This window comes from Chlorocebus sabaeus, chromosome 4, assembly GCF_047675955.1.
Source record: "Chlorocebus sabaeus isolate Y175 chromosome 4, mChlSab1.0.hap1, whole genome shotgun sequence".
Classification (NCBI taxonomy): domain Eukaryota; kingdom Metazoa; phylum Chordata; class Mammalia; order Primates; family Cercopithecidae; genus Chlorocebus; species Chlorocebus sabaeus.
In genome coordinates, this window is record NC_132907.1 from 50,239,536 (window position 1) to 50,527,893 (window position 288,358).

A 288,358-nucleotide genomic window follows, 5' to 3' on the forward strand; every position below is an offset into this window, starting at 1 on the left:
ATAGTATTTTGGAAATTTTTGATATCTTTCATCTAAGAGCAGGAAAGCTTAAGGATGTAAGTCTGTGGTGGAGAGCTACAAAATCAAATATAACTTGGTTATTTTCCCACTATGAAGAGTCACTATGAATAAAGTAAACTCGGATATTAGCTCAAGTTTGAAGGCTCTTTTTATTGTTTTGTTAATGACCTTGCACTTCTGTTGGTAGCAATGGAGGCCTGCAGAGGCTTTAGAAGAGGTTTCTGGGGGCAGTCATGAAACGGGAGCACATAGCTTAGGTGAGTATTCAAATAGTTCATAGATGAGACATAATTCTCAGTAAATTTTTCAGAAATTGGTTTTGGATTGAGGAATAGCTGAATTTGAATTTATCCATGGCTCACTCTTCTCCAAATTTTATCATCAGACTTTCTGTTAACTTTATTTTTATGGTAGATTGAATAACTGACCCCAATATTTCCTCCTTCCTTTATCTGTACACTTTGACATGTAATTTTGCAATTCCTACCCCTAGAAGTGCTGTCTTTTCATACTGCATGGCTTGGCTTTGAGCTCAGTCATATGACTTGTGTTAACCAATGGAATGTGGTTGAAATAACAATTTTTAAATTTATGTTAAACTTCTGCTGTCACCATGACAAGAACATATGCAAAGAATGAGTAGCACGTGGAGAAAACCTAAACACACTCAATGGCTTTAGACCAACTCTCACTAAATCAAGACTAATCAGCTTAACTCCAGCTGACTTACAGATATGAGAGGAAGAAAGGGTTGCTATTTTATGTTATAGAGTTTTGGAGTGGCTTGTGTGTGTCATTAACTGATTTACCTTTTTTGACAGTTTCCATTTTCTAAACTTTTAGGTCCTCTTTATGTCTCCTTTAATTTCTCTCCACTTCTCTCGTGTTTAAGATTCAACATCATAATCTTTTAAAATAATTTAAGTCAAGTCAATAATCTATTAAGATTTTGTTTTTGTTTGTTTGTTTAAGAGATATATTAACATTATAAAAATGTACTATCAGTATTGCCCAAAGTAGGCAATGTTTACAATCATATTATAATTATTATCAGTATATTGCCTAGATGTTTGAAACATGCTTTTTCAGTTAAACATGCATGTTTTTTCCTAAGAAACTGTCATCAATAGATACTACATGTATATGTGACATGTTACTAAGAGATTCATTACAGTTTTTAACATGAATTAAATCAATCTTCGAATTATAAAATTCGAGTAACAATTTGATGTATGTAATTTGAGTAACAATTTCAGGTATGTAACAATTTGATGATTATAAGAAAGGCAATTAAATATCAGATAAGGAATTTACCCAAATACTTGATTTTTAAGAAAAATTAAGAAACTTAAAGCAAGTAAGAAACCAGTGCAATTCCTAAGAAAAACACAGCAGGTAATCACAATTTAGTTTATATTTGGTATAAGCCATATGTGATTTACTTTCACCATCTAGTACATTTTCAAAAACTTATAATCTTTACACTATTCTAAACCTCATCCATTGAAACTTTTATTATAGACATATTTATACTAGATAACCTTGTATCCTATTTTTAAATGTGCTGAATTTTGCATATTCATCTTTTTATGTGCTTCATTATATGTTTAAATTGTGGACATATATCTTATAGAATATCTTGTGAATAATTAGAAACAATGCAGAAATCTCACTTCCTTTATTCTAATTCTCATATCCTCTTTTCTGAATGACTACCTTAATCTCCCAGATATTCTTTGAACCTGCAGTCTCATAATGCTCTAATATGTGTTCAATGTTCCCAACAGAGTTGTATTTCTAGAATAATAATATGAACAAGTCATTTTCAGGTGTCAATTTTAAAAGAATATTTCCATTACCTATGCAATGAAGTTAAAAATATTTGACTCTGTTAACAAAAAAAAAGATATTATATATTCTGTCTAATGTTCCAGCCTCATGTTCTACCTCTTTCTTTTCAATAAAGCATTCCAATGGCAGTTGAAAATATTTCTAAGTGAAACAATACAGATTTGAGAACAGTAGGTGAATATCTTCTTAAATCATATCATTAATGTTAATTAAATGATCTATATCAGAGTAGAGGGAAATTTCTAGTAATATGTCGCAAGACTTCACTGATAACTCTTTCTATTTGAAACAGTTACTTGAAAGATATCATTGCAAACTGCGGATGCTGGAAAACAGAAAAATCTTAGTGACCATAAGAAATGATTAAAATATAAATATTAACTGGAAGGATTTTGAATAATGAATATAAAACACTACTGATAGGTACACAAACAAACACGTACAAAATATAGAGTGTGCCAGAGCTAGTAGTACACAGGTGAATAAAGTTTACTTGTTTAGTTAAGAGCTAATGATCAGCCTGCATTTCTACTAGGTTCTGGGGTAGAAGGTAGAATACATCATCACCCAGTGCTCAAGGAGCTTTTAGTCTTGAAAGCAAACAATTAGAAAAAAATTAATATAATTTCTTAATCAAATTTATTCCTTGCTTACATTAAGAAAAACATGATAAGAACTTGAGTAATGTATTTGTACGCCTCACTTAAAGAATAAAACAGATAAAGTCAATTCAGACAAGTACAATCAGGATTATGAGGAGAATTTGAATAATATGAAATGAAGAATTGCTGTCTTGTTTACAGAAGTGAAAACTGGATGAGATGCCAAAAAATAATAATGATGGTAATGATAATATAAGGAAATAAAAATAATTAACCCTAATTGAATATTACCTATGTACTAGGCATTCCATTATGTTAAAATTATATAATTCTATATTTGGTGATTGGTTGCTTTTTAAAAAATTTTCATTTTGTGAATGAAGAAAAGTGGTTTGTCTTGTATAGTAATTTGTCCAAGGTCACTGAATTATGAGTTGACTCTTCAAACCTAGGTCTGTATCACTCCAGAACTTGAGTTATTAAACTTGATACTGCTTGATATTGTCATTAGTGGGTGTTGCTGAATATCTGAGAAACTAATATGCATAAAAAATTAGAATTTTTCTATAATAGAGTATCACATATATTATGAAACTCAATTGTTATAGAATATGGAATAAAGAGTATAGAATACCAAATTACATATGATACATATGATACATATGATACTGTAGAAAATAATGTAGAATAATTTGGTACAGAAAATCTAAGTTTATGATTAGTATCTGTTACTTGCTAGGTACATAACTTTGAACCAACTACTATCTCTCTGAATCTCAATTTCTTTATCTAAAAATAGATATAATAATAACTAAATTATACTATAAGCCTAATGTGCAGATCAATTCTATAAAAGGAACATAGATGACAGGATTTTGAAAAAATTTCAAAAGGTACTTTTAAAATGCTTATTTGTATTACTATTGTAACCACTAAAACCAAGCAAGAATTAATGGTTAAAAGCCATAAGTAATAATTTATGTATAAACCTTTAAAGATTAGAAGTTTTCTATGCAAATGTGAGTTCCTGAATTTACATCAAGGAAAGTATTCAAATATCACAAAGATGACTATTTGATTGGGCTATCAGAGAAGAAATGTAGGCATCAGATGAGTGTTCACAAGTTTTGAAAACACGTTTTCTTTCATCATACTTTTTTGAAAACAGTTTATATGTATTTATATAACATATGTTTTCTATTATGTAAGTAGACCTTTGTTTGGAGAAAGCCATTTCAGTTATCTTTATCTTCCTTAGAGCAATGAAGTAATGTACAAATCATTTCAGGGAAAAAACATCTAAGAAAGATTTGTGACTCTCCCTTCCCATTATTGAATGCTTTCACAGAGATAGTCTTAGCATGAAAAATATGTTATTCATACAGCTCAGAATAAAATCATGTTACTTTACTTGCCATTTCAATTATATTTTTAAATGATTGATTTTGAATTTCACTGTAAAGATGACATCAATTTATATTCTCTGATGAATTCTGTCTTATTTTCTTGAAATGTTTGCTAGTTATGTTATTATAGTAGTACACAGTGTAGCATCTAGTTCAACTTTCAAGGCATATATTTTACTTTGGCTCCAAATAGTAGAAATAGTTCATTTATTATACATTATTTTGAAAATTCTGGTTTATCTTTCCAATTTCCCATTTTTAAGCCAATTGAGAGAAATATTAGTCCATTAATGATAGATACAGATGGTGTCCATCTGGTATCCATCTTTAACTCTAAGAATGGAGGCATAAGGACACACTGAAACATTAGACTTTCAAAATTAGATGCAATCTAACAGCTCAAGGAAAATGTTATTTGATCCATTACAATTTTTTTCTAACACTCACATTTCAAACAAGATAGAGGATAATCATTTTTTTCTGAAAATAAAGAGTTGTAATTTTAAGTCCACAATTTTTTCCTACTCTAAACCCAATAACAAATATCAAAATCATTAATACAAACCAATTTTTCACTTACGACTTATCTCAAAAATCTATTGGTAATCATCAACATGTGGACATCTTCTGGAGTTTTATTTCTGGTGTATTAACTCTTTGCCTATGGAAAATTCAAGTATTTCAGACTGGAATGTAACTAAATTAAAAAAAAAAAATCAGTGCTCCATAAAAACCTTATTTTGCATTGGGTCCTAGAGAGAAAAATTATCTTGTTTCTCAGTCAGTGTCACTAGTCATCATAATTATGACTTAAATTTTATTGGGTTTATTTTCCCAAACTACAATATGCCATTATAATGCCCTTCAGGGATACTGTAAAGATATAAGGATGATTTCAAAACCAATTTAGGCACTCCTAGAGGAAATGTTAAACACAAAGATACACCATGCATTTAATAAGAAAAACAATAATAAACATTTCAGAAATAAAATTTAAAAACATTAATAAATAATTTAAACAAACACTTTCATGAAGACAATGTATAAAATGCAGAATGACAATAGCAATAAAAGCTTTGGTAAATTTAATGGTGATGTTTTTAAAAAATATCTAAAGGAAATAATATATTCTATTCTGTTGTCAGTGAAAACTTTTTAAATTGTTAGATTTTTATATAGACTTTCTCATGCATATATACTGGCTTCTATTAACAATGTTGCTGCTAAATTTAGATTCTGCTTCTGTGTGTGTGTGGGGAGGGGGGTATGTGTGTGTCCTTCAGTTCTTTATGCTGAAAAATGTTAAAAGTTATTTTTTCAGCCAATATTACCATATCTCAAAAATATATAATGTTTTCTAGTTTTATGTCATGTACTTGTCACTGTGTATGATGATTACATAATTTTTTAAAAAATGTTGTAGTTTTAATTTTTGTGGGTACATAGTAGGTATGCATATTTATGGGGTACATGAGATATTTTGGTACAGGGATGCAATGCGTAATAATCACATCATGGAAAATTGGGTATCGAACCCTCAAGCGTGTATCCTTTGTGTTACAAACAGTACAATTGTACTTTTAGTTACGTTGAAATGTACAATTAAATTATTATTGACTATAGTACCCCTGCTGTGCTGCCAAATACTAGGCTTTATTCATTCTTTCTAACATAGTTTATTCCTCAATATTCTCTCCACCTTTTGAAAACCTAAGAGGTATTTATAGGAAATTAAAGCATTTTTAAAAATGAAGTTATAAAGGCTTATTCTTGAGAGCTTTTAAAATTAGGTTAATTACATCAAATTTCTTTACCCTCCACAGATTTCACTTCCCTTACAACCTCTCTCTCTCTCTCTCCCTCTCTCTCTCTCTCCCTTTTGTTTTTTTAGAGACAGGGTCTCACTGTGTCAGCTAGGCTGCTGTCAAACACCTGACCTCAAGCAATCCTCTTACCTTGGCCTTCCAATACAGGCATGAGACACCACACCCAACCTTATACTTTATCTACCGGAAGTTGCTTCCATTTTTCCTAATGTGTTATTTTTTAACAAATTATTTTTTGTTAATAATAAAACAGAATCTACCAGATGACACAAGTATCAATGTATAAATACATAACAGAACCAATAGATTTTGGAATACTACATAACGAAAGAGACCATAGAAACCACCTAGATTTTTTCCAGTAAATATCTGAATGGCATCTAAAATTTTTATTGCATACATCAGAAATATAGGAGAGAAGGAGAGACAGAAATAAATGAGCTGAGTCCCAGATCCTTGCTAATGAATGGGAAGAAATAAAGTCAAAACCCTGGATATTGTTCCCTCTGGGGTCTGGGAGATGTTGATTAGGTCCAACACCTACCTACCCTTTACAGATAAAGAAATTAAGTTCCAAAGAAGTCATGTGACTTTCACAAAGCCATACAGAAGGTGAGCAGCACATTCTTTCACTCATGTACTACATATAGCTGTGAAAAGAACAGAAAAATTAAAATATTCTGATGAAAGACTTAAAAAAATCCACACAAAAGCTTTTCTATTAGTTTGTTGTTCCTTACATCTGTTGTATTTAGGATAGTGTATGCCATATACCAAGTAGTTAGCAAATATTTGCTGAAAAGATAAAGAAAATAAATACAAACATACAGAAACATTGCTTCCTTTAGGTAACACTTACCACTGAATCCTTAGAGCTACACTGGATGTTTATTCTTAATTATAATAAACGTGAATCACCAGAAAAACATCCAGTTTCAGTCAGTATCTCTTTCTCTTTTTTTAATGAAAAAGACGTCACAGTATATTGAAAATAATTTTTTTGAAAATGATTAAAAACTCTTAAACTTACTTAAATGTGAAAATTATCTCAAAAGTCTATTATGCTGTAAATCTTCTATAATAAAGGTAGAACAATGAAATATGATAAACATGTTAAATAATATAAATTATAATTTATAATTATTATTATAACTCTTTTAAGTTTTAGATACAAATATTAAAAACTGCTGTCAACACTTGGCATTCTACATAAAACACTATCATTAGGAAAACTATTTTGCTATTATGCTTTGTATGTTTTTGTTTGTTCTTTTGTTTTCTAGTTTAACACTTTATTAAATGGTAGGAATTTCTACCTACTCATAAATATTTAAGATATGAAATGATTTATTACTTTAAAAAATAATAAAAAGAAATAGCTCATTAGTGAGATGCTTAACTTCCAAAAATTTTAATTTAATGGAAATTGTGCTAAAGGGATGAAAATATGATTTCATTTTGACATATAGTTTTATGAAAAAAATTAAGGCACAAAAGTAGAACATGAAAAAAATATTATGGAAGATGAGGAAGAAGAGGAGGAAAGAAAGAAAGCAGAAAAGTAGGGCAAACAGGAAGAGAGAAAATTACGAAGAAAAAATTTCTGACCTCATAATTTTATAAATCAATATTGTAATTAGATGAACATCTGAAAGAGCATCATTTATTAAAAATTAAAATCATGAAAGAAAAAAAGGTTGTTTTTTTTTTTTTTTAAATATGACCATAAGAACAAAATAAGCCACTCCCCCAAAAAAGTGCGGATGATTCCTGAAGCTTTTGAAAATGTAAATCCAGGAGGAAAGACCTAAACAACTAGGTGACCTAATTCTATGTCCTGAATCTGACTTTTCCTGGCTCTATGATCTTGGCAAGTGAGAGGACTTCTCTTCACTTGACTTTTTTTTTTTTTTTATCTCTACAAAGGGAAAATTACAATACCCAACTGATAAGAAAACTGTAGGTTTAAATAAAGTGGTTATAATATTTTAAAGTTTAAGAGGTGAAACAAACAGCTTAAAACAATCTGAAACATAATAAGCAGTAAATGTTGTTGATATTATTATTATTTAATCTTTAACCTCAAATTGAAATTTTGAGACGAAGATTGAAGATTGAGACGAAGATTGAAGATTGAGACGAAGTCAGAAGATTGTCACAAAGCTAACAAAAGCAGTGATTCTGGATTCTTTGCTCGTAACCATTACATAATTCAGCCTCCCTGAAACTAGAGATAACAGGAAAATTGTTACCAGGGTCCTTTCTTCCAGGGCTTCCATGATGGTGCCGGGTCACTTCCAAAATGGCGGCAAGCCTCTTGTTCTCTGACTGGAGGTTCTTGGCCTCACAGATTCCAAGGAATGGAATCTTGGGCCATGCAGTGAGTGTTATGGTTCTATTAGAAGCTGTGGGTCAAGGAAGAGAACCGTGGAACCCAGCAACTAGTGTTCAGCTCAATTAGGACGAACCCAGGCACTTAGCCATGCAGGAACAATGGCAAGTCTTTAGCCGGATAGGGAGCGGCAATGGGTGCCTCCCTGGATCCGGAGCACAGCAGACTAGATCCAGAGGGATGGAAGTCAGTGGCAGGTCTACAAGAGCGGCAACCCGGGAGGCGGAGCTTGCAGTGAGCCGAGATTGCGCCACTGCACTCCAGCCTGGGCGACAGAGCGAGACTCCGTCTCAAAAAAAAAAAAAAAAAAAAAAGAGCGGCAAACAGCAGCAGTGGACTGTGAGCGAAAGCTCAGCTTGAGAGGTAACAAACACGGACCAGAAGAGTGTGCAGTTGCAAGATTTAATAGAGTGAAAACAGAGCTCCCATACAAAGGGAGGGGACCCAAAGTGGGTAGCCTTTGCAGCTGCAATGCCTAGGTTTATATTCTGATCATTGTCCCTCCCCTTGTGCTCTCAGGTGATAGATGATTGGCTATTTCTTTACCTCCCGTTTTTTGCCTAATTAGCTTTTTAGTGAGCTCTCTTTACTACCTGATTGGTCGGGTGTGAGCTAAGTTGCAAGCCCCATGTTTAAAGGTGGATGTGGTCACCTTCTCAGCTAGGCTTAGGGATTCTTAGTGGGCCTAGGAAATCCAGCTAGTCCTGTCTCTCAAAATCAACCTGAACTTTATGTAGGTAAAACACACAAACCACCTGAATAGGTATTTGACAGGTGTGACTGGGGATACAACAGGGCAGTTCCTCCATATTTGATACAATTTATCCTAATTATTTGTAGAATGCCAATGACATACCACCAACTGTACAGTAGTGTTAAGAGTGGAACTGATGGCCTCTACGTATGGTGAACCTCCTTTTCACAGGAAACTTGATGTGATGCCTGTGTCAGAGACATTTGAACCAGAGTGACTCCATCTTGAGTGAGAGCTAGGAAAAATGAGGCTGGGACTTGCTGGGCTGCATTCCCAGAAAGTGGACCACCATCTGACAGAAATCGCATAGGAAAGGAGATAGGGCCACATGTCCTGAAAGACTCCTGACAACTCTAAAATGTTCTGAAAAGCCATTCAACCCAGGTTACATATGACCTCTTATTTTTTGTAATGAAAATTAAGTTAACATCATATACAGCATTACAAAGACTCTCCAAATATCTCTAAAGAACCAGTTAGTTTAGAAACCATAAACACACTAATTATAAGCAAATATACAATCTTATCTATTCCCTGAAGCAGGCATAATCTATGATTGGTAATAGTTAGCTAATAGGCTCTACACTATGAATGTGAAAATAAAATAAAATAAAAAATCTGGAGGGCTTTATGAAGACTCCTCAGACTTCATTAATCCAGATGTTGCTTTCCTAAAGTTAGTAATATTTTATTGAAGAACAAATTTTTCTGATGGTGCAACTACCCAACAGACATTCCTCTTTCATCAGAAAGTCACTTAAAGATATTTGGGGTATTTCTACCTGCTCACCCTTGCCTAGGTGAAAACCAGCGATTTCTCCTTCTCACAGATGAAAACTGCCAATAGATAAGACCTATCAGTCTGAAGTGACTAGATTTATACCATCTGTTAGCTCACTCCTTTCCCTCCTTACTGCATGCTTACAGAAAGTAAAAAAAAAAAAATGTGGGTATATGTGTTTTCTTTTTTCTTCTGTCCTCCTCCCCACCACCTCCCACACACACTCCCATGCCCAGTAAATATGTGTGTGTTTTCAAATGCAAAATACAATGAAATTTCAAATTAAATGCCCTTTAGAGACAAATTTACCCGTTTGAGTTCTGCCCACCGCCTGGGGCTACTAAAAACCAAAACAGGATGTTTTTCTCAAAGGAGTGACTGGCTTACCTTATTTTCTCATCATAAAGATCAACCACCCACCTGGGTGTCACTATTTTTCTCCAGAGGAAGAACAATTAAGATTCAATTTAGGTCACTTAAATCTCCAAGTTTAAAAGTCCTTCAAAAAACCTAATGGTTCTCAGGAATCTCTGACAACCGTTACATGCAATTTCTGATGTTTGCTGTTCCTTCACAAGTGTCTCCAATGTCCCAAATTAGTTGTACTCTTTTGTCATCATTTTAAGAACAATTTAGGTCTACTGATTTATTTAAGACTAAATCCCAGCACTGTTTATTCAGAACTCTCTAACAAAAAATAATGAACTCGTATAGTGTTCTCTAAGAGTGGATGTTATTGTTTTCCCTTTGCAGAAGAAAAAAAAAAAGATACAGCAACAATAGTTGGCTATTCCAAAGTCACAGAGCAAATCAGGAAACAATACACCATTTCTGGCATTTTTTAAAAATTGCTTTTTTAGACAGAGTCTTGCTCTGTCGCCAGGCGGGAGTGTAGTGGCGCAATCTTGGCTCACTGCAACCTCCATTTCCCGGATTCAAGCAATTCCCCTGCCTCAGCCTCCCAAGTTAGCTGAGACTACAGGTGCATGCTACCACACCTGGCTAATTTAATTTTTTTTTGTATTTTAGTGGAGATGGGGTTTTACCATGTTGGCCAGGATGGTGTTGATCTCCTGACCTTGTGATCTGCCCACCTCAGCCTCCGAAAGTGCTGGGATTACAGGCGTAGGCCACCGCGCCCAGCCAATATTTTTTTTAAATACTGAAAAACTTTGAAGAAAAAGTTCTTAAGGTTTAAGATATAGTTATAAGGCAGGATTCAGGATCTACTCTAGTGTAGAAAAATAGATAACTTTCTCAACCTTTCTGATTTTTATTTTTAACATTTTTGTTATTATTAAAGTATTCCAGCTTTTGTAAAGTTTTAGGAAAGTCTTCCTGAAGAGATCAGCAAATTCTGTCTGCAAAGTCTTCTGAATCTTTGGTTAATAAGAGCAGAAGTCTGAATCCTTGCCTCTGTTGCTGCCACTTCCCAGCCACGTTCAGTCTTGCAAAACTGGAAATTTTACCATAGTGGGTCTGACCATGAACATAGAAAGCTACCAGAGAGACAGACTCAGGGGTTAGGTGGAAGCTGAGAAAAGAAAATAAGTTTTATCTGAGGAATGCCAAGTCCTTTTCAATTATCAGGCTCAGAGAGACGTTAAAATGAGAAAGCAATCATGTCCTGCTTTCCATCTTTTCAGCTATGTATTAATCTCTTGAAACTGCTTTCTATTGCCAGAAGTAGCCATAAATTAAACAATAATGCCACACTTGATACTACAACCCACACCCTATGGCTTAACAATGTATAGCCAATCAATAGTGTATGTTATTTTAATGTAAATTCTTAATAAACAACTCAGGAACTACCTCTTCTTTCTCTTTAAAAAACCACGTGTAACTGCTGCTAATCAGAGTCTATATTCAGAGAAACTTGAATCTGTTTTCCTGGGTTGCAATCCTCAAGACTGGCACAAAAACTTTCTACTCAGATTGATTCTGCCTCAGCTTCTTTTTTTCAGGTCAACACATCTGGCATACGTTGACAGGACTCCCTTTAGCCCCCTGGTGTTTGCCTCTGAAAGTATTACTCTGTAAACTCATAAACTGTCTTCAAAAGTCCCATTGGGTGTAGGGGTGAGTTCCCCTGAATTTGGAACTCTGACTCTAGACTTTTTATTTGGGCTGTTTTCAAACCCTGCCTTTCCTTTAAGAGTGAAGACTTTGATTTCTTTCTCTGGATATGATATTCAGGGAAAGAGCTCTGCAGAGAAATGCCTTTTTTTTTCCTGCCTTTCTTTCACAGTGGAGGTTCTAGTCAAGTCTGCTCAAGGTTTTTCCACCTCTATCTCATAGCAGAAGTTTGGATCAAAGGCTTGGCAGTTATGGACTACCATAGCAGTTGCACAGCATACTTTTAAGATTGCAACTCTTTTCTATTACTTGACAGTTCAGACTTAGACTTTATTTGTGACCAATCTTTGTTAGTTTCTAACTAAAGTGTACCCCCTTTTGCTCTTCCAGACAGGTATAATATGAGAGTCTGGGTCCCTCATATCTTGAGCACTCTGCTATCACCTAGTGGTTAGGGATAGTCAAAGATACATTAAACTTCAACCTTAAAATGTTACAGTCTCACCAATGTACCATAATGTAGCAGCCTCTCATTATGAGGTATCACCCAGAGTTCTTTGTCTTATGACCAAGAGAATTAAGGAGCATGGACACAAAGGGTGAGTGAGGTTGTAGTGGAAGTATAATAAGCGAAAGAAGAAAGCTCTCCACCACAGCCTGGGGGCCTGGAAGAGGGTTGCCATTTTTATAGTGAATGCAAAGGCTTTTATAAGTAACTGATGAGGACTGGGTATCTTATCTGCATAAGGTATGAATTTCTGGTAGCTCCACCCCATCCTCATAGTGCACATGTGGGCCCTTAACTTGAGTTATTGCTTTGTTCTCCGTACTGCATAGTGTCAGGGGACAGAGTTTTCCATTACAGGTATATCTGGGCAAGTCATCTGTGTAGCCTTTCTTATATTTGCAGCTGTGGGCATGTCTTAGGTAGTAAACCCCCCTGTGCAAGTTCTCTTATCTGTTCCTGCAGGCTATTCTTTTATTTGAAATAATTTAACTGAGGACCCACCCTAACTGCCTGCCTGACCAGTTTCTTCCTTTCTCCTCTCTCAACAACACATCCTCAGCTTTTGTCACTTCTGAAAAGTTCCCAAATTATGGAAAAAAATCCACCTTCAAAATCTGAACACTTTTTTTTAGAAACACCAGTTGGATTTATGTATAATACATATGAAGCACCCTCTTGTAGTTATCTAGGAAATTAGATATGCCAAGATGGTCATAGGGAACAATGATGAAAAATGGGGATTTTTAAAATACCTAAAATAATTTGTTTGTGTACACCATTGTAAATAGCTGGTTTTAGAACCAGACAAATTGGAGACTTCCAATTTCACCTAAAAACGTCTTTTTAAAGAAATACTTTTTTTTTTTCTTTATTTGGGAAGCAGAGGCACTGAACAGCACTTGGCTTTAAAAAGTTCTAAAAGAAATCATGAAAAAAATTGCCTCCATTCAAGAGGTAAACAAAAGGATATTTGAAATATTAAAAAAGACTTCAGAGGCTTTCTCCCTTTCTCCTACAACTGCTCCTTCTCCTTCTACCCGTGTGAGCTCAGCTCATCCCTCTCTACTTGTTCCATTGGCTCCCATGCATCTCTTAGGCATGGGAAAGTTTTAGGAAATTCACAATGCACATATTTCTTCTTTTCAGAAAAGGGAAATAAATTTAAATCTAGAACAGAAGAAAAGTGGAACAATGTCAGAATAGGAATAATATTCCTGTTATAAACACCAAATATCTGAGAAAGACCTCAGTTAATTTAGAAAGTTTATTTTGCAAAGGTTGAGGATGCATGCCCATGACACAGCCTCAGGAAGTCCTGGTGACATGTGCTGAAGGTGTCAGAGCACAGTTTGGTTTTATACATTTTAGGGGGAAAAGAGACATCAATCAACATATGTAACATGAACATTTATTTGATCTGGAAAGGTGGGACAACTCGAAGCAAAGGCCAATACAACTTGAAGTGGGGAGGGGGCTTCCAGGTAATAGGTAGATAAGAGGCAAATGGCTCCGTTCTTTGGAGTTTTTGATTAGCCTCTCCAAAGGAAGCAATCAGATATGCATTTATTTCAGTGAACAGAGGGGTGGCTTTGAATAGAAGAGGCAGGTTTGCCCTAAGCAGTTCCCAGTTTGACTTTTCTCTTTAGCTTAGTGATTTGGGGGACCCAAGATTTATTTTCCTTTCACACTGTGATTATATAAATGCCAATTCAATAACTTTTTTTCTAAAGCAGAACAAATGAATGACACTGACTTATTGACCCGATATCAGACAATATTACGTAAATCATATAATGTCATTGAAATGCTAATGTCCAGGAAATTAGCTAAGCAGCATTTCAGCTGAGATCAGGTCTGAAACAAGTTAAAATCCTTAAAATGCTGAAACTGCCTACTTTGGTTCCCCTATATAATTTATTTTGAAAAAACAAAATAAAACAACAACAACAACAACAACCCTTTCCCTTGTGATCTAGTGATTGGGATTCAGCACTTTTACTGCTGCAGCCTGGGTTCAATTACTGCTAAGGGAATAAATACTATTTGTTTGAAATTGTTTGAATAATTATTAACTTTTAGAGATACCTATTTGTTATTGATCCTCTTCCCTTCCATGAACAGCTTGATTTCCTGTCTTTTTTCCATTTATGAGGCATATGGGGCTTTTGAGCCTTCATGTATAGGTGCTCAGATGAGAAGCTGAGATTATAGAAAACATGGCTGGACATTAATGTGGGTTGGACTCCATTTGCAGCTAGTGAAGCTTCCTTTCCTTGAGCTATTTTGTGAGTAGTTTTGGATGTTGTGAGAACTGTTTTCTGCTTATTTGAAGATGCCTCATGTATCCTGGATCAAGTTATAACCTTGGTTAAGTCTTATTGGTTTTGACGAGTTGCTAGAAAGGGGATCTTTGATTTTAAAAAAAAAAAGTTCAAGAGCCAGGAATATCAACTGTTTGTCCTGGCTAAAATGTGATAAGAGTTTTGAAACAAAAACTTTTTTTTTTTTTCAGAGTGCTGTGGTCAAAAGTCACCTTAATCAAAAGCTGATATTCAAGCTCTTCTTTTGTCTTTGCTATCTTTGCTACCACATGAAAAGAGTTACAGGAAAATTCTAATGACTCAGACTCCTTATAGGATACAGAAAAGGAACTACAGACCACTTTTTTAAGGTCTTTTTTCTTCCTTGGAGTCTCAAGAATCATGGACAGGTTCCTTTCAGCTCTAAAATCCTGCTATTTTTTGTATTCCATTGCCTGATCTCTTTGGCTTTTGAGGTAGCAGAGATTACGTTGTACTGTGAGAGAATACTTGACCTTTGTGTATGTGATGGCTGCTGAGCCATAGGTGAGAGCTGCAGTCTTGGAGGTGGCTAATAGTAGTTGTTTACGATGAATGATTATTACTGCAGGGGGTTACTCTGTGGGTTTTGTTTTGTTTGTTTGTTTGCATGTTTAGATAAAGGCATAGTTAAACACTTAGATAAATGTCTTTGTAGTGAAGCATATTGTGACAGCATTGCACGGCCCAGTCCCATGGCATTTCACTCTTTGTGGGGACTCTCTTTTCAGAGTAAAAGTGGAATCCTTCATTTTTAAAGATCTAGATGCTTTGCCTTCTAATGATGCCTGCTTTTCACATATTTAAATTACTAGGCCCTAAAGACTGCACATATATAAATTATTAGGCTGCACATATATAAATTATTAGGCTCTAAAAAGTGCAAAGGCTTTGCTGGCCTTCCTTAATGGGCTCCACCCTGAGCTCAGTGGTCCAGTTGCAAAATAGACTAAAATAAAAGCTACTAACCTCAATAAAATTGGTCTTCTTATGAAACCCTTTTGTAAATTCCTATGATTTTGTACTACCTTGTTTTTTTTTTTTTTTTTCTTTTTTGAGATGGTTTAGCTCCTGTCACCCAGGCTAGAGTCCAATGGTGAGATCTTGGCTCACTGCAACCTCTGCCTCCTGGGTTCAAGCGATTCTCTTGCCTCAGCCTCTTGCACAGCTGGGATTACAGGTGTGTGCCACCTTGCCAGGCTAATTTTTATATTTTTCATAGAGATGGGTTTTCACCATGTTGGCCAGGCTGGTCTCGAACTCCTGACCTCAGGTGATCTTCCTGTATTGGCCTCCTAAAGTGTTGGGATTACAGATATCAGCCACTGCACTGGGCCTGGCATTCTTTTTAATCTTCTTCGACCTATCACATATAAACTTCTTGAAAAAACTTAAATTCTGTCAGTGTTTTGAGGTGTAAATTTGCTACCTAAACATTTTCCCTAAACGTCTGTAAGGACTTTGCCCATGTGTGACAGGTAAACTTTAAACATTTCTACTTAGAAAGGCACAGTGTGAATACAATTATCCTTTTAAATTAGTGAGTTACTGGTCTCATGGCTAAAATTTTAAAATCAAAGCTATAAAGTCATTATGTGTTTTTGTCTGTATTATGAGTGCATGTGTAAATATCTGTTTATATATTGCTATATGGCAACATTGATTTATAATACATAAGCACTCATAAATTTAAAAACCTATTCAAATGCTTTTCAAACCTCTTAAGTCAAATTTATGACTTTAATAACTTTTGGTAAATATAGTTTTAAAATTGTTAGTAAAGTGAAATAGAAATGGCTTCAGAATTTCATTTAGACATTTTTGCCTGGGTCTATTGGTAAGTAAAGTTTTTACAGTCTCTGTTAAAAGTTTTAAGGTTGTAAAGTTGTTGCTTTTTTGACATTTGTAGATACTTGCTTCATTTGTCTGTGAGCTTATGTATTTTTATTTGAGCTTTTAAATTCTGAGGCCTAGACAAGTGGCCATGGTGAGGCCCGAGGCACTGCCTGAGCTCCATTCTCCCTGGACAAACTTTGCCACTTGGGCAGGCTGGGATGGGTCAGATATTCCATGCATTGTCTCCAAAGCTTTGACCTTTGTCCTAGGTTCTGCATCTCATGCATAATTAAAATTTCTAACTTTCTAGGGTTTCCACTGGAAATTAGGATAACTAAGAGTTAACATTGTAATATATATATAAAATTAAAACTACTAGATATAAGAGATACAATTTTATATAATGAATATATAGAGAAAGTAAGATAGAGAGCTAGCCATGGTGACTCATGCTTATAATCCCTATGCTTTGGAAGGCCAAGGCAGGAGGATCACTTGAGTCGAGGAACTTGAGACAAGCCTGGGCAACATAGTGTGACCACGTCTTCAGAAAAATTGTAAAAATGAGTTGGAGATGATGGTGCATATCTACAGTCCTGAATACTTGGTAGACTGAGGCAGGAGGATCACTTGAACCCAGGAGTTCAGGTTACAGTGAGTTATAACACTATTGCCCTCCAGACTTTGCCTCTGGAAAAAAAAAAAAAAAAGGAAAGAAAAAAGAAAATGTGAAAGTTGAGAGAGGAATTTTTTTCTTTTTAAATGAAAGAGAATGTTGTGTGGTGGTCAAAATGATAAGAGAGAAGAAACATAAATTTTTTCTTAACTAGAATGCCAATATGAAAAAGAAAGTACAGGACAAAACTCAATTATTAAGCAACTTGTATAAAAATTGTGAGAAATTAATCTACTAAAAATTTTGTGAGTGGTCAACTTGGCTAAAATTAGGAGGAGATTATTTAGTTTTTCTAAAAGTTGAACATTAATATCAAAATTACACTGAGGCAGGGCCAGAGTGAGTGCTCCTATGTCAAAATAACAGGGTGTTCTTGATTTGCTCTTTAATAGAAAATTGTCAAAGGTTATAAAAGGTTTATAAAAATATTATTTTGTGCACTCAAAACTGAGATTGGACATATGTGTTTACAAAGTTTTATTAAAATTAGCTTTAGCATTAATAATATATGGATGAAAATGTAAAATTTGGATTTCTCTTTAGAACAAAACTTTTTGAAGTATTAATAGGGATAATAAAAAACAATTATTCACCTTTTGAGTAAAAACAAAAAAGAAAAGATTCTGTCTGTCTCATGCTATCTTTATTAGGTCTTCTGACTATTTGGAAAACAGTATATTCTCTATCAAAAAGTAAACATTTTTTGCTTTCTGAAATCTTTGAATTATCACAGTGGCTAAATAAATGACTATCTTTTGTTTGTTTGTTTATTTTTACAGTGGCCTGTGATCCTATTTTGATCAACTGTTTTAAACCTTTAATATTTAATACATTTCCCAAAATCAAATTCTAATTCTAAAATTTTCTTTTCAAAAACAAACCAAAAAAAACCCTGCAAGTCCAACACAGCTGTTTTGGCTTATTTAGGATGTTAAAATCATATGGAAAGCATTATTAAATAAGAAATGGTGTTTAACTTTATTTGATTTATACTTGTATGGATATTTTATTAATATGTGTTCCAAAATTGTATGAGATTCCTAAAATTCTGATATGTTTTTATTTATTTTGTGAGTTATAATGAAACCGTTGTATGCAACAGGAATAATCAAATTTTTCTTGTCAATTACATCTTTAAACATGGCTATTCTAAGTATTTTGTCATCTGCAGAAAATAATTGTTTTACTCTGGATTCTTCTCAAAATCAGTTTACAATCAGCTACAGTCCAAAATTGGCCTTTTCTTCAAAGAAATATAAGGAAAAGAATCCTGACAAATACTCTTAAATATAGGTTTCAGATAACTTTGGAGATTATATTATCAGACTAAGTAAAAACCTTCAGAGATCTAATAAATAGGTTTGTTCATAATGAGTATGATCCCACCATCAAGCAGAACAAGAGTTAATTACATGGGATACAACTGATAGAGTACTAAATTGATTTTCATGGCTTTTTATTTGCAACATTGCTGATTATTTTTATATTTTGTTTTCCAGAGCCGAGAAAACATTTTTCTTTTGAGCTATAACAATCATAGCTTATAACAATTGGGAAATGTATACATTAGTAAGTGAAATTGAAACATCTATCATTCTTTCTACCTGATCTCTCAAAAATTTGCAAACTATTCTCAAGTATTCTTATGTTATCACAATCTTAAAGTTATTTGCATAAGTTCAAAAAGAAGCTACTTTCTGTAACAAGGCACAATTGAAGACTTTGGCTATTTTACCAAGGCTTTACTGGAATGGCATATTTTCGGATACGACCAGACAGTTTTGAGGAATTGAGGCTGACTTCATGGAGCTGATAAAAAGCATATTGGAGAGAATGGCCTTGTACCTCGTCTACATGATTGCCTTTCAAAGGTTCTGCCTATGCAGAAAGTAAACAAAAACAAACAAACAAACAAACAAACAAAAATCACTTTCCAACAGGTGTGGGAGCCCCAGGATATTTGAGGAACTGATATGGTTTGGCTGGGTACCCACCCAAATCTCATCTTGAATTGTGGTTGTCATAATCCCCATATGTTGCGGGAAGGACCAGGTGAAGATAATCGAATCATGGGGGCAATTTCCCCCATACTGTTCTTATGATAGTGTGTTAGTTCTCATTATACCTGATGATTTTATAAGGGAATTCCCCTTTCGCTGGACGCTCATTCTTTCTCCTGATGCCCTGTGAAGAGGTGCTTTCTGCCATTATTTAAGTTTCCTGAGGCCTCCGCAGCCATGTGGAACTGTGACTCAATCAAATTTCTTTTCTTTATAAATTATCCAGTCCCAGGTATGTCTTTATTAGTAGTGTGAAAACAGATTGATACAGGGCCCTTGAGAAGAAAGGAATTCACCAAATTCATCCAGGTATTACAGGTACAATCTAATGGTGAATCTTCATTTTGGATTCCTATCCTTGAGACTTTTAAAAGTCAAATCTGCAATTTTTTTTTTTTTTTGAAACGGAGTCTCGCTGTAGCCCAGATGGGAGTGCAATGACGCGATCTCCGCTCACTGCAAGCTCCGCCTCCCAGGTTCACGCCGTTTGCTTGCCTCAGCCTCCCGAGTAGCTGGGACTACAGGCGCCGGCCACCACGCCTAGCTAATTTTTTGTATTTTTTGTAGAGATGGGGTTTCACCATGTCAGCCAGGATGGTCTCGATCTCCTGACCTCGTGATCTGCCTGCCTCAGCTTCCCAAAGTGCTGGGATTATAGGCGAGAGCCACCACGCCCAGCCACCAAGTCTGCAATTTCTTATAAGAGTTACAGCAAAGACAAATAAAAACAGCCGATATGATCAATCATTATCTTGTTCCACTTAATTATGTAAATAATCAGGCATAGTATAATAATAAGATGTATTATGCAAGTAAATCGATCCTACTGAAATTAATCTTTGGTAAAAATGGGGGCTGGAGAGAGAAAAAATTATTTTTCAGAAGAAAGCTATAGTAGATCAATTATTGGATTCTAACATTGTACATGCTTTTTAGTTTTTATTATTTTCCGGCAATTGGGGTTAAAACCTGAATTGTATGCTGGCTACAACAAATCTCTAAAAAAGGACCAGTTTTTTAACTTTATTCATGATTTTAGTTGACTGCCCCAAGGGAATTTGTTTTTTTAATTCTGAAATACAATTTGCTTTTTATCAAAATTCTTATGTATAGAATATTTCTACTATGCATCTGTTTGGCTTCTGAGAAAAATAAATTCATGCTACTACAACATGTAGAGATGACTCCAACAGTGACAGCAGCTACAGATCAACCACTTTTACAGGACTATCCAGGATCGAGCCTTCCCAGTGACACTCAGATTTTGTTCATCAATGCTTTCAAGAAGAAAGATTTTTGATCAAAAGAGGAGAAATGAGAAAAGAACTTTTATCTTAGTAATGAGAGTCCTTCTAAATTACCAGGTTCAGAGAGATGTTAAAATGAGAGAACAATTCTGTCCTGGTTTCCCCTCTTTGAGCTGTGTATTCATCTCTTGTAAACTGCTTGCAATTGCCAGAAGTAGCTATAAATTAACCAATAATGCCACACCTGATATTACAATCTATACCTTATAACTTAACAATGTATAACCAATGAATAGCTTATATAATTTTAAAGTAAATTCTTGGTAAAGACCTCAGGAACTGCCACTTCTTTCTCTTTAAAAATTCACTTGTAACAGCTTTTAGTAAGAATGTATATTGAGAGTAATTTGAATCTATGCTGCTGGGTAGCAGTCCTCAAGCTTAGCTCCTAAAATCTCAACTTATATTAATTTTGCCTCAATTTCTTACTTTTAGGATGACAGGGTAATGGGGCAATCTTCATATAACAAACAAGGAAGTCCAATACTCTGCTAGTCAGAAGTTGCAGTCTAGTTAGTGGTCAGTAGTATACCAGCAAGAAATGTAACAAGTGATCATGTAAATGAGAAAGCCATAGAAAGACGAAGTAAGCCTTGGCAGAGCAGAAAGGTATACACACATGCAGGAAGATGCATAGTAGTCTTGCAGAAGTAAAAGACAAATCAAACTTCAGAATTTGCTGAACATTGAATGTGCTCTTCAAACTCACTGATCTATCACAGGGGAGAGAAGTCTTATGGAGTTGGAGTGTTTGAGCACAGTCTTGAACAAAAACATTGGAATATGCAGACCCAAGGGTAACCCCTTGGAAGGTAAGTTAAAAATAATAATAAAAACTGAGAAGACACTTTCACAGCCACATACTACAGGGTAAACAGATGCTGCACTTTAAAAAATCCAGAAAAGTTAATGAAACAACAAATACTCAGAAACAAAATCAGAAGTCATAGTTACTATAACACATTGTCTAAAATGTCCAGTATTCAACCAAAATATTAAAAATCATGTATAGGAGCAGAAAAGCATGAATTAGGGAAATAAAACAGTAATTAGACATTAACTCTTAGTAGGCCCAGATACTGAATATAGCAGAAAAAGAATTCAATGAATTTATTATAAATATGTTTAAATAATTTTAAAAACTATATTTGAAGAATTTAAGAAAAATGAGATAACAATGATTCAACAGATAGGGTATCAAAATACAACAAAAGAAGTTATAAATATGAAATTTTTAGAAGTGAAAGCTATAATAATAAAAATAAGCAATTCACTATATGGGATCGAGAACATATTTGAGATAGCAGAAGAAAGAATAAATGAACCTTAAGATAGATCACTGGAATTACCCAATCTATAGACTAGAGAGAACAAAAATAATTGAGAAAAAAATAAACAGAGCCTCAGAAACTGCAAAATACTACCAAATATACCAACATACATTTAATGTGAGTCTTATAAATAAAGGAGGAGAAAAAGAAGCTACAAATACAGCTTTTGGGAAGACAAAATCTTTCCAAATTTATTGAAAAATATTAACCTACATATTTAAGAAGTTCAAGTAGCACCAGTTTGAATTAACACAAAGATATACACCTAGACACATAATCAAATACTTAAAAGCCAAACAGGAATATGAAATACTAAAAATGGAAAGAGAAGAAAGAGTTCTTAAAGAAGTAATCAATAGCACAATTAATAGCTGATTTTACATCAAAAATAATAGATGTAAGGGATAGTGGAATGAAATATTGAAAGGAATTGATAGAAGAAAACTGGAAACCAAAAATTATATATCCAGCAAAAAGCTATTTTTCAAAAATAAATGAAAATTAATGAAATTCTGAACGTACAGACAGCAACACTCAAATGCAGAGGTAAGAATAAATAACCCTGGAAATTATAAATATGTTTGTCAATATAAAGGAATGTGCCATACACACTTATTTTCTTTTAAAAACAAAATTATTTTATTTAATGTAATAGTTACAGCACTACATTGCTGGGTTTTATGCAAAAATATATGTAACAATATATGTAACATATTGATAATAACAGCACAAATAAGGAGTAGTAAATGAAGCTACATTGAAGCAAAGTTACTACAGTTTAACAAATTAAATTGACATTACTAAGAAGGTAATTCTGATAAGTAAAAATGTATATTGAAACACCTAGAACAGCCAATGATAAAATAATTTTAAAATATAGCTGAAAATCAATAGGAATAATTAAAGAAATATGCTAAAAAGTATTTGTTTAACACACAAAAAAGGCAGTATGGGAAAAACAGAATAATTAACACAAATGAAACATACAGAAACAAAGTAGCAAAACAGATGTAACACTAATCATGTAATATGTTACACTAGTCAGCAAAAAGGCAGGTATTGCTATACTAAATAAAAAGCAAGATGCAGGAATTAAGGAGCCAAGATTGCTGCCTACATACAGCCGTTAAGAAAGTCTCCCACAAACAGACTAGGACGTTGGGAAGACTGGCATACTCCAAGCAGATCTTTAGAGGGTAAGCATTAAGAGTAAACAGAAGGAAGATACAGACCCTGGGCTGAAGGAATAGGAAGCTGGAGACCCTGCACAAGGCTGCCAAGCGCCAGGACTCATACCTTGCCCCCAGTAGCTCCTGTGGGAGAGATGAGTTGAACAGGTGAGGAGTGGCCTGCTCGTGCAAGAGACTGCTGGAGTCCTAAATGCAGGAAAACCCCTTGACCATCCCACGAACATCTGAGCTGGCAAGGATTGCTGCATGGAGAGGTGGCAGGGGCAGGGCTCCAACCTGAGTGTAGTCCAGAGGGTTTGGTGTGGGAATGGCTGCAGTGGAGCATGCCAAAAGACACTCATACCCAACGCTCACTGTGCTCCTCTAGGTGACTTTCATCTTTGTTGACTGTTAGACCTGGACAGAGTAGGGCAGTATTGCCTGTTGGGCTGGCCAGTTTGGTCTGAGGACTCCCTTGTTTGACAGCCTCTCCTGGGGACCCAAGTGACTGTGTCCACTTGCAGCACATTCTCAGATACCCAACAAGGTGCCTCCTAGGGCCATCATCATGGATTCTTTTCTGGCAGACTGCACCTAGTCATCTGACAATTCTAGCAGATGGCCTCAGCTGATGTGTACCCACCCACCCACAGCCTCCCCCAGGGCAATTCCCCCTAGCACTTTGCCAGGGCACACTTGCCCATGTCACCCAACTGCTTTGCTGACATGCACCTGCGGGTGGACCTTGACTCCCCTCCCATGCAGCTGTGAAACTGCCACTGGTGTGAGCATACATGCAGACACAGACCATTCTGTACCATGCCTGAGGGCATGTGTGCACCCCTCCACACTGCCACTGCTGTTACAAATGTGTGCATGGACTCTGTCACCCTGTCCCCATCAGTGCCCTGTCCCCACCAACATGTGGGCACTCCACTTTGGCACTGCTACCAGCACAAGCACACACATAGATACTGCTGCCCCAGCCCAGCCAGCACCCCTTCCCAGCTGATGTGCATGCACTCTGCTGTGATGCTGCTGCTGCTGGCACGTGTGAGTGAGTATGGATCCTTTTGCTACTGAGGAGAGAAAGCACTTTGGCCTGCACTCCCCATAGCAGTGTTATTGCCAGCAGACTGAGAACATCTCAGCCCCTCCAATGCAGCAGATTCCTAACCTTGAGAGGCCAGAGAAGAAAGATGAAGGCCTGGTACCAGCCCTCAGGGATAGAGCACACAGCCCAGGATTTTGGAGCTGACTCTTGGCTCCTTAAATTTTTTCTTAAGCGGGCCGGGCGCGATGGCTCAAGCCTGTAATCCTAGCACTTTGGGAGGCCGAGACGGGTGGATCACGAGGTCAGGAGATCGAGGCCATCCTGGCTAACACGGTGAAACCTCGTCTCTACTAAAAAATACAAAAAAAACTAGCCGGGCGAGGTGGCGGGCGCCTGTAGTCCCAGCTACTCGGGAGGCTGAGGCAGGAGAATGGCATAAATCCGGGAGGCAGAGCTTGCAGTGAGCTGAGATCCGGCCACTGCACTCCAGCCTGGGCCACAAAGCGAGACTCCGTCTCAAAAAAACAAAAACAAAACAGAACCAAAAATTTCATAAGCGAATCCAGTTAAGTGAACTCAACTACACCACAGTAAAACCATCAGGGCATAAAAGAATATCAAAGCAAAAAATCCCATCCAAAGGACAGCAACTTCAATGGTTCACACTTATGAGAAAGAGTCAGTGCAAGAACTCTGGCAACTCAAAAAGCCAGAGTGTCTACTTACCTCCAAACGACCACACTACTTTCCCAGAAGTGGTATTTAAGCTGAAATGACTGAAATGACAGGCATAGAATTTAAAATCTGGATAGGAACAAAAATCATCAAGATTCAGGAGTAAGTCAAAAGCCAATCCAAGAACTCTAAGAAATCCAACAAAATGATACAGGAGCTGAAAGATGAAACAGCTATTTAAAGAAAGAATCAAACCAATCTAATGGAGCTGAAAAACTCACTACAAGAATTTCACAATACATTTCCAAGAGTGTGTCTGTGTGTGTGTGTTTTTTTTTTTTTTTTTTTTTTTTGTTAATGGAGTTTTGCTCATGTTGCCCAGGCTGCAGTGCAATGGCATGATCTCAGCTCACTGCAATCTCTGCCTCCCTGGTTCAAGTGATTCTCCTGACTCAGCCTCCCAACTAACTGGGATTTTAGGCATGTGCCACCACACCCGGCTCATTTTTTATTTTTAGTAGAGATGGGGTTTCTCCATGTTGGTCGGGATGGTCTCAAACTCCTGACCTCAGGTGATCCGCCTGCCTCAGCCTCCCAAAGTGCTGGGATTACAGGCATGAGCCATCTCGCTCAGCCCATTTCCAAGTTTTAACAGCAGAATAGACCAAGCTAAGAAATAAATCTCAGAGCTTGAAGGCTGTTTTTCTTAATTAACTTAGTCAAATAAAAATGAAGAGAAAATAATAAAAAGGAATCAACGAAACCTCTGGAAAATGTCAGATAATGCAAGGAGACCAAATCTATAACTCATTGACATCCCTGAAAGAGAGGGGGAGAAAACAAGTAACTTGGAAAACATATTTCAGGACACTATCCATGAAAATTTCCCCAATCTCCCTAGAGAGGCCAACATTCAAATTCAGGAAATGCAGTGAACCCTTGTGAGATACTGTATAAGATGACCATCCCCAAGATACATAGTCATCAGATTCTGCAGAGTTAACATGAAAGAAAAAAACTTGAAAGGCAGCTAAAGAGTAGGGGCAGGTTATCTCAAATGGTACCCCATCAGGCTAACAGCAGATGTTTCTTGCAGAAACTCTGCAAGCCAGAAGAGATTGGGTGCCTATATGCAGTATTCTTAAAGAAAAGAAATTCCAACCAAGAATTTTGTATCTACCCAAAGTTAGCTGTATAAGTGAAGGAGAAATGAGATTATCCTCAGATAAGCAAGTATCAAGGAAATTTGTTAACACCATACCTGCCTTACCAAATGTCCTTAAGGGAGTGCTAAATATGGAGACCAAAGATTGTCACTGATCACCATAAAAACACACTTGAATATGTAAATCATTGACACTATAAAGTTACTACGCAATCAACTCTGCATAATAACCAGTTAACAACATGATGACAGGATCGAATCTTCACATATCAATACTAACCTTGAATGTAAACAGTCTAAATTCCTCAATTTAAAGGCACAGAGTGGCAAGTGGGATAAAGAATCATGACCCAACTATGCACTGTCTTCAAGAAACCCATCTCACATGCAATGACACCCATAGGCTCAAAGTAAAGGAATGGAAAAAAATCTCCCAAGCAAATAGAAAACAGAAAAAAAAGCAGAGTTATGATCCTAATTTCAGATAAAATAGACTTTAAACCAACAATTATTTAAAAAAACAAAAAAAAGAGGAAGGGCATTACATTATGGCAAAGACTTCATTTCCACATGAAGACTTAATTATCCTCAATATGCACACAACATAGAAGCATCCATATTCATAAAACAAGTTCTTAGAGACCTACAAAGAGACTTAGATAATCCACACAATAATAGTGGGAGAATTCACTACTTCACTGACAGTACTAGATCCTCAAGGCAGATAACTAACGAAGATATTTGGGACCTGAACTGGACACTTGATCAAATGGACCTAACAGGTATTTATAAATGCTGCACACAAAACCAACAGAATATAAATTCTTGTCATCTGCATATGGCACATACTCTAAAATCAACCACATAATTGGCCATAAAACAATTTTAGCAAATTCAAAATATCTGAAATCATACCAGCCACACTCTTGGACCACAGGGCAGTAAAAATAGAAATCAATACTAAGCAGATTACCCCAAACCATATAATTACATAAAACTTAACCTGCTTCTGAATGACTTTGGGGTAAACAATACAATTAAGACAGAAATTAATAAGTTTTTTGAAACTAATGAGTACAAAGATACAATATATTGGAATCTCTGGGGCACAGATAAAACAATGTTAAAAGGCACGGTTAAAACACTAAACACCGACATCAAATAGAAAGATCTTAAATTAACAACCTGACATCACAAGGAACTAGTAAAACAAAAGCAAATCGACCCCAAAGCTAGCAGAAGACAAGATATAACCCAAATCAGAGCTGAACTGAATGAAATTGAGAGGTGAAAAAACATACAAAGGATAAATGAAACCAGATGTTTATTCTTTGAAAGAATAAGTAAGATTGACAGACTACTATCTAGACTAATAAAAAAAGAGAGGAGATCCAAATAAATACAATCAGAACTGACAAAGGGGACAATACCTCTGACCTCACAAAAATAAAAATGATTCTCACAGACTGCTACAAACAACTCTATGCACACAACTAGAAAACCTACAAGAAATAGATAAATCTCTAGAAATATACAACCTCCTAAGATTGAACCAGGAAGAAATTGAAACCCTGAACAGATCAATAACAAGTTCCAAAATTGATTCAGTAGCAAAAAGTCTACCAATCAGAAAAAGCCCTAGATAAGACAGATTCAAAGCCAAATCCTATCACAATTATAATTAAGAACTGGTATCATTCCTACTGAATCTATTTCCCAAAAATGAAGAGGCAGGATGCTTTCCTAACTCATTCTATGAGGCTAGCATCGTTATGATACCAAAACCTGGCATAGATACAACAACAAAAAGAAAACTATTGGCTAGTATCCTTGATGAATGTAGATACGAAAATTCTCAACATAATATTAGCAAACCACATCCAGCAGCACATCAGAAACGTAATCCACCATGATCAAGTAGGCTTTATCCCTGTGATGCAAGGTTGGTTCAACATATGCAAATCAGTTAATGTGATTCATCACATAAACAGAACTGAAAACAAAAACCACATGATCATCTTAATAGATGTAGAAAAGGCTTCTGCTAAATTTCAACATCCCTTCATGTTAAAATTTCTCAACAAAGTACTCATTGAGGGAACATACCTCAAAATAACACAAGCCATTTGTGACAAACATACATTCAACAACATAATGAATGGGCAAAGGATGAAATCATTCACCTTGAGAACCAGAACAAAACAAGGATACTCACTGTCATCGCTCTATTGAACATAGTATTGAAAGTCCCAGTCAGAGCAATCAGGTAAGAGAAAGAAATAAAAGGTATCCAGATAAAAAGACAGGAAGTCAAACTATCTCTGTCTGCAGACATAATGATTTTATTTATTTATTTATTTATTTATTTATTTATTTATTTATTTATTTTTGAGATTGAGTCTTGCTCTGTTGCCTAGGCTGGAGTGCAGTAGCACAATCTGAGCTTGCTGCAACCTCTGCCTCCTGGGTTCAAGTGATTCTCCTGCCTCAGCCTCCCAAGTAGCTGGGATTACAAGTATCTGCCACCACACCTGGCTAATTTTGTATATTTTTAGTAGTGATAGGGTTTCACCATGTTGGCCAGGCTGCTCTTGAACTCCTGACCTCAGGTGATCCACTTACCTCGGCCTCCCAAAGTGCTGGGATTACAGGTGTGACCCCCATGCCCAGCCAATATAATTTTATACCTAGAAAACTACATAGTCTCTTCCCCAAAACTCCTAGATCTAATATACAACTTCAGCAAAGTTTCAGGATACAAAATCAATATACAAAAATAAATAAGGTTTCTATTCACCAACAACATATTCAGGTTGAGTGTGAACTCAGGAACACAAACCCATTCACAATAGCCAGAAAAATAAAATACAATTTTAGGTATTGAACTAACCAAGGAGGTAAAATTCCTCTACAATGAAAATTATAAAACACTGCTGAAAGAAATAAAATCATCGAAATAAATGGAAAAACACTCCATGCTCATGTATAGAAAGCATTAGTGTTGTTACAATGACCACAGTACTCAAAGCAATGTATAAATTCAATCCTGTTCTTATCAAACTACCCATGACATTTATCACAAAATTAGAAAAAGAAAAGCTATTCTAAAATTCATATAGAACCAAAAAAAAAAAAAAAAAAAAATGCCCAAATAGCCAAATGAATTCCAAGCATACAGAATGCTGGAGGCATCACGTTACTGGACTTCAAACTATACTACAAAGCCACAGTAACCAAAACAGCATGGTATTGGTACAAAAACAGACACATAGAACAACTAAACAGGTTATAGAGCCCAGAAATAAAGATGCACACCTACAACCATCTGATCTTTGACAAAACAAGCAAAGAGGAAGAGACTCCTTATTCCCTGTTTCTCCTAGGACATAATATTCTGCACATAGGCCTTAGCAAAGATTTTATGACAAAGACTCCAAAAGCAATTTCAACAAATACAAAAATTGACAAATTGGACCTAATTAAACTAAAGAGCTTCTGCATAGCAATAGAAACTATCAACAAAGTAAACAGACAACCTACAGAATAGGAGACAACCTACAGAATAGTCACGAGCTATGCATTTAACAAAGATTTAATATCCAGAATCTATAAGGAATTTAAACAATTCTACAAGCAAAAAACAACCCCATTTAAAAGTAGGCAAAGAATACGAACAGACACTTCTCAAAAGAAGATTAGAAGCAGCCAACAAACATATGAAAAAATACTCAATATCACTAATAACCAGAGAAATGCAAATAAAAAACACAATGAGATACCATCTATCTCACACCAGTCAGAATGACTATTATTAAAAATTTTTTAAAAAGCAACAGATGCTGATGAGGTTATGGAGAAAAGAGAATACTTATAAATTGTTGGTGGGGATGTACATTAGTTCTGCTACTGTGCACAAGTATACATATGTAACAAACCTGCATGTTATGCACATGTACCCTAGAACTTAAAGTATTAAAAAAAAAAAAAAAAAAGATTTCTCAAATAATTTAAAACAGAACTACCATTCGACCCAGTAATCCCATCCTTGGGTATATACCCAAAGAAAAATAAATTGTTCTATCAAAAAGACACATGCATGCATATGTTCACTGCAGCACTACTCATAATAGCAAAGATAAAATCATAAAATCAACCTAAATCCTCAGCAAGACTGGATAAAGAAAATGTGGTTCATATACACCACAGAACACTAGGCAGCCATAAAAAAGAATTACATCGTGTCCTTTACAGCAACATAGATGGAGCTAGAGGACACTATCCTAAGTAAACTAATGAAGGAATAGAAAACCAAATACTGCATATTCTCTTATAAGTGGGTACCAAACACTGAATACATGTGGACACAAACAAGGGAAGAATAGACACCAGGGACTATTTGAGGGTAAAGGTTGGGATCAAAAAACTACCTATCAGGTACTATGCTTATTACCTGGGTGACAAAGTGATCTATGCACCAAACCCTGCAACATGCAATTTACCTATGTAACCAACCTGCACATGTACCCCTAAAGCTAAAATAAAAGTTAAAAAATAAAAATAAAAAACAACATGTAGCTGTATGTGTTGTCTGTAAGAAACATACTTAGAGACACAATAAACAAAGTTAAAAAACAGAGAAAAGCTCTCCCATATGACCAGTAGCCATAAGAAAGCTGCAGTGGCTATATTAAAATCAAACACAGATTAGACAAGAAATATTACTAGCAACATGTCATAATGATAAAAGGTTCAATGCCACAGAAAGATATAATAAATGTAAACAAGCTGCATGTAAATGTGAATAAGCAAATACAATGTACCAAATTGTATTTGCACAGGGTTGAGAGTGGGAGCAGGAATTAACTGCAAATAGACAAAGGGAATTTTAGGGGGCGAAGGTAGTATTCTAAGACTGAGGTGAGGTGCTAGGATGCAATTGTATAAATTTATTAAAAATTTCCTAATAATACATTTAGAATGGTTGGATGTTTGGGTATGTAGACTCTGATACCGCAGTCAATTTCAGAAAAATTTTCTTTAAAAAGTGTAGATAATTTCTTTCAAACAACAAAATAACCTCTTAAGACTATATTTGCAAAATATTTAAAGTTGTTTTTAGCAATGGAGTTAGGTGAAGAGCAAAAACAAAGATTTAAGTATAATGTGTACCTGGGAAACAAAAAGAAGCCCAAGTTGATTAGTAAATCAATCCGGTTGATTGATTGATAGTGGAAAGCCTTTATGGATAAGATTAAAAAGCTAAGTTTTAAAAAGATCATGAGGGAGAATGATGGATGCTTCAGCAAGAATCTTGGATTTTATAAGGATCTCAAATTTACAATAAGCAATATTTTAATTTTAATGTGAACAAAATACAGTATTAAGGTTTTTCCATGCATTTTAAAATTTAATTCTCAAAATGATTAACTACAGCGAAAACTATTATAATCATCCCCATTTTACAGGTTAGATTGTTGAGTCTTTCACAAGTTAAGAAACAAGGTCAAGGATACATAGCTGGCAAGTAGGACAGTATATGTGGGATTTAAACTTAGGTTTCAAGTCTATCTGTCTTCAAAGTACAGCCTTGACATTCTGCAAGTCAGCCTCATGATTATGGTATCATTAACTGTTTCCTACATAATACATAGTATCTCTAACACTGTGATTAAAGAAAGAAAACCAAATAGTTGCTAAATGTATATCACTTCTGTGATGAATAATTTGACAACCGATCTGGAGTTAAAAACAGAGAGGTGAAACAGAGGTCAGATTATGTTTGTTTTTTTCCAATTCAGCAGCTTTGGAAGAGAGAAAGTAATCTGAAGCAAAGTAAGTTGGAAACTTGGGCTCTGTTTACTGGGCCTATCTGTGAGGGAAAAAATGAGCTAGGACTTGTGTAAGCAGAATCAAGACACTTAAGTTAGCTTAACCATGTGCTTTAGCATAAAGCTCTCATGGAATAATTAAAGTGGCGTGAGGAAATACATGCATAAAGACTTAGTACCTAAAGAATGACAAATATAAATACAGTGGAATATTATTTCACCTTAAAAAATAAGGCACTCCTGCCATATATGACTAAATGGTTTAATCTGCAGGATATTATGCTAAGTGAAATAAGCTCGTCACAGAAGAATAAATACTGCATGATTCCACTCATAGGAAGAATCTGAAATAGTCAAACTTACAGAAGCAGAGAGTAGAATGGTAGTTGCCAGGTGCTTAGAGGGGAAAATGAGGAGTCGCTGGTCATTAGGTATTAAGTTTCGGTTCCACAAGATGAATCAATTCTAGAGACTTGTACAACATAGTGCCTATAGTAAACAATAGGGTATTTTGCACTTTAAAATTTTTAAAAGAGTAGAAATCATATTAAGTTTGTTACCACAAACAAACAAAGTGGGACAAGGATCTTTTGGAGAAAATAAATGTGTTTATTACCTTGATAGTGGTGATGGTTTTACACGTGTATGCATAACTCATCAAAATGTATACATTAAATATATACAGTTTGGGTGTATCAATTATACTTCAATAAAATTGTGTTTAAAAAGAACAAAACTTCTATTTCAAAAGTTTAAGCATTCAAACTACTTTACTCCTGGGACAGTCATGGGAGTCATAAAATTCAAAGGCATTGAACATTTAGAGGGAATTCCAGATAAAACTTTATGCATGTTACGTGTGACAAACTGAAGACCAATACTTTTTAGATGAGGGAGAAATATTTTGAACGAGGCTGCCTTGTCGACTATTAATCTTGTGCATCATGGATTATGTTGTGAATGGCATCCACTGGCATTGTTTGATATACAGCCTGCTCAGCCATACACAAAGCTCTGATTATGGATCGTTTCCAGTCAGCAAGAGATGGTAAATTGGAACTACTGGTTCAACACCAATTATTGTTATTTTAGGACTTGAAATGCCATGACAGTTTATTTTCTTTGTTTTACTGCTTAGTTAATTTTTGTGTAAAGAAAATTGTACTTATAAAGGTCTGTTAAAACCCATTTTTCTAATAATTGGTTTATGTATTTCAACTACAAATTATTTTGCCATGATGACTTTCAGGATCATATAATCCATATGGTTGAGGTGGGAAGGCGAGGTTCCAAAATTTCATTTGGAATTTTAAGCTATTTTCCAAGGAAGCAATGTGCAAATTCTCAGGCTAACAAAGGCCCCCTTATTTACAATGTCACTCATGTAGTATTAATAATGTATGCTGTCCACAGTACAAATGCCTTTTGAACACCAACTCAGGAAACTAAAGACACATCTAATACATCTCCTAAATGGAAATGTATGCCCACAACTTCACTTTATACATGACCCTAGGGTCCTGAAAGTGTAAATGACTTGTTGGAATTCACATAAACGATAACGAATAAAAAAATCAAAACTAAAAGTTAGATTTCCTGATTTTGAATCCAGTGCTTCTAATGTTACTCTTGAAGCTCCGGATTTAGAATCTTTGAGTTGTAACAAACACTTTCAAGTGATTTTCATTGTGGTAATATATTACCACGAACCTAATTATATGGTGATTAATGTTGTAAGTGTATAGACCTTAATGTTTACTTTTTAGATTAACAGTTATTGAGCCAGCAACCTATTCTGTAACATTTCATATATAGTATCTCATTTAATAGTTTCATGAAGTAAAAATTATTTATCTAATTTACAAATGAGAAAACTAAAGCTCAGAGATATTAAGCAAATTGGTACTTCCTCCACTTTATTGTTCTATTTAGGCCCTCAGTGGGTTTGATGATGCCTGCCTGCATGGGTCAGTGTTGTCTTCTTTAATCAGTTCACCAATTCAGATGTTAACCTCTTCTGAAGACACCATCACAGACATACCTAGAAATCATATTTTATTAGCTCTTTAGGCACTCCTTAGCCCGGTTAGAGAGACACATCAAATTAACCATCACAGTCTATAAAACCCAATTACTCATCTAGTAGTTGTTTGCTCTCTCACAGACGCTAAAAAGCAGTCTATGAATTAAGTGGTTTAAAGTAAAATTTAATACACTTTAAAAATGGATGCAAGAATAAGCAACCTCCTTGCTCTGAATTTCTCTAGCACCATTGCCTATCATACTGTTTTGAAACGTAGTCAGTTGTCACTGACTTATTTGTATAAAGAAGTCTGGTACTCCATTTTACCTCTAGTGTGTCATGGCTCTAGGTTCAACCAATATTAGTTATCTAAATTACTGAGGCACCGATTTGCAGTAGAAAAAATTAAAAGAGAAAAAATATTTTCAGGGACAATTTAATTATTTACAAATATATATTAAATACAAGAAAAAATCATGTAAAAAAAGAACTTTGTATTTTCTATGAACGTAATAGTAATACTTAACTGTATTTGAATATTATTTTTGAAGTTAAATCATGATAGGAAATGTGAATCAGGACACCTTTAGGGATTTTATTTATGATGGTTCTAGTTATGGTTATATAATACCCTTATCTTCAAAATTATGTTGAAGAATTAAAGAAAAACAAAATAAAACAAATACTGAATTTTTCTTTATATAATCCATTTTTCTACTATAATCCTTTCATTCTAGTCTGTTATTTTGTCCTAAGAATCAATATTTTCTTCTTCTCTACAGTTTTTAAACCCATCACTTTTCTCTTTTTTAATTTTAATTTTTGCCTTTCTTTTCTTTGTATCTTTTCTCCCTTCAACCCTTCCACCAGTATTACCCAAAGGACCACATCCCTCTAAGATATTTATCACCTCATAGTTTTTTAAGCATTCATTACAACTCACATTGTCTGTTTTGTGACTAAAGAGTGTTTGGATAATCTCATTTGTTCTCATAACAATGACATGAGATACGAGAACAATGACAAACAATACGTGGTATTGTTTACATTTAATAATGAGGAAATGCACTCTTTAAAGTTAAATGTTCTGCCCTGAATCACTAAGCTGTAGGTAACTGAAGTAAGTTTTTAACCCAGATGTTTAACTCCAAGGCATACTCTTTCTACAGCCCCAAAATGGTAGAAAAGAGAATTTGCCTACTTACCTGATTACATTTTAAATGTTTAATGACAGGCTACTAAATGGTGTGGACTTTAAACGCAGTAAGAGATCCAATTAATCAATTTAATATTTTTAAAAACCTACTACATAAAACTGTATGTTCACGGAACTTGAGGCTAAAAGTTAAAATCTATATTGCTTCACTCTAAAATACTGCAGCGGAGAAAAAGTAATATGTTTTTCTCACTCATTGCAAGGTTCATGGCTGACATTCCATAACAAAAGATACATTAGCAAGAGAAAAAAACAAATTTATTTAATAAAAGTTTTATATAACATGGGAACCTTCAGAAATTAAGATCCAAAGCTTAGGTTTGGAAAAAGAGAGGACAGTCATGTAGACATATGATTAGGCAAAATTGGGTATGATATAGTGTTAATAATCTGGGGAAAATTTAGGAGGGCATGTTTGCTGAGATTTTTCTTGGCATCTCTGTGTCTTCATTCTTTTCCTCCAGTTACAGGGAAAAGCACCTAGGTTTTATGGGAGAATTTTTTCCTAGACAGCTCTCACGTAGAACGTAGAAAAAGATCAGATTGACATTTTTGCTGATAGAGACAGAAGACAGTCAAGGGTCCCCAGTGAAACCCTGCGTTCAAGCCTAAAACATCCTGAACGCTGAAAAACCGGACCTTTCCCAGCTGATTCTCTCTGAATAATGCCCACCTGCACATTGGGGGAAGTGGGTCAAGCCAGGGGAAGTTTGCCCCATTTGCAGTGAGGAGGAGCCAGGCCTCTTCAGTTCTTGTGTGGCGGCCTGGGATTCAATCCGTGAGATGGAAAACCTGCTATTAGGACTCTGGCGCTTTTCTGAGATTTCCTCTTTTCTTCTTTCTTTTTACCGAATAAACCTTCCCTACTCACCCTACAATGTGTCCCTGTGTCTAAATTTTCCTGGTCGTGTGACAAAAACTCGTTTCTTTTCTACAACATTTTTGGACTCCAGAACATGGGACCTGTGAAAGGGTGAGCAAAATGTGGACCCCAAATCTCTCACTTTCGTTTCTGGGCTTTTTGGTCCTCTGGCATTTTTATTCTTTCCTTGGGACAGTAATGGCATCCATCTTTTTTCTTTTTTTCTTTTTTTTTTTTTTGGCAGTATAGGAGGTGGTCCACACCCACCCCAACCAACCGCTGAAGGCAAGCGCACGGGACTGTTCTGCAAGTGGTGGCTCCCTACTCTCCTTCCATCCTGGCGGGGGTGCAGTGTCTGCCGCATGTGTGTGCTGTGTCCAACAGCCACATAGGATGGTGATGAGCCAATGCAACTGCCTAGGCCCCAAGATAGCCTCTGGGGCCCGGGCCCTGTGTAGCTGACTGGCCAGGCTCCTGCTTAGTCTGAACCAGGGGAAAGGAATCTATTTGCATACGAATAAGAGTTTCTTCCACAAGACATCTTTCCAATCCTGCATTTTAACTTCTTTTCCTTTTCTTTACCCGTTTTCCTTTCAGAAGACATTTTACTAAGCCAGGATCACTGTTTCTGTTCTCTGTAAACTTTTAATTATGGAAAAGCATTTGTGAGGTTGGTCTTAAGCTATAGCCAGTGAGGTGTACTTTGCATGACTTTCTGTATGGTCAGCAGCAAATTTTGCTGGAGATCTCCATCTTGTTTTACATCCTTGGGAGCATGACCTGTAACCCTGTGGCAATGTTTTGTTCTAGCATCCACCGTTTTACAGTGGTGCCCAGGTTCAACCCTGGCTTAGGAAATGAGTACTTTCGGGTTGATATCTGTGTAGTTTTGCCATTTGCTGATTCTCTTCCCCTCCATGAACAAATTCTAGCCTTTGTTTTAAATCTTCCTTTCTCTGAGTTACCTTTAAAGTTCCTAAATTTTGTAAGAACTGCTTTCCCCCTTTAAAAATACCTCCTTTAAAAATGTGAGTATTTCACTCACAGTGAAATCATAACCTTAATTGAGGCTTGTTGGTTTCACCTATGAGGTTAAACGCCGGAAATATTGGCCACATTGTGCAGCTTAAGTTAATATGGAATTTCTTAAAGAGTGCTCGGCTTAATTAAAAGTGGATAGCCAAGTTATAGTTTTAAGTATATTTAAAAGGTCTTAATGTTTTTCTTTTCTGGGATCATGTTTTGCTGATAAAAGGTTTTTTTTTTTTTTCCAGTGGACTGAATTATTTTTCTTCATTTTGTTTTGCCACTCTTAATACATGCATGAGAGGCCAATAATCTAATTAGGGATTGACAAATGAAAAATCATATGGCTGATGAGTTTTCTTCTGCTTGTCTGTGTAGTTTATATGTGTTGCATGTGATGTCTATTAAAAAGAGCTCTAATTAATTGGTCTAAAGAAAAATAAGCAGTTGGATCAGATAGTTTTTAAAGGGAAGATAAAAGCTGTGGTACCATTCAGTTCATTGGACTTTAATCTTTAAGACATAAAAGCAGACTTAAAGATTATTGGTAGAATGCAGGTGTCATCAAAATGTAAATTTTTGCCCAGGATTAAAGAATCATTTTGAATTAGATAAATCTGAAGGTTTAAATAAACAGTGGAAGGTTTATAGTAATTAATCTTGCAAAAATTCCATGTGCAAACATATTAACTAAATTCAAAAGGGTATTATATGTATTTTCTGTAAATTGAGCATTGAAATAAAAGTACAACAAGATACTCTTAAGGCACTAATCTCTTTAGGAAAATTTGCAAAGGGTTATGAAATGGTTTTCTTTTTTTAAATTTCTGAGTCATCATTTCAGCAAACTAAATAAATTATGATAATCTGGAATTCTGTTTCATAACATCAAGTGTTTTAAACCTCTAACATTTGACAGGCTTTTCAAAATCAAACTTCAGTTTCAAAATTGTCTTTCCTGATGCCTGGCTTTTGGATGCTACAGAGGGCTGCTGTAGTATCCAAAAGAGAGGTAAACAGGAATATTAGACATGTAAGTACATAGGATGGCCAAAATGGTGTTCAATCTTCTTTAGGTTACATTTTGCTGAATGATACTAGTATATGTTCCAAAAGTGTAAGATATTTCAAAAATTCTAATGTGTAAAGTATAAGCTATGAATCATAATTAAAGTTGTTATATTATTATAAACCACAGATTTAACCAAACTTCTTTGTCAATTGCATTTCTAACTGTAACTACTCTGGACATTTTGTTTTTCACAGATAATTATTATCTTGTTTTTCATCATTTTCAAAAGATGATTTATACTAAGTTACAGAACTCTGACAGGTGCTCTCAAACACACGTTTCTGAAAACTATGGAGACTGTGATATTGGAATAAAGGAAAAAAGATACAGAACTCATGAAGAGCTGAAAGGTTCACGAATATCAAGCAAAACAGTTAACTAAATGGACTGAACTCATAGAAAACTGAAGCAATCTTTTTGACTGTTGCTTGGAATATTGCTGATCCTTGTTTTGTTTTTCAGAATCGAGGAGGCTTATTTTGAACTATTTATGGCCTTTAATAATTGAGCAAGTTATACTCCTATGAACAAAATTTTTTTTGTTCTCTCTGTAAGCATAGTTGTTTCTCTCTTTCTGCCTGGCTTCTCCAGAATTTGGAAACTAGTTGTGAGTATTCTTAACTTATGGCAATATAGCTGTTCACATCAGTGCCATAAGAATCCATTTTCTTTTGCAACAGGATGCAACTGGAGAAACTGGTTGTTTTACCAAGGCTTTGACTAGAAGGGTATGGTTCCCTTTAAGTAGTCAAGCCTGACTTGAAGAGCTGATTAAAAAAAAAACCCTTTGGGAAAGTGGCCTCATACCCTTGCCTATGCAGTACCTATACAGAGTTCCTGACCTATGATAGGTAAACTATGTGACTTTCTGACAGGCCCAGGAGCTCCAAATTTATCTTGGGACTTTAAGAGGAAAGGATTACCCAACTCCACAGACACTTGAGGATACATGGCCAGGTTTGGCTTTAAAAGGTCTTCTCTGAGATTCCTTGTGGAATAGTGTTCCAACAAAGCTAATATAAAAGGCCTACGTAGAGATAATTATTCTTGCTGCACTTTATGCAAATAATCAGGCCAAGTATAAGACTCAAGTCTACTTTGCAAACAACTCAGTCTTATCATGATTTGTTTTTTTAACAAAAATGAGGACTAGAGAGAGAAAAAAATGTTTCAAAACTTATCATACATTTGTCATTTAATTCTAGACTCATTAGTTGTTTTCAAGTTTTTGCCTACATTTTAGACTAACCCTGCTTGCTCCTGTGAACCAACCAGCCGCCTCCACCTGCAGCTCAGAAAGAACAAAAAGGACAGGTGATGTAAAAATCTGGATTAATATTCTAGTTTTGAGCATTTATCCTGCAAATCCTGCCATGTGCTGGGAATAAAGAGGGTGCCCATCACCCAGAGGTTTCCTTTTTGCAAAAGTAAGTCCAAGGAAGCTACCCAAAGCCAAGCTTCATGCACCCAAATCTCAGCAAGCATAACTGTAGCTACCACTTATCTGGGCATGTCACAAGACATCCTTTTCTTTCCCTTGTTGGTGGAGGACTCAATTCCACAGCTTCACCTTAGCATTCAGCTTATGATAAAAAGTGCATGCAATGCCGCCACAAGACACATTTTTGTCCCACACTCAATTCCAAGCTTCAAGTAAAAGCCCTAGGCAAGAAAATTGGATCTGAGGGATCAAGAGACAGAAAATAATGGAGGTTAAAAGGCACAGTATAGGTGAGCATGACTGATTCTTGCTGATTAAGCCAAGTTTCCCATTTCATGGATAAAGTTTATGCTAGTATCCATCGCATAAATGAGGTCTAGGGAACTCAAAGGCTACCAACAGCAGGGGAGATAGGGCATACATGGGTAAGAGCAGATACCCCCACCCCAGAGGCCCCCTGTTAATATGGGTGGAAAGCCACTTTGACACCCATGGGCAGTACCCTCTTGTTGGAGTCACTGGTACTCAGGGATACAAGGATTGAGGAAAAAAAGAGGAATGCCTCACTTTCCTTCCCTCATGTACCCTGGGTATTTGCTAGGAAGAGAAAGGACCCAGGAATGTCTTTCCCCCTCTTTCTAGATAAGTAGCCATTCATCTTCAGTCTGTATCCCTTTCAAATGCATCCTGAATCCTTTGAACGCCTTTGAAAAAAAAGCCTTCATTTTCCCTTTCTCCTCCTGTGTCCTCTCTTCACTGATAGGTAATTGCGTCTTTGTACTATGGGTCATTTCCCTCAGATGCATCCTCCAATTGGTTGGTTTAGGATTGAACTCAAGGCAGGGGAACTCAGAAGCCTGACGTGCCGGCTATAGGGAAAATGTTTTTTGCTGGCTGGACTTTTGGCCTCCCTCTGCCTGTGCAAATGGGTAAAAGGCCTTGAGATTTTTGAGCTGTCCTTAACCACCCCTTGTTTTATTTTAATATATGTTTTCTAATAATCCAATTTGTCTCTTCAGGCCATCAAACTTCCAGTGGTCACGCAACTGGAGCTCAGATAATGGCCCCTTTTGCTGGGAACCCTTACATAGGCCTCTGAGGGAGCTCTGACTGCCTTTTTCCTAAAACAGCACCCCCTGTCAGCAGGGTGCATCTAAGATCAGTCTTCATCCTTATCCTTATGCTTATTCTAATGGCAGTTAGATGTACTTCTTTACAGCGGGAAATGATAGAGACAGGAGACAGCCAATGGTCCTTAGTGAAACCACAGCTTCAAGCCTAAAACAGTGTGAAGGCTGAAAAAACGAACTGCTGGTCCTGGATGAAGCCTGCCCTTTCCCAACTGATTCTCCCTGAATAATGCCCACCTGTGCGTTGGGGGAAGAGGGTGGAGCCAGGGGAAGGTTGCACCATTTGCAAAAGGGAGGAGCCTCATCTCTTCAGTTAGTGTGTGGGGGCCTGGGACTCAATCTGTGAAGTGGGAAACCTGATAGCAGAACTCTTTGTCACTTTGCTGAGAGCTCCTCTTTTTTTGTTCTTTTCACTCGATACACCCTGCCCTACTCATCCTACGTGTCCCTGTGCCTAAATTTTCCTCATCATGTGACAAAAGCTGTTTTTGTTTTTGTTTTTTTCTACAACACTGCTACTGCTGCTTTCTCAATTTCCAAGGTGCCATGTTTGGAGGTAGAATGTCATGCATCTCATCTTCATCATGAAGTAAATGGTGAGCTCAAATATGCATGCATGTAAAGAAAAGAGATGTTTGATACTAAAGGAAAAGAAAGATATTTCACCCCAAAATATACTTTGACATATTTTGGGATGGCTACTCAGAGGGCATGCAGACTGGAATATCCCTGCAAAGATGTTTTTTTATGAAGGACATTTTCATTTGTAGAGAAAAATTTACATTAGCAAAATGAGAAGATAGGCTTTCTCTGAGGCCTTTCTTGTCCAGATTTGGGAAAGATTAACTCACGGGAGAGAGAGATTGAGTCTGACAACTTTGAAGATCTGACAAACTGTTGTCACATCACGGGCTACTATCTATTCTTTCTGAGAGCTGCTGTCTGTGATGTTTTATCTCCATAACAAGAGAGCCTTTGCTAGCCATGCCTTTTCTCTTCTCTCCCTCACACAACTATTTTGCCATGCTCCAAGACCTTATGCTTTCTGTAACCTCAAGATGGCATAAAGCATCAACCATTTGCCCTTTCAGTTTTGATATTTTGTATGACTCTCTTGCACACATATTCACATTAATACATTTGTATGCCTTCTTTTCCTGTTAATCTATTATCAGATTTGTTTTATAGACTCAAGTTATGGTAACCTCAGTGGAAAAATTTTAACTTCTATATAGCTTTGGTGTTGTGTTCAGGATAAAATCACTGCTTTGGAGACAATGAATGGGATCCTGGGACAACTGACAAAAAGCCAGCCAAGAATAGTAATTTTTTTTTTAAACAAAGCCAGATTTTCCAGGTCCCTCCCTATAGTGCCCAGTCAAATGAGGGTGGTAAGAATCTCTCTTTGTCCTTTTTTCATTCTGAATTTGAACTAGCAAGGGGAAAAGGGGCTTTGAATCACATTTGAAAAAAATAAATTGGTTACATTTAAAAAAAAAAAAAAGCTTTTTAGAGAGCTCCTTGTTGTTAGGCAAGAATCTAGACCCAACATGGCAGTGTTACCCAGCGTAGCAGGCCTTTTGTTAAAGACTCCCTTCACCCTTGTACACACCCACAGACTTACATACGTCAGAGGTTCCGGCTGGGCAACCACACTCCCCCATGACCTGCAGCTCACCTGCATTCCACAAGTTTGTAAACAGCAGTTTTGGTTGACAGTTTCCAAAGACCCCTTCCTCACGACCCTTACTTGACTCCTGCCCTAGTAGTTTCAAGACCCCCCAGGCCCTGTTTGTACAACCAGCTTCCCTACCTCTCGGGCTATAAAAAAACCCCTACCCTCCTCTCTCAGCGCGACTTCCTCGGCCCGCACCTTTGGACCGAGGAACCTCGCCCGCGAGTCCTAATAAAGGCTATTCTCACTGCCATTTGCCTTGTGTCTTCTTTCCCGGTTTGGCTCCAGCCTCAGTTTACCTTTACACTTATCTTAAACTGCTTTATTGTTGGTGTCTATAAAAGATGCAAAAGGAATATAACCTTAGAAAACTCTCTTGGCAAGATTAAGAAAGCAGAAATCCAATTTAAACATTGAAATTCTTCGTATATTCAGACTGCCTGCTTTGAATTTCCTGGGAGATTTTCCCAGAAAAGACACTCCACCTTGTAGCCTAAGGAATACGATTTCATACTTTTATCTCTGCAGCTTATGTTTGATTCCAGGTCAAGGAACAAGTCGCTTGGAAATGTCAACCTTTTAACTAAGGGGGAGAAAAATTATAAAAATTAGTTTGAATTATTTGTTTTAAATATATATGTGTAAAACTTAACCTTTGGGGTGCCCATTTGTTTTGTAATTCTTTCTTCTCCTATAAACACCTTTTGTTTTCCTTTGTTTTAAGCACTGCAGAATATGACCAGACAAAAATATGCATTGTATGCCATTTGCAGCTAGCAAAACTTTCTTTAAGTTGTCAGTGAGAATGGTCTGAATTTTGTAAGGCTTATAGCTTTTGCTCCCTCTTTGGAGACTTCGTTTAAATAGGTTCTTGGTTTTAGTTGCATGTGTGTTTATTTTTTTTGGTATTGAATCATTTGCTTAGGTGTAGCTTTGATTTAAAACTTTAGCTTATTTTTAGAATGTAATAGCAACTATTAGCTTTTTAAAATTGTATCTTCCTTCTTTTAGTGGGCTAGAGAGACAGCTCAGAACCAAACCAATAAGTAGATGAGGCAAGCTCCTCCCAGGCAGCAGAGTCAGTGGGGAAAGGCCGCTGCTGCTGCTACCACTGTCCTCTCTGCTCCATGAAAGTCCAGCTGCTCAAGGGACAAAAAGTTTGCTGCTTGTATAGTTAAAATATTTTTTTTTAAAGAACTATATGGTCAAAAGTCAGCTTAATTAAAAACTGATATTCTTCTCTGTTCTCTTTTAAATCCTATATCTTTCATGTGGACTTATTCAATCACATATTTTTTCTCGAATTCCTGATAGCTAAAACTTCATTTGTGCATGTGTGAAACTTAAAAATCTCTCCTAAATTGGCTCTAAGACTTGTTCTTCCATTTCCTTCCACTTCAGCTCCTCCTTCTTTTTGCCATCTTTGATACCACATTAAGGGAGAGAGGGGACTTCTAATGACTCTGGGATCCCTTTAGGAACACACACACACACACACACACACACACACACACACACATGTTACTACTGACCCCATCTTTGGGACTTCCTGTCTTTCTCACAGAGCCCCCAAGAGTCGTGGACAGGTTTCTCTCAGGTCTAACATTAAATAATAATCTTTGGATGTGTGTGTGTGTGTGTGTGTGTGTGTGTGTGTGCGCACACTATATGTTATGTCTAAGTATGTATGTGTCTATGCATGTATTTTTACATTGTCTACAGGTACTCAACTGACTTATAAATAAATGAGTACCCATAAACTAAATGGCTAGCTAAAATGCTTTCAAGTTTATGTAACTTTAGTGGTCTTTTATAAATAAAGCTGGTTTTAAAACTGTTGGTAAGATAAAATAAAAACTTCTTCAAAGGTTAATTTAGATATTTTTGCCTGGGTATGTTGAAACAGGTTTATGCTTTCTCTGTTAGATATATTAAAATCATGAAACCATTGCTTCTCTGATATTTTTGGTACTTGATTGATTTGTCTATGAACTTACATCTTTGATTTGAGCCTCTGGATTCTGGTGTCTGGACAGGTAGCCATTATGAGGCCGGGAAACATGGTGCCTGGGCCACCAACTTCAAGCCAGAGTCAAGCCCATTATAACCCTATCCCCTCTGACCCTTCCAGCCATATTGGAAAGGATTGAATCCTCCAGGCATCATTTTCACTGTGACATGTTTGTGCTCTATACTTGGTGTATAAATCCAGGACCCAGATGGGGCCTGCCCCTTAAAGCTTCCCTAGGAGCCACATGGGTTTTTGTGGTCGAGGACAACTGTGGGGAGACATTGTGGAGGGTTCCATGTCAAGTATCTTAAAGGTCTTGGTTAAGATGAGATTGACTGATGTAGAATTAGCCTGTTTTTGCCTTTTTAAAAGAAAAAAAACTGAGTACTTTTGTTTGCAAAGCAATTCAAATCTAATTATTTAAAATGAATAAATTAGGTAAATGAAAATTGAAATAAAGATTACAAATAAACTATTAATAATAACTCTTTTAAAACGTGTTTAATTAAAAGTTTCCAAATGCCTTTTGTAACTATAACCTGAAAGTTTTATTAAGTTAAATTAAATGACAGATATTAATTAGATATCTAACTCATCTTCAAATAAGATATAATGCTAAAATATTAATTACTAAATACAACTGTGAGCTTATATGCTTTTGGCTTCCTATTTCAGAGAAAAAAGATAGTTGTGTTTGTTAGTGAATATGTCCTGTTTCACTTTAAAAATTGTTCTATAAAAAACCCATGTTTCTAGAAATTATAAAATATATGTTCATAAAATGTTCTGACACATACCAGCTCAAAGTTATTTATCCCATAGGTTTTCACAAGAAATTAAGGTTACTTAAAGGTAAAACTATACTTAATATGTGCAAATAAAACTAGTAGATATGAGTAATAATTCTGTATACAGAGTGTATAAGAAAAGTAGAATGTGTTTTTCTTTAAAACAAATTTTATATCAAATGCAAGAAGATGTGATTTTGTTAAAGAAAAAGTAATTTTGTCTGGAGATCATTTAGAGTTGTTTCAGATTCAAAGAATAACAAATATAGATAAGACTAAATAGAGTAAAGATATGAAAAGTTAAAAAAAAAAAAGAGAAACAGAAAGAAATGTAAAAATGTTATAAGAAGTTTATGGAAATCTTACGTGGTCCAAGCTGACTGAGTTTGAATGTATTTGCTTATAAGATTTTATCAAAATTAGTTTTAGTATTAAAAATACACTAATACAAAATTAAAATTCAGTTTTCTCTTTTAAACAAATTTTCATGTAGTTTTAACAAGAGTTAGTAAAATATTTTGTTCACCTTTTGAGTAAATTCCAAAAAAAGGGAGGAGGGAGAAATAGATAATGTGTGCCTCATGCTGTCTTTATTCAGTCTTTTGATTATTTGGAAAACTCAGTCTCCTCTTTATCAAAGTGTGAATATTTTTGTTTATTGAAATCTTTTAATTATGACTTTCATTAAAGGAATGACTGTAATTTACAGTAAGCTGTGATCCTATTTTGATTAAGTGTTTTCAATCTTAGACATATTGTCAGGCTTCCCAAAATCAAATCTTAAATTATAAATTAATTCTTTTTGACCTCTAACTTTTAGTCATTTTGGAAGGGTCCTTGGAAGTATGTGGGAGACATATTAAGTTTATTTGATATGCAAAATTATATGGGTAGCATTGTGAAATAGAATATGTTTAATCTTCTTTAAAAGTTATATTTGTGACTGGGTGCAGTGGCTCACATCTTTAATCCAAGCACTTTGGGAGGCTGAGGCGGGCAGGTCATTTGAGGTCAGGAGTTCGAGACCAGCCTGGCCAGCGTGGTAAAACCCTATCTCTACTAAAAATACAAAAATTAGCCAGGCATGGTGGCACACACCTGTAATCCCAGCTACTCAGGAAGCTGACACAGGAGAATCACTTGAACCTGGAAGGTGGAGGTTGCAGTGAGCCGAGATTGGCACCACTGCACTCCAACCTGGGCAACAGAGCGAGACTTTGACTCAAAAAAAAAAAGTTGTATTTATATAGGTACATTATTAATATCTGTTTCAAAATTGTGTGATTTTTCTAAAACTCTAAGATGCTAAATTGCTGTATATCAGAGGAAATAACCAGATTATTTTGTTAATTGCATCCTTAGCCATGACCATTTTAAGTCTTATTGTCAGTAGTAAATTGCTTTATTCGGATGCTTTTTTCTAAAATCTCTCTGCAAATTCTAAAGTGTTGTTTCTTAAGGAGGTTCATGGTAAAGACTACACCAAGTACTCAGGTTTCTGACAACTTTGAGATTATATAATTGCACTGGATAAGAATTTCAAAAACTAAAAAAAAAAAAAAAAAAAAGCTAGACCCATAAGACTGCTAGTTTAACATCAAGTTGAACAAAAATTAATTACATGGGACTGAACTGAGGGAGGACTAAAATTATGTTTTATCACTTTTGTTGTTTGAGACATTGCTGACTTTTTAAGGTTTTGTTTTCTTAGTCAAAAAAGCTTTTTTTCTTTCTATCTATAGGTGACGGCAATTGAGTAACATATACTTTTGTGAAAGAAAAATGAAACATTTACCTTTTTATCTAGTTCCTCAAGAATTCAGAAATGGTCATGAGTATTCTTATTTTATAGCAATATAGGTATTTATATAAGTCCAATAAGAATCTGTTTTGTAACAGGACACATTTAGAGGCACTGGTTATCAAGACTTTGACAGGAACATCACCTTTTCAGATTTGACTAGACTGTTTTGAGAGATTGACTTTATGAAGTTAGTAGACTTGGAAAAAGACTGGTCAATATCTTGTCTACGTGGTTTCCTTAATGTCACTTTCTCACAGTCCCAAGAACCTTAAGATATTTTGGGGACCACAGAAAGAGATGTATTTACCCAAATTTGTGAAAGTATTATAGACACTATATGAGGGCGAGTCAAATCCTTGGGTTGACTTCTAAGCCTTGAGAGGCTTTTTAAAAGTCAAATGCAAAATTTCTTACAAAAACTTCCAGCAAAGCCAACTTCCAAAAACCCCACATGGTCAATCACCATTCTTGCTAATCTTATGTAAATAATCAGACCAAAGATAAAACTAATTTTGCAAATAAATTAGTCTTACACTAAATATTTTTGGTAAAAAATGAGGGTAAATGTAGAAAGAAAAATTGTTTCAGAAGAAAATACATAGAGCACCCATTATTAGATTCTAGTTCATTCATTTTTTGTTTTTTTCTTTGAAATTTTATTATCTATAATTAGAACTAAATTCTAAACTTTTAGTTTTCTCTGATATCTGGCTATAACTCTCCAGACTAATGTTTCCAGCTTTTTCCTACCCTTCTGACTTTGAAATTTTATTATCTGCAATTAGGATTAAATTCTAAACTTTTCGTTTCCTCCAATATCTGACTATAACTCTCCAGACTAATGTTTCCAGTTTTTCTCCTACCCTTCTGACTTAAAATCTCTAGAAGTTAAAACTGTGCTTTTTTTAAAGCCCTACAAACTAAAGCTGGAAAACCTGATATAAACTTTGGGAGAAATCACTACAGCAACTTGTATATGAACAACTTTCATGCCTGGAGGGTGTATGGATACTCAGACACTGAAACATCTGATTGAAACTATAATTCAGAAAAATCAATTACTTTGCCACTGCCTGCCCATTCCAACTGAATATGCTTCAGAGACTGTAGAAAAACTAACTTACAGACTTCTCCAGACATTAATCTTTATTTTCTGTTCTGTTTCCATAGAAATGCTTCTTATTAAACATCTGTTTGTCTGTATTATATATAGAGGCCTTGCTTTGAAAACCTATCTGCAATTTCACCTACTGGAATGGGACGTAGCTGTCTAACTGACCTATTCTCAGGACTAGAAGACTGATTCAAGAAAATATGGACCCCTTGTTTAAATCTATGTTGTTTTTTTTTTTCCTTCCCTTTGGCAATCTCTTATCTGATAACCTATAGCCCAAATCACTTCACAGATACCAATCCTATTTTAATATGTTAAACTTTCTAAAAATGAGCTTTAAATGAAAGACTAAAAGAAAACTAAAATATCTCAACCCAAGATATACTCTAACATCTTTCTAGATGGCTATTCAGAGGATCTGCTGAGTGAAATAGCCCTGCAAAGCTGCTTTTTTTCTGGAGCAGATTTTTATCTGTAGAGAAGTCTACATCCGCAAAATAAGGACACTAGATTTCTCTGAGACCTTCCTTGTCTAGATCTAGAAAGATTAATCTCAGAGGAGAGAGAGAGACCAAGAGTATGACCTTTGAAGTTCTGACAGAGAAACCATTACCACAGGCTACCATCTACTTTTTCTAAGTGCTGCTACCTTAGAGGCTTCTTTTGTATAACAAGACAGCTTTTGCTAGCCATGCCTTTTCTCTCCCTCACATAAACTGTCTTAACATGATCCAAGCCCCTAAGCTTCTTGTAATCTCAAGATGATATGAAAGTGTTAACTATCTGACCCCTTCTTTGAGTTTTCATATTTTGTATGACCCCATGCACATGTACTTATGTTAGTAAGTTTGTATGCCTTCTTTTCCTGTTAACCTGGTCTATTATCAGTTTGTTTTATAGACTCATATTATTGAACCTTCCATGGAAAAAATTTAAACCTCTTTGCAATATTAAATAAGTGGAGAATAATAGCTTTAGAGAATTAATGACACGGGGATTTCATGGAAGGAGAGATTACTTCAAGCTGGAAGGGAGAGGAGATCTGGATTCACCTTAAATAATGATAGTTTGAGGAAAAGTGGGAAGCAAGGAGAAGATATTCTGAGAAATGAAATGGACAAAGGCACAGAAGAAAGCACAATGGCATATTCAAGGGAGTTTCAAAGGCCAATGACACATAAATAATGGTTTCCATTGTGATGGAGACATAAGTTATTGGGGGACTTTAGATCAATATAGAAAGCTGAAGATGCAAAGTATGCCAACTGCTCCAAGTACATACAAGAGCAAGCCAAAAATGCAGCAAAATTATTTTTAATAAAGCTGAAATTTTAAACAAAAAATGACAATTTCTAGGTGCTAGAAATGAAGAGGAATGTCAAATATGTAGTAACTTGGTAATTGTACCATAGTTGAGGCTTAGGAGCTGGGATGAGTAATAAAACTTTAAAGAGATCTTGGCCACAGTCATTGTGCAGGGCAGGAGACTTGGAATTGGTCATCTGAATACCACTGAGAAGCAGGGAGTGGCTGTCCCATTCCCTTGGCTCTCACATTAACAGACCAGAAATACTCTTCCACCAACTCAGGAATTTAGACCAAACCTAAGTACTCCTCTCTCCACGGTGGCAATCTGCCTGGATATGCCTATTCATAGGCATATGAAGTTATATAATTTTCTTGAATCCTAGCAAATAACTTTGCCATTATCCGTTTGCCATTCTCAGTCTCCTGCAAATTCTATTAAATATACACTAGAGTTAGTCTTATACAGAATATGTTTTAAATTTTCCTTCATAAACTCTATTTTAAGTGATAGTCTCCATTTTATCTTTGACTACTTATGCAAAGTATGTAGTTAACCCTCTGACTGAAATATTGAATATTTTTTACAATTCAGTTAATATGTGGGGGGTGTGTGTGCATACATACCTACATGTACAATTGACCCTTGAACAACACAAGTTTGAACCATTTGAGTCCACTTATACACAGATATTATTCTGCCTCTACTACCCCTGAGAAAACAAGACTAACTCCTCCTCTTCCTCCTCAGCCTAAACAATATGAAGTTGATGAGGATGAAGACCTTTATGATGATCTACTTTCACTTAATGAATAATAAATATATTTTCTCTTCCTTATAATTGTCTTAAAAACATTTGCTTTTCTCTATCTTACTTTATTGTAAAAACACAGTATATAATGCATATAAGATATGAAATATGTTTTAGTCAACTGTTTATGCTATTAGTAAGGCCTCCCATCAACAGTAGGCTATCAGTAGTTAAATTCTGGGAATTTTAAAAAGTTATGCTTGTATTTTTGCCTATGTGGGATGTGTACACCCCTAACTCTAGTGTTGTTCAAGGGTCAACTACATAGTCATGCTGCTTGATGACAAGACTTTGTTCTGAGAAATACATCGCTGGGTGATTTTGTCATTATATTAACATCATAGAAAATACTTACACAAACCTAGATGGGACCGCCTACTATATACCTAGGCTATAAGGTTTAGCCTATTCCTCCTAGGCTATGAACCTTTACAGCATGTTACTGCGCTGAGTATGGTAGGCAATTATAATACAATGGTAAGTATTTGTATATCTAAACAGAGAAAAGGTACAGTAAAAATGTAGTATTATAATCTCATGGGATCCCTGTCATATATGTGGCCTTTCATTAATTTAAACCGCATTACATGGTGCATGACTATGTATATTTTTCCAATTCAATAATGGGATAAAAGAAAGTAATGATCAGATATACAAAGACTTTAAAGCTTTGCTGCTAAAGACTCTTGATGAAACTACTAAAGGATGTACTCCAACAAGAAACAAACAGAACCCAAGGAAAGCATAGCAAGAAACAGCAGTGAGCAAAGAAAAATAATAAAAAAAAAAAGATAAATGGAAGTTAGATGAAAGCAGGGAATTTTCTTATTTGCCAGTGTGACACCAGAACAAAGAGGACTTATATGAGATACTGTAAATACTTGCTAAACTTAACAAAATAAGCACTGAATTTCATAACTAACTAAAAAGTAAAACTAAATTTTACTTTTAGAAACAACATGTAATAACAGTAACATGAAAGATGATAAGTTTGGGGGGAATTAAAGTATCCTAGTTTATCTGTTAAGGGAAAAATAGAAACATCGGTCAATGTTAGGCTTTGTGAAAAATAAAAAATTGTGCACATTTATATATTTTTACATATTTAGGGAAAGCCATTAAAACAAAGAAAATTGTATAACTTTGAAGAGGAAACAAAGGATGTGAATAAAACTCCATTAATGCAATATATTCTGAGAAAAAAAGCCAATAAATAAATGAAAATAAAATAATTCAAATAAGCACAAAGATATCAGTATGCACAATAAATAAAAATGAGCCTCTTGTGCATCAATAGGTACACTTGAGGAGGATTCCCTTGGAAGAGTAGAGCTAAGAATCCCAATTCCTCCTCCCAAAGTGTGTGTGTATGGGAGGAAGAGGTAATATGGGGAATTCTTACCGTCATTATTTTAAGTCTTGAGAGATTTGGCTTCAACAGGACACCAAAACTATCTCTTTGCCCATGCCTGGGACTTCTCAAAGTTGCAACTTGGCCTGAGTAGTGGTGATGGTGTAGCCAGGAGTGTGCGGTTGTCCTGGGACTGGACTGCCATCTCAGGGTTTGTACAAGTATAGATTTTATCATTATTCCTCTTGTACTGAATATGGACCATGTGGACAGACAGCAGAGCTATGGCCATTTAAAATCCTACCCTAGAAAACTGCCTTAAGGGAGAAAGAATGCAAGAGCTGTATGGTCCAGACTACCAGAGAAGAAGAGGTTGTGGGAGGACTTATAAGTCTGGGGAAAGGAATGCATTATCTGATGCATGAGAGTTACAGGTAAGAAATACAGGTAAGAAATCCAGAGACTCAGATTCCACACTGTGTCAGCTTTAACTCTTTGCCAGATACAAAGAACGCAATGGCACTCAGCTAAAAAAGAACTGCCCCATCCTCTTATTCTTATTCCCCAATGATCTCCCCCATTCAGTGCTGGAAATTCAAACCAACAGCTAACAAAGATAAAGCAGGCATCTTTTAATCAAAATGAAATGGGTTAGTATAAATAGTAGAAAACAGAATTTTGAGTAAAAAGCATCAATGAGGATTAAAGAAGGACATAATAGAGTTATAAATGGGCCAAACTACTAAGAAGATACACTAATCATGAACTTTTATGCAATTAACATAAATGTGATATTGAAAAACATCAAATAAAATTAATAGCATTACAAGGACAATTTGAAAAATAAAGAATTCCAGTAAAGCTTTTTTAGAAAGTTAGAGAGGAAAATGTAAAAAATAAGTACACAGAATAATAACATATTCTTCTATCAATCTAATAATTATATGTGGGATATATGGGAATACTACAACCAACTTCATGCTAATAATTTTAAAGTTTTGTACAGAAAAAATAAAAAAGGCTATTCAATTTACTTTTGAGACTAATACAAACCTGATATTCAAAGCAGAATTAAATAAATTAATGTCATATCAAATTCAGAAATGTTAATAAAAATCATAACCAACTGGGTTTTCTAAGTAACACAAATATTATTCTAAATTAGTATATTTTTGCACCCTAAAAAATAAAGAATATGCCTTCTTTTCTAGAATTGAATATTTATAAAAACTTGACGAAATGCCAGCATAAAAATAAGGTATTAACAAAGTTTAGAGATAATATCATGCAGATCATATATTAATATGTAAAAGAGAACAAAAAGGGCAAAGTTACTTATATCATCTTAAAAATTTTTAAATTCAAATTAAAACTCATGAGATATAGCTAAATTATAGTTTAACAGGAAATATATAGCCTTAAATTAATATATTAGAGTAAAAGAGAAAAGCAGTGAGCCAACATTAAATTCAAGAGGCTAGATGAAAAACAGTAAAATCATGAAAGTGATAGCTAGAAAATAAGAGAATGGAAATTAATGGAGTGTAAAGTAGCATTAGAGTTTTTTGTGCTTCACTTTTGAAAAACTCATAAAATAAATCTCTGGAAAGCTGCATTAAAGGAAAAAGTGGTAAAAGCAAATAAATCTTACAAATGAAAAAGAATGTAGCTATAGATAAAATCATAGTTAAATTTTATTGAATGCTAGATAGCAAACTGTTACATAGTATTTTTCCATCTTAATACATTCATGTTTCTTATATTAATGAATTTAATAAAATTATCCATTTATGATTTAAAACTATTTTAACCAAGAGCAAAAAAACTTAAGAATACATATTGCTTTTAATGGTGAAACTTTAGAAGTATTCTCAATAAAGTTAGGAAAAATTCTTTCTGAAAAGTTAGAAAAAAAATACTTTGTAGTACTAATTAGACTGAAATAAATAAAGTTAAGGAAACTGGATTTAACAATGAAATAAAAGGACATTTCCTTTTCTCCGTGGCTCTGTGAATGGGCAGCCCATACTCAATCCACATACAGACTTTCTATTGATGGCAATGGGATTAGTGTGAGGTTTGAGTACAAAACAAGCAATTGGGATCTACCCTTTGTTTAAAAGATTTCCTATGCAGGATGTTAAAGAGAGGCAAGGGTCCTGTCATCCTGCTTGAGGGCCAAGTCCTCCTGCTTAAAATCTTATGAACTCTTTGGGTGATCAAACTTGTCGCAATAATAAGCCAGGCAGGGTAACAACATAAGTACTGAACATAAAAGTTTTTCAATTTTAAAAGCTTTCTTATGGTCATTAAACATTTCAGACAAACACTCATTATGAACTAATTGGTAGCAAATGTTAATTTGAAAACTTAAGCGGGCTTCAAGTTATAGTCGTTCGGTTTTGTGATTTAAAAAGCGAAATATTGAGAAATCGTGTGAGCATCTTTCTGTGCTTAAAAATTCCAATCACCAAACCCTATTGTTCTTAAGATACCAACCCTGAATAAAATGAGCCTTCTAATCCCAGAGTTAACTTCTCTAAATTCTTTATGTCATGAAAATAACTTCTTCTGATCCGTCTCCTGACTTTTTTCACTGTCATTCTCTAGATCCTTTGAGACATGTTTGCGTAATTCTCATAAAGTTTTGAAATCTTGAGGATAAGAAACAGACATTTTCTATAGAGATGTCTACCCCTTCTTATAATTCCTTTACCTTTTTCTGTTATTCTATAACATCAAAACATCTATAGAGATGTCTACCCCTTCTTAGAATTCCTTTACCTTTTTCCGTTATTCTATAACATCAAAATTTGTGGAGCATCATGATAGGGACTAAGTATCTCAGCAATTTTCTTCTCTTACTAACCCCAGATTCCCCAGGCTGCATAATTATTTTTTGTTTCATAGACTCTACATTTGTTGTTCTGGTACATAATAATGTTCTTACTTTATATCAGTTCCACCGGAGGCTGGGGAAGTTGAGGGTGGGTAGGTAGGCACACTAGGGCCAAATCTGCCTGATAACACATACATGTGTTTTACTCACCAAAATTCCCTTTTTGCCACTCCCAGGGTTTTCTCCAAGCCTTTTCTCTGCTACTCCATTTTTATCGCCTCCTTTACATCTTGGGTTAAAACTCACATCTAAACGTCATTTTTATGAGCTCTACTTGAGCTGATTATTGCTTTATATTACTCAATTTAAAATGCAAGTTGTGAATTTTGATTTTTAAATCATTGTTATAAATACGTGTTGAAGAAATATATTTTACTTCTGTATATGCTTTCATACTTTAAGCTTATGCATGAGTTATGCTTTCTTTTTCCTTCCTTCCTTCTTTCCTTCCTTCCGTCTTTCTCTTCTTTCTCTCTCTCTTTCTTTCTTTCTTTCTTTCTTTCTTTCTTTCTTTCTTTCTTTCTTTCTTTCTTTCTTTCTCTTTCTTTCTTTCTTTCTTTCTTTCTTTCTTTCTTTCTTTTCTTTTCTTTCTTTCTTTCTTCTTTCTTTCTTTCTTTCTTTCTTTCTTTCTTTCTTTCTTTCTTTCTTTCTTTCTTTCTTTCTTTCTTTTTCTTTCTCTTTCTTTCTTACCTTCCTTCCTTCCTTCTTTCCTTCCTTCCCTCCTTCCTTCCTTCCTTCCTTCCTTCCTTCCTTCCTTCCTTCCTTCCTTCCTTCCTTCCTTCCTTCCTTCCTTCCTTCCTTCCTCTTTCTCTTCTTCTTTCTTTCTTTCTTTCTTTCTTTCTTTCTTTCTTTCTTTCTTTCTTTCTTTCTTTCTTTCTTTCTTTCTTTCTTTCTTTCTTTCTTTCTCTTTCTTTCTTTTTTGTGTCCCCATTATTTTCCTTCCTTTCTATACTGTCTTATTTTATTACCCAAACTGGTAGTTCTTTAAAATACTTGACCAACTAAGAATTCATTTTTATTAGGGGACATAAGATTAATTATATTACACATGAAGGTTGGTGAGAAATTATTGAGAGGAAATATAGAAAAAAGAGCTTCCACTGATCTATGTCATGGTTTTCATTATATAGGTGCATGTGTGTTTATATCAAGGTAAATAATATAGCATTTTAGTTATACTGATATAGTGTAACCATAGACTATGGTGCCATATCCATGTTGTGATCAAATCCCAACATGGATACATCCTGGATGATTCTGGCTGAGTTACTTTAATTCTCTTCTACTTAATTTTTCAGTCTGTATAATGGGGATGATTATAAGCACCCACTTCATAAGATTGTTGTGAAGATTAAACAAATTAACATATATAGAGGACCCAACATAAAAACTACACACATTTTAGCTATCACAACTTGAGAGTCCCAACTTCAAACTCCAAAGAACTCTGAAAACAAAATTATTTCTATGATTAATTTGAAAGCGCTGAAGTTAACTATGACAAAATTATTTATGGTCTTTCTTATCTCTTTTAATGTGACTACACTTACGTTACCATACAGAAACATTAAAGTGTTTTTAAGGACCTTACTGGGGGAATGCAATATTAAATTCAATATATAAAACATGTTACATTTCTATGCTAATATATAGATATATATATATAGAGAGAGAGAGTAGTCATTTTTCACAAGCATGAAGAATGGGAGTAAGAATGTTGCCGTATGTGTAAGCATGTGTTTGCATTCACTCCTTCAGTGCATCTCAAACTTAAAAAAAGGTGGTATTACCAAGGAAAAATGAAAACATAATACTCCTTTCCATAATTTCTTCTTCTTCCTTTGTATAAACCTTTCTCTGAGAAACTTCATTGCTAACCTGTTATTCTCTATTTCTTCCCTGATCCTTTCTTGATGTAGATGTCTTCTCAGCAATAAGAAAAAGAGTGATAGGAGCAATCATTAAATTTATACATTCTGTGAATCAGTGAAATATTTTCTGTACATTTTTTCTTAAAGTAGGAATCAACAAATACTTTATTGGCGTATCACCAAAGCCAATATATATCACTATAGCTTCTTTCACACTTGTTTTATAAACAAATATTTCATCCAGTCCTCTTGCTAGGCTTCTTAATAGACTAGGTGCTTTTATTGAATTGACCACACAAAAATATAAATGTTTGTTCTGAAAGGTTTCAGAACATTAAAAAACTATTGGCATATATAAACTTTTAAAAATAAGATTTTAGTTTTGCGATTATTTTCCCCTGGCCCTTGTCTGTGTTGAAATTGGCTGCTATTGTGTTGATCAATTATAACTTTTTATAATCTTTGGGTATTTTTTTCCTTTGCTCTGTTAGGCTAGTTTGTCATCAACAAATGCTTTCCCCTTGCTACTCATGTTTTTAATATATTTAGCTTATCTCACCCCAATTAACCCCATAGGCACACTACTAGAACATCTTTCCATACTCAGAATTAGCTATTCATTCTACTCTTTACTCGTTATTTCATAACAAGTACAAAGTCCATAATATGACCTCTATTTCTTGTCCCATTGTCATCAACCATCACTTCTTCTAAGGAAATAAATTTAAAGCAGTCTTTCAACATTGTCATATATTCTACTCATGAACATTCAGTAGTCATTTTGTTTATTCTTTTTAGAAAATTCTAACACCTCAGAAGAATAACAAGGACGTAAAGGACTCCTCTGAGGTTATTGGTCCATGTTCTTAGTTAGGAATTAAGCTATTCCAGAGTGATTAAGTCTCACGTGCTTTTAATTTCGGAGAAAGAAATAAATCTATTTTCAATTATTATTTGGTTTTCTAGTTCTAAGACTCTGGATGGGTGTGGCAATGAGGAGTACTCTGTATCATTATACAACTTCTGGTGTTGGGGTACTGACATCAGAATACTGGACGGTATAGCCATGATGCTAACACAATAAAGTCTTCTAGGTTTTCTAAAGATGAATACATTTGCTGATAACAACACTTCACTTATGTAAGTAACATTGTCAATCATAGTCAAAAGCACAGTAGTTTTAATAAATTAATCAACCAACCAAATTGATATATACAAACTAATCATTTTACTTGTTTTATCACATTTTCTCTTTCATTTTGTTTGTGTCTCCTCTGATGCCACCATTTGATAAATACTACCATTTGTAGATAAAACGGAGTTATATATAGAGATTAGGTTCTAAAGTCAACACAGAAGGTAAAGATGTCAGAGTCAAATTTACTACAAACCTGTAATAAGAAGATTCTTCTGTCTCTCTATAAATCTATCTCATTGTTTTTCTCACAAAGTTGAAAAGATGGCTCATTTTGTCTTGTTTTAGCTGAACATCTGATATATAGGTGACGTATTCTTGGAGGTGAGGGGCCATTATGTATAAAAGTATAAAAATATCTTATAACACAAGAATTACATAGCATGGCAAGATTCTCAATTTTTAGAACCAATATAAAACCAAAACTGATTGGGATATCAGCAAAGCCTTGTCTCTCCTGATATTTATTACTGGAAACATATACATATTCTCATTGATTGAAATGTCAGACAGAATTGTCCACACTATTTAAATTATTGTTATTATTACTATTATTGTTTTGGCAGAGAGCAAATAACTGAATTCAAGTGTGATGCACACGTAATGCATCTTTACTATACTTCACCAAATTGCCCATGCTAAAGTCACCAATGATTTCCAAAGGATAATTTTGTTACTAGAACTCTGTTACAGTTGACACTATTGACCACGTTTTCCTTCTTTTTATTAATACTATCCTTCCTTGATTTCTAGAATCCCATTATCTGTTACTTCTGTCTTTACTTATTCTGAGTTATTATGGGTTTTATTTTTTTAACCAACTCTTAAATATTACTATTTCCATGATTCTTCTTTCCTTTACTTCTTTTTGTTGCTCACAGTGTCACTTACCATGTTGATTTTCCTGAGATCCAAATGTACAATCTCTAACCTGAGTTTTTGATTCATGTTTTATGGTCCATTTACCATGTTGACTGGGATGTTTCACAAGTATATTAAAGCTAAGCACACGATCTTTGTTCAAACTTTCTTCTACAATATTCCTTTTTCTATTAATAATTGTACAACCTGTTGTTTTCCAGAAACTCAGTCATTTCAGCTTCTTTTTTTGCCATAAAATCCTATGTAAAATTACTCAATATATTCTGTCAGTTGCCACGTCTTAAATATCTCTAAAATTTGTTCTCTCTATGGCTACTATTGTATTTCAAGCCAACATGTTTTTCTTTCTTAGATTATGACAAGAGATTCCTTGCTGGTCTCCCCGATAGCAGCTTTGTTTCCAGTATGTCAGCTGCAACAATATTACCAGGATAAAATGAAAATGTTTACTTCAATTCAATTGTTCTGAATTAAATTGTGTCTTTTCAAAAATCATATGTTGAAGTCCTAACCCCTAGTACCTCAGAATGTGAACATATTTGGAAATCGGGTCACTGCAGATCTAATTAATTAAGATTGGAGTAGGGCAAGTCCCTAATTCATTATGACTGGTATCCTTACAAAATGGGGAAAATAGACACATACATGCACACAGGGAAAACACTATGTGAACATGAAGGCAGAGATGGGGGTGACACATCTACAGCCAAGGAACACCAAAGATTTATAGGTAACCACTAGAAACTAGAGGAAAGGCATAAAACATATTTTTTTCTCAGACCCTTTATAAATTAACCCTGCCAATACATTGATCTCATATTTCTAGCCTCCAGAACTGTAAGACAACAAATTTCTGTTGTGTAATCCACACAGTTTGTAGTACTTTGTCATGGTAGCTTCAGCAAACTAACACAATAATTATTATATAATATTTTTGCACTCTAGATTTTTAAATTTTCCAATGGCACCCGTTATTTGTGGTTTCTAACACAAATATCTTACCATAATACAATATATAAGACTTAATATGATCTTGGTCATATTTATCTCTTCACTTTTGTTTCTTATTGCTTTTTTCTCTACTATACTTCATTTCTCTTATTTGTGTGTGTGTGTTTAGTGACCTTCTACCTGAAATGGCTTTTCTGCCATCATTGACTGAGTGATTTCAACCTGTTCATTATGGTGCATCAATGGCATCTCATTCTCTGTGAGTTATTTCAAGGCAGAGTTAGATTTTCATCCTCTCTGTTCTCTTGGAATCTTTTCTCCACTCTCTTGCCATGTTTACCACGACACTTTCAAATTTCACTGACTTTCCCTGACCACCCACTAATTTCTCATATATTGAATTCTTTAAGGGAAGAGATTTTGACTTGTTCATCTGGCACCAATGGAAGTTAAATATTTTGAATAGAAAAATGAGGCCAGACATTCTTCCACCCTGTCTTTACTCCTTCACAAACCCTTTCTCTTTTTCAGCAGAGTGCCTAGATATTCTATGCATTCTTTTATAGTTCTACTTTATAGTTAAAAGTCTAAATTTTTTCTTATTATTTTAATCAGATGTTAATCAGATGATATGTTTCCTTCAAAGTTGATATTTATTTACACGCTGGGGAAAGAACATGTTACAAACATATTTTAAAGTCCTGTTGGCCAGGATTCACAAATTTTGAACATTCAATGCAGGAAATCATTGGACAAGGGAATAAAGTGTAATGATTTTAGCCTATCAAATGTCTTTCCAATTCAGACGAATGATTTAGAACTTAATACCAAACTGTACCTCACAGCAGTGGGCAACACTAAAGTTTAAAATGAAATTCAGTAATTGCACAAGGTCCTTGGCTATAAATGCACTGCTATAGAAGACAATATTGTCAAATGGAAGAGGAAAGACAAATTATTCAATACAACATTGCATTTAATATTTGTTTAGTGTTTATTTTAGCAAATATGTGTGACAGTTAGTAGACACAATTCTGGTCATAGTTCATGATAATATTTCCTTAGAAAGAAATTTAAATACAATAATAATTTCAGGAAATTGTGAACTCAACTTGCTGAATTTTTTGCACTGTGACTCTCAACTGATTGTATTGTATTTTAATATTCCACTTAATGTTCAGTCGGGATCATAAAATTCCAAGTCAGAAAGCACAGCATAGGTCATCTAGTTAAAATCATTTTTAGATTAAATTACTAAGGTCTGAATAAGCTAAATAACTTGTCTAAGTTCATGTAGTTGTCTGGTGAATTAAGAAAGACTAGAACTCAGGTCTTCTAACTTTTTATGAAGTGTTCTTTCCTTTTTAGTATATTTACTTCTGTTGGAAGGAAAATCCAGTAACAAAAATGTAAAGAGTAAATATACTCTATCCTTAGAGTATATATAGACAAAGAACACCAGTGTTTCATTAATTATTTATTTTACCTAAAAATATAAGTCCAAGATTGCACATTTTACTAATCTAAAATTATAGTAACCATAATAAACAGTGAGTATGAGTTTGAGAACTATGCTTTGGTTGACTCATGTCTATTTAAAATACTGCTTAGAGTAGTTTGAACTGTAGTGTTTTCCTTTCAATTAACATCCATGTAGAAAGCAGAGCATTGCCTCAAAACACTTCATTGACCACCCTTTTATAAAACAGTCATTGTAGAATACAAATATGTGAAGACATCAATAAAATTTTATATATCAGGATTCAAAGATCTCTCATTACTGTGAGGTCAAAGGTTGCTGGAATTTTCTATTCTCTACTGTTTTTGTATATCAAATATGAAGTTCTTTACTTTCAGTATTGTGTTGAGTACAGAAACATGGAAGAGTACTTCACACACAGTCTACATTCAGTAAATAGATGTGTGGTTAAAAAGGTGTATGTGTGCTGAAGAAAACACATTAGCCCCTTTTTAGACTCAGGCAAGAAACAAATTATAAACACATTATTAAATAAAAGCTTTTGGCATTGCTATAGAGCTCTCTGTCAATAATTGTACGCTTTGGCTCCCTAGAGTAGTAATGCACACAAAATATTATACTTAGGGTTTCTGTTCTAAGAAAATTGTGTTACAGTTTTGCCCATTGTTGTGCTTCATGCTGTGGCCTACCTAATAATTCACCATTGAAAGTTGAGTTGCCTTTCGTTATTAATAGAATTTCCATAGAAAATATCCTTTAAGAAATAAATGTTCAAAATCCTATTGTACTTAGAGTTAGGATTCCTAGCTTCTGTCACCAACAAGCTATTTAACTCTAATGGGTTTACCCTGTAGGGTACGATTGAAAAAATGTTTTAATGCTTTTTCCAACCTCTGCCCAGATTTCCATTCTATACTTATCAATCATATTTTGAAGAGAACTCTTTGTTGTCTAGATTTTATATTATATGAAGAGTTTCATTTTGCTCACAAAGACTCTATTTTCTTTTACAAAGTTTAGTCCAATCCAATTCAAATGTCAATTCTTATCTCAAATCCAAATAAAATATTTTTCTGCTTTCCAACTTCAGGCCTGGACCACCCTGCTAAAGAGAAGAGAATGGTGTGATCTTGTGCTCATTTCCACCTTTCATTCTTTGTTTCTGACTTTCTACAACTTTCTTTCTTTGTTTCTGACTCACTCCTCTGCCTCTAGATCTGTTTTTTCAGTTGTATGTTGAGGAAAGAAAAGAATGTTAGAGGAAAAAGGCCAGTAGTCTTACATGTCTACCTTCTTGACAGGCAGCCATATGTGACTTTTATGGGCACACACCCAAACGTAAGTTCTTTTATGAGATACACTTGTGGATTATTTAGAGGTCTACATAGAAAATGTCCATATTATTCACCCACCAATGCCCTTTCTAGATGGTATCAGGTGTATTTTCCTATATTCTGCAGTGACAACAAACAAATCCATGCCTTAGTGGGTTACAATAACAAAAGTTTAGATTTAATTTATATTACATATCCTCTGCAGGTTGGCCTTATCTTTTCTCCTACTTCTTTATTTTTATTTTATTTTTTTTTTTTGAGACTGAGTCTCGCTCTGTCACCCAGGCTGGAGTGCGCGATCTCGGCTCACTGCAAGCTCCGTCTCCCGGGTTGACGCCATTCTCCTGCCTCAGCCTCCCGAGTAGCTGGGACTACAGGCGCCCACCACCACGCCTGGCTAATTTTTTTGTATTTTTAGTAGAGACGGGGTTTCACTGTGTTAGCCAGGATGGTCTGGATCACCTGACCTCGTGGTCTGCCCACCTCGGCCTCCCAATCTCCTACTTCTTTATTCTAGGGTTTGAAAGAAAAAACCAGCCTTTATCTGAGACCTGCTGCTGACATTACAGAAGAAACCACAAGATGGTTACAACTTTAAGAAAATTTTAATTGAGAGTGTTATATGCCACTTCTGCTTATATCCCATTGGCAAAGCAAGCCACACAGCCAATATGGCAGAATTATACATATTGGCTGAAGTCAATATGGCAGAAAGTATAATTTTACCATAGGTAGGGAAATAAATATTTTTAACAAAGAAAACAATCTTTCACCATGATCCCTTGTACTCTGGCTCTATCTGTCTTTAGCTTCTACCCCTGGAAATATACTTCATACCTTCTACTTTTAATTGAGAGACATTCATACTGGCAAGCTATGCTCCTGGGTGGAGTCTTTTTAAGATGGCTCCCATATGACTACATTATACTACATCTACTTATTGCCAATATCTGATCACAGTGTCCATGGGCCTAGAGTCATGTATGATTTTCATGTTCAATAATAGGAAGGCATACTGTTCTTCTGATGCCATGTCTTCTTATCTTGTTATCGGGAGCTGCTTTAAAATGATTTGCATAGTTAATATTTTCCAGAATAAAAAGAAACTAGGATGTATGTTCTATCTGCTCTTTAACTCGAGATAATCTATTTCTCCCAAGAGCTTCCTTATCATGATCTACTCTGATGCACCAGAAGGTAGGCCAAGAAGTTTCTTAGGTTCAGTAAATGTCAGACTGAGGAATGAGATGCTAGTGTTTAATTCCTGAGTAAATCTTCAGTTTCTTTGAGGAATTCCTTATTCCTTTCTTGTCTGAGCAGAGGAGCAGGCACTTCTCCTTTCATTAGAAAGGAAAGAGGTTGAAATGCTAGTATACTTATTTCTAAGTTAAAGGTCATGAAATATATAAATGCACTCTTCGTTAAGCTCTACTTTTCTGTTTATATAGCCTAGGAGTCATTATAAGGATTGAGAGCTGAAGAATCAGGTTGGCCATCTCTTCTTAAGCCCTGGTGATGATGTTTGGTATCTCTTTGAAACTCTAAAATATGGAGGTTCCTCATGGCTATTACCCATAACTTTGGGAATTTAGCTGACGTTGAGACAGACAGACACACACACACACACACACACTGACTCACATGTGCAGTCTTCTTCAATACCCTTTTTATGTAATCATGGACAAGTCAATTAGCCTACACAGGACTCAGTCTTCTCATGTGGGAAGAAACATTATTTACTCTAGAGAACTCTAACCAAATATTACTAAAACACTACGACAAGTGGGGAGATACTTTGAACAGGAGGTAGGAGGGACACTTTGATCCTGGACTTATTTCTACACTAATAACTAAGGGTAAAATTTGGTACTACTTTTTTAAAAGCACGAAACATATTTTGAAACATTAAACATTTGCCTTAATTTTAGGTTGCCTTTCTGATGAAATAAAACACAATTCCAATTGTAGCAATCAAACATGTAGGTCCCCATTAGGCCAATTTTAAAACACTTCCTATTTTGTAAAACCCATAGTGCTTACACTTCAGAATTTTCCATCCCCAACTATTCCTTTCACGTCATAGGAAATCTATTTCATTTGAAATAAATAAAATGTTTTAAATTAAGACACAAAAGGTCCAGAGAACTCTAAGTTCAGTCCAGTTATTCTTTGAAATTGCAACTGATGGAAAAATATGGCTTTGCTGGCCTCAGTTTGCATTATATTCTTAATTTTATTCAAACGTAGATATTTTGTAATTTCTACTTCCTTTCATTTAAAAAAAGAAATGAGCTGTCTCAGGGGATCATGGCCATAAAGCTTCATGAATTACCTATATCCTGTGGAAACTGGTTTGTATATCATGCACGCCCTTTGTGAACAGCCCAAGGAGTACCCGATGTGCTGTGGACACTCTGGACCTATAAGTTGTGTGCATAGCACATAAGCTAAAGGGATTAATAGCTTTTCTGTTAAAAAGGCCACATAAAACAAAAACAAGAATCAAATTTCCACTAGACTTGCATATAAAAATTTTAGTTGCACACATCGTTAATCTTATTTCAGATTTTATAGGGGTTATTCTCTACTTTTAAAACAAAATATTGCAGTAAACTGGTGTTTCAGTATTTAAACATTTAATAATTTTGACATGTCCCATGGCACCTACTATACTATGTGAAATTTCCTTTTAAGGTATCAGTTCTCAGTTGGGAATATGTAATTTTCAATCACATAGTTGTTTAAGTGGTTTAACAGGCACCATACACTAGAAAATAGCACTTGAGAGTTGAAAAGAATTTTTGATGGTTGGCTGAAAGTTTATGCAACAGGTACTAGAAAAGTAGGAAGAATAAAGTAAGAGGAAAATATTGTGTTTTGTTTTTGTTTTTGTTTTTTTAAAGGTTAGGTACCTTACTCTACTTTCCAGTTGCATCTGATATCTAACTCTAGTATTTGATAATCTAAAAACTATCATACTAGGGATGAAAAATGACCAAATTCACATGGAGAGTCTAGAGGTGAGAAGGCACTAGGTAGGACAACCTAAAAAGAGCTCCTTATCCTTCTAGCTTGCTCGTACAGCTTTCCTGCAGGAGAGGGGGAATAATTGGTATAAAAACTGTGTTACTTTTCTTTGCAGAAGTAATCACAAATTATCTTGGGAGCTGCAAGGTGATAAACCCTTCAGAGAAATTGAAAGACCAGAATTAATGGATTTTTGTTCTTTGCCACATTGAAGGAGAAAATGGGTTCTTGCATAACACAGAAAAGCAACCTAAGCAAGAAATTGAAAGGGAAGAGGTTTTGAGAAGGCAGAGGGAAATCAAATGAAATCAAGTACAACAAATGGCAGAATATTACACAAACAAAAATGTAAAGAAGAAAGTTTGATCCATTGGCGGGATCTTTGGGAAGAGATGTATAGCTTCTGGAAAGGAAGCAGTATGCCCTATTTCTTTGAAAATATGGAAGAGTCTTCTAGAGTTAAGAAATGTGAAGAACTTAGTTATGGGAGCTACAAAAATGAAATAGAGTGGAGATAGCCATTTGTAGTGCTTACAGGGACAATCAGTAGTGGTTCTCTCTTACTGAAATGAATAGCTTAATCTTGATGGAGAGTTGTCTGGGACTTATCAACTTACTGGCCTATTACTGTACCCAGAACAAAGTAGTCAGTCAACAAATGTAGTTTGAAGATGAGCAAATAAGTTAATGAATTATCTGGCTCATCACCGCTTACTAATCATGTTGAATGGGGATAAATGATATAAACAGAAGAAATCTGAATTTCTTCTAGGAATTATGAAGAAATTGTGAAGCCCTAAGCAGGAAACTAAAATATTTGCTGATAGTGTGGTCTTATCTATGTTTCTATTTTAGGATTGGAGATTTTGTAGATAGAAGATTAGTAAAATAATAGCTAGTTAAAATAAATACAGAACAGGATCTGGTTGCTGAACCAGGGATTATTCTGCTAGACTGATGAACACCTGGAGTGTATTGCACAGAATCATTTAGAAGCCTGCCAAATTTATACTATAAAATCAAAATCTCGGAAGAGGGAAACATTGTCAGTTAAAACTGTAAAACTGGATATAATGAAGGGCATCAACCATTACAGTAGAACAAGTTATGTAAGTGATACAGATTTTTAAAAAAATTCTTAATAAAAATCACTAAAAATAAGGTCAAAATTACCGTTATGTACACAAAACTCAGCGTATCAGCAACATTTGGAGTATAATTCAACATAGTAAAACACTAAGATTTGTCATTGGAAATGCACGATCATAACAATGAAATACGTAGTTTGTTTAAATAAAGACTTGGAAGAAGAGGTGGATGGAGCCCACATGTCATGAAGATATAAGCTTTAGTGGAACTCATCAATTTTGCTTTTGCTATCATGAAAGAAAATACCTCCATGAAGATAAAAGAAGAGAGAATTAAGTGAAATGGTAGAAAGAATGTTCTATAACTGAGCTTCTGAAAGAAGGTCTTATTTTTGTTCTTAGAATGAGAATGAGCTTGGACTCTGAAACTGTGTCAAGAAATGCCCCAATATAGGGGTCCAGGGCTAGGTATTATTAGAAGAGCATCCACCTAAGAAGGTAAAGTCCTTCTAATTGGAGAGGGAACCTGGATCTTAATTGAAAGGTAAACAGCACTGAATGACAGATTTAAAGATCAAGACATGACAGAAAATAGGAGTGGTCAAAGCTGGAAGGATTAAGGGTGAGCTAGTATGTTATGGAAAAGTTTGTGGCAAGCAATTCATGATTAAAGCAATTGACAGCAAGAGAGTGTTTGGATCACTTTCCTAGGGGATGTTTAGTGCATGAGAGGTGGGGTAGAAATATTAACAGGTGACAGTAACAGCAGCGTAAAGGAATCAGAGAGCACGGACCCGAAAAGAAAAACAAATATTATGGTGTTGGAAATTTTTAGCTTCCTTGTAATCTGTTAAATTCTCTCATGGGGAAAGGCAGTTTGATATAATCATGTCAAGCACAGATTTTAGAATAAAATAGGCTTAATATGAAACCTGGCTCTGGAGGGATCTGTGACGTTGGGCAAAAAAATAATCTCTACATTGACCTCAAATTCCTCATCTGTAAAATGGGAATTCTAATAGCAATTGCTAAAATATCAGGAAGATTAAATATGAGTTTAATAAGATGGCCAATTCAAAGAGTGTACCTTGCACATAGAAATCCCTATATAAATGTTAGTCTACTCTTATTGTTAGTATTCTAAAAGTAAATTATCTGATACATCCTTTTTTTTTTTCCTCACTCTGTCGCCCAGGCTGAAGTATAATGGTGCTATCATGGCTCACTGCAGCCTTGACCTCCCAGGCTCAGGTAATTCTCCCATCTCTGCCTCCTAGGTAGCTGGGACTATGGGTGCACACTACCACTGCACAGCTAATTTTTTTTTTTTTTCCTGTATTTTTGTAGAAATGAGTTTTCACCATGTTGCCCAAGCTGGTCTCAAACTCCTGGGATCAGGTGGTCCTCCTGCCTCAACCTCTCAAAGTCTGATAGATTCTTCATTTGCCTTGAAGTAAATTGTTTTCCCCTAGAAGTCCATCAAATTAATTCCTGATTAGATTTAAGACATTGTTTTTAAAAGATAAGTAATACAGACCAAAAATTTCCCAATATTTTTTTCTTTAACCAATGATCTTGTTCATCTTTAAATAACATATCCAAATGTAACTTTGTTGGTAAAGTAATTAATTATTATCTTAAATAAAATTAGTTACATTCTGTATGTTCCCATTAATCTTCTGAAGTGAGTGAAATTCAGTCACTGTACTTACAACAATGTATTTTGGTTTCTCAGTCACATATGTATTTTCTGACTTGATAAGGAATGGCTTATTTTTATTATTATAATCTTTATGTTCAGCAAAGTATATGATACTTAAAATCAAATTTTAAATACAAAAATTGGAGTCTACACACATAGAGCATATGCATACATGGAAGGAACATAATTAAGTGTTTGATTGCATTCATCAGAATATAGTGTCCAGAGAAAGGAGGATGTAAGTCCCAGCCAGCTGAGTGGTACACAAACTATGTCAAAAGTATACATTTTAGAAAATGCAGGATAGCTCAGTCATTAAGAGCATAGTCTCTATATTCCAGTCCAGACAACCTTGGATTCAAATGCTTGCGCTGTCATGTATTAACACTTTGGCAAGTTGTTTAACCTTTCTTACTTACAGTTTCCATGTGAATAATAACAGTACTACTGCATAAAGCAGCTGGAATGATTACATACAATTATATATGTAAAACACTTAAAGCAGTGGTTAGCACATAGCAAGTGCTAGGTGTTAGTTATTGTTATTGCTACTATAATTATTAGTGATTACTAATTATTCTAGGTATTGCCCTTTAAGCACCAGTGATAAGCAGCCCAATCCAGGGAGAAGTGACCAAGAGAGCAAAACACTTGAAATCATTTCATAAGGAACGTTAAACTATCTCAAGTTGGTAGGCTGGAACTAAGATGGAGAAGGGTGGAAGGGACAAGAATTAGGACAGCTATCTTCAAAAATAAGGCAATGAATAACTTTGAGTTAAGACACTCAAGAGGACAAAATTATACCAAAATTGGAAACCACATGGAGGAAGATTTAGGCTCAAATAATGGAAAACTTTTCTCATACGGAGTAAGTCTAATGGAATACCTCTAAAGGTACTTTAAGCAGGACTTAGAGACCTCATTGTTAGGGATGATAAACATGAGTTTGAATCATCGAATGTTAGGAGGACTAGGCTAGCTGGTTCATCTGTGACTTGAACTCTATCCTATTCATTTTAAAGATGAGGAACTGAGGCCTAGAAATACAAAATAACTTGACCTTACACACAGAGAGAACAAATTAGTGGCAGATCCCGGCCTAGAACCCAGTTTATCAGATTCCCACTCTAGGGCTCTTTTCTAGGAAGTCCTCTTGTTAACAGAAAGAAAGTACTTTCCAGAACCAGTTAGGGTGTATTTCCAAGTAACAACATGAAGCAAATGTACAGGTGAGGCAGAGTATGTGAGAAAAAGTGAGTAGGGCAAGCCATGTAGAATAAAGTCGTTGAGTCCTGTATATGAAATCCCTAGGGCTTCTCTGGTGACTTTTTGTATCCTATTATCAGATATGGGTTTATTTGTATGTATACATGATCACAGAGCATTATGTTTTATTTAGTTATTTAGTTTTTTGAGATGCAGTTTCACTTTTGTTGCCCAGGGTGGTGTGCAATGGCGTGATCTTGGCTCACTGCAACCTCCGCCTCCCGGGTTCAAGTGATTCTCCTGCCTCAGCCTCCCAAGTAGCTGGGATTACAGGCATGCGCCACAATGCCTGGCTAATTTTTGTATTTTTAGTAGAGATGGGGTTTCTCCATGTTGGCCAGGTTAGTCTTGAACTCTTGACCTCAGGTAATCCACCCACCTCGGCCTCCCAAAGTGCTGGGATTATAGGCGTGAGCCACCGCTCTCGGCCTAATGAAATGTAAAGTTTTATGGGTATAGATTATATAAAGCTGAGAATGTATTTGCTAATTTTGCTCCACGTGTCTCAAGTTTTCATCTGGAATAAATGTATTCTAGGTTTCAGTAAATGAACATAATAATTAAAATCCAATTCCCTCTTTCATTTTTCTACCAAGAGATCGGTGAATCTATGCTCAAATATCTCAATAGACATCATCCAATTTTAAATATCTTTAACAATAATAACTGAGTGAAAAAGGGAAGAGAAATTTCCTTTGCACAAAACCCAGTTGGTTCACTGGAGACATTATTCCCTTTTTAAGCCGTTGATCATATGAAGAATAAAAGATAGATTAATGGGCTGAATGATAAAACATTAGATCATTGCAGTTTGTTACAGATAAAGTAATAAACAAATCCTAACTGGGCAATAAACTATATTATATATTCCAAGTAAGTTTTATTGTCAGAAGATATTTTGGTTCACTGTGGGAAAGATAGGAATGTTTTAGAGCTTTCTCTTGTCACCTAATTTCTCATAATGTTTGAGATTATGAGTTCTCTCCTTTGTCTTTCCTTTATCAGAATATATGCCTATTACAGCGAAGTATATGTTTTGTTCGCTGATACACTGTCATGTGCTTAGAATAATATTTGACATATAATTGACACTTAATAAATATTACTTGAATAAATAAATTAAAAATTGAACGAATTGACAAGTGGTAGTAGATAGAACAGGGAGGAGGATAGTTCATGAAAGCTACTTTAATTTTACCAGATCTATCAAATAAAAAGGAACTTCTTATAGTTAAAAAAAAAATCATTGCTTATCTAAAGTTCCAATTTAACTGTGCATTCCATATTTTATCTGGCAAGCGTATACTTAGAAAAGAAAAAAGAGAAAATCTTAGGACAAAAGTGCCATCAATATTTATATATAATAAGGAAAGAAAGAAATTTCTTCCAAGACTATTTTGATACATGTAAGGAAATCACAATATATGTGTTTAAAAAACAAAGCAAAACTTAAAAAGAATCGAAAGGGATAAAACTTTCTTTAAAAACACAATTTGGTTTATAAAATCTTGCTAGACTCAGGGATGTTATGACCTGTTCCATCATGTGTTTATGTGGGTGTGTTTTGGGATAAACCCTAAAAAACTTTGTTATTCTCTACTTGGAGGTCATCAGGGATGAGTTGCTGCTGCTGGTGGCAAACATGGCCTTCTACTTTGAGTTTCACAGTGTAGTCTCAAAAGAATTATTACATTAAAAGTAAAATAACACATCGATTCACAGTGCCGAAACATCAAACAGGAATTATTTTATTCACTGACACAGAGAAGTAGGTACTTAACAATCTTCCTGAGCTGCCCACTTACTGATCCTTCAGTTCTCAATTTAACAATTAGAGAAAGTGAAAGAGATATTAATTATTTGTGAGACGACATGTCTCCCTAATAATACCATAAACTTCAGGAGTACTAGGAACCATATATGAAGCATCTATCTTTTGTGTGTCTGGAGTTTAACATGGATTCTGGTAAATAATAGGTACTCAATTATTGATTGAAGAAAATTTTAGGACAAATGAAAGAAGCATAAATAGGAGTGTCAGCATCTTTTCTGTCTTTTTTAGTTAACTTCTTAGTACGTTTTTCTGTTCTCATCACTATGTTTAAATGAGTAAATGAATGAAATACCAATGCCTCCATTTCTTTATCTGAAATGTAATAGTGTACCTATCCAATGGCGTTGTTATGAAGATTAAGTCAGTTAATCTGGGTAAAGTATTTGGAATAGTGATTGGCGCATAGAAAATTTTATCTATCAGCAGCAGCAGAAGCGGCACGATTTTTTATAGTTGGAACTTTTCCAGTGAGAGTTTCAGACTGGGCATCTTTTGTCCTAATAGTCACTCCTCTAGTTAGAAACCTGGCCTTGGGCTGGATAAACCTTTTTCTGAGGCTTTAAAAGAAGCGTCACCCCTTCTGGATGAGCCTAGCCTCAAATGTTTCCTTGAAAAGTGATGTGTCCCCTGCATGTTTATTTGATTGTTCATTTTTCTTCCCCCTCCCTGCTTCTTTATAATTCAATCCTGAACGTTGATTGTCATAGTTGAACTCTGTTTAACTGTGTTCTTGGATGCCTCAATATTTCCATTTTATTCTAATAAGCTTATTGTGATGTCATTGTCTCAGCTGTTTTTAATTAAACTACTTCAATGGATAATGGAGAATGACCCTACAAATTGGCTTTTAAAATACAGATCTGTTCAACACAGAATAACATGTTTTTTATTATGTTGTCTATTTACCAGTTTTATTAGAACTCCCTACCATCTATTGCTTGAATAGACTCAGATTAAGATTCAGATTAAATAGGTTATAGCCTGGGATATCTAGTACACTAAGCTGGTTAATGTTCTTTCTTTATATACACTCTCTCTCCAATTTTCTTAGACCCGAATTATATTAATAATTGTAATGAACATAAACTATGTTTCGTAACATTAATTTGTGGTTATTATATAAAGTTGTTAAAATTTCCTTCTTCCACACTGCCAAATTCACCTTCCTGAGTCATCTTGCCTAATGGTTGAAGATGGGAGACTATTTCCACTGGGCTTTCTTGCTTCAGCAACACAACTTTCTGATGAGATCATGTTGCAAATATGCTAGAAACCCCTGTTCCTTTCCCTCCTTGCTACCTCCTGGAATCCAGGGATGGTGAGCCACCCTCAATTTGCAAACTTTACATAATTCATTTTGCCTTTAATTTGTCTCATGAAGTATTTTCTCTTGTAATGAATATGGATGTAAAATGAATATATATATAATTAATGTAAAAAATATTTTTTCAGTGCTAATACAATTATGCTTTTTACAAAAATGTGTAATTCAATGCATCTCTTACCTCTTTACTTATTCGTATCCTACATAATCTAACCCAGTGGCTGTCAACCTTGGCTCTTCAGTGTTTTAAAAACACAGATATCCCTCCTTACATCCAGAAAAGTGATCGGAAATGTTAGGGGTGGAAACCAAGCATTATATTTTAAAATAAACTTTATAAGACATTCTGATACTCAGCTGTGAGATTCTTTCCATTGCATCCTAACTGAGAAATAATTAATCAAGCTAGTAATATTAGTATTGCTTTATTACAGGCTGAAAATACTTCTTAAAATGTGCCTGCATAGATCATAAAGAAGACATTCAATATCCAAAAATGAGAAAGAGGTGTATATTAGTCTTACATCTTTGGATCTTGGCAAATTATTTTGTAATTGGGAACACCTCCTTCTTGGAAAGTCTTGGTCTCTAGTGAGGAACAGTGGAATGGTAATGTTAAAAAAGAGTCACCTGGGGTACTCTTTAAAATATGCTCTATATGAGTGACATTAGTCTTTCACTATTCAAATGCTTTTTTTCTTCCTTTGTTGTTTTTTGCCTATGAATTCTTCATGTTGAAAAGGGCAAACCCAAAGTACAGTCACATTATGTAAATGAAGTTATTTGAGTTAATTATTAGTAATAATCTGCAATGCGATGACAAGATGTATTCATCTGAATTTTAATAATCGGTTTTTATTCATACACTTTTAAAATAACTTTCTCCTTAAGGAAAATGGAATATATAAGTGCAATTTAGAAACTTTTTCTTAATCCCAAACATATTGTATACATTTTAAATAATGCTAGAAAGAAGATAGCATATCATGATGCTTCAATTATATATTATAATATTAATAAAATTCAGAAAATTTGCTAATCAATATGCATCATGATTAAAGAGATAAATTCCCAAGTAGTTTTGTAGCCAAGCTTTCATAAAAGTTGGGGGGAAATAGCCTTTCATGGAAAGGTTGTACTCCTAAGTTTAAGTGACTGTTACTTGGTCTCTGAGTCATATAATGTACATTAATTTCTATATATCATAATGATACCTTAAAATAGAATGTGGTCTAATAATTCCTAATATCTCTTCAAATATACATGAATAACTCAGTTACTCAGAGGTCCATTTTCCAGGTTATGAATTATTTATTTCTTTTGTTTTGAAGAGGTTATTATAGCTGTCAGAGGCAAGAGAATAGCAAAGCTCCAGAACCTGATGACAGTATTTATAAGATATTCAAACGTGGAAAAGAGGCGCTAGTTACAAAACCGAATAACTTAAGTTAAGGAAGAGTGAAAGCAAAACACTTCAGTATTTCTAAGATTCTGTCCATATGGATTATTGAACAACAACATAAAGCGAACCCTCCAAGAATTCCCATGTGCTTTTAGTTTGTAATGAAATACAGCAGATAGGATTTTTGCCAACATTAGATCTAGGAAAGGGGCTGATATCCAGAACTGTAGCCATGATATTTATTTGATACTACTAGCAACCCAAACCAAAGTTCTGACTGCCATTGATTGTGCTTGGCTGCCCTGAGCTCACTGAATTCCAGGATTATTTAAGTTTTTCCAGACAAAGAGTATTTTATTTGGCTTTTCCCCATGGATTAAACTGGAGCATAAGCAATAGAATAAGGCAGTGCTAAGGGTAAATGCTATTAACTACAAGTATTGATGTGACTCAGGTAAATTCTATATGCCTAAGACTTCTGTGAACAATGTTCAGCTAAAAGCTATCACTAATTTGTTATTTTGAGTGTCAGAAGGTTTTTGGATAGATTTTACTGCCAAAATAGCAATAAGTGATCAAATGAAGAAACTGTGAGATTCATAACTACCCAAGATTTTACATCTTTTTTCACTAGGCCATTTTATCAATGCTCCCTGAGTTCCATTACACATTAAGAAGGTTTGTAACCACATATGCCTATGGAAAATGTATTTTCTTTTAGACAACACAATTGACATGTTCATTATTGCAGTACAATTGCATTAGACTTAACTTACATAATGAATGGGGAATAAATTAATAGTTGACACAATCCTATTTTGGGATATTCAACACCTTCATCATCAGAAAACCTAAGCCTTTATTGCACTGATTTATGTACACTAAAAAGTTACTTCAATCTGTCTTGCAGTCTCTTATACTTTAGTTAATTTCACCCAAGATAATTACTTGTGAATGCTCTACTACCTCCTAGAAAGCATTCTTACATGGAAACAATAATGAATGACAATAGCTTGCTTATGAGATGGAAGGAAAAACTCAAAAATAGGTCGCTTACCAGCTAAATTTTATTGCTTGTACCAATTTAATCCTAGAAAACATCTGTGACAATTGTCCAGTACAGTCTGGACTACTCCTAAAATGTTTGATTTTTAAAATCCTTATTCTGGCATTTCTTCTGTTAACGTTAATGTACTGAAATTAGAGATGGATTTTGCCTCTTTTATAGCTCTGTTACCCCAACAAAAATAATACTTAAAGTCTGGAGTTAGCTATTATTTAAAAAAAAAACTTCAGCTATAAAATATCAATGACATCATTGCCCAAATCAACAATTACCAAAGTTCTCTGGACATTGTAACTAGAGCATTTAAGTTAAAAAATAAAATGTGACTCTAAAGCTAAAAATGTTCTTTCTCCCAAATTTTAAAAACAGTGAATGCAGAGAAACTTTGGGGGAAGGAAGCTGGATTATAGATCCTTATGATAACTTAGAAGCATCAAATAAAAAATTAAGAAATTAATTAATAAGATACTTAAGTATTAACAAGAAAAAACAACTAGATAGACAGTTTGAGACACCTAAACAATTAAGGTATCATCTGTCTGCTCTTCTAATGCCTGAAGACACAAAATTTATATTCATCATTCAGATTCTTCTTGAAGTCTTGCCTTTTGGAATGATCAGAATCAGAATCAATTTTTCCTGAAATCCACCCTGTCTGGATTTGAATGTGCTCCTCATGATCTACCAAATGCATTTCCCAACTTTCATGTCCTTATTCTCAGTCCCTCTACCTAAAGTCATAATATGTATTTGATGATAATACTTTGCAGTCTAAAATTCAACAATCATGCCCTTGAAAGCCACTAGAGACATGGAAGGCAATGCTGTTTTGTAAAACAGCCAGGAATGGCAAAGTAGGTACCTACCGCAGAGTGTTGAAATTCAAATTATTGAAAAAGCAAACATAGAAAGAAACAAACAAAAAACACAAAGCTAGCCCAGCAAGATGGATTAATGAGATAGCTTCAGCCCAACAGCTGCCATGTTGCAATATTTAGCCTAGGTCAGTGGTTCTCAAGATGAGCTGCACATTAGAGTCATGGCAGCAATGGAAACGAAACACAACTATACATTCCCACCATTTTCCTCCCAAAATGGGGGGCAAATGGTCTGGGGTGGGGCTCAAAGCATTGGAATCTTTTAACAAGTTCCCTAGCTGATACTAATACCAAAGTTGAGAGCCATTGTTCTAAAAGAAAAACAAACAGATTTTACTGAATTACATGAATTTATATTTTTCTGCTTAGATATTAATCCCTATAGGACAGAAAGAGGCTGCTGACTTTCATATTTACAATAAAGCCAATTCACTGATTGTTTTTCAAATGCCAGTGGGAAGTTTCCCTACACTGTCTTTGATCATACTTTTATTCATTAGATAGTTAGTTGAGGTTAATACAGTCAGACATACAGACCAACTGTAACTATGTGTATTAGAGTTATGCAGAAAAACAGAACCAAGAGGATGTATACATGTGTCCGCATGTGTGTGTGTGAGTGTGTGTGTGTGTGTGTGTGTAGAAAGAGAGGTATGGTGTATGTGTGTGTGCACGTGTGTTTGTAGATGAGGGGAGGGAGTTATTTTAATGATTTGGCTTACATGATTGTAAAGGCTGGCAAGTGCAAAATCTGCAAGGTAGGCCAGCAGGCTAGAAACCCAAGGAAAAGTTGACGTTTCAGCTTTAGCCTAAAGATAGCATGGAGGCAGAATTCTTTCTTCCCCAAGAGACCTCCTCCTTTTTACTCTTAAGGTCTTCAGCTCATTGTGGTTGAGGTTCACCACATTATGGAGAGTAATCTGCTTTACTCAAAGTCTACTGATTTAAATGTTAATCTCATCTAGAAAAAATCTTCACAGCAACATTTAGACTAATGATTGACCAAATATTTGGATGCCAAGTTAATACATAAAATTAACCAGAATGCTATGCAAAGCACCCCACAAATGAAAAATGGAACAACTTGCTTTTTATTAAACAGAATTACATTGTCTTACTTACAAATTAAACCTTTTGGATACTGATGTGTTCTAACAGGCCAAACTAAAGGCCTGAATAAAAACCACAGGTTTTCTTATTTTCAGGCCTATGTTTCTTCGTTTATAATTTTCTTCGTTTAGAAGACATGACGTTATCGGCCGGGCGCGGTGGCTCAAGCCTGTAATCCCAGCACTTTGGGAGGCCGAGACGGGCGGATCACGAGGTCAGGAGATCGAGACCATCCTGGCTAACATGGTGAAACCCCGTCTCTACTAAAAAATACAAAAAACTAGCCGGGCGCGGTGGCGGGCGCCTGTAGTCCCAGCTACTCGGGAGGCTGAGGCAGGAGAATGGCGTGAACCCGGGAGGCGGAGCTTGCAGTGAGCTGAGATCGGGCCACTGCACTCCAGCCTGGGCGACAGAGCGAGACTCCGTCTCAAAAAAAAAAAAAAAAAAAAAAAAAAGAAGACATGACGTTATCAAGAGAATCCTCCCTAGTTAAGATCCTTAGCACTAGAAAACTTACTTGATTTTATTCTTTGCTTCATCATCTTTCTACTTATTGAGTTAATGTACACTTCAAAGTGATGAACTTGCCTTTTTCTAAGAAGCTCAGAAACTAAAAATAACTTAAATAACTATTCTACTAGAACATACAAGATTTGGAAGTACTATAATTTGAAGGTGTCCCAGAAAGCATGTGTTGGAAACTTAATCCCCAATGCAACAGTTTTGGGAGATGGGTCCTAATGGGAGGTGTCTAGATAAATAGATTAATGTTTATTATAAAAGGGATTGAGACTGCATATTTGATCTCTTGCACTCTCTCTCACCCATGATCACTTGCTCTTCTACCTTCTGCCATTGAATGATGTAGCATAAAGGCCCTAGCCAGATGTAGTCTCTCAACCTTGGACTTCTCAGCCTCTAGAACTGTAAGAAGCAACTCTGTGTTCTTTAGGAATTAGCCAGTTTCACATATTCTGTTACAGCACCACAGAATCATCTAAGAAATATGTTTATAATAGTGTGGCAGTTTTTAAAAATGGTTATGATTTCTTTGTATCTCCTTGCATCTAGTGGTAGAGTCTATGTCCCCTTTTCTGACTCTGAGAATCCTTGTGCTGTTTCAACCAGTAGAGGCAGAAGAAGTGATGTTATATGACTTCCAAGACTAGGCTACAAAAGGTCTTGCAGTCTCTGCCAAGTTTTCTTGAGATGATCACTCTGGGGGAGGCTAACCTCCATATAACAAGTGTGACTATTCTGAAATTGCCATGCTAGATTGGCTACCTGAAGGGATTGAAGTAGGCAGTCCCAGCTGAGCCCAGCCATCCCAGTCATTCTTGCCAAGGTAACAAACAAGTGAATAAAGTTATCTTAGACTCTACACACCAGCCTATTAATTGAATATTATGAGTGCCCTCATTTGATACCATAAGGAACAGATTTGAGTTCTACCTAAATTCCTCAGCCACAGAATTAGGGCAATATAAAAAGATGGTTGTTGTTTTAAACCACTCAATATGGGGATAGTTGTCACATAGAAATAAAATTGGAGAACTAGCAGTCATGACTGAGGACTAGAAACTAAGAGCTGAGACATCCATCTATCTTTTCTCTTGAGTTAATGCAAACATGAATGAAGCTGATACACAATGCAGACTGTCAAAAAGCTAAATCTTCTCTGGAAAGGCTAGCACAAGGCTGATGATACTATCATTGTGTTCTGGTGCCTACTTAATAGCTGTGATATAATGAAGGTACTTCAAAAATATGTATACTGAAGACCTCTTGACTTTAAATCTTAAACCTGAATAATCTCCAGTAATCCTGTATTCACACATTTGCAGTGCAAGAAATACAAAGCCCTCAAGATGCTGAGAAGGAATATCACTTGAGCCTAGAAATTCTAGGCTATAGTGCACAATGACTGTGCCTGTGATTAGCCACGGCACCCCAACCTGGACAACACAGTGAAATCCTGTGTCTTTAAAAAAAGAAACAAAGAAAGAAATTCAGAGTAATCAGCACAGTAAATCCTGTTGAGTCTATCTCCAGAATATTCCTCAAATTCATTTACTACTCTGCATCTCTACCATTGCCTTCCCAGGTCACTATTATTCCTTGCTTGGTTTATGATAATAGCCTCCTAACTGGTTACTTTTCTATCAATTCATTTAGCCGCTCTGCTTAAAACCTTCCTTTTGCCAGGTGTGGTGCTCACATCTGTAAGCCCAGCACATTGGGAGGCTGAGGCAAGAGGATCACTTGAGCTCAGGAATTTGAGACCAGCCTGGGTAACATAATGAAACCTTGTTGCTATTAAAAGTAAATAAATACAACCCCGAAACAAAAAACAAAAACTCTTCCATTTTTCCCATTACCTTTAGGTTAAAAACTCAGTGTCCTCACCATGACCTATTAGGTCGTGATTGATTTAGCCTCTATCAACATCTGCAATCTTATATCTAGCAGCTTCACTGTTTACATACCAAGTTCCAGCCACACTGATCTTTTCCAAGTGCCTTGAATTTTCTCTTTCCTGCCAGTGTTTTTGTGTTTACTGTGCTCATTGTCTAGAACACTCCTCACATGTCTGGCTCCTTCTCATTTTCATGTTTCTTAATATTCTCTATTAAAAAACACTTTTTATTTTCCTCACAATACCAATTTCAAGGTTTATCAACCTATTTATTCTTTTTATGCTATATATTCTCTACCAGCAAATAAGCCCCAGGAAGAAACAGAGATCTTGTCCATTCTAATCCACCATTTCATCACCATTGCCTAGTACCATACCACAGACATAACAGATGCCCAATGAATATTTCTGAATCCCCAAGTGATTGAACCAGTACTTCGATTTTGACATTTTAATACATACGTAAATAATTGAGTGATCTGGATGCCTAAATTTGGCTAAGAGGATAGGTTATATGGCAAAGTGCTGATCTATTTGAGCAGTCTTTCAATAAATGCTTTCAGTTGTCATCAGCACAGTTCTTATTCATCTTTGATTTAAGCATTTGTCATTGTGCCCCATTGTAGAATAGCATAATACAATGCATATATGCCTCACCAATCTGATACATTTAAGGTCACATTATTAGTAATACTTGAATATTGCTATTTCCGACTTCTCATTTTCTCATTCAGAAACTCAAATGCCTTGACAGTTCCAACCCCTTCAACAACAGAAAGGATCTTATATGCACTTCAATATCAGTTTGAGCTGTAATTTCCCACCATCCTCTGCTACTCCAAGCTCTATCTTCACCATCAATCCTTGCCTCAGACAGGCCTCTTATTTCATTAAGGTCCATATTCCTACCTTTTTATGTGCAACATTAATGTTGTCAGTGCTCACACAGTGTGTCAAGGCTCTTTGCAATGTTTCATACCACTATATTAAGCTCAATGGGTAGGGTTCCATAGCAGGAGAGCTTGAGCATCTGAACTAGAGTAGACTCACAGTACAAGTAGACTCAAAAGCATATATGGCTCACAACAATAGAAGTGTATTTCTTGATTATGTGACAGTAAGAGGTGAGAGAACAGGGAGATGGATCTGCCATCTCTTACACTTTCAGTCACACAGAGACCCAGATTGGTGAAGTTTCTGCTGTTTCACCATGAGGCTTCCAAAGTTCCCTGGGAGAAGATTTTATTATAGGCAGCAGAAAAAAAGAGAAAAGATCACAGAGGAGCACTTTCATGAGCCAGATCTTGAATAGTAACATCACTTCTTACAATATTCCACTGGATAGAGCCGAGTCACCCTGGTAATGCCTAATGACAAGGAGAGCTGAGAAAGGTAATACTTATCTGAGAAGTCACTTTTCAGTAGCAATTCATGAATTTTTGCTGGATAATTGGCTCTGCCTGCCACAGCCCATACATATTTCAGAATATAGTGGAATACCTTTTCCAGATCACATGCAGAGCTCTTCATGTCCTCAGGATCTCCACATGCTTCTAAGGTAGGTACATTGGGATCGGTTTCAGGACTTGGTACCACACCATACTCAGAATTACCATTTCATTCCTACATCAGTCTCAGATTCAGAAGTTGCTGAATCTGCAAACTTCTGCAAGAGTTCAAGGTTCTTTCTGCATCCTGGCTTGCAAAGGCTTCTGTTGAACCATAAGTTACATCTGTAACATTTTGGATCAGTACAGGTTTTTTTTGTTTTTTGTTTTTTACCTTCAAGGAAACTCTTCAACCCTCAACAAAAAGTCACTGGGAGAAAAATAGAGATTTTCTGGTGACAGTGTTGCTCAAAACTATCTACCAGTGATACCCATACCACAGCTCCAACCCTTCTCAGATCCTTGTAAGGAATCTGAATTAAGCCAGAATATTGGTTGGAATTTATGAAGCCATAGGGGCTAAAGAAAGAATTCCAGATAAGAGATAAGACTTCAGTAAAGACTGACAGGAATTCATTCATCAAACTTTCATTCATTCATTAAATATAGATAGCTCTCTGAGGTTTACAGAAAGAAAATGGCTTTTTGATGTATAAACAAGTGTAATATTGTTTACATTAACTATAAACTGCCTTATGGTAGGAGCTATTTGTTATTCTGTTAGTAATCTTCACAAAGTTGATTCTAAATCCTATTTCACTAGAAATTTAAGAATACATCTTAAAGTTCAAAAATGGTTATTGGAGGTTTTTATATATGATTTCATTGATAAAGATCTTTTAAAATTAAGATCAGAAGTAAGATTAGAATAAATGCAGAAAGAGTATAGGTATTTTCAAGATGAAGTCATAAAGCAACTAAAAATACAACTGAAAATAAGGTTAATATACTACAGAATTGTAATTACAGGCAAGTGTCCAATGTTCATGAATCTCAGTCTCCAGAAGACTGGCTAAGTAATGACATTTGAGAAAGTAAGCAGCAACTCTCCAATCCTTCTTTCTGACGGAAAGCTGGACAGGTCTAGCCTAGCTGGCTTGAGTTTGAGGGGCCGCCTCGGAAGGTAGAAGTGCTTCTTGCTTGCGTCTGTGGTGCGTGGTGCCAGAGTCCAAATACAAAATTTCGTTCCAAGAAGAGATGCCAAGAGCCAATTTGCAGAAATGTGTCCAAATGTGCTGTCAAACCAAAGAAACCTGAAAGTCAAAGCCAAGACAACCAATAATCCAGGGAAGTCAACACCGAGAAACAATGGGTCAGAACTGGGCAATAACCAGGATCAGATGACTTGGGCAATCATTGTTCTAGGTAGGATATAAGGTAAAAAAAAAAAGCAAGTATATATCTAATAAGCCGTAGAACAGGGCAGACAGTGAGAAAACTGGTTTCTAAAAAATAGCTAGGATAGAAATTAATTCTACCACATATTTTTAGGAATGTGAAATAAGTGGTAACAAATGTAACTTGAGTTGAAAAAAGCTGATAGATCTTGGGTCTTCCTAAACATATTCTTTATTGACTTGATTTTCAAATAGAGTTTTCAATTTTGACCAATAAAGTAATTTGTGTAGAATAAGACGTTATTGACAGAAGATTTGTATAAAATATTAGAACCCTAAAAGGATGCACTCATTCAGTAATCTCCTCTTGAAACAATTTAATTGCTTATAATCCAGAAAAAAAAAAAAAAAAAAAAAAAAAGCAGGGGCCTAAAGGTGAAGGTTTGATTAGACAGAAATTTAATGGCCATATAGTTTGAGTGTAACTTAGACTGGGTGCCCCTGAAACAAATTCAGACCCAAGAATCCATCTGCAAGTGATTTCTGAAGAAAGAGCTCCCAGGGTAAGGGAGTGAGACAAGCAGGAAAGGGAGGGGAACAACCCAAACAAGAATGCAATTGCAGGCAAAGCCTCCTGCCCTAGGGGATAGCTGCAACTCGATTCCACCAGGGTTCTCTGCAGTCTAGAATGTATGTCAGAGTTATTCTGCCCCAGTGCAAGAGAGCTGGCCTTCATATTTTTGCATTGCACTAGACCTTCATTAGTTAAGAGTTACCCTATGTGGAGGTCCTGTTTTGAGCAGTCATAGGTACAGGTTGCTGGAAGCAAAAATGCAGTAAACTTAGGGTCAGAGCTCCATGAAATAGTAAAAAGTATCAGAGGGAAGCTGGACAGAAGATTGGTAACTGTGGTGGTGTTAGAAGTGATTTTAATTTGCATATGTGTCTCACTCCTTTTGGGCTGCTATAATGAAATACTTTAGGCTGAGCAACTTATAAACAACAGAAATGTATTACTCACATTTCTGGAGGCTGCGAAGTCCAAAATCAAGATGCCAATAAATCTGGTGTTTAGTAAGGGCTCACTCATTACTTAATAGATGGTGCCTTGTTGCTGAGTCCTTACATAGCAGAGGCACAGGGAGTTCCTTTGAAACCTCTTTTTAGTTGGGGTACTAACCCATTCATGAGGATGAAGCTCTCAGGCCTTAATCACTTCCTAAAGGCTCACCTTCTTACTACTATCACATTGGGTATTAAGCTCCAGTATATGAATTTTGGGGGACACCAATATTCAGACCATAGCAGTATATAAACTGTTCTATTAAAAATACATTCTACATAATCATATGATTAAATATTCTTTTATAGGAAAATAGTATTTTACTAAAACGGTTATGAGAGGATATTTAAGTCAACTACAACAAAAATTGGAAATCAGTTTACTTCTCAATCATAAGCAAAATAAACCCATAAACCAAGAGATATAATAAAAATACAAATAGGAAATGTAATAAAAGTGATCTGGGATGATGGTAAGTTGACCTAGTAACATAATTTTATAATGGCTGAACAGAGTGTAAATTCATGCATCACCATAAGACATAATAATTAGATTGAAAGGTAAATTATGAGAAAATATATAAGGTATACTGGAATGGTAATTGCATTATGATAAAATGTATTATTAATGAAAATATGGCATAAATATGATTTGACATTTGAAATAAAAAAGCTTTTAAAATGTGATGTAAAATCTTTGAGACATTCAGAAAGCATTTGACAGATGAGTTATAGAGTGGGAGTTAAACTCAGCTGTATCTGTTAATGGTTAAACAAAATCTAAATATGAACATAATGATATCGAATGATACTCCCAACACAAAATTATCAGGTATATAGGTAAATTTTTTACAAAAAAATTGAATATGCCTTTATTAAAAAATGAATTTTCTCCGATAAGTATTTATTCAAAAGCAATATGTGTTTCCTAATATAACTGAAGCAATGCAAGTATAGAGAAAGAAAAATAATCTAAATCTAAAGCACAAATCCTCCATTTCTATTTCCTCAACTAACCAATTTTAAATTGTTAGTTGTTTGTTCTTAACATCTTTACCCATATTTATATGTACATGTGAAATGTATATAAGATTTATTTTTGTTCATTTAAAACAGTAACATTACACACAATATTTTTTACTTTCCCTTGCCCACTTAACAATATTACATGACCTGGGGGCGGAGCAAGATGGCCGAATAGGAACAGCTCCAGTCTCCAACTCCCAGCGCGAGCGACACAGAAGACCGGTGATTTCTGCATTTTCAACTGAGGTACTGGGTTCATCTCACTGGGGAGTGCCAGACGATCGGTGCTGGTCAGCTGCTGCAGCCCGACCAGCCAGAGCTGAAGCAGGGCGAGGCATTGCCTCACCTGGAAGCGCAAGGGGGAAGGGAATCCCTTTTCCTAGCCAGGGGAACTGAGACACACAACACCCGGAAAATCGGGTAACTCCCACCCCAATACTGCTTTAAGCAAACAGGCACACCAGGAGATCATATCCCACACCTGGCCGGGAGGGTCCCACACCCACGGAGCCTCCCTCATTGCTAGCACAGCAGTCTGTGATCTACCAGCAAGGCAGCAGCGAGGCTGGGGGAGGGGCGCCCGCCATTGCTGAGGCTTAAGTAGGTAAACAAAGCTGCTGGGAAGCTGGAACTGGGTGGAGCTCACAGCAGCTCAGGGAAACCTGCCTGTCTCTGTAGACTCCACCTCTGGGGACAGGGCACAGTAAACAATAACAAAGGAAGCAGAAAGCTCTGCAGACGCAAAGGACTCTGTCTGACAGCTTTGAAGAGAGCAGTGGATCTCCCAACACGGAGGTTGAGATCTGAGAAGGGACAGACTCCCTGCTCAAGTGGGTCCCTGACCCCTGAGTAGCCTAACAGGGAGACATCCCCCACTAGGGGCAGTCTGACACCCCACACCTCACAGGGTGGAGTACACCCCTGAGAGGAAGCTTCCAAAGCAAGAATCAGACAGGTACACTCGCTGTTCAGAAATATTCTATCTTCTGCAGCCTCTGCTGCTGATACCCAGGCAAACAGGGTCTGGAGTGGACCTCAAGCAATCTCCTACAGCTATAACCTACAGCTGAGGATCCTGACTGTTAGAAGGAAAGCTATCAAACAGGAAGGACACCTACACCAAAACCCCATCAGTACATCACCATCATCAAAGACCAGAGGCAGATAAAACCACAAAGATGGGGAAAAAGCAGGGCAGAAAAGCTGGAAATTCAAAAAATAAGAGCACATCTCCCCCGGCAAAGGAGCGCAGCTCATCGCCAGCAATGGATCAAAGCTGGACGGAGAATGACTTTGACGACATGAGAGAAGAAGGCTTCAGTCCATCAAATTTCTCAGAGCTAAAGGAGGAATTACGTACCCAGCGCAAAGAAACTAAAAATCTTGAAAACAAAGTGGAAGAATTGATGGCTAGAGTAATTAATGCAGAGAAGCTCACAAACGAAATGAAAGAGACGAAAACCATGGCACGAGAAATACGTGACAAATGCACAAGCTTCAGTAACCGACTCGATCAACTGGAAGAAAGAATGTCAGCGATGGAGGATCAAATGAATGAAATGAAGCGAGAAGAGAAACCAAAAGAAAAAAGAAGAAAAAGAAATGAACAAAGCCTGCAAGAAGTATGGGATTATGTAAAAAGACCAAATCTACGTCTGATTGGGGTGCCCGAAAGTGAGGGGGAAAATGGAACCAAGTTGGAAAACACTCTTCAGGATATCATCCAGGAGAACTTCCCCAACCTAGTAGGGCAGGCCAACATTCAAATCCAGGAAATACAGAGAACGCCACAAAGATACTCCTCGAGAAGAGCAACTCCAAGACACATAATTGCCAGATTCACCAAAGTTGAAATGAAGGAAAAAATCTTAAGGGCAGCCAGAGAGAAAGGTCGGGTTACCCACAAAGGGAAGCCCATCGGACTAACAGCAGATCTCTCGGCAGAAACTCTTCAAGCCAGAAGAGAGTGGGGGCCAATATTCAACATTCTTAAAGAAAAGAATTTTAAACCCAGAATTTTATATCCAGCCAAACTAAGTTTCATAAGTGAAGGAGAAATAAAATCCTTTACAGATAAGCAAATGCTTAGAGATTTTGTCACCACTAGGCCTGCCTTACAAGAGACCCTGAAGGAAGCACTAAACATGGAAAGGAACAACCGGTACCAGCCATTGCAAAAACATGCTAAAATGTAAAGACTGTCAAGGCTAGGAAGAAACTGCATCAACTAACGAGCAAAATAACCAGTTAATATCATAATGGCAGGATCAAGTTCACACATAACAATCTTAACCTTAAATGTAAATGGACTAAATGCTCCAATTAAAAGACACAGACTGGCAAACTGGATAAAGAGTCAAGACCCATCAGTCTGCTATATTCAGGAGACCCATCTCACACGCAGAGACATACATAGGCTCAAAATAAAGGGATGGAGGAAGATTTACCAAGCAAATGGAGAACAAAAAAAAGCAGGGGTTGCAATACTAGTCTCTGATAAAACAGACTTTAAACCATCAAAGATCAAAAGAGACAAAGAAGGCCATTACATAATGGTAAAGGGATCAATTCAACAGGAAGAGCTAACTATCCTAAATATATATGCACCCAATACAGGAGCACCCAGATTCATAAAGCAAGTCCTTAGAGACTTACAAAGAGACTTAGACTCCCATACAATAATAATGGGAGACTTCAACACTCCACTGTCAACATTAGACAGATCAACGAGACAGAAAGTTAACAAGGATATCCAGGAATTGAACTCATCTCTGCAGCAAGCAGACCTAATAGACATCTATAGAACTCTCCACCCCAAATCAACAGAATATACATTCTTCTCAGCACCACATCGTACTTACTCCAAAATTGACCACGTAATTGGAAGTAAAGCACTCCTCAGCAAATGTACAAGAACAGAAATTATAACAAACTCTCTCTCAGACCACAGTGCAATCAAACTAGAACTCAGGACTAAGAAACTCAATCAAAACCGCTCAACTACATGGAAACTGAACAACCTGCTCCTGAATGACTACTGGGTACATAACGAAATGAAAGCAGAAATAAAGATGTTCTTTGAAACCAATGAGAACAAAGATACAACATACCAGAATCTCTGGGACACATTTAAAGCAGTGTGTAGAGGGAAATTTATAGCACTAAATGCCCACAAGAGAAAGCAGGAAAGATCTAAAATTGACACTCTAACATCGCAATTAAAAGAACTAGAGAAGCAAGAGCAAACACATTCGAAAGCTAGCAGAAGGCAAGAAATAACTAAGATCAGAGCAGAACTGAAGGAGATAGAGACACAAAAAACCCTCCAAAAAATCAATGAATCCAGGAGTTGGTTTTTTGAAAAGATCAACAAAATTGACAGACCACTAGCAAGACTAATAAAGAAGAAAAGAGAGAAGAATCAAATCGACGCAATTAAAAATGATAAAGGGGATATCACCACCGACCCCACAGAAATACAAACTACCATCAGAGAATACTATAAACACCTCTACGCAAATAAACTGGAAAATCTAGAAGAAATGGATAATTTCCTGGACACTTACACTCTTCCAAGACTAAACCAGGAAGAAGTTGAATCCCTGAATAGACCAATAGCAGGCTCTGAAATTGAGGCAATAATTAATAGCCTACCAACCAAAAAAAGTCCAGGACCAGATGGATTCACAGCTGAATTCTACCAGAGGTACAAGGAGGAGCTGGTACCATTCCTTCTGAAACTATTCCAATCAATAGAAAAAGAGGGAATCCTCCCTAACTCATTTTATGAGGCCAACATCATCCTGATACCAAAGCCTGGCAGAGACACAACAAAAAAAGAGAATTTTAGACCAATATCCCTGATGAACATCGATGCAAAAATCCTCAATAAAATACTGGCAAACCGGATTCAGCAGCACATCAAAAAGCTTATCCACCATGATCAAGTGGGCTTCATCCCTGGGATGCAAGGCTGGTTCAACATTCGCAAATCAATAAACATAATCCAGCATATAAACAGAACCAAAGACAAGAACCACATCATTATCTCAATAGATGCAGAAAAGGCTTTTGACAAAATTCAACAGCCCTTCATGCTAAAAACGCTCAATAAATTCGGTATTGATGGAACGTACCTCAAAATCATAAGAGCTATTTATGACAAACCCACAGCCAATATCATACTGAATGGGCAAAAACTGGAAAAATTCCCTTTGAAAACTGGCACAAGACAGGGATGCCCTCTCTCACCACTCCTATTCAACATAGTGTTGGAAGTTCTGGCTAGGGCAATCAGGCAAGAGAAAGAAATCAAGGGGATTCAGTTAGGAAAAGAAGAAGTCAAATTGTCCCTGTTTGCAGACGACATGATTGTATATTTAGAAAACCCCATTGTCTCAGCCCAAAATCTCCTTAAGCTGATAAGCAACTTCAGCAAAGTCTCAGGATACAAAATTAATGTGCAAAAATCACAAGCATTCTTATACACCAGTGACAGTCAAACAGAGAGCCAAATCAGGAATGAACTTCCATTCACAATTGCTTCAAAGAGAATAAAATACCTAGGAATCCAACTTCCAAGGGATGTAAAGGACCTCTTCAAGGAGAACTACAAACCACTGCTCAGTGAAATAAAAGAGGACACAAACAAATGGAAGAACATACCATGCTCATGGATAGGAAGAATCAATATCGTGAAAATGGCCATACTGCCCAAGGTAATTTATAGATTCAATGCCATCCCCATCAAGCTACCAATGAGCTTCTTCACAGAATTGGAAAAAACTGCTTTAAAGTTCATATGGAACCAAAAAAGAGCCCGCATCTCCAAGACAATCCTAAGTCAAAAGAACAAAGCTGGAGGCATCACGCTACCTGACTTCAAACTATACTACAAGGCTACAGTAACCAAAACAGCATGGTAATGGTACCAAAACAGAGATATAGACCAATGGAACAGAACAGAGTCCTCAGAAATAATACCACACATCTACAGCCATCTGATCTTTGACAAACCTGAGAGAAACAAGAAATGGGGAAAGGATTCCCTATTTAATAAATGGTGCTGGGAAAATTGGCTAGCCATAAGTAGAAAGCTGAAACTGGATCCTTTCCTTACTCCTTATACGAAAATTAGTTCAAGATGGATTAGAGACTTAAATGTTAGACCTAATACCATAAAAATCCTAGAGGAAAACCTAGGTAGTACCATTGAGGACATAGGCATGGGCAAAGACTTCATGTCTAAAACACCAAAAGCAACGGCAGCAAAAGCCAAAATTGACAAATGGGATCTCATTAAACTAAAGAGCTTCTGCACAGCAAAAGAAACTACCATCAGAGTGAACAGGCAACCTACAGAATGGGAGAAAATTTTTGCAATCTACTCATCTGACAAAGGGCTAATATCCAGAACCTACAAAGAACTCAAACAAATTTACAAGAAAAAAACAAACAACCCCATCCAAAAGTGGGCAAAGGATATGAACAGACATTTCTCAAAAGAAGACATTCATACAGCCAACAGACACATGAAAAAATGCTCATCATCACTGGCCATCAGAGAAATGCAAATCAAAACCACAATGAGATACCATCTCACACCAGTTAGAATGGCGATCATTCAAAAGTCAGGAAACAACAGGTGCTGGAGAGGATGTGGAGAAATAGGAACACTTTTACACTGTTGGTGGGATTGTAAACTAGTTCAACCATTATGGAAAACAGTATGGCGATTCCTCAAGGATCTAGAACTAGATGTACCATATGACCCAGCCATCCCATTACTAGGTATATACCCAAAGGATTATAAATTATGCTGCTATAAAGACACATGCACACGTATGTTTATTGCAGCACTATTCACAATAGCAAAGACTTGGAATCAACCCAAATGTCCATCAGTGACAGATTGGATTAAGAAAATGTGGCACATATACACCATGGAATACTATGCAGCCATAAAAAAGGATGAGTTTGTGTCCTTTGTAGGGACATGGATGCAGCTGGAAACCATCATTCTCAGCAAACTATCACAAGAACAGAAAACCAAACACCGCATGTTCTCACTCATAGGCGGGAACTGAACAATGAGACCACTTGGACTCGGGAAGGGGAACATCACACACCGGGGCCTATCATGGGGAGGGGGGAGGGGGGAGGGATTGCATTGGGAGTTATACCTGATGTAAATGACGAGTTGATGGGTGCAGCACACCAACATGGCACAAGTGTACATATGTAACAAACCTGCACGTTGTGCACATGTACCCTACAACTTAAAGTATAATAATAAATAAATTAAAAAAAATATATATTACCTGACCATCCTTCCAGATAAATACACATACATTTACTGGATTTTCAAATAAGAGAAAAAATTTTAATATTAGGGATGACCCAAAATGTATAAAATTATTTCTCTGTGAATGATGAATATTAAATATGAGGCTTTTTCTATGTCACTATAAACATTGATACACTAATAAATTTTGTACCTATGTCCTTGTATGCCAGTGTTTTGTTTCCAAAGGATAGATTCCCAGAAGTGGAACATCTTGGTCAAAGAGTATGTATATTTTTATAATGTAAAAGTTAAAAATAAATTCAGTTGATGATCTTTTCTTTTATTTCACTAAGAACATAAGAAGTAATCAAAAGGGAAGACTCTCACAAGCTACCTGAGACAAATTTGCCACTTGACAAATTTGTATTTGTGTACGTATATGTATATCATCTATATCATATACCATGTTCTCTCACCCATGGTAAAATTAACTGTTTATTACCCTAAATGTAATCCCTTCATCGATACACCATATTTCATCCTCTCTTGCCGACTCAAAGGCAGTTTCACTCCAGCACTTCTCCCCTTTTCTTCTGTATCTTACACAAACTCAATATTTCCACTTTCTCAAGGCAAAAAATCTTGGTTCTGTCCTCGACTATTCTTTCTCTCATGCTGAACATACAACATATCAGCAAATCAGGTTGATTATACTCTAAGATGTAACCAGGATACAATCACATTTCACCACTTTTTTTTTTTTTAAATTTATTTATTATTATTAAACTTCAAGTTGTAGGGTACATGTGCACAATGTGCAGGTTTGCTACATATGTATACTTGTGCCATGTTGGTGTGCTGCACCCATCAACCCATCATTTACATAAGGTATAACTCCCAATGCAATCCCTCCCCCCACCCCCCTCCCCATGATAGGCCCCGGTGTGTGATGTTCCCCTTCCCGAGTCCAAGTGATCTCATTGTTCAGTACCCGCCTATGAGTGAGAACATGTGGTGTTTCGTTTTCTGTTCTTGTGATAGTTTGCTAAGAATGATGGTTTCCAGCTGCATCCATGTCCCTACAAAGGACACAAACTCATCCTTTTTTATGGCTGCATAGTATTCCATGGTGTATATGTGCCACATTTTCTTAATCCAATCTGTCTCTGATGGACATTTGGGTTGATTCCAAGTCTTTGCTATTGTGAATAGTGCTGCAATAAACATACGTGTGCATGTGTCTTTATAGCAGCATAATTTATAATCCTTTGGGTATATACCTAGTAATGGGATGGCTGGGTCATATGGTACATCTAGTTCTAGATCCTTGAGGAATCGCCATACTGTTTTCCATAATGGTTGAACTAGTTTACAATCCCACCAACAGTGTAAAAGTGTTCCTATTTCTCCACATCCTCTCCAGCACCTGTTGTTTCCTGACTTTTGAATGATCGCCATTCTAACTGGTGTGAGATGGTATCTCATTGTGGTTTTGATTTGCATTTCTCTGATGGCCAGTGATGATGAGCATTTTTTCATGTGTCTGTTGGCTGTATGAATGTCTTCTTTTGAGAAATGTCTGTTCATATCCTTTGCCCACTTTTGGATGGGGTTGTTTGTTTTTTTCTTGTAAATTTGTTTGAGTTCTTTGTAGGTTCTGGATATTAGCCCTTTGTCAGATGAGTAGATTGCAAAAATTTTCTCCCATTCTGTAGGTTGCCTGTTCACTCTGATGGTAGTTTCTTTTGCTGTGCAGAAGCTCTTTAGTTTAATGAGATCCCATTTGTCAATTTTGGCTTTTGCTGCCGTTGCTTTTGGTGTTTTAGACATGAAGTCTTTGCCCATGCCTATGTCCTCAATGGTACTACCTAGGTTTTCCTCTAGGATTTTTATGGTATTAGGTCTAACATTTAAGTCTCTAATCCATCTTGAATTAATTTTCGTATAAGGAGTAAGGAAAGGATCCAGTTTCAGCTTTCTACTTATGGCTAGCCAATTTTCCCAGCACCATTTATTAAATAGGGAATCCTTTCCCCATTTCTTGTTTCTCTCAGGTTTGTCAAAGATCAGATGGCTGTAGATGTGTGGTATTATTTCTGAGGACTCTGTTCTGTTCCATTGGTCTATATCTCTGTTTTGGTACCATTACCATGCTGTTTTGGTTACTGTAGCCTTGTAGTATAGTTTGAAGTCAGGTAGCGTGATGCCTCCAGCTTTGTTCTTTTGACTTAGGATTGTCTTGGAGATGCGGGCTCTTTTTTGGTTCCATATGAACTTTAAAGCAGTTTTTTCCAATTCTGTGAAGAAGCTCATTGGTAGCTTGATGGGGATGGCATTGAATCTATAAATTACCTTGGGCAGTATGGCCATTTTCACGATATTGATTCTTCCTATCCATGAGCATGGTATGTTCTTCCATTTGTTTGTGTCCTCTTTTATTTCACTGAGCAGTGGTTTGTAGTTCTCCTTGAAGAGGTCCTTTACATCCCTTGGAAGTTGGATTCCTAGGTATTTTATTCTCTTTGAAGCAATTGTGAATGGAAGTTCATTCCTGATTTGGCTCTCTGTTTGACTGTCACTGGTGTATAAGAATGCTTGTGATTTTTGCACATTAATTTTGTATCCTGAGACTTTGCTGAAGTTGCTTATCAGCTTAAGGAGATTTTGGGCTGAGACAATGGGGTTTTCTAAATATACAATCATGTCGTCTGCAAACAGGGACAATTTGACTTCTTCTTTTCCTAACTGAATCCCCTTGATTTCTTTCTCTTGCCTGATTGCCCTAGCCAGAACTTCCAACACTATGTTGAATAGGAGTGGTGAGAGAGGGCATCCCTGTCTTGTGCCAGTTTTCAAAGGGAATTTTTCCAGTTTTTGCCCATTCAGTATGATATTGGCTGTGGGTTTGTCATAAATAGCTCTTATGATTTTGAGGTACGTTCCATCAATACCGAATTTATTGAGCGTTTTTAGCATGAAGGGCTGTTGAATTTTGTCAAAAGCCTTTTCTGCATCTATTGAGATAATGATGTGGTTCTTGTCTTTGGTTCTGTTTATATGCTGGATTATGTTTATTGATTTGCGAATGTTGAACCAGCCTTGCATCCCAGGGATGAAGCCCACTTGATCATGGTGGATAAGCTTTTTGATGTGCTGCTGAATCCGGTTTGCCAGTATTTTATTGAGGATTTTTGCATCGATGTTCATCAGGGATATTGGTCTAAAATTCTCTTTTTTTGTTGTGTCTCTGCCAGGCTTTGGTATCAGGATGATGTTGGCCTCATAAAATGAGTTAGGGAGGATTCCCTCTTTTTCTATTGATTGGAATAGTTTCAGAAGGAATGGTACCAGCTCCTCCTTGTACCTCTGGTAGAATTCAGCTGTGAATCCATCTGGTCCTGGACTTTTTTTGGTTGGTAGGCTATTAATTATTGCCTCAATTTCAGAGCCTGCTATTGGTCTATTCAGGGATTCAACTTCTTCCTGGTTTAGTCTTGGAAGAGTGTAAGTGTCCAGGAAATTATCCATTTCTTCTAGATTTTCCAGTTTATTTGCGTAGAGGTGTTTATAGTATTCTCTGATGGTAGTTTGTATTTCTGTGGGGTCGGTGGTGATATCCCCTTTATCATTTTTAATTGCGTCGATTTGATTCTTCTCTCTTTTCTTCTTTATTAGTCTTGCTAGTGGTCTGTCAATTTTGTTGATCTTTTCAAAAAACCAACTCCTGGATTCATTGATTTTTTGGAGGGTTTTTTGTGTCTCTATCTCCTTCAGTTCTGCTCTGATCTTAGTTATTTCTTGCCTTCTGCTAGCTTTCGAATGTGTTTGCTCTTGCTTCTCTAGTTCTTTTAATTGCGATGTTAGAGTGTCAATTTTAGATCTTTCCTGCTTTCTCTTGTGGGCATTTAGTGCTATAAATTTCCCTCTACACACTGCTTTAAATGTGTCCCAGAGATTCTGGTATGTTGTATCTTTGTTCTCATTGGTTTCAAAGAACATCTTTATTTCTGCCTTCATTTCGTTATGTACCCAGTAGTCATTCAGGAGCAGGTTGTTCAGTTTCCATGTAGTTGAGCGGTTTTGATTGAGTTTCTTAGTCCTGAGTTCTAATTTGATTGCACTGTGGTCTGAGAGAGAGTTTGTTATGATTTCTGTTCTTGTACATTTGCTGAGGAGTGCTTTACTTCCAATTACATGGTCAATTTTGGAGTAAGTACGATGTGGTGCTGAGAAGAATGTATATTCTGTTGATTTGGGGTGGAGAGTTCTATAGATGTCTATTAGGTCTGCTTGCTGCAGAGATGAGTTCAATTCCTGGATATCCTTGTTAACTTTCTGTCTCGTTGATCTGTCTAATGTTGACAGTGGAGTGTTGAAGTCTCCCATTATTATTGTATGGGAGTCTAAGTCTCTTTGTAAGTCTCTAAGGACTTGCTTTATGAATCTGGGTGCTCCTGTATTGGGTGCATATATATTTAGGATAGTTAGCTCTTCCTGTTGAATTGATCCCTTTACCATTATGTAATGGCCTTCTTTGTCTCCTTTGATCTTTGATGGTTTAAAGTCTGTTTTATCAGAGACTAGTATTGCAACCTCCGCTTTTTTTTGTTCTCCATTTGCTTGGTAAATCTTCCTCCATCCCTTTATTTTGAGCCTATGTATGTCTCTGCACGTGAGATGGGTCTCCTGAATACAGCAGACTGATGGGTCTTGACTCTTTATCCAGTTTGCCAGTCTGTGTCTTTTAATTGGAGCATTTAGTCCATTTACATTTAAGGTTAAGATTGTTATGTGTGAACTTGATCCTGCCATTATGATATTAACTGGTTATTTTGCTCGTTAGTTGATGCAGTTTCTTCCTAGCCTTGACGGTCTTTACATTTTGGCATGTTTTTGCAATGGCTGGTACCGGTTGTTCCTTTCCATGTTTAGTGCTTCCTTCAGGGTCTCTTGTAAGGCAGGCCTAGTGGTGACAAAATCCCTAAGCATTTGCTTATCTGTAAAGGATTTTATTTCTCCTTCACTTATGAAACTTAGTTTGGCTGGATATAAAATCCTGGGTTTAAAATTCTTTTCTTTAAGAATGTTGAATATTGGCCCCCACTCTCTTCTGGCTTGAAGAGTTTCTGCCGAGAGATCTGCTGTTAATCTGATGGGCTTCCCTTTGTGGGTAACCCGACCTTTCTCTCTGGCTGCCCTTAAGATTTTTTCCTTCATTTCAACTTTGGTGAATCTGGCAATTATGTGTCTTGGAGTTGCTCTTCTCGAGGAGTATCTTTGTGGCGTTCTCTGTATTTCCTGGATTTGAATGTTGGCCTGCCCTACTAGGTTGGGGAAGTTCTCCTGGATGATATCCTGAAGAGTGTTTTCCAACTTGGTTCCATTTTCCCCCTCAGTTTCAGGCACCCCAATCAGACGTAGATTTGGTCTTTTTACATAATCCCATACTTCTTGCAGGCTTTGTTCATTTCTTTTTCTTCTTTTTTCTTTTGGTTTCTCTTCTCGCTTCATTTCATTCATTTGATCCTCCATCGCTGACATTCTTTCTTCCAGTTGATCGAGTCGGTTACTGAAGCTTGTGCATTTGTCACGTATTTCTCGTGCCATGGTTTTCGTCTCTTTCATTTCGTTTGTGAGCTTCTCTGCATTAATTACTCTAGCCATCAATTCTTCCACTTTGTTTTCAAGATTTTTAGTTTCTTTGCGCTGGGTACGTAATTCCTCCTTTAGCTCTGAGAAATTTGATGGACTGAAGCCTTCTTCTCTCATGTCGTCAAAGTCATTCTCCGTCCAGCTTTGATCCATTGCTGGCGATGAGCTGCGCTCCTTTGCCGGGGGAGATGTGCTCTTATTTTTTGAATTTCCAGCTTTTCTGCCCTGCTTTTTCCCCATCTTTGTGGTTTTATCTGCCTCTGGTCTTTGATGATGGTGATGTACTGATGGGGTTTTGGTGTAGGTGTCCTTCCTGTTTGATAGCTTTCCTTCTAACAGTCAGGATCCTCAGCTGTAGGTTATAGCTGTAGGAGATTGCTTGAGGTCCACTCCAGACCCTGTTTGCCTGGGTATCAGCAGCAGAGGCTGCAGAAGATAGAATATTTCTGAACAGCGAGTGTACCTGTCTGATTCTTGCTTTGGAAGCTTCCTCTCAGGGGTGTACTCCACCCTGTGAGGTGTGGGGTGTCAGACTGCCCCTAGTGGGGGATGTCTCCCTGTTAGGCTACTCAGGGGTCAGGGACCCACTTGAGCAGGGAGTCTGTCCCTTCTCAGATCTCAACCTCCGTGTTGGGAGATCCACTGCTCTCTTCAAAGCTGTCAGACAGAGTCGTTTGCGTCTGCAGAGCTGCTGTGTTTGTTATTTACTGTGCCCTGTCCCCAGAGGTGGAGTCTACAGAGACAGGCAGGTTTCCTTGAGCTGCTGTGAGCTCCACCCAGTTCGAGCTTCCCAGCAGCTTTGTTTACCTACTTAAGCCTCAGCAATGGCAGGCGCCCCTCCCCCAGCCTCGCTGCTGCCTTGCTGGTAGATCACAGACTGCTGTGCTAGCAATGAGGGAGGCTCCGTGGGTGTGGGACCCTCCCGGCCAGGTGTGGGATATGATCTCCTGGTGTGCCGGTTTGCTTAAAGCGCAGTTTTGGGGTGGGAGTTACCTGATTTTCCTGGTGTTGTGTGTCTCAGTTCCCCTGGCTAGGAAAAGGGATTCCCTTCCCCCTTGCGCTTTCCAGGTGAGGCAATGCCTCGCCCTGCTTCAGCTCTGGCTGGTCGGGCTGCAGCAGCTGACCAGCACCGATCGTCTGGCACTCCCCAGTGAGATGAACCCAGTACCTCAGTTGAAAATGCAGAAATCACCGGTCTTTTGTGTCGCTCGCGCTGGGAGTTGGAGACTGGAGCTGTTCCTATTCGGCCATCTTGCTCTGCCCCCACATTTCACCACTTTTAATGTTATAACCTTTAGTCCAGCTATCTCATTTTCCTGGATTACAGCTCTAGTTGTCAAAATGGTCTCTTTACTTCTACCTTTGTTCTTTTACAATATACTCTCAACTCAGCCATCAGAGTAATTCTTTTCACCCTAAGACCAATGATGCCACTATTTTCATAAAAAGTCTCAATAGTTCTGTGCTTCTGTCAGAGTAAAAACCAAAGTCTTTACACACATGAACCCACAGGTCCACCTGCAGCTCTTTACCAGATCTTTGACCTGATCTCCTGTTACTCTACACCTTGCTCATTCTGTTCCAGCTAACCGACCTCTGTGTTTTCTCTTAACTGTGCTAGATATGGTCCATTTCAGGGTCTTTGCACTTGTCACCCTTAACCATAACAACCTTCCTCCAAATTGCTGCTACTTAATTGCTTCACCTCCTTTAATTCTGAACTTGGGCGTAATTTTCAGAGTGAAGACTCTGTAACAACCCTATTTAAAATTGCAGGCACCTCCCATATCCCAATCCATCTAGTCTTCTCTGTTATTATTGTGCAGCACTTATTGCTTTTAAATAAAATGCATAATTTCCACATTCTAGATCAGTTTAGATATTTCATAATTGTAAATCATTTTTATTATTGTTTAATTATTATTGTATTCACTTGTCTTTATATTGTCCAAGATCTCCTTATGGAAAAACTTTAACATACGACTTAGTGGAACAAATTTTGTAATAAACATCCTAATATTCATCACCTATATTTGACCATATATATTTTACTGTGCTTGCTTTATTGCATATATCTCTATGTCATCATCATCCCATTTAGCAATCCAGCCACTTCACTTTATATGCATTTCTAAATAAATTGCACATATCAGGTTTAATTCACATTTTCCTGATGCCAGATAATGCTGAACATTTTTTTACATGCTTACTGTCCTTTTATATATCTTGTGTTGTAAAATGTCTGTACAATTTTTTGCGCATTTTAATTGGGTTATTTGTCTTTTGCTTATTGAATTATAGGGTATCATTGTATATCCCATGTACTTTGCCAGTGGTATGTATACAATTTTCTTCCCACCTGCGGCTTGCCTATTCGTTTTCTTTTTTTTTTTCATTTTTTTTCATTTTCTTAACTGTGCATTTTGATAAACATATTTTAATTTTTGATAAAGTATAATTTCTCAATTGTTATAGGTATTATTTCTGAAACTTAAGAAACCTTTGCTTACATGAACGTCATGAAAATTACATTTTTTTGAAAAGTTTGATGATTTGAGCTTTTATATTTATGTCATAGTCCATTTTGAGTTAATTTTTGTGTATGTGTCAGGGATTTTTTAATTAATAAAATTTATCTATTGGAAGAGTTTTAGGTTCATGGCAAAATTAAGCAGAAAGTACAGAGAGTTCCCACACACACTGTCCACCACCCCTCAACACAACTACCACCGCCACTATACCAGAGTAGTACATTTGTTACAATGCAAGAATGTATATTGACACATCCTTATCACTGAAGTCCATAGTTTACATAGTGGCTCACTCTTGGAATTGTACATTCTATAGGTTTGGATGAATGTATATTGACATGTACAATGTACTTTTTTTTTTTCTCTTTTTTTTTGGAGACAGAGTCTTGCTCTGTTGCCCAGGCTGGAGTGTAGTGGCGCAATCTCAGCTCACTGCAAGCTCCACCTCCCGGGTTTCAAGCGATTCTCTTGACTCATCCTCCCGAATAACTGTACTACAGGCATGCGCCACCCAGCCCGGCTAACTTTTTGTATTTTTGGTAGAGACAGGGTTTCACCATGTTAGCCAGGATGGTCTCGATCTCCTGACCTCATGATCCACCTGCCTTGACCTCTCAAAGTGCTAGGATTACAGGTGCATTGTACTATTGTATAGGATAGTTTCATTGTCCTAAAAATCCTCTATCCTCTGCCTATTCATCATTTCCTTCTCTTGAACTCTCAGCAACCACTAATTTTTTACTGTTTCCAGTTTTGCCTTCTCTGAAAAGTCATATAGTTGGAATAATATAGTAACTGTAGCTCTCTCAGATTGTTTTCACTTAATTAGTAAAGTCCATTTAAATCTCCTCCATGTTTTTTCATGACTTGATAGCTCATCTCTTTTTAGTCCTGAATAATATTTCTTCATCTGACTGTAGCATAGTTTATTTATCCATTCATCGACTGAAGTATATCTTGGTCGCTTCCAAGTTTTGGCAATGATTAATAAAGCTGCTATAAACTTTCATGCGGAGGCACAACTTTGCAATTCATTTGGGTAAATACCAATGAGCATGACTGCTGGATTGAATGCTAATGGTATGTTTAGTTTTATAAAAAACTGCCAAACTGTCTTCCAAAGTGACTGTATCATTTCCCATTCTCACCAGCAAGTGAAAGACTATCTTTTCTCCACTGTACTGCCTTTACTCCTCTGTCAAAGTACAGTTGACTATATTTTTATGGGTTTGTTTCTGTACTCGCTATTCTGTTTCATTTACATGTTTGTCTATTGTTTCACCAATACCAAACTGTCTTAATTACTGTAACTTTATAGTAAGTATTGAATTTTGGTAATATCAGTCATCTGATATTCTTCTCCTTTAATAATCTGTTGGCTGTTCTTGGTCTTTTGCTTCTCCATATAAACGTGGTAATCAGTTTGTGAACATCCACAAATTAACTGCCTAAGATTTTTATTGGGATTGCCTTGAGTATATAGATCAAGTTAGAAATAACTGCCATCTTGACAACATTGAGTATTCCTATCTATGAACATGAACTCTCTCTCAATTTATTTCTTATCTGCTATTTTGCATTAGTGTTGTATAGTTTTTCTCATACAGATCTTATACATATTTTGTTAAATTTACATCTAGGTATTTCATTTTTGTGGTGCTAATGTAAATAAAATTGTGTTTTAATTTCAAATTCTACTTGTTCATTGCTGGTATATTAAAAAGTGATTGACTTTTGTATATTAACTTTGTGTCCTTCAACCTTGCTATAATCGCTCACTAGTTTTAGGAGTATTTTTGTTTATTTCATTCATATTGTCTACATAGATGATCATGTTATCTACAAAGACAGTTTTATATATTTTATTTCCTTTTCTTGTCTTTATGCATTAGTTAGGACTTTCAATATGATGTTTAAAAGCAGTAGTATCTAATCTTAGTGGGAAAACTTCAAGTTTCTCATAATTATTATGTTACTGTGGACATTTGTATGTGTGTGTGTGTTCTTTAACAAGTTGAAAAAGTTTCTATTTCTAATTTCCTGATAGTTTTTTCTTTTTTAATAAATAGGTGTTGAATTTGATATGATCTTGTGATTTTTATTCTTGAGCCTGTTGATGTGATGGATTGCATTGGTTTAGCATGTCAATCAGCCTTGAATACCTGAGATGAATCCCACTTGGTTATTGTGTATAATTCTTTTATACATTGTTGGATTCAATTTTTTTAATTGAAAATTGTTTGAGGATTTTTGTTTCTATGTTCCTGAGTGATATGAGTCTGTACTTTCCTTTTTTGAGTTGTCTTTTTTTTTTTTTTTTTTTTTTTTTTGAGATGGAGTCTTGCTCTGTTGCCCAGGCTTGCAGTGGCTTGATCTCAGCTTACTGCAACTTCTGCCTCCCAGGTTAGCGGAGATGGGGTTTCACTATGTTGACCAGGCTGGTCTCGAACTCTTGACTTCATGTTATCCACCCCCCTCGGCCTCCCAAAGTGTTGGGATTACCGGCGTGAGTCACCATGTCCAGCCATTGTAATGGCTTTATCTGGTTTGGGTTGGGTAATGCTGACCTCATATAATGAATTAAAAAGTATTTCCTGTGCTTCTATATTATGTAAGAGATTGTAGAGAATTGGTATAATTTATTGCTTAAGTGTTGTGGTAGACTTCATCAATGAACCCATCTGAGCTCTCTATTTTGGAAAGTTGTTAATTATCTGTTCAATTTCCTTAATAGAAATAGGCTTAATTTCAATCATCTGTTTCTTCTTGCATGAGGATTGTCAGGTGGTGTCTTGCAAGAAATTGGTCCATTTTTCCCTGGTTGTCAAATTTGTGTGGAGAAACTTTTCATAATATTTTTATTACCCTTTTGATATGCATGGGATCTATAGTGATGTTCTCTCTTTCATTCTTATACTAATCACTTATATTTTCTCTTTCTTTTCTTAGCCTGCCAGAGTTTTATCAATTTTATTGATCTTTTAATAGAACTAGCTATTGGTTTCATTGACTTTTCTCTATTAATTTCCAGCTTTCAATTTCATTGAGTTATGCTCTAATTCTTTTTTTTTTTTTTTTAAATACTTTAAGTTCTAGGGTACATGTGGATAATGTACAGGTTTGTTACATATGTATACTTGTGCCATGTTGGCGTGCTGCACCCATCAGCTCGTCAGCACCCATCAACTCGTCATTTACATCTGGTATAACTCCCAATGCAATCCCTCCCCCTCTAATTCTTATTATTTCTTTTTTTCTGCTTACTTTGGATTTCATTTGCACTTTTTAAAACTCTGGTTCTCTAAGGTTGACATTTAGAAACTTTATTTTAGCTCTTTCTTTTTTAAATATATGCAATTCAGTGTCATAAGTGTTTCTCTGTGCACTAGTTTTAAAGCATTCTACAAATTTTGATACGTTTTGTTTTCATTTTTTTTTTAGTTCAAAATATTTTTTGAATTCTCTTGAGATTTCTTTTTTGACCTATGTGTTATTTAGAAGTCTGTTGTTTAATCTCTAAGTATTTTGGAATTTTCCAGCTATCTTTCTGTTATCAACTTCTCATTTAATTCCACTGTATTCTGAAAGCAGACATTGTACAATTTTTACTTTAGATTTGTGGACATGTAATTTATGGCCCAGAATACGGTCAATATTGGTGAATGCTCCCTGAGAGATTGAGAAGCTTTTGTGTTTTGTTGTATTTGAATGAAGTAGTCTACAGATGTGTGTTACATCCAATTGATAATGTTGTTGAGTTCAACTATGTACTTAATGATTTTCTGTCTCCTAAATCTGTCCATTTCTGACAGAGGGGTATGAAAGTCCCCAACAATAATTATGAATTAATTTATTTTTCCTTAAAAGTCTATGAGTTTTTGCCTCAAGTATTTTGATGTTCTGGTATTAGGTGCATATACATTAAGGATTGTTATGTCACCTTGGAGAACTGATATCTTTATCATTACGTAACGTCTGTCTTTATCGTTGATAACTTTCCTTGTTCTGAAGTCTTCTCTGTCTGAAGTTAAAATAGCTGCTCCAGTTTTTTTCTTTCTTCTCTCTCTCTCTGTCTCTCTCTCTCTCAGGCTGGGGTGTAATGGAGCGATCTCAGCTCACTGCAACCTCCACCTCCCGGGTTCAAGCAATTCTCCTGCCTCAGCTTCCCGAGTAGCTGGGATTACAGGTGTGTGCCACCAGTCTATTTTTTAAAGTAGAGACGGGGTTTCACCATGTTGGCCAGGCTGGTCTCTAACTCCTGGCCTCAGGTGATTCAGCCTCCTCGGCCTCCTAAAGTATTGGGATTACCGGCGTGAGCCACCGCACCCGGCCTACTCCTGCTTTTTAAAAAATAATTTTAGTATGACATATCTTTCTCCATCCCTTTGCTATTAATCTTTATGTGTCTTTATATATAAAGTGAGTTTCTTCAGACAACATATAGTTGGGTCTTATTTTTTTATCTACTCTGAAAATCTATTTCTTTAAATTTATTTAGACCTTTAAGTTTATTTAGACCTTGATGTTTAAGATGATTATTGATGTAGCTGAATACAATACTATTATTATTTTGAACAAACTATGATCTATTAGATCAATTAAGAAAAAAGAAAATTAAAGCTTATTATTTCAATATTTAGGACCTTCAATACAATGTTGAATACCAATGGTGGTGACTGTGTGCATCTTTGCATTATTCCCAATATCTGGGGGAAATATTAAATATTTTACCACTATAAAATGTTACCTGTAAATTTTTATATATGTCCATTATGGGGTTCAGAAAATCCCTTTATATTTTTACTAACTGATACATTTTATTATAAATGGGGGCCGAATTTTCCCAAATATTTTCTCCACATTTCTTGAAATTGGCTTTTCCTATTTACTCTAATAATATGGTGATTTATATAGATTTATTCTAAATGTTAAAAACAAATGGACATGCTTGGAATAAACTCTACTTTTTCAAGATTTAAAATGCTTTTACATTGCTTGATTCCATATGGTAATATTTTATTTGTTATTTTGTGTCTATATTTATGAGGGCTATTTGTGTTTAATTTTTTTTTTACAATGTCTTTGTTAAACCTACTCTTAGACTCATAACAAGGCGTTTGTTGCTGTTGTTGGTTTTGTTTCATTTTTTTTATTATTTTCGTGACATGGAGTCGCGGTATATAGCCCAGTGTGGAGTGCAGTGGCGCGATCTTGGCTCACTGCGAGCTCCTCCTCCTGGGTTCACGCCATTCTCCTGCCTCTGGCCAAGTTGTCTTCTTTTAATGAAATATTTTGTGTAATATTAGGTTATTTCTTCATCAGTGTTTCTTAGGATTCATCAGGGACACCACCTAGGTCTGTTTTCTTTTGTGATAAAATATTCTTTAACAAATTCAATTTCTTTAAAACATATGGGGCAGTTATCATGTAAGTTGGGAGTCACTGAACTTCTCTAAATCTATAAATTTGTATCTTTCACCTACTTGGAGAAATTTAGGCCACTATTTACTCTCTTTTTTGAGTGTGCTACATGCTCTCCCTTCTCTCTTTTGGGACACCATTGTGCTATAGGTCCCAGAGTTTCTTTTTATGTTTTAAAAATCTTTTTCACCCTGTTCTTCAGATACCTAATTGCATTGACCTATGCGCAGTTCCACTTCTCCCTTCATAGTCACAAACGCTGTCATACTTCTGGGAACTGTATATATGTATGACAATGCCTGGCGGAATAAAAGAGACATCTCTTTTTATTTATCAGTAAGGTTGCCAGAAGCCTTCCCCTATGACAGAACTATGTCACATGTCCATCCTAAGTCCAATTACCAGCAAAAACAATGGTATACTATTTTTGGTTTAGTGAGTTATATGGCCTTTGGGAGGAGAGTTTGTTCAACAAATAAATTAGAGACTCTGTCACAAAGGAAAAAGCTGGTCGTACTTCTTGGATAGGCAGCCAGCAGTATCTTCTATATAAAGCTCTGCATTGCAAAATTCCAAAAGACAATTTTCATATAGACTAACACAAGAATCATGGGCCCCAAAATTGTACAATTTGATACTGTTAAAATTAATTACTAGGCGATTTTTTAAAACTAGAATTGTGAAATTCGAAAAATGGAAACCAGCTTTATTTCTAACTGCAAAGCCACCTAAATATGAATGAGATCAGTATTGGTTAAAATTCAGGATATAGACACTCTAAGCATAGTTTAAAAGGAACAAGGAGAATATTCTAAGGTGTGTAGATTAGCATATAATCATTATTGACAAAAATATGGAAAAAGAATAGGCTAAGATTTTGTAAAAAGTCTACAGTAAGTTTTCTCGGGGTGGGGGGGAAGCAAATAAAGTTGTGTTAGTCAGAGTTCTCCAGAGAAATGCATGAATTGGATATATATACATATCCTATTCATATATCTATATATATGGCTATACATTTATTTATTATCTTATAATACATCTATATATTGGCTCACAGGATTATGGAGGCTGAGAAGTTCCAAGATCTATAGTCAGAAAGCTGAAGACCCAGGAGAAACAATGGTGTCATTTCAATCAGAGTTTGAAGTCCTGAGAGATCATAGAGCTGATGGTATAAGTTTCATTCTGAATGGCCATGGCTTGAAACCTAAGAAGAATTGCTTTTCCAGCTTGAGTGCGAAGGCAATAATTTTTTTTTTTCAGAGTCTCACTTTGTCACCCAGGCTGGGGTGCAGTGACTGTGATCTCTGCTCACTGCAGCCTCTGCCTCCTGGATTCAAGCGATTCTCATGCCTCAGCCTCCTGAGAAGCTGGAATTACAGGTGGGCACCACCATACCTGGCTAGTTTTTGTATTTTTAGTACAGATGGGGTAGAGAGGCTGATCTCAAACTCCTGACCTCAAGTGATCCACCAGCCTGGCCTCCCAAAGCACTAGGATTACAGGCATGAGCCACCATGTCTGGCCAGAAAAAGGTTGATGTCCCCGTTTATCCAGTTAGGAAGGAGTACTTCCCTCTTATTTATAGGAGGGTGAGCTTTTTATTCTATTCAGGCTTTCAACTGATTGAATGAGGCCCACCCACATTAGAGAGGGTAATCTGTTTACTCAGTCTACTGATTTAAATATTAATCTGATCCGCAAACACCCTCGAAGGCACACTCAGAATAATGTTTGACTAAATTATCTGGGCACTTCATGGCCTAGTCAATTTAACACATGAAATTAACCATCACAAAAGTATGTCATTAGTTGATGATAAAAGCAATTATTTAATGATAAACTTCTCTGTTTACAGAAGTATTCCTAGAAGAGGAAAGGACCAAAATAGGCAGTAATTAGATCCAGTTAGTTCAAGAGTGTGATTCATATTAAAAATTAAGTCATTTTTTCAGATGAAGAGAAGGCCAAGGACTTTTTTCTTGGGATAAATTCCTAGAAATTATATCATTTTTCTGTTCATTAATGCAGTTTTTGATAGTTTCTTGGCAATTAATTTCTTTTAGCTAAAAACATCCAACTGCCTAAAACATCAGTGCAATTAAGGACTGTCAAATATTAAACATGTAAACAAACAGAGTAGTATCATCTCATCATGGTTTGACTTCCAATCCCTTCCCATCATAAAATACCTACATTTATGCAACACCTTTTTATAGAAACTTGCGTAAGACTTAAAAACTCCATTTAGTCAGAGTTCCCTTTTATCAACATTTGCATTTTCTCACTATATTACTCATTATCTTTTTTCCAAAAAAAACAAGAAAATTTTACCATTTGCTGTAAAATATTGGTATTGTAAAAAGAATATTAGAAAGTTGGGGCTTCTAAAGATTCTGTCATTAATTAACTAGACAATATTGGAAAAGTAATTTTTCCTCTATGGACCATAGTTGTTTCATGTGCAATTGTATAAAAAAATGAAAACAGAACTTAATTTTAGACAGGACTTTCAGTTCCATAATTCTATGATTCCATGAAATAACCGAGTAACTAGATTGGGTTTTCCATGTTAATGACCACCTGTTTTTACTATTGTCATTAAGTGGTGCTAGTACAATACAAACATCATTATTCTGGGTCTCATAGGTTAGAAAATTTTAGAGTCAAAAGGTCTCTATCCCCTTGCCTAAATATTATCCCTAAGACACAAAATTATGAGTGTCAGAACCAGAAATACAATGTAGATTTCCTAACTTTTTGGTTCAGCACCCTTTACCTCTTTTCCCATTCATCTGAAAATATAATAAACTATGTAAGCCTGACAAGTATTTTGAATTATTCTTTCCTGCCTATGGGACAGAAGATACTATTAATATAATTTGTTAAAACACAGGTTATCAGGCATTATTCCGTATCTCATTCCACATCATGTCATCATTCCATATCTCCCTTTCATCCTCAATAGACCTGGCATTCTTCAGCAATGTGAAAGTCTACTAAGTGAAAGCTAAGAAACTGTATATTTTCCTATAGGAAACAGTTCCAGGAAATACACTTTGTTGGAGAATAAATCTAGAATAATATTCAACAGCACACAGCACATACATCTACTTAGGAAAACACTGCCTTTTTCAAGATATTGTTCAATTCAAAACACATTACTTCCATACTTTATGTATTTTAGGTCATTTTATCATGAAAAATCATTTAAAAATCTACTAGTTGAATACTCATTCCCAAATAAAATCATGTTACTTGTACTAACTTTAATATCTATACAATAGTGCTAGAAATAAAACATTATAAAAAAGAGGTTAATTTAGGTAAGGGGTCTGTATTAATCTGTTCTCACATTGCTTATAAAGACATACCTGAGACTGAGTAATTTATAAAGGAAGGAGGTTTATTGGACTTGCAGTTCCACATGGCTGCAGAGGCCTCACAATCATGGCAGAAGGCAAAGGAGGAGCAAAGTCACACCTTGCATGGTGGCAGGCAAGAGAGAGCATGTGCAGGGAAACTCCCCTTTATAAAACCATCAGATCTCATAAGACTAATTTACTATTACAAGAACAGCATAGGAAAAACCTGCCCTCATGATTCAATCACCTCCCACCAGTTCCGTCCCATGACAGTGGGAATTATGGTAAAATTCAAGATTTGGGTGGGGACACAGCCAAAGCATATCAGGATCTTCTTAAATAGCACCACTTTTGGAAAATGTGCTCAAGGTACCCCCTCCCTTCTGTCAGGCTCATAAGCATACAATTTCTTTGCAGGAACCTCACACACTCCTGAAATTGAGGACAGTGCCTCATCCTGTTGTCTCCACCACAGAGGGAAGTGATTGGGTCCTGGCTGTTAGTCTTGAGATGCTTTGACCAAAAGCAGGGATCTGGATCAGAGCCCCTTCCATTTGCATGCCGCAGGAGGGCTCTCTGCACCCCTTCCTTCACTAGTCCCTTGTAGGGAGCAGCGCTGTGACAAAACATTCCACCTTCCCCTCCTCCTCTCTGAACTTAACGTTCTGTATCCAGTCTGCTCTTTTGTAATGGAAATTGGGGTACACAGCTTTCTCGTTCCTTTCCACCAACATCACATCAGCTATAAATGTTTAATTTTTCCTAATGGTCATTCACCCTTCCTCAGTTGGGTAGCTTTGAAAAATTCATTTTGTAAGAAAGACAATTCAACCAGGAGACAAGCTTTCCTCCAAATGACAGAAGCAAATAGTTTTAAGACAGAAAAATGATGAAAATGAAATTGGCTCCCCAAACTTTATATAGCAATTAATTTCTTCATAAAACCTTTATATGCTGTCATGTGGGTACAACTGTGTATTTTCACATAAATGCTAAAAGGATAGCATTTATCAATAAAACGTTCCTAAGTACCAAAATGAATTATACTTTGTATTGCTAAATCTAAAAGTTGGTTTATTTTTAAAAAAGAAAACTCTGAAGCTGAGGTTTCTAACTTTACCAAAAATGTGGTTTCCTTGCTGTCTGTATTTCATTTCCCTTGCTTATTTACCAAAAGATAAACTAGTCACATTTTTCCCTGGCTTTGCTTGGTTATAATATTTTTAACCTAAGAAACAATTTCATTTTGGACTTTGATAATAGGAGATCCTGACTTTAGGTTAAGACTCATTTTACTACTTTAAAGTTTTACTTATTTTAAAAATGCAGTAGCTAAAATTCAACTGACACACTCAAAATACCAAAATAGAGGTGAGAATGGCAGCAGAGTTTGTTAGCTAAATTCTAACTCTTAAGTAATGAGTAAATAGGGATTTTTTTTTTCTTCATAGCCCCCTTGATGTCATTTTAAGAATCTTCCCTAAAGTAAGGTTCAGATGCTCTCAGGAAACATCCTCAACTAGCTTGAAAAGTTTTTTACTCCACTAATTATGTAGAGTGTATGTGAACTATCCAGCCTGAGTTTCTAGGCAAAATAATCATTATTTTTTTATCTTGGTGGAAAAGTAGCCCAGAAGTTAGGTCTCTGCTCACAAAGGAAAGAAGAAGGGTTAACTTGACACAGAGCAGAGTCCCAAGTCAAGGACAAGGGCTCTTTTTACTGCTACTGTTGTAGTATCAATAACCAAACAGAGCAGGTGGTTTTGCAGAACAAACCTCTACATTTGGGAATGAAACAGAGATGCAGAGAAATTGCTTTCATTTAAGTATACCTTCAGAACCAATAATTTTCTAGAATAAAAAATAAAATCAGGCACCTGAAAGAGAAAAACATAAAAAGACATAATGTGAAGTACCACTGTCCCTATTCCTTAGGCTCTCTCAACGTGGAGTCCCTCAGACTTTGCCAACTGGCATTTCTGAGATTCAAAGTACTGAATCTGGGTGCCCAGGGCTTTTCTAGACAGAGGATTGTGTCAGAAAATGGAAATAAATGTTGGCTTTGCCACTTGGGCAAGTTACTTCACTTGCCTGGACGTGGACTTATGTATCTAAAGTCCATGTTCCTTTCTACATTTTCCCCATCTTGTCAGACTGGAGGGCAAATAACTTACACATCTAATCATACAACACTTAAATTTCTTTGATAAATCAAATGCTCATAATTGCCTTCCAGTTACAATGGATTACTTTTATTGTTCTACTATGCAATTCTTTTACTAGCGTTATTTCTGTCAGTCTAGAAGCTGACCTGTAAAACAGAATCCAGCAATAATTAATATAAATAACATTTATCTGTTATAGATATTGAACTGTGCCAAAATTGTATATGTAAGTTTTTAAGCATTTTATTATTTTTTCAATCTATTCCTAATGATCTGGCAAGCTTTATTTTTCAAATTCAAAACAAAACTATATGTCTAATAAGAGGTCCTTGAAGGGGTGTGTGTGTGTGTTTATAAAATGACAGGAATGAGTTGGGTGATTTCCCACAACTAAGTTTCAAATTGTAGAAAATAAATGATTAAAATATTTCTCATATATATTTTAGGAAATTATATATTTATATATATGTTCCTATTTTTAGGAAACAAAAATATAAAACAGCAAGTATAGGCAAAGCCCTGAAAATACACCAGCTAAATAAATAAACAAACGTTACTATCTAGTGCTATAAGGTAGGAAGACTCTACCTTAATTCACCCACATATGAACATGGTTTCAGTGGTGTAAAGCAAAAGAATGTTTCTTTCTCACAAGTTGGCCAAAGAAATATTTCTGAGTTCTTTCTCCCTCTGTCAATAGAATTAAAGTATCAAATTAAAATAGCCAAACTTCTGCTGATAACTGAAGGTATCAGTCTGTCTTCATGCTGCTGATAACCTAGACTGGGCAATTTACAGAAGAAAGAGGTTCAATAGGACTTACAGTTTCACATGACTGGGGAGGGCCTCACACTCATGGCAGAGGGCAAGGAGGAGCAAGTCACATCTCACATGGATGGCGGCAGGCAAAGAAAGAGAGTCTGTGCAGGGAAATTCCTCTTTTTAAGACTATCAGATCTTGTGAGACTTATTCACCATCAGGAGAACAGCACAGGAAAGACTTGCCCCCATGATTCAATTACCTCCCACTGGGTCCCTCCCACATGTGAGAATTCAAGATTAGATTTCAGTGGGGACACAGCCGAACCATATCACTGCAATAAGAACATGAAAGCCAGAATTTAGACTTAACATATAGGAAAGAAGGAGACATTATAGATTTTTAAAGAGAAATGAATTTGAAAAGGGCCTACTGTTGAACCATTAACCTGAAAGCAGTCTCCTTCACCCCTGGCTAACATTCAAGAGATATATCAAAATGCTGTCCTAACTTAGGGATAGCCCAGAATGTTTTCAACCACAAGGACAGAATCATCCAAAGGCAAACATTGCAGTACACCATGAGAATTTTCCAAACATCATGTGCCAAATGCCCCAGAGATTCTGAAATGTTCCCTCTCTCCATTCTTGCCCCACAGCCTCAGAAGGGACCACTGTTATTCTTGGAAGTACATTATATCGGTAAGTATGTAAGGTTGAAGTCTTGCCATTCACTAGTTTAGTGCACAGGAAGCAGTTTGTCACTATCGGCCCTGTCATTCTAGGCAGCTCACTTCGTGTTCCCAGATCTCTTTTGTTTTTCACCTGTAAAGTAAGGGCAGTAGACCTAAAAGGGTTAAAGTATTTTCCAGTTATAAAGGTACAAAATTCTATAATTTGTCAGTTATAAGATTAGAGGATGAAAGACTAAGCCCTGATCTGGGCTTCGTAGACTCTAGCCTATATTGATTTCTATAAGAAGTCATTTGTTTATGAAATTTGTGAAACTGTCTAGACAGTGAGCAATACACAAAATTATCTGCATATGTATTTCATTTGGGGGTTTTTGGTGCTCCACCTAGATTTGCACCTAGCTGTACAATTGAGGGCTGCATATTTCTTCGTTTTTAAAGATCTGTCTTTAGTTGAAAAGAAAATGTTCAAACAATACCTCTCAGTGAGTTAGAAAATAATATTAATTTCCCTCATTCTTTTATACACCAGACTATTAACAAACATCAGTATAACATGTTTCCTTACAAAAACATTGTTTTTAAAGATTAGTAAAGATTAATATTAGGAAATATTTAAACTAAAAAGAAAAAAGCTGATTTTAATTTAGAACTTTACAGTTTTCCATAAATGTATGTCATTTATGAACATAATTTCTACTTTGTTGGATTCCTTTTCTGAAGTCACTTATATAAATGTATTTTATTGAACAATCAGCAATCAAAATAAATTACTCATTGACTTTAGACCTCAAAATCTCTGCAATTATATTAAAAACTCTACAATTACCAATCAAAATTCAATACTAGATTATAAATTTCCAGAGGGCAAATGTTATGCAGCATTACCTTTTGTATGGTTCAAGGAATCCTGTACATCATCACGCAAGCATCAGATGCTTCACAACCTCCTTTGTAGTAAGTTGCACTTCCCTGTTATCTTAGATATTCAAAAAAACACATTTTATGAACTGCTTACTTACTGTGATGGTATGTACTACCGTTTGAAGTAAGTGTCCTGACTAGGACAGAATTCTTTCCAGCTGATTTAAGTGAAGAGGCTTTAATAAAGTAACCAGTTACAAAGGTGTAGGCACTGTGAAAGAAACAAGGGATAATGATGATAGGCAAGTAATAGACAGGAACTGCTGCCAGTCCTTGAGCTTAAAGAAGATGGAGAGGAAATATTATTTTAGGGGTGTCAGTGATAGCCAGAGTCCTGGAGGAGGGGTCACACAGTAAGAAGGGATACAGCCACGGCCAGAAATGTGTCACTGAAACATAAAAGAGGAGAGGAGGAAATATCCAGAGTTCTCTCACCTTCTGTGTGCTGATCTAAGGACTCCATTGTCCCATTGACAAAACAAACTCCAAGTCTTCTATTTAAAAAGGACTAGTGATTCACAAATGTCAGCACAGAGCTGAACAGAGAAGGGGAAAGAATGGATCTGGGGGCCAATCAAAGGAAATCCAGTATAGCAAATATTGCATTGCCCCCAACACATTACATTTTCTGCTAATACTAATTCATAGAAAATACTTTCTTTTTGTCAAAATTTGCTTAACAGAGGCAAAATTTTTCAAATAGAAAAGACATCAGGTCAAATTATATTTCATAATAAGAGGCACAGAGGACAGCAAAAGGATTAGGGAAATTTTGTTGGGAAGTAATTAAAATAATAAGCTAGAAAGCAAGAAATATGCTTCTAGGAGTCTGGGAGCAGGAGTAAAGGAAAGGAAGTCAGGTTGGGTCAACACAAAGGATGCAACCAAAATCTCCACACAGTAAGGAAAACCTAGAAAAAAGGATTGTGCCAGGGACATAAAACAGGAAAAAATCAAGTCTTAATCGTTCATGAAGCCATAAATAGAAGCCACATTTTCCCTTAGCTCTTGTCGTAGAGAAAAGGAAAATCAAAAACAATTTTCAATGGTTCTTCTTTCTTTTTCAATATCTCTCTTTCCAATACCTGGTTTCTGAGTCCTAAGATAACCATATTTTGCCCATCATTAATGATAAACTACCTAAATTCATGTATTCAATCATGTATGCACGTTCTTTATGGGGTAAGTTTCTGTGCCGTATTTATTGGAAAAAACCTTGCACCATTCACAATGCTTACCTACTATATAGTAAGCACTCAATAAACATTAATTGAATAAAAACCAGTTAAATGTCTGTTGGCATGACATCACAGCTTTAAAGAAAATATTATAATCTGCCAGTTAATTCACAAACATAAATGACTAATATCAGAATGTTTACAATTTTGCCATAGGTAATAGGACTAAGATGCCTAGAGGGCCTGAAGTAGAAAGAGGCACAGATCCACAAAAGGACAGCTGGGAACACAGAAAACAAACAAAACTCTTCAGAGACTTCACAACTTTGTCAAGGGAAGGTCCTGTTTACCATCAGCTGGGAGGGGACAAACAGCAGCTTTGTGAAAATACGTTTGTTGTGTTTACTGCCAAGATGCAAAGTTCAGTTCCAGGAATTTGTGGTGATTTATTATATGTTTTAAACAATCTTATACAGAATTCTTTTTTTGTTTCAAAAGATCATTGTTATCATCTTGGCCATATTTCCTTCCTAATAACAGATCATTAAGTCTGTTTGAAAGTGAGGGAACAGAAAATTAACCTTGGTTTCAAACTTTGAAAAAAAATTGTTTAAGCAACCTATGCTTTGAAATATCACAATACTTTATGGGAAATTAATATTAGAACACAGAAACCCAGATCAAATTATAAATCTACTTTTCTAGAAAGTCTCATCAATTTTCTAGAGGCGAACTTATAAATTCAGATTCTATTAAACAATTGGCTCTCCTGAAAATATGGGGTATTCATTGCTTTTTGATTGTGTTCATCTCAGAAGCATTGATAAAATATCCCCCTTTGCCAAGCATATATCAATATTTATTTTGGCTAACCAGCTGGTATTTAATAATTCAACACTACTTTATTACTTTTCCCTGGTTTATCTATTGCAGCGAAGATGTAATTGATTTTCCATAGCTAAACCCCTAAACCTTTTTATCATTTCTACTCTGCCACCTTAGACATATTAGAATACTAAGTGGTCAATGGTAAGAAGGGGAGTAGGAAGGAAGAAAAAGAACATAAACAGGACAGATGTTGCAAAAATTAGGGTAGTAGCCTAAGGTCTATCACAGGAGTTCCAAATTCTGGTCTACCATGGAGTGACCTGGGAATCAATTTATTCATCTATAAAATGCATGTGCTGGATTCAGTTATAGCTAAGATTCCCACTGGTTCTGAAGCACTGCATGCTACTATCTATGGGATAACACCGCTTTTCTGTTCACTTGAAGCTCCTCGTTTAAAAACAATAAGGTATCACTCCTTCATTCATCCAAATGTGAGTGATTATGAGCATCATTTCTAGCTGCAGCCTGGGAAGTGCACAAGTCCTAACAATGCCTTAAAACTGGCATGATCTGTGTCCAGGAGGGAAAAATGGGCTGCGACACATACTCACAAGGCCTGCACCACAGGCTGAAAAAATTAGGCCTCCATATGTCTAAATTTTTGAACAGCCTGGCTGACTTTTGACCTGACTGAGCATTATTTGAAGCAGCGTACTGACACTGCCAATAACATCATTCATAATAGGGCACACATCTTATAACTGAACCACAGATAGTGCTGAGCAACATAAAGAATCCAAGCAATACATATGTACAATGTAAACTGCTAAAACAGAATAGCTACTGAAGGATCTGCTAGTACGTACACTGATTGCTTCTCTGAGGTTGAAGAGCCAGGTTTTAGGATTCTTCAATGGCTGCAGCCATGGTCTCGTTTTAAAAAGCCTCAATCATTTCTCAAGACATCACATGTAACAAAAGGCTGCATCTATTTCTGTCAATACAGAGCTAGCCTAATAGTAGTAGATATGTTTAGGGCATAGAAATAAAGTATGCCTTCCTGAGGTTGGATAAAAGAGAAAAACAGCCTTTGAGAATTAGTAGGTACCACTCTAATCTGAAGCTTGTACTGTCCTTTTCAATTCTAGCAAAGAAACAATTAATAAAGGAACCCATTAAGACCTGATTATTGCAGCTAAAAAAGGAAGGTAGAATTTCAGTCCTTTGAAGTAACTGAGAATGATTCAGGCCTCATTACAGAGATATAATCTACATTCATACATTTATGTTAGCGATTCAAATCTATTGGGAGAGATTGAATTCCGTTAAATAGTGCATCTTTCCTGTGGAACTTTTCTCAGGCTTTCTCGGGCTAACCTAAGAGGTGACCTAACAATGCAAAGTAGTGGGGTATTTAGGGATTCAGCTGTGCTGTAAAAGAAAGGCTGTACAGAAAAGAAAAAGAAGAATGAGATATAATCTAAAAAGCTATGTCAGCTTTTCCTTTGGGCTGTTTTGTAAATGCCCTCTTGTCATCACGCTGTACAGAAGAGTGGCGAAGGGGCTCTAGAACTTTCAAACACTGCACCTGCTGCAAACAGATTTTAATATGAAAGTTTAAAGACATCTTTTCCCTCATTTTAGACAGAAAAAAAGAGAAACTCCTAGCTAAAAGATCTGAATAGCTTCTTCTACTGGAACATAAAGTTGATAGATTGTGTGTGTGAGAGAAGGAGAAAGAGACTCGCTTTGGATTGGAGGGGCACATGTCTAGGGTGAGTTTAACAAAAATTTTTAAACCCCAAAATGGCATCAATAGTGTTGGTTCCTATTGTAGAGAAACCCCAAAATAATAACTTCCTGTGTTTTGTAACTTTTCACAGCAGAATCTTTATTGTTTGGTTTCACCAAAATAATTTTTTAAAAATGTAGTTTTAATTAGTTGTAAATTCAAACATTTGGATTCTTCTGGACCATTGGCCTGAAATGCAAATCCACGGGAAACACTACATTGTCTTTCAGGCATTTGTCCTCTCAGGTATAAAACTGTGAACTAAAACATTGAAATTAGCACTGTTGGTTAATTTTTCAGTATCCTAAAGAAAAAGACTTGTTTGATGGATGCTCTTTATTTGCTTAACTTTCCAATTAATATCTACAGAAATTACAGCTAATTATATTAAACTTAAGAACCCTATTGCAATGTTCACCACATTGTTGAACTCTTCTAAATAAGCACGGCATGAATTATAACTAATGCAAGTAAAATCCTGATTCTAGTATTAAATGATTCTATTTCAAAGGATTTGAATGCACAGAAAAATATAAGAACATTCATGTAAACTCATTTTTCAAGTCACTAAATACTTAATTGAGCAATCATTCCTAATGCTCATCTCTAGAGCTATTTTTTTATTTCTTTGCATTTCTCTGGTTCACCACCAACATGGAGGTCAAACACACATTATAGGGATCCTGGCTTGTGTGAACACAGACTTCTAATTAGTTCCCTCCAAATTACAGTTGCTGTTGTTAAACTCCCAGTTCATCTTGAAGTGTTTCTCTATCTTACACTGGCAGCCTAACTTTAGTTTGAAACATATGAAATTACCATTTTTGTAGGTACAAAACCTTAAAATGTTGGCAATTTCATGGGCTTCAACAAAATACAAATGTCTAACTGTACTATGTGACATAGATACTTCATTCCAGTACATGTTTAGGCATTCCTTCTAGTTAAACGTTCTCTGGTTTAGAGTCCTTCTTAAAGAAGTGGTCCTCTAGGAGTTGTTTCTTATTCAGATTGGAATGGATTATCACAGTATTTCCTTTTTTGTGCCTCTTAACTCTTGGCAAAGGCTTCCTAGCCTTGGACTTAGTTCTGTCAATACCTGGGCTGTGAGCTAGTTTCTGCGAGCAAGGGGGGAGTTGGAGTGGCGTTAAAGAGTGTGAAAAGGAGAGGAAGACTCCTAGAGCAGTGATATTGTAAAACAGAGCCCTTTAAACATAAAATGTGAAGACAGATAAAATTAAAAAAATAAAAAAATAAAAAACCTCCACTTTCTGACTAAGTGCAAAGGAAATTGCATAGAAAAGAAAACAGACAGCAGGGTATTCAACCAAATTGTATGGTAAAATCTTTGCGATCGCCATAAAGTGCGTTTGCTTTGAAGTGCACGCGTGATTCAGTGAAGGGCTCATGTTAGCAATTAGAAATCGGTTATTTGGGTCCCTGATTTCATTTGCGCCAAAAGAGAGGCAACTTTTAAGGGTGACGATAAATCTCCCTGAGCTTAAAAGGCAGAAAGGGCCAAAGTGTGAACTTTTTACTTCAGCAACGGAAGCGAGAAATCAGTGATTCATTAAAGAGGAGACCTCCTTGGAAGCTGGCAGCAGAGGAGGAAAGGACGCTAATTATGTCTTCCTTTTCTGTGCTCGCTCCGATCAGTTTATAATCTGCTGCTCTGGAGGGTTTAAAATCCTCAGCATCTTCTGCTTTCTCCCAGCCCTCTCCTCTTCTGGGAGTGAGAAGGGGGAAAAAGTCAGCCAAGCATCAGGCTCCAGGTGGCTCTCAAGTACTTCACTGCCAAAAGAAATGGGGGTGGGGGAAGGAGATCCTACGCTGGAAAACAAGTGAGAAAGGGGCTCCCCAGAAGGGATTAGTTCAGGCTGGAAGACAGCAAAATTCGGAAAGCTGGAGGATACCGTCAGCGCCGTGGCCCGCGCTGCGAGCAGGACGCTTTAGCAACGAATTTGCCAGAGCTAGAGGCGCCGGCGGCGGCTGCGGCCGCAACAGCAGCTGCAAGGAAGGGACCTGGCAGCCCCCAAGCTGGATGCAAAGCATCGCGCTCTCTCCTCGCTCCCCTGCTCCCCCACCCCCTTCTCTGCCCCTTTCACCCTCCCTCTCCCTGGCGTTCCCAGCAGCGTAGGGTTTCAGATGTCCCACCGCGGGTTGACCCCCTCCCCCCTCTTCTCCACCCCTGCAAATGAGGTTTGACCAGCAGAGGCAGAGCCCACCTCTGGCTTAGAATCACTGACATTTAGACTCCAGGTTTCAACCTGTTTACAAGCGGACTTTCCAAAGGAAGGGGGTGGGGGATAGGGCCATACAAAACATCAGCCGCCGTCCCCCAAAACAAAAAGTGGCTTTCGGCAGCCTTCAAATCGGCAGGCACCACTAAAAACAGAAGGGAAGAGAGGGAAGAAAACAACGGCGACTGGGTAGCTGCCTGCAGTTCTGACAACTCCAAAGGGATACACTTGTAGAAGCGGCTCGCAGGCTGGGGCTCCGCAGAGAGAGGCCAGAAGGTGCCAACCGCAGAGGGGCGCAAATATCTCCCCCTATTCCCCACCCCACCTCCCTTGGGTTTTGTTCACCGTGCTGTCATCTGTTTTTCAGACCTTTTTGGCATCTAACATGGTGAAGAAAGGAGTAAAGAAGAGAACAAAGTAACTCCTGGGGGAGCGAAGAGCGCTGTGACCAACACCACCACCGCCACCACCAGCTCCTGCTTCTGCGGCCACCCACGTCCACCATTCACCGGGAGGCTCTAGAGGCGCAGGCAGCGGATCCCAGAAAGGAGCGAGGGGAGGCAGCCGGCTTTTCCAAGGAGTTATGGATGTTGGTGCATTCACTTCTGGCCAGATCCGCGCCCAGAGGGAGCTAACCAGCAGCCACCACCTCGAACTCTCTCCTTGCCTTGCACCAGGTCTTACCCTTCCAGTATGTTCCTTCTGATGAGACAATTTCCAGTGCCGAGAGTTTCAGTACAATGTGGAAATGGATACTGACACATTGTGCCTCAGCCTTTCCCCACCTGCCAGGCTGCTGCTGCTGCTGCTTTTTGTTGCTGTTCTTGGTATCTTCCGTCCCTGTCACCTGCCAAGCCCTTGGCCAGGACATGGTGTCACCAGAGACCACCAATTCTTCCTCCTCCTTCTCCTCTCCTTCCAGCGCGGGAAGGCATGTGCGGAGCTACAATCACCTTCAAGGAGATGTCCGCTGGAGAAAGCTATTCTCTTTCACCAAGTACTTTCTCAAGATTGAAAAGAACGGGAAGGTCAGCGGGACCAAGAAGGAGAACTGCCCGTACAGTAAGTAACAAATGCGTGCTCCCCTCCTTCCAATTATCCACCCCCAGCCCACACGGGGGGGAAAAATCTCTTCCAGATGTGGCCAGCTAAATATTTACGTCCCCAACCCCTGTAAAATGATTAAGTGGAATACTTTCACACTAATTCACCACCCGACCCCCCCGCCCCGTGTATACATTGTGCTGCCGCATCCCCTCCCCTAAGCGCGCTCCCTCCACATCCCCCACCCCTTGCCGCCCTATCCACCTCTTCCCTCCAGTCTGTCACTCGCCGAACCACGCAGGGCGCTCAAGAGAGTTGTTGCAGTGCAAAGATGCCCCTTTTCTCTCTCCACCGCCCTTCCCACCTCCTCCAAAGAGCTCTTTTTCCTTCCTTCTGGAAAAGGCTCAAGTAAACACATTTTGTTTCTTTTCCCTGGAAATCTTGTTAAGAGTTTGGGACAGGCTCCTCAAGCTGAGAATAATCATCCGCTGTCAATTATAGGTGCTTTGTGGGAACTTTATTTAAGAAAGAAAAATCAATTCCACTCTCTCCCCACCCCCATCCCCTCACCCCAGCACCTCTAGATATGAGGGAAAAGCATTTTTCTGGTTTTGATTTTTGTTTTGTTTTGTTTTGCGTCCCTTATGTTAGTTTGAGTGATTGCAGTCCATGAAGTTAGCTTTTCAGGCACCACCGCTGCTATTTGTCTTCTGCCTGCCTTCTCTCTTGGTAACATGATGCTCATGTCTGCATTGTCAATAGCGTATGCACTGCTTCGTGGTGTCCTGTTGTACTGTTTCTTCTGAAACCTCTCATATTGCAGAGCCATACTACTACAGCATTGTAAACATCTGGGTCTGGATTCACACAGACCTCACACAAATTTCATTGTCATTCTTTTATTTTCAAAGTAAAAGTCATAAGTCTGTTTCCATGGCTATAGTTTATCCTACAGTGTGACGTTTTCTCCTCAGTGTAAATTATGCCTGGGATCCCTAGATTTTGTTCTTGCCTCTTCCCTCTCTCTTTCCTTCTTTCTCTCTTTCCCTTATTTCTTTCTTGCAGGGGTGTGGGCTGGTTGAGGGAGAGAGAACTAGAAGAGGAGGGGTGGATATTGTGTCTCTTCTTGAATCAACCCAGCAAAGCCAGATTACTCTGTTGACTTCCTTTCTCAGTTATTTTCAAGTGGTGAGACTTATTCATCCCTTATTGATTATTATGTGAAAGGAACCCAAGACTTTGTAATGGCACACTGAAAACAGTAGACAATGACGTTTAAACATCTTTAGTGACCATTTGGCATTATCTCAGTGATAAATTCCAAGTCACCTTTAAAGGAGACATTTTTGTGTTAGTTTTTCAGGAATTCTAAGCATAGATTGTCAGCTAACTTAAATACATGAGTCAAGCATTTAAAGATTCCTTGGTTTAGAAAGTACCAAGTACTAATGGGAATGACAGTTGACCAGAATTTAGCATTTTATTTTTGAATACAAATTTACAATAATTAAGAATTTAGTTTTCTTCTGTGGGGATGCACACACACTCAACATTAACTTCTGTTCCTCCTCAGCCACTGGTTCTATTTACTAAAATTCACAATATGTTTATAAGTAATAAAAATACGTGTAGAAGTGCTTTTAAATTGTTTCATTTTATGTTTCATACTAGAGATAATTAAGTACTACATTACCTGATTCATAGAAAGTAGCTGAAATAATGTCATAATGATGACAATTATTTTTGCTTAAAAGTCATTTGTTACCTGAATTCATTAGATCCTATGTATATAACCTTTAAGGTTTTTGATTAAAATTTTAAAAACTTTATTTTCTTCTAAAATAAAATAGTTGTGGTGTCATTCAGTTAGGAGGATGGGGAAGAAGCTATCCAAACATTGGGCTAGACAGAGTGAGCTGGAAATTTTAAAAAAAGAAATTCCGATGGACTGATTTCTTATTTTTCATGGAGGAAACTCAAAAGAATATGATAAAGTTTCAGAGTGTAATCTTTGAGCAAACTTTTTTCTTTTTAATAAATGTTTGTGCTATACTTTAAAGGTCTTTATAATATGACTTAAGAACAAATCTGCTGTTTTAGTTTACACAACTTAAATTGCTATTTTCTAGAATCATAATCACGTGTGATTAGTTGCATAGTAAAATGATTTCCACAGTAGAAATTGAATTTCAACTTTACAATAAGAACTGCCTGCAAAGAAGAAAAGTATACAATATATATTATATAAAAGGGGTGTAGAAAAGTTCCATCCTAACTGTCCAAAATATACTAATATTTTATTTTCTGTGTGATAACATATATTATTTGTTATAATGACAAGCTAAATATCTTATATGGTAATGCAATCTTAATCAATGGTTAAAAGTGAAAGGGGAGGGGTTCACTCCACTAAATATTGTCAAATCATAAATAATTTAGGCTTTCCAAGAACATCTGTGTCAAAACATAGCAAGTGAAAATTAGAGATTGAAAAAGCCTTAATTTCACATGTGGCCAGGTAATCTAAATGCTGCTACAATTTCCAACTGGACTGATTCAGCTGAACTACATGGTAGTAAGATATTGTCTAAATGTTGCATAATAACATGTGAACAAACTTTTGCCATGCCTACAGGGTAGCCAGCCAGCCGTCCACTAAATGGTAGCTTGTTAAATACTAGGATCTCTAGCCTCTGAAGAGTGTCAGTTCCTTTTCCATAAACCACATTTCAGTAATATTTGCCTAAACAAGTTATTAATTATTCTCAATACACAAACCTGTTCTTTTGAGGTTTGCTTATTTGAAGATTAATTTTCTTTGTTACTTTTGACCCTAGTATTATTGCTGCCAAATTGCAGTAACAGCTTATCTAAAAGGTTATATGTTTTTGATGTCCTGGATAATTAAAAAACTGTTTTACTGGCTTTTTGCCAGCAGAATGCTAGCAAAAGGAAAGTAAGACAATCATCCATAAGTATTGCAAAATCATTTTTAACTTCTACTTTCAAAGCTAGTTCCCAGAAATTAGATGGTTCTAAAAAGACCACATATACTAACAAAGTTCTTCTCTATATGGGTGATTATTATAATTTTTGAGGGGGGGTGCTATACTTTTTGTTTGCTTCTTTGCCATGATATGAGAGTAGAATAAAGAGAGCAGACATGAATTATTTTTCTCCTGCTAGAAGTCTGAGAAAGCTTGAATAATTTAGAATAGCTGTGGTGTATCTGTCACTAGATATGTGTAGGCTCATTGAGGTTTTTGTTTTATCATTCTTTACATCTTGAGCTTTGCCCTTGAAACCTTACCACTCGGCTTTAGTTCTGACCTCTTAGAAAGGCTGGATACAGCTGTTAGGTATCCTTGCAAGTTGGACCAGTTGACTTATTTCTGGATGTGAGTAAAACAGCTGTGAGCTTCTCCCATGGTTGTCATTTGTAGAAAAGAGGGATCTAGTGAAAGGAAAATGTATACCTAAACTTGAGACAATTAAGAATAGATATTCCAAAAAGGGAAAGTCACAAAAAAGGCTCCTGGGCCTTTCTAGGAAAGAAGTATGGAAGGCAATAGAGAAATCAATATGTAAAGAGTATGCTGTATATGCTTTGTCTTTAAATACACACTTCATTTAATAATCATAATAGTCCTATAACTATCAATATTTTTCAAATTTGAAAACTAATGCTGAAAAAAGTAAATTGTCCAAGGTCATTCAACTAGAAATGGGCGGAACCAGGATTCAAGCCCTGGCCTATTGGTTGTATCTCTCCTGTCTTATTGTACCTTTCTGCTACTTCCAACATCAATATCAATTTATTAGAATTGGACACCTGAGATCTCTAAAAAACAAATTATCCAGATCCTTACCTGCTTCTTGCTGTGAACACCTTTCTCTAGAAATAAATTGGAACAGAAATAAAATGACAATTGCAGAAAAACAAATACATTAAACGTGTCATTGCAGGTGGCCACATGATATCAAACAAGGCTAGTGTATTCTCTAGGTAAACTCTCTCTTTTGATATTTGGGAATATAATTGCTTACGGATACATACAAAATACACATACATCAATCTCACTTATGTTAACAGAGGTCATTAGGAATACATGACTATTTAAGAAAAATCCATGAATGTCATTTTATATAGTAATTGTTTATAGCTGAGGGCCAAATGTTTAATTGTTGCCTTGTGTAATAAAATAATTTGATTGTAAATACCTGTGAGAAGTTGGACTGTTGTAGAAACTTCTGATATATGACTCTAAAAAGGGCGACATCTTAGAGACTTAAGCTATACATATTAAGAAAATTTTAAAATAAACCTGCAAATCAAAAGGTACTTTACCATATAAAATGACAGATTATTGTCTAGGATTATTACTTTTTAACCAGGACTAGAGCTTATTGTCGGAAGCTAAATGAAGTGAGAAAAAATAATTGTTGAGGAAAATAGGAACTCAAAAATTATCCCCTAATAATGACACAAGAGTTTTCTGTGAAGAAAAACTATAGACAATTTATGGCTTCCACTGGTATCTTATTTCAGTTGTGGTTGTTTCTAGAATTTGGTTGCATAATTTATAACCGGCAGCATTTAATCATGAGCATTGAGGATTTATGAAGGTGGAAGACACTGTATTTAATGTTTACATGACATTGTCCTGTTACCTTTACTGCATTTCTACCATATGGAACCTCCAATTTGATGGATTTATCATAAATCTATTAAAAATGCACAATTCAAGAGAGTTTCCTCTTCATAAACCTGATTTATAACCACCTACAAGGAGAAATCTAAGGAAACAGTTGTCAGGAATCACATGCCCATATTGGAGCATGAGAATTCAGAGACACCAAATTCTAGGTCTTGGATATTTCAGTAACCTATTACCTAAAGGTGTGGATGACTCTTTAAAAGCAAGTGTTTTCAAAATGATGTTTAGGCACATAATTTTAACAAAAGAAAAAGAAGTAGAAGAAGCGTGTCTTATAGGATCAAATAAACTCCACTGTCTTCATAGTTTCTTCTACATTTATACTATCCAGTTTAGAGTGAAAAGCTACGTTTCTTTAGAATTTAAAGAACTTATAGTAGAACATGAATGAACACTTTAAATTTCTATACAATTACTTTAATGTTCAGAAGCAAACCCCATTTATTATCCAAATGTCTAACTTTCCACAAGCCAAAAAAATGTTGAAAAAAATTTGACAGCTCATTTGAAATGGAACTAATGTTCCTCCCATTTATGAGCTGCCTGTGAATAACTACATCTTTCCTAAGCCTTAATGTCTATATGCTTATCCGACATTGTAGTGCAAATGATATTTCTTTATTATGCTTCAGAAAGAAGAGTAATATATGGGTATTAGTTCAAAGTGATTTTAATCTATCTTAACATTAATTTTGCAAACTTTGCAATCAAGAGTAATTCAGATGACATTTTTAGTATTACTGTTCCCTCATCTGTCAACCTTAATAGTTGATGTGTGCTTAATATAAGTAAGGAAAATATTAGAATTTTCCTTCCAGAAATAACAAATCTATTTTATTTTATAGAAAAGATGGAATATACAATTCATGTTTATATAATTTTAATATAGTTTTATCACAATATAGACATGTAATCAAATTCATTTTGTCTCAAGTCGTTTATGCAGAAGTGTTTAAATCTTTCATGGTATATTGCAATGATCTAAGATAATTTACATTTGACATTTGACCAAGGGTGTTTATTACTTTGTTTTCCAGATTTAAAACATTATTTTGTAATCAGCGCTCTTTCTTCTCAGCGCATGTTACCTTTATCTGTGCCATTCAGTCAGTATAACAAAGAATAGCTTAGAAATGCACCTTTAAAATTAGCGAAAGGAAATATACCCGCATCTTGGAAAGCCACCAGTGACACCCTGATACTGAATTAATGAATATAAAATGTTGACATTTTACAGAATCAGTTTAAAACTCAGTACTTAATTTGTATAGATTTTACACAAATAGAAAGTTTCAAGATATCTAAAAGGGAGCCAGGTCACCCACAAAATAATGGCTTTAAAGGCTCCCTTGCTTTTAAATCAGATCAGTTGTGTTCTTTCTTTGAACGCTGTGTTCTAATTGGCACAATAAATCAAAGAAGACACTCAGAGTAGATTCCCATGTAAGGTGGACAACTGGACAGTGACTTTTTACTGCTGCTAACACGTGCATCCAATTACTATCTGATAGATTCATAGTGCTGGCAGTAAAGCATTGCCTTATTTTATAGTTCACTTAATAATTCTTCAACCTAAACCAGTCCACCTTTACCTATACCCATTCTGTCAGTATGTGCATTATTAATGAATGATTTTCAAAATTTTGGCACGCTTTCTGCAAGGAATGATGTCATTGAGCTATTAATGAATCATCTAACCCTAATAGAAGGCAAAGTATTGATTAACTTGATATACCCCAAATTTCAAAGAATTGTCAACTAAACAAGCCTAATAATTTCACCACAACTAGAACCTAATTCTGAATAGGATGGGTTAAATTCCATCTAATTCTGAATAGTGTTGGATTGCCACAAGATTTAGAACTTTTTAAAAAAGGTATTTTTAATGTTTTTCTATAATAATAATTATTATTACTTTTCTTCAAGGACCTTGTGTTAACATACTTTACTGATAAACAAACATGTTATTTCATCCTTAACCTTTTTTGTTCCTATGTTGAGGACAACTTGACATATTCATAGAGTCTTTACAATTCAAGGCTCATTGACTTCTTTCTAATAGCTTTGTTTTGAGTCAGTCTATGACAACCTGCTTCTGAGGCATTTTAAATCCCTAATAGTTTACCATCCCTTCCTCACTCCATTATTTTCACCTCCTTGGTTTTGTGTTTTTTTTTTTTTTTAATAACTTTTCTCTGGTTTCAGAACTGACTACACACCTTTAAGGCCAGGGAAAGTCATTCATGAGTGTTACTTGGCACCCAAGGTGACATTCAGGGCGTAGTATCTAAAACTGATAGTGTTGTTTTTATTTTGCATAAAAATCTTCAATGGTGTAAATTCAATGTATTCCATCAGGACCATCTTCTCATTTCAATTCTGCAGTGAATTCCTTCTTATCCCAGCATTCCAGGTCAATTTCTTTTAAGCTTTGCTGTAAGTGAAGTGGACAAACCACAGATGAGCCCCCTTCAGAGTGCTGATTATCCCATTACTAGATCATCATTCTGCATTTTTCCTCCAAGTTGAATTTTTGCTCCCAATACCTCTCCCTGCTTTTCCTATTTTCTTTTAAATTATTTGCATACGCAACACTTACTAGCTACTTTGCCATTTTTCTTACATTTTTGTCTTTGTCTGGACTACCATAAAAGAAAGAAAGTGAAGATGATTTTAAAGACAGGGTCTCACTCATGATCACAGCTTACTGCAGCCTGAACCTCCCGGGCTCAGGTGATCCTCCCAAGCAGTGGGAACTGTAGGCATGCACCACCCTGCCTGGATAATTTGATGATTTTTGTTTGTTTGTTCGTTTTGTAGAGACAGGGTCTCACTATGTTGCCCAGGCTTGTCTCAAATTCCTGGGCTCAAGTGATGCTCCAGCCTCGGCCACCCAAAGCACTGGGATTACAGGTGTGAGCCACCACACCCAGCCTGAACACTTCTATTTTTCTACTTTAGTTATCATTTATTTAAAAAAAAAAAAATGAATGCTGATTTGGAGGTCTTTGATATTCCCAACTTCCAGAATGGCACTTAGATTATCAAGCTTCTCTGTGTACCCCTGTCAAATATATGTGGCTTTTAAAAATAAAACCTAGGTTCTCAATAAATCTGTTTTTAAATCAGGAAACAATGTAAAATATGTATACGTATGTCAGATGAAACAAATGTAGAAATGCATATACCTTTACTAGGAATTTTTGAAATACCAACAGGAGTTAGAATCTGAAGTAATTTCGTAAGTGTTTTCATATACTTCTCCTAAGAAAGAATTTTTTGGCACTGATTGATGAATTAGATTTAAGTTTATCATATGCAGAATCTGACTCAATAGTCAGATTGAGATAAATACGTTAAATTTATCTGTTATAATAATAATAAAAGTCAAGCTTGTTTTTACAATTGGTTTCAAATTTTAAGTAACTTTAATTTACTGACAGAATTATTAAAAGAAGAATTAATATTCTGTAACATGGGGTAAATGGTAACATATGACACTGATTTACATACTATTGATCTAAAGTAAGATACATTTATAATGGTATTCATGGCAGTAATTACCAGATTTGGGGGTCATTTTTTGGGAATATCTCTGCAGAAGGATATGATTTCACAAGTATAAAAGAAAAGTGCTAGTGATGTTAATCATATTATAGTATAAAAACCTGACGAACAAAAATAGTGTTTTAGAGCTCAAATATGCTGACATCCAGGAAACAAGAAAGACGGTAAAGATCACATAATGAAACTTTTGAGAAGCCAGAAGGAAAAGTAGAAAAAGAGAAGAGGCCCTAGAGTGTTTAGACACATACTGTGAAAGGAGGAGGAGATGCTTTGCTGGAGTGATGAAGACAAGGGTTTTGAACTCTCAGGAAAGAGATCAAGCTAATGAGTAGCACTGCAAAAGGGCTGACATGACAAGAAAGGTGTGAGGGAAATATAACCCAAGCCCTGGCATTCAACTGGATGTTAAATTAACTGAAATGAGAACCTATGATCTAAGAGAAGTCCCACAGAAGTCATCGCAGCCAGGCTATCAAAGTAAGGAAAGCGAAGTCCCAATTCCTGCTAAAGAGGAGGTATGATAGAGTGATTAAAAGTATGCGCTTTGATTCAAAGTGATAAAATGTATTGTCCCAGAGTGAAAGCGGGCTTTGAAGTCGCACACCTGTAGGCAAACTGCGAGATAAGAATTGGTAACTTTGGGCAAGTTGTCATCAGTAAAACAAGGATATTAACAATACCTACCTTTTTACTACATGGTAAAGATGAAATGAGATCTTACATTCATTCATTGATTCATTCAACTGAAATTTGATTGCTTGCTTTGTGTCAGATAGCGCGTGAGGCACTGAAAAATGCATTGTTGAAAAAAGTTGGTCTTTCTGCTCTCATAGAGCTTACATTCTCCACAGAAAATGTCAAAAAACAAGTTAACCAAGAGGTGATATGCTAAAAAAATTGAGGTGAGTGCTATCAACGACACAAGTACAGTGGTTTAATAGAAAACTAGGAAACAACTGGGAGCCACTCCAAAGAGCACAGCTAGAGAAGCGTTTTGAAGAGGTGAGAAGGGAACTGCAAAGGGAGAGTTTGGTGTCTCATTCAAGAAGTACAGAGAAGGCACACTGAGGCTGGATGTGGCAGAAGTTTGAAATCTGAATTGACACACACAGCTTAATGGTGCCTGGCACATCATAAGCCTTAATCAAAAGGGTACTATATAAAGAAAAAGTAAATATGATGCTTCCTCTTATTTCAGGGTGAAAACATCAGGAAAGCAACAATTATATTATTCGATGAAGTGGCGTTCAACAATGCTGGAATTGAGGAAAGAGGCGGGAAGGAGAAATATACCTGGCGTTTGTTTAAAAAGGGAAATATTGGCCAGGCTCAGTGGCTCACGCCTGTAATCCTAGCACTTTGGGAGGCCGAGGCGGGCGGATCACGAGGTCAGGAGATCAAGACCATCCTGGCTAACACGGTGAAACCCCTTCTCTACTAAAAATACAAAAAAAACTAGCCGGGCGAGGTGGCGGGCGCCTGTAGTACCAGCTACTTGGGAGGCTGAGGCAGGAGAATGTGGTGAACCCAGCAGGCGGAGCTTGCAGTGAGCCGAGATCCGGCCGCTGCACTCCAGCCTGGGCGACAGAACGAGACTCCGTCTCAAAATAGAACTACCTGAAATTTGATTTGGAATTGTAATATTCATAATGTTCTGAAGTTTTGGGGGAAAGTAGAGGCCTGGTTCTTTAAGAAACTGGTAGAAGAAACAGATTTAGCACTTCTAATCCAAAAATCTCAAATCCAAAATGCTCCAAAATCCAAAACTTTTTGAGTGCCAACATGATGCCACAAGTAGAAAATTCCAAACCTGTCCTCATATAACAGATCACAGTCCAAACATAGAAGCACAGTTTATTCAGCATCCCCAAGGGGAAAAAAGATCCTCCCATCCCCCTTTAGCTGCTGTTGCTTAACAGCTGATACAGGTATTCTGGTGATGCTACTGTGCTGCCTAATTACCCCGAACACATTATTTTTTCACTGTAATAGTGGTATGTCATGTTGTTTACTCTTAAGTACTTATGTATGAATAAGTGTAAGAAAATGATTGCTTATCAGTAGCATTTAAATTCAGAGTCAGGAATGAGGGTGATGCCAAATAACCACAGATTACCTACATCAGTGGCTAAGATAGTAATAACACCTTTGCTTTCTGATGGTTCAATGTATATGGACTTTGTTTCATGCACACAATTATTTAAAATATCTTTAAAAATTACTTCCAGGCTGTGTGTATATAAATCACAAATCAGTTTTGTGTTTAGAATTGGATCCCATCCCCAATATATCGCATTATGTATGTGCAAATATTTCAAAAACTGAAAAAATCCAAAATCTGAAACGCTTCTGGTCCCAAGCATTTCAGATAAAGGATACTCAACCTGTATTTGAAAACTGAAGGTAACTTGAGGAGAGAGCAAGGTGCTTAAAATAAAGAATAGAAGATAGATATTCTCAAGGACACAAGCTGTAAATGGTTAAAAGAAAGAAAAAGAAAAGAATAGCAAAATAGGTAACCATGGAGATTTGATAATTACAGAATAAAAGGCAACGAAGAAAAGTAATTCTTAATTTTTAAATATTTCAGAATAAATCTTATATTTCAACTTACAGTTTCGAACCAGCATTATCACAGATACTTAGTTCTTCATAAAGTTGGTAGTTGTTTCTTGTTTCTTATCCTATTACTGTGACCTTTTTGGCTTATACCCTTAAAGCATTTGCAGTCTAGAAAGAAGAGATTGTCACAGGGAGTTGAAAGAGCATACAAGGCAGTTTATACGCAATGCCAAGAAGCAGGGCAGAATTTGAGTAAACAGCAGTCTCTAACTGAGGGAGGGATGCATGACATCAGGGGGTCACACTGAGGATAAGGAACTCTAGCTAGACAGAGATAAAACAAGAGAAGGAAGAATATTCTAAAAGAAGGCACAGAAGTGTGTGGGTGTGGAGTCAAACATGAAGTTTTCAGGAAATCACAGGCAGGAAACAGAAAGTTTGCCTGCAGGTGGGCATCTTCTGACAGACAAAGCAAAGTACAGTAGAAGGTGGTATCATGTGAAAGGGAAGTTTGTAAATGTATCCTCATATTTGTGGATCTCAACTTTCTGGCAAGATACTACATTGACATGATTTTTATTTAAACTTGCCCTTTACTTTTTTTTTTTTTTTTCATTTTTACTTCTTGAAGTAAAAAAAGAAAGTGGAAGAATATTTCAAAGGAGTATTATCTACATTATAATTGACAATCTAAATATAGCAAGTAGCAAGAAATTGTGGCTTAATTAAAAGAAAAAATAGCTAATTTTATACTAGGGACATGGAAAAGAAGTAGTTCTTCTACTCTTCACTAAAATGACATTATTCTTCGTATTTCTGATTTGCCAAATGATCATTATTTTAAAATTTAAACTAATTGGAACTTTAAAAGTTCTTAATATGTATATTTCAATGTGAATAGGTTTTGTAATTTCCATCTAATTCCCAAAAGGAACACCTGAAGCATCAGTATTTCTTGCTCTAGTTGTGGCCCTTTTTTTTTTTTTTTTTTTTTTGGCATTTGTATTGTAAATTGTCTTAGATTTACTTGGTTTACATGATCAGAAAAAGAAACAAAATATGCTAAACTTCTTTTTCTGGAAAAAGAGTACATGTAAGTATTTTTTTTAAAACAAACTAGGAGAAACAGACAGACAGCATATATACAACTACACCCCCCTACTGACACTATGAGCTCTCGAGTCAGACTTCTTGGGGTAGATAACACCCACAATCTGGGTTATTTATAAAATTTCGTAGCTGTGTGATCATGGCCAAGTTACTCCCTGGGTCTTGGTCTCTGTATCTTTTAAGTTTAGGTCATATCACCCACCTCACCACTGTTGGAAGAATGAGTCATAAATTTACAAATGAGACTATAAATGTAAAGTTGTATTAAATACAGGACCTAACACCATGTAAGAGTTCAACAGTGTTAGTTCTCATTACTCTTTTATGCCATGACTACTTATGTTGTCACTAATTATTTCATTATGTGAAAATTTCCCTAAATCATTGAATACTAAAAAATTCACCAGATTAATGCTTTCATCAATTGATTTTCAGAAAAATTTTGTAATATGGGTAAGATCATCATTGTTATGCCCATACTATGTTTAGATGAGAAAATTAGGCCTATATGTTATTGTGCCAGACTGACATTATAGAGTTAGCATAATTGAGGATAAAACCAGGCCAGTCTTAGTGATGTTGATCTTCTATCTTTGCTTGCCTGGGACAGTTCCAGTATATGTCTCTTGTTCTGGCATTTTATTATTCATACCTGTTCAGTCTCAGTGTACTATCACAAGACCATCCTAGTCTTAATCAGTGTGATCTATGTAAGGCACAAATCCACACAAGCTAGTTCCCTCTTAGATACTACTACATACCATCACATCACATGTCATATGTCATATAATATCACGTAATCTCTACATTCTTTCACAAGTCATATAAGACCGTAATGATTTACTCCCTACTAACTCCCTGACCTCATTTCTTACTACAGTGCCAATTATAGCTATTTTACATTGATTTCAGTTCTAGAACGTGCCCTGTCCCTTCCTGTTTGGCCTTGCCAGACACTCCTAGTTCAGCCTGGAATGATGCCCCGGCCCTCTTTCCCAGATCATCTTCTTTCCAAATTTCACTTAGAGGTCATCTCTGGGAAACCTTCCTGCTGTCCTCTCAAAACGTGTGCTTCCAAAAACCCAATACCTGGTATTATAATACAACACCACACTTGATTAGTTGACTGTTTACCCATCTAGTTTTCTCATAAACAGAAAACTTATTGAGAGTAAGAACCATACCTCATTGACTTTTACATGCAAGCACTTAAGATAGTATTTGGCATATAATAAGTCCTCTTTCTACACATTATTAAGTAAATTACTGCTTTTAACCACATGATTTTGGTCAACTTACTTAGACTCTCAAAGTTCAGTCACCTGGTCTGGAAAGGTGATTAATATGCTACCTACCTAAAATGATGGTTGAAATAAATTAGCTCTTAAAATTTCACTTAGTTCTAAGTTCTACAATTCTGAGAACTTGAAAAATAAGTTAGTAGGGTCGTCATTATTTAAGAGACTGAATTAAAAAATTCATTGAATTCATTAAAATTTCTGAATAAAAAATGTGTAATCATGAAGTGAATCATTTTTCATGTTTCTCTAGTTTTCCTAAGGTTACTACTGATAACATTCAGTGGATATTAAAAGTTACTTTATCTCCTTTAAAATTCCTACTGACTATGAGACAGTTATTTCTAGTTTCAGAGTTGTATTTTTGGATTCTTGGATAATTTGGTGGCAATTAAAAAATGAGCCATTCTTAGTAATTATTTTGGAGAGGAAGAATAAAGTGCTGCAAGGAGTGGGAGTAAAGAGAGTGGTCTTGTCTGTGTCAAAACATTTACTGTGGATCTTAAGCAGGCCATTTACTTTATCTTGGCCTCAGAGGCTTAATAATAATATGACTGTATTGAACTAAATTATTATTAAAATATTTTAGTTTAGTATATTTATTTCACAGACTAAGGACTAGATTCCTGGTGTGTACCTATATTAGGAAATGTAGCTATATTATGCTGAATAATGACCACCCAAAGACATCAGGTTCTAATCCCTGGAAACTGTGAATGTTACTGTATTTGTAAAGGTTTTGCAAATGTGATCAAGTTAAGGATCTTGAGATGAGGAGATTATCATCATAGTGCAGGTAGGCCCTTAATGCTATCGCAAGTGCCCTTATAAGAGAGACACAAGGAGATTAGACATACGTAGAAGCACAAAAGGCAGAAGGCATTTTGACAATGGAAACAGAAAGATTTAAAGATACAGTGTTGTTGTCTTTGAAGATGGACAAAGGAGTCATTGGCCAAGGAGACTGGAAGAGGAAAGGAACAGATTGTCTCCCTAGAACATATAGAGGAGTCTGACCCTGCTGACACCTTGCTCTAGGCCCAGAAAATTTGATATTGGACTTCTAGTCCCCAGAACATTGAGAGAATAGATTTATATTAGTCGAAGACACCAACTTTGTGGTAATTTGTTGCAGAAGCCATAAGAAACCAATATAGATATGGTACTTAGATCAGGGTCATGCTGTAACCCAATCTAGAAGTGTGAAAGTGGCTTGGGAAGTGGATAGTCGACATAAGTTGGATGGATTTTGAAGCATATGATAAAAAAGCCTGGATTTCCTTAGACAGACTTCTGTTAGACTTCTGTTAGAAATATAAAGATAAAAGGTGCTAAGGTGAGGATTTAGGAGGAGGTGTTTGGCACAGTAGAGAACGCCTACCTCATTTAGAGAATACATGTAACATCATAAACAGAATGTTGGTAGACATATTAATATTAACAGTGCTTTTGGTGAGGGCTCAGAAGGAAATTAAGAGTATGTTATTGAAAACTAGAAGAAAGGCATTCCTTTCAGCTACAGAAATGTAGCTGAACTGTGTTCTACATTGTGTGAAAAACAGAACGTGTAAGTGATAAATCTGGATATTTAACTAGGGAAATTTCCAAGCAAAGTGTTGAAGGATCAACCTGATTTTTCTTCCTGTTTATAGTAAAATTCAAAAGGAAGGAGATAAAGTGAAAAAAGAACTGTTAAGCAAAATCAAAATAGCACTTGATGATTTGGGAAATTCTCAGCCTACCTAGATTGCAAAAGATGCTAAGTTAGGAGATTCACTGTTAGGAAAGCATGCTCTGAAGAGAAGGCTAAGGGTGCGACTAGATAACCTTATGATACTGCTGAAGAAATGAAACGTGATGGATAGATTCCCTCAGCCACCTCAACAGAAGTCAGGAATAGAGATGAGGTTATCTAGGAAAGATCTGTAGCGAACCCTCTCATAGCATGAATCCCTGTGACATACACAGGAGGACCACAGAGTTTTTGAGAATGTTGTATCAGCAGAAACACTGCCAGCTTGAACTAAAATAGACAAAGACAGAGCAAATTGAAGGAAGGCTGTCAGACTCCCAAAATTCTACAGGCAAGTTGATAAAACTATTCAGCTGCAAACACATGATACCTTTAAAGAAAAAGGATCACCATGAGTGCAGAGCCTTGGGTACAAAGGAAGTGCAGAGGCATAGAAGCAGAGACTCTAGCCATGTGCCGTGAGGCAGGACCCTCAAGTCACAGAGGGTGACTGCCAGGCCGGGAAACCTTGTGGAGTTTACCCTGCTGGATTTTGAAATTGCTTGGGACCAATGACTTCTTTCTTCTTTCCATTTTTCTCCTTTTGGAATAGGAATGTTTATAACTGTTATACTATGCTTGTTCCACCACTGCATTTTAGGAACCAATAACTTTTTTTCTAGTTTTATGGATTCAGTAATGGAGAATAATTTTGCCCAGGATAGATCATACCCAGAGTCTTATCCATATCTGAATTCCATTATTTACATTATACAATTTGAGATTTTAGAACTGTTGTTATGTAAATGAGATTTTGGACTTTAATTGAGGTAGGATATAGAACGCTGAATAATGGTCACCCAAAAATATCAGGCTGTAATCCCTGGAACCTGTGACTTTTACCTTATATGGTAAAGTTTTGCAGATGTGATTAAAGATTTTGCGATGAGGAGATTATCCTGGATTATTCAAGTGGGCCCCAAATACCATGACAAATGTCCTTATAAGAGAGAAGCAGAGGGAGAGTAGACATACACACAGAAGGCAGAAGGTGATTTGAGGATGGAAGCAGAGATTTGAAGATGCTACACTGTTGGCTTTGAACATAGTAGTAAGTCCATGAGCCAAGGAATGTGGCCAAGGAATGTGGCACCAGAAGCTGAAAGAGGCAGGCAATGGATGCTCCCCCGGAGAGCTTCTAGATGGAATACAGCCCTGCCAGCACCTTAATTTCAGCCAATGGAAACAGATATTAGAGTTCTGGCCTCCAGAACTGTGAGAGAATAAATTTCCGTTGCTTTAAGCCATCAACTTTGTAGTAGTTTGTTATATCTGCCCTAGAAAAGTAATACAGGAATCTATGAAAACTTTGTGCTGCCCAAATTAAGGATAATTTGACAAAAACAAAGCAGTATCTTGTGGTAGATAGTACTAAGCATGGACTCAAATAGATATAAGTTCCAATCTCTTAAGAATTGTGTGAGTGAGAAAAGTCTCTAAACTTTTGTTTTCTCATTCCATCTATGAGGATTAAATGAAATAATCTATGAAAAGTATCTAGAATAAAGTATCAGGCTTATAATGGAACCTCAAATTTTAGTTGAATCTAAAGGGATAACAAGTTTAATTGACTATATATTTGTAAAACATTATTTTAAAATATAGTTTATTTTCTTACAATACCTTGACTGCAAGGCACTACAAAAGCAAAGGACTTTGGTTGTTTGATACAGAACCTGTCCACAAAAGTGGCCTGCTTTTCCTTTGGGCTATACGTTCAATCTGACTTGATTAAAGAGTTTCCATTAACCTGGCCCAAGAGCCCCTTTTCTGAAGATGGGTGCTAAAATAATGGAAACCTTTCCTATTTAAAGAAGCCCCTTTATAGTTAAAGGTGAGAGAAGACCAATTTTTAAAAATGGGTGATTAGTGTTGCCTTAGTTCATTTTCTGTTGCTTGTAACAGACTACCTGAAACTAGGCAATTTATAAGAAACAAAGTTTGTTTCTTACACTTATGAAGTCTGAGAAGTCCAGAGCCATGGGGCCACATCTGTTGAGGGTATTCTTGCTACTAGGGACTTTCTGCAGGGCACTGTGGCAGCAGAGAACATCACACATCAAAGGGGCTGAATGTGATAGCTCAGGTTCCTCTTTCTCTCCCTATAAAGCCACCAGTTCTACTCCCATGATAATACATTAATCAATTAATCCATTATGAATTAATCCAATCATGAGGGCAGAGCATTCATGAACCAATCACCTTTTGGTTAATGCTGCCGTACTGGGGATTAAATTTCAAATGAATTTTGGAGGGGACAAATATTCAAACCATAGCAAATGTAATTAAATTTCAGTAACTAGTACTTTCTGAAGGATTTTTCAACATTTATGTTGACGTTACTGTGTATTTACTCTTTGAAACTAACATCTTTTATCATCCATCTTCTCTCACTATGTATAGAATTCCTTTAACACCCTACCTTTAAGCCTCTCACATCTCAAAATGTTTCCATAATACATAGTACAACTCTCCTAAAATTTATTAACGTCTTTGTTTATATCACTTGAATTTTTATGGCCTGGGAAAAAAAAAAACAAAAAACAAGATTCTAAAACTGGCATTTCCTCTTACAGAAAATTTGTTTCTCTCACAGTAATAGAGGTATTGAAGTTGCAGACAGATAAATGTTTTGTCAAGTCTTAGGGTAATGGGGTTTTTATGGAGCTGAGGCTGACTGAAACAGCTGCTAATTTAGAGTGCTATGGAGCTTACTTCTTTTTCTCCTCAATACTTATTGTCTACTGAGTGTTGTGACTATAGTAATTTGAGAAGATAGGTGATGGTTGTGATATTGGGAAAGGTGGTGCAATTAGGAATGGGCCTCCGGCGCAAGGGAAATAGATAAGAAATGTGACCCAGGATTACCTTGAGCACAGAGAGCACATGAGGATCAATTCTACCAACCCCAGTGTCATTCAAGGATTTTACTTATATTATCCGATACTAGGCAAATAAATGAATATGTTCATTCATTCCAATCCCCAGGAAGTTTCTGCAACTTTCTTGGAGATAGAATGCCCAAAGACAGAGTTGTGCATTCTGATTTGAGATCCATACCCTACCTATTTCTCTTTATAAGAAGATTCCTTCTAATGAGCATTTAGAAAGAGGCTTGGAGCAGGAGAGGAAAGCCAGACTGGAAATAGATAGTAATAACAGTCAATAACAGATATTTCTCAAACTTAGGTCTATGGACCACATGCTCAGAATGAACTAATGTGCTTGTTCAAAATGCAAACTATAAAAGTCTCATTCTAGATGTACTGCACAAAGTTGGCGACGGAGGGGAGGGGGCAAATATGTTCACACAAAGAAATCTGAACTTTAATAATCTCTAAAAAACAATAAAATTAAGAGTAACACTAAATTAAGTGTAGAGGTGATGGGAGGGAAGGCCAAAGGTTTTTTGAGATTGAGATAATCTGAAAAATTTGGCAGAATGAATTTCATACCCATATTCCAGGTTTGCACATTTTCTGCTTTTGGACATATTCTGGAAAGGGAGAAAGTGCCAGTATATTCTATAAAAAGGAGGTAATTTTTAAAGTAAGTTAAAACATACGCTTAAGTTTAAATGCTCCCTGTTTGGTGAAAGAGATTTTCTGATAAATCTGAGATGAGGTCAGTTTTCAGCTCACTCTTGTAAGTGTCTGAGTGCATGTGTGCTAAAGCTGGAGGGAGGGAAGAGAAGATATGATACTCATCAAAAGCTGGCTGTTTTCTCACCATGTCAGAGTGCTCCGCCACTGCTATTTATGAGGAAGAGCTGGGGATGCTACACCAAATGACAGTCATGTAAACAAACTTTTAGAGATCGAGAGCTCTTCCCTTCTTCTTTTTTAAGCCACAGGAATTTATGCATATGTGTGTCTAACCTCAAGAGGGTTGGCAGGAACCTAGCCCTCAAAACGATCACTTGAATTTGCAGCCCAGCCTCCAAAACTGGAAACATGGAGAAGGAATATTGACGGGATTCTATAGTTTCCTCAGGAACCATCTTTTGAACTCAAACAGTTCTTTAATGTCTTATGGTTTATTAAGAAAAAAGTCCTCTATTGTGAGAAATTCTTTCCTTCAGCTGTGGAGATTATTTGAGTTTCAGTTCCTGTGGATGACCTTTTCTCAGATGACTGGAACTGGGACTACAGTCAAAGCTGTGACTCTATCCACTTTGGGTGTTTCATGAGTATGCAAATTATAGGCTCATGTCTGTGTAAGTGACATTTCTTTATAACTACAAAATATATATAATACTAGATTCATATTCCATATAGTTCATGAAATATCTCCTGTAAAGTCATAGGAAATATGAATATGAACACATTAATAAATAATTGACAACATGGGCTGGAAGCAGTGGCTCATAACTGTAATCTCAACACTTTGGAAGACCAAAGCAGGAGGATTACTTCAGCCCAGGAATTTGATACCAGCCTGGACAACATAAGGAGACCTCATCTCTACAAAAAATAAAAAAATTAGCCACTCATGATAGTGCTTGCTGGTAGTCCTAGCTACTGGAGAGGCTGAGGCGGGAGGATCACTTGCTCTTAGGATGAGGCTGCAGTGAGCCCTGCTTGTGCCACTGAACCCTAGCCTGGACAAGAGTGAGACCCTGTCTCAAAAAAACAAAGCAACAAAAAAATTGACAACACATAACACACTGAAGCATCTTTCTTCCATCCAGATCTTTTAAAAATATTTTTTCTTCTTATCAAGGCTTCAAAGTCATTTAATAAGCTTAACCTATAGTTTCAGCTGAATTTAGCAGTATGTAACCACTGACAATGGCCATAACTTACTAGTTTGAGATGATTATTTTACTGAACAACCTAAAGTAGTGTGGTTGTGTTTTTCACAATCCCAAAATACTTCATGGAGGTGTGGAGGTTTGAAATTATTTGTTATATTCTGTGCTATGTTGTATGAGGCACTTAGCCGAAGACATCTTTGCCCTAATGTTTTGTGCTCCAAAGAAGGATCAAATTATTTCTACTATTAAAGAATCTGAATTGCAAACTTCCAATTTACTCATTGAAAAATGCCATCCATCCATCAATTGTCTTATTGTATATTTTCCTCTATTAGTGACTATGATTATGGGTAGAATAGAAATACATTGCCTCCACCCTAGACCATCCTAACCTCTCAGGCCTTATTCAGGGCCTGGCACTCTGATTGAATTAATAAAATTTTGAATTAGTAATATTGACATTTTGTGAAGAAGCAGGCTGGGGACTAGAAGAGAAAAATTAGAAATTGGAATAAGTTGTTATTAAAGTCATATTTTTATAATCTGTTAGACTGACTATATAAAAATCCTTGTTTCCCTATGTTAATCTTGGGCAAGGTTTTGAGGCAATTCAGTTTTAATCAACATATGTGTTATTTATGTGCCACTGTGTTTTTTTTTTAATTACTTTGTGTATCAGCACATTACATTTAAACAACAGATAGACTTTTTTTTTTTTTTTTTTAATCAGCATACAACACTTTCTTTGAATGATTAATGCAAACTAGGTGAATGGTCTTAATTACTGATCTAGCTCCTGGTTTTAGATATTGTTTCTGTTCTGTTTTTAGAATAGGAGAAAATAATTTAATAACTAATGATATTGAATGCTTAGGTCTGTGTACTTTATATGTACATTGATTTAATGCTCAAAACAATCCTAGGGTGTAGATACTAGGTTATCTTACTGTACTGATGGGAAAATTTGAAGCTACTGAGAAGCCGAGTAACTTCACTGAGTAGTTAATAAGTGATGAGACTAGGATTTGAACCAGGTAGTATGGCTTCAGTTCCTGTGCACTTAATCACTAAGTATTGTGCCCTTCGATAAGATGCAACTAGTCTAATCTGAAATCCTTCAATTAGACAGAGGCAAATTAGTTACTATGCTACATCAGCAAATTAAACTGTATAGCTAAAGGAAACTTCCATAGAGTATTCTGTGCTTTCTTGACAAACTTTGCCTACATAAAGAACAAAAAAGGATCTCTTCTTGCCATCTACAAATGTTTACCTGCTGTTAAAAAGTCTGGCTCCTGACCACTTTTATTTTGAAATTCATGATGGCTAAAAAAGAAACAGATGAAAAAGAAATGGATTTTTTTCAGTAGTTACTTTTCAAAGGATGATAAATGGAAACATTTAAAAAATACTTTTATAGTATGAATTCATTTTCTATCAGTTCTTTCAGTTTGAAATTTCTTATGTCATTTGTTTAATATCAAAGATTTTTAACCATCTTACATATGAGGAATACTATGTATTTTATTTTCTTGCAGTTTGAGAAATATTTGTCTTGATGCCCAACTGCCTGAAGACATACTCTTTTACAAAGAAAGCAAAATTTTAAGAGAAGTTAACCGAGGGTTGCTGATATTTATTTTCTTCTTTATTTAATCTTCCCATAGTTCCCAAGTTCAGAACTTGAAATATTATCTTTATTAGAGAAAGTATTCATATTAAACTTCCACATCTATATGTAGCTATTTTTAAGTCTAAAGTATTAATTAAAAATTATCCAGACACTATCAAATAAAATCCCCATCTTAGCAAACGCTTTTCCCAACGAATTTCAACCACACTAACCTAGAATCAGCTTTTGCCGTACGTTGTACTAATGGAAGATTTGCTTTTTGCTTTTGAAGGCAAATTGATATTCACAAATCATATGTCACAAGCCACTAAAAGTGTCAGAATCCCACAGCAGGCCCTTGGTAGCTTGTTAATCTCTCCTGTTTAAAGGAAACAGACTAATTCACTTAAATATAATGAAAGCCATGCCTGCTCCAGCTTAGTCCCTCAAAGCTTGAGCCCATACAAGTCCTGCCTTCTTTCTTCACCTCCTTCTTTCCTGGCTCTGACAATTAAACATGAAACTAAGAAGCAATGCTTTCCTTAATGTTGCCATGTCTGAGCTCTTTCAGATGTCACATATGTGAAAATTGTGAAAATGCGGGATGCCTTTAAAAAAAAAATTCATCGACAATATATACAAAGGGGTATCCTTGCCCACCTTTCACCATTGTTCTCAACAAAGCATAAAAGATAAAGCAGGATGTTAAATGCAGGGACCAGATGTATATATAACCTTTTGCCCTCATTATTCTAATTGGTTTCCATTAGGAGGAGGGAGGGAAAAGTAAAATAGCAAAAAAAAAAAAACAACAACAACAACAACAAAAAGGAAATAATTGATATAGATTGATATAGAGGTGAGAGAGTGAACTTTTAACATTGGATTGACTAAAATCTGGGAATATTATAATCAGAATAACAGAAGAGCAATTTCAAAAGTTCAAATCAAAAGGTGATTCATATAACACTAAGAAACGGGAAGGAAATAATTTATCTTAATTTTATGCACCCAGAAATTGTTCAACTGTGGTCAATAGTGCCCCAGCTATATTATTTTTTAATACTTCTCATATTTACATTAATTTTTGCACTTTGAAGGAAGAGCCAAATGTTCTCTGACTCTTATTGCCCAGATATACACAATCACATTTGTGGTTAACTATATTTGTAGTTAGTTCTCTCCCTTCTAACCATGTGCATTTTCCACTTTTAGTAGCATTAGCTATTTGTGGTTCTCCATGCTGAAATGAAGTATAATATGCAGTAAGTTTAGATCTTCCAATCAAGGACTTCAATGGCAAAGGACCTGAGACTGGGGTGACAATGGAGTCTTACTTTCAACCTAAGTCTTAATCAAAGCTTAGAGTCATAAGATTGAAAATCTGGAGTTAGGGCATGTAGGGGAAAAAACCACTTTCATTGCAAGCATACTGTACATGTTAGTCATGGCTCAGAGTGGAATAGGAATTTTATGGAGCAAGAAAGGGGAGGTGCAAGAAGAAGGTTTTGGGTTTCTTTCTAAGTGTATTTTTAAATAGCATTACAGCATCAGGATTTATAAAGAAAGAAACAATACAAAAAGAAAGCGTTTTGTCTCTCTCTCTTTTTTTTTTCTTTGCAAATTATTTGAGAATGAAATTGACCACCAGGAAGGAGACATGAGGAGACCAAAATGAGCTGACTGATTAAAGAGTGAGCTCCTGAATGTGGCAAAGTCTGGAATCCTACAAGACAACATGCCAAAGCCTGTTGACAGCTAATCTTGGGGTATAAAGTCTGAGTGGAGGTCTTAGGTATGGACAGAACTTTCAGAGGTCATTTAGGTCACTTCAGTCTCTCTCCACAAATCACACTCTTTGTTATTTTAGACAACTCCCGCCCATGCTGACATTTTACAGTAATAACTTTAATTGGAAAGTTGACAATATCCATTAATTTCCAATTCTAGTATTTGGCTATACCTATTTTTATCTATATATTTTTAAACTCAAATCTCTTATTCTCTCATTTTAGCTCATTTTGCCTTGGTCTCTCCTCTGTAAGCATGAGAAATAATTGGGTTTAAATACTTAAAATCTTTACATATTCTATGTAAAAACCACCTACACAGATAATATTGTCAGATTTCTACCTTGGTTTCCTTAAACTCAAAGGATTCACACTGTGTTTCAATTCACTTTGATACTTTATTTGTTTTGCAAGATGATTTTACATGTATAATGTTATTTAGTTTTCACAATAGCACTATCAATTAGGCAGCATATATGGTAGTATCTTCATTATGTTTGTGAGAAACCTCATCATATTTCACTTAAACTAGAATTGTCTTTCTTTGAGTTCTAATTAGTAATCTTTCCACTGCACTATCATTTTAATCTTAAATAAAGATTTGTTAGCCACAGCACTATTTTGAACCAGGTAATTCTTTGTGGTAGGAGTCTGCCCTGGGTTTCGTACGATATTTACCAGCATCCCTGGTCTCCACCTACTGAATGCCAGTAACACCTCTTTCCCAGTTGTGACAACTAAAAACTGTTGTAAGCTGAGGAATAGAAAATCTGACTATATTGGGAGAATAATTTCATTCAATTACTACTAAGTATCATGAGATTCTCTAAATATACGATGTGCATCTTCCTATTAATATACATAAGATTGCTGAGTTATCATTTTTTTTTATTATGACAATGCCTGTCACCTCATAGAGGATATAATCCAATACATTTTCTTAATATGTCTAAGGGCTTTAGTTCTCCATCAAAAAGTAATTTTTAAAAAGAGTCACAGTTAGAAATGCTATTTCTTTTTTTCTTAGAAATTTAATTTTCAAAAGAAGAAAATGTAACTCAGATGAGTTTTGAAAGTCTCAGCTACCTCAGTCTTGGTGGATAGTTAGGGTCTCAGCCCTAAGGTTTTCTTTCTTTTTTTATGGGGCTCCCTCAGGTTGTGAGTTTCTGAAATATATAGTGAATTCTACAATGCAATTCAAATATAAGGAAGTCTTGTTTATTACCAAGTGCAAACTTGTCGCTTCATTACCATGTGATCCAAGGATATCTTACTTGTGTAAATAAGGTTATAAGAGAGATATAAACTGTGAAGGAAAATGTACCTGGAGACTGAAAGTGTATATGAAATAATGAATGATTTCACATGAATATGTAGTCAGTGATTGCCCACCCTCTAAGTTAAAAATAGATTTCCTAATGACATAGGACAAATACCAGGTTGCTAAAATTTACTTTTTCCATATTGTAGAGAGGCTCTTTCAATGAAGAAAGATATTATCAATGACCTTGTTGGAAAGTCACATTTAAAGTGGATGAATCTTTCATGCTGTATTTTTGCTCTTCAACAAACATATCTTTTCTGGTGCTTCTTGAGTGTATAAGACATTTCATGGGAAGTTTCAAACTCTGTGAAATTTGCTTGTACAAATAACAGAAAATTTAGAGCATAAAGCTTTGAAATGCCTTTAAATTTTCCAATCTATATTTTTAAAATTACTGTTGGTTTCACGAATGCCTAATGGCTGAGTCCTGTTGCTTCACTGTAAGTGTAATTGTATGTCCTTATGAAGGTTAAAATTCCCATTTCATTCCTTCCATTTATCTAAGTTTCCGGGTGACATTCACAATTAGTCATTAAAAATGATTGTGTTTAATTGAGATTTACCAGTGGCTTTAATACAAGTTTTCACTTAAAGAGCAATTATGTTTTATATTGCAAGTTGAAAACTGTATTAACAGTGAATTCAATGAAGGAAATTTAGAGATCTGAAGGTAATGAAAACTTTTTAATGACAGGTAATACTTAGGTAATCATATTCATCTGCTGTTTTTCACAAAAATTAACTCCAGGAAAATTGATATTGTTGTAGAATATTGGAAAACTTACAGTGGACACTATTTAGAAGTACATTCATTATTCAACAACTACTTTCAATACTTAATACACGCCAGGCCCTGTGAAATATTTTGGGGACAACATAATTAATAATTGCTGTCTCCTACTAAAACCAGAGACAGACGCATACCCACATAATCATACAGTACAGTAAGTGCTGGAATAACAGGGCAGTGGAGGCACAAAAAGAGAGGGGAAGAGATAACCCTGCCTAGGGTGTTGGGGGCAGGAACACTCAGAGCTGAATAGTGTCAATTCAAGTTTCTCCAAGAGGGAATTTCTTTAGCAGAGGGTAAAGGATATATAGGATATTTCCAAAACATTAGGGACATTGTGACTAGAGGAGGGAAAGCAGCATCTATAAGGGCAGATAAGATTATAACAATTTGTCATGCTGGGGGAGTATTTGCTCTCTAACATATAGTATCCATTGATACTCTATGGTATCTCTATATGGGAAAAGAGGACAAAAGGAATACAGGATCAGCGCCTGTGAATAACACTAGCATTGTCAAATATCAGGAAATATAATAAGGTGCTTTGTGCCGTTTGCTGGGTTATAGAGTTCTCCCTATGTCCTAGGTAATTTTATCAAAAATAATAACATTACAGTGAATGATAGAATAACAGGGCAACAGAGGTATAAAAAAAGAGAGAAGAGTTAACCCTGCCTAGGTCTGAGTGTTTGGAGCAAGAACACTAGGAGAAGAATGGTGTCAATTCAAGTTTCAAGAAGGAATGTCTTTAGCAAAGGATAAAAGACTGTCTCCAAGACATTGGGGGCATTGTGAATAGAGGACGGAAAGGAGCACACATCATGGAGCAGATGATGTCATTTGCATTTTTCAGAAGAATTAAGGAGTAACTAGTCCAAGTTCAAAAAGATGGTAAGTAGCAGAACCATGATGCCAAGCTAGGTCTGCTTGACTCCAATTATTATGAAATATCATCTCTCTATTATGTGTTTTATCTGGTTTGGCATGGCTTTTTAGAGAGTATAGTCTCCTCAAGGGATCTTCAGGAATGGAAGCAGGAGGCATAAAGACATGAGATTAGTTTGGGCAAAACAAATACAGATCACCTTTCTGGTAAAGGGAGCTGTTGAGAGAGTGGTAGGAAGTGACTTTGTGTCCACATAGATTTGAGAAAGAGACCTTTTGCAAATGCAGATGAAAGGAAATGAGAATGGTATGTAGGTGCTTAGGAAATAGAGGCTATAAAACTGCTGAATAGACAAACCAAATCGGAAAATTTTCAAGCAAACGTACAGAAAATAGCAAATGCAGATTTATTAAGTGAAATATAATAATGAGTTTGTAAGGCATAAAGAATCTGTAGAAGCTCAGTGTTTCCAAATCTTGCCAGACTATGCAAGACAGACTTCTCTCTCTTCCCTGGCTCAGCTCCTAAACAGAGCTATTATCTACAGAGATAATTCCAGATGCTCTGACCCCTTCCAAATTCTTATTTGATGATCAATCATCTGGAGTGGAACTCTTACTCCCCATTCAGGTTTCAGGGTGATGCACCAAACTTTCCTCTCCTAATTAACACTGTGGGTCATCCCCAGGCACCCAGTAGTTCTTAGAGACTGGACTGTCAGACTCTCAAATCTATGACATTGCCTCTGGGGAGAAGAAGGAAGGGTGGACCCCTTGAGTGGCCTTCAAATGCCTCAGCATTAAAATAGAAAGCTCTCATGAGTGCCTGAAAAATCTCAGCTGTTATTTCTCCAGCTTAAAAATGTTTGAACTCAGAAAGCAATAAACTATAAGCTAAGAAGACCCAAGGAGCTTCTGTGGGGCAGCAGAAGCTGCTTTTAGCTGAACTAGGAAACCCTCTGATTGTCATCATTCCAGTCAAGATTTCAGCACTGAAGAATAGTCTTGACACAGAGTTGCTGCTGCAAGGCAACTTACTATTTTGCCTTGGCAACTTTACTATTCCTTTTAAGTATAAAGGGTACCTTTTAACAAAGACATTTCTGGGAACTTTGGTTTGAATTCTGTATTGGGTCAATGAGATAGCAAGGAGGACATTCATTCAGAAAAATTAGAAGTTGAAGTTAGGAAAATTAGAGAATTTCCTAAGCTTTTTGCAGCAGCAGGCTTCCTTAAAAGATCCACATTTTGAAATATCATTAGGACAGAATATTTGCTCAATAAAGTAGTCATGCCATTAATATTCTTTCACAATTATTCAGTTGGTGATTGTGTTGCCAGAGGTGACTTGCTTCTTTTTAATGGTAGTGTTAATGATTGTCATCATGCCTTGCAAATATTCATTACATCCTCGCAGCCATCATATAAAGAGACATTAAGATTTCAGCTCCCATGCTTAAAAGTCTTGCAATTAAATTTAGAAAACAAGACAGCTAGTATTCTGATAAGTACCTACAAAAGTTCCTAATTGTTGATGCAAATGAAATGACATACAAAGTTAATACAGAGGTAGGCATGAGAGGCCATGAGGTAGACGAGAGGTATTCTTTGAAGGAAGCCTGTAGTCTAGAGAAGTGGCTGCAGGGAATTCTAAGTGTTGGCCTTGACTTAAATTACAAATGTGGCTGTTATGTTCAGGGATCAAGGACCAGATGCTTATGGTTGAATGAATGATTGCCCTAGGGAAGGGAATGTTAAAGATTAGTAGGGAAAGCTAAATGGGCATATCAAAAGTCATCAGAAGATATCAAATGTCAGGATAAGCAGGAAAACTCATTAACACATTAAATGTCTTGCCCTTTAAAACTACTTTTCTTGATGGAGTATATTTTAAACAATTAAGCGAAACCTATTTTAATTAAAGATGCTACTGATGTGATTAAGTTGTCATTTTATAGTGGCATGATGAATTGTAACACTTGGACTTCAAAATTCTCCAAGTGCATTTTGGCAAAAGCTATTCCATGAAGTCATAATGTATCATCAAGAACCGAAGCATTTAATGGTCAATGCAAATTTGTTTCTGTTTTCAGTGCTGTGAGGATTGGGATGATTTGAAGGGCAACTCTTAGGGTTCTTAAAAGGATATAGGTATTCCAAGGTGATTCAGTTCAGGAAGGTGGCATTTTCTAAACAATCACAGGACTAACCCTGAATCACATAGTTTCAAGATGGAATTAGATTTTCTAGTTCAGTAGAAAGCAGAATGATAGACAGTGGAGACTTGGAAGGGTTAGGGAGTGAAAGCTGGGGTGGATGATGAGAAATTACATAATGGGTATGATGTATATTATTCAAGTGACAGATACCATGAAAGCCCTCACTTGACCACTACACATGTAACAAAATTCCACTTGTACCCCATAAATTTATATGAATTTTTCAAAAAGAGATTTTCCAGTCCAGTAAGGTGCCAATAGTAAGCCACTGAAGAAAATGGCATTATCACCATTTTATAATGAGGAAACATAAGATTTTGAGACATTAAGCCAATTAACTGAAGTTACCCCACTAATAATTTAAAACTTTAGCCCAGTCTGTTAGACTGAAAAGTCCACTGTGCAACACCCTCCCTCAGATTCAATCTGCAGGATTGGTCTAGAAAAGATTTATCTAATTCACATTTTCCTTCTACCAGGTAATGTGGAAGTTTTTGTGATTTGGTGCTATGTAATGACAAATGTCAGGAAGAGTAATTAAGAATTACTTTCCCTATAGGATTCTGAATATCATATGTCATTATCTTTGAATATACATGTAATTTTTGCAATGCTATCCCATTCCATGTGTGCCGATACAACTTTTTCTTTCAAAGTCTTTTATGCAAAAATATGCAAGTTAATAGCATACCTAGTAGCACTCCTCAAAACTTCACTGGCACATAAACTAAATATAAGCACTTTCCAAAGATGGTGCAAAAGAAATACAAGATGATAACTTGACTTTGCCGACTTCAGGTCTTATTAGGAGGCTCTCACTGGGGTATAACACTGTGCATAATCAACTGCTAAAAGGCTTGAGCCTTTGTGTATGCCAAGGATAAGCGTGTATGTATTGCATCACATAGAAAACAAATGTACCATAAAAGCAGAGAGTCTTTACTGGAGAATGTTATTCTGAGATTTTTATTTTAGGAGGGTAATCCTATTAATTATCTAATTTCCATTTTTCTCTTGGCTTTTAAAGTAGATATATCAATTTTAGATACAATGTACTGACTTTTTATGTTGTCATGAGTAGAGCATGTACCATTAAAACTGATGTGTGGAGATAATATGCACCACATGGTTTCTTACTGTCTATATGTCTGGCTTTAATCACAGATTCTTCATGAAATGTTGCAATCCTGGGGTGAGCTAGCTGTTAGATTCTTCTGGGGTACAGTCTGGGCTGTGGATTTTTGGTGAAACTGCATTACGAGGCTACTGGGGTTAATTATGTCTGAAAGTTTCCAGTACAATCCACATCAGTTGACACTCTGTGCATACTACATAAACAGTCTGGAGGGAGACCTTTATTAGCAGATCAAGAAAGCAGCTAGCTGTCTGTGTTCTATAATGTCCTTTGTTTTTTAGAGCTTCTGACTCACGTAGCCCTTCTGTTTTATTTAATGTATTCTTAATCAAATGTGTGCTTATTAAGCCAAATAATGAAGAGTCAAGAGGTTCAAATCTTGAATACAAATTCCCTACATCTAAGAACAATTCTTAATTTAAGATTATGTGCCCCAGGACAGCAGCACATTGAATCTGGGGGAAAGCATGCCAATGTTTACCCAGAATTTCAAAGTACATGGTGGCACTGGGAGCCATCCTAACCTGCAGAAATGCTATGAATAAATTAGCCAATGAACATACATTAAAGATCTTCTCCCTTATGTATGTCATATCTTATCTGTTGGAACTTCTGCCATGTAGAATCTTCCTGATTGTCAATTAACCATAATGTTCTTATGTATAATATTCTTTCTGTTTCTAAACAAAAGAAAGGTGGAAGAACATTGGTCTAAGCTAATCCAGAAATGCCTTTGCCCCCCTCAAGACTCCTGACTTTGAAGTCACTCAGCCTCTTGGGTACACCAGTTCTACTTTACCTGGCATGAACTCTGCATCATCTTATAATGTGGTGGGTTTGGTAAGCTCTGGAGGAGACAGAGGGGAATGCATTATTCCAACAAGTCTTCCTAAGAACCTTCATAGCAGAAAAGACTAGGAAGTTTGAGGGTCCTGATGGCCTTTTAAGTGAAAATACGCTTACTTGGCTATACTTAGCTATAAGGAGAAATCTATATTTACCAAGATATTGAAAAGCAGGAGAATTGTGCTCCCAGTTGGCATCTTTTTCTCTAAACTACCTAAGTGCTTCACAAAGAGAGGCAAAATAGTATAATGGTTAAGAGCAAGGACACTGGATCAGATGCTGAGTTTGAATCCTGGCTTCACCACTTAAGAGGTATGTGACTGTGGACAAGTTATTGAACCTCATGTACCTATTACCTCTCAGTAAAATGTAAAACAGGGATACTAATAGTGCCTTACTCAAGGCTATCATGATGGCTAAATTACTTGATATTTGTCACTTGGTAAGTGTTAAAGAGTTTCAACTGTGAATTCTCAATTCCATCCATTTCTCTGATAGAAAGTTCATTACTAGTCATTTATGTATAGATCAACTTTTATATCTATAAACTAATATGAAAAAAACCTGGCAAAACTACAAGATAACTTCTTGCTTTTAGCCCAACACTAGGAATCTGTGACTTTGTGTAATAACATGATCTTTCGGATTTAAGATTCCTCTGCTGTTTTACAGAAAGAGGTTGAAGTAGATCACTGGTATGGTCCCTTTCAGGTCTAACATTCAATTTCTCCAACTTGAGGGTTTTGTTGCTGCTAAGCAAAAATAACTCCTCATGTTTCCAAATTGCATTAGAATGTTGTTGTTTTTTTTTCATAAAAATCTTAGGAAATCGCAGGTAGTGTCGGTGATCTAAATGGCATCTCTTACCTACACATACATTTTTTTTCATAATAATCTTTTTTTCCAACAGTTTTGGCAATTGAAGCAGGAAGAAGTGAAACATTAGATTTTTGAAAGCCAAGTGTACTGGGGGAAAGGGATGTAAGGTCACCTGGTTAGTTTGAAGTGTGTAATTCTTTTCTCTCTCACCTCATTCTGGCTTCTTCAGAATGGCAGTTGGGTAACACTGCATCAGTTTGATAAGGCTCCCTTGCCCTTCCTAACAACTAAAACCATCCTAGACACCTTTTCAGGGACACTCCTTCCATTAAAGCACTAGAACTTTAGAACTGCTTTTTAAAATAGCAGATACATTAATGATGTTCTTAAGTAACACTTTTCACTAGAAGAGTCTGACTGAGAAACACAGTTGATAATGCCGTACAATATTCTTATATTGAATAAAGGCATGGAGTCTTTCTGCTTCGAGAAACAGTCAGAAAATAGCCCTGGGACACCGATATTAGAAAAGGAACAGACACAAACTCCATTGCATTTGGCTGCCAGTAAAGAGCTCATTTTGTTTACATTATTACTCTCTAAAGAAGACAAGATGAAATTGTCATTATCCAAATGTTGTCTAGTGTTTTCCAACTAAGTTCCTGAGCTAAAGTAAGAGATTGCCAAAAACCATGTTTACAACATTGAATGCATTGTGTAATAAAGTGTTAGGTAGATCAGCTAATAAAATTACTTATTTTAGACTTAGATAAGTTGAATTTGGGTTTAATTCACTACCCAATGGGGATAAAGTGAGTTGATTTTCTGATAAACTGAAACGTAACCAACTTTTTGTTGATAACAGAGTGTAAGAGCTTTTAGATATTACCCAGGGTAACCACTCCCTTTCAGTGGGAAAAGCTGGCAAATCTCAACTGAATTGCTAATGGTCATCTATTTAATTGATTTTGATTCTCGAATTTGTTAAAATGCAGTTGGCAAGGAATGCTTTTTATTGTCCCTGTTGGCTGACCTATGGACTATGAGCTGGAATAGAGTTGGTGAAAGTTTAGGAATGGACCTGAAATTACATGTTTAGATTCCTATCATCTATTTCCTAAGGGAAATTGTAACAATTTCATCTCCCTCTTGTTCCTGACACTGAGAATTGTATGACCAGCACTCTCTTGTTAGTATTAGTGGATCAAGTCTTTTGGGAAAAGCTGCAATGTACTTTGAATATTTGGCCCACAGTACCACTTAGGATATTTTACCTGAATGTATTTTATTTATAAGATGCAGAATAGGAAACTTAATCATGATGCTTTAAATATAAATACACCCTGCTCTCAGCATGGTCCTGTGGAATCATATGAAAGAGGTCCTCTCCTCCACACTGCATTGTACTTTACTTTTATCATTTTAATTTTGTTTAAATATTGCAGAAAAATGTGGACCATTATATTCTCCCTGTTTTTATTATACCTTCTATACACTAATAATTAATTAGTCTTCCTTTGTTTTGCACTATGAGTCTGAGATGTTTGTTAGTTCTCTACTTTCTTAGTAAATGGTACCATTTAAAATGATTGTAAATATATATATATAGCATAGATATTTAAATGTATATATATTATATATGCATACTCAGAGTCCTCTATAAGCTCTCTGTTCTACTTGTGACTTTTCATACTAGATCCTTATAATCTGTTTTCTCTTTGTGTTTGATCTGTTCTTTTATCATGTCTACAACAAAGATGTTTAACCTATGTACAAAGGGAATACAATTTGACTTTACATACCCCCTGTAGAAGATCATTTTTAATTCTAGTTTGAAGCCACATACATCAGAGTCATTTGGTAAGATGAGATTTTACATGTCTTGAAAAGTCCAGGAGACAATGGTTATACTTGGTGAATCAAATTGTCTTCCTTCCTACCCCATTTTTCCAACTCTTCATACAAGTGAAATGAATGTTCTTGTAAATTTTACTTTCTTTTTATGCCTTTTAGACCATAGTTCTATACACTATGTGCACACATAATTTAGAGACTAGGCACATGCAAAGAGGATAAAGTCACTGCCTTTTAAAGCTCTGTGTTTATGTCAACACTGCCTAGCTAGATAGAAAGCCTAATGAATAAAAAAGGGAACTGGTATTATAATGGTAGTGAATTAGGAAAGCTCATAAAACCAAGATCCAACCAAAGCTGCATCTGGGAGTGAGGTTTTAAGAAGCAGGCAGGACTGCGCACTAATTGTTGGATTGTTACTATATTACATGTGTCTTGGAGAGGAGATAGTGTGACTCAGGATAGGCAGTAGCTGAATCGGTAGCTCTGGGTTTTATCCATCACAAATTTAGTATTAAAACTTCAGCTGCATTGTAACTTTCCTAATGGAGCAAATTTCAACACATGACTTGCTGCTACAGCCAAACACACCTACCACTGCTTTTAGAGATTTTAACACTCATATGAGGACTGGTTCTATTTGGATATTTTCTGAGCAGGATAGAAAGTTTACTTATATCTACTGGGTAATGTTTATGGCTCTGCTGTAACAATGAACAAAATTAGTGGCTCTGAAGATTTTCAGATGCAATTAGATGTAAGAGTAAGTTGATTATTTGACCTAAAAAGCCCACATAACCATCCTTTAGTATGAGATAGTTGTAGAGACAGGGAAGATATAACAGAGTATTAACTATAATATACTACCAATGGTATTATTTTAATGATTTAATAAGCACTTTTAATTAAAAATATACCTTCCTCTTAGTCCATGTGAGAAATGCCATTGATTATAATGTTAAGGCAACATATATGCTAGACAAAAGCATTTTAGTAAGAACACATGAGTGTTCAACATGCTATCCACTCTCTACTTTCTATTTAAGAGTTTAATATACAAAGGTGTTACTAGAGATGCAACTTAAGGATCTAGTATATTCTTTGTTAAGGAGTCTGTTTGTATTCTCTTAAGAAAAGGGAATATTTTAATATTCAAAGGATAAGGTAGATCTAACATATTTTAATTCACCTAAACTAAGAAATCCAGAGAGTTATAGCTTATTATTCACCCTCTTACTCTATATTATTACTTGGTTGTCTTGCTACCAATATGAAAGACAAAAATAGGGGAAAAAAAATCCTCAAATTACTTATGACATAATAAGTGCACTTTTTGCAAATTTATTTTATTTCAGAAATGGAAGCATGTTAGCTGGCTGGATAAACCAGAAGTACTCTTTCAAGTCTGGCTGTATTCTAGCAGAGAAAAGAAGAGTCCCCCAACTTTTTTTCATGTTAAATTATTGCGTTTTCTCTTCCCATCGATGGCTTAGTAGATAGTTCACTTAATCTTAAAGCAAATAGGGAGAGATGGTAGAACTTCTACCACTTTTCTTACTCACCAGCTATTTTTGCTGAGGAAAAATTTTCTAGATACTTTCTAATTTTGTTAAGAGAATCTTTTAAATTAGAAGGTACCTTAGCTCTCATAATATTTGAAATGTACCTTCAGGATTTACTTTTTAAAATTTATTATTTCTACATAATTACTAAGGGGTTTGATGCAATTTAAAAATACAAACTCAAAACAAAACTAATGAAGTGGGAAAATGAGAATAAAAGCTAAATAATGAGGGTTTAGTTGCAATAGTTTTATTGGAAACTGTACTGGAGATTGCTATAAATCATAATGTTTAGCTCTAAGCTTATTGAAATGTAAAGAAAAAAGAAAAAGCAGAACAAACCATATAGTTCTCAACAAAAAAACAAAGCACAGCAAACAAGGCAGGAAAACTAACAAAAATAACAACAAACAGATCATTTAGACAATAAGCAAATATATCTTGGCATTGGATTCTTATATGGATATTGAGGAGGGACTATGGGCTATGCATTGGGAATCTAATATTAACTAAGAAGAAAGTGTTCACAAGACACTGTTCTAGAAAATTTACCTGCATAATCTTATTCATAATTATCATAAAATCACGATGAAATAAATTGTGTCTTTGTAAGAAAGATGAGAACAAAGAGACTATTTGTTTTCATTGCACCTGCAGATGGCGTTGTGTCATATTAAGAAATCTTTTTCACTTTGGGAGGCCAAGACGGGCGGATCACGAAGTCAGGAGATCGAGACCATCCTGGCTAACACAGTGAAACCCCGTCTCTACTAAAAAATACAAAAAAACTAGCGGGGCGAGGTGGCGGGCACCTGTAGTCCCAGCTACTCGGGAGGCTGAGGCAGGAGAATGGCGTGAACCTGGGAGGCGGAGCTTGCAGTGAGCTGAGATTCGGCCACTGCACTCCAGCCTGGGCACAGAGCGAGACTCCGCCTCAAAAAAAAAAAAAAAAGGAAATCTTTTTTAAATTACAAAACATTTTGTCTAAGGAAGTATCTCAACAGTTCTTGTGACAAGCCTGGGATATAATATGAGGAAGGCAGAAAGTTTTTATTTTTAATAGTGTCAAAAACAACTTCTGTTAGCATTTATTGAGGACATATTATAATTAACTCATTCAAATCTTAGAAAAATCCTTGTGTTAGGTACAAATAATATTTTACTGATGAGGAAAAAGAGTCACAGAGGGAATCCTGGGGGCATTTTCAAATACCGTAATGAGAGCTTCTCAGATATCTTCTAAATTGGAAGGTTCTCTTGGTAGAATCAAATGTATCTGGAAAATTTTTTCTCAGCATAAGAAGCCTGGGTAACCGTAATTGTAGAACTTAGATATTTCCCCAGGAGAATGTCCAAATCATGTACTCCTGTCAATCTAAACTTGCACAGGAGTAGGTTTTAAGATACTTTCATGGATGTTTTTGAGCTTTAGACTGTTGCTCTCAAAAATCAGCTGTCTCAATCAGAGTTATGTCAGCAGCTGAGTTGGAGTCAAGTGGAGTTCCCGAAATGCACAGTTGATACTTTGTTCGTAAAATGTAAGAGCGAGGCTTGTACCCTGGCCCTGGTAAGGGTCATGCTACCTCTGTATTGGTGTCCCCTTTTAGAGGTATGAAGGGCCAGGCATGAGTTCCCTCTGTGGTAGCTTTTACATTGTGTACAAGCCACTCTTTGACTAAACCATTGAAATCTATTGTCAGAGCACAAGAGTTCAGCCAAAGAATTGCATCGAAAGTCCCTCAAATCCTCACCCTGCTAACCGGGTAAGTGGCATGGCATTATCTTTATCAGTTCTGATGTTGTGCCCAGTGCTGAATGATGGTCACCCATGCAGTGCATCCCCAAATGTGCTCCTTTTTCATGGACTATGCTTCTAATTAATTTTTGGCCCCACTTAGTCTGAGATGGAATAACTGATAATGGCATAACTGTTTGATTCTATAAATATTTGTTAGTTTATTTTACTACTGAAATTAGTAGCATTACAATTATTAGTAGTATTAGTAGTATTAGAATTTCACACTTGGAAAATCCAGACCTTAAACTTAAAAATCAAGATATAAATCAGTATTTAACTCTACATGTGTGTGCATGTGTGTGTTTAATTAAAAAAAGGAATGTTACTGTTGTTTATCTTTTGGCACAAATTATTACACTGAATCTTAAACTATTGACTCCATCTCTCCAAATTTATCCTGCAAGAATGGAAATTCATAGAGTTCAAACTAATAATGGCAATAAAATATTAATAGAAATGTTAGTATAGAAAGTAGTCACAGATAATCTGGAAGTCGTCTTTCTTACAGATAAGATTCCAATGATGGGGCTAACTTGGAAAGCATTGACTTCTGGTTTTCAGAGGAAACGTTTACAGAGTAGCATGTTTCTCTGTTTAATTAAACAGTATTTTTGATCAAACATTTAACTTTAGTTTTACTTATAGTTCTCAAATAGTCAGAGATATTCCTATTTTTAAATCTTTGGAAAACCACTTAACTGTTAAAAAAAAGATCCTATCAAATGGGATAAATCAGAGAATGTGATATCTGTTATGGATATAGGACATCTCAATATAATCTCTAATTATCAAAAAGAATTACCATTGTTAAAAATATTAAGACCACAAAGACCTTAATTTGTAAAGTGATGGTAAAAAAAGAAAAGATAACTAAATTGCTTTCCATATGAACTTAATAATGATCTGGCTTCCGGGGTAAGCAGCAAGACAGATGAGATGGCTAAAGAAATAGGAGGTGAAACAAAACAGAATGAGGCTAAAGATTATAGAGACAAGTGCCTAAGAGAAATTTGCTCGAAGTAGAAAGTGGGAGAGGGGCAGGGAGTGTAACCAAAGTGTCCTAGAAAATAAGCACATCTTTAATTTAATCTTAAATTATTTAAACGGGACAGATCTATAGTCCCTCTTTAGCTGCGAATGTTAAGCAAAGTCTGTTGTGTTCATAAATTTCTTCAACGAGTTTTGGAGGGAAACATTACAGAAGAGAAACCCTGGTTCACGATGCAACTAGTGCAGAACATAAGGAAGAAGAGTCATAGAAAATTAAATCAGAATTTTAGTGGACACACAAGATTAAGCATTTAGGGTAAGCCAGAATTTAGAATCAGAGGTGATGAGGGGAAGCATAAGTCACCACTTCCCAGAATTCTCCCCATGTAAAGTTGCCAGATAAAAATTAAATATGGATTTCTATTAAATGACTTCCAATTAAATATGGATTTCAGATAAATAACAGATTTTCTTTTTATAAATATGTCCAAAATATTGCATGTAATACACATACATCTAAAATAAAAAGCCATTTATTATATATCTTAAATTCAAATTTAGTTGGGAATTCTGTATTTTTGTTTGCTAAGTCTGGGAACCTGCTCCTGAGAACCTCTAGAGATAATGCAAAGTCTGGGAAGTTCCACCTTATCTGGGATGGGAGTGATAGAAACTTGCACTGAACTTTCTTTACAACTCAGAAGGTCTGGTGAACACAAATACGCACAATTAGTGTCAGAATGATTATAAAATCCAGGTACCATGTTAAGTGCCCTTTCTTCTGCCCCTAGTTCTGTTTTCAGAACTAGGTAAGGCTACTCCATTAGTAAATTGTGTTACTCTGGCAAGGAAGTATGGCAAGACTACTCCATTAGTAAGTTTTATTAGTGTTAACTTTGTTTAATACTTATGGAATATTTCATCCTACTATTGCCAGTGATTTCAAAAAAGCAAATTATATTTTTAATAACTCACTGTTAACCCACCTTTATAGGCACAATTCTTCAGAACATATGAGCCATTTCTTTAAAAAAAAAAGTTGCAAGTCTACTTGTGCCTTATTAACTACTTTATCCATGGTATAGAGAGATGGCAGGTAGAATCCTCAGGAGCTTCTGTTAACCATCCACTTATTTGTCAAACATTCTTCCCCAGACACATTCTATTTACATTTTATACCAAACTGGCAGTCTTAAGAAAAGGCGTATTCCGGAAGGATTGTGTGGAAGACTCCTATATTGACCTTCTAAATTAAATAAAAATATAGCTTGTTCCCAACGTAAATAAAATCATATTATCCAGACACTAAAAACAGTTGTTCTATATAAGAAAAATGGTAGAAAAGAAAATAAATAGTTTTTCTATAGGAACAACAAAAACCTTAAGACAGAGTCATTGGGTCCCCTCCACCAGCACAGTGGAACCCTACTATAAGGGCATGAGATAAGTTTAATTAGTAATTATTGATTGAGCACTTATTTTGTGCTATAGCTAGACCTTTTGCTCTGTGCTAAAATTAGAAAGTACGTCACAGTCCATGCTGTCATGTATGATTTATTCATGTGGCAATCAATATTTGGGCAAAGTATAAAAGGTGTCCAAAAAAAGAAAAAGAGAGTGATTCTTAGCAGAAGAAGAAAGATTTGCCAGGGACGAAGCATCACAAAGAGCAGCCCTCAGAGTTTTTGAAGGATGGATATGGGTTTGCTAAACAAAAAGAACAAGTTCTATTGCTACTACCCTAAGGTGTGAAAAATGGCAAGTACATCAGTATTGCTCGAGTAAAATATGAGGTGGACAGAGCCAGACTAGGCAAAAGTCACCATATTATAAAGGGTTGTTCACATTTCTTCACAATGGTATCGTAAAAACCAAAGTGTTTTAGGCAGGAGAGCATGACTTGATCCCATATGTAACTCAGACTGATCACTTTGACAGTGACGTGAAGGACAGAGTCAAGTGAGGCAGGAGTTGTCCCAGGGAGCATAGGGAGGATGCAGTTATACTAGTCTGAACTGGAGACATTATGACTCATGCTTAACTTCATGAGGGATAGATTCATCCATTCATGCAATTATCTATTTTTTTCTACAAATGTTTATTGAGTATTTACTATGTGCTGGGCCTTCTTCTAGATACTGATTATACGAAAGCAAACCGACAAAGACGTCCCCACCCTCATGGTGATTATGCTGTAGAGAAGAGAAATAAATTTTTCAAAAGTATATCAATTCATTTTTTTAAATTTATAATTTTAAATTTTATTTTTTAAGAAATAAAATAAATGCTGTGCTAGAACTGCATTATTCAATTCAGTAGTCACTAGCCAAGTATCACTATTTTAATTTAAATTAGTTGACACAGTAAATGAAAACTAAATAGAATTATTCTGTTTCTCAATATTATTAGTCACATTTTAAATGCTCAACACTCACATACTGGATAGCATAACTTATCAAACATTTCTATTACTGCAAAACGTTCAAGATGGAGCTACTTTGAGACTGATTATTTATATCAGATTATTTACTTATGAGATGATATTTGTACTGAGACCTGAATGACAAAATAGAGTAAGCTCTACAAAAATCAAGTAAATAAAGCTCAGGCAGAGTGCATGAGTTCTGAAGAAGGAAATCATTGTGTGAAAAAGAAAGAAGGCCAAGTGGGCTGGAGAATGTTGTGTGAAGGAGAGAGCAGTGGGAGAAATTTGGAAAGCAGATTCTGGCCATGTAGGCCATGCTAGGAAATCTGACATTTACTCTAACTAAATATTGATCTTATCTCCAAAATTAATTGATGTGTTAATTTGGGAAGCTAGTGAATGGATTACTGTAAGTGAAAGACATGATATAATTTTTATGTTTGTTTTTTTAATTCATTTTAACTATTTTGGGTACTGGGAAAAATGAAGGAAATACAGAAATGAGAAAAAATGATGGCTTTGGATAGCACTGACAGTGGAGCTCTAGAGAAGTGAAAGAGTCAAGACATTATGGAGGCAGAGCAAGTAGGTGTTCATGTTTGACTGTAAATGGGGGTGGAAATACATAGGTAAGAAAAAAGGAGTAAGTGGTGTTGCTTCCTGCTGAAATGAAGGCTATGGGACAAGGAACAGCTTCAGCAGGACAAATCAGTTAATTTTGGAGATAAGATCACTATTAGAATTTCAAGGGCAGCCGTTAAGTGATTAGAGGTTTATGAGGTTAGAGAAGAGGTCAGGGCTGGAGATGTATGTTTGGGCATCATCAACATATGTATTGAATTTAAAGTCATGAAACATAAGTGCCTGTGGAGGCAGCATACAACACTTAGGCCTGAGTCCAATGTCAACCAAATATTTTCATACTGAGTAGAGGAGGAGAAGAAAACAGAAAAATGACTTAGAATTACTAAGGAATGGGAGAAAATCAAGAGAATGATATCTCAGAAGATAGGTAAAAAAACTTTCCAAGTATAGAAGATCAGCTATATTGAATGCCATGCAAGGAGGGGTAAGATGAGAAAAGACGGTTGAAATTGAGCAGCATTGTTGGTGCCTGATGAAAGGCAAGTAGAAGTTCGATTTTTGTTTGTTTGTTTTTGAGCCGAGAAAGGGAATGAACAGTGAAACAATGAGGAAACACTTTCTATTTCAGAGAAGGGAGGCAAAGGAAAAAAAGGAGAGAAATTTTGAGGAAAGCTTGAGGTCAAAATAAGGTTGTTTTTGCGAAGAGATCCCCAAGCATGTTGCAGAGAATGATCCTGTATATTGTCAGATATTGATGATGGTAATGGTCATTCACTTTGGTTAATATGAATGGAAGTTCAATAATAATGGAAAATTGTAACACATTAGTAGTCTTGTAAACAGAAAATATAAAACCTAGCTGAAATATGATATTCTTTGTTAAATTCTACTTGTTCGATTTTATTTTACTGATTTTTTTCCTCAAGGTATCTTCAAATCAAGTCTTTCTATTTTCTCATTCTACTATTCATTATTTTCCAACAGTATATTGTTTGTTTTGGAATTTGAAGACTATTTTTAAGGTCAAGATATTTTGCAGACTCCTACATCAAGTCATTATACCTACATTATGATGAAAATCTAGTGTGGATGCTTTAAAACAAATTTTATTATCTTGTCACTAAAAATACCCATATATATTTAAAAATAGTGTATATACATAATATATGCTGATTTAAGTTATAGACAATCTCTAATGTGACTCTCAATTGTAATAATTGAAGTTTTTTAGGCACCCAAGGCCACAGATTGGTGGTCCATATGCAATATGAAAAGAAGGGAGCAAACAAGTAATTGTATATACTGTTTGTTGAATCAGGGAAATTACAAGGAATATACAAGTGCTATTATCCAAATTCAAAAAGTTATTTTTTCAGATGAAATCCTTTGAAAGTTCCAAAACTTCCTTTCTTTTACTGACCCCTAGAAGCTACTGACCCGGTACATACCATAAAATTGGAACAATGTTGAAACTTACGTTCCACAGAAAACCATCATGAAGGAAAACTTGTACTTTCTCAATCCTAAGTATTGGAAATGCAAACTATTTGACCCTGGAAGCAGAAGTGGGTCAGGGAGTTAGCTTAAAACACACACACACACACACACACACACACACACACACACACACACACACAGAAAACAAAACAGTAAAACCCTAATTTTGGTAAAGGAAAAAAAAAAGGTTAACTTTTGCCCCAACTATAACTCATCTCAAATCTGATATTTTTACTGTTTGTTTGAAATTTTGTAATAAAAATAATTCATTTAATCTTTTTAACAACTTTCAAATGACACATCTTATCGTTTTTATAGTACCCTAGTAACAAATACAATTGCTTAAAATGCTGTTTTCCTAACTGTTTGTCTTCAATCAGACATAGTATTATCATCTGCCTGAATTTATCCCCATTTAAGCATGAAGTCATAAAATTGGACTGTGGCAATGGGATGCATTAAAGTACCTGGGCTGGACTAGCAGTTTGCTTCAGGCTTAGAGCTGACAGCTTTTCTGTGTTTTCAATCTCACCTGTCTCTGTTCTCTATGAACGTCTCTTTGCTTGCACTCTGACCAGATCCCTGACCATCCAACCTGGCTTGTTCTGTTGTTCCCTATGTCTGGATTCACATTTGTTCACCTCTAGTTCTTTAATCAGAGTTGTGCTTTGATCTGTCTGCATTCAGCAAGAGCTTTTACTTTCCTGGGTTGTTAAACCATCATTAGAAGTATTTTCTCAACACCAGTCATTCACATACCACTACTACAAATGTTGCCATATCTGTCAGGCCCTATCCTATTATTTCCTTAATTCTTTTCCTTTAAGTTGACTCACTTTGTATACTAAAATTAATTTATTTTTAAAGACAAATTATTATGTCACTCTAATAAAGGGAAAGCCAATATCTGTTGCCATAAGTAGAAGGTGATCACAGAATTAAATATAATAAAAACAAGATACCATGGTTAAATTCTGGCTATATGCTATGTTTTGGCAAAAGAATCTAAGTCTGAAGGCTCAGATTTCATTTGTTGGAAAGGGAGATAAGCAAGCTTTCCAGAGGTGTTAATGACATACTAGTAATAAACTGAGATTTTACTTGACATAATCAGAAGGATTGAAAAACAGGGAAGTGTTTCATTTTATGATTTAATGTTATTTCATACTACTTGTATGTGTCACCTCAGAATCATCTCATATATCTCATAGCATGAAACATCTAGAATGTTATGTGTCCCACATTTTAGAAGGTAGAATTTTAATGTAAAATTAGATATCAGAGAGTTTGTGCTAAACATGAATAAAACTTGATAATACAATCAGGTAATGAATGATCTTCAGTCATATTTCCTATGGTTGAGCTATAATATTAGCAATAGACCTTAAGGATCTTTAGACTTAAGGGATCCAAGATAAGTCATGATTGCAATGATTCTTCTTTTTCTTGTCATTTAATAAGACTTTAGGATTCATAGCATAGATTTCAGTGGGGAATGAGTACTTGTACCTAACTTGTATATAAAGTGGAAATTTAAATTCAAAAAAATTATTTAAATAGAGTTTTTAAATGAAAAATTATTTTTGTAAACAAAATGCCTGTCATGAACTATAAACTCTGGACTAGTTATTTTTATTTGCTCATGTAAGGGTACCACACACCCACCCACTTCTATTTTAATCTGCACCCCATCTCTGGAGATGCTTCTTTCCTGAAGTTCGGAACTTTGATGGAATGGTGAGGAAATTATTAAAAAACTTAATTAGATCCTACCAAACTATGTGATGCATTTGGGGAAGAGGATTAATGCTTTGGAACTAGTATACAATGCAATAAAAGCTAGAGACTCACTTTACTCCACTAGAATTGGCTTACTGTTCTAGATTCTGTTTACTAATGTAAAACAGAAAGATTGACATCCCCAAATTTGGAGATATCATGGATTTCCTTCAGAGAGTAACATTCTACAACTTAAATTACTGAAATATCCCAAAGCAAGCAACTTATTATTTTTTTTAATGCAGATGAACTTTAGTGTGGTCAAGGTAATGAACTTCCTAAATATTTTCATTCCCTTTATGTAAGGGTCCTCTGGCTTCCTCCTGTCTGTGGTTTACTAGAGTGCTTAACCTATAGAGGGCAGTCAGTAAATACAGCATTTTGAAAAATGAATTCTGGTTAGCTAGTTTTGTTTTTTTTTTTTTTTTCCTAAAACTTTCTATAAATTTCTTAATCCAAAATTCTTGTTCCCTTGAACTCCAATTGAAGTTTTTTTTGATACAATTTATGCAGAAACTTATATATTATAAAAGGATTTGTGACATCTATATCTAATACTTATTAACTTTCACAAATTGTTTTGTCCTTTGACAGAATGTGCCTAACACAATGTGCACTGAATTTCAATGACTGAAGTAAAAGTAAGGTCTAGATGCTGGAGTGTGACTTCTACTTCTTTGTATCCTATAGTTAATAATCCATATGGGCTACTTCATAAGTGGTCATTGATTTGTCTGTGATACTCATGAAGATCAAATTGAAGACTAAAATAATATAATTTTATAAAGGAGACAGCTAATTAAGGAATATGTGGTAGCATGGACTGAGAATATAAATTTACTTGCTTCCAGATAGTTTTAAATTCACAAATGTTATTGCTAGAGTGAGGTTATTAAGATATGCATACATTCTTTTTAAAGAATATTATAAAAAAGACAATATTGTTTTCCCATCTCTAACTTCGATCATCACTAAATGGTATTTCTGCAAAGCATACAGGATTCGTTGGAATTTAGAAATAAAATAACCACTATTTGTTGAATACTTTCCATACCTTAAATAATGTATTACTTACATAAATTCTACGCAGTAAGGTTGTTCAATATCAATCAAAAGAGTGTAAGGCAGACCTGGTTCAACTCTGTCTGATTTTAAATTATATGATGAACCCACTGTCCCATGATTTCTCCCCAGTCACTTTGGATCTTATTCAGAAATGTTTCTGTTCTTACATTTAGGTCCTACAGCAGTGCTGAGCAACCATAACAGTTCTCTAGAAGTTTTAGGTCTTCAGATAATGGGTGTTAAATCTCCTCCAAGATTATTACATTACAGTAAGTTGGTCTATTATGTGGACATTATAGAGCTTTCATTTCTCTGCTTCAAAGAATAGACTAAAATAACTTACCTATTTGAAAACACTCATCAGTTTTATGTTTTTTAAATAATACGGCAGTGAATTATGGAAATAGCTCAGACTATTATCTATGTGAATATATAAAATAATAAACCATATTATATATTTTTTTTCTTCATTGTATTCTGTAAACCAGATACAGGACCTAATGAAGTAGAACTGAGTGGTGTAGTTTTATTTTTTTACATTCTTGCTCCTAAGAATTCCCTAAAAGTGAAATTTTACCAATTTTTATCCAATGCAGCATTCCTTATGTATACCACGTTTTCAAGAAGACATGTTCAATGAATCTGCATAATATCTGTAGGAAAGAAGCAAGTATAATGTTTTCCATTGTAAAAAAAAACTATAATAGTTATTAGGTTAACAAGCATTTATTGCCATTTATTTCACCTAGAACTCGTATGCAAACTTTTACTCTAGAACCGAGAAATCGGACAGACTCTAGAAATGCTAAAAAATAAGAACAAAGGAAGACTTGATTAGAATATATTTTTCTCATATTAAATGGAAAGTATATTTCAAGTCATCATGTAAACCAATCGTTAACTTGGGGGTGGTTCTCATGTTAATTTCTAAGGTTTATACATGGATGTGATTTTTCTTTCTTTATTTTGTTTTGTCTCTCCCCTTTCACCTTGGATTGACTCTTTCTTTGACTGTCATTTCTTTTTTCTTTTGGGCAAAGGACAACAAATACATTCCTAATTCTCGTTTCTTCTTGACAGTTCTGAGTTTACCAAAGGTGGTAAATTTTAAATTCCTAGAAAAAAAGGTTAACTATATACAAGAGAGTTATTCCACTAGAGTCTAAATTCTCAAAGGCATTTTCTTTCAGAATTTCGTATTTAGTAACACTCTGCTGTCCTAAAGTGAGAGCCAAGAACTATCAATCATTTATGTCAGTATTGTCATAATAATGAAAATTAAAATTATCACACTGAAAAAAGACAATACCTGTAGCCATCATGACAAAGAAACATTTATCTGTGACCTGTTATTAAACACTTCTTTTCATGCTGCATATAATGTCATTGAACTTTCAAATTTTTATTATATCTCATAATATTTTGCTATTAGGTTGGTGCTGTATGTTTTTTAAAGAGCTAATGGAAAGTACACCAAGAAGCTAAAACATTGGCACTTTATGGATACAAGGGAAGATTTCAAAGTCTTATAACCCTCACTAAAGTTATAACTTTTGGGCAATTCTCGAAGGGACATGGAAAGAAGCAAGCCCAAGGAATGTTATTCCTATTCTTTGGGTTACTTTCATTTCACCTTCCAAATTCTGTGTTGATGCCAACTCCTGCTTTTTCCTTCCACAACTATTTCAGTCTCATCTGCTCCTGTCATTTTTATAGACTCCTTTCTTCTTTAACTCCATTTCTCCTTAACTGTCCAAAGTGGTAGATATGTGTGAAATGGAAAATTTCATGACCACTTTGGCAGTAGTGGCAAGTGGTCACTGGGACAAAGACAAAGCTACCTTCTAAAGTTCTTCACTCCTAGCCTCTCATAAATCTTGATTTCTTACCTTTTTCTGTCCTATTAACTAACTATATAGTGGAGAAAGAAAGTTCAAGTCAAGAGAAATGAGCAAAGCTCTACCTTAATTTAAAGCAATGTATAAGAATGAAGACTTGAGTCTTCAGATGTAAGAGATGGATGTTGATAGGAACACGAAAAGAATGGGGGCAGATAGCCTGAAGTGCCAGTCCTTTGTCTGAGATAATACGGACTCTGAAAGAAGGGAAGAATTTAACCAAAAGTTGGAAGGTGAGGAGCTGAACAGCACAGAGTAGAAAGCATGACATTAAAGATAGGGGTCAAATGGCCAGAGGAAACCTTGAAGATAAGAAGACATCATTCAAAGAATCACAAAGTGGAAAAAGAAGAAGTGGAAATTTCTCAGTATGGGCCTCATAGGTTACTGTTTCACAAATACAGTGTTGATAGGAGGTTATCACTGTATTTTAGATAATTTGCAAATACACAAGGAAAATTGTCTTGCTATACCAGAACAAAGCCCACTTATATAAAGAAAGCTAATATCCCCAATAGAATGCCTTATGCTAAAGTTTTTTAAATTTATGGGGTTTTTCTCTTGTCCTCAACTCTAAATGTCTTTAATATACTGTGAGTACAATTATCATAATTTCTACATTCAAAAGTTAAAAACCAATTAAATTATAATAAGTGTAACGTTTTTTGAGTGGTGGGTTAATTTATACTTACTGGTACTACTGAACTCTAAAATAATTTAACTATTCTGGTCATATCTGTACAACATTTAGAACCTCAAATGTAAAGACTTCAAATAAAAATAATTAAATAAAGTTTAAAATGTTCTTTGTGTTTGAATTTTAATCTCTATTTAAAGACATTAGATATTTTGGAAATTTTCATAAAATACCCTCTTTAAATCATATTCATTGTGTGCTTTGATCACTTTCAGAAAAAATAGTGAAAGGAAAGGAGCTGTTTAAAATTAAATATAGTTGGTCTTAAATGAACAGGAAATTAGATTCATTGATTTGACTTTACATGACCATTTATCCACATTCTAACTGACGTTCTTAACATGCCTTAAATTCATTAAGTAGCTAGTTAGACAATCTCAATTTAGATATCGTTTGTTTTTCTACAATAATTCTCTATGTTATCTTCTTACATTACTCACTCAATAACAATAACATGTCTCATTCTTTTGACTTTGATACTTAAAGCAGAACATATTAAATACAAACAGTTAACGAAAGTTAATAGAGTACTTTAACTCAGCAGTTTGGGAAATTCTGATAAAGTTATAGAGAAACTTTAAATTGTAATTCAAATCTGGGGACACATATTTGTTAGAATTTAGCCTTTTTATAATAAATGTTTCTTTGAACTTGTGTTATGATGAGGGAAGACAATGGAAAAGCCTTGCTGATCTTTTAAACACATCAAAGCCTTAGGAAGCTAAACATGCTAGACAGATGCTTTTGTCAACCCGAATGGTATCTGTGCCGCATCTTTCAATGTAGATATGGCATTTGTCTCCTCTAAATGGCAGAAGACCTCCGGTCACTGCATGCAGGGACTCGAAACCAAGAGGTCTACACAGAGCTTCATAATTTCTTTTGGTATCCCTCAAATTTGATTATTGTCATATTTTCTGAAAAACAATTTTGTACTCTGAAAAACAAGTACTAAATACTGGTTGTAGAAAATACAGAAGAGAACAAAGAAAATAAAAATAACCAATAATGTCATCACATAGAAGCAATCATTGTTATTTTAGATTATCTTCCTTCTTTCTGATATGTAAAAACTATATGTGTTAAGATAATATGTTAAATTGTAGCTGTTGTAGAATTGTGAGCATAAAATTTCATATTTAAAGCTTACATTTTATTAGCAATTCCTCAACTCATTAATGCTATTTTTAACCTTTTTCTAACATATTATATGATTGTTGGTGGAAGCATAATAATTACGTTAGAATAATAATTTATGTAACACATACATTTATTTGGACATTTAGATTGTTTTCACTTTGTCATTATTACACATAATAAATCTAATACGTATTTTTTTTTTCTGACATGGAGTCTCACTGTTTTGCCCAGTCTGGAGTGCAGTGGCACAATTTGGTTCACTGCAACCTCCACCTCCCGGGTTCAAGAGATTCTCCTGCCTTAGCCTCCCATGTAGCTAGGACTACAGGCGCGTGCCACCACGCCTGGCTAATTTTTTTGTATTTTTAGTAGAGACGGGGTTTCACTGTGTTAGCTAGGATGGTCTCGATCTCCTGACCTCATGATCCACCTGCCTCAGCCTCGCAAAGTGTCGGGATTACAGGCGTGAGCCACCATGCTGAGCCCTAATATGTTTTTTAATATCCAAATCTGTTTCTGGCATCTCTGACCGTTTTATTTTCTAAAAGTGCTTGGCATATAGAAACATATTGATTTAAAATACTTTTAATTCAACAAACTGAAATAAATGTTTTCAGTAGATTATTTTTGTGTTTTGGCTAGGCAGTTATCATCAAAAGGTAATGATGGTATGGTTTCCTCTTTTTAATACTTATCTTTCTAAGTTTTGTTTAACGTTACATTGCATTGACCTGGACTTGTGAGTTAATGTTAAGGACTAGTTGTGTCAGTGGGTGTAGTTTACTAAGAGGGAACTTCATTTGAATTCCTGGGATATATATCATAATGAAATCTTCTATAATACACTATGGAACTCAATTAATTAATGTTTTATCTAGGATTCAATAGTATCTTTCTTTTTGTGTTATCTTAATATTTCAGTATCAGAGTTATGCTACTTTTTTTGCAAAATAAATTGGGATCACTAATACAACATAAGCTTACCTATTTTAGAAAAATTTAATAATATTCACAGGTGAAACCATTAGATGTTAAAGTCTATTCTGGGGATTAAAATTTGTTATAATAGTAGTGGTAGTAATAGTGGTACTCTATTTTACTAAGATAGCCTCTTTCTTTGAGTCAGCTGTGGGCGGATATAAGATCTAAGAAAATTGGAGGCTCACTTTTGGTTATTTTCAGGTTTACCATTCTGCCTTGCCACTTCCCAAATTGGTTAGTAAGTGCTCTTTGTCTTCCATGTCACTTCCTCTATCTAGACTTCACCTTAGATGGAACATAACTTAGATGAAAAATTGCTCTGAAATATGCAAAACAAGGAGATTAATAATAATAACTGTCATTTTACCATACATATCCTTTTATCATTCTTCTACATACTTTTAAGGCATCATCTCGTTTAATTCTCACCACAGTTTTAAATTCTATTATTATCTCATATTACAGATGAAAAAACTGGGCTTAGTAAGCTTAAATAATTTGTCCAAGGTTACAAAGATAATAAGTGGTGGAGCCAGGATTTGAACTTCATCTTTCCAAAGTCCAAATGTATAAGCATTACTCTATGTGGTCTTTCTGTCGCTTATAATACTCATTAGAGACATCTTTCCATGAGACAGTTCTCCTCCACCTGTCTCCTGAGGAGGAGGGTGTGGGGAAATGAAGTGATATGATTACAACAAAAAAAAGCAGACAAACATAGAATCTGGCAATCAGTAATTTTGATCACAGTAAGTATTTGAAACTGATTATCTCTCAATATTATGAAACAAAACCACAAAAAGATGAGAATAAAATGTATAAACTAGCACAAAATTATGCATTTAAATACCATGAAAGAAATTTTGAAAAATGCCAGTATTTCTTAGACGATTTAAATCATTTTCAGACAAAAATTATATATTTTAAGTAACTCTCATTAAAGAGATAAAATGAATTAGAAAAAAAACCAAAAGAGAATGAAACTCACATACAAACAAATTAATAATGAGCAGTTATAAAAACCAGAGTTCTCCAAAAACATTAACGAAATGCTGATGAAAATTTGGTTTTAAAATATGATGAAAACATGCAGGTTCATTAATATACAATGATAAAGACAAAACAATTCTATCTTATTCATCTACAAATTTGTAGTTCAAATGGTACATATTTTATGTTATCTTGTTTCAGTTTTCTTCCTTTTTACTTTCTAGTCTATCAAGTATTTGAATCCATAGAATTGTCCTATTTGTTAGACCTCCACTGAAGTTATTATTGTTATTAATATTTATTAATTATATTCTGATTTTTAAATATTCAATAATATGAATGGTTACATGAGTTACTAAAATGGGTATGCCTAGGTAAAGTAGCATATTCTATAACATTTGTTTACAGATTATCTTTCATTTTCAATCTGTACTTCCCCAAATTGTATAGTCAATAGAGTGAAAAGCAGTATATTAAAGCTAGGCAGGCAACTCTAATCATATGGCTTAACTGCTATATGAATTGGCACAAAGGATTTGTTTTCCATAATTAGCTTCCATGTGCTAAAAAATAATTTAACCAAAATAAATAGAATGTAATTGACCTCTCTTAATAATGCTCAGGTTGTAAATCCATGAATACATTTAATATGACAAAAATTATATTTGTCACATAGAACTGGGAACACAAAATCTAAATGATTCTTACCAGTAGAATTCCCAAGAGAACTTTTGCTTAAATTTTATTTTGATAAAGTACCCTTAACATGAAAGTATGTTTTTTGTTATATACTAAGATACATACTAAGTGGAACACTAGCTATAAATAGGATGGAAAATATAGCCACTAGAGTTTAACTTGATACAAAAAGGAAAATCTGGAGATCTCCAGTCTACTTGGGCATGCTTAAGGGAAAGGAAGGGAGAGTAGGTCATTTCTTCTCACCATTAAGAAAAGATGCATGAATGCCTCTTGGTGAGTGATCATTGTTATGAGTGATTGTTGTTATGTTATGATCCACATATTCCTACCTGTAAGTCTAGTTTAAAAACTAAATTCCATTTATAACTGATAATTAGAAAAAGATTATTCAGATTTATATGTTCCTATCTTGCTGTTATTTATCACTCTTTCATGATGAGGTTAAATTTTGAGTCTGGAAGTACGTGGAAAGATTAAATTGAATCAAATACAATATTATATCTTTTTAAAATCCTAACGTTAGTAGGGGAAAATGTTCAAGTGAGAATGATTAAGAGAGACAAAGAAAGGGAAAAGTTCTTCTGTGATACAGGGATTTATCTTATGCTTACTCATGATTTCCTCCCAACATTTATGATCAATTTCCACTGAGCCTTTCCTGGGCTTGTTTATGCAAGTATCTTTATTTGTCAGCTGACTAAACAATGTCAGGCACCAGCTATCATGTTCACCAGGCATTACCGTATCAGGTGGTAACTACTCTGCAATAGTATCATTTTTTCTAGAGCTAGTGAAAAGCACATTTGGCTGGTGTTGAAAAAAATATGAGTTTAAATTTCAGCTGGCCTAACTACGTGTTAAGGTAGGCAATTCATTCAACCATTAGGACATTCACTGTGTCCATTCCAAATTACTGACATTCTTTAATGTGACCTCTAAAGATATTTCCACTGGTAAGTTTCTAACGTTGTGCACATGTACCCTAGAACTTAAAGTATAATAATTTTTCTTTTTGTTTTCCTGTATGAAGTAACCATATTCCCCTATGTATCTGGGATAGGAAGGTGGCTGACATTTCTTTTTTTTAAGTGACCTGGGAGAGCCTTTATGTTGGTTTTGGATTTCAAGATTTCTTTGTAGACAATCCCTGAGACTATTCCAAAAACAAACTTAGAATATTCTATGAAAGGACTAGAAGAAGGAGTATTTTCAAATGAATTCTTACTCTGGAGTACAGAGATAATATGGCAAAATAGGAACGAATACAAGGCCTAAAGTTGTGGACATAAGGATAGGGCACTATATCCTCATTCAAAATAAAAAAAAATGGAGCATAACAAAATTTCAAGACAAGTAACTGAGGCTTGCTTGGAAGTAGAAAACTGCAAAGGTAAATTTGAAGTAATATTTACCATTATTATAAGGAAACGGTGACCCTCCTAGTTGAATCACCTTTTGCCACAGGTGACCATTTGTTTCTGAAAAGAAAGCGGGTGTGGGCCAGAAGATTTCATCTACTGAAGAGGATGAAAGCTACGCTTTAGGGGTAGAGTAGGGAACTAAATTTAAAACAGAGATACAAGTCGCAGGCTCTGCTTTCTCTCCCCCTGCCTTTTCCTACAGTCACACTCCTCACAGATCGAATAAAAATGAAGAGATGCTGAGACACCAACACACATTATTTATTACTCAAACTGGCAGCCTCATGTCATCTCCTTCCATTGCACTAAAGAGGCAACTGTTGAAAATATGGAACACAGAAGGGAAGGATTCCTGTTCATCTGTTGATTAGCTGGAGTTAACATTTTGAAAATAAACAAAATGCAACACAATCTGGTGGTTAAGGTTTGATATCATACATGAGTTTGGACCTTGACTCTAACCTCTTTTAGTTTCAGCTTTCTCATGTATATAATGGAAAATATAATGGAGCCATCACACTAATGGCCAATGTTTGCTTAGCATAAGGTGAAGGACATAGTGATACCCCATAAATGGGACTATTATTAATCTTCTATAAATTTTGTTATACTTTAACATAGTCGTTTATTTTTTTTCTTCCTCTCTATAGAATTAACTCATGACAAAATACCACTGCTTTGTTGGCTTCCTTGCTTAGGTCTATATTCTCAGTACTCAGAACAGTGCTTTGAACATACAGGTTTTTGTTGCTAAACTTTGACTATTCTACTGTCTGGGAAGAAATCTCACTATGCAAGAGTTAAGTGCATCTGGTTATATATACTCAGTGTTCCATCAACACAGCTTACTTCTGTAATAAAATACACAAAAGTAGTGAGTATTATCTGTCTAGACTGATTTGAATATGTATTTTTACATAACTATAGAATTGTAAAATCTTAACTTTGGTTCAACAAGTTGTAATTTTTTTGGGGGGGTCAGGACTTCTTTTTAATTAAAATTTACTAACATATAGTAAAAGATAAGAAGAACACAATGTAAGTCCTAATGCATATACTGTCCTATTAAGCCTAGATATAGACACTTTCTAGAGACTGCCAGTGATCAAGAACTATGTAGTTTTGCCACATGAGCCCTTTCAATCTGGTGGATTTAATTTCTTCTTCATATTCTTCCCCATCTCCTTCTCACGCTCTTGCCCTTTTCTCTCCTCCTCCTCCTTCCCCTCCTGTTTCTTTTTCTTCCTCTGCATCTTCTGCTAACTAGAAACTTCTTTCATATCATGTGCCAAATATGTTTCCTTCCTTACTTAAAGTAATTATGTACCAAGGAAAATCACTTAAACTCATGCTACTCAAAGTGTGGTCCTAGAACCAGCAGCATTGAAATCACCTGGGAGTTTGTAACGCAGAAGCTAAGGCGTCACCCCAGGTGATGTGTATAGTTTGAGAAGCGCTATTTCAACCTAACTTGTAACTACTCTAGGGAAGATATGGTTTTATCCACTAGAGGGCAGTAGGACATATGTGCCACTGGCATTGCATTTATTTCCCAAGTATAATTAAAAGCTCTTTTAAGAACCACTCTCAGTTGCCAAATGGATAGTATGCTTGGTTCCTTTAAAGGAAAAAACAACAAAGTCAAACCAGGTTACATAGAGAAATTCAACATGTGAGATTAATGAAATAAGCAGTTCTATGGCACTAGCATAGTATAAAATCAGGTGCCAAATCCTAAATTGTGATTTTGGCTCTTGTTCATAGATCATAGAATTATAAAGCTGGAAAAGTCTTTGATAATCACCTCTGGGGCAACTGACTTATTTTACAGATGAGGAAGGAAACTCCTAGACATTAACTGGCTGTTTCAAATTCATACAGCTTCCAACTTGCCAAGTCAATAGCAACAAAATCCCTACCTAAAGACTGTGAGAGAGAGAGAGAGGCTTTAACATGATGCTAAACACCTTTTTGTATTATTTAAATGGAAAAATGGGGTTCATACTTCTGCTTTACACATCTATTGAGTTTAATAGTATTAGATGTTTCTGAAGAGGTGGGGAGATAGGGAGGAATTGGTAGGTTATTTTTTCCCTTCAAGTTATTTATATTCAGTTGCACTACCATCAGAACACAGCTTGCATGTCTCCATCTCAAGCCCAAAAGTGTCCACATGTAAATATCAACCAATCACTAAGTATTGAGTAACCACAATATTCATGGCACTGTTCGACATTCTTTTTAGCATGATGCTAGCATGATTTCTGTTCTTGATGATCTTTGGTAATGTGTTGTTAACAGCCTGGCTGGTAACTGCTTTTAATTTTCAATCCCTCATGTTTTTTGCATGCAAAATGGGATCAACAACATTGTGTCAGACTCAGAGACACAAAAGGTGATGAAAACTGAGCTGGTGGATTCTCATTCATCTAAGGAACTGGCAAGGCTTTACAGAGAAAAGAACCCTAATTGCACATACAATACCCTCAGTACAACTTGCTCATATGTCTTCAAAATGACCTTTTAAAGAGTGTTTTAAATGTCAATGCTTTTTTAGAAAACATTGAATCAAACATGAAAATTGCTTGAGAAAAATTTTGCAATCTCCAAGTAAAGGCAGTCACATGTCCAGTTTCGTTTTCCTTTTTCTCTTATGATCAGTGGAATTATTTAATAAAACCTAAAATCACATGAAGTTTATGGACATATTTGGATACTGATAGATATTTGCAAGCAGTTTCTAAGAAAGCGCCTGAATTGTTAAGCAAAGCTCCAAAGTGAAAAACATAATAAGCAAAATCTTGGTGCAGTGGCCCCAGAAAAAAAGGAGCTCCTAAAATAAGTGCACAAAAATTTTAAGCACTCTCTAGTCTGGCTTAATTTGTATCTTGACAAAAGGAAGAGGCTTGTCAGAAATATAAATTTAGCTCCCAAAGAAATTTTTCAGAACTATGTCTTCAAACCACAGAATAGCACTTCTCATTTGCCTGTCTCTCGCTTTACCATTAACTTTAGTATATAAATGAAGTCATAACCAACTGTCATAATTTTACCAGGAATCACTATTTATAATGTCTTTTCCCCATGATCTCACCTTAATTATTAAGAATATGAATACAAAATACTGTTTGTGAGACAAAGTCTGAAGAAAACATCCATGTTTTTTATTTTAAGCAAACAGTCAATAATCTCACAAAAAATGACGTCCGATCAATCAAGATGATAATTCTTAGTTTATATTTTGAACAGTTTAAATTGTAATTTTGATATTTTTCTAAGAGACAGATGAGGTTTTATATTGCTTATATAGGCTATATATGCTCTCTATCCTATCAAATAGTACATAGTCATGAAACAAAACAGTAGCATTTAGTATGCTTTATCTTCAGCATTCATTACACACACAGTTATTTTAGGAGAGTAATGTTACCACTTGGACTTACTCTACCTATTTCATCTGAGAACATCCTCTGTTTTCCCCTCATTGTAATAAAAGAATAGCTCTCAATTATTGCCGGTAATATTAGTGGAACGCTCATGTTTATATCTCAAATATGCTTTTAATTTTCTGAAACAGAGGCAAATTGCTGGTGATATCTTAATGTTTTAAGGTAGTAATGCCAAAAGGCTTGGATCTGATCTTAAACTGAATATTTCCCAGATGTTTGGTAAGGTGAAAGGTGGAAATGCTAACAGAAACCAACTTCCTATCCCTGTTATACTTAGGTGAATTTTAAGTAAGGATTAATTAGACATTGAGACCTTATGAGGAGTCAACTTCACAGCTCCCAGAGATAAAAGCTGGGGGCTTGCTCAGTTGTAACATAAGCCATATGTTGAGAAAGAGAAGTCTCGACTGCCACTGTCTCCCTGCACCTTGTTGACAGTGCTCCTTTAACTTTCTTTTGAAAATGCAATACTTTTGAAAATGTTGAAAAACTACTAAAGGACTAGACAAATTACAGTTTTTGAATAAGTATTGGGTAAGTATTAAAGTTGCAGAAATACATCCAAAATATTTAACTCACAAGAATGAGCTCATAAATATAAAAAGACAGCTTAAGAATGAAAAGAGGAAACTGCTATTAATGTGGCTTATCCTAGACCAGCTTTGTACTGGCAGATACCCTGAGGACACTGAAGCTCTGAAAACTCTATGTCTCCATGGGAAGCCAGGCTGCCTATTATAGGAAGAAGAATTTAGCGCAAATTCACAGTTGTTTGCCCAGATTCAGTAGAGACCAAAGATGAACTGGAAAAAGATCTTGCCAATTACCCATGCTTAAGGGTTGGGTGTTTTAGCTTGACAAGATTTTGCCACCTAAAACAGCTGTTTTGTGTTGGAAACTAGATGGCAATTTTGCCAAAACTACTTAAAAAGTCTGACCCATCAATTTCAAAGCAAATGTTTCTTATATTGGGTACATGCTCATTTTTGTGATTTTTTTTTCATTTAAATTTTCATGTGAATATGAGTTCTAGTTTAGGTTGGAGGTGTTGATGAAGTAGCAGATAGTGATGCCAAGTTAAGAAACTATGACCAAACTATACCAACCAATGAGAGAGATCTACTTCTATAAATATAGAAAAGACTAGGCCGGGTGTGGTGGCTTACGCCTGTAATCCCAGCATTTTGGGAGGCCAACGCAGGAGGATCAAGAGGTCAGGAGTTTGAGACCAGTCTGACAAACATGGTGAAACCCTGTCTCTACTAAAAATACAAAAATTAGCCAGGCGTGGTGGCACACACCTGTAATCCCAGCTACTCAGGAGGCTGCGGCAGGAGAACCGCTTGAACTCAGGAGGCAGAGGTTATAGTGAGCTGAGATTGCACCAGTGAACTCCAGCCAGGCTAGCCTGGGTGACAGAGTGAGACTCTGTCTCAAGCAAAACAAAACAAAAGACCGTACTTGGTAAAACCAAAAGAAATCAATGAAATACACCTATTTACTAACAGTAAGAGCACAATCTACATTATTAATTCTTCAAATACGTCAACTAGTTATTCTGGGTTGGAATCCACTTTAAATAATTTTTCTTATAAGGTTTTCTTCTTCTTAGGCTATTTATTTATTTAGAGACAGAGTCCCACTCTGTCACCCAGGCTAGAGTGTAATGGCACAATCATGGCTCCCTGCAGCTTCAAACTCCCGGGCTTAAACGTCCTCCCAATTCAGCTTCCTGAATAGCTGCAACTACAGGTGTGCACTGCCATGCTCAGATAATTTTGTATTATCCCCACTTATGAGTGAGAATACATATTTGTCTTTTTGTGTCTCACTTGTTTCACTAAAAATAACAGCTTCCTGTTCCATCCATGTTGCTGCAAAAGACATCCAGACTGGAGTGCAGTGGTGCAATCACAGTTCATTGCAGCCTCTACCTCCTTGGCTCACGTGATTTTCCTACCTCAGCCTCTTGAGCACCTGGAACCACAGGCATGCACCACCACGCCCAGCTAATTTTTCTGTGTGTGTTTTGTAGTGACGAGGTCTCACTATGGTGCCCAGGCTGGTCTCAAATTCCTAGGCTCAAGCAGTCCTCCTGCATTGGCTTCCCAAAGTGCTGGGATTACAAGAGTGAGCCACCACGCCTGACTATTAGACTTTTTAAAAGTATTGTATGCATATCCATGAGATTGTCAGTATGGCTTAAGATCTCATAGATAAGATAATTATAAGGGTTAAGGGAAATGTACATAATCTGAGAAAGTACGTATCTTGTAAAGAAAACAACTGGTTATATGTTTTTCTGCCTGTAATAAATTTGGCAGCAAGTCTGCTACCTAAAGAATTTTTGTGTCACAATTTTGCTTCATTTTCAAAGTCAAAAATATCTCTGACTTTCCGATGTGATTACCTTGTATATAACAGTTAGCCAGCAAGGGCAACTAAAAAAAGAAACCTATGGATTCTAATGAGCCGTACACTCCTCACTCAACATCTATGCCAGTAGTTTTGGAGGGGTTACAGAAAGGTGAAAGCAGAAAAAACAAAACAAAACAAAGCAAAACAAAAAAAAAAACCATGAAAACAATTTTCAAGTGCAGCTATTTAACAGTATAGTATGAATATCCCTTGAAGTTTGTGAGTGGGAAGACATCTAAGGAAATGTCTCTGTAGTTCTCCTTTTGGAAATCAAGCTTAGCTGGACAAGACCCCTGGCCACAAGCCTATGCAATTAGATTGCTTATCCCAGTACCACAAATGGAATTGTTAGCAGCTGTCTTTGTCAACAGGCAAGTTGGAGAAACAATAAAAAGAGGAGCTGGTGATGATGACAGAAGAAGGGTGTGAAATGGTTGTGTGCTTCCTAGTAGTCTTTAAGTCTCCACATACAGAAAAGCATTTGTCCTCCTCCCTATAGTTAAAGTGTTGAATGACCGAGAAGGCAAAGAGGGATGAGAAAGCTGTTTGTTGTCCAGAGGAAGAAAGATAGGATCTCCTACCATGTCAGAAAGCTGTTAAACACTCAAGATGAAAACACTCATCAGGGTTTTAGAGTCAACAAGCAGTTGTTTATGTTTGGATGTTTGCAGCGGACCTTATTACCTTAACATCCTTGACCAAGTTTCTGAGACAAAGAATATCCAGGGTGTGGACTGAGATATTGTACTTTGTGGTTAAAGGACTCTTTTTTAAAACCTTTTTTAAAAGGCTATTATGACTGCAAACTTGGGTAAGAAAAGAGTACCAAAGTGGTTCTTGGCTTTTGTTGTGGTTGAAGGAAGTGAATTTAGAAGAAAAAGGCTGAGCAGAATAATTCTGGTTTAGGTTTGGGACTCTTTTATTAGTTCTCTTCCTATAGCATACGAGTCACAGATATCCTTTTTATGTTTCATAGATGGCTTTTATATGCAGTAAACATCAAATATTGTCAGTGTGATTTTTCACAGGGTTACATTTGGCAATCAGTCCCTCGGGGTACACGTTTATTATTTTGAGTCGAATATCCATACGTAAAATAATGTGAGGATTCAGCCTCAGGCTGGAAACCACGCTGAAGACTGAAGAAAAATTGGGGCAGTGGGTTGGGGAGTGCTGCTCTATAGTGCTGCCTACCCTGGAAGGGCTTCTGATTTTACCCCACTGAGTACCCTGGGCATAGTTGAGACACAATTAAGTAGGGAATACCTGCCAACAGAGGAGCAGCTTCCCTTTTCCTGTAGCGTCCCCTTTCAACTTGAGAACTGAACCATGGTGAACAGAAAGAACACCCAGCACTTCTTTCTTCTTTCCTTTTTCTAGGAAAAAATGAGTTTGCCAAATTGAAACAACTACTTTTCACATGAGTTTCTTCAGATAAATTTATTAATTTGTTTATATATATACATATGAAATGAGAGCCCGCTGCCTGTAGTACAGCATCAGGTAAGAGAGGCAGATGAGGCCCATATGAAGAAAGAAGAAGTATGCTTTCAATAAACTAAGGGCGGTCTCAACACTTTGGGAGGCTGAGATGGGAGGACTGCTTGATCCCAGGAGATTGAGAACAGCTTAGGCAACATAGTGAGACCTCTGTCTCTACAAACAATATTTTAAAAAAATTAGCTGGGCGTGGTGGTTTGTGCCTGTAGTCCCAGCTACTTGGGAGGCAGAATTGGGAGGATCGCTTGAGCCTGGGAGGTTGAAACTGTAGTGAGCCATGATCATGGCACTGCACTGCAGCATGGGTGCAGAGTGAGACCCTGTCTCAAAAATAAATACGTAATAAACTATGGGCAAGTTGGATCTCTTTTAACTTCAAGCCAAATTTGCCATCCTCTTCATCATACTTCTCAATTCTACTACATGATCAGAGATAAGAATTTTGAAAGATCTTGAAATCTGCACACTAAATATTTCTCCTCTAAATGAAAAGATACCTAGTTCTTGTATCAGTGCATTAAGAAGTAGGCTCAGCTACACAGTAACTGTAATCTATACATAAGGAAAAATTGCTTAATAGAGTTCTATTCCTGAGTTCTGTTTCCATGGTTTGCCAGAGTTTAATTAGGTTTTTCAAGCTTTTTAAGGGCATGTCTATTTTTATTTATTTCTGTTTTGGTTAAGTTTTATTTTTATTTTTAAATGCTTTTTGTACCTGTTTTTGTATAAGATAGTTGTGTATCTATTCATATACATACCTATTGAATAATAGTGACTGTGAAATATATGCTGTATGATGTATGTATATTTGTTAAAATATATATTTTCTGAAATTAAATTATGACACTAAATGTGATGTCTATTTGGATATCATTTCTAAAATCCTTATAAAAACAAATAAACAGGGTTTACTTTGAATTTTACCAAAGAATAATCTACATTGAAATTAAGTTATGTGACATACAGTTTTTTCCTGATCTTTAAGAATTAGCATAAAAAGAGGAAACCTTTGCAAAGGAAATTGAATAGTATGAAACTGTTGTATATTGCTTGTTCTTTATAGATGTTTACATTAATTTATTAATCTGACTTGGTAAAAAGTCAACCACTTTACCTAGAATTATGTTTTGCCATTTTGGTGGCAAGTTGCAAAGTTGTTTTCAAATTTATCCAGTCTTTTCCAGCTTTTGTTTTTCCCGTCTCATATTTATGTACTGACATTTTAATCATCATGCATTATTATAAATTATTTTATTTCAGTTGAATTTAATAATTATCTGACAATACTTTATACGCTAGTCAGATTTGAGAAAATCAATTTAAAGTCCTTCTTGCAATTCATTATACGCAATAAATAATGTTAAGAGAGTCTTTCTTCCAGAAGGAATGCTTTCAGATTTTGACGAATAAATGTAAATAGAAACATTTCTTCAAGATATGATATTGTGGGGTTTTATGTAGCTGAACCCAGGTACATTAAAAAGAAGCTTAAGATAATGTTTCTCTGAATATTCTTCGTCTAAGTTTTAAAAGTTTTAACAGTTTCAGATAAAATTTGATGAGGAAAATTAGACATTTACAGTTAGCATGACTTGGATATATATTTTAATAATGTATTTATTAATGTAATATATGCAAAGTCAAGTCAGTTCAATAATTTTCTTTTTTTCAGTGTTTCTTCTCTTTTAACTTTTAGTTTTTGCCTTCCCCTTTATCTCCCAGATCCCAGCAATATTTTATGTGCATGAGAACTCAAGGGCATAGTAGTTTTAATCTATCGTCTATTCTTAAATAATGAAATGTCAACATATTCCATTTAGAATCGTTTACTAAGACACCAAGAAGGGTATGAAATAACATTTGTTTGTGTGTAGATAGACAGGTAGATAGATAGGGATATACATTATTTTTCTCCACTTACTATTCTCTTTGCATTTTAAAAACTCTTAATTTTTCCTGTTGATTATGTAGCACCAATTCCCACATAAAGTATTTCCCTTATCCATCAGTTTTCATTTTCAAATTGGATCAGATAGATCATGCTTTTTCTTAAAGGTCATGAGCACTTTCTCAAGAACATACTACTTTAAAACAATGTAAGCATTTTTAAAAAGTCAAATGGAATAATGGGACAATTGCTGACCTTTTCTCTCATGAGGAAACAGATCATAATGTGTCAGATTGTACTCATCCTCTCTAGGAATTTCTTTATAGATAGTTTGTTAATTCAAGATTTAATAAAAGTGTTTCATGATCTTTATAAAACCATCTTACCTGACAATCCATTTCCCACATTTAATTACAAAAAACAATAATGCATATGTGTTGGATTCTAATATCAATCCTTAGTTGCATCTCACTAAAGAATGAGTAATGATCCCTCCCACATGTGGTTAAGGTAAGAGTACCTGTTCTTAGATCATCTCTAGCCCAATGTTGCTTTCCCCATATTATCTGTACTAGAATGTCAGATTTTTATGCTGAGTTCTAATATTTGTTTTATTATTTTCTTAAAATTCAATTTTTAAGCACCAGGAAAACCCTTTAGATTAATTTCTATGAAAGTACTTTCTCTAGCATGCTCTGCAAAATACTGGCTGCATGCTTTACTGGTGGTCAGAAATGATGTGTGATGCTGTCTTCTTGTATTTCCAACCTATGGTTCTGTTTTCTTTGCCAAGTCTGTGTGTTGTGGCAAAAATAGGACATTTCCATGGACTTTGGGGATAAAAAAGCACTTCAATCTTGGTATTCAGCCCAAAGGGGGAAATCTGTAGTCCAGAAAGCCAGGACCTTCCAGAATATCTTGATTAAACATCTCCTTTACAGCAGAAGCCAAAAATCTTTATTGTCAATATTATAAAATACAGCAGTGGTCCCCAGCATTTTTGGCACCAGGGACTGATTTTGTGGAAGACATTGTTTCCATGGACCACTGAAGGTGATGGCGTCAGGAGGATTCAGTCACGTTACATTTATTGCGTATTTTATTTCTATTATTATTATTACGTTGTAATATATAATAACATAATTATACAACTCACCATAATGTAGAATCAGTGGGAGCCCTGAGCATGTTTTCCTGCATCTAGATGGTCCCATCTACTCCATAATCTCATTTTGGTTGCTGTCACTGCAGAAAACCCAGATTCACAAAGATAGAATGTTGGAAATTGAAGCAGGCTCTTTGGTGCTTTTGTGGCAGTCACAGGATATTCTGCCTTGACTTTAATCCAGAACATATGGAGCTTTGAAGTTGTCTCAAATGTATTTTAAAGTCCACTGTCATTTGTGATCTCAAGCAGTTGATCCTCTTCTAGCATGGACAAAGTCCATTCACCTGGCTTATTCATAAATAGGTCGTGAATCCATTTCTTCTCAGTTTGGGAGTCTTTTGGGTAATACTCAAACTCTTTTGAAAGCTGAGGTAAGTTATCATGCACCAGCTGGGAGAAAGAAGGCCCTGGCTCAGTCTCCTTATAAATCACAGTTAATGTTTAAAACCTATCAGAAATCTCAATGTTCACTCGTCACCCCCATAATTCTAGTTTGACTTTGAATGCAGACCCTTTTGCTGACTTGAACACAGTTCTCATTCTCCCCTGAAGTGACAGATTGAGTTTGCTGACTAGGCTGAATATGTCACACAAATAGGCAAGTTTTGGGACCGATTCTGTGTCACTGAAATGTGCTGCCAGTGGTAATTATTGTTCTGAAGGAAATCTCTGGAGTAGTTCTCATAACTAAAAAACTCTGGCCAGTGATCTACCTTTAAAAAGCCATCTCACTTCTGTGTATAAGGGAAGATGTAGCTGGGCACGGTGGCTCATGCATATAATCCCAGCACTTTGGGAGGCTAAGGCGGGCAGATCGCTTGAAGTCAGGAGTTCAAGACCAGCCTGGCCAACATGGAGAAACCCTGTTTCTACTAAAACTACAAAGATTAGTCGGGAGTAGTGGTAGGTACCTATAATCCCAGTTACTCAGGAGGCTGAGGAGAATCGCTGGAACCCAGGAGGCAGAGGTTGTGGTGAACTGAGATCGTGCCACTGCACTCCAGCCTGGGCAACAGAGAGAGACTCTGTCTCAAAAAAAAAAAAAAAAAAGAAGAAGAAGATGTATGTGCTCTCTGTCTATCTCCTCACAGAACTGTGCAAACAGACATGAGTTAAGGGCATGTACTTTAATGTGGCTGATAATTTTAATCACAGCCTGCAAAATGTTGTTAAGTTCAAGTGACATTTCTCGGCTGGCCAGCATTTCTCTGTAGATGACACAGTGCATAAACCAAAATTCAGAAGTGAAATCAGAAAGCCATTTTAATCATGGCAGCTACTCTGTCTATGCATATACTGACACAAAATGACCAATTCAGTTTTCACGATATATATTCATTCGAAGACTTGAACATTTATGCAACTGTGGTGTTGATTGGCAACAAAAGTGCACATAACAAATCCTCATGCACATTGTCCTGAAAAATATACTGCACTAAAACAAGCATTGTTGCCTTGTCAACATTGACAGATGCCATCAACCTAGACTACATACCATGGTAACTCATTAATCCTGTCTAAAAATTGTGCCCTGATATCCCCTACTATTTCATCAATTGGTCTACTTATGGTGCTAGCTGAAAGAGAAACATGTGCCTCTTTGAATTTCTGCCTCTTCTATAAGTTCATGGCAAATGTCCTTAGCAGCAGGAAGGATGAACTCTTCACCAGTAGTAAAGGGCCTCTTAGCTGTAGCAATGTTGTTAGCCAGTAAGAATGATGCTCTCAGTTTAGATACATTTGATGAAGTGGTGTCCTTCAATGTTTGCTTCCGTTCTTCGTGTTCATCTTTTTCTTTTTTTCTTTTGAAAAAATGCAAAGGGGACTGGCACTTTGGGAGGCCTAAGTGGGTGGACTGCTTGAGCCCAGGAGTTTGAGACCAGCCTGAGCAACATGGCGAAACCCCATACATACAAAAAATACAAAACTCAGGCATGGTGGCACATGCCTGTGCTTCCAGCTACTAAGGACACTGAAATGGAAGTATCACTTGAGTCCAGGAGGCAGAGGTTGCAGTGAGCCAAGATTGTACTACCGCACTTTAGCCTGGGTAGCAGAGTGAGACCCTACCTCAAATAAATAAATAAATAAATAAATAAATAACCTCCAAAGACTTGAACTTGACTTTTGATGCAGAGTGCTTAATTTCCATGTGGTGAAGCAGTTTTGAAGGTTTTATGGCTTTGTTGGATAGCCAGTCATCACATATTATACAAAGCAGGCTTTCAGAGTGAATGTGAATCACATGTTGCAATTAATCCATAATTTAAGTAGGAGTCTTGTTATTTTCTTTTAAATGCTGATATTTTGGTAGGCTGTCTTAGAGTCTTCTGCTGTTTCATCACTGGGTCTTTCCCTCCTTCAAAGAAGCTCTCCAGTGATGTTTGTTTTTTACTCATTTTGGTTGGTTTAGCTTGTGGGCTTACCAAAACTGTGACTGAAACAAGAGCACAGTGCAAGAAAAAAGCGTGGATGGAAGTGGTACATACAATAATGGATGGACCATGCATGGACTAAATTAAGTGCTAGATTCTGACTTAAAGCCTGATACCAGATGCAATTGTACAATCGGAGTACATCAACTCACTTGCCACTATAAAGCCTGCCACCAGATGCAGCTTAATTGTCACTTGTCACTCACAGATAGGGTTTTGATATGAGTCTGCAAACAACTGATTCATTATGGTCTCTGTGCAGTCAAATCTCTCTGCTAATGTTCATCTATATTTGCAACTGCTCCTCAGTGCTAGCATAGCCACCTCAGCTTCACCTCAGATCATCAGGCATTAGATTCTCATAAGAAGTGTGCAACCCAGATCCCTCACATATGCAGTTCACAATAGGGTTCCAGCTCCTATGAGAATCTAATGCTGCTGCTGATCTGACAGGAGGCAGAGCTCAGGCAGTAACAAGTGATGGGCAGTAGCTGGGGAGTGACTGTAAATACAGATGGAGCTTCACTCACTCACCACCAGCCACTTCCTGCTGTGCAGCCTGGTTCCTACCAGGCCATGGACCAGTACTAGTCCATGGTGCAGTGGTTGGGGACCCCTGAGTTACAGAAATATATAGTTATGGCAAATGAATCTATGTTGTCATTTGTCAAGTATATGTAAATAGACAAATTGTCTTTCTGCACAAATCAAAATTCACATACCACACAGTGGAATATATATTTCTTATAAGTATTATGATTACCCACTATCTAAGTAATCATGGAAACAATCTTTGAAGGAGTTAAGAGGCCAATTGTGTATCCATACCATGTTGGAAGCTTGTCAAATTTACAATACACATGTTCAAAGTGAGCCTACAGCTTGAACACCTCAAACTTATTCCATATTAAGTATTTTAAACTACTTAGGGCTGTTCATGATTAGCTAATTTGTGAACACTTTAATGCATCAAGTAAGACTTTTTCTTACAGGAAACCCAATATCAATATCTACTAACCCATTTTATTATTTTCCTTAAATTGAGGAGAAAAGATACTCTATATTATAATTAGTTATATTAAAGAAATGCATAAAAACCTGAGTAAATGTAGTAGACAGTTTATAGCAATGTCTTTAGGGTAAATGTCTATATTAACATGTTGATCATTTAATAAAATATGCCATGCAGTAATTCCTCTAACCCTTTATGTTAACTTAAAATTTTTTCTCCATTTGTAAATAAAATGCAGTGGACAAGCCCCAGTAGAATGAATTGTTTCTGTGTAAGAAACAATATGTAAAATCTTTGCCTGGCTGCCAATTGTTTGTAAATGTTAGCAGGAGCCTCATTGTGTGGTAGACTAAGTATTTACTTAAGGCTCTAAGTAACCTTTACAGATAAGTCCCTCAATCTCTCCGGATTTCCCAAAGTCATCTATTACGAAAGAGCATTGGATATGAAACAGACAATCTCTAGAATTCTTCGAGCTCTTCTCTGACTCTATAATTTGCTAAGACCAAGCCTCAAATGATCTGAACTTTTTTCACTAAAATAATAAGTACTTTTTAAATTTGGTAATTTCAACTCAGATTGATCAGAGGTTTTGATTGAACATAGAAGATATCTCAAAATAATGTATAATAACGTAGTACTTTGGGGAAAAGTGTGACAGTTGACATGCTTGCCAAAGCTTCTGTATCATAACAAATCTAATCTGGGTAGTAAATTGGCTTCTACTGATGCATAACATGTTTCTAATATTATTTTACATTCTGGATCTATTTTCCCAGAAGTGATAACATTGCAGTGATTGTCCCTTATTTTTGCGTGGTCAGTATATGAAACTCTTTCTATACAGACTAGCAGGCTTTCTGTACTTCCAATGTGAGAAGACACAAGCCACACAAAGATTCCCTTGGGATTTTCCTTAAAATGTGAAATGCAGGAGATAAGAATAGGGACAAAAGTGGGATGTGGCCATGATACCCTGGCAAAAAGCCAGGATTTCTAACTTTTCAGAATTTTTGAAGGGTTGATTTATCTACCAAAGGAAATGAGGGGAAGGCAAAATCAACAAATTGCTACATAAAACTTCATATAGAAATATATTTTCTGATACAGAAATGTTTACCTATTAGGAAGAATTACTCTCTGCCTTGCTCATGGCTTTGTTACCATTCAAATGAGTTGTGCTGGGCTCTTCTAAGGTAATCATTCAGGCTTCCTTTCATTTTTCTGTTTTGTACCATTTCCTGCAATTTATCTCATTGCAAAATGGGATCAAATGTCAGTTATCTTGGGTCACAGCAAATGACTGAAACATGTAGGTGTTTCCAGTAGTTGTTGTTGTTTTGTTTGTTTGCTGGTAGTTGGGAATAAGGGTGGAGTTTCTATCTCCAGGGGCACACAAGCTTTTCTAGATCTTTATTTCATCCAAAACTAGCAATAGAATCATTTCACACTTTGTGAGTTAAATTTGTATCAGCACTTATTATGAACAGTTCCCAAGAATTACAAATCCATTTCTGTCCTAGACACATGTCATTTATGTCTTACTGTGAATGCATCCTAAGAACAGAGAAGATAATGTTTGAAAACATGACATTATTAAACATTGATAAGTAATTATTTCCTGAAATATTTCCATAATGTTAAATACATTTTAAAAATCTCTACCAGTGAGGAATAAATTAGAAAAAAAATATCAAGTTTACCAAATCTATTGATCTAGCACAGTGTTGTGAAGAAACCTATTAGATGGCCATCTGTGAATATTTGTTTACTTATGATCAGTGGGAAAGATCTGGTGTCATATTTCATTTGTAATAAAAATGCAGTAAGAAATTGATCTATAACACACTGTAACAATTAATTTACCACTTGAGAATATTGTCCCTATATTGAATTGTAAGTTTCTGATACTTTTAATGTTAGATCAATGGCAATGGTTCAATGACAATACTGGTTAAATATAGTCTTAAATTGACAAGTGTTTTAGGATCTGCTACTGTACTCATCAATAAGGCTAAGCTAGGCACTGTGTTTATCCTATGACTTGAATTATCAGGTGAGAATATAAAGTGTCATTTTGGTATTTAGCATGCTGGGAAAGATATATCATCTTATCCAAAGATGGGAAGGATTTTCTGCAAATTCAGATCTCATTTTATCTGTAATTATAAATGCATGTCAAGTGTATTGACAGAACTGTGGAAGATAGAGAAACTAAGTAACTCCAATACATTATACTAAAAAGGCAGCCAGACTATATAATGGTACAAGGTGTACTAGACCTAGATTACTCATTAGCCCAGTCTGGTACCCTCCTTTTAATGGCAATGAGAGCATTCTAGAGCAAGTATTATTATATATGCTTTCAAATCTGGGTGTAGGTTGAGGGATAAAGTGAAGCCCTATTGCTTTGAGACAATTTCTTGACCATGTGCATATCTTTAAGGGGGCCACACAGTCCTTTAATTCTTGTGTTAACAGAATTAGCCCCTGGAAAAAGCCTATAAAATTCTTATGAGTAGTTGAAGGTACTTAAGTTTCCACCAACATTTCCACACTTTTAAAATGGAGAAGAAAATATTCTGACGACTATCAACTACAATGCAGTATATCTGTACACAAATCCCAAATTTACAATACCATAGTTATGTAGATGTTAAAAATGCCATACCTGTTCAAAAATGAGGTTACTCATTTTCCATATTGTTTAAAATTTTTCTTGTTGTTAAGCTCCTGCTATTACTTGTGTCTATTCTTGTTTGTGGTTCTGCTTCTATGCACATGTTCTGTCAATGCTTTTTTGCATCAAAGCTGTACTCTGTCTCTGAATCATAGCATATAGAATAGTGTGTAGTCCTTGGACAAGCAGAATTAGCACTGTTTGGAAATATGCTAGAAATTCTAATTCTCTGACTCCAATCTGAAATTTCTAAGTCAAAAATCCCAGCAATCTGTCTTTAAGCAGTTCTTCCAGATGATTCTGATGCAGGTTCATATTTGAGAACCATTGGTATAGAAGATTGGTTAACTTGCCACTATTCTGATTGAGCAGACAGTAAATATATATTGAGCACCCACTCTCTGAGACTCTTTGCAAACCTATGAGCTATAGGCCAGCAGTCTGCAACCTTTTTGGCAACAGAGGTTGGTTTCGTGGAAGACAATTTTTTCCACGAAGGGGAATGGGGGGATGGTTTGTGGATGAAACTGTTCCACCCCAGATAATCAGGTATTAGTTAGATTCTCATAAGGAGCATGCAACCTAGATCCCTTGCTTGCATGGTTCATAGTAGGGTTCGCACTCCAATGAGAATCTAATGCCACCACTGATCTGATAAGAAGCAGTTCTCAGGCAGTAATGCTAGTGATGGAGAATGGCTAAATACAGTTGAAACTTCGCTCTCACTCGCCTATGGCTCGCCTCCTTCTATGTGGCCCAGTTCCAGTATTGGTCCATGGGACTTTACAGTTCCCATAATGTTTTGAGGTTTCACTTAATTTAACTTTGTTTTATTTTTAAAGAGAGGTAATACCACAGTTAGAGCCATTTAGACTCACGCTATGGTATGGCCACATAATCTCAGAGGTATTAGTGAAAATGTGATAACAACCCCAAAGAGTTCCCTAGGTCCTTCTATGCTAGGATATAATAGATGAGCTTAGGACACTGACAACAACTCTTGAGAGAGAGACAGATTTCATTTAGAGAGGTTAGGATTTGTGTCTTACATTTTGCTAACCATGATATGTTTCAGCACCTTGATTAAAACTATGAGACTATATAGCATCATAATCAATTTTGAGTTAAAATGTTTAGAAAAAAATAGATGTGACTGATTCTGAATTAATGAGACTTTCCACATTTCACAATAATTTTTTTTTGGAAAGTACATTCCTCACTCAGAAAAGCACTACTACCACTCAATGAAACAGAACCCTCAGTTTTAGCTAGTGGCCACCTCAAAGTGCCGTTGGGGGAGGTGGGGAGAAATGTGGCTCAAGCACTTGAGCTCTTTCTCTCTTCAGGTCTGTTTTTATGCATGCACTTTCTCCCCCTGGAATGTTCCTTCTCAACTTCCCAAAACTCCCCTATTAAAACCCTACTCTTGAAAAGTCACCTCAAACACCAGCTGTCTTCTTCAGGATGACTTCACTATTTAAAGTAATGTATAACATATTTTATCTCTCATACCACACTTAATATATTTTCTTTCTCATGTTTTACATTGTCATTACTTATTTGTGTCTTTATCTTACTGAGCTTTAAAACTCCTTGAGGCAAAAACCAAATCTTGTTTGCCTTTGTAACCTTCAGAATGAGAGCTAACACCTACCCTGCACATTGGTGCTTCATACACATTAGCCAAATTAATTGACTCAGTCTATAGAATCCCATTTTATATTTGTGTTCTATTTATCTAGGAGTGGATAGAAGGATTTTGCATTTATTTTTCACATTAGTTTTCCTTGTCTATATCCATTCTATTTAATACAAGTTTTATTTGCCATATACTTTTTCCTTTTGTGGTTATGGAAAAATATTTAATGAGAAAGTTACCCTCCAGACCAATAGCTTTTTTATTCTAATAACACCAAAGCAGAAGTAGCCTTTGTCCAATATGATTGCTACGGGAGCAATAGGTCAGATGCTCCTCTTCTGGTGAAGAATGAGAAGCAGCAGCTGGGAAAGATGCTTGTGAATGGCCACCTTCTCGGATTAACTATTTAGTCACTCATCAAAACATTACCAGCCCAAACAATTATATACATGAGCATTAAAAGAAAAAATGCATGTACACGAAAATTGTGACTTCGAAGTTATTTCCACTCAGAGATTATCACAAAATTTTCTCCATTACTAAGGTGATGATGTATCATGAGGGAACATTTGCAAAGTAATATGAACTGATTTTTGTCATAATCGCTTTTGTAATGTTGACTGTAAAACTTTACTTTTTTAAGATTTTAAATATAATCTAAAATAAACTTTATAGTTGCTACTATTTATTGAAGAAATTTGCTAAATATTACTTTATTTCTAATGTATTATTTAAACAATTTTATGTTTGTAGACAAAATCCTTCCTAGTTGTCAAAATTCTTAGAATCTGCACAAGATGTTTACTAAACTGAGTCTCATTATCTCCCAACTTCACTTTTCCCAACTTCCTGCCTTGTTCCTTGTACTCCAGTTGGTAAATCAAACCTCTTATGATATTTGAAAACACCATACTGTTTCACCTTAATGATTTTGCTCTTGCCTTCCCACCCTTCCCCTGGACACTTCTTACTCAACCTTCATGACTCAGTTCAGGTCTCATTTCCAACAGTAATTTGATCGTGGAACCCCAGCCAGTATGACTTGCCTTTACCTTTTCCCCATAGTCCCCTTGTCATCATCTTAAATCATCACTTACTGCCGTGTAACATGTTTTATTGTAGTTATCTGTGTATTTGTCTTTTATTCCCAATAGTACATAGACTTTTCAATAGAAAAACCATTACGTATTTGACTTTATATTTTCATTTTCTAAAAGCATACCCTTCTCCTCCTAGGTCTTCCTAGGTGACTGAACTAAATTGTCCAAAGACCCTTAAATAGATTCACAATGCTACCTGGGCTATTCATGTTTTAAGGGATATAAAAACTAATATAGTTACAATTTAATATAGATAATAGAATTTCACTACAAGAATATGCCTATAAATTTATAAAATATCTGATTTACATGAATGGGAAATATGATTCATGTGACCTTTCATTAATAATATAATTTTCAGGTGTTTCTTTGAGTAAAAAAAACCTTTTTTTTTTTAACTTTTAATGTTAAGATAATTGTAGTCATAAACTTGTAAGAAACACAGGGAGATCCAGTATGCCCTCAACTCACTTTCCTCCTGGAGGCTCTTTTAACTGGTGTTTAGTTTTGCTTCAAAATATACACATATAGAACTATAAGCTACTGATCCAACAATCCTCAAACAAAATCCTAGAGCTCTTTTCCAAAAATAATTTGATAGGCAAACTTGATCATCCTCACCAAATAACAGAAAAAACAGGAGTGATTCCTTATGAAAAGTAAAGAAATTCTCTAGGCTTCAGTCCTTCAGAGCTCCCCTTTTACATTCACAGATGTTTATAAGAGGTGCAGTCATTGTCCAATACCCACAAGATGATCAAATTATAACTTACCTGACCATACGCTGTGTCCAAAAATTATTTTCAAAATTCGAAAGGATTTTAAATCACCTATGTCTTCCCTCTTTCTATTTTGAAACAATAACTAAATAATAATATAAAAATAATAGCTAAACCTTTTTAAGCTTGCCTAAACTAGTGGCAGAGTGGAAAAAAAAATGGTTGATTGAATCTTTGAATATTGTGCTCCCATTTCAGGTAAAGCAGAAAGAAACCAAGGTGTATCTAAGGTAAATATAATCTACAATACCACATGCAGTGCATCCTCAGAAATAATTGGTCAGAAATTCAGATATATATTATACTATTACTATAGCTCAGTCTGTTAGTATAGTTTAATCCCACAATGTTGCATGCACCTTCAAAAATATTGGTTTATTTTTTGATTAAAATCATCCTTCATTCCTCTTTGTTCTATTAATTTTCAGTTTCAAAAGTATACATAAGGTAATATCTTGCAGTTTACTGACAGTACTTTCTTGTCTTTTAGCCAGACAATGTAAGGAACTGCCTAATCTTTTGCCCCCGAATTCTACCTCCTGCTCTTCTTTGTATTTTCTGCTTATGATATAAATAAAGTATATTAGATTTTGTTCTCTAAGATTCAGACGTTATCCTCTGTGACATGCCATCATCCTTGGGAGGAACAGCACATTAAGTCATTAAAGAAAATTACCTTGATGAGTCATTTTGTCAGATGGTTTACAACAGGATTCCCTTGTAGGAATGGGAAAGAGGAGGAAGATATGATGGAGAGGCAACATAGTCAGAGATGGCGAGCAATAGCATCTGAAAGTCAGAGGCTTAAGTGTTAACATCCATTATTCCTGACCTTTATCACCTTACCACCTGTGTGTGTGTGAGTTAAATAATCTAAGTATCTTCCTTTTTTTTTTTATTTGTAATCGAGACCAACAATAGTATCCTTAGAGGGTTATTGTGTGAACTAAAATATTTTTCAGAATATGCAAATAAATGTGTGTGTGTGTTTGTACGTGTGTGTATACCTTAGGGCAACTACCAGCATAAGGGAAACAGATGTAAAAAACCACGGATAATGTCTCCTTTATCCTTCACAATCTTTCCTTGGTTTTGGCTTGCAAATAGAGTGAGATATACCTCTTTTGATGAAAAGGAGTGCTGTGTTAGGTCAGAGACTTCCTACAGATACATGGACAAAAGGGTCTCTGACATGTAGTTTTGGCAAAGTCTCTGGTTATGTCAACTTTGCAACAGGGGAAACTCAAGCATTTCTATTAGCCTCCATAAGGCTAACCCGTGAAGGAATAGGACAGAAGGTATTCATCTCTCGAGAATAAGTTAAGCCACTCTATCTCTATGGGTAGAGTGAAAACATAATCTGTAGACGACATTGGGGATGGTGTTTCTCATGATACATGACAAATGATAATATGCTCAACTTTCAGATTTTATGTATTAAGCCAATGGGAATTTGTATGTATTGCTCAGGATTTACAAAGCCCATTGAAGTATTTCCAAAATCTGGAACTGTTGGAGAAAAACTCCCCTCTAATGATAATTAAGAAGAGACTAAGTTCCAGGAAAATTCTAATCATTTTATAGGTACTATCTCATTTAATATTCACAACAAAATTATGAGGGAGGTACTATTATGTTGCCCATTTTGCAAATAAAATTGAGTCATGGGACACTTCAGTGACTTCTACTGTGGTAATTCACTAATAAATGTAAAGCCAGGAGTTCAACCCAGGTATTTTGGCTCCAGGGGCCACATGCTAATCACAATGCTACTTCTCTACCCTGAACAAACTGCTGAGAATTTTGAAATATGTAGTTTTAGTTCCTTAGGTCTTCTTAAACTAAAATGGGTGGGCACTTCGGGTAGACGATAAACTGCCTTCCCTATTGTGATCTACGAACTTTTCCGAGAAAATTATCTTCAGATGCAGCAATAGAAACTTGTGTATAAGGGGAAAAGGAGCTATTGTCTACCTCTTACTACTTCCCTCGATTTTCCATTTTTCCTAGAAACAAAAACTTTAAAAGTCCATGTTTATGGATTTTCCCCCAACACAGAGCAGTGATTCTGCCACTTCAGAGACAGTGTAGATGTTGGGATTAGTCTCTCTGTATCTCAGAATGTCAACACATTTGCCAAAAACGAATCTATCAGTTAAATGTAGCCAAGAGATTTAGTTTATCTAGATCCTACAAAGAAGAAATAGTTTACCACTGTTTTTACATATTGAGGTAATCTGACGTATTATTGACATGTGCTATAGATTTAATTTAATACCATATTACAGATATGTGCTTTGATAAGTTATTTTGAAATCTAAACTGAGTGGAGTTGTTTCAATATTTATAGGGTTGAAAATGTAGAGTTAGCAAAGGAAACATTTTAATTAAAACAATATTTTTCTATGTATGCTCAGAGTAAAATGAAGGGGAATTCTTTTAAAGCCTTATTACTTTCTTCCATATATTTGCTGGAAATACTTCCTGGATTTTAAGACACATTGAACAAGATTTGCTTGTTTGTTTACCAATGTTTTGAGCCTTTTGTTTCTAGAACCACCAAAAAAAAAAAAAAAAAAAAAAAAAAAAAGCCTCAATAGTTTCTTTTGATTTTACTTTTCTTCCAAATAGCTTTAGGATTATTTATTTAGCCATTTCAAATTGTATGTTTTAGGCATCCTGGAGATAACATCAGTAGAAATCGGAGTTGTTGCCGTCAAAGCCATTAACAGCAACTATTACTTAGCCATGAACAAGAAGGGGAAACTCTATGGCTCAGTAAGTATTCTGCTTTTGTTTTCAAATCCACTTCAGTAAATCATTACCACAGTTTTGGAATGTTTCCTCCAGACACTGAATAGTTTTGTTATCCTTCTATTGCTAGTAAATAGAGCCACAGTGGGTCGGTCACCACTGTTTCAAGGGCTGGCCAAACAGCTCTTCCAATTCTCTAATCTCCTCTGTTGTTCACCCATTAGTCCACCACACAGGCTGCTGCTGGCATTTGTCTGTGAATGTTCTAAACTGCTAACCAAGTCAGGCTCTCACGGAAGCATCTGGTCAGATTGGCACGGGAACTGCAGACAACTTGGAGAAAAAACACTAAGAATAAAGATCTTGAATTGAGTAGAAACCCATGTATTATGTGTGTGTTATGGCTGAAGATAAAACAAGGGCTCAGATGTTTTGCATTTTGTTAAAATCTGAAATGGGGAAATGCATCAAGAGACACCATTTTGCTTGTTGTTCAATCAACTCTAGAATTTTATTTATCTAGACAATAACCATTAATTCAAATTATGCCTCAAAATCATATATATGTATATGGGAAATATTCTTCGCAATAGGCTCCTTGTGGAGCAGATATCCCTGCAGTGCTTTGGGCACATCCATGGCTGTATTCCATACCAGGTGTTGAGTATTTGGAATACCACTTCTGAAATCTTGGATCAAACTCATTTAAACCAATTTTTTAGAAATTTAAGATCTCACTTAAAATACCAAATAGTTGTTTTATAATTGCAATTGTAACAATAATTAAATTACCAGCAGTGAGACAATTTGTCCTGTTCAGGTCCTTAGAAAAAAAATGCATCAATCAATCATATCAACATCTACCATATGCCAGATACTGTTTGACATATCAAAGATGCATAAGAAAGAAGTATAGAAATGGGCCTTGACTTCAAATAATTTATAATATATTTAGGGGAAAATGTTAACAAATATGAAATAATTACAGCATCATTGGTTGTTACATGTATGAAAGGATCAAGTATAGTAAAGCAGCCCTATGATAAAGTTGGGAACTAAGTTTCAATCCCTTAGCTGTCATTCGAATGATGACAGGAGTATGTTAGTTTGTGCATATGGATCCTTCTTATTGTGTCCCTCCCATAGGTACATCAAGGGGATGCTAACTGAATTTCATTTTTTTTTCTCTGGATTCTACTGCAGGGGAGTATATTGAAGGCAGCTGTAAACTTGGAAAAATTTTAACTGAATTTTTTGGAGAACATGTAATATTACATATGGCCAGGAATAAAATCTGTGACACAAATCTCTTAAATAATTTTATATTTTTCAAAACAGATCCTGTGTCATTTTTACACTTTTATGTAATCAAAAAAGAATTTCACTTTAAATTTGTAGATAAACTTACTTTATTGATTAGCATAAGGCTGATGCTAGTAACCATTTAGAACCAGCAGCTCTCAAACTTGAGTATGCATCAGAATCACTGGAAGGGCTTATTAAAAGACAGAATAATGGTACCCACAGCCATATTTTCTGATTCAATAAATCTGTGGTGCAGTTCAAGAATTTCCATTCCTCACATGGTCCCAGGTGTTCCTGATGCTGCTGTTGCAGTAACCACAATTTGAGAACTGCTGGTCTGGACGTAGAGTAATCTTGCGTTTTACAAATATCAGATTCACTTTTAACTGGGGAGTCAGGCATGCTTTGAGTTGGTCCCTGTGACTAGGGTAAATGGTTTTTTTGTGTGGAGGTCAGAGGAATTTTAGTAAAAGTTCTCCATTACCGTGGCTCCCCTAATGAACCCAGAGGAATACCAGACGATTATAAAAAGTGGTTCCATTTAGGGGTTCACATCATAATCACTTTTGAGGCATGTTTAATGTTTTCATTACTTAGTCTAGACCTAATGTCTTAAAGTCAGCTAACACTAATTTAGACTAAGGAAGAAAATGTAAATAATTTTAATGAATATAAAATATTTTAAATAATTTTAATTGATAAAATATACTTATTTAAAAACATGACATCAAGGAGAAATGGATAACTTTCAAATAAACTCTGACATAAAAATATTTAATAATTTTCTTCACATTTCTCCTTTTTTCTTCTGCCCCAACACAGCTCATGGATTGTGCTTATGCTTCATCTTGAGCTCTAAGCTCTGTGAATTATTTCATTCAAATTCTTTATCTAAAGTACAGTCCAGTGGCTTTCTATTATCTTCAGTGGCACTTATCTGAGATTTCTCTCATTAATGTGTTTTTTGTTCACTGTCTTCTCCCAGTAGATTGTGACCTTGGAGACAGCGAGGTCAGTCTTGTCCCCTGCTATTTATTCAGCTCTTAGAACTGTACAGAACACAGTTATACATTGCATAAACCTAACCTCTCCTGGAAGCTCAGTCAATTACAGAACATGATTTACACTTCCAGCCTGTCTCAGAAAGAAACTCATTCTCTAACCACAATATTCTTTTTTCTGTGACTTTACATTTCTACTAGGAATAATGAAAAATTATGGCTTGTTAAAATTAAACAAAAAATTTATTCAAGTTCAATGTTCTGCTCAGAGTGGAATAGGACTAACATCAAAATTTATGAACACATATCTAATATAATTCTGTATATTAGGTGACAACTCTTGTAATTTCTACCTTCATTTTTTTGTTTCATATAGTATCCATCGATTCCGTAAGCCCTCCTAAAAATCTAATTTGGGCAAAGATTCAGATTGACTGATTAAACCAGTTTTATATCTATTCTCTTGAATGATCTTCCTCTATTTCTTTTTGGAAACTATATACCTTTCTTATATTTTCATTATTCGTTATCTAAGCAATGTATCTATTGTATTGTGAGTTTTCTCCTGACTGATGGGATTCAGTAAATAAATTATAAAACAGAATTAAATAGAATAGGCCTTCATAGAGCATGATTTAAAGACCAAAGAAATTTTTCAGGTAGCTGGGAAAAATCCAAACTTCTTTTTAAGAAACTCCCCAAACCCTGCTTTTGAGACCTTGCCATAGCCTGAATTTTCTTTTTATACATTACTGCTTATGATTTTCTTAGATCCTGTCAACAACATATTCGAGGCCCCTCCTCCAGAGATTTTGGTACCTTTGACCTATGGCCCAAATATTTAAAACATCTGAAAGAAAAGGCTGATACATGTGCACTTCAATTTAAGAAACATTACTCTGTAAATTAATTTTTGGGAGGAAAATTAATTAAGCATACATTCCCACTTTTCTCTACATAGCTTCATCTGAAATACGAAATCACCTCAAATAATCTCAGTCCTTCATTAGCCTCTAAACGTACCCCATTTATTGAAATGAACATAATTATCCATATTTTAAAAATTAACTCTGCTTTGAAAGGTAGGTAGTTTTAGACAGACTGAGATAAAGAGAATAAAAGTAAATCCATACTAAGGATTTATATTCCTTTGAAATACAGAATTATTTTTGTTTTATCAAAATCCTTACCTTAAATAATTTACCTTTCCTTCTTACTTTCAGCCAGTTAAATCATCATTTGAATGTTATGTTTAAATATTACTTTATAGAAGAGAAGTATTTAAGACTAAAATATTTCAGGACAGGTAACTTGAGCTGGTAACATTAACATAAAATATATCTGCTTCTTATGGTTCTGATGATGTTCAAAATTGTGATATATCCTATAGACACCTAGGTATATAAACATGTACATTTTCAGAAATTTGGAATTTTATAGAAATTTCAAAATGTCTCAAGGTGAGAGAAACTGCCAAGTAGAGTCCTCAACTGAACTATGCCTACGGGGCCCTTGCTCTGGATGAAGAAGTTAGAACCAGAGGGCAAGTGCTCCAATTCCTTAGCTTCTTAACTACTTTAGTTTGAGTATAAGAAAAGAGCTTACTTCTAAAGCCAGAGTCTTGAGATCATTGAGGTACCTCCTCTTAACTCCAGAGTAAGATCCTGGATTTGTGGAGTGAGTGAGAGCAAAGCCTTGTCCAGGTGTGTCTTCTTAAATCCAGCTGGCCTCCTGAACAAAACCAAAGCTCTATGGCTATAGGATGGAACTTCCCAGGATCAAAGTCCTTAGGCTTATACAATATAGGCATTGCGATTCACCATGCTCATAATTTCTTCAACACAGTAGTTCACAAAATGAGGAATTCCATGTCCTAGTTTTCAATCCCTGGAGTTCATGAGCAAAATCTGTCAAAATTCCAAGCTATAGAATATTGCAAACAGTTTCATTAAATTAAGAAATTTGATATTTGGAAGGAAGATATCCCCCTTTTTGGTTATGTAGAACTACTGTGGTTTTGCTGTAAGATCTGCTTTCTTATGAATGTGTGTGTGTATTTATTGTGGATTTGTAGGTAAAGTTTGCAAACTTGACAAGCCCATATCTTTCCTTTAGTTCTACTTTTTCCCATTGGGCCCCTGGTTATTACTGTAAAAGAAGCATTATAACACTATTGTTTATTACTGACTCATCACAAATATTGTTACTGGGATTTCTACTTCTTGACAATTATTCTAGGCCCTTAAACCATATAATATTCAAAGCACATCAGCTTTTTAAAACGGCTTTCAAAAAATGACTATGATGATCAATTAAAATGTATCATGTGCTTTCAAACAGAATGTGTTTTGTGGCTCTGAGATTTACTTTTCTATTGTTGACATCATGTACTAAGCACACACCTTAGGTACAGATGGCAACTACAAACAGAATCCTTGGACTGGAGTTCTCTGGACCATTTGTATCAAATGAAATCAAGTACAATCACCATAGGAATAAAAGAGTCTGTTGTTTTTCCTTTGCAGAAAGAATTTAACAATGACTGTAAGCTGAAGGAGAGGATAGAAGAAAATGGATACAATACCTATGCATCCTTTAACTGGCAGCATAATGGGAGGCAAATGTATGTGGCATTGAATGGAAAAGGAGCTCCAAGGAGAGGACAGAAAACACGAAGGAAAAACACCTCTGCTCACTTTCTTCCAATGGTGGTACACTCATAGAGAAAGGCAATGTTTGTGGATGCAGCAGAACCATGGCTCTTTTGCCAAGAATAGTGGATATTCTTCATGAAGACAGTAGCTTGAAAGGCAAAGACATGTTGCAGATGTCTGCTTGCTTAAAAGAAAGCCAGACTTTGAAGGTTTTTGTATTCACTGCTGACATATGATGTTCTTTTAATTAGTTCTGTATCATGTCTTATAATCAAGATATAGGCAGATCAAATGGGATAGAAGTTATTCCCAAGTGAAAAACATTGTGGCCGGGTTTTTGTTGTTGTTAGGTTTTTGTTTTGAAACTTCTGAGATAGAACTTAAAGGACATAGAACAATCTGTTGAATGAATGATCTTCGGGAAAGTTATTTATGGAATACGAACTCATATCAAAGACTTCATTGCTCATTCAAGCCTAATGAATCAATGAGCAGTAATACACGCAAGCATTTACTGGAAAGCACTTGGGTCATATCATATGCACAACCAAAGGAGTTCTGGATGTGGTCTCATGGAAGAATTGAATAGAATTTAAAAATATAAACATATTAGTGTGAAACTGTTCTAACAATACAAATAGTATGGTATGCTTGTGCATTCTGCCTTCATCCCTTTCTATTGCTTTCTAAGTTATTTATTTAATAGGATGTTAAATATCTTTTGGGGTTTTAAAGAGTATCCTCAGCAGCTGTCTTTATCTTTTCTTTTTCTTCAGCACACCACATGCATGTTCACGACAAAGTGTTTTTAAAACTTGGCAGACACTTCAAAAATAGGAGTTGGGATTAGGGAAGCAGTATTAGTGCCCATTTGCTATCAGTTGACTTAATTTGTATTTCTGCAGTAATAACCATCAACAATAAATATGGCAATGCTGTGCCATGTCTTGAGTGAGAGATGTCTGCTATCACTTGAAACCATACATTACTCTCGAGGCTTCCTCTCTCAATAAATAGACCAGAAGGCCAAATTCCTCTCTTTCAACACATCAATTTACCTCCAAGAATATACTAAAAAAAGGAAAATTAATTGCTAAATACATTTACGTAGCCTCGCCTCATTATTTACTCGTGATTTTTTGCCATATGTCATGGAGGTAAAGAGACTGTTCACATCTCTAAAAACCCTCTGTAAATTCCACATAATGCATCTTTCCCAAAGGAACTATCAAAGCATTTGATATGAAGTGCAACTCTCCCAGGGACTTAAACTGAGCACATCAAATGTATACTGGTATATGTGTAACCATATGCAAAAACCTGTTCAAGCTGTATGACCTCGTCTTTACAAAACCAAATAAAACTTGTTTTCTGTAAATTTAAAGAGCTTTACAAGGTTCCATAATGTAACCATATCAAAATTCATTTTGTTAGAGCAGGTATAGAAAACAGTACATAAGAGTTTGCCAATCATCATCACATTGTATTCCACTAAATAAATACATAAGCCTTATTTGCAGTGTCTGTGGTGATTTTAAAAATGTAGAGAAATACAATTTGTTCTAAATAGTTTTAATCAATACCTATAAAAGTATATTGATGCTGCAATTTTAGCTTCATATTTCTTGTTTTGAAAAAGTGTTTTATTGTTTGGACACAGTATTTTGGTACAAAAAAAAGACTCACTAAATGTGTCTTACTAAAGTTTAACCTCTTGAAAGGCTGGTGTTCTGTGATTCTCTTACAAACTTATAGGTGTCAGTACTTAACCAGCACTTCCATTTAATCTGTTATTTTAAAAAATTGCTTTATGAAGAATTTTTTTGCATAAAATAATCCTATAAAAGGTCATATTCTTCAAAAAAATTGTATTTCAGAAGAAACACATTTGAGGCACTGTCTTTTGGCTTATTGCTTAAATTGCATTTCATGATACTTTACTTCCAACTTGTTTTTTGGCAAACGAGATTATAAAAATGTTTAATTGTTGTGGTTGGAATATGGATGTTAAAATTCAACTGGTAATTCAGTCTGTGAGCTATAATGTAATGTGTTCCTATCAAAACTAGGTATCTTTTTTTCCTTTTTTAAAAAATAATAATTGCACCTGACACATAAACATAGACCACACACAACCAAAATTAAATGTTTGGTGAGACAAATACACATTGGATGACCACAGTAACAGCAAATAGGGCACAAACTGGATTCTTATTTCACATAGCTATTTAGATTACCAAAGAGGCTATGTGTAAACAGTAATCATTATAGTACTCAAGACACTAAAATAGCTTCTAGCAAAATGTATTACAGTTTGCAGACACCAAAAATAGAAAACATCTCCCTGTCTCTCCCACACTCCCCTCACAGTAAGACAAAAATCCTGCCTGGTGCAGTAGCTTACACCTGTAATCCCAGCAGTTTGGGAGGCTGAGGTGGGAAGATGGGATGGCTTGAGTCCAAGAGTTCTAGACAGGCCTGAGAAACCTAGGGAGACATCATTCTCTTAAACAAAACAAAACAAAACAAATGTAGCCATGCATGGTGGCATGTACCTGTGGTCCCAACTACTCAGGAGGCTGAAGCAGAAGGATCTCTTGGGTCCAGGAGTTTGAGGCTGCAGTGAGCTATAATCTTGCCACTGCACTCCAGCCTGGGTGAACAAGAGCCAGAAAGAAAGGAAAGAGAGAAAAGACAGAAAGACAAGGAAGGAAGGAAGGAAGGAAGGAAGGAAGGAAGGAAGGAAGGAAAGAAGGAAGGAAGGAAGACTGTTTGGTAAGGAGTAATGACGTTCTTTTGCATTTAAAAGTGGCATATTTGCTTCAAATGGAAATAGAATTCTGGTCCCTTTTGCGACTACTGAAAAAAAAAATCAGTTTCAGCCCTGAATGTTGTAGGTTTGAAACAAAAAATTGGAGATTTTGAGAGCTCTGCCTCTGTAGGAGTATGGCCCTAGGCCCACAAAGTTAAAGTACATCAGTCACAAATATGTGTCTATTTGAGTTTTGCTTCTGAAAATACTCCTCATAAAGGTATAGAATCACTCCCTCCTCCTAACTCCCAAAAGGCCGAACAGTTATAGCATGTTACATTTAAATAAAAACAATAAAAATGTTAGGAAAAGAAAATTAAAATATTGTCCTTGTTTGTTTTATTAGTCAGAAACTCTACCTGGTAATAAAGAGAGAAGCTCAAGTATGTGCATGGCAGGATGTGGTTAAATGCCCAACAGCCCCAAACAACAACAGAATAAAAAATTACTCAAACATTTGTAAGGTTTCTTTAATGTTTCACATGTGTGAGTTAACTATCCTTACTTTAATAACAACCAAATGCTTTCAATCTTTCCTACGTATTCAGGTCCACCTAATTTACAGAGTGGATAAAGAAAAATGAATTGGAAACGAGGATGGCTTGTGAAACAATGGAAGACTTTTGGAGGAAAGCCAGGTGGCTGCAGAATCTGATTTCAAGGAGATGAATGACAAATGAATTTGATTTGAAAATTAGAGAGAAAAAATACATAATAATGCAAGTTGCTTCCAGGGCCCAAGCAAGTTTATGAACCCAGTTTACATAGATCAGCATTAATGCTGCACAGTTCTAATAATTTGGATGCTGCCAATTCAAGGTTTATGATTATTCAGTGAAGTAAAATTTACCTTTTTAATATTAGTGAAGGGTTTAGCTGGTTCAAATTTTGTCTAAATAAAGTTTTATATATATATATATACACACACACATATATATGTATGTGTATATCTTAAAATATTTAAGAGAAGATGTCTAGTACATTAGAAGTAGGACATATACATGCAAACAGATACCATATTGATTAAGAGTTCTTGTTTATTTCATGAAGTAGGACTTTTCCAACTTAAACTGAAAAAATAAAAATAAAAAGGAATATCTTTGAAGGATGCTCAGGAGAAAAAGGAACTCTGAGTTCTATAGTACTTAGAAATGAAGCAACGAAGATCTGCTTCCTCTCAGACATTCATTTTCTCTTACCTTTTATTGGTTTTATTTGGTTAGGCTAGATTGCTTCAAGTCTACTTCTTTCCTACTACAAAACCAAAAACCCCAAACTCCTTTTCTGCAAGATCCAAAAAGGTAAATATCCTAGATGTAACCCTTATTGGCCAGGTTTGGATCACATACCAACCTCTAGACCAATCAGTATAAGAGATTTGGGCATTGTGATTGACCAGTCTTCAGTGACATGACCACAGAGAGGCAAGGTGAAGATTTTGGCAGCCCGCACAACTGCAACTAGTGAAGAAGAGTACACCAAGGAGATAGCAGTGCTGCAGGTGCAAACACCAAATGGTTGTTTGCTACATCTTATTAAATGAGACTATGATGTAAACACATTTTCTATTCCTGTATTTCCCACCAATTCCAGTTATTCTTCACCTGTTTGTCCAAATCAGAAAGGTTTCAAGATCTTTCTCTTTCATATGTTCTTTACCGTCGAAAGATTATATTTGCATTGTTTTGTTTTAAGCCAAGAGTAGGGTCCTGGATATAGCTAGGCTCACTGTGGTTTTGCAGACTTTATATTGGCATGAATGCAAGTTTTCACTGAATAAAAAGCTGGTCCTTCTACTTCAACCTGTATCACAACATGATGTTATAAATGTTTCTTTCAGTTTATCCCAAGAGTATGTGCTAGTATTTTCAAATATATCAAAATATAGAAAAATTCTGAAACCCTGATGTCATTCATTTTTAAGTGTAAAATAAAAAAAGAAAAAAGAAAAAACCTGATTTTTCTTTTACTACATTCAACTACATTCAACATGTGACAAAAGAAAACTTTATCACCTAAACTTTATCTATTTATCTTTATTTTTGTAGAATAGTAAAAAATACAACACAAAATGCCCTTGCAAGTGAATAATCTGTGGAAAACACCTTCATAAATACCATGTATTAGTTAAAATGGAATAATCACGATCAAACTAATGAGGTCAAAGGAATTGGTCTTGTTTCTAAGTGGCTAATAATGAAAATTTCCATGAGCCTGTTCCATGATAGCAACAAAGGACAACAATTTCATACACAGAGAAAAGCCATATGCCAAACATACATGCATGTGGCATGTATTATCTTACACATTTTTATTATCCGCCACAAAAGAGTCCATGTTCATTGTTTAATAGAGGCAATTGCATCCTCTAGAGATGAGCACAGTAAATGAAGAATCAAAATACCCCATGTTCCTCATTACAACCGTAAATTGAACATATGCCTTCATACAACTTAGGCAGTGACCCCAGCTATAGAATAACCAACTACAGTGAGGCCTTAGCTCTCCTAACGTTTGGTTTTAATTACCTTATACACATCTTAAATGCCTAAATCATCTTACAGTTTTCTAAATTAGTTATTATCTCTGTGGTCAATTTAAGCTGCTGACAATGCAAATATTCCCAGCGAGGTCTTTCAAGGAGAAGTAAATTAAAACCAGTGTTTCATGAGGTATTACAATTTTTAAAAGACTGCTTTTTATGGTTACAAGAAGTATTAGGGTTGGGGTCACTAATCGAATCAACTCAGCATTAAAAAGATTTTAACATCAGGTATATAAACACTAAATGTCTTGATAGTCATTTTTTTCAGTGACATAATATGTTTAGATATCAATGGTGTTTAAGTCAATACCTATAAAATGTTACAAGAAAAATATACGTTTTAGGGGGTTTTCCCACTGAGGAAAACAAGAGAGAAACACTGAAATATGGTATGAATGTAAGTAAAGATACAAACAATACCTTATTTGCTTTCCTGGCAAATCAGATACTGCATTTTACAATTTGTATTTATTCTCATGTAGCAAAACATGAAACTAAATGCGATTTTCAAGTCAGTGTCAGCAATCATTTCTCCTCATCTTATAAAGTTCTGCATTTCATCCTCCAAGGTCTCCTAAGAAATGGTCAAATCAGTATATTTCAACTGCAACAATTAGCTTATCTTTCTCTTTCTCCTCATTTTCAATGCCGGGTTATATTAAATAGCTATGTGATACGTATTCCCTTATTAGACTCACAAGAAAATTATAGACTTTATTTAGACCAATCATCTACTTCAGCTGCTTCAAGTGAGTAAAGACTCCATAGTAATGTTTGCAGAGATTGTTGGAGGCAATTAGTATTGAGAACCTGGAATTATTGTTACATTCTCCCCATTTTAAAACATTTCTCTTTCTTTCCACACATATAAGTATTCTCTCATGATAAAATTATCTCTAATCATTTAAATTAATTAAACTTAGTATTGGAAAAAACTAAACATAAGGGCTACTATGGGTTGAAGTCCTAATTCCCAGTACCTTCCAATGTGGCTTTATTTAGAAACAGGGTCAATATAGATGCAATTAGTTAATATGAGGTCAGGCTAGAATTGGGTGGACCTCTAATCTGACTGATGTCTTTATGAAAAGGGGAAATTTAGACACTTGCTTGCACATAGGTAGAGCTGTCTTAGTCCATTCAAGCTGCTATGACAATATTATTATAAATAGAGTGGCTTTTATAAACAATAGAAATTTATTTCTTACAATTCTGGAAGTCTGAGACCAGGGTGCCAGCTTGACTGAATTCTGGTAAGAACCCGCTTCCTGGTTCATAGATGACTCCCTTCTCACTGTATCCTCACATGACAGAAGGGAAGAGGAGGCTTCCAGGATCTCCTTTATAAAGGCACTAATCTAATTTAAGAGGGCTCTCGTCTCATCACCTAATCACCTCCCAAAGGCCCCCTCCACCTCTTACTACCATTGCATTGGGGATTCGGTTTCAACATAGAAATTTTGCGGAGACAAACATTCAGTCTGTAGCAAGAACACCAGGTGAACATGAAGGCAGAGATTAGGGGTGGTGAGTCTTCAAGCCCAGGAACACCAAAGCTTGCCAGTAAACCACCAGAAATTGGGAGAGAGGTGTGGCACGGATTCTCCCTCAGGAAGAACCAATTCTGCCAACACCTTGATTTCAGACTTCTAGCCCTCAAAGCAGTGAGATAATACATTTCTGTTGTTCAATCCATCCAGTCTGTGATACTTTGTTATGGAAATCCTGGGAAACTAATATAGGGCATGTAACTTAAGACCACAGAACTTATAGTTGGGAAGTGGTCTTACACACCTGGAATCATAAGTCAACACAATAATTGTTTGCTCCAACCTTCATATTAACCAAAAAATCCTTAACAAGCTCCTAAGGCATGCATGTGCAGTTTTGCTCAGTAAATCTTTACTTAATCAACCCATTGATTTTTTTTTTTTAATATTCCCATAGTCATGGGGATGCCATATGGCTATGGCACACTTTTCCCTTAAAGTTTTTGTATGGTTGTCTGAATGGCCCTACACATAATAGGTTCGAATAACTACATTTGATCTATATCTCAATATGCAAATTAGGTGAGTTTGGTGTAGGCCAGAAAATTTAGTGTGGAATAGACATGCTATTGAGGGTTGTGATTTTTAAAAATTCTTGACTTTCTCTGTTTACTAGAGAAATAATAAAAAATGTAATCAGGCCATTACATACAATACAAATCTATTCATGGCAGCCTCTACTAACTTCTGATAATTTATAACAGTTTTTATGGAGTAACACCTCTCTTAATGATTTTTTACACAAAAATGTTTGAAATTACACGATCAAGGAGACATGACTATAAAGTAATTGAATTGGTCAACATTTCAAAATGTATATATTCAAATAATATTTCTCACTTCAGATTAGAACATTAGAAGACTATTTATATTACTAGTCTTCATCTTAGAAATCAGATGCTCTCTTAAGCAACTCTTATGCCCTGCCAATACATGTGTTTATCCCAGTGACTTTGCATCCTATCCATGGAAGTTTATACCCTGGGATAGGTACATGGTCCCACAACCATTTACAGCCCTAGCTTCTGTCTTTTTTAGTCTTCCTTTTCCTAATAGAATTGCAGAATTAACTTTTGAGTACAAATGCATTACTAAATTGGTTCCTTCCTATGTTCCTACTGTGTGCAAATATAAGATAGGTAAATAATAAGGATTCCCTTCTCTGAACAATTTAGTAAATCCATCCGGAACAAGCAATGAATAAAATAAAGGAATTTTTGTGTTATGTAGCCAAAAGTTACAAGAATCTTTTGTAAATACAGTCCCATTTGCCAAACCTTCTCTCCTAATTATCTTATTTCTTTAAAATGTTTTTGAACCATTAACATCTACCCAGGTTTAAGCACCATAATTTTTTAATCACCACCTCATGTTTCACAGACTTTCTAATCTGTCATTCCTCTTTGATAAACACAAAAATCCCAAGCTGTCCTTTAATGTTATAGGAAAGTAAAAGCAAATTTAAGATCTTGACTAAAAATTTAAACTACTGGGTCAAGAACTTTTGTTTTCAAATTATACTTGACTCATAAAAGAGTCTATATTAATGATTTTCTCTGTTAAAGACAGTTGAAGGCAAATTATTTCACAACCTCTGTGCTATTGATGTTTTACACTGGACTGCCCTGTACCTTGTAGCAGGGATACTTAGCAGCATCCCTGGCCTCTACTAACCAGATGCCAGTAATGCTCTACCAGTGGTGACAGCCAAAAATGTCGTTAATTGGGGGTAAATAAACATTTTTATAATATTGAGTTTTCTCCAACCACGTACTTAATTTTTCTTTTCCTCAAGCCTTGTTATATGGTCTGCACATTTCTCATTAGGTTTATTGCTAAGTATTTTATAATCTTTTCCATTTTGGTTGTGATCTCTGTTCGTTACATATTTAGACTAACCGTGAGTTTATCTAATTTTAAGTTCACATGGGAAGATGTATTGCCTAGTGGGTATTTGGGGGAAAATCCATCCTTCGCTGGTAATTTGCTGGTGAAGCCAATCATATCTAAAATGTTGACAGTGCTTTGTATCTTATCCTCCTGTCTTCACCATGTGAAATTCCGTCTCCATTGTGCTGTTAGTAGTTAAACAAGCAAGGAGCTAACAGACCTTCAACAAAATTGACCTCTGCAAAGGAAATACAATTATGGTGGGATAACCCAATGCTAGGTGATTATAGGAGCACTCAGCATTCAAAATACCATAAATGGACTTTAAGACACAACTCAGCCCTATTACCAGAAAACTTGTTTAAAATTTGGGTGCTATATCAAATGCAGCAAATTAGTTGAAATGTTTATCTCTATCCTTCTACTTTATTTTATTTTATTTTATTTTGGAGGCTGAGTCTTGCTCTGTCTCCAAGGCTGGAGTGCAGTGGCACAACTCGGCTCACCGCAGCCTCCTCCTCCTAGGTTCAAGCAATTCTCCTGCCTCAGACTCCCGAGTAGCTGGGATTACTGGTATATGCCACCATGCATGTATAATTTTTATATTTTCAGTAAAGACACGGTTTCACCATGTTGGCCAGGCTGGTCTCGAACTCCTGACCTTGTGATCTGTCTGCCTTGGCCTCGCAAAGTGCTGGGATTACAGGCGTGAGCCACTGAGCCTGGCCTATCCTTCTACTTTAATATCTTAATCTTATAAATGGGAAAATTGAAGTTCATTTTACTTCCCAGAGCTTACTACTAAAACTGGTATCCTGACTAAAATCACTCTTCTTTCCATTATATGTGTATATATTACTTTCCAAAAAATAAAACAAATCAGAATGATATTATTTATTTATTTATTTATTTATTTTTTTTTTCAGAATGATATTATTTATAGCTCAATGTTCAATTTTTCAGAAATGCAATTCTAATGATAATGAAGGTGTTTCACATTAATGACACATCTCACATTGTGGATACTTTTTGGGAGGAACAGCATGTACTTTTGAATCAGAGAAACATAACTTCTAATCCCAACTCTGCTAAGTTCTAGAAGTAAACTTAGAAAAGTTACTTCATTTAAGGTAAAAAAGAATGAACAAAAATCTTGGACAATAATTCCTAACACTTGGGACAGTCATTGGGATTGAATGTTATCATATTTGTTAACTATTTTCTATAACTGCTGGCCAGAATTAAGTGCTCAGCACGTGTTGGTTTCCTCCCCTTTCTAGTCTATTGTGAACATTTATTAAAAGTTTCCTTATGTGCTAAAGTAATGACTGGGTCACCCTCAAACTCTCCACATGTGCTCAAGGGATTATTTCTTTACACAGATTTCAAGTTTGATTTGTGTAGTATTTCTTTCTTTTCCAGAAAATCTTTTTCTGACTATTGACTAGATCATCATTTTATATTAAAGTCATGCCTCTCTCAGCACTGTGGATTCCTGGGCATGGGGCCAGCTCATGAGGCAGTAGTTTGTTCCTGAACCACAATTTTTCCTCTTGGGAAGGTGGGCTTTCTAAACATCAGAATACAAGAGACAAAGATAATGTGAAAAGAACCAAAGCATGGACAGGGCTTTCTTACCACAGGAGGTGGTAAGGAGGTGACAATGTCTGTTAGATGATTGGTTTAAAGACCAAAAGAAACTGATATTTCCTGATGTTCTTTTGAAAGGAAGGGTCAGCCCTAGCAGCGTGAGGGCTTCTAGAAAAGTTACATGTATTAGTAAAACAATGGGTTAACAAAACTTTAGTTTTTTACCCCAACCAATACAAACTATCACTTTTATAGAAAGTGAAAGTGACAATTCTCTAATCCACAGGGATTAGGGGGCACAAGAAAATGGACAAATCTATCTCAAATATTCTGTCCTGTATAACCACCTGTTCTGTTAAATTCTTAATCATTGCATAAATAAATTGGGAAATGAGGACAAACATGCCTATCATCTCTGTTTCTAAGAAAACAATTCAGATTTTAGAATCCTGGGTAGTACACGCGTGGAGCACTGCCCAGATCCTAGACACAAGGCATTATTCCCCAATGGCTAAATGCAAGTTGTGTGGCCCCAGCAGGGCAGTGACATTCAGTGAAGACTCATAAATCGTGCCCCCTTGCACAACTGCGGATTATTCTATAGGGTCATCCCCTGAGAAATGAGCTGAGACATTTGTTGTGTCTTGGTCTCATATCAGCTCTTTCCTTTTCTCAATCCTATTTCTTCACTCCCTCTCAGATGCTCCCAAGAGCACTCCCCAATAAACTTCTTACATGAAAATCTCCACAAAATTGACATCCTCTAGAATTAGTTCTAAGATATTCTATATATGCATTTTGTTTTAGGAAAGGAGTTATTTGAGAAAACTGTAACAAATAGCTTATCACTTTCTCTGAATGAGTTCAGTTTTAGCTTAATAGCATGTGAGTTTAATAAGTCTCCCGAGAAACCTGAAATCACACAACACTTTCTAGGAGCAAATGGATGAGGAAAGCAGCAAGTTTTAGGACTAGCTTGGAGAGATGCAACAGTATTGAATGGTAAGAGTGCATTTACCAATCTGGTTCCAGAATATAAATTACAGTCTCATGAGTACTGAGCTATGTGCCAAGTTCAGGCAGAGGCAAAATGGTAATTATCTAAGTTCTTTCCTACTTTATTTTATTGGAGAACCAGTGAAGAGAACCTATGAATATACAAGTTATGGTGCAGAAAACTTAAAGGTTAAAGAAATATATTCAGAAATTCCAAGAGGAACATTTCTAAATTTTTTTTACACAAAATAAAAAGTTATTGGAAGGGAAAATGAAAGGTATGTAGGTATATGACTTCATTGTAAGAGAGTTCATCAGAATTTGTCTTGAGTGCAAAAACCAAACAGTAATATTTTTGAAACTAAGAAAATTTCCAGAGTAACCTTTTGAAACAGTTTGAGGCCTAATTATGTATTTGTATTTTTGTAAAGAAAATTACTGATAACGATTTGCTATTTTTTTCCCCCGATGTTTCCAAAGTGCTGTGTTGAAATTTCATTACCGGGAAACTCGAACTTCATTATTCAGGATAATTCCCTATTATTATGTTGGAAATGGAACTTAATTTTAGGTTTCCAATTCCTAGTCCCAAGTGGGAACCAAATATCACAGAACAAAATGTCATGCAATGAGATCGGATGCTAAAGTATGTGACAGTAAGCAGATGTTTCCCTAACAATTACCAAACCGCCAAAGTCAGTCAAAGAAATGAAATACAGCACTTCTCACAAGTCAAATGGCGTGCCACATTGTCATTAAGCATGTTGGTATTTGCCAGTTTATGTTCTGATGAGCACACGCTGGATGTCTCTGAAGAAACACAGAATAAAATGCAAACTATGGTTATTTTATGAAATATATTTTTATAGTATATTTTAATAGTTCCCAAATAGGGCAATTCATATTATCAACAACACAACCCAACTTCTAATCAAAACACCAAGTAGAGAAAAATAGGTTTTTGATTATTCTACTAAAACTTCCTTGTCATCGTTCCTGCCCCAAACATTCACATTATCTACTTTGTCATCTGTGAGGCATCTGACGAGGTTTTTTAGAAATGAGAAATATGAGGGATTTTCAGCTTAAAGATGAAGAAGCAAAATTAAAACTGACCACCACCACCACCACCCCGCAGCTTTAATATTATTTATGACACAGATCAGAGTCTTAGTTCATGGTGGGGTTCCTCATCGTCAATGCCAAATTGCCAATCTCAGAGAGCAGATTACTTTTTAAGGACTTACATCTCTATTGCTTCTTGATATGCAGTTTTAACACCATGAAAGTGATGGTCAGTAGTGAAACCAAAGATGGAAAACAGAAATACTCTTCAAGCCCAATGGAGATAACCAAACCTCCATGAGGCAAGGGCAAATATTAGTTTAATGGATTAGAGAAAACATTTCAACAGTCAAAAATCAGAAATATAGATAGAAATTAAAAAATCTTTTAAAGTAAAAATAATCTTAGATTAAAACAAGTGTTAGAGGTAATCATATAGTGTAAATAACAGATTGAACCAATAAAAGCGAAAATAATATATATTTAAGTTATCTTCCATGTGTATTTTTTTCTGGGAGCTCCAAAGTTTCATATGAACTAACATGAGATATTTATGAGTTTAATATAGGATAGGATAGCAATTTTGGAGTGTTTTAAGTTCTAAAATGTATCATTGAACTTTTTTGTAAGATCACACTTCTTACTACATCTAAGACACCACTTGGTGGCTAACACACAATATTCCATAGACAAGCTTTAAAAAAAATTCTGTTTGCTAAGAAATCTTAAGCTATAAAAAATACCTACTCCCATTTTTCCCCACTTTTACAGAAATAGTCTTGGATGAAATGTACAGTTGTCTTCAGCACACTCTGTATGCAGAACACAGCAAACAGGTGACCCAGTCAATTTTGAGAGAAAAGGTCAAGATCTGTCTCCCTATGATTTTGTAAAAATTTTTCTTTTGGTTCTTTTGTTTTAACTGATGCAATGCATTCTATTTTATGAGATACCATAATGTATTTGTCTTTCTTCAAACTGATACATAGGTCATTTCTAAATATTTATAAACATTGATGCAGTAAATTGTCTTGTACAAGTCCCTTTGTATACAAGGGCAAAAAATCTCTCCAGTGTGTAACAAAAGGTAGACTCAAGGGTTTGAGTATCTTTGAGTTTGTACACAGGTTGTCATGTTGCTCTCCAAAGTGTCTCCAAAAGGGAAGATTTAAATGTTAAATTTTAACATTATTTGTGTTTTCCTATCATTAAAAATATTCTTCCCCATCTTAAAATTGTAAATGTTATCTCGTAATTCTTTCTGAAAGTTTGAAGGTATATTTTCACATTTATATTTTCAATTCATGTCCAATTTATTTTTGTTATAGGTTAAGCTATGGATAAAACTTTTTTCTTTTTGATAAGGATAGCAAATGGAACCCCTATTTATTTTAATGTCTACTCCTGTCATACATAGAATGACCATATGGCCGGGCGCAGTGGCTTATACCTATAATCCCAGGACTTTGGGAAGCCAAAAGGATGGATCACAAGGTCAGGAGATCGAGACCATCCTGGCCAACATGGTAAAACCCCGTCCCTAGTAAAACACAAAAAATTAGTTTGGCGTGGTGGCACGCACCTGTAGCCCCAGCTACTTGGCAGGTTGAGGCAGGGGAATCACTTCATTCCTGGAGGCGGAGGTTGCAGTGATCTGAGATCGCACCACTGCACTCCAGCCTGGCGACAGAGCAAGACTCCATCTAAAAAAAAAAAAAAAAAAAATAGAATGACCATATATATTCTGTCATCCAAACTGAAAAGTTTTTGAAATTGAATGGGGACATTGGCATAAATGGGAAGTATCACCAGCAAGCTAGGCTATATAGCCATTTATAAACCAGATTCATATATATATATATATATATATATATGTCTACTTTTTGAAATTTTAACCTCTTCTATTAAAACTTTTGTCTACATCTACTGCCGGGCACACAGTTTTGAGTGACTAAAGGTTTTAATAGTTGCAGTTAAGTTTTAGCAAAACATTTTCTAAGAAAGACAAAACCATATAGTATAGGAACTCATATATATTTTAGAATGGGAAATGATATTTGCAGCATATTTTATTGAGAAAGATTAGTATTCAGAATATACCAAGAAGTCCTACAAATTTCTAGAAAATAAAACAACATAAGAGACCACTTCATACTCACCAGTTTAGAAAAAAAAATAGAAATTTTAATAACATCAAGTATTGGAGAAGATTTGGTGAAGAGGAAAAACTCATGCGCCACCATTGTCTTGATAGAAAGTGACAAGGAGGAGGACAGGCAACTTAATTTCTTCTTCTGCATCAAAATGTTTCAAATGTTTCCTGACCCTTTTCTATCCTATATGAACTTTGTATCAGCTTATCATGTTCCTTTAAAACCATTTTTGTTCATCCAAGTGTTTTTTCTGCTCTCAACTGAGTATACTCAAAAGCCTCAACATATAAAGCTCATCCATCACTGTTCACAGCTTGCTTGCTTAGGAGAGTAGATGAATTTAAATTATTGGTAATGATCTTTTACTACACTAGGGATAAACATATCAGAAAATATTTGGTGCCAAGGCAGCATTAGCAGAAGATGATAGGGGAAGTTATGTTGTGAGTGAGGGAGTTCAGTTGCCTCAAAATGTCTTCTAGTATCATGATGCTCATTATTTAAAATTAAACTATTATTCTAAGATATTTGTAGATTCACAAGAGAAATAATAAAGAATTTATCTAATTCTCCCCAGTGGTAACATCTTGAAAAACTACAGTATGACATCAGGAAAAGGGTATTAAAATTAATAAAGGTATGGGAACATTTTCATTGCTATAGAATCTTTCACTTTGCCCTTTTATAGCACTTGTTTCTTGCTTACTCCCTCCCTCTCCTTAACACCTGCAACCACTAATCTGTTCTCCATTTCTATAATTTTGTCATGTCAAGAATGTTATATAAATGAAATCATAGAGTATGCTACCTTTTGATAAGGGAACCAAGGGGACACAAAGAAAAGCAAGAGGAGGGGTAGGAAGGAAAGGCAAGAAAAGAGAATGGAAAGGAAGGGGAGGCAATACAAGGCTTGAAAAAGAAAGAGAAGAGGATTAAGAAGCGCCATTTTGGAATTATGATTGAATTATTCAAAATGCATAGTGTAATTAGGGGAAGTTTTTGCCAGTTGCCTGGTCATGTTTCCTCCTTTTTAATTATATTCCTAACAATTGCCTTGACCAATTTGGTGTGGGGTAAATTCTGCAACTCTAAAGTATCAAAGCCCTTTCAGCTATGCTCCTGTGTTGTGACAGAATAGCAACTTTTTAGTGAATTTGCTGTTTACCATTTCTTTCACAGATAAACATGTACTCTAGAGTTAGGAATTGTGTTTGTTTCTTGCTAATACTCTGAATAGGTCTTCTCCCATTCACTTTACCATGCTCGCTTCTTTCCAGTACACTGATTACTCTCAAAATCCACATGTGCAGGGCACCTCAGAACTTTCATACATGCTGATCCTACTTTAGGGAGCTCTTCCCCAGGATATCTGTATGGTTCATTCACTCATCAGGTACCTGCTTCAGTGACACGTTTCAGAAAAGCTTTTCCTAAACATTCTATAAAAATATTTCTAACATATTTCTTACATGGATTCATTTCTCTGCATGTTACTTAATAAATTCTAACATACTACATATTTATTTGTTTATTTACTCCTAGAATTTAAGATCCATAAGAGCAGATACTTTTTATTTATTGCTATATCTCCAGAGCTTCGACTCCTGGAGTGTAGTTGGCAAACAAATTACAAAATGAATGAAAAAGGGAATTTTCACATCCTTACAATGCTTACATATTTCTAGTGACTGGGCATGGTGAGATTTTATTGCTACATATTTTTAAGGTAGGAAAATTCAGAGTAAATGTTTGAAAACATCAGAGAATTAATGGCACAGCAAAGGAGAAAACCCAAGTCTCAGAACCCAGAGCTCAATACGTTATCCTTTATCCCCTTGAAACCTCTAACAATTCCCTACTTTTGCATGATAATCTATTTTTTTATTATTATCTGAAATTCTAGCATCTGTTAAACCCACTGGAAATTTCACAGGCAGAGTTATTTTTTAAACATAAAATTTATAGCAACATTTTTCTTCCTCAAATCTACTCTAAATTACCCAAGAACAAGACTTCCGTATCATATTTTGGCATTTCCCCTCCTGGCTAAAAGTGTTCCAAAAGCATAAAGGTGTTCCAAAATGAAAAGTAACAGGAAAGAAAAATTAACTCCTGAGGCTTCTAAAATGATTGGTTTCAAGTTGCATTTGTATTTTGGTATAGAAGTCATGAGAGGTGAAGGGGAAGGGTTATTATTTTACTGAATCTAAGGATTCATGTTTGAGATATTTCTCTTTGTTAAGGTTTTCTTGGAGTTTCTTTGTTTAAATCTCTCCTGTTTCTTGCTGACAATTCATTTTTAGCAAATTTCTCCTTCATGTATATGTAGAAAATTTTCTTAAAGGGAGCCAGAACACATGTAACATAATAAGGATGGACCTAATTAAATAGGGGACAGATGGTGATCTTTCCATAATACATAAAAATCTCGTAAGATTTCTTTTTAATTGAGCATAAAATACGCAACAGATTTGTTGCCACCTAGATGGAATTTCAGATTCAAGAATAAATATACATGATGGTGTATCTACGCACATGAGAGTTTTCAAACATTCAGGAAAATCAAAAATAAACACATGTAGAAAATATTTTATAAACCAAACCAAACTTTGTGGCTGAGTTTGAGCAAAAGGGCTGTCCTCCATTCCTTCCAGTAATATAAGAGTATAAACTACAATAATGAAAATCATTATTAGTTCTAACCTCTTTTAATTATTGCCCTCACCTCCAAGGTAAAATAATATAATACATTTTTTCATAATTTATTTCAACAAACAATCTCACTGTGGTAGAGAGAATATAAACACTGGGATCAGACATACCTACATTCAAATCTTGGTTTGGTCATTTGTTAGTTGCATTGATGGTCAGTTTACTTATGATAAAATAGAGATTATAATTCATCCTTGAAGGTTTTTATAAAAATTTGAAATGATACGTGTAAAGTTCCTATCACAATTTCTCACCTATGGAAAATGTTCAATAAGTATGAAACCAATTGCACTTGAAGAAGAAAAATCTAGGTTTCCCACTGATATTTGTTTCAAATGAAAAATTGATTTGCCCTGCAAATTTTCCAGACACATACACCTTATATAATGTTAGCATTGGAAGGGATTTTAGAGTTTAACTAGTTCAACTCACTCGTTTTAGAGACAATGAAACAGAGGTCCTGAGAAATTAAGTGACAGAAAGAACATGTCTTGGGCAGCCTGGCTTCAAATGTGTAACTCTTCCAGAAAGCCCCAGAAACTGCTTTCTCCTCCACTGGTGTGTTGCATACACCTGCATGTGTATATTTACTCTTCTGCTTTAATATAAAATTTGATGAAATTGATTTTTATGGAAGTTTCTTATGAATTTTTCTGTTTCTTACAGGGATTTAAGCATGAACTCATGATTAATTTGAGACACTATGGTTTTCCATTTTTTAAAAATTAACAGTAATAATCCAAATTTCATAAAAATGAAATTCATAGTTCTATAATCTATAGCTTTTATTTTCCTGGTGTTCTCCCCCCATCTCTTCTCATTTGATATTTTTTTCCCATGTGTTGGGCTTATAGCCTAAACATAATTTTATGACATTTCTTTTTTAACTCTCTGAATTAAGAAGTGGGGGAAGGAGAGATGGAGTTGAAAAAAACACATTTAAAAAATCATATTTGGGGAACTACTGTTCTTTGATAGTCTTAAACTGGCCACTCATCTGTCTTCACATTTATGCTCATTCAGTTGGAATTTTCTTTTTCTTTATATTAGAGTAAAAGACCACTATAACTTAATATGATGGTCCTTAACCAGGGGTAGTGAAGAGGCAATAATCTGAATGTAACAATTCTGAAAAAATTTCTTGTTGATCATTCATCTCCCGACCCTCCATTGACAGTCACGAGATTAATTCATAGGTGCTTAAAAGTGGGGTGGGCAAAGTCACACAATTTGTGTGCCACAAGAAAAATTTTGTTACATATTTTAACGAAAACACAAGACAGACACTAAGTTTTCCTGATATCTAACAAACACACAGACACCGTCGACCTTTTGTCTGATGGTCAAGAGAAATCATAGTAGATGAGGCACCATGACGGAAGAAGAGGGTGACTCTCTCCAGATTTCTTTGCTTTTAGCATATTAGCATGTGGTGGAGTTTACATATGGCCAATTAAGTAGATTTATAAGTTATATTATTTTTAATCAAACTAATCCTAACAAGATGGCTTTAAAAGATTTTTATGAATAGCCACAATAAAAATAACATTAATAATAGAAGCAAAGAAGACAACAAAAAAGTTGTAGAACTGGCACTTTTACTCTTGGAACGAGCTCTTAGCTGTACTACAAGGTTAAAAACAACAAAAATAATTTTACAAAAGTGTTTGGGAAAAATAACACTGTTTCTTTATAGTAAAGTTTTATCAATAAGCTTGAAAGCAAACCTTTAAAAATATATATACTAACTTTTTGGTGTGAATAATTTGAAAATAAAGTGTTTGGAAATGTTTCTATTGTTACATGATTATATGTTGAAACTGATGCACATTTATTACTTACGCACACGTATATCCACACAGTGAATCCTTTTTCCTAATTCCGTTTTCACTATATTTACTTTCAGAGCTTTGTCTCTAAAACAATTTCTCACTTTACATTTTATTTAAACCTTAAAAACATCCAGCATTGTGTTCCTCCACCCTAAGACCTCATTATGAGGGTTGCTAAAGGTTTTTACAACAAATTGACTTTAAGTCGAAATACAATTCAAAGAAACGTGTATGTGTTTGTAGTATATGCTAGACACTTTGCTAAAGGCTCTAAGATTGTAAAAATAAAAACCTGTAATCTCTGTCTTTGAGGTGGCTGCAATATAAAATTAACCACAAACAAGTAGATAATCTTGTAAAGATATAATGTGATAAGTAATATGATAAATTTGTGTTACAAAAGAAAACAAAGCACAGAGAAAAGACATTTAAATTTGGGTATTAAAAATGATAAGATTAGCCGGGCGTGGTGGCAGTGCCTGTAGTCCCAGCTACTCAGGAGGCTGAGGCAGGAGAATTGCTTAAATCCAGGAGGTGGAGGCTGCAGGGAGCCAATATTGTGCCACTGCACTCCAGCCTGGCAACAGAGCGAGACTCCGTCTGAAAAGGTAAATAAAAATAAAAGAATGATAAGATTGAAACATGTGAATAATTAAATGAAGTAGAGGACAGGAGAAGCAAAAAGCAGAATAAATACGGCTATCAAAGGAAGACAGGACAGGATAATAACAAAAAGGAATGTTGTGATTATCAACAACTTATTTTTCATAATAGTTATACGCATGCATCACTAGACAACTTTTAGTTTCAGAAGCAAAGAAATCAGACTACATGTATTTTCTATGACTTTTTCCCCCAAGACTGGATTTGAGGCTCATCCATATTGGTAAGTTTGACTGTCATTAGTTCATTTCCATTGTTGCATGTTTTTATAAAAATATTATGTATTCATTCTACAATTAAGGGACCTAAATTTTGTTTGCTTGCTTATTATTTTTTTTGACTATTGTGAAAACATCTAGTATCCACGCATTTAGGAGGAGATGATATAAAATGAGTTTTCTTAGTGGTAATAGTTATACTCCCATGGTGTTCCTATTACAACACATCTTCACCAACAATGTATTTTCAGAACTTAAAAAAATATATTTTTAGTAACATAATGATGTGAAAAGATAACTCATTTATACATTAACTATTTTGCTTTATAATCGATAGCATTTTTTCCCAGGTTTTTTAAATTGACACGTGATGTATATATTATTTTGGGGTACCTGTGATAATTTGATTAATATAATGTATAAAGATCAAATCAGGGTAACTGGGATATTTACTACCTTAAATATTTACTTTTTCTTTATGCTAAGAACATTTGAATTACTCTCTTTTAGCTTTCTTTTGAAATTTACAATAGATTATTGTTAACTATAGTCACCCTACTGATCTATGAAACACTAGGTCTTATTTTTTCTTTATATTAGCTGTATATTTGTACCTATTCATCAACCTGTCTTCATGTTTTAACTCTTTTTCCATGTGTATTAATAAAGATGAGCATTTCATATACTTATGGGTCATTTGTGGCACAAGGTATGTTTTCATAACTATTTCCTGAATTAATAAATGAATTATCAAACAGTATTACACGAATTCTGTTGAATCATGAATAGTGTTATAACAAGATCCTACTAATCTTAGAGTGTAAAGAATTTTGAGAACCATGCTTATTTAGAAAATGTTGGTGTATAATAGCTTTTAGGGCTGTAATTGATTCAGTAAAAATAAAGTAGATTTGTATGTTTCTTATTAAACTGCTATCTTTCTTATCATTTGCTCTGGATATATAACAATGTTTGCTTCCAATTACAGTAATGCTAAGATAGAATTAGCTTGCCCTTAAATTTTGTAAATTGGTCAACAGGCAATTTAAGATTTGACTTACTAGTCATGATTTAGCATATATGTAGTTAAAGATCACATGAATATTCACAAGTCATGACTACAGATTTATTGTGTTCACCTCCTCTATACCTACTGTAGAAATGCCCCTAGTGTTTTATTGAATCAAACATAAGTCCAGTTATACTGAATTTATTTCAAGTTTCCGAATGTACCATGACCTTTGTTGCCTCCAGGTCTTTAAATGTGCAACTCTTTCTCTTATTAATTCCTCTACCCCAACATATCTTCCAGAGTTTGAGCCTATGATCCCTTAGATTCTACATAACAAAAAATTGTTTCTTCAATATTGACATTAAACCGCTGTAGTAGATCGTTGCAATTACTTCTTCCTTCACTTTTTCACACAATCATATTTTATCATTTTTTCCTCATTATTCTTTGAACAGATAAAAATCACGTAGAAACTATTATTTTGCACTTATATTTATCAAATAATCTTCATATGTTTTACTATTATCCACAGAGTCCAAAAGGCCAATGGATATTTTTCTTACTAAAAACCTATTTTAAAACCAAATTACCGTGTAGTTCTCAGAATCTTTTGTTTATTCTTTATGTCATTAATATTTGGGAACAGCTATATACTTGCTGCTACAAATTCTATATTTTTAGGATGCCTATTTTTGTGGATATATAATCACTGTTAAAATTAGTCATACTTGGGTTTTCCTACCATACTACATACACATAATTTAAATTGAAAAAAAAAAAGAAATATGTCTAGTTTCATTATTCCAATGAGGATAATAAATGTTAATTTACAGAAAATAAATAAAATAGGAAATAATTACAAAGTAACTAAATTACTCCAAAAAGAAAGAACTGTAATATTCTTTAACAGGCAGAGATTAGGTTTTGCTCAAGCAATAGTATTTATGAGCAGTAATTTTCACGCACACTAAAGATGAACTAATACACTTTTTCTAACAAGATGCATTGAAATGTCAGATGAAAAATTATAAAACAGATTGTTTTTTCCTCAGTACCTATCTCTATATTTCTAAATATGAAATGAAATCAATAAATAATTCAAACATCTAGCTTTAATAGTAATATTCAATAATTTAGGGTAAAACATAAAACATTAAAAATTTTGAAAAACAGCTTCTATTAAGGGATCAATAGAATTATGCTGGCACCAAATTAAATATTTTTACTAATCAAGGTGTGATCGTGTCATTCTTTACAAGCAAATGAAACTTTTCTTCTAAGATCAAAGAGGTTTTCTTGGGAAATGAGCCCTTCCCCTTCATAAAACTCAAGATTGTGAGAGTGTTTCTTAGAACCTCTCTATTTGTTCGGGTTTGCCTTAACTTATCCTTTGAAATCGTGCTGTTTCCATGTTTTAGAAATGTTTATGCATAGTATCTATAAATTTTAATGTTCGACATAATGATGTTTTGAAGTTGCTCGTGTTTATATATTATTTTCAACTTTACTCTCTGAGCACATTTCTAGGCATAACGGAAAGATCAGTTCTTCACAATGGCGACAGAAATATGTCTCACTTTCATCATTTTGCTCTCAGCCTTCAAATTACTTGCCTACACCATATACGAGTCTGGAAAACCTCTTGGTATGTTCATCACCTGTCTAATTTAGGACAGAATGTTTACCATCACTTCAATAATGACTGTGCCCTCTAAGACACTACCTATTCCATGTAAGAAGTTGCAACTAGGGCTTCAACTCTGTTTCACAAATACCAAGGTTCATCCTTACCCCAAGTTTCTTCCATAATGGATAACTCAGGTATTTTCAAAACACATTGTATTAGTTCAGCATGAAGAACAGTTAAAAGGAAACAGAGATGAGAAATATAACTTTGACTTGCCAGTGTTCTTAACATGAGGTGCTGCTTTATTGCATTGATGATTTATTTGTTTACCATCCTCATATTCTCTTTCAAAATTTTAACCCATTTGATATCTTCCTTGGGTTTAATCTAGTGAAGCAAAACTTTTAGTCTATTTTAGCATTCTTTAATAGATTCCATTTAAAAAAGTTTTAAGGTTTTGTGTTTTACCTTAAATTATTAGGCACTACCAATTAAACTTAGATGTGGAATTATTCATTGATTTTATGTCTGGAAATACAGAGATAGATATTGAGGAAGGAACAATCGTTTCTATAATTTTTCATCTTAATTATGTCAACACATTTTGTTAGAAAAAGTGTTCTGTTACTTCATTTAGCCTTGTGTGTGTGTGTAAATTACTGCTTATAGATGCTATTGCTGGAGTAAAACCTAATCTCTGCATGTTAAATTATAATATAATTATTTTTTAAGTAATTTAATTACTTTGTAATTATTTCTTGGAGTTTTAAGATTTTATTTTGCTATCATTTTTCTATTTCATTAACCTCCCTCCTGTTTGTCCCAAGAATACTCTCCGGCAGCGCTTGCGGATACAGCTTCTACCCCAAGTTCAATTTGCCATGAAATATCTCACTTTTATTATGATTTTCGCATTGCTCTAGTATGCCAACTTTAGAAACAAAAGACATTATTCTATTTATAACATTCTATTTTTAATAGTGGTATTTCCATTTACAAAATACAGTAATTCTCGATTGCTGAAAATGTCAAATCCTAAAGAACGGAGTATTCTTATGCATGTTAAACATCATCACTCTTGAACAGGTGTTGACTGAAGATTCATTTGAGGAATTTGATTTTCCCAAAATAGACAATTCTGATGTTAGTTCTGTTTAGAAATAACTCCAAGAACAGTTTTCATATTGTATTTTCACATTGAATATCAGTCATACTTTCTTTAGCTTTATGTAAAGTTAAATGAGTGCTTTCAGTGAGCTGTACTTTTTTTTCCTAAATGAGAAAAGGGGAATTCTGTGAATTTTTTTGTTACAAGTTGTTGAATAGCTTTTATAGTTAAATAATTTTGTGTTTTTGTTTTTGTACTGGATAATACTCATACCACAGATGAGTACCCTGTAAAATGAATTTGAAAATCTCTCAACTATGTCACATCATAACTATGCCCAGTGGATCCAAGGGGATAAAAAGAATTCAGCTGCATATTCCCAATAGCTTGTAGAATAATTAGGAACATGTAGGTTTTGCAATTTCACTGGATCAATTTAATTGACAAGTCAGAATTTAATTTTTTTTTTTTTTTGTAACTTCTCTCACATTGTGATACGTGGTAAAGAGTATGATCAATAATTAAGACAACACACTATTTTGGAAAATATGTCAATTGAGTACCCACTGTGGACTTGATAAATAAAGTATTTTCTTTTGAGTATTAACCACTTCTGTCTTCAAAGTTTCTTCAACCATTCCTATTTAGAAATATACCTGAGTAAACCATCTCTATCTCCTAACCTCAAACTATCCAACTGACACCAAGGTAGAATGGTGGGACTGATAGCAACAAATTGAGAACTTACTGTCTCTCTCCAGCTGCTCAGTTTTTTGTTTATTTTGCTTGTTTTTTAGACATTTATTCCTAAAAAGCATTCATGCTGTGGAAGAAGGATATGACAATTTTCTGTTTTCATGGAGCTATTTGTTTTGTTGGGAATTCAAAAAATGGAGACAAGATTTACACAGTTGAAATAAGGAACTAAGTGTGAATCTGGTTTCAGTCTAATTTTAGTACCCCAGCAAGGATGTAAGCTCCATAGCAGCAGGATCCTTGACTGACTGTCTATTCAGCTCCATCTTCAGGGCTTAGGACAGTGCCTGTAACACAGTAGCAACAATAGCAACAAATTCTGTTGCTACTGAACAGTCGCTGACCATATCCTTGACTGTGAATGCGGCAGCAAGCCAAAGGGAGAGAGTTAATTTCATCCAGAGAGCTTGGAAAGACTTCTTGGAGCAATTGGGATTCGAATAGTCAAGTACATTATTGATACTTACAGAGTTGCTGAGAACCAATGAACATTTTTAGTGATTGATAAACAACTCTCCTGAACCATACTTCATTGGCTTTCAAATCCTTCAACACATTTTAAAACAATTTCTGACTCTTTCTCTGTCAACATTACTACCATTGTAATGCTACCAATAATGCTTAGACAACTTTTAACATTTTATTTTTGACATATTTCCCTTTATGGTCTTTCTATACAACAACAATTCTGCTACTTCCATTTGATATTTTTAAGCTCTATAATCACCAGATGTGTGATATCGAAGTTATAAATATAAATGAGAAATGGTTCATTCCTCAATGATCTCATAATGTAGCATGCTTAAAATATAATTGCCATACTGAACAATAAATATATTATGTAGTAGGAAGGAGAAGCCAAATATTATTAGAGACCTACTGTGTTTCAAGCTTAGAAGCAAGCAATATGCTACTGCTTTTCATAATCTTGCAAGCTACATAATCGCCAATTTTACATCTGAGAATTCTGTATTCACAAAGGCAGAACTGCTTCCCAAAGCAAGAACTTGTATTTCCGGAATCCACACTTCATTGTGCTGACTATATATTACCACAAATTGTACTTCTCACCCAAATTCTATTATATGATTACATCATATTGCGATGCCTCTTCTTCAGTCTCTGCTATTTCTCCTTTCCTTATATTCTGGCTTACCTCCTGAAATGAAGTAAAAAGAAATGCATATTTACCTGAACTTAGATACTCTTTGGTAAGATGTTTTCAATGTCCTAAAATTTCTTCTCATGGTCGATGAAACCTTACAATTTGATATGTGACCTCATATTCTGTACTTAACGAATGCAGAATGTGTCTTCTGTTCTTGGAGATCTAGGGCACAACTCAAGCTGATTCAAACAGTCTTTTACTGGAGGCAATATTACCTCAACAGAAATATGTTCCCACAGATATTACAATACTTCTTGGAGTTTCCTGTCCGGCCACACAGGAGCCTTTGGTTTGAAGAACTATTACCAAAGTGATGTTTTTCCTTCATTTCTACCAGGATGGTGCAAATACTTAAATTCATCTAAAAAATCCTATTAAGAACTTTCATATATTCTTCTTGGCTTCATCTAAATTGAGATCACCAGATTGCAGACTTTTAATAATGCACTCTGGTCACTAGAACGTCAGACTTAAATTGTGAGTTCAAAACAACCTTGTAAAAACTAATAGATGCCATTTATGTGTACTAAGTCTTACCTCTAATTTTAATAAAATTCTTTTTCCGATGGCATCATTCATACAAAAGAAATATATTTGTTTTAAGTTTTATTTCTTCTCCGCATTTGTGGCAACTATTCACTCCTGGTTATTAATACATTACAGAGAGAATACTCCTCTGAAGAATGATGTGGCTACTGTGTCTGGAAAAACTAAGATTTTTGCTTAAAAGGAGTTAGCCACCAAAGCAAATAAGCTGGTTTTGAACTACAAAAACTGCCTACAAAAGTTTTCCATGCTTTTTTACCTTGTTTTCCTTTGGGTATACAGAATTCAAGGACACAAATACCAACCATTTCTGACATAAGCTTCTAAGATTTCACTTGCTGAATCCTTTCTTTTTCCATCTCTGAACTGATGCTACTCATCCAAAGGATAAAGCAACAATCCAATACAAACCTTCAAGGGCAACCTCTTTTTCTTCCAACTCAAGTATATTTTTGAGTTATTTTGACAGAGCAACTAGAGTCTAGATAGATAGATCTCTACCTTTCTGGCAACATATTTTTAATGTCTAATATATTTACTCTAGCATTCTTCTCTGAAACAAAGAAGTAATAAATAAAATTGTCCATGATATTCAAGCCATAAAATAGTGATAGTTTTAGGCCCCATGACAACTCTTTTCTATCATTTCTGTTCTAGAGAGCAGAATGGAAAAGTGATGTTGCTGTAGTTATACAGAACTAATTTGAGTATTTTACTACCTATGGATTTTTTTTTTTTTTTTGAGACGCAGCCCCCTCTGTCGCCCAGGCTGGAGTGCAGTGGCCGAATATCAGCTCACTGCAAGCTCTGCCTCTCCGGTTTAGGCCATTCTCCTGCCTCAGCCTCCTGAGTAGCTGGGACTACAGGCATGTGCCACCTCGCCTGGCTAGTTTTTTTGTAATTTTTAGTAGAGACGGGGTTTCACTGTGTTAGCCAGGATGGTCTCGATCTCCTGACCTCGTGATCTGCCCGTCTCGGCCTCCCAAAGTGCTGGGATTATAGGCTTGAGCCACTGTGCCCGGCCTACCTACTGATTTAAAGATCTTGCTTCTTCTGGATTGATTAGTTCTTAGGGAGTAATTCCATATAATCTTTTTCACTTTGTATCCTACACAATTACTCATGTAACTTGGTTCACTGCCTGACACATACTAAGTTCTCAAATATTTGAGGAATGAATGAACAAATAAACAAAATAATGTATACAGAAAAATCCTTGAAGGAAAAAAAACAAAATTATGTCATTACAGAATATATAACAGTCTCTAAGTAACTATGTACCCGGAAATTGGGGAGCTTCTAGTGTGGCTTCCTTTTTACTATAATAGTGAGTGCCGAAATACCAGATGTTTTTACTTAGGTTATTGTGGTTTGAAAATAATTACTTCCTCTTTTGAAGGTCTTGAGAAAAGATTTCAATGCTTTACAGCTTTAGTGAAGACACATATAAGGTACATCTATCATCAAGGCAACTTGGGAGAAGCACCTTAGTAGGCTATGAATGTGGAAATGCCATAGTGTAAAATGTAACTTGTAAAATATAGACTGAAAAAAATATATATTAGAGAAATAAATCCACCCCGTTTCAAGTCAGTGATTTGAAGAAAAAACAATAGATGAACCACAGCCAGACCATATCTGTGCTTCACTTTCAAGTTATTATTTAATAATTTGTTTACCCTGTAAGCAATTCAGAAAGATGATTATTTTTTAATGAAATCTATAGTGATATGTTGGATTCCAAAGAGATCTGGAGGTCTTTTTAACTGTCATCTTTGACTACCCTATTCAGGACATCTTTCTTTTTCTCTCTTCTTTTTGTAACTTATTAAGCATATGCTCTTGAGTGATGAGATGCCATGACGCAGATCAGATGCATTTTCTGTCCACAAATTATTTTAACTTGACCAAAGTTATTTCTGACTAATTTTTGGAAATAAAGGCTCTTATCAATCCGTGTTGCATATAACAACTGCTGAGTTGTGATTGCACCATCAAATACTAAAAATGAGATTAACAGAACGCTGACCCATGAGAAGTCTAACCCAATAAACAAATTATTTTCTTTGAAGAGATCTGAAAATCCAAGTCAAGCCCTGACCAAGCGTTTTAATCACATACTGTACAGGAAAAATATGTGAATTGAATTAATGAGTAGCTAACCATTAGTTACACTCCTTTTCAGGTTTTCAGTTCAATTTTAAATTACTCATGCATAGTATATACCAATATGATTAATTTTTATATTTTGACCTTGTATTCTGTGATCTTGCTAAACTCACTTTTTAATTCTTATCTTTTTTGTAGATACCTCAGAGACAATGAGAAATGTCATCATTGAACAGTTTTATTCCTTTTTCTCCAATATTTATAGTATTTATTTATGTAGCTATTAATTTACTTGACTTATTGCATTGGTTAGGATCCCCAGTATGATGTTAAATAGGAGTGGTGGTAAGAATGAGTGCATTTTTCTCTTTCCAAATCTTAGACGGAAAGAATTGAATCTTTCACATAACTTAAGTATTATGTTGATGTCTTTTTTTGCAGATCCTTTTATTGGGTTGAGAAAATTCTCTTATATTGCTAGTTTGTAAGGTGTTTTAATCATGAGTGGTTTTTGAATTTTGTCAAATGCTTCTGTATAAATAAAATCATTTGGCTTTTCTTGTTTATTGACTTTCTGAATTATTGAATTGATTTTGAATGCAGAACCAGCCTTTCCTTCTTGTAGTAAATCCACTCAATTTTGGCATCATAATATATTTAAATATTGCTTAATTTAATTTGATGACATTTTGTTGAGGACTTTCACACTTGTGTTCATGACAAATATCAGCCTATGGTTTTCCTTTCTTGTAATATCTTTGGTTTCATTAAAAGAATAATTCTGACTTCATAAAATGAATCAAGCAGTGTTTTCCTCTGTTCTACATTCTGAAGAGTGTGTGTTTTCCAACTACTTTGGCAAAAATTAAGAAGTGTGATAGTGCTAATATTAGAGGGTAATGTTGATCAACAGGAACCCATATACCTTATTTTTGGGAAAGTGAATTTTTGTAGCCATTTAAAAAACAAGTAGGCACTATCTTATACAGTTAAACATTTTTATGCCTTAAAACACAGCAATTCAACTCCCAGAGAAATTTTAACATATGTGCACCAGAAGAAATGTACAACAGACAACATGTATAAAAGGATTCAGAGCAGCAACATTATTTATAACTGCAAAACAATGGAAACTGAAGCGTTCTTCAGCATCAATAGGAAATGCAAAAACATGGATAAGTTACAGATACATAACACATACTGACAAAATAAACAAGACCCAGAAAGCTATATATAACATGACAACACTTTTATAAAGCTCAATTGTTTAAGAATTAATACATAATAGAAAAACTATTTTCAATAGCAAGCTAGTGATAAACACCAGTAAGGATAGTGGATGTAGGCAGAGCAAGGTATTAGGATGAAAGAGGAGCACATAAGGCTTCAGAGAGTTGGGTTTCATGCCTAAGCATTTTATTATTATACAGTGTAACTTACCTGTTTGGCATGTATATCTATTGACTCAGATATATTATACAATTTAGCAGTTTTCTTTTTTAAATTAAATAAGGTTATATAGGTATATATACAGTTTATATATGTGTGTTTATGTTATGTATCTGTGTGTCGTTTTAATATGCTTAGTTGTTATCATAATACATAATTTAATTCTATGCAGAAAGAATCAGCAAATGCCCAAATTTCCTGGTTTCCTCCAACCCTTTACACTGGATGGAGGCTTTGATTGCTGGGATAAAGAAGTTCCATCTATAATAAGAGCTCAGTGAACACAGTTGTGTTTACTCTAGACCTGCACCACTCCGGCTAAGAGATCCAAACCTTGGCCTATCTCTAGGTTAGTAGCCTGTGCATGGCTTGTTTTAGTTAAAAAGAAACAATCAAAGTGAAAGTTTTTAATCACCAGAGCATGAATTCAGTCTTTTCATCTCCCCAACTCATCTCCCAAAAGCAGCAGCAAAAATGAAAACAAAAACAAAACAAAACAGTTTCAAACTCTTAAGGTACATAAGTCTAATGCCTTTCATAATCCTAGAATCTACCAGCTATATCCTCACTTGGAGAAAATAAAATCAAAGAAAAATGGATAAAAGGTGGGGCGAAGAAATAATGCTTGATTAATTTCTAATATTATTTTATTTTTGACCCCAGGAAGCTCAAGGCACATATTTAGTTTTCAGACAAACTTGTGCAACAACTGAATTCGATTAAAATGACAGTAATGTATTTCCTTTTGTGAAATAATTGTTTTTAATTGTCCAAGTTTTCTGAAAATACGTTAAGTAGTCTATTGATATCTCTGTGGTCAAATTATCCTAGTAATGAATATGCTGCAGATCATATATCAAGTGGTATGAGACAGCCCTTCCCATGAGATGTTTGTGCCATGTCTTGCCAAAACAAGTAGGAGCGTCCCTGAACATATGGCAATTCACACTCAAAACAAAATTTCTATCCATATCAACAATATGATAATGAAAATGTTAATACAGATATGGTGATTTCAACAAGCTTAGGGAAAATTTTATGCAGATACTTGTGGAATATATCTTTACCATAAACTCATTCAACTTATAACCTACTCATCCAGTGTTAGACTGGAGCAGAACACAGAGCAATAAGTAAAAGGTAACTCAACCTATGTACTTATGTCATTCAAACACCATTAAAGAAATAAACTCTACAACAACACTTATTTGAAAACTCTCTTTCTAGTTTATAAGTTTTCTTCATTTAGTTCATATGTTGCTAATGCTTTTATGTTGCTGTCTCTCAAAACACATGCATACAAGAAAAATAAAATAAAATGTTTTTCTAAGTCATGATTAATCTTTTTCTCTATCCAATCTTTTATTTCTTTTTGTGTTAGGTAAGATACTCCAAAAAAGTCAGAAGGAGAGAAAGAGCTCACAAAGTCAAAACTTTTTTTAGTGGTCAGTGGAAGAGGAAGAGTTGTGGACAAATTTAAGTTAAAATTTTCTGACTAAAGTTATTTATGAGAATCACTGCATACATTCTTGCAATATAAGCCACCTTTCCCTCAACCAGTGGTTCTCAATTTGAAATGCCTAAGAAATCTTTATTTCTCCTTTACTACTGAAAGATAATTTCACTGGATATAGAATTCTAGGTTAATGAGTTTTTCTTTCAACACTTTATACATTTGATTCCACTGTCTACTTGCTGGCATGCTTTCTATAGAGAAGTCTGCATAATTTTTATCCTGTTACTTATAGGTAAGGTATTTTATTCCCTCTGGCTTCTTTCAAGACATTCTCTTTGTATTTGGTTTTCTGCAATTTGAATAGAATATACTTACATGTAGATTTTTTGGTATTTATCCTTCTTGGTGTTCTGTGAGCTTCCTTGATCTGTTGTTTGGTGTCTGTCATCAATTTTGGCTTGAACCCGCATGTCAGGATGAATCTGCCTTTTTCCTTATCGCCATCATTCACCACTTCCCAGAACCTAACTCACACGGGATGCAGACGTCCTAGATCAGTCACTGTTTTCACGTCAAGCCCTGCTGTTATGTCCAAAATACATAAAAAAACAACTTAAGCTCTATTCACAAAGATCTTTGACGTCCTCAAGTCCTAGAAACGTTACTTCTATTTCTCTTAAGCATCTTAACTTTATCTTAACTGACTTTATCTTTATCTTAACTGACTTCAATAACACTTTCTGTTAGTGCTCAGTCTGTCCTTGATGATAAACTCTCCCATCACAGTCATAATACTCTCTGATATCTTTTCTCTCTCTCTGGCTATTGCTTGTTATTCTATTTCATGGACTTCTCTTTTTCTTTTCTCCGTAATTGTTTGTGTCTTCCAGTATACATCTTATTTCATTTCTCTTTGTGTTCTAAACACTTCCCATGGATATTTTCATTTACATTTTTGAATAAATGTAAATTCACCCATCAGTGAAACCAAATAACTGGTTGTCTTCTTTGTTTAAAAGTAGAGGTTTTTACTACTTTTGTTATATATATAATATACTCACACACACAATATACTTATACATGTATATACATACAGTATATGTGTCATAATTTGAATGTATGTCATGGATTCTTAATTTTTTCTTTTTGATTACAAAATACAATAACAAAAAGGTTTTTTTTTTGTTTGTTTGTTTTGTAAAAGTTTCAAATCTGCATCAGATTTAAAAGGGGACTCACATTAAGAAAAGATCAAGCATCACTGGTCTAGGCAAGCAATATATCACCTCTTACTAATTGAATAAATTTTAATCATCAGTTTACTGTTCCAATGGGGAAAAATTAGGAGGTAACATTTATAGTCAAAGGAGAATTACAAATTGTCAATTACCCACTGTTGTATCTGTGTAAAGATCTAGCCTTCTAAATTATATAGTAATCTCTCCTATCTGACTCCACACCCTATAGAAAGACTAAAATGTCTCACTTAGGTGTTTCACATCTTTATAATAACTTCCCCAGGATAATAGGCACAAATTGGGTTAACAACAGGTTCTGGTGCCTTAGCCCAGCCATCTGCATTTACAAACCGCCCAGATGATTCTGTTACAAATCGTAGTATCTCAGTCTGGGCCAATGTTAAAAGATCTAGTACGTGCTGATAGGCACTTGTTAACTAAGAAGGTGATTCCTGTCCAAAACAGCAGGAAATTTGACTAAACATTCAATACATAAGAGTGACAATTTTCCAATTGGTAAGAAAGTTGGAGGTTTTCTCTTCTTTTTATTTTTGTATTTTTTTGTTTTTGTTTCATTTCCTGTTTAACAATTTGTTTTTAATTTTTTTCTAATTTTTAGTATCTGTAGGTACATAGTAGGTGTATATATTTATGGGGTACATGAAATGTTTTGATACAGGCATATAATGTGAAATAAGCACATAATGGAGAATGAAGTATCCTTCCCCTCAAGCATTTATCCTTTGTGTTACAAACAATCTAATTACATTCTTTTAGTTATCTTTAAATGTCCAATTAAGTTATTGTTGACTACAGTTATTTGAATATCGATCCAAATGGGATGACTCTCCTGTAGCCATAGAATCATTATCCTTCAACTGTCCTTGACACGATTATTATAAAAGAGGCTTAGAGTTATCATATGAATATATAATCCATAAACCCTCCAAAAACTCTCATTACTTTTTAACACATTTTCATTTTATGAAAGAAAATTATTTATTAATAATTATTCAGCATAAATAATCAAATTATCTGTAACAAACGCCTTCTAATACTTCTTCCTATTTTTTCTTAACAAACACTAACATCTTAATCTTTAAACAAGATTCAAATTATGATTGAATTTAGAGAAAATAATTTCAAATATGGGAGAACATAAAGTGTAGATTCCAGCACCAATCATGAGCCAGGATTATCTAGAGGACATACATTTGGAGAGTGGAAATGAGACATAACCTTAATTTTAGCCCTTAAGCACCATAAGATGTTTAGTGGGCCATTATTTTCACAGTTCAGCAGCACAAGTAGCTTTGCCTTATTTGCTTTATAGGGAACATTTTATCCACCCCATAAAAATCTTTTTCCCTCCCCTCTTCTTTAAGCAGGGGTTGATAATTAGACATTGAATTTTAATTGAGTGTAAGAATATCCTAGTTTCACTGGGATTGGAAGCTTTCATTTGCAAGGTCTTGTTTTAGCTTCAGGAAAACTTTTCTTACACTCTCCAGAATAATATATTACTACTACTTTGACTTTATTCACCAAACAACTCCATTAATTACCACCAACCAGACTTCACTTCTTTGCAAGTTTTTGTGCGCCTAGTTTGCAGATGGGATGTAGTAACAGAAGCCCACAGAGCACATCCAGACTGCTGTACAGGCTAGAATATTGGCTTCCCTCAACTAATTTTATGTGTCTGTGGAAAACAGGGCTTTGGATTTCTACCAGCTGAAGTCACTGTTCATTGTTTCTCTATTCAACACCAATTTTTTGTGCACAAAATCATAACAAGAAAAGTGAATTGTCAAGATGTTGACCAAGTCATCACTTAATGGAGGTCCTATTCAAATAATGATGGATTCATATGTTGAACCTATGTAGATTCATATATTGAATAGAGAGCATGGGGATTAATATTTTTCAATAATTTGGAGCCCTATCATTGACTTTATCTATTGATAGCATGATATCTTTCTAGTAGCAATTTCACAACAAAAGCTGCGGGCTCCTTGGAAAAAACAAACAAAAGATGCCTTAATATTCTGCATTCTTATTGGGAAATCTGTCTGTATTAGTTCAAGGGTTCAAGGTTCTACTTAAAACAAGTCTTAAAATTTCTTCTCTGCATATGACATGAGTTGTCTGTCTGTAATATGCCCAGTAAATATTTGAGGAAAGAATGATACCTCGTTTTCATTGTGAAATCAGGATTTGTATCCCCATTTATTTCACATTCATATCTTTTTCTATATTTAGGAGGGCTTCCTGACAACGAATTAACCACAAGAACCATCTTTGGGTCTTACTTTCTTGGGATCTCTCCATTAAACCCTCCAAGTAAAAGTGTTGATGGTGCTCTAGTGAACTATCCCAAGGCAGGTTTTGTAGGATATGAGGAGCAAACTCTTTGCAACAGTGTGAATGTGGACAGAGAAGATTCCTCTACTTTGGCTCATGGAGACTCTTTTGTAAAGATGCAGATGAAACAAAGGACTTGGCATATTTCCTCAAAGATCTCTTGCACAGATGAGTTAAAATGGAAAACTATAGACCCCTTTCAGGTACACTGAAGAAAGTCTTACACCAACTTAAGCATTCCAAATAAAGTGCAAAAAGATACAGGAACTTTTGGGCTATGTATGCTGCCTCTGAACCCCGTGGACCTCAATTTAGAGAGAGCTGGGATCAGGAAAAGTATCCCAAGACCTCCTCCAGGGCCGCTGGATGGCACCCCAGGGAACTGTCAGCATCTTCCCATAATAATAGTACACTCTTTGGCCCACATTTGCTTTACTTTTTATAACGTCATAAAGAAAAATGGAATGAGAATATCTGGAGTGATTGATTTTGTGAATGGGGAGATGGAAATAATAGAAATATGTAAAGCCCAGAAAAACTAAAATTTATAAATTTTGTATAGCTTGACTCAAAGCAAGATTTAAGAGTCTATTTTAATTTTGTTCTGCCTAAAGTAAGAACAGATATAGCAGATATAGAGGTAGAATTGTTGCTTGGCTATAGGACAAAATGAAATCTATAGCATTTCCTCTAATATTGATTTCATCATTAAATAATTGAAATTTTTCTTTCAGAGGACAGATTTGATAGGTATGTCAAATGATTTTTGTTAACTTTATCTTTTCATCTTGGTCTTTGTGGCAATTATTTCCAGACCATATTGTGGTTTCCTGCACAAAATTATACCCTTAAGCATAGAAGCTTTACATTTACTACAGGCACAGGACAATAAAAAGTCAATAGCAGGAGAAAATATGTTTTATATGTTCAGTTAACTTTACACAGAACTGGAAAGTATTGGTAAATAGCACTTAGTTATGTTACCCTACTTTCTTTAATATATCTCAAAAATTGACAATCTGAAGAGAGATTGCTAATTTCTGAAGTTATTTAGAGATAGAATAATTATTTCTATAATTAAAGTCTTCTAATAATCTTTCTATTTACGATTTTGTAATTTCTTCTTTATTTGATTTCATACTTTTTGTATTTTTAACTTAATTTGTATTTAACCATAAAATTAATGGATAGTAATTTTGAGATATACAAAAATATAAATCAACTAGACATGAGTAATCCTAATTTCTTTAGCAGTTTAATATGGGGCTTGTATTTGTTTACGATCATTCACTTCAGAGATCTTCACATTGATGACATTGTATCTATGCATTAGTTACCTACTGCTATATGATAAATTACTCCAAAGCCTGGTTGCTTAAAACAACAAACAATTATTGTGTTATAGTTTCTGTGGGTCAGAAATTCAGGAATGGTTGTGCTGAAAAGTTCTGACTTAGGTTCTTTCATGGGATGACACTCAAGATGTCAGTCAGGGCAGCAATCATCAGAGGACTTGACTGGGGTTGGAGAATTTGCTTCCAGAATAGCTTACTCTCACTTCTATTCTCAAGAAGTCTCAGTTCCTCACCGGCAGGACGCCACACAGGCATTTCCACAGGGCTTCTTGATTTTCCTCACAAAATGTCAGCTGACTTTCCCAAAATCCAGTAAGCCGTAAAACCAAAAGGAAGTCAGCCACAATGTCTTCTATCACCTAGTTTCAGAAGTTACATTCCATTACTTCCACAATATCCTATAGCTTACACAAATGATCCCAATGCAACATGAGAGGAAACTCTACCATGGTGTGACTATCAGATAACAAAGATCCTTGAAATGAGCTAAAACAATCTAGTCTGGTGGGGGGAGGAAAAAATACAATGACCAAAAGAATAATCACAAACAACAGACTTCAAGGTAATTGACAGTAGGAATTTCACAGCATGAATAGTTGACACGTTTTGGTACTGAAATATTTCTGGCAATACTGCACAGACTTTCTGTCAAAAACTACTCATACTTTAAAGTGAAACCCAAATGCAAGTGACAAAATTGATGTGAGATCCTAGGACATCCACTTTCCTTTGATTCATTTATTTTAATATTTCTCTTAAATCTTTCAATTATATTAGTTTAATGCAAAATAATTGTGTTTTTGACATTGAAAGTAATGGATAGATACCTCATCATGATTACTGATTGGATTTTTTACACTCTCTAAACAGTAAGAAAAACGGAATAACGTGTGTAGGAGTGATCTCATGAAATTTGCAAACAGAAATTAAATTCAAATGATACAAATAATAAGTTGTTATCATTTGAATTCTAATCAGACTGCTAGTTGCTATTAGCCTGTGGTTATGTAGCTAAATAGTAAGACGTGTGATACATTGTCTGAATTTACTAATACAAAAATAAAACCTCCGGTCAGGAGATCGAGACCATCAAGGCTAACAAGGTGAAACCCCGTCTCTATTGAAAATACAAAAACTTAGCTGGGCATGGTGGTGGGCACCTGTAGTCCCAGCTACTTGGGAGGCTGAGGCAGGAGAATGGCGTGAACTCAGGAGGTGGAGCCGGCAGTGAGATGAGATGGGGCCACTGCACTCCAGCTGGGACAACACAGCTAGACTCCATCTCAAAAAACAAACAAAGCAAACAAACAAACAAAACAAAAAAAAACTTCTGCTAGAAATGCCATATGTGTACCATACATGTAACAGACACCACAAAAAGGTATAAAGAGAAGACATTTGTACAGTTTCTCAAAATCGTATTGGATGGCTAATTTGTGCTACCTCTTTCTTGACAAGAAATTATCAGGGGAAATGTGGAGCCTGGGTTGGTTTCGTTTCCTCAGGGCTGAATTTCTAGTTGCACTCTAAGATATTATATCTCCAGAATGACAGTGTCTCTTGATGAAATTAAATAGTGCCCCACACCATCTAGGAAATGAGTAAGAAACATGTGAACAGTGAAGTCAAATACTTTATTGTCTTAAGGTCTGCCCTTAGCAACAGATGGCTGAGGAATACACAGCTTTAAATTAGAGACAGACATCAGATTGAATGGAAATACAATGAATCCAAGCACAAAAGATGGTAACCGAGCCCAGTAGAATTCAAAGAAAAGACTTTAGCATGGATAAGCTAGGGTCATGTGGAGCAATGAATGTTTTATTCATTTTTTGGTTTTTTTTTTTTCTTTCTTTTTTTGCATTTCTCCCACAATATCAGGTGGAAGAAATGCAAAAAAAAAAAAAAAAAAAAAAAAAAAAAGTGTGTGGGAGAGAAGAGGCAAAAGATTTTTATAAAAACTTTATTAGAATTTGCCTCCAGCACAGCAGAATACTGAAAGATATTACAGAACACCAAATGCATGCAGAAAGATACTTTCAGAATAGAAGAGGCAGAGCCGAACCTTGGGATTACAGCTGGCTTAGCCATGTAAAATGAAGAGTGGAATTCGAGGTGAATCCAAGCTTGTACTGAGGAAGCTCTAGGACCCCAGTTAGGATTGGGGTCTGGTAGAAGGAGGTTGGTAGGAAAGGAAGGGCCTGGGGGTAAAGGGTGTCTCAAAAAAGCCAGGAACCCCCAAATAGCATCAGGTGGTCGAAATGGAGCAAAGAAGATGGGGGAACAGGGCCCAGGCAAGCTCTAAGGATTACATTCTTCCAGTTTTTATTTCCCAAGAAATGAATGACAGAGTTCCAGTACCAAATTCACCTTATTGTCACAAAGAAACTCATGACAAGATCATCCATTAATCAAGAAACCATGTGTCAAACTTTAATTCATCACAAAGAAAGAAACTATGGGATTCATAATGTCAAAGCGGCTTTACTAAAATCCTTCATTTGCAAAGTTCCAAATATGCAGTTACGTTGATGTATATAGCATATTACCAGATAGTAACTGAGCTACCCTTTTGCTTGTATTCTTACTTCCTTATGACTTGAAAGTTATGAGAAAAAAGTAATGTAATGCTACCTTGGGCATTTGTAGTGGGAGGCTAAATAAGTGTGTGTGTGTGTGTTGGGGGGGTAAACCATGTAGCAATCAAGGATGTGGCTCAAAATATAGAGGTGGAATAAATTGAAGAGCCAAGTAGCTCTACATTTGCGGTTCTATTGCCCACATTAGAGTAACAGTTTACATAAACAGTGCACTTTAAATCTTTTTAAGTACTTCCACATATTTTCCATATTCCATTTTACATCCTTAGAACAGTCCTGGAGTTAGTTGGGAAGGTATAATTATGTCTGTTAATTTAGTTGTAGAAATAGACTCACAGAGGATATATGACTTGTAGAAGTGACAGAGCAATGGCATACAAATGTCCAGAATCACAGTCTCATGTATGTCTCTCCTCATCCAGTGCTCCTAGAACTTTCACACTAATCCCTGGGAATCTTGTTGCACTGTAGATTCTAAGGCAGTAGGTCTAGGGAAGGTCCTGAAATTCTGCCTTTCTAACAAGCCCCCAAGCAATACCGATTCTGCTGGTCTACAGTTTTAAACCAGACAACATCTAATTCAATATCTCCTGATTTCAATGACTGTGTATCAATTGTGTTTTACACATAGATTCACAAGTCCTAATCCCTGGGATCCAGTTAAGTCTGGTATAGGTCCCTGGCTTGTGTGTATTTTTTTTTTTTTTAATTTCCAGAAGTGATTTGATTCATATTCAGGACTGAGAACTTTTACACATTAAGAAGTTATAGCACCCGTAATGTATATTTTTATAAATTTAAAGTAAGAGGTTTTTTTGTTGAGATTATACTGACTCTAGTTCCATCCTAACTCATAATAAGGCAACTGTTTATAGAATATTGAAACTGATTTCTTTCAGATTTCTGTCCCTCATCTTTTGACTCTTATTTCTCTAGTTCCTAGAGTAAAAAGTATCGTAGCACTCCATAATGTCACAAGATGTCAGTTTCACCCATTTTTGTTTAAAATAACATCACTTACAAATTTCAATCCCTATTTTCTTTGATCTTTTAAAATGTCTATGCTTCTTGGTAAATTTATTGTCAGGTGCAGTTTTCATAAAAAGACACATTTGAGAGGTCTGTACAGCAATAAGGAGGAAATGTTCAAGATATAAAAATCATTTCAAGAATTAGATTTTGGAAGGAGAAAAAAACCTAACCCCTGAATGACAATTAAAGAAATGGCAACCTTATTGCTATGGTTAAGCTTCTCAGTGAGCACGACAAAGACTGAGATAACGACAAGCACTGATAGGAGGTGTTAGGGATGATGTGCCCTGCTGGTTTTGCAGTGGTCTTTGAAAGTTTGATAATCCAGCAAGATAGCTATCAGATTTTTCACTCCCTGATCTGAAGGACAGGTTAAAAGCAGTATGAGGATCCCCACAGCTTTTTTTTCTTTGTAAAGATGACCTTGGCTTTCAAATTGCTAAACTAGGTGTTATTTTATTTCCACTGCAGTCAATGTTTACTTCTCAGATAAAAGTAAAAAAAGGTTGTGGCCACAGGGTGGCCAGAATTCTGCAAGACCAATACAATAAATTGTTAGTTCTTCCCTCCTGTACAGTCTTCCCATCCAGCAATTTCAATTTCTTTAGGACTTTAGTCCTAGTAGGGTAATGTTCCCAGAGACGAAATGCTTTCTCAGTTTACAATGCTCTTAATGTCACAGAAATTTTTTCACAACACACTCTGAACCCTCCCCACCCCCCAAAAAAGCCTAACAGTTCAATTTATTAAGTAGTTAAGTAAGTACTTAAATCCTCACACTTTGGTGGTTACTGAATACAGTAATACTTCTTAGACCTTGGAATCTGATGGGACGCTGCTATATTCATTTCCTATTCCTAAATGATTTTCATGCCTACTTTTTATCACTACAAAACCCAGCTTCATAAAGATATAATGTAGTCAAATAGCGCATAAAAAAACCTAAGGTTGAAAGCATTAGTAGTTCATGTACATCCAAAAGATGTTATTTTAGTTCCCTTGAAAATACACAATATTTAGTGATGTCCCCTGACATCCACTGAGGCACCCCACAATGCCTCAGTCCCAACTGGAGAACCATTGCTTTAGCATCTAAATTAGAAGCCTAAGACTCAGACTTCTGGTCCGGGTAGCTGAACCTTCTAGCCATGTCTTGTGGTGGAAGTCTCTTAATTATTCTAAGCTTCAATTTCCTCATCTTAAAAATAGAAATGATAGTTTTCAGCTTTCTAAGAGGGAACATACTTTTATTAGTCCGTTTTCACACTGCTATAAAAAAATACACAAGACTGGGTAATTTATAAAGGAAAGAGGTTTAATTGACTCACAGTTCAGCATGGCTGGAGAGGCTTCGGGAAACTTATAATCATGGCAGAAGGTGAAGCATGCACCTCCTTCACAAGGCGGCAGGAGAGAGAGAAGAGTGAGGAGCGAAGAAGGAAGAGATTATTATAAAACCATCATATCTCGTGAGAAGTAACTCACTATCATGAGAGCAGCATGGGGGAAGCGGACCCCACGAGCCAATCACTTTCCTCCTTCCACACACATGGATTATAATTCAAGATGAGATTTGTGTGGGGACACAGAGCCAAACCATATCAATACTACTGCATAAGTACAAAATACCATACTAACGAAAGCTGTAGAATGTCCTCTTAAAACTGAGTTGGGGTTGGGCGCTGTGGCTGACGCCTGTAATCCTAGCACTTTGGGAGGACGAGGCAGGTGGATTGCTTGAGCTCAGGAGTTCGAGACCAGCCTGGGCAACAGAGTGAAACCCCGTCTCTACTAAAATACAAAAAAAAAAAAAAAAAAAAAAATCAGCCAGGTGTGGCGGTGGGCAGCTGTAGTCCCAGCTACTCCGGAGGCTGAGGCGGGAGAATTGCTTGAACCTGGGAGGCAGCAGTTGCAGTGAGCCGAGAAGGAGCCACTGCACTCCAGCCTGGGTGACGACACAGCGCAGAGGGAGACTCTGTCTAAAAACAACAACAGCAACAACAAACAAACAAAAACAAACATTGAGTTGGGGCCCGGCACCGTGGCTCACGCCTGTAATCCCAACACTTTGGGAGGCCAAGGTGGGAGGATCACCTGAGGTCGGGAGTTCCAGACTAGCCTGACCAATATGGAGAAACCCCGTCTCTATTAAAAATACAAATTAGCCGGGCGTGGTGGCACAAGACTAATCCCAGCTACTTGGGTGGCTGAGGCAGGAGAATAACTTGAACCCGAGAGGCGGAGGTTGTGGTGAGCCGAGATGGCTCCATTGCACTCCAACCTGGGCAAGGAGAGCAAAACTGTGACACACACACACACACACACACACACACACACACACACAGAGAGAGAGAAAGAAAAAAAAAATTAATTGGTCCATTATAGTGAATTTCAGACTTTTGCCTTTTGAATATAGAATTCCTTATTTAAGTGAAATATCACCAAGAGGAAAAACACATGTATGTGAGACTTAACATAGAGATATTCCAGCTGGAAAACGCAAGCTGGTCATTTTCCTCAGGCCCATTTCTTGCCCTTTTCATGCACTGCTCTGTTTTCGAAGTGTGTGAACTCCTACTGTGCTTCCCAGGATACTTTGCAAATTGGCTTTTCACTGGGCTCATTTTGTAGGCTATTGCAGGGAGAGTCTAGGTTATTACCCAGCTCTGCCTCTAAGATACTCCTCAGTAGTCCTGTTTTTAGTCTCCCACGAAAGGTCCCCTCCTTTGAGATCTCCATTTCCTCAGCTTCTTCTCCCTTTTTCCCTCCACCCTGTGGGTAATGGTGATTTCCTGTGGTGGTTTGTCTTGCAGTTGCCTCAACTTCTCCAGGTTGCTTTCAAGCTCTTCTAACCTATAGTTAATTTTGTATTTTAAATTTCCCACATTGAATTTCTGGCAGTTGGTTTTATTTTTGTGATTGTACCCTGACTGATACTAAGGTGTGAATAGCCTACAGCCCTGCCTCTCCACCCCAGGTTTCCTGACATGGGGTCCCTTAGGCACATCTGAAAAACCATTAAGGCTCATTCCTCATTCTATCACTAAATAGCTGTATGATCTTGGGAGAATCATAGAATATCTCCAAGCCTCACTTTCCTCACTCTTTGAGAGTGAGGCTCACCTTTACCTATCATAATAAATGAAAAAAATTTTGGACAATTTAAAGTATTACAAAGATCTTTTATTTATAGCCCAAGTCTCTATGAATTTGGATGAACTAGAAGATAGATATAGATAGTTAAGAAATATAGATATATAGATACAGATAAAGTGTTAGTTTCTCAGGGATGCAAAATAATATGCCTCCTTCTCCCACCCGTAACCTAAACCTAACTTTGAAGATATAAAATTTTAAACTGTTCCTTCAAACAATTGTAAGATTAAATGAGGATTCATAAATTTCTATCAGTTGTAGCAAAGTTATAATGATCTTAGTCATAGCTACTGATTCATGCTGTTTCTATTCAGATCTGGTTGTTTATGCTAAACAACCCACACTGGTGTTGTACTCATTCTTTCTTGTATTGTGGTTTCAGCACTTCCAGAGTGGTTTTAGCAGTCCCAATCCAAATTGTAGGTACATGTGCTTTGTGATAATTACCTTTGGTTGCAAGGAGGATGCATACATACAATAGAAGTTGGAATTAGACAATTATGGTTTGAGAATTGCTGCTCCAAATAGAAAGGTATAAATGTATATATTTGTAAATAATTACAGCCTAGTGTGATTTTTTTTTTGTTTTTTTTTTTCAAAAAAAAAAATTCAGTTTTATTTTTTGATTTCCTGTAAAATTAACTCTTTCTGGTGGAAAGAAGACATTTGGGCCAATGTCACTACCACACATCGTCTGACTCATGACTAACAGCACTAATTAAACAGATTATCACAATATTTAATACATTGCATTGTGATTGCCTCTTTACTTATCAGCTTGACACACAAACTATTATAAACTTGAAGGGAAGTAGGATTAAGTTCTTTTCATTATGTATTTTCAGTGACATCACAGTGCTTGCCACATGGGAGGTTTTCAAAAACACATGAGATGAATTAACCAATAAGTTCCAGGCTGGATTCAGACCAACTGATGCCTTCAGCACAGTCCAACAACTGTGCTGTGATGGAAGCAAAACTCTCAAGCCATGCAGAATCTCTCAAACAGTTGCAGTATCTGACAAAATCTTCAAGTCAAACTTCTAAACTTGATTACTCACCATGCCAAAAAATAAAAATAAAAATAAACCCCATTTAATAACACAAATTGAAGTTAAACATGACAGATAAAGATTTTTAAAAATAGACTAAAGTTAAGGGAGGTAGTAAAGTACTTTTGGCCATGATAACTGAGGTCAGCTCAGGGAAACTCTTTAGTACCCTTTCCTCTTGGTGGACCTGTTTATTTTGCTAAATGATTAATCCAGAGCTGAATGAATGGCAAAAATGCAGAGATGATTGATATTAGATAAAGTCCACCTTCCATGTTTTCTTCTGATTCTCCTACACTAATGTAAGCCTCACTTTATAGTTCCATTCCAGGACTCTTCTTATTCATACATTGAATTTGGACAACCCCCTTTTCCCAGTTCTATGAGATCACACCTGACTCAGATTTTTCTTCTCCTAGTGCTTTGCATTCTTACAGCTCAAGCCTTCGCCACCCAAAATTGGTTTTCTCTCATCACCTAGTAAATCATTTTTGTTGCTTAATGTGTACAGCACTTTGTGAAAAGTGTGATGAAACTGGAATATAAAAGAAAAGAAAATCAGAACTACTGTAGAGTATTTCACATTATGACTATACTTCAATTAATTTACTCACTTTTCGATAAATGAACATTTAGGTGGATTCCAGGTGTTCACCTTTGGACAAACATTGTTACAATAAATGTTTATGCATACATCTGTTAAAACACATGTGCAAGAGTTTTTTCAAAAGTATATACTTAGAACTGAAATTTGTGAATTTTAAAGGGCATGAAATATTCAACATTACTAGCTATTGTCAAAATTTCTCCAGTTGGTTTTTACGAATTCTACTTCCATTAAGTAGCATATGAAGTTCCCCACGTCTCCATATTTTAGTAACATTTGATGACATAAGAATTTTTCTTTGACAATCTAACGTCTATAAAATGGTATATCTCTTTTGTTTTTATTTATAGTTCCTGATTATTTGTGAAGTAGCATATTTCTTAAGTTTATTGGTTGCTCTTCTCCTGTGAATTGCATATTATACGTTTTACATATTGTTTCAATGATTTCACTTGTTGTTTTTATGTTGATAAGTAGATATTCTTTATGTATCTTAGGTAGTATCATGCTGGCCATATGAATTTCAAATAACTATTGTTTATCTTTTAACTTTATGAGGTCCATGGTTGTTTAGAATATTGTTACTTCGATATAGTCAAATTTCCAATATTTTATTTTACAGTTTAAAAGTCTTGTGTATTCTCTGAGACCCTCCCCTATATTTGATTCTAAAACCCCCCTATATTTTTCTTTGCATAGTGTGACATAAAAATCGAATTTCTTTTCTTCTATATAAACAACTGATTTTTCACAGAACTATTTATTGCCATTGCTTTATAATTCTGTCTCTAATCTTTTTTTTTTTTCTTTTTTTGAGACAGGGTCTTGCTCCATCACCCAGGCTGGAGTGTAACGGCATAATCTTGGCTCACTGCAACCTCTCTTTCCCAGGTTCAAGCAATTCTTTTGCCTCAGCCTCCAGAGCAGCTGGGGTTACAGGTGCCTGCCACCACACCTGGATAATTTTTGTATTTTTAATAGAGATGGAGTTTCACCATGTTGTCCAGACTAGTCCTGAACTCCTGACTTCAAGTAATCTGCCCACCTTGGCCTCCAAAAGTTCTGGGATTACAGGAGTAAGCCACAGTGCCCAGGCTAATCTATTATTAAAAATAGTTTGTCAGGATAATAGCAGCACATTCTAAATGGAATATTCTCCCCTTTAAGCTATCTTTTTGGACAAAAGTAGCTACAGGGAACTTAATGTATAGCATGTGTATATGTGTGTGTGTGTGTGTGTGTATTCCAGAGGTGTTAAAGTCCTGGAAATCTTGCTTTTAAAATATTCACTATGCAATGGTGTCAACTAGAGAGCAAAGGGAGAAGAAAAGAATATTAAAGATACATGGGCACTTTTGATGTTACTAGGTTACAGATGTCATCCCCAGCCATATTCTGAAACCTAGGACCACTCTGGCATGACCAGAGTCTCCAACTTCTGCTGTGCAGAGACCTCAGACTTGTAGCCAGCCTCTGAAATGTGTCTCTAAGATCTCATCTTCAGCCTGAATTTTTCTGTAGCCTATAACCCAGGATTCAGCTCAGCACTTTTCTGGGAGTAAATTAGAAGGGGATATTTTGAAGTTATCAGCATGTCTACACGTTCAGGATGACTTCATTGCCCTCTGGATGGCGGACCACTGAAGTGTTTCACTGAAGAAAGGTGACCATGTACTGATCGGACTTGTTTCTTCAGGGAGACATTACATCTATCAGGGAGAAAGAAATGACCCAGCACAAACTAACCAACAAACATCACGTGTAAACATCTTTGAGGAAGCCGATGGACTCAGTACAGATGAGCAATAGTGACAGCTCAGATGTTAGAGAGGCTTCTCATATAATTGGGAGTGAGAGGAGCTACAGAATTTCTGCGTAAAGAAATTCCGCGCAGGTAGTAAGAGCGCACATATAAAAGCAGCAATTCCTGGTTTTTTTCACTTTAACACTCTTGTAATTTAAAAAGAATGTAATGGATTTTATTTTCAAGACCCAGGAAAACAAAAGTCCTCTTAAGCTGAGAACAAATGCTTCAAGTGTTTGCCTGAAGGCGTTCTTTTTATTGGGGGAGTTACAGCCCCTTGAGAAAAAGGTATTTATAACAGAAAAAATGAAACAACATCAACCATAACAAAGCTCAGAAAATAAATAACAAAATCTCTGTTAGTGCCTGACATTTTATATTTCTCCTGCCTTTTATCCAAAATAAGACAGTTACTTAGGAAGTAAATAAAGGCCAGGCTGATCTGCCCACAGTGATACGTTACCTTTTGAATATTCCTCAGACAAAAGACCAAGAATTTTATGAGAAAGACAAGCATGTATTTAACACAGTTCTTTTACTTACTTCACGTTTATTACCCTTAAGGGAAAATAGTCCCTTGGCATATGTTCAATTTCCCTTAATTTCAATCACCTATATAAATGCAGGAGACACCCTTTCAAAAAAGTCGCCAGTGAGGATAGGATTAAGCTTTTCAGCTGAACCCACCAATCCGAGGAGGAAACAGCATGGTTCTCAGGGCCCAAATCTTCCCACAGTAGAGGTTTTACATATGGAATTCCTCCATGGAGGACTTCTTGCAACACAAGAACCTCTAAAAACAGTAAATAGAAATAAATACTCAGTTTATATCCTCATGAAGTTGGGTACCAAGGACATGGCAGTACTTGTGACACTGTCCTTGTCCCCAAGGAACTCCTATTCAAGGCAGGCAGAGCCAGTAATTAAACATGGTTTCTGACAATTATTAAACACTGATGTGTGCTTTCCACTAGGTTTAATTTTTCACATGCATTATGTTCTGTAATCCGCATGTGAACCTCAATGAGATAGGTATTATTACCACTTTCTAATATATGAATCAGGCTTTCAGGGATGAATGAGCCTTTCCAGAGTCCACTGGGCAGGAACAGCAACCCAGGAGGACACGCTGCCTGCTCAGCTGGGTATGCAGCTTGCAAGAATTTGATACACTATATTAGGTCCACAGAACGAAATGTTTAATAGTAAAAGTAGACCCTTGTCATTTTTAATTAAATGTGATAATGCCAACAGCTATCATTGGCTTTTAAATCTTCACTTGCTCTCCATAAAATATAAATATGTTGAAACCTTACTCGGTGCTATTATTAGGGCTTATGCCAGGGCATCCTCCCAAAGACAATTCTCATAGAACACGTTTAACAAGTAGTATCCCTTAGAGAGATCCAAAACAAGCTGGCATTACACTGACTTTTACACAAATGAATTCATATTAATAATCAGATAATGGCAATCTCGGTAACGATAAAGTGGTGGCAATGGTCCTATCACTCACATAATGATTTCCTATTCTCTATCATATTCTCTCCTTTATAATCTATGTTTCTGTACCTTAACAGAAGCTTTCTGCAAAAATTTACATCACTTAAATTGGTAGTTTTTAAAGTAGAACTTGGTCCAGCGTCACATTCTAAATTATTGCATTGCTATGTTTATAAATTGTTTTAGAACATATATCACATTCTAACTTTTATCTAGTTATCTTTAGTACTCCTCTTATTCCTCTATTAGATTTTAGGCTCTTTGGAGGTAGTGGGCACAATGTTTTATTCATTGCTCAACCTTGGACAGTGCTGGGTATCAGACGAGGTGCCCAACTAAAGATATTAAATGTAATTTTCTAGAAAATTGTTTTTGTATTGAGAATACTTAGTAGTCTTAAAATTATTGCATACTCCAATAATATTTGCATTATCATGACTAAATATATAGAATTTTAAAATGTCTTCTCTTTCTTCTCTCTCTATTCCTACATCTTGCCTCAGAGGTAGCCAATATTACAAGTTTACATAAATCCTTCAGCCCTTTATCTATGTATTCACCTGGACACATATGTGATAACGCCAATAAGCATAATAAAAAGTACTTCGTGTTCACTACGTGCCTCACACTGTGCTAATCATCACATTACATATTTTAACTTATAATTCACATAACAACTCTACGAGGTACATCCTATTAATACTCTCATGCTACACCTAAGTAAATTGAGGTGCTGAAAATTTATGTACATTTCCCAAGGTCCCTTCAGTAGTAAGTAAAGAGAATTCTAACAGTCTGATGCTGAGCTTAAGTTCCTGATCATGAGCAGACTATTTTTTAACGACAACAGTTTCCTATATCTATGATAAAAAAACATATTGAAATAGGCTCCTCAAAATTTTTTTTTTTTTTTAATTTATAAAGGAAAGGTTTAATTGACTCACAGTTCCACATAGCTGGGGAGGCCTCAGGAAACTTACAATCATGGAAGAAAGGGAAGAGGTATGTCTTACATGGCAGCAGGTGACAGAGAGCCAATGTGTGAAGGAGGAACGCTCAGACACTTATGAAACTATCAGATCTTGTGAGAACTTACTATTAAAAGAAAAGCATGGGGGACACCGTCCCCGTGATCCAATCACTTCCCACCAAGTACCTCCCTCAACATATGGGGAATATGGGGATTACAATACAAGAGGAGATTTGGATGGGGACACAAAGCCTAATCATATCAGTTGTTCAGAATTATGCAGCTTAATTCCTACATATTTGTGAATTTTCCAGTTTGTATCCTGTTATCAATTTCTAGTTTCATAACATTGTGATCAGAAAAGATGATAGGATTTCAGTTTTCTTAAATTTGTTCACACTTGTTTTGTGGCCTAACATATGATCTATCCTGGAGAATGTCCCATGGGTGCTTAAGAATAATGTATATTTCATTGCAATAGAATAAAATGTTCTGTATATGTCTGTTAGGTTTATGTGGTCTAAAGTGTAGTTCAAGTTCAATATTTTCTTATTAATTTCTGTCTAGATGATCTGTTCATTGTTAAAAGTTGGAGTACTGAGGTCCTCTACTACTATTGTATTATTGACTATCTCCCCTTTCACATATATTAATATGTGCTTTATGTATTTAGGTACTCTGATGTTGAGTACATATATATTTATGATTGCTATACTCTCTTCATAAATTGACCCTTTTATCATTATATAATGACCTGTTTTGTCTCTTTTTACAGTTTGACTTGAAGTCTACATTGTTTGATATAAGTATGGCTACCATTCCTTTCTTTTCATTTCCATTTGCTTATAATTTCTTTTTTTTCCTATGCCTTCACTTTCAGTCTGTGTCCTGAAAGGAGAAGAGAGCTTCTTAATAAGCATCATATAATTGGGTCTTATTTATTTTCATTTTTTAATTATTATTATTATACTTTAAGTTCTAGGATACACATGCATAACGTGCAGGTTTGTTACATATGTATACTTGTGCCATGTTGGCGTGCTGCACCCGTCAACTCGTTAGCACCCATCAACTCGTCATTTACATCAGGTATAACTCCCAATACAATCCCTCCCCACTCCCCTCTCCCCATGATAGGCCCCGGTGTGTGATGTTCCCCTTCCTGAGTCCAAGTGATCTCATTGTTCAGTTCCCACCTATGAGTGAGAACGTGCAGTGTTTGGTTTTCTGTTCTTGCGAGAGTTTGCTGAGAATGATGGTTTCCAGCTGCATTCATGTCCATACAAAGGACACAAACTCATCCTTTTTTATGGCTGCATAGTATTCCATGGTGTATATGTGCCACATTTTCTTAATCCAGTCTGTCACTGATGGACATTTGGGTTGATTCCAAGTCTTTGCTATTGTGAATAGTGCCGCGGTAAACATACGTGTGCATGTGTCTTTATAGCAGCATGATTTATAATCCTTTGGGTATATACCCAGTAATGGGATGGCTGGGTCATATGGTACTTCTAGTTCTAGATCCTTGAGGAATTGCCATACTGTTTTCCATAATGGTTGAACTAGTTTACAATCCCACCAACAGTGTAAAAGTGTTCCTATTTCTCCACATCCTCTCCAGCACCTGTTGTTTCCTGACTTTTTAATGATTGCCATTCTAACTGGTGTGAGATGGTATCTCATTGTGGTTTTGATTTGCATTTCTCTGATGGCCAGTGATGATGAGCATTTTTTCATGTATCTGTTGGCTGTATGAATGTCTTCTTTTGAGAAATGTCTGTTCATATCCTTTGCCCACTTTTTGATAGGGCTGTTTGTTTTCTTCTTGTAAATTTGTTTGAGTTCTTTGTAGGTTCTGGATATTAGCCCTTTGTCAGATGAGTAGATTGCAAAAATGTTCTCCCATTCTGTAGGTTGCCTGTTCACTCTGATGGTAGTTTCTTTTGCTGTGCAGAAGCTCTTTAGTTTAATTAGATCCCATTTGTCAATTTTGGCTTTTGTTGCTGTTGCTTTTGGTGTTTTAAACATGAATTCCTTGCCCATGCCTATGTCTTGAATGGTATTCCCTAGGTTTTCTTCTAGGGTTTTTATGGTATTAGGTCTAACATTTAAGTCTCTAATCCATCTTGAATTAATTTTCATATAAGGAGTAAGGAAAGGATCCAGTTTCAGCTTTCTACTTATGGCTAGCCAATTATCCCAGCACCATTTAATAAGAAGAGAATCCTTTCCCCATTTCTTGTTTCTCTCAGGTTTGTCAAAGATCAGATGGCTGTAGATGTGTGGTATTATTTCTGAGGACTCTGTTCTGTTCCATTGATGTATATCTCTGTTTTGGTACCAGTACCATGCTGTTTTGGTTACTGTAGCCTTGTAGTATAGTTTGAAGTCAGGTAGCGTGATGCCTCCAGCTTTGTTCTTTTGACTTAGGACTGTCTTGGAGATGCGGGCTCTTTTTTTGTTCCATATGAACTTTAAAGCAGTTTTTTCCAATTCTGTGAAGAAATTCATGGGTAGCTTGATGGGGATGGCATTGAATCTATAAATTATCTTGGGCAGTATGTCCATTTTCACCATATTGATTTTTCCTATCCATGAGCATTGTATTGTATATTCTTCCATTTGTTTGTGTTCTCTTTTATTTCACTGAGCAGTGGTTTGTAGTTCTCCTTGCAGAGGTCCTTTACATCCCTTGTAAGTTGGATTCCTGGATATATCATTCTCTTTGAAGCAATTGTGAATGGAAGTTCATTCATGATTTGGCTCTCTGTTTGTCTGTTACTGGTGTATACGAATGCTTGTGATTTTTGTACGTTAATTTTGTATCCTGAGACTTTGCGGAAGTTTCTTATCATCTTAAGGAGATTTTGGGCTGAGACAGTGGGGTTTTCTAAATATACAATCATGTCATCTGCAAACAGGGACAATTTGACTTCTTCTTTTCCTAACTGAATCCCCTTGATTTCTTTCTCTTGCCTGATTGCCCTAGCCAGAACTTCCAACACTATGTTGAATAGGAGTGGTGAGAGAGGGCATCCCTGTCTTATGGGATTTTTCCAGTTTTTGCCCATTCAGTATGATATTGGCTGTGGATTTGTCATAAATAGCTCTTATGATTTTGAGATATATTCCATCAATATCGAATTTATTGAGCATTTTTAGCATGAAGGGCCATTGAATTTTGTCAAAGGCCTTTTCTGCATCTATTGAGATAATCATGTGGTTTTTGTCTTTGGTTCTGTTTATATGCTGGATTATGTGTATTGATTTGTGTATGTTGAACCAGCCATGCATCCCAGGGATGAAGCCCACGTGATCATGGTAGATAAGCTTTTTGATGTGCTGCAGGATTCAGTTTGCCAGTATTTTATTGAGGATTGTTGAATCAACGTTCATCAGGGATATTGGTCTAAAATTCTGTTTTTTGTTGTGTCTCTGCCAGGATTTGGTATCCGGATGATGTTGGCCTCATAAAATGAGTTAGGGAGTATTCCGTCTTTTTCTATTGATTGGAATAGTTTCAGAAGGAATGGTACCAGCTCCTCCTTGTACCTCTGGTAGAATTCAGCTGTGAATCCATCTGGTCCTGGACTTTTTTTGGTTGGTAGGCTATTAATTATTGCCTCAATTTCAGAGCCTTCTATTGATCTATTCAGGAATTCAGCTTCTTCCTGGTTTAGTCTTGGGAGAGTGTAAGTGTCCAAGAAATTATCCATTTCTTCTAGATTTTCTAGTTTATTTGCATAGAGGTGTTTATAGTATTCTCTGGTGGCAGTTTGTATTTCTGTGGGGTCAGTGGTGATATCCCCTTTATCATTTTTTATTGCATCTATTTGATTATTCTCTCTTTTCTTCTTTATTAGTCTTGCTAGTGGTCTATCAATTTTGTTGATCTTTTCAAAAAACCAACTCCTGGATTCATTGATTGTTTCGAGGGCTTTTTGTGTCTCTATCTCCTTCGGTTCTGCTCTGATCTTAGTTATTTCTTGCCTTCTACTAGCTTTTGAATATGTTTGCTCTTGCTTCTCTAGTTCTTTTAATTGTAATGTTAGAGTGTCAATTTTAGATCTTTCCTGCTTTCTCTTGTGGGCATTTAGTGCTATAAATTTCCCTCTACACACTGCTTTAAATGTGTCCCAGAGATTCTGGTATGTTGTATCTTTGTTCTCATTGGTTTCAAAGAACATCTTTATTTCTGTCTTCATTTTGTTATGTACCCTGTAGTCATTCAGGAGCAAGTTATTCAGTTTCCATGTAGTTGAGTGGTTTTGATTGAGTTTCTTAGTCCTGAGTTCTAGTTTGATTGCACTGTGGTCTGAGAGACAGTTTGTTATAATTTCTGTTCTTGTACATTTGCTGAGGAGTGCTTTACTTCCAACTATGTGGTTGATTTTGAAATAAGTGTGATGTGGTGCTGAGAAGAATGTATATTTTGTTGATTTGGGGTGGAGAGTTCTGTAGATATCTATTAGATCTGCTTGCTGCAGAGATGAGTTCAATTCCTGGATATGCTTGTTAACTTTCTGTCTCATTGATCTGTCTAATGTTGACAGTGGGGTGTTGAAGTCTCCCATTATTATTGTATGGGAGTCTAAGTCTCTTTGTAAGTCTCTAAGGACTTGCTTTATGAATCTGGGTGCTCCTGCATTGGGTGCATATATATTTAGGATAGTTAGCTCTTCCTGTTGAATTGATCCCTTTACCATTATATAATGGCCTTCTTTGTCTCTTTTGATCTTTGAAGGTTTAAAGTCTGTTTTATCAGAGACTAGGATTGCAATCCCTGCATTTTTTTGTTTTCCATTTGCTTGGTAGATCTTCCTCCATCCCTTTATTTTGAGTGTATGTATGTCTCTGCATGTGAAATGGGTCTCCCGAATACAGCAAACTGATGGGTCTTGACTCCTTATCCAGTTTGCCAGTCTGTGTATTTTAATTGGAGTATTTAGTCCATTTACATTTAAGGTTAATACTGTTATGTGTGACCTTGATCCTGCCATTATGATATTAACTGCTTATTTTGCTCGTTAGTTGATGCAGTTTCTTCCTAGCCTCGATGGTCTTTACATTTTGGCATGTTTTTGCAATGGCTGGTACCGGTTGTTCCTTTCCATGTTTAGTGCTTCTTTCAGGGTCTCTTGTAAGGCAGGCCTGGTGGTGACAAAATCTCTAAGCATTTGCTTATCTGTAAAGGATTTTATTTCTCCTTCACTGATGAAACTTAGTTTGGCTGGATAAGAAATTCTGGGTTGAAAATTCTTTTCTTTAAGAATGGTGAATATTGGCCCCCACTCTCTTCTGGCTTGTAGAGTTTCTGCTGAGAGATCTGTTGTTAGTCTGATGGGTTTCCCTTTGTGGGTAACCCAACCTTTCTCTCTGGCTTCCCTTAAGATTTTTTTCCTTCATTTCAACTTCGGTGAATCTGGTTATTATGTGTCTTGGAGTTGCTCTTCTCGAGGAGTATCTTTGTGGCATTCTTTGTATTTCCTGGATTTGAATGTTGGCCTGCCCTACTAGGTTGGGAAGTTCTCCTGGATGATATCCTTAAGAGTGTTTTCCAACTTGGTTCCATTTTCCCCCTCACTTTCAGGCACCCCAATCAGACGTAGATTTGGTCTTTTTACATAATCCCATACTTCTTGCAGGCTTTGTTCATTTCTTTTTCTTCTTTTTTCTTTAGGTTTCTCTTCTCACTTCATTTCATTCATTTGATCCTCAATCGCTGATACTCTTTCTTCCAGTTGATCAAGTCAGTTACTGAAGCTTGTGCATTTGTCACGTATTTCTCGTGTCATGGTTTTCATCTCTGCCAGTTCGTTTATGGCCTTCTCTGCATTAATTATTCTTTAGCAATTCTTCCACTCTTTTTTCAAGATTTTTAGTTTCTTTGCACTGGGTATGTAATTTCTCCTTTAGCTCTGAGAAGTTTGATGGATTGGAGCCTTCTTCTCTCATCTTGTCAAAGTCATTCTCCGTCCAGCTTTGATCTGTTGCTGGCGATGAGCTGCGTTCCTTTGCAGGGGGCAATGCACTCTTATTTTTTGAGTTTCCAGCTTTTCTGCCCTGCTTTTTCCCCATCTTTTTGGTTTTATCTGTCTCTGGTCTTTGATGATGGTGATGTACTGATGGGGTTTTGGTGTGGGTGTCCTTCCTGTTTGTTAGTTTTCCATCTGTCAGGACCCTCAGCTGTAGGTCTGTTGGAGATTGCTTGAGGTCCACTCCAGACCCTGTTTGCCTGGGTATCAGTAGCAGAGGCTTCAGAAGATAGAATATTGCTGAACCGCGAGTGTACCCGTATGATTCTTGATTTGGAAGCTTCCTCTCAGGGGTGTACTCCACCTTGTGAGGTGTGGGGTGTTGGTCTGCCCCTAGTGGAGGATGTCTCCCAGTTAGGCTACTCAGGGGTCAGGGACTCACTTGAGAAGGCAGTCTGTCCGTTCTCAGATCTCAATCTCCGTGTTGGGAGATCCACCACTCTCTTCAAAGCTGTCAGACACAGTCGTTTGCGTCTGCAGAGGTTTCAGCTGCTTTTTGTTGTTGTTGTTGTTGTTGTTGTTTAGCTGTACCCTGTGCCCAGACGTGGAGTCTGCAGAGCCAGGCAGGACTCCTTGAACTGCTGGGAGCTCCACCCAGTTGGAGCTTCCCAGCTGCTTTGTTTTTCTACTTAAGCCTCAGGAATGGTGGGCGCCCCTCCCCCATCATCACTGCTGCCTTGCCAGGAGATCAAAGGCTGCTGTGCTAGCAATGAGGGAGGCTCCGTGGGCGTGGGACCCTCACGGCCAGGTGTGGGATATAGTCTCCTGGTGTGCCTGTTTGCTAAGATCCTTGGTAGAGCACAGTATTGGGATGGGAGTTACTCGATTTTCCAGGTGTTGTGTGTCTCAGTTCCTCTGGCTAGGAAAAGGGATTCCCTTCACCCTTGTGCTTCCCAGGTGAGGGGATGCCTCGCCCTGCTTCAGCTGTCGCTGGTCAGGCTGCAGCAGCTGACCGGCACTGATTGTCAGGCACTCCCTAGTGAGATAAACTCAGTACCTCAGTTGAAAATGCAGAAATCACCTGTCTTCTGTGTCGCTCGCGCTGGGAGTTGGATACTGGAGCTGTTCCTATTTGGCCATCTTGCTCCGCCCCCTCCTCAAAAATTTTTAATAAGGAAATTTTAAAACATATAACAAGAACAAACAAAATAGTAAAATGAATCCCTACATATCCATTGCTCAATTTCAACAATTGTCAACTCATGGCTCAATCATGCTCCACCATACCCTGCTTTACTCTCTCAGCTCTGGATTATTTTGAAGGAAATTCTTAGACATCATATTATTCCATATGTCTTAGTTCATTTTCTGTTGTTATAACAGAATACTTGAGACTAGGTAGTTTGTAAAAAACTAGAAATACATTTCTTACAGTTCTGAAGGTTGGGAAGTTCAAGAGCATGGTGCTGGTATCCATGAGAGTCTTCTTCCTGTATAAAATGGCAAAAGGCATCACAGGGAAATAGCACAAGAGAATGTGTCAGTTCAGCTCTCTTCCTCTTCTAATAAAGTCACCAGTCCCATCATAGATCTCCACTGTGATGACCTTATCTAATCTAATTACCTTCCCAAAGTCTCCATCTCCAATCAACATATTAATTTGGGAATTAAATTTTCCACACATGAAATTTGGGGACACTTTCAAACCATAGCATCATGCATGCATAATTCAGTATGTATCTCTTAAAGATAAGGTTATTATTATTATTGTTGTTGTTGTTGTTGTTATTATTATTATTATTATTTGAGATAGAGTCTCACTCTGTTGCCCAGGCTGGAGTGCAGTGACAAGATCTCAGCTCACTGCAACCTCTGCCTCCCAGGTTCAAGTGATTCTCCTGCCTCAGCCTCCTGAGTAGAAAGGATTACAGGCACATGCCACCACACCTAGCTAATTTTTGTATTTTTAGTAGAGATGGGGTTTCACCATGTTGGCCTGGCTGGTCTCGAACTCCTGACCTCAAGTGATCCACCTTCCTTGACTTCCCAACGTGTTGGGATTACAGGCATGAGCCACCGCACCCGGCCAGATAAGGTTTTTAAAAATAGTAATCATGACACCATTATCTCACTTAAAAAATTAGCAATAATCCCTTTGTATCATCATATACTTAATAGGTGTTCAAATTTCTCTGATTTTGCTCATAATTTTTAACAGATGGTATAAATCTGTATCTCAATAAGATCCATATAGTTTAAATATCTCTTTAATCCACAAATTACTTCTTCCTTTTCTTTTTGGTTTATCTTCAAAGCATTTGTTAAACATACAACCTTCTTGGTCTTATAATATTTCCCAGGGTAGATTTTGATTATTGCATTCTTGGGGTGCTGTTTCATTTTATTACTGTTTTTGTTTGTTTGTTTGTTTGTTTGTTTTTTCCTATAAGTGGTAGTTAGGTCTAAAGTCTTGATTACATTTATTTTTTACTTGATTTTTTTTGTCAAGAAGATATCACAAGTATTTTTGTGGACTTCTATCAGGAGGCATATAGTTTCTGATTGCCACTTTGTTATTAAGTTAGCAGCCATTAACATTCATCCCCTAGCCATTACTTTACCAAGGATTAGAAAATGCTACTATTATAATTTTATAACTTATTCTGCATGTATTACTTGAAACTTTTCTGGAGAGAATATTTTCTCAATAACTAGTTTATTACCCTGTAGCAGTTTCTATATTAAAGGCAGGATAAAATTTTAATTCCTTCATTTTATTTACCAGTTTCCTAAATAATGAACTGGTTTCCTGGTATGACTAAGTTGAGGGTTGAGTATCATTTGGTATTACCATGAGCTTATAGATTTAAGCATCTTTGATATTTGAAAATCACAGCAACCATTTTTTAAATCATGCTCAAAAATTTCCAACTTTGACCAGGGACATCTCCTCTAATTGTCTTCTTTTGACAATTTATCTCAGTCATCATTGATAATTTTCTTGCTGTTTGATGTGACAAGATGATGCAATAAGATATTTTAGGCTCAACTTACACATTTCCTGAAGCTAGAAATTTTTTTCAAAGATTCATGGTTTATTTTACTGAGAAATTTAGAGACTAGAATATGTATGCTAGTGTGCCTATTGCCACTGGGATGGTCATGATGTCTAGACTTTTTCAGTAGACAGAGCTATGTGTCATACTTGTTTTGAAGCTAAAATACAAGTTGATATATCTAATTCAAATACAATATAATAGTTTTTACTTAATCATTTTGATATTATATCTCCTTTTTCCCATCCACAAAACTCTAGATTTCATAAACATCCATATAACACCTTTGTTTTATTCCATGCCATGTACATGACAATCTTAGAAAAATAGTGTGGTAAATTACCGTTATCTATTGTCCCAGTCTTTCACCAGTACTCCCATCTACACACCTTGCTTTGTAAACCTGTAGTGTTTTTTCATTCTTATTCTGGCTCTGCCCAATGACTTGCCATGGCCCACAGGATATCAGCAATCATGAAACAAGAAGAAGATTAAAAACAACAACAGCAACAACAACAACAAAAAACAACCTCGCCTGTTTCTGCTTGCTCTCTTGCACTTCTACAATTACCACAAGAACATGCTTGGGCTACTTTGCTGGAGCTACATGGGACCAAAAGACATTAAAGACATAAAAATACAATCCTACTGGCCCTGCTGTGTCTCTCAGCCAAATAATTCTAGATTAGCTGATAGCCAACTAACTCCTAGGTCGAGCCCACCAAGATGAGCAGATCTATCTAGCCAACCTAAAACTGACTATGTACTCATCAGCAAGAACAGACCATATCAGCTAGACTCTACAGAATTGTAAGCTAAGTAAATATTTATTATCAAGAGTGATTCAGTAAGATGGAAGAATAAAAGGTCTCTGCCTTTAGAACCCCTCACAAAATATCTGACTGGCAAATAACTGTACAAATATAAAAACACCTTTACGAAAATGTTATAACTTGGGGGTGAAGTGGAAGTGCCCCGCTTGGAGCTCAAAAAACAAGAAAAGCCACATTAGAAGAGTAAGAGAAATAGTTTGACTCTAACTACATCAGGTCTCCCCAGTATGCACATAATCACACCAAGGAGAATCTCCTGTTTTTTCTCCTACAAAACAGTGGGGAAATTTGCAGGGATATACTACCTGGAGTCAGGAAGAAACAAAGAAAGGGAACAGGGTTCACAGTGACCAGCATGTGTATGTACCACATCCATGCCAGTGACCTTACCCCATTAGAAAGCCAACCCAAGACCCCACTGATATGTGAAGCCAACCTGGTGATGCCATCTGGCCAAAGGGCACAGTCAGCTATTCTCCGTGGTTGAGGCTCCCAGCTAGCAGTCTAGTCCAGCTGTGGAACTCAAGTTTTCCATCTGAGGTATTCTTTGAGGCCTTGAGTATCAGCAAAACTCCTGATGCCAGGTTAGCTTGAAAAACCCCACTGATGCCAGCTAGTCTGAAGGATCCTACAAGGAACTGACTCACCAAAAAATGCAGTTTCCACATCCTGATGATTTCATTCCCCTTATCCAACCAATCAACACCCCCAATTTATCATTCTTTCACCCTCAATGATCCCCTTAAAAACCCTAAGCCAGAACTCTTCCAGGAGATGAATTTTAGGGGATCTCCCCATCTCCTTACTTGAAGGCCTGCAATTAAACTATTTCTCTCTAACAAACCTTGCTGTCTTGCTGTATTAGTCTGTTATGGTGCAGCAGGCATACAAACCTGTTGGTCCTTTAACAGTGTTAACTGATTTGATTGTAGTAATCACTTCACATTTATACGTATTTCAAATCATCAAATTGTATACCTTAAGGATATACAATTTTACTTGCAAATTATACCCCAATAAAATTGGAAAACTATTTATGTTTGCATTTGTTACTAAATAGTTTGTACTGAGAGATAGCTTCTACAAACAAGACAACATAATTACTGAAAAGAGTTTAAGAGTATTTTGCAAATCTTTTTTTCATGTACTCTACTAGATATCTGCAGTCAAATTACATGTTTTGAAGATATATGAGTGGTTCCATTTTGTGTTGTTACGCATCTACTTGATACAAAGTTCACAAATCTCATTATGCCTTCAAGGATTAATTTTTATTTCATAATAATGTAAGGTAATCCATAAAACATTATATATTCAGACACACATAGCTTATATCCCTGTCCTTTCCACACTATTTTCTCTCACCCCAACAGATAACTATTATTCTAGATTTAGTTTATCCTGCAATTTTAAAAAAATTAAATAAATAGATTCAAATACACATATGTTACTCCCCTTTCTAATTTAAAGTAGCAGAAGAACAGGAAGGGCCACTCTGACACTGGTTTATGTCCTGTGTTCAAAGCAAGAATGTTATTAACTAGCTATGCTCCTTGACAATAATAGCAAAATTAAAATACCACACTTAGTGACAATTGTGAGCCAGACATCTTCAGAACAATAGTTAAGTAAACTTCCACTCAGAGTGCTTAAGTAATGTGTTCTAAATTACTCATCTAACAAGCAACAATGTGGGTGCATAGGAGATTTGTGCTCTTCCTAGTCTGCTGTACAGCCTCTCATTATACCCTAACACTTTCTAAGTTGTACTGCACTGTCAGATAATATGATAGGATTGGAGGAAATATGCTTGAAAATTCCATTATTCTATGACAGTTTATATTTTAAATTCAAAATTAAATGACAGTGAAAATTGATTATGAAGATGACATTCTTCAGTATCTACACATTACAGATTGCAGAAAGTTTTTAATTAGTTCACAAATAAGTCTCATAAGCGTCATATTGGTATTTTGTTTTTATGATACTAAACACTAGTGCTTTGTGAATGTAATGCGAATAGAAGAATTCCTTTGATCCAAATGACAGAAACTCAATTCAAACTGAATTAAGCTAAATAAATAAAAGTTGAAAGGAAAGTATTTATAACAAAAAGTCCAAAACTAGTTATCTTCAGATGTTTCAGATTACCTAGTTGGATGAAGGTACTCAAATGATGTTATCAGCAGTTGTCCCTCTACCTATTACAGTTCTGCTTTCCTCTGGTTTGCCCCCCTTTTAAGGTAATTTTCCCCCTTGCAATAACATCTTCCCAAAACTTATCAGTCTGATGAAGATAACTTTTTGTAAATCATTGCTTCCATCAGAAGTCCCAGAATCAAGTGCTATTAACCCAAGATGGATCTCACTGCAGTCAGGGAAATGAAATGTTCTAATGAAAGAGCCTGAGGCATATAGCAACCCATAGATCCAAGTGGAAAGAGCAACCCCGCCTAAAACACATGGGCTAAGAATGGAAGAATGGTGATTCCTCAAATGAAAATCAGAGATTTGTTCCCAAAAGAGAAGTGGTTAGATTCTGTACAGGCAAACACAACTAATGTACTTTACAAAAGAAAGATAAAGAAGGAAAGAGCAGGGCATGCTCAGGATTAGTAAGTAGGCACCGTGATGTGGAACATCCATTAATACTCTTCATAATTATTTGATGTCTTGAAAAAAAATTTGGGTAAAACAAATAGAAGAGACACAGATGGCATTATGAAATCATACTAGTTAAGCCAACAATCACCTCATAACCCTAACTCCATTCTAAGGCACATGAAGTACTTCTTGAGCCACACAATGGAAATTTAAGAATAAATCTCAATTTAGTGCAGAGGTAGAGCAGTCATTAACAGAAACACTTTCTCGTTTCTTAATTCCAAGGTGCATAGAGGGGATCACTGTTAATGTTGGGGAAGAAGAAAAATGGGAATAAGTTTTTGGTTTTACGAGATTACATTTTTCTCAAAGGAGAAGGCTCTTTGCCTATCCCCCATTTGTTTTTCTTGAAATTCCTTGACTTAAAAATTGTTGGATGAGATGCTAATCAAAGAGCTTTGAGTTCTTCAAAGAAAAGTCTCTAAATATTACAAAATCTATGGTAAAAATATTAACACTTAGAAATGCAGTTATTTAGGTATTTATACCACAAGAAAATGAAAAATAATTTTTCAGTCATATTTACAGATTAAGGTCCTTGATTTAAAAAAAAAAAACAACAACACTTTTGTGATTGGCATTGTATCAAATTAAAATTTATTCTACTTTACACACTCACTATTATATACACTCTGAACATCAGAGCATAAATAATATATACACCAAATGTTTACTTCAGTGATGTCTATAGGCAGAAAAAAGGTTTTCCTCAAAAATAGATCCATAACTAAAAAGTCATGTTTCAGAATCTTATATAAAACTACCTTAACCTTCTGCCAAGAATTGCACTAGCAACTTAGCTTTCTGTTTTGTTTTATTTGAAGTTTTATTGTTTGTTTTGTTTTGTTATTTTTTTTTTTGTTTCTTTGCAGTCTATCTTAAAATAAGAAATAGCTGAACAAACATCTAAAGGTTTATTTTCTGCAAACTTTTCGTGAACAACCTTTGTGAATTGTCTACTCTGCAAAACTTTTGGACCTTTCAAGTTTCATCTTATTCAAGCATAAAAATTAATTCCACTGAAGGGGGCTTCAGAAGAGCAATTTTATTGACTGAAGTTGAAAAAGGGATATTTTGCTGGGTGTAGTGGCTCACGCCTGTTATCCAAGCACTTTGGGAGACCAAGGTGGGAGGATCACCTGAGGTCAGGAGTTTGAGACCAGACTGGCTAAGGTGGTGAAACCTCATCTCTACAAAAAATATAAAAATTAGCTGGGCATGGTGGTACAAGCCTATAATCCCAGCTACTAGGGAGGCTGAGGCAGGAGAATCGTTTGAACCTGGGAAGCAGAGGTTGCAGTGAGCCAAGATCGTGCCACTGCACTCCAGACTGGGTGACAAAGCAAGACTCCATCTCAAAAAAAAAAAAAAAAAAAAAAAAAAAAAAAAAAAAAAAAGGACATATAATACCATTTGATTCACCTATTGTAAGCTTTCAGGACCAAAGGTTAACTTATGAATTCATTCTTCCCAACTTTCCTTGTGATTATAACTCCCTTATTCTTTACATGTGCTTGCATCACAGAGTAATGGTAGAATCTGAACTCTATGCCAGATAAAAATTAGACTAATTATTTTCATATAGCTCCAATTCATAAGAGCTCCCACATGCATGTCCTACTTTGTATTCATCAATCTCACTTCCAGATCCAGGGAATCATAAGGAGGTCAAGAGTTCCAAAGTAAGTAAGTGATTCAGAGTGCACTAGAAGAGAAATAGGCCTTTCATCAGATGAAAAGCTTCTCCTCTTTTGTACACTTCAAAATAATATTCTTTGGCAAGAGCCTGGAGAGATATTATAGGTACTTTTGAGAGTATCATATATACATATTATATATAAACACACACATATGAATAATTGAATATATATGAAGAATATATACACATTATATATGAAGAACATATTATATGAATAATTGTGTTTTTTTAATTCTAGAGTTCACACCATTTATATGAGAATTTTAGAGGAAAAAATATTTACAATTCAACAGCTCCAAATGAAACTAGTATAAGATTCTTTCTGATGGCAACTCTAGTTTCAAAATGTCAAAATGATGAACCATATTCTGCTTTCATCCAGCCTGCTTCCCAAATCGGTCAGTAAATTTTTTGATTGGATATTTTCACTAGATATTACCTAAACTTAGGCTTTTGTCATTCACCACCACCTCCCCCACAAGTTTTTAGATCTATGCCTATCACATTTTTGGTCTCCCATGGATGGTCATACCCTAGTCAACAGTTATTTTGCATCTCACTCAATTCGACTTTGTTTAGTTTCTAAAGAAACCAAGGGCCAAATTGTGCCACAGATTATGTTCTTTTCACACTAAAGCCAAAAGGACTCTGTGCAGGCAACCGAGGAAACCACAGGACAGGAGTGCTTTCATCTCTCTTCAGAAGATAATAGCTCTAGGCCTCATATTGCTTAGTTCCTCTCCTCTGAAATTCCTGGATTGTTTTCCACTCAATGACCAAGCTACTGCTCCTTTAGTCAAGTGTGGGAACACCAAAAAAACAAACCAGAGAATCACAAACCAGCTAACACAGAATTCTCAACATTATCCAATACCTTGCTGATTAACGTTACTTACTCCCAGATTAAAATACAAAAATTTGTGCAATGGGAAGCACAGTACATTAAACCTGAAGCTTTGAAATGTGCACCGATGATAGTAAGACATGGAGTCAACACAAGAAATATAAGTTTAGAGCTATGACAAGCTCGTAGAATTTCAGGAACCACAGATCTTACTTTGATGTTTCTAGCTATTTCAATCAGACAAGTAGCAGTTGCAGAGGAGAGAAAGCAGTCCGACAACTTAGACTAGCATTTCTCAAGAGGGTTTTTCTTTCTTTTGAGGAATTCTTTTCAACTTATTAAATTATCTACATCTTTAGTAGCAATGTGTTTTCCAATGTACAACCTTACTAAAATGACAAGTAATCTACTGGGAATTAAACCAAAATGCAAACTTAGCTATTGTTTTTAAAGCCACATGTCTTTAAATCCTATGATTGTTAACCTTTATCCCAAAAGAAGAAGAATTAACTTTTACTGACTTTCACTATGTAATAACTGGACTATTTTAAGTTCTATTTCCCCCTACCTTGACAACTTAATTGACCTGTTAGAAGTATAAGTTACCAGATAAAAATAATAATATGCTCCAAAAGCATTAAATAAATTTCACATAAAAATCTCAATAGTATATATCTAATAAACAAGGTAGAAGAAATAAAAATTAGATAAAAATATTTTTAAAACCCCAGATATAATATCACGATGCTATAATTTGTATTAAGAAACATTTATTCTAAAGCCTTAACCCAGTTGTCTATTTCACATAGGTTATGTATCATGGCAATCCACATAGCAACTTACTTTGGAATTACTTGTTTACACAAGAAAATTCATCTCAGATGTAGCATCTGTTTCTCACTAAGGCTTAGCTTTCACCTCATTCTCCAAATGGGTTGACCGAGGTTCAAGAATGTGAGGTGACTCGATCAAGAACATACAGTGAATCTAGGGCAAGCAGTCTCTCTCCTTTGAGTAGTAGATGGATATCTTGGTACAGAACTCCACTGATGTCATTATCAGGCCTGTAATGCACACTTAACATCCACTTGAAAACCATAGTTCATTGAGTGAATCACTTGGTATCCTAATATTTTTAAGTGCAGCAGAAGGAAGGGAAAAGTGTTTTGTAATTTGAATATGTTCACCAGATCTCCTTTATTAAATTATATGTCTTAACTTCAGAAGCAGTCTAACTTAAAATATTTGATTATTAGAACCACAGATAATATTTTATACATTGCATAATATAGCAAGAATGTAGTAAAGGGAAAGAGTTTATGTGGAGTATATTCAGTGGTTAAAAAAATTAGCAGAAACCTGCTTCTGTGTAGCTATATTCATTTATTTCATATACAATATATTCTACTATATATATTATAAAAGACAATTTATAAGTACTAATTTTTGCTTGGATAATTTCTTGTCTTTACTAGAAAAAGTATGTTACTCTTCGTAAAGAACCTCAAATAATATTTAAGTTCATAATAAATCCAAACAACTATTCAAGGAAGTAATTCTACCACAATATAAGTACAGATCTACATATACACAGTTGAAATAAAATGAAAACTTTTATAATTAACCACTGTGTAAACATATATGGTTTTCTATCAATAAGCATGTTTATTTCAATTTTTGTCATTTTAATTATGACATCTTCTTTAGTCAATAGTATGCAGTATACAGAATCACTTCAGCTCTTTTCTAATGTACATTGAATAGAATTACTCAGTCTTTTCTTTCAGCATTTTTCAGAGAGTCATATCTTTTGTGTTGATTATTACAAGAATTGCTTCAAGTAAAGTAACATATCCACAGAGGTTATTCTCAGACTTAAACGTTATTTTTCTACGAAGCCAAAGTTCTACATTCAGGTATTTCTACATTCCTGTAATTGATCATGATTGACTCAGTGATTCATGATTTGGGTATTGTAACTAAAATATTCTATTCCATTCCAATGAATATTGCATAATTCTCTCAGACACTTCCACCAAAGAGTTGCTCAAATTGCCTTCTATTTTAGTTTTTTAAAAATAAGGTGGTTATGTGAGGTTTTCAACATAGAGAAACATAAAGCAGGTGGAAAAATGCACAAAAACCTGTGTACTCTTTGCAACTTTTAAGCAAACATAAATTCTTACTAAAATAAAAAGTTAAATTGAAAAGGTCTGATATAGGTCATTTTTAGGAGGAATAAGGTGATGGCTAAAGTTAAAATAAATAGTAAGATTCTGAAAGTAGAGGAAGGTAGGAAATCCTTTAGAGTAACTTTGTGGGTTATTTTCAAACTTTACTCGCCCTTAAATATTTATCTTCCTCTTCTTAAAGGTCCCTGAAATGTTGTTAATTTATTAAAACAATCAAAATATCGGTAGTAATACCAAATACAAAAAAGTATGCCTGAGTCTTTCTGTAACACTGGCTTATAACAAACGTTCTTCTCTCACCTTAAGAACACCTTATAGTGACATATAGTGACATTGTTTTGGTAAATCATTCAGGAAATATGTATGGAGCATGTATTATACTGAGCATTGGGGATGCCAAGTTGTAACACGATGCTAGCTGCAGTGGGGAGAAATGAAGATGACCCATAATGAACTCTATTCCAGTGATGCTCTTCTTCTGATAAGTATGCAGAAACACTCCCTGAAGTAGGCTATATTTTAACCTAATTCTAACAATTTGTATATTTCATTTCACTATGTAGTTTTAAAAATGTCTCATGTTGTTTTTCTCATCCAAGTCTCACCACAGGCTAGTACAACCAGATAGGGCAGCTTTTTCATTCCCATGTTACTGATGAGAGTTACTCCCAATTAAATCAGAGGCCTGGAGATGTCCTCTGAACTCCTGCTTTTGTCCTCTTTCTACTACTTTATACCTCCCTAGGTGAGGGTATTATCAGACTGATTCTATAAATAGTCCATTATTTCATAATAGTAAAGTTAATATCCAATACATTTATTTTTCTTTGGCTTTTACTCAGTTCTCACTTATTTCTCAACACATGGTAAATAATAGTAGTCATTCTCATTTTAAGTCAAATATCCTTTCTCACGATAGAAGGTACATTTTTGAAAATAAGTGTTTTTCCTAGAGTCCTATAAGTAAATCAAGCACATTTTGTTGTTTCATTTAATTTTCAAGCCAGTTATTACCATATAGTGTACTGAAGAAGCTTACTCATGAAATATATTCTGCATTTACAGTGTTTCACACAATATATTTTTGGTCTTTTTTGTGTGCCATGTATTATGCTGAGCCTTGGGGCTCATGGTCTAATGTAGGTAGGAAGATAGATAATTATAATACAGTATGAAAATTACTATTATATATGTATTTCCAGGAATTTATGAGAAAACTTTTGAGGAATTGCTAAAGTAGAGCATTAGAAGGGAGCATTTTAGTGTGAGTTAGAAGAAAATACCAAAGGTTTGGAGTTGAGGACATTACAGTTCAGAAAATTGGTAGTAATTTAGAAAGCCTAGGTAAAGAGAGAGTTAAGAGTTATGGCACTGGAGAGAAATGAGATTACAAATGAGTGGCTTTGCATGTCAGGCTAAGGATCGTAAGTTTTATGCTGAAAATAAGGGGCCATGGAAGGATTTTAAACAAGAAAGATGTGATCAGATTTGCATTTTATGAGAATCACTGTAGCTGCTGTGCAGAGAATAGATAAGAGCAGAGGAGAACTTTAGACAGTAATAAATAAGACCATAATAATAACCAAGAACAAACTGGTAGGAACGTGTTTGACCAAGTAGTTAAAGCTGGTCTTGAGAAAAGTGGATGGACTTAAGAGTTATCAAGGCGGTCAATAAGATTTAGTAGACAGTTGGATATAAATGGAGTGGAAGTGGTAATGGAGAAAAATATGTGAAGGAGGTCTTCCAGATTGCTGGCTTTGATAACTGAGGGGGGCTTTTGAAAGGAGAAACAAGAAGATTGTCAAGAGGTCAGATTGTGAGGTGTTTTGGGGAGGGTGAAGGCGAGCAGGGGTGAGAGGAGGTGAAAAGATAACGTGTTCATTTTGGGACACATTAAGGTAGAGTTATCTGTGTATGTATGGATGGTCTAAACACTGATAAAATGTCTGTGGTAGTAATATTTGGGAGTTATTTGCCATAATAATATTTGGGTTTCTGAAAACTATGGGTACTCTGAAGTTAACGGCTCAGGTTTTAGAGAAAGACCCAAGTCAGAGTTTGTAAAATGGATTTACTTCTAATTGTTTAATTATCAAAAACTCAGCTTTCCCATCTATTACTATCTGTCATGTATGACATTCTCAAGAACAGATTTTAAAATGTGTAAAACGAGCATGATGCTTAACATATAAAAGGAATATAATAATTATACATTATCATTATCTTTTAAAAATGCTCAAAGCAAATGTTAGTAAAGGTTAATTTTATAGTTGAAAATGTTTAAAATGTTAGTTATGATTAATTTTATATGTCAACTTGACTGAGCTAAAGGGTGCCCAGATAGCCAGTAAATATTATTTTGGGGCATATCTGTGACAGTGTTTCTGAAAGAAATTGAAATTTAAACCAATAGACTGAGAAAAGAAGATTACCCTCACCAATGTGGGCAGGTATCATCCAAATAATTTGACAGACTAAATAGAACAAAAAGGTAAGAAAAGGTTAATTCACTCTCTCTGTTGAGCTGAAACATCCTTCTTTTCCTGCCCTAAGACATCTGTGCTTCTGGCTCTTTGGCCTTTGAAGTCAGACCAAGACTTACACACTTGGCCCCTCTTGCTTTTCAGGTCGTTGAATTTGGACTGCATTACACTACCAACTTTCCAGGTTCTCCAGCTTGCACATGGCAGATTATGAGATTTCTCAGTCTTCATTACCATGTGAAATGATTCCTATAATAAATCTCCTTACATATCCTATTGGTTCTGTTCCTCAGAAGAAGGCTAACCAATATTAATATATTATTTCATAAAAGATTTCTAAATAATTGAAATAAGTACCTCCCAATTCAATTGTTTTATAGTTTATCTGACATATTTAAATGTAAATATATAGTTAACATTATGATTCACCAAGATTTTTAAAAAATAGATTACCCTGCTTTCTGATTCAGTATATATAACAATTACACTTAAAATTCAATATAGAAATTTAAAAATTAATTATATCTCAGCAAATGAAACCCTTTCTCTTTATAAAAAGTTAGTATTTTGTACTATCATAAAGTATTATGATTTTCATCATTTATATATATTCCAAAGGTTAAGGTGATTGAGAAAATATGTGGAGATATCTCAGGTTTCAATTGTCAAATTGTAACTTTTGTAGATAATTTCCCTTTTAACAAAAGACAGAGATGATAGTTCAAAACATACAGCTGGATTTAATAAGTTCACACTCTAAAATATAGCAGGGTACAACCTCCTCCCATCTTAATTGTGAGCTCATCCTTAAGAATTCCCTTCAGTCATTCTACCTTTCAAAGGTCATTGGAAGGAAACTGGAAAGTCTGGTGACTTTTTTTTAAACCAATTTTTCTGCTACAATTTGAAAAGTCTGGACGCAACACTCTTCAACTGCAGAACATAAACTTTTAGTACTTCTTTTTCTGGAATCCAACAGAAAAAAAGTTGACTTTTGCTTGGCCTTATCCCACTAGCTTTAATAAGTTGTTTTCATGGAGTTGTTTTAAAAAACAATGGATGTGAGAGATATATGTAAATACCAGTTTTCAAACTGGAGTCATAAAATAAATACATTTTTTAAAAATCAGATAAAATAGAATTACATGGAATATAGCAGAGTGAAATAGAAAATATCAACTTGACTTAATATTGAAAAGGTAAATACTGTTTTGTGAGACCTTTTATTCATATATCATATGATACATATAGTTGCACATGTGTGTATGTTTGTATATTGAATCAAAATATATGTGAATTGTAGTCAGAAGTTGGAAGGCCATAGCATTGTGGAATTGTACACAATGGAATATGCAAATTGGAAAAGGTAAAATAATACTTCCCTGAAAAATCATTTTCCCTATGAACTTACACCCAACTTGTTTTCAAACTGTCTCTCACAATATATTTTTAATTGGAAATGCCTATTATACACTACATATTAATGACGGTGATGAAGATGATAATTACCCACTTTTATTTATATTATACCTTTCAAGGGATTTCAGCTCTGTTATTTAATTTTATTACATTTACTTCTCAGCAATACTGCAAAACCAACTGGAGAGCTAGCTGTAGTTCTGCTTACATTGAGGCACAGAGGGGCCAAGTGATTTGCCTCAAGTAACTCAGGAGCTACATACATAAACGTGGTCATTTAACTTTCAATAATGCTTTTTTTCCCTCGGGATTGTGTTGTTGCATGCCATACAGCTGCAATTAGTTTGCCATTTTTATCTCTTGTGTGGGTCTTTGTCATTTATTTTGCACTTAAAACACTATCTACAAAAAAGTCCAAAATATTTGGGAAAAGGCAAGAAGAAGTAAAATAGAGTTGGTGATTTAGGGATCTGTAAAATTCCCAACTGTTTTCACCTAAGACTGAGGCTTTAACTGCATCAACCTAGCAGCCAATCTGCTATCTAGATATCTCTTTTATTCCCAAAACTATCATAGGACCTGGAATGTAATAGGCTACTCAGTAAGTATTGTTGAGTTGAAGTAAAAATTGCAACTGTCATGGCATATTGATAGGGGAATTCATGGCGATATGAGATCAATTAGAAATTAAAGGTGAGGTGGAGGGGAGAGAGGACATAGAGTAACTTTAGAGCAAGCTTCCAATACAGCCCATACAATGAGCCAGGGAGCCTCCCTGCCTTTTCTAGTGCCTGGAAAATTCATAGAAGGTAGAAATTATTTGACCTAGCTATTCCTCTAAAATTCCCAGAGTATGATACCTTTTGATAGAAGATTTAAAAACTACTGATCTGATTGCTTCAATTGATTTATAGATAGATTATATTTGTTAAGTTATATTTGTCTAGAAAATTGTCCATTTTAGTAAACTAGTCTCTAAAGTTTTCCATAGAATTAACTTATGATTTGTTCAGTCTGTGTGTCTGTAGTTTTCCCTTTTACATTCCTGTGATGGTTAATACTGTGTGTCAACATGATTGGATTGAAGGATGCAAAGTATTGATCCTGGGTGTGTCTGTGAGGGTGTTGCCAAAGGAGATTAACATTTGATCTCCTTTGAGTCAGTGGGCTAGAAAAGGCAGACCCACTCTCAATCTGGGTAGGCACAAGAAATCAGCTGCCAGCATGGCTAGAATATAAGCAGGAAGAGAAAAGTGAAAAGAGAGAGGCTGCTTAGCCTTCCAGCCTACATTGTTCTCCTAATCTGGATGCTTCCTGCCCTCAAACATTAGACTCCAAGTTTTTCAGTTTTGGAACTTGGACTGGTTGTTCTTGCTCCTCAGCCTGCAGATGGCCCACTGTGGGACATTGTGATCATGTAAGTTAATACTTAATAAACTCCCCTTTATATACTGCATATGTATTCCATTAGTTCTGTCCCTCCAAAGAACCCTAATGAATACAATTCCTAACAATGCTGATTTAGGAGGTCATTTTTAGTTTGTTGCTCTTAATATAGTAAATATATTCTACTAATATATTTAAAGAACTGTCTTTTGGTTGATTTTCTTTATTCTTATATTTGCACACTTTTTATTTCACTAATATATCCATATAATTTTCTTTATTCAGCTTTATTTTATTTATTAGATGTTTCCTTAGTTTTTTAGTTTAAGAAGAGCCATTATTTTTTTTAATTTAATTTTATTTTATTTATTTTTAATTATTATTATACTTTAAGTTTTAGGGTACATGTGCATAACGTGCAGGTTTGTTACATATGTACACTTGTGCCATGTTGCTATGCTGCAACCATCAACTCGTCAGCACCCATCAACTCGTCATTTACATCAGGTATAACTCCCCCTGCAGTCCCTCCCCCCTCCCCCCTCCCCATGATAGGCCCCGGTGTGTGATGTTCCCCTTCCCGAGTCCAAGTGATCTCATTGTTCAGTTCCCACCTATGAGTGAGAACATGCAGTGTTTGGTTTTCTGCTCTTGTGATAGTTTGCTAAGAATGATGGTTTCCAGCTGCATCCATGTCCCTACAAAGGACACAAACTCATCCTTTTTTACGGCTGCATAGTATTCCATGGTGTATATGTGCCACATTTTCTTAATCCACTCTGTCATTGATGGACATTTGGGTTGATTCCAAGTCTTTGCTATTGTAAATAGTGCTGCAATAAACATACGTGTGCATGTGTCTTTATAGCAGCATGATTTATAATTCTTTGGGTATATACCCAGTAATGGGATGGCTGGGTCATATGGTACATCTAGTTCTAGATCCTTGAGGAATTGCCATACTCTTTTCCATAATGGTTGAACTAGTTTACAATCCCACCAAGAGTGTAAAAGTGTTCCTATTTCTCCACATCCTCTCCAGCACCTGCTGTTTCCTGACTTTTGAATGATTGCCATTCTAACTGGTGTGAGATGGTATCTCATTGTGGTTTTGATTTGCATTTCTCTGATAGCCAGTGATGATGAGCAGTTTTTCATGTGTCTGTTGGCTGTATGAATGTCTTCTTTTGAGAAATGTCTGTTCATATCCTTTGCCCACTTTTTGATGGGGTTGTTTCTTTTTTTCTAGTAAATTTGTTTGAGTTCTTTGTAGGTTCTGGATATTAGCCCTTTGTCAGATGAGTAGATTGCAAAAATGTTCTCCCATTCTGTAGGTTGCCTGTTCACTCTGATGGTAGTTTCTTTTGCTGTGCAGAAGCTCTTTAGTTTAATGAGATCCCATTTGTCAATTTTGGCTTTTGTTGCCATTGCTTTTGGTGTTTTAGACATGAAGTCTTTGCCCATGCCTATGTCCTGAATGGTACTACCTAGGTTTTCTTCTAGGGTTTTTATGGTATTAGGTCTAACATTTAAGTCTCTAATCCATCTTGAATTAATTTTCGTATAAGGAGTAAGGAAAAGATCCAGTTTCAGCTTTCTACTTATGGCTAGCGAATTATCCCAGCACCATTTATTAAATAGGGAATCCTTTCCCCATTTCTTGTTTCTCTCAGGTTTGTCAAAGATCAGATGGCTGTAGATGTGTGGTATTATTTCTGAGGACTCTGTTCTGTTCCATTGGTCTATATCTCTGTTTTGGTACCAGTACCATGCTGTTTTGGTTACTGTAGCCTTGTAGTATAGTTTGAAGTCAGGTAGTGTGATGCCTCCAGCTTTGTTCTTTTGACTTAGGATTGTCTTGGAGATGTGGGTTCTTTTTTTGTTCCATATGAACTTTAAAGCAGTTTTTTCCAATTCTGTGAAGAAACTCGTTGGTAGCTTGATGGAGATGGCATTGAATCTATAAATGACCTTGGGCAGTAGGGCCATTTTCACGATATTGATTCTTCCTATTCATGAGCATGGTATGTTCTTCCATTTGTTTGTGTCCTCTTTTATTTCACTGAGCAGTGGTTTGTAGTTCTCCTTGAAGAGGTCCTTTACATCCCTTGTTAGTTGGATTCCTAGGTATTTTATTCTCTTTGAAGCAATTGTGAATGGAAGTTCATTCATGATTTGGCTCTCTGTTTGTCTGTTACTGGTGTATAAGAATGCTTGTGATTTTTGCACATTAATTTTGTATCCTGAGACTTTGCTGAAGTTGCTTATCAGCTTAAGGAGATTTTGGGCTGAGACAATGGGATTTTCTAAATATACAATCATGTCCTCTGCAAACAGGGACAATTTGACTTCTTCTTTTCCTAACTGAATCCCCTTGATTTCTTTCTCTTGCCTGATTGCCCTAGCCAGAACTTCCAACACTATGTTGAATAGGAGTGGTGAGAGAGGGCATCCCTGTCTTGTGCCAGTTTTCAAAGGGAATTTTTCCAGTTTTTGCCCATTCAGCATGCTATTGGCTGTGGGTTTGTCATAAATAGCTCTTATTATTTTCAGGTACGTTCCATCAATACCAAATTCATTGAACGTTTTTAGCATGAAGGGCTGTTGAATTTTGTCAAAAGCCTTTTCTGCATCTATTGAGATAATCATGTGGTTCTTGTCTTTGGTTCTGTTTATATGCTGGATTATGTTTATTAATTTGCGAATGTTGAACCAGCCTTGCATCCCAGGGTTGAGCCAACTTGATCATGGTGGATAAGCTTTTTGATGTGCTGCTGAATCCGGTTTGCCAGTATTTGATTGAGGATTTTTGCATCAATGTTCATCAGGGATATTGGTCTAAAATTCTCTTTTTTTGTTGTGTCTCTGCCAGGCTTTGGTATCAGGATGATGTTGGCCTCATAAAATGAGTTAGGGAGGATTCTGTCTTTTTCTATTGATTGGAATAGTTTCAGAAATGATGGTACCAGCACCTTCTTGTACCTCTGGTAGAATTCAGCTGTGAATCCATCTGGTCCTGGACTTTTTTTGGTTGGTAGGCTATTAATTATTGCCTCAATTTCAGAGCCTGCTATTGGTCTCTTCAGGGATTCAACTTCTACCTGGTTTAGTCTTGGAAGAATGTAAGTGTCCAGGAAATTATCCCTTTCTTCTAGATTTTCTAGTTTATTTGCGTAGAGGTGTTTATAGTATTCTCTGATGGTAGTTTGTATTTCTGTGGGGTCGGTGGTGATATCCCTTTTATCATTTTTATTGCGTCTATTTGATTCTTCTCTTTTTTCTTCTTTATTAGTCTTGCTAGCGGTGTGTCAATTTTGTTGATCTTTTCAAAAAACCAACTCCTGGATTCATTGATTTTTTGGAGGGTTTTTTGTGTCTCTATCTCCTTCAGTTCTGCTCTGATCTTAGTTATTTCTTGCCTTCTGCTAGCTTTTGAATGCATTTACTCTTGCTTCTCTAGTTCTTTTAATTGTGATGTTAGAGTGTCAATTTTAGATCTTTCCTGCTTTCTCTTGTGGGCATTTAGTGCTATAAATTTCCCTCTACACACTGCTTTAAATGTGTCCCAGAGATTCTGGTATGTTGTATCTTTGTTCTCATTGGTTTCAAAGAACATCTTTATTTCTGCCTTCATTTTGTTATGTACCCAGTAGTCATTCAGGACCAGGTTATTCAGTTTCCATGTAGTTGAGCAGTTTTGATTGAGTTTCTTAGTCCTGAGTTCTAGTTTGATTGCACTGTAGTCTGAGAGACAGTTTGTTACAATTTCTGTCTTGTACATTTGCTGAGGAGTGCTTTACTTCCAATTATGTAGTCAATTTTGGAGAAAGTGCGATGTGGTGCTGAGTAGAATGTATATTCTGTTGATTTGGTGTGGAGAGTTCTATAGATGTCTATTAGGTCTGCTTCCTGCACAGATGAGTTCAATTCCTGGATATCCTTGTGGTGACAAAATCTCTAAGCATTTGCTTATCTGTAAAGGATTTTATATCTCCTTCACTTATGAAAGTTAGTTTGGCTGGATATGAAATTCTGGGTTGAAAATTCTTTTCTTTAAGAATGTTGAATATTGGCCCCCACTCTCTTCTGGCTTGTAGAGTTTCTGCCGAGAGATCTGCTATTAGTCTGATGGGCTTCCCTTTGTGGGTAACCTGACCTTTCTCTCTGGCTGCCCTTAATATGTTTTTCCTTCATTTCAACTTTGGTGAATCTGGCATTTATGTGTCTTGGAGTTGCTCTTCTCAAGGAGTATCTTTGTGGTGTTCTCTGTATTTCCTGGATTTGAATGTTGGCCTGCCCTACTAGGTTGGGGAAGTTCTCCTGGATGATATCCTTAAGAGTGTTTTCCAACTTGGTTCCATTTTCTCCCTCACTTTCAGGCACCCCAATCAGACGTAGATTTGGTCTTTTTACATAATCCCATACTTCTTACAGGCTTTGTTCAATTCTTTTTCTTCTTTTTTCTTTTGGTTTCTCTTCTCACTTCATTTTGTTCATTAGATCCTCAATCGCTGATACTCTTTCTTCCAGTTGATCGAGTCGGTTACTGAAGCTTGTGCATTTGTCACGTATTTCTCGTGTCATGGTTTTCATCTCTTTCATTTCGTTTATGACCTTCTCTGCATTAATTACTCTAGCCATCAATTCTTCCACTTTGTTTTCAAGATTTTTAGTTTCTTTGCGCTGGGTACGTAATTCCTCCTTTAGCTCTGAGAAGTTTGATGGACTGAAGCCGCCTTCTCTCATCTCGTCAAAGTCATTCTCCGTCTTGCTTTGATCCGTTGCTGGTGATGAGCTGCGCTCCTTTGCCAGGGGAGATGTGCTCTTATTTTTTGAATTTCCAGCTTTTCTGCCCTGCTTTTTCCCCATCTTTGTGGTTTTATCTGCCTCTGGTCTTTGATGATGATGGTGACGTACTGATGGGGTTTTGGTGTAGGTGTCCATCCTGTTTGATAGTTTTCCTTCTAACAGTCAGGACCCTCAGCTGTAGGTCTGTTGGAGATTGCTTGAGGTCCACTCCAGACCCTGTTTGCCTGGGTGTCAGCAGCAGAGGCTGCAGAAGATAGAATATTGCTGAACCGCGAGTGTACCTCTCTGATTCTTGCTTTGGAGGCTTCCTCTCAGGGATGTACTCCACTGTGTGAGGTGTGGGGTGTCAGACTGCCTCTAGTGGTGGATGTCTCTCAGTTAGGCTACTCAGGGGTCAGGGACCCACTTGTGTAGGCAGTCTGTCCCTTCTCAGATCTCAACCTCCGTGTTGGGAGATCCACTGCTCTCTTCAAAGCTGTCAGACAGAGTCATTTGCCTGCAGAGGTTTCTGCTGCTTTTGTTTACTGTGCCCTGTCCCCAGAGGTGGGGTCTACAGAGACAGGCAGGTTTCCTTGAGCTGCTGTGAGCTCCACCCAGTTCGAGCTTCCCAGCAGCTTTGTTTACCTACTTAAGCCTCAGTAATGGCAGGTGCCTTTCCCCCAGCCTCACTGCTGCCTTGCGGCAAGATTGCAAACTGCTTTGCTAGCAATGAGTGAGGCTCCATGGGCGTGGGACCCTCCCGGCCAGGTGTGGGATATAATCTCCTGGTGTGCCTGTTTGCTTAAAGCGCAGTATTGGTGTGGGAGTTACCCAATTTTCCAGGTGTTGTGTGTCTCAGTTCCCCTGGCTAGGAAAAGGGATTCCCCTTCCCCTTGGCTTCCCAGGTGAGTCCATGCCTCGCCCTGCTTCAGCTCTAGCTGGTCGGGCTGCAGCAGCTGACCAGCACTGATTGTCCGGCACTCCCTAGTGAGATTAACCCAGTACCTCAGTTGAAAATGCAGAAATCATGGGTCTTCTGTGTCGCTCTTGCTGGGAGTTGGAGACTGGAGCTGTTCCTATTTGGCCATCTTGCTCTGCCCACCCCCCCCAATTTCTTTTTCTTAACATATGTTTTTGGAGACTACAGATTACTCTGTAAGCACTCTTTTATTTGTATTCCATAAGTTTTGATATTATTGTTCCCTTGTAAATATCCATTTTGATTCACTGTTGAAGAATGAACTATTTACAATTGTGTTTTCTGCTACATTGCTACATCAGATTTCTTTTGTTGATTAGCATCTTCCCTCTATATCTTTCCCTACCCCTACTTCAAACAGTCTTTTATTATGTTTTAAGTATGTCTCCTCTAATCATCATATAGCTGGATTTTAAAATTTTTTGTCTTGAAATATTTTAATATTTTAACAGAAAAGTTAGAACTATACTCACAGAATTTTTTTCTGAATGATTAGAGAGTAAATTGGAGAGATTATGCCCTATCATCCCAGAATATTTATGTGTAATTCCTAGAATATTTACCTACATAAGCAGAATACTGCCATTAAAATTGGGAAATTAGCATAGACAGATGGTTATGATATAATCCACAGACACCATTAAAATTTCAGTAGTTTTTTTCAATAATGTTTTCTATAGCAAAATTATCCAGTCCCCAGCTCTATTTTATATTAACCTCTGCTTTTCTCCTTCAGTCTGAAATAGTTTCTCAGACTCTTCTTGACATTCATGACCTTGACACTTTCCAAAATAACACTATTTTATAGAATGTTCTTAAGCTTTTATTTGTCTGATATTCCTTCGTTATTAAATTCAGGTTATATATATTTATTGCAGGAATATCACAGAAGTGATATTGTGTTCTCATTGTTCTACCAGACGGTACTCAATTTCAATTCGGCCTATTACTTGTTGTGTTAACTTTTATCACTTGCTAAAGGTTATGTCTTCTAAGTTTCTTCACTGGAAAGTTATTCTTCGTTTTGCAATTAACAAATCTTTCAGACTAAGTAAACACTCCATTCCTTGTCAAATTTTCTGTCACTAGTTTACCCATCCATTGATGTCTTTATGACTGAACTATTACTAAGATGGTTGCCAAATAATAATTCTTCATTCCATCATTCCATCTACATTTATTAATTGGCTTTCTGTTGTAACAAAAAGCTTTCTTTTGTCACCATTTACTTATGCATTTGTTTATTTATATCTGTATGAAGAAATAACTATTTAATCACCAGGTTATAATCTATTACTGTCATTATTTTGATGTGCAAATAATTCCAATGTTTGTCTAATGTGGGTCTATTCAAGCCAATTTTTCCTACATCATTTTCTGAATACTTCCTCACTTTCTGGAACAATAACAGTTTCCATGCTCATCTTGTACTTTGCCTGCTCAAGCATTGGAAGCAACCATTTCTCCAAGAAGCCCTAGTTTCTTAGGACTGAGAAATGAAGATCAGTGTGCACATTGGTATTGTGATTACTCAGGCCTCTCGATGGACATATCCAGGGCATATATGTAAATACACATTTACATCTATGTGTATATTTTACTCAACTATCTATGTATAAATTTTTAAAAAGTGAGTTAATACCAGTGTCTCTGATTTCAGTGCAATACCATAGGATTAATTCCAGTTTTATTTCTTTCCATATTTGTAACCCCCTTTTACTACAGTGAGAAATATGATCCCCATTGCGTTTGCCTGCTTGGGCTGCCATAAAAAAATACCATATCCTGGGTTGCATAAAGAACAGAAATTTATTTTCTCACAATTCTAAATGCTGGAAAAATCTAAGATCAAGCTGCCAGCCTATTCGATTCCGGATGAGATCGTTCTTCCTTTTTTGCAGAGAGAGAGAACACTGTAGCATCTCTTCTTATAACTATAATAATCCCATCATGAGGGCCTTGATCTCAACACTTCATCTAATCCTAGTTTCCTCCCAAAGTCCCTGTCTCCAAATATAATTGCATTGGAGGTTAGGACTCAATACATGAATTTGAGGGAGATGCAAACAATTAGTCCATGACACCCATTATCCTTGACATGATTTTACACCAGATCACGTTTCCTTGTGTGAAACAAATTCCAGTTACTGCTGCTGCAAACACACCTCCCCCTACATAGACACTCAACACTCTTTTTAACTTGCTCAGTCCCTGACGACCATGTCAGACCACCACCACTCCTTCCACTATGCGGTCAGGTCATCTGCCCTGCTCCTCTTTGCAGATGTCCTACTTATTCTGTTTGGGGTCTAATACTAACCATTTTCGCTCATAAGCACACACGCATATACATACGTAGACACTGAATATGCCTCTCTTTTTTGAACTTAGCTGGTGGGTTCTTTATTTTTAGACACCAGTATTAATTGACAGTCTGATGGCTTTAGGATTTAATTATTAAGAAAGAAGGAAAGGCTTAAAAAAATCCAATCTAAACACTTTTAACTGTTGAAATTCAGTACTTTTATATTTATTGAAATGATTTATATTCCTGAAATTTCTGCCAGTTTTGTTTTGCTCTCTTATCATCCTTTTTGTTTGTTTCTTATTTCTTTTTTCTTTTTTCTTTTTTTTGTGAATGTAAGCCACAATTTTTTTTTCTTATTTTTTTTCTTTTTTTTTTAATTTATTTTTTATTATTATTATACTTTAAGTTTTAGGGTACTGTGCATAACCTGCAGGTTTGTTACATATGTATACTTGTACCATGTTGGTGTGCTGAACCCATCAACTCGTCAGCACCCATCAACTCGTCATTTACATCAGGTATAACTCCCAATGCCATCCCACCCCCCACCCCCCTCCCCATGATAGGCCCCGGTGTGTGATGTTCCCCTTCCCAAGTCCAAGTGATCTCATTGTTCAGTTCCCACCTATGAGTGAGAACATGCGGTGTTTGGTTTTCTGTTCTTGTGGTAGTTTGCTAAGAATGATGGTTTCCAGCTGCATCCATGTCCCTACAAAGGACACAAACTCATCCTTTTTTATGGCTGCATAGTATTCCATGGTGTATATGTGCCACATTTTCTTAATCCAGTCTGTCACTGATGGACATTTGGGTTGATTCCAAGTCTTTGCTATTGTGAATAGTGCTGCAATAAACATACGTGTGCATGTATCTTTATAGCAGCATGATTTATAATCCTTTGGGTATATACCCAGCAATGGGATGGCTGGGTCGTATGGCACATCTAGTTCTAGATACTTGAGGAATCACCATATTGTTTTCCATAACGGTTGAACTAGTTTACAATCCCACCAACAGTGTAAAAGTGTTCCTATTTCTCCACATCCTCTCCAGCACCTGACTTTTTAATGATCGCCATTCTAACTGGTGTGAGATGGTATCTCATTGTGGTTTTGATTTGCATTTCTCTGATGGCCAGTGATGATGAGCATTTTTTCATGTGTCTGTTGGCTGTATGAACGTCCTCTTTTGAGAAATGTCTGTTCATATCCTTTGGCCACTTTTTGATGGGGTTGTTTGTTTTTTTCTCATAAATTTGTTTGAGTTCTTTCTAGGTTCTGGATATTAGCAATGGTACTACCTAGGTTTTCTTCTAGGGTTTTTATGGTATTAGGTCTAACATTTAAGTCTCTAATCCATCTTGAATAATTTTCGTATAAGGACTAAGGAAAGGATCCAGTTTCAGCTTTCTACTTATAGCTAGCCAATTTTCCCAGCACCATTTATTAAATAGGGAATCCTTTCCCCATTTCTTGTTTCTCTCAGGTTTGTCAAAGATCAGATGGCTGTAGATGTGTAGTATTATTTCTGAGGACTCTGTTCTGTTCCATTGGTGTATATCTCTGTTTTGGTACCAGTACCATGCTGTTTTGGTTACTGTAGCCTTGTAGTATAGTTTGAAGTCAGGTAGCGTGATGCATCCAGCTTTGTTCTTTTGACTTAGGATTGTCTTGGAGATGCAGGTTCTTTCTTGGTTCCATATGAACTTTAAAGCAGTTTTTTCCAATTCTGTGAAGAAACTCATTGGTAGCTTGATGGAGATGGCATTGAATCTATAAATGACCTTGGGCAGTAGGGTCATTTTCACCATACTGATTCTTCCTATCCATGAGCATGGTATGTTATTCCTTTTGTTTGTGTCCTCTTTTATTTCCCTGAGCAGTGGTTTGTAGTTCTCCTTGAAGAGGTCCTTTACATCCCTTGTTAGTTGGATTCCTAGGTATTTTATTCTCTTTGAAGCAATTGTGAATGGAAGTTCATTCATGATTTGGCTTTCTGTTTGTCTGTTAGTGGTGTATAAGAATGCTTGTGATTTTTGCACATTAATTTTGTATCCTGAGACTTTGCTGAAGTTTCTTATCAGCTTAAGGAGATTTTGGGCTGAGACAATGGGGTTTTCTAAATATACAATCATGTCATCTGCAAAGAGGGACAATTTGACCTCTTCTTTTCCTAACTGAATCCCCTTGATTTCTTTCTCTTGCCTGATTGCCCTAGCCAGAACTTCCAACACTATGTTGAATAGGAGTGGTGAGAGAGGGCATCCCTGTCTTGTGCCAGTTTTCAAAGGGAATTTTTCCAGTTTTTGCCCATTCAGCATGCTATTGGCTGTGCGTTTGTCATAAATAGCTCTTATTGTTTTGAGGTATGTTCCATCAATACCAAATTTATTGAGCGTTTTTAGCATGAAGGGCTGTTGAATTTTGTCAAAAGCCTTTTCTGCATCTATTGAGATAATCATGTGGTTCTTGTCTTTGGTTCTGTTTATATGCTGGATTATGTTTATTCATTTGCAAATGTTGAACCAGCCTTGCATCCCAGGGATGAAGCCCACTTGATCATGGTGGATAAGCTTTTTGATGTGCTGCTGAATCCGGTTTGCCAGTATTTTATTGAGGATTTTTGCATCAATGTTCATCAGGGATATTGGTCTAAAATTCTCTTTTTTTGTTGTGTCTCTGCCAGGCTTTGGTATCAGGATGATGTTGGTCTCAAAAAATGAGTTAGGGAGGATTCCCTCTTTTTCTATTGATTGGAATAGTTTCAGAAGGAATGGTATCAGCTCCTCCTTGTACCTCTGGTAGAATTCAGCTGTGAATCCATCTGGTCCTGGACTTTTTTTGGTTGGTAGGCTATTAATTATTGCCTCAATTTCAGAGCCTGCTATTGGTCTCTTCAGGGATTCAACTTCTTCCTGGTTTAGTCTTGGAAGAGTGTAAGTGTCCAGGAAATTATCCATTTCTTCTAGATTTTCTAGTTTATATGCGTAGAGGTGTTTATAGTATTCTCTGATGATAGTTTGTATTTCTGTGGGGTCAGTGGTGATATCCCTTTTATCATTTTTTATTGCATCTATTTGATTCTTCGCTCTTTTCTTCTTTATTAGTCTTGCTAGCGGTGTGTCAATTTTGTTGATCTTTTCAAAAAACCAACTCCTGGATTCATTGATTTTTTGGAGGGTTTTTGTGTCTCTATCTCCTTCAGTTCTGCTCTGATCTTAGTTATTTCTTGCCTTCTACTAGATTTTGAATGCGTTTACTCTTGCTTCTCTAGTTCTTTTAATTGTGATGTTAGAGTGTCAATTTTAGATCTTTCCTGCTTTCTCTTGTGGGCATTTAGTGCTATAAATTTCCCTCTACACACTGCTTTAAATGTGTCCCAGAGATTCTGGTATGTTGTATCTTTGTTCTCATTGGTTACAAAGAACATCTTTATTTTTGCCTTCATTTCGTTATGTACCCAGTAGTCATTCAGGAGCAGGTTGTTCAGTTTCCATGTAGTTGAGCGGTTTTCATTGAGTTTCTTAGTCCTGAGTTCTAGTTTGATTGCACTGTGGTCTGAGAGACAGTTTATTATAATTTCTGTTCTTGTACATTTGCTGAGGTGTGCTTTACTTCCAATTATGTGGTCAATTTTGGAATAAGTGTTATGTGGTGCTGAGAAGAATGTATATTCTGTTGATTTGGGGTGGAGAGTTCTATAGATGTCTATTAGGTCTGCTTCCTGCAGAGATGAGTTCAATTCCTGGATATCCTTGTTAAATTTCTGTCTCGTTGATCTGTCTAATATTTACAGTGGAATGTTGAAGTCTTCCATTATTATTGTATGGGAGTCTGAGTCTCTTTGTATTTCTCTAAGGACTTGCTTTATGAATCTGGGTGCTCCTGTATTGGGTGCATATATATTTAGGATAGTTAGCTCTTCCTGTTGAATTGATCCTTTTACCATTATGTAATGGCCTTCTTTGTCTCTTTTGATCTTTGACGGTTTAAAGTCTGTTTTATCAGAGACTAGTATTGCAACCCCTGCTTTATTTTGTTCTCCATTTGCTTGGTAAATCTTCCTCCATCCTTTTTTTTGAGCCTATGTATGTCTCTGCATGTGTGATGGGTCTCCTGAATACAGCAGACTGATGGGTCTTGAGTCTTTATCCAGTTTGCCAGTCTTTGTCTTTTAATTGGACCATTTAGTCCATTTACATTTAAGGTTAATATTGTTATGTATGAACTTGATCCTGCCATTATGATATTAACTGGTTATTTTGCTCGTTAGTTGATGCAGTTTCTTCCTAGCCTCGATGGTCTTTACATTTTGGCATGTTTTTGCAATTACTGGTACCGGTTGTTCCTTTCCATGTTTAGTGCTTCCTTCAGGGTCTCTTGTAAGGCAGGCCTAGTGGTGACAAAATCTCTAAGCATTTGCTTATCTGTAAAGGATTTTATTTCTCCTTCACTTATGAAACTTAGTTTGACTGGATAAGAAATTCTGGGTTGAAAATTCTTTTCTTTCAGAATGTTGAATATTGGCCCCCACTCTCTTCTGGCTTGTAGAGTTTCTGCTGAGAGATCTGCTGTTAGTCTGATGGGCTTCCCTTTGTGGGTAACCCGACCTTTCTCTCTGGCTGCCCTTAAGATTTTTTCCTTCATTTCAACTTTGGCGAATCTGGCAATTATGTGTCTTGGAGTTGCTCTTCTCGAGGAGTAACTTTGTGGCGTTCTCTGTATTTCCTGGATTTGAATGTTGGCCTGCCCTACTAGGTTGGGGAAGTTCTCCTGGATGATATCCTTAAGAGTGTTTTCCAACTTGGTTCCATTTTCCACCTCACTTTCAGGCACCTCAATCAGACGTAGAATTGGTCTTTTTACATAATCCCATACTTCTTGCAGGCTTTGTTCATTTCTTTTTCTTCTTTTTTCTTTAGATTTCTCTTCTCGCTTCATTTCATTCATTTGATCCTCAATCGCTGATACTCTTTCTTCCAGTTGATCGAGTCGGTTACTGAAGCTTGTGCATTTGTCACGTATTTCTCGTGTCATGGTTTTCATCTCTTTCATTTCATTTATGACCTTCTCTGCATTAATTACTCTAGCCATCAATTCTTCCACTTTGTTTTCAAGATTTTTAGTTTCTTTGCGCTGGGTACGTAATTCCTCCTTTAGCTCTGAGAAGTTTGATGGACTGAAGCCGCCTTCTCTCATCTCGTCAAAGTCATTCTCCATCCAGCTTTGATTCGTTGCTGGTGATGAGCTGCGCTCCTTTGCCAGGGGAGATGTGCTCTTATTTTTTGAATTTCCAGCTTTTCTGCCCTGCTTTTTCCCCATCTTTGTGGTTTTATCTGCCTCTGGTCTTTGATGATGATGGTGACGTACTGATGGGGGTTTTAGTGTAGGTGTCCTTCCTGTTTGATAGTTTTCCTTCTAACAGTCAGGACCCTCAGCTGTAGGTCTGTTGGAGATTGCTTGAGGTCCACTCCAGACCCTGTTTGCCTGGGTGTCAGCAGTGGAGGCTGCAGAAGATAGAATATTGCTGAACCGCCAGTGTACCTGTCTGATTCTTGCTTTGGAAGCTTCCTCTCAGGGGTGTACTCCACCGTGTGAGGTGTGGGGTGTCAGACTGCCCCTAGTGGTGGATGTCTCTCAGTTAGGCTACTCAGGGGTCAGGGACCCACTTGAGCAGGCAGTCTGTCCCTTCTCAGATCTCAACCTCTGTGCTGGGAGATCCCCTGCTCTCTTCAAAGCTGTCAGACAGAGTCGTTTGCGTCTGCAGAGGTTTCAGCTGCTTTCATTGTTGTTTACTGTGCCTTGTCCCCAGAGATGGAGTCTACAGAGACAGGCAGGTTTCCTTGAGCTGCTGTGAGCTCCACCCAGTTCGAGCTTCCCAGCAGCTTTGTTTACCTACTTAAGCCTCATCAATGGCAGGCGCCCCTCCCCCAGCCTCGCTGCTGCCTTGGCGGTAGATCACAGACTGCTGTCCTAGCAATGAGGGAGGCTCCGTGGGCATGGGACCCTCCCAGCCAGGTGTGGGATATAATCTCCTGGTGTGCCTGTTTGCTTAAAGCGCAGTATTGGGGTGGGAGTTACCCGATTTTCCAGGTGTTGTGTGTCTCAGTTCCCGTGGCTAGGAAAAGGGATTCCCTTTCCCCTTGTGCTTCCCAGGTGAGGTGATGCCTCACCCTGCTTCAGCTCTCGCTGGTTGGGCTGCAGCAGCTGACCAGCACCGATTGTCAGGCACTCCCTAGTGAGATGAACCCAGTACCTCAGTTGAAAATGCAGAAATCACCGGTCTTCTGTGTCGCTTGTGCTGGGAGTTGGAGACTGGAGCTGTTCCTATTTGGCCATCTTGCTCCGCCCCCCTGTTTGTTTCTTATTTCTTTTCTTCCTTCTGTTGAATTGAATTTCCCTTATTCATTTTTATATTCTCTACTAATTTGGAAATTACAATTACCAATTTTTAAATTGCTTCTCTTACAATTGTATCACACATACTGACTTATAATGGTCAAACTTAGTCAACATTGCTATTCTCCTTTTAATAAAGATTCAGAGATCTGCCTTCATTCACTTCTTCCCATGTGACACATTACTGTTATCCACAATTTTAGGAACTTTCTTTTTACACCATCAAATTGGCCATTTTTATTATTATTCATTGTTTTGTTCAATTAATGTGTGTTGAGATTTACTTGACTCTTTACCAGTTTCTTGGATGTTACATAGTTTCATAGCGAGTTTAGAATTGCTATTAGGGATTTATTTATATTCATTCTGATTTGGACTTATATTTCCTTAATCTGAGAAATTATATCTGATTATAGTCATTGTATTTTCACACACTGCTTCTCACCAAAGCCTTTTTTCTTTTCTTCAGACACTTTTATTGGTTGAATGTTGGATATTTTAGTTCTATTCTTAATATATTTTAACCATATTTTTCAACTTTTTATTTCATTGTGCTGCATCTTTTGGAATTTCATCAACTTACTAATTCTTTTTTAACTGTGTCTAGTTTTTTCAACTACAGCAATTTCATTTTTATAGTGTCTTATTCTTTTTTTATAGTTTTAATTCATTCTTTTATATGTCTAATCTTTTAAACATACTTATTTTATCATACTTATATCAAATATAATACAATTATATGATTGTGTATTATATCAAAATAATACAAAATTATTTATCAAAGTAATACAAAAAATTACAAAATATCAAAATAATACAAAAATGCAAAATATTATCAAAATAATACAAAATTAGTATGTATTATATCAAAATAATACACAATCACATTACTGACAACCTTTGAGAGAAAGTGTGATACTGATATGCACAGCAGACTATAGAAATATGGAAAAGTGGATCTTTACCCAGTCTTCAGGAGACAACGAATTCTTACATGAGGTCCTTAGACTGAACTGCAGTTAAAGGGCAACTGTGGAAAGATTTCCAGACAGGTACGCTGAACAAGCAACGTGAGAGAAATCATAATGTGAACTTCTAAAAACAGCTTCCAGTTGTCGGCTTATACATTTAGGGGCACAAAATAATCATATACAAGTCCATAAAGGATAAGGTAGGTGACATATTCTTGAGGGCTTTATATGCTCTCTTACACACTTGGACTTAATTCTTCCAAATCAGTGGTTTTTAAACTCTCCAATGGAGACTTCTTCTTTCCACCCGGGAATTGAACATGTCCTCCTCTGCTTCTATAAATGCAGATTAGGTTAATTTATTTCCTTTTCTTATTTTAAACATTTGGCTCCTATATTTGGAAAAAGAATAGTTATTACTGCCAAGATAAGAAGAAAAAATAAGTGGAGAAGAATGTTCTAGATGATAGGAAGTCAGCCTGTGACTCTCTCCTGCCTAATGGAAAGCAACATGGAAGAGGAATATAGTACAGAAATTCAGAAACAACTACTTTTCAATTCCAACCTGTAACATATAAAGCTAAACTGAGACAATATTTAAGCCCTAGTTCACAAAGGTCAACTCAAAGAAATATTCATCCTACCACTATTCAAATCTCTGGGTGGATCAAATAGTCTGAGAGTAAGGGTCTTTTTAATAAAAAACAAATTAGCTTATTGTGTGACTATCTTACCAAAGCTGGCTAGGCTCAGAGTACTTGCAATTAAATATAGAAAGAGACTCATGAATGAAGCGAAGAAATTCAGCAATGTGAGAATTCTATCTAGAAAAGAATTTTGAGTGTAGCTATTGACACATGGAGCTAACTAGAAGCAAATAGGCAATTAAGTTTTTGAGAGTTGTACTGCCAAAAAGAACCGTCATCCTGAGAGAATGCAACTATTAGAAACAAAGCACTCATTGTCTCCCAGTAGACTACAGGCAACAACTAAGCTGAGAAAGCAATTCAGCCCATAAGGAGGGCATATTTTCTAATGCCCACTTTAGATGTGGCCAAAGAGGATAAAAGAAAGAAACTTTCAGAGGGATCACCTGAGAACCACAGAGAACAATGTAATAGGAAACTCCCTTCAAGAGGCAGAATCTGGGCCTAATTATGAAACGTTTTCCATCGTCAGGGTAGGGAGCGCCCACCCAACAAGTATCCAATAAGATTTCACAAATGCTACCTGTGTATGTCCACCTGCTGTATGTCTCCTGTTTGTTTGTTTGTTTCTGAATAGTAGAGTCAGTTTATTATGGTTACCCTATCTCTAGATACCATTGTACACACTGGGAGTTTGAAAGAAGCACATAAGTGATCATTTTAGTGTTAATGCATTTGGAGAAACAGGAGCTGCATCATAGTCAGGCACCACTCAGAGATCCTGGCATTGAGCTAGGTGCAGTTATTAGATAGGATTTTTAAATTAGCTTCTTTGAGAAGGAAGGGTTTTGTGTATGTAGGAAGGAGACTTTTCCCAATATGGAGAGCTAGAGGAAAGACTGTAGTAGACATCAGTTAAGTCCACCAAATATTTCTAGTCTTTCAGAGGGTCACATTCTAAACTTGCACTTCCTCTTCCCACTTAAAGTTACAGCAGCCATATGACTATGGCTTAATAAATGAGCAAAAGTGGTATGTTATTTCTAAGTAGACATTTTAGGAGTTTGTATGTGATTTGCCACATTCTCTTCCTCTGTCTCAATGCTTGAGAAAGCATCTGTCGAGGTAGACAATTAACCTGAATCTCGGAATGACTATGATGAACAGTGCCCCTATCTAATCCTCAGTGGACTTGTCACTTAAATAAGAAATAAATTATAACCCACTATGATCTGGGAGTTGTTTTCGACAACAATAAATCATAGCATATCCACACTGATGCATTTGCTTTCTTTGCCACATGGTATTATAATTACTTTTTCTATATCTTTTTCTCCCAGAAGGCAATATGCAACTTAGATACACAGACTGTCATCTTGTTAATCTCATTTATTTCATCAATGTAACTGTTAACATATAAACATAGTGCTATCATGCTTCTTACAATGTGCCAGGAACCCATTCCTCACATTAACCCAATTGTAAGATATTGTTACTCCTGTTTTATAAAAAGGAAACTGAGTCACCTAGATTATTTAACTTATCCATTGTTACGTGACTAGTAAATAGATAAAAAGGATTTAAACTCAATCTGGTGCCAAAGTTTATGGAT

The 288,358-nt window shown here is 35.8% G+C and overlaps 1 protein-coding gene and 1 long non-coding RNA gene across 2 annotated transcripts; one reads left to right on the forward strand and one right to left on the reverse strand.

The window, feature by feature from the left end:
• Positions 1 to 80,103: 80,103 nt before the first annotated feature.
• On the reverse strand, positions 80,104 to 118,418 carry LOC140711514 (uncharacterized). Its single transcript, XR_012092782.1, has 3 exons — positions 118,237 to 118,418; positions 111,785 to 111,897; positions 80,104 to 81,719 (listed from the first exon to the last, which is right to left on the reverse strand). It is a non-coding gene; the product is annotated as an uncharacterized lncRNA (long non-coding RNA).
• FGF10 (fibroblast growth factor 10) lies at positions 117,238 to 202,430 on the forward strand. Its single transcript, XM_007961531.3, has 3 exons — positions 117,238 to 118,789; positions 194,121 to 194,224; positions 199,032 to 202,430. The coding sequence occupies exons 1-3, from the start codon at positions 118,468 to 118,470 to the stop codon at positions 199,227 to 199,229; spliced, it is 624 nt and encodes a 207-aa protein (XP_007959722.1). The 5' UTR covers positions 117,238 to 118,467; the 3' UTR covers positions 199,230 to 202,430.
• The last annotated feature ends 85,928 nt before the right edge of the window (positions 202,431 to 288,358 follow it).

Excerpts from the sequence above, each read along its gene's own strand:
- FGF10 (XM_007961531.3), top strand. The coding sequence starts at position 118,468 with ATGTGGAAATGGATACTGACACATTGTGCCTCAGCCTTTCCCCACCTG. Across the intron at positions 118,790-194,120 it reads GAAGGAGAACTGCCCGTACA|GCATCCTGGAGATAACATCA; the intron begins GTAAGTAACAAA and ends TGTATGTTTTAG. Across the intron at positions 194,225-199,031 it reads AGGGGAAACTCTATGGCTCA|AAAGAATTTAACAATGACTG; the intron begins GTAAGTATTCTG and ends TTTCCTTTGCAG.